The sequence below is a fragment of the Cervus elaphus genome, chromosome 5 (genome assembly GCF_910594005.1).
Source record: "Cervus elaphus chromosome 5, mCerEla1.1, whole genome shotgun sequence".
NCBI classification, from domain to species: Eukaryota; Metazoa; Chordata; class Mammalia; order Artiodactyla; family Cervidae; genus Cervus; species Cervus elaphus.
In genome coordinates this window covers 120,943,821-121,187,613 of record NC_057819.1, presented here as the reverse complement: position 1 = coordinate 121,187,613, position 243,793 = coordinate 120,943,821, and the positions used below count along the sequence as shown (strand labels likewise).

General features: G+C 40.8%; 4 protein-coding genes, 1 long non-coding RNA gene and 1 other non-coding gene across 20 annotated transcripts; 3 read left to right on the top strand and 3 right to left on the bottom strand.

The window, feature by feature from the left end:
* Nucleotides 1-3,005: 3,005 nt before the first annotated feature.
* BPTF (bromodomain PHD finger transcription factor) lies at nucleotides 3,006-140,702 on the top strand. Of its 14 annotated transcripts, none has more exons than XM_043905067.1 (32): nucleotides 3,006-3,841; nucleotides 42,856-43,678; nucleotides 58,633-58,856; nucleotides 64,731-64,940; nucleotides 65,501-65,689; nucleotides 72,030-72,218; nucleotides 75,861-76,048; nucleotides 77,557-77,912; nucleotides 79,041-79,172; nucleotides 87,502-87,631; nucleotides 88,048-88,186; nucleotides 89,919-90,098; nucleotides 91,158-93,468; nucleotides 97,718-97,842; nucleotides 98,599-98,727; nucleotides 100,870-101,020; nucleotides 101,983-102,025; nucleotides 104,997-105,243; nucleotides 105,605-105,766; nucleotides 105,983-106,134; nucleotides 107,029-107,137; nucleotides 111,208-111,425; nucleotides 115,142-115,364; nucleotides 116,108-117,042; nucleotides 118,802-118,884; nucleotides 119,194-119,419; nucleotides 121,605-121,927; nucleotides 124,763-124,936; nucleotides 125,713-125,905; nucleotides 126,848-126,932; nucleotides 129,954-130,140; nucleotides 135,075-140,702. In XM_043905067.1, exons 1-32 carry the CDS (start codon nucleotides 3,208-3,210, stop codon nucleotides 135,109-135,111), a joined length of 9,507 nt encoding a protein of 3,168 aa, XP_043761002.1. In that variant the 5' UTR covers nucleotides 3,006-3,207; the 3' UTR covers nucleotides 135,112-140,702. The 14 variants fall into 14 exon arrangements, with proteins under 14 accessions (XP_043761002.1, XP_043761010.1, XP_043761000.1 ...); XM_043905075.1 differs by having other exon boundaries at nucleotides 101,983-102,106; nucleotides 116,108-116,613; XM_043905065.1 differs by having other exon boundaries at nucleotides 101,983-102,106.
* LOC122695321 (40S ribosomal protein S29-like) lies at nucleotides 25,334-25,670 on the bottom strand. The gene has a single exon (XM_043905082.1). It carries the CDS (start codon nucleotides 25,604-25,606, stop codon nucleotides 25,436-25,438), a length of 171 nt encoding a protein of 56 aa, XP_043761017.1. The 5' UTR covers nucleotides 25,607-25,670; the 3' UTR covers nucleotides 25,334-25,435.
* C5H17orf58 (chromosome 5 C17orf58 homolog) lies at nucleotides 139,580-145,310 on the bottom strand. 2 transcript variants are annotated; one of them, XM_043905081.1, is made up of 5 exons: nucleotides 145,101-145,310; nucleotides 142,282-142,818; nucleotides 141,840-142,031; nucleotides 141,174-141,180; nucleotides 139,580-139,975 (listed from the first exon to the last, which is right to left on the bottom strand). In XM_043905081.1, exons 1-5 carry the CDS (start codon nucleotides 145,174-145,176, stop codon nucleotides 139,933-139,935), a joined length of 855 nt encoding a protein of 284 aa, XP_043761016.1. In that variant the 5' UTR covers nucleotides 145,177-145,310; the 3' UTR covers nucleotides 139,580-139,932. The 2 variants fall into 2 exon arrangements, with proteins under 2 accessions (XP_043761016.1, XP_043761015.1); XM_043905080.1 differs by lacking the exon at nucleotides 139,580-139,975 and having other exon boundaries at nucleotides 140,223-141,180.
* Nucleotides 145,311-145,330: 20 nt separating this feature from the next.
* On the top strand, nucleotides 145,331-163,020 carry LOC122695322. Its single transcript, XR_006341343.1, has 3 exons — nucleotides 145,331-145,425; nucleotides 146,017-146,156; nucleotides 162,925-163,020. It is a non-coding gene; the product is annotated as an uncharacterized LOC122695322 (long non-coding RNA).
* Nucleotides 161,881-161,953, bottom strand: TRNAR-CCG. Its single transcript has one exon. It is a non-coding gene; the product is annotated as a tRNA-Arg (tRNA).
* Nucleotides 163,021-167,728: 4,708 nt separating the features above from the next.
* On the top strand, nucleotides 167,729-177,123 carry KPNA2 (karyopherin subunit alpha 2). The gene is made up of 11 exons (XM_043905064.1): nucleotides 167,729-167,884; nucleotides 169,362-169,459; nucleotides 169,609-169,746; nucleotides 171,385-171,473; nucleotides 172,347-172,615; nucleotides 172,782-172,876; nucleotides 172,971-173,234; nucleotides 173,423-173,656; nucleotides 173,893-174,075; nucleotides 175,185-175,334; nucleotides 176,771-177,123. Exons 2-11 carry the CDS (start codon nucleotides 169,385-169,387, stop codon nucleotides 176,861-176,863), a joined length of 1,590 nt encoding a protein of 529 aa, XP_043760999.1. The 5' UTR covers nucleotides 167,729-167,884; nucleotides 169,362-169,384; the 3' UTR covers nucleotides 176,864-177,123.
* The last annotated feature ends 66,670 nt before the right edge of the window (nucleotides 177,124-243,793 follow it).

The following is a 243,793-nucleotide window of genomic DNA, read 5'->3' as shown; positions in this document are numbered from 1 at the left end:
CCCGTTTATTATATCCTCACACACACAGCAGAGATGGGAAGCAGGCTCTCTCATAATCTTATGAGGGCAATATTCCCATTCATGAGGGCTCCACCCTCACCGTCTCACCTAATCCCAATTACCTCTCAAAGATACCATATCCTAATACATCACGCTCAGGGGGAGGATTTCATCTTGTGAATTCTGTGGAGACACAGACATTTAGTCCATAACAGCATCTGACTAAGGAACTAATTTTACAGTGAAGTAAGAAATTGGCTGTCTGATCAGATTCACTGACCCCACTGTGAACCCCAACAACCAGAAGCATCTGACTTTAGGAAACAGTGGAATGACAGAGAATGCATGCCTACTGCACCAGCTAGAAGCTAAGAGCTTGAGAGCTAGGATTCTATTTACAATAGTCCCTGGGTATCTTCCAGGAATTGGTTCTAGAACAGCTCTCCCCACACCCTCCCACGCCCAGATAACAAAACCAAGTATGCTCAAGTCTTTATATAAAATGGCATAGTATTTCATATAATCTACACGCATTCTCCCATATCCTTTAAATCATCTCTAGATCACTTATAATAATGAGAATCTATTTTAAAATAGATTTCCTCAGCAATTAGATTGTAGACTCTGAAGGCTGTCACCATTTTAAATATCTTTGTATTTAAGTACCTAGCATTGTACTTTAAAAAAGAAATTAATTTATTTTTGGCTGTGCTGGGTCTTGGCTGCTGCAAGAGCGGGGGCTTCTCTCTAGTTGTGGTGTGTGGGCTTCTCATCGTGGTGACTTCTCTTGTTGCAGAACACGGGCCCTAGGGTGCCCGGGCTTCAGTAGTTGTGGTGCATGGGCTTAGGAGTCCCAAGGCATGAGATCTTCTTGGACCAGCCATAGAACCTGTGTCCCCTGCATTTTCTTTTTTAAAATAATTTATTTTGGCTTTCTCTAGCTGTGGTAAGTGGGGGCTACTCTTCACTTCAGCACACGGGCTTCTCACTGCAGTGGCTTCTCTTGTTGTGGAGCTAGGCAGAGGGGCTTCACTAATTGTAGCACGTGGACTCTAGTTTTGGTGCATAGGCTTAGCTGTACCATGGCTTGTAGAATATTCCTAGACCAGGGATTGAACCCATGTCCTCTGCATTGGCAGGGGGATTCTTATCCACTGTACCACCGGGGAAGTCCCTAGCACTGTACTTTATTTATTTATTTTACAAATGTAGTCTTTATTTTCAATTGTGCTGAATCTTCCTTGCTTTCCTATGGGGTTTCTCTAGTCCTAGAGAAACCTGTACTTTAAATAGTGCAGGATACAGGTTGCAAACTTGTAGGTTCTCGGCCATATCTGAACTGCATTCATTTGGATCAATCTGAAGTATACTTTCTTCATCGACAGTTTCCAACATTTAAAAACCAAGAGATTCATGTGCAGTGCACATGTGCACCTTCAAAAAATTTGAAGATCTGGCCATTTCGGGCCCACATTCCCAAAGCTGCCCTCTTTAAACAAAACTCAGGCACTTCCATCTGTGAAAAGTCCACACCTTGCCCACTTGATTTACTTTCATTAACTACCTGGTTCCTGAAGGCATATAAGTTTGCCACCCTTGTTGCTCAATGAAACTATTAATATATTGAATAAGTGAATTTGGCCATTAATACTTGTATGTTCATTTTCATTTCACGTATGCATTCTATCCTTCTAACTCCACTGTAATAATTCACTTGGTGGACAGAATCCTGTTAACACAAATCACTTCTTTGTGGTCACATGTTTCAATAAATATTAATACATTATAAAATACAGTCTGGGTCTTAGCCCCAGACCACTTCGAGTTGAGTCTCCGTTTTGGTCCCTGGTGTTGGTGGTTTTAGTCGCTAGACTTAAGACTAGTGATTACTCTTTGTGAGCCCATGGCCTGTAGCCTGCCAGGCTCCTCTGTCCATGGGTTTCTCCAGGCAAGAATACTGGAGTGGGTTGCCATTTCCTTCTCCAGGGGAGTCTTCCAGACCCAGGGATCAAACCCGGGTCTCCTGCATTGCAGGCAGATTCTTAACCAACTGAGCTACGAGAGAAGTCCAGCTTTGGTCCCGGGATGCCTAAAATTTCATCCTCATGATTCGTCCCCTGGGTTTAGCCGAGACTTTGTTACTTGTCAGGTAGAGATTAAAATTATTTCCCGATAACTCAAACACCCAACATTTTAAAGTAGATATTAGGACAGAAGTTATCCTTTCTACAGCAAGAAAGAAATCAGAAAGCTCTTTCTGAGGTGGTCGAGTTTCTAGCTGGGACACTGGCAAAGGTGGAGGAGGCTGGAATGTAGTTGCTTTCTGAAGTTTATCGAAGGCTTTTTGGGAGGGGATTTTATCCCGAGTCTCAAAGCGACCCTCCCTCTGGGTCTGGCAGCTTAGGGCGGGGCTTCTATCACAAGCGCCCCCTCCAACCCCTCCCACCCCCCCAGCAGTTATCATTGGGATTAATTTCTGGACTCTCTTGAGCCAAGCGTTCGGAGTTTCACAGTTCTGGGGGCTCGTCTCACCGTCCCCAGGTAACTTCCCTCCATTGCTGGCGCTCACCTTGTCCCTTCTGTCGCTGGAGTTGCACCCCCCGGCGCGATACCCTCTCTGGCTCTCTCAGCATCACTTTCCCCAAGGGGACAGGACGGGGACAAATTTGGGGGCTTCCCTGCCCTCGTCTCCTAGCGGGAGAAAAGGACACGCGGGAAGGAGGCCCCGTGAGTTCAGAGTCGGCAGCCGGCTCCCGGGGCCGTCGACACGGGGCACTTCGCGAGGGAGAGCCCCTCTTCTCACAGCCGCCGGCGGCCGCGGTCTAGCCAAGCCGCGCGGAGGCGCCCCGGGCTCCCCGCCCCCGACCCGGCGCTCCCGCACTCCCCCTAGCGGCCGCCGCGCGGCCTCGCTCCGTCCCAGGCTCGTCGGCGGCGCAGCTCACGTGACCGCGCTCCGGGCCTGCGGCCGCTGTCGGTTCCCCCAGTCACCGAGCGAGAGGGAAGAAACAAGATGGCGGCTGAAGGCGATCCGGAGTGGGGCCCCAGCAATTCGGATTGAGCCTTCTCCCTCCACCCGCTTCCGCCGGCCGGGCCCCTCCCGCCCGGCCCCGCGGGCCTCCCCACCCGGCCCCGGCGCCCCCCACCGCCACCCCTCCGCCCGCCCCTCCCCCCTCCGCTTTCCCTTCTCCCCCCCGCCTCAGCTCCGACATGAGGGGCCGGCGGGGCAGGCCGCCCAAGCAGCCCGCGGCTCCCGCTGCGGAGCGCTGCGCCCCGGCCCCGCCGCCGCCGCCGCCGCCGCCGCCCACGTCCGGACCCATCGGGGGGCTCCGCTCGCGGCACCGCGGCAGCAGTCGGGGCAGGTGGGCCGCCGCCCAGGCTGAGGTGGCGCCCAAGACGCGGCTGAGCTCGCCCAGGGGGGGCAGCAGTAGCCGGAGGAAGCCGCCGCCGCCGCCGCCGCCGCCGCCGGCCCCCCCCAGCACCAGCGCCCCGGGCCGGGGGGGGCGAGGAGGCGGGGGCGGCAGGACAGGGGGCGGGGGCGGCGGCGGCCACCTGGCCCGGACCACCCCGGCCCGGAGGGCCGTCAACAAAGTGGTGTACGATGACCACGAGAGCGAAGAGGAGGAGGAGGAGGAGGAGGACATGGTCTCGGAGGAGGAGGAGGAGGAGGAGGACGGCGACGCCGAGGAGACCCAGGATTCCGAGGACGACGAGGAGGATGAGATGGAGGAGGACGACGATGACTCCGACTATCCGGAGGAGATGGAAGACGACGACGACGACGACGCCAGTTACTGCACGGAAAGCAGCTTCAGGAGCCATAGCACCTATAGCAGCACTCCAGGTACCCACCCAGCCCGGTTGCTGCAGACTTCTTCCCCACCTCCTCCCCACTCCCTCCCCCCGGCTCACTCCCTCTCTGGTCTGCCCCCCACCCCCACCTCCCCCCACCCCTCAAACGGAGGGGAAATGCGACGGCCCATCAAGTGGCAAAAAACTAGATTTACAAGAGGAAAGAGGCGCATTGTTCAAAATGGAGATTGCATTGTTGCAGTTCGCAGGCCACACGCTCGCTCGCTCGCTCGCTCTCTCCCCTCAACCCCCTCTTTTTCCTCTTAAAAATGTGTGCCAGTGCAGTGTCTCCACCGGGCAGAGTTGAAACTTTGGCACACACATATCCATTGCATTCATTTTTCTCCCCTTGTTTTGGTTTGGTTTTTTGGACTGAAAGAAGCCTCTTGTTTTTGCAAACCTCTTTGCATTTCTAATGTGGTTTCTTTTAGATTTTTAGCCTGTATCGGTTCCTAAAAAAGGGAATGGAGGATTCAGACAGATTGTGCCATACAAACACACACACACACACAACATGCTTCTCTTCACACCCCGAGCTGTGTGGTTTTAAAACCGCCTTAAGGAAATGGATCAGTTGGGTTAGTAGGGGAGCCTTATCTGGTCCTGTGTGTTTGTTTTTATTCTTGAGTGCGGATGGGCTCGTGCAACAGTTGCTGGTGAATGGCTGACTAAAAAGCAAAGAAGAAAAACCAAAGAAAACCAAAACAAATTTGCTACTTTATCTGATTCCAATATCATTTTGGTAAAATGCAAAATAAGAGACCGCAGGAACTTGCGTCTTAACTAATTTGATCCCTTTGCCTGAGAAATACCGTTTCCTGTCACCTGTTGCAGAGACGTATGGTTGATTATGCAGACGTAATTGCTGAAGATGAACTTTTGGACCAACTTCCAAGTCGCACAGCAGAAGTATAGGGAAATTTAATGCAAAATGACTTTTTCTTTTCATTCTGTTTCTGAGGGTAATGAGTCCTCCCTCATCTGAGAAAACTCCTGTTTTCTCAGAGAGCTTATCTAGGCTGGCGCTGAGATACATTTTGTTTATTTAAAAAGCACACATACACATACACACAATGGCTGCTGTGTATTAAATACGTAGTTGCAGTTTACTAAATTGTGAAAAAAAAATCATAATTTATATCAGTAACCTACAAGATCTTTTCCTTTATATTTTTGTTAATCTGAATTAACTAAATTAGAACCCAGTTTTCAGAGCATTTCCAAAGTAAAGTTCATGAAGGAATAGAGTCTTAAGAAAGTGATTAAGATGTGTCACTTGTTTTTATAAGAGACTGGAATAGGAGAAGTGGTTAAATGTAAATGTGCCTTTTTTTAAAAAAATAAATGCTTAAATACTCATTGGAGAAGTGTGAGTATTAAGTCTGATGTAAGCCCATTTAGATTGTCCTTGCAGCAAAGGAAAAAGGTAATTTCTTTTGCCTGACAGTAATATCTGTCTTTGCCTGTCTTTGGGGTGGAGTGAGGGAGAGCTGGCAGGAGAATGAGGAGAATGAATCAAATGTCAAGTGTGTATGTCTTGTATGTGGAAAGGACTACACACCATTCTTGCCAACTTAATTTTAGTGCATCTTTTATAGTAATGATTTCTACCTTACGAAATCACATGTGGTCTTTTCTACCAGGAGCCCAGAACTGAAAGACTTGTGGAGAGTAAATTATACTATTGGAGGAGGTTTTCTCAGATTAGACAGAGCTAAGGCGTTTTGGCAGGGTGGTTCAGCTAACTTTAACTCCTCTTTGAAGGCTTAGCAAGTAATATTTAGGGTTGAGAGCAGTGTATATGCTGTTAAATTACAATTTTGTGGTTAGGGTTCTCTTTTTGAAAAGATCCTTATATCTTTATGTACTCCCATGACATTGTGTTTTTTCCGATGACATTCCTAGTCTGCCTTGTGTATGCTTGTCCTTCCTTTATGTGAAATTAAGGGTTCTATATCCTTATACTCATCTTACACCCCCTGTTTCCTAGTGCCGTGTCTCGAGCACACCACAGGTGCTCATCAAATATTGGTTGGACAAATGATTGTTAGTAGGTGAGAACTTGTAATAGATGAAGTTGTGCTGATTCTCCAGTGGGTACCATAATGCCTAAATATTTTGGATGTGGGAAACTGAAATTTGGCCTAATTAGGTTTTGATAGTTTGACCAGTTTATAGTAGCAGAGTTAAGTGTGTTTTGAGCTGCTGTTTCATATTGCTTGCCAGGCATTTTCCTTTCTTTATTAGATGTGGTGTTAACTTGTTAGATGTTTTACTTTTGAAACATTATTTCTCAAGATTTTGGTGAAAGAGATGATACATTTTACATCCTAAACTTTTAGAATATGTCCACTTGCCTGGAATAGCAATTCATGATAGTTGTTTAGGCTAAGCCCTTGTTTCATTTGTTTTATTGGGTGTACTTCTAGGTAAATGTGTATATGTGTGTATATGCTTTGGAAGGAAAAACGTTGTATAACTGGTTTAAGATATCCCAGAAGTTCATAAATAAATATATTTGGTGGTTTCGAATCCACCTATGTTGTCAAGACTAAAAAGAGGAATATACTTTCCTGGTAATTTAGAATAAGTTGATTAAGTCTTGTAAACTAGAATGTTGGCTTAAGTACTAACATAAGAATAAGGAATTATACTTAGTATACTTATATACTTAGTATAAGAAATTACTCATTCATCTGTTCGAATATTGAGTACTTTGTAGGTAATATACCTGTTGATGCAAGAACATTGGTTGATGTTACTAGATTAATTTTCTAAGACCATAGGTTTAAAAAAGTTAAGTGGAGGTGAAATGTTTTCTTCTTAATGAAGAAAAAATTTAAATGGGTATGTAAGGTCCTCACGTGACATGTTACTATAGGGATGGCAACTTGTTAATAAAAATTTGAAGTCATCTAGTTTTGCATAAGTTCAAAGCATTTGGTTGCATAAGGCTTTTAGTATTTTTATTGTTAAAAGTTAGAATTATTTCAGACAGTATGTTTTATGACATACTTTTGAAACACATGGAGAAGAATCATACAGAAAATGTTTTGCATAGGCATTTGGTAAAATTCTGACAGCACCTTGAAATCAAGTGTTTGCTAATTCAAAAAAGTTTAAGTCAGACTTTAAACAGAGCTGTTCTTTTGTTTAACTTGTGCGGGACTTATGAGAATACTTAGCTGCTATTTTGAAATTTGGAACTTCTGGTGACCTCAGAAAATAGAAGCCCCAGTGTTGTCCTGGGAAAATTAATGATTTGTGTCCTCTAAGATGATGACAGTCGAGGTGGGTGGCACAGGTGCCATGAATGAACTGCAGATTTATTGGAAGAAGAATTTGTTACTTGTTTGACAATATTTATTCCCACCAGTTTCAAACAAATATCTTTTCAGTATGCTTGGGATTCCTGATTGCTACAAGTGAGATAGATTCAAAGTACTGTGGAGGTTTAAAGGAGGGCGGGCTCATAAGCTATATGGGGCAGTTGGTATGGATGTCCGCTTCCTGGATGGGGATGTGGCCAGTGTGGATGGGCGTGTAGCTAGTGAGGATGGACACAGGCAGGGAGGGAGTAACATAAACCAAGGCACTGACTTTCAAGTGTGGGCAGTCTTAAGTAACCTACTTTAGAAGAGCCTGAGTATGTGAATAGGAAACTGATGGGCGGTAGTTAGAGAACCAGGCTACAGCATTTTTCCTCTCTCCCTCATCTGTTGAGTAAGAATTGGGCTAGATCAGTGGTCTTCAGTCATTTTTCACTTCTGGACCACCCAAGGGATGTGCTATATTCCTATCAGCACTGTGCAAGGAGCATGAAACAAAAGCACATTAAATCACAGATACTACTAAATCGTCACTTTAGCCAGCTCTTTCCCCCCTGCAAATTGAGAAAATTAATGGAGAGGTGACATCTGAAGCCCTTTCTTTTCTCTCCAGTCTATTTCAGATCTATTTCACTTGTGAGTATCAGGGATCAGTCCGAAGATCTGGAAATAAGTGGGATATGATGTCAGTGGGACGTCAGGAAATTTAGCATTGCTTCCGTTCTGCAGGGTGGATTGAAAGAGGACGGATAACTGGTGGGGATGTGGATGGGTTTTATAGCCCTGGAAGGAAACATCAGTCCAGGAGGTACTTCAAAATTCTCCAAACCTGGACAGCATCAGAAATGTAGACAGAGGGCTTCATCAGATAGGCCTCTGTAAGAATGGCAGTGTTTTCAATAGCAACAGGCATTCAGGATGAATTAATTATTAATATAAGAGAAATTAATGAGATCTGTTTTCAGGTATAAGTACTTGAAGAGGTTAAACATGAGAATTAAAAGAAAGAAAACGAGGGCCCCAGAGAGTTATTACAAAGTAAGACAACGTGATCTGTGAGTGGTAGAGAGGTGTGTCCTAGGTATGCAGTAATGGATGGTCTTGTGCACCACCCAGGGCCAGTACTCCGCTGGGGTGTTGGTGGAAGTAGAGCTGGGTATTGCAGTGTGTGTGCAGCAGGACGGGGGATCCTAAGGCCAGGAGCGCTGCTTTCTTCCCTCAGGTCCACCTTTCTTCCTCTTCAGGACACTGTGTCCTCCCTGTGACTGCAGATTCTTGGAGTGGGGATATGGGGGGTGAGAAGGTGGTTGGGGTGATGGGAGACCAGTAGTCTGGGTGACAAAGACAGGAGCAGATCCTAGCAGATGCCCTCTTTGCACTGGGTAGATTCCCTGCTCCTCAGCACACTCTGAGCATCTCTTCCTAGAAGTCCTCCCAGAATACTGATGATCACCTTGGTCTCTTTCCTCTTTGAATGCCCGCTTGTGGCACTTAGAGCCTCATCTTCATAATTTAGCACTAGCTTAGCACTGACCCTTATTATTCTAATTTTTTTTTTCATGCTTTCAGTCCTTTAAAATGATAACCCTCCGGAGGTAGAACATTTCTTAAAAAGAAAAAACTTACAGAAAGCACTTGGAAAGATTGAAAGTAAAATCATGACAGATGGAATTAAAGTGTGTATAGCTAAATATAATGTTTGAATTGTTTTTGTCTACTGGTATATGTCAAATTATGTTATGTATTTTTCTAGGTACTAAGTTACATCACTCAAATATTTTTTGATTGCTGAATGATTTTTAAAAATAGTAACAGTAAGAGCTAACATTTGTTGGACATCTGAATTGCTGAATTATTTTCAAGTAATATTGAATAAAAGTTGCATTTAAAAATACAAAAACATTTTAAAAGTTGCACTTTTATTTCTTTAATTTTTATTTTATTCATTTGGCTGCCATGAGTCTTAGCTGCAGCATACAGAACTTCTGTGGTTGTGGTGCACAGGCTTAGTTGCTCCAAGGCATGTGGGATCTTAGCCCCCTGAACCTGTCTCTCCTGCGTTGCAAGGCAGATTCTTAACCACTGGACCACCAGGGAAATCCCTAAAAGTTGCATTTTTAAAATAGCAGTTTTATTGAGATACAGAATACATAGCATAACTTTCACCCTTTAAAAAAAAAAAAAAGGTATTATTCAGTGGTTTTTAGTGTATTCACGGAGTTGTAAATGTATCACCCCTGCCTAATTCCAGAATATTTTTATCACCCCAACAAGAAACAGCAGTCACTCCCTGTTCTCTCCCTCCCCTGCTCCATCTCCTGGCAACCACTGCTTTCATTTTCTGTTGGTTTGTCTCTCACGGAAATTTCTTATGAAAAAAAATCATACAATATATAACTTCTTTCCTTTAGATTAATGGTTCCGAAGTGCTTGGATCTTGGAGCATGTAACAGGACTATATTTAAATAATATTCCTTTATATGGATATACCACTTTTTGTTCATCCATTCATCACTCCATGGACACCTGAATTGTTTCCACTTTTTGGCTATAGTGAGGAATACTGCTGCTAACGTTCATGTACAGGTTTTTGTCTGGACAAGATATATTCATTTCTCTTGGGTATATCCTAGGAATGTTATAGCTGGATTAATTACAAATAGTTTTTTTTAAACAAATACAGTTTTAATAGAATCACTTTAACCAGACTTATTTTTTTTTTGTTTGGAAGAGTTTTGAAACAGTTCTCTTAGGATGAATGAGAGCTAGTTTGTAAGTCTTCCAAAATATGTATGATTTTTGGATTGCTTTTGGTCAGCTTGGAGAATTTATTCCAGGTTTGTCAGAGAAGGAGCAGTGTAAGTGGAGTCATATTTTCACACAGTCAGTGTGAGCACGTGTGGCAGGCTTTGGAGGCACCCACGTATGTAAATAAACTCACTACGAAGTCTTAGGCTATCATGATACATGAGAATCTCAGGATTCTAGGTAAATCTTTTATGAATGTCAAGGATCTAGAGAGGTAACATGTAGCATAGAGATTAAAGAGTGAAGGACCTGGAACCAATCCTCATGGGTGTGAATCTGGGCTCGGTGAAGATGGGCATTTTGCTCAAGTCTTTGTACCTCACTTTGCTCTTTTGTAAAATACCATAGTCCTGAATTCAGTGCCTTGTGAGGGCTGAACAGTGCCCTGGTACTGGGTAAAGATTCAATAAATAGTAGCTATTCAAGTCTATTGATTTGTTTCTGAACTGTAAGCTGAGATTCTGTAAAAATATAGGAACCTTACTTACAATGTAGCAAGGTAGTATTTTATTCTGTCAGAAAACTGTCAGTTGACTCACAGGGTAGAAAAATATTTTGAGGACCACATTTAAGTAAAAAGTGCACATTAAACTAGAGCTTTAAGGAAAAAAAAACAACAACTAGAGCTGTTATTCCCCCCCTTTTTTAAAAGGGTTATTAAATGTTTAACTTCCCCATTCAGAACATTTAGTTTACCTAACATCTGATTTATTCTAGAACTATAATAAAAAATACATTGACTTCTGTTATTTACCATTAAAGTAGAAAAAGTGCTCTTGATTATTTCAGCTCTCTGGTAGTTCCTCCTCCAAGACATCTTCCTCTGCCTGTTCCTTAAACCCCAGTTTTCCAGGTTTACAAACCAGCCCCTGGTTCTCTCACTATGTCCCTCCTTCCCCTGAGATCTCATCTGTTCTCAAGTTGTTTTTAAAAATTGCAGTGAAAAATTGAAAAATAATGCAGTTTTACTCCTTTGGGAAAATACATATAATATATAAAGATGAAAATGAAAATGATCTATAATCCCACCAACCAAAGATACCCATTGGACATATGTGTGTGTGTGCATGTTTAAACATTTACTGCAACATGTTCTTAGTAACATTTTTTAGAAGTTATAACTAAGATGAAATAAACTGATTGTTTTCCCTTGATATAGCAAACTTTCCCCGTATCTTGGTTTCTTTTTTTCTTTTTGGTCATTCCACACAGTTTGTGGGATCATAGTTCCCTGACCAGGGAGTGAACCTGATCCCGGCAGTGAAAGCTAACCTACTGCACTGCCAGGGAATTCCCTGAAACTTCTTTTTGCTGCTTTCACCGTTGATTCTGTTTCTTGGGTCCTACCGCTCCCTTGGTTTACTTGCCTTTTTCAGCACAATCTCTAGTTGCTTCCTAGGAATGGGTGCATGAGAAATAAACTTTTTTTTTTTTAAATCATTATGTATCTGAAAATGCCCTTTTCAATCCTAATACTTGGTAGAGAATGGCAGGATGTAGGGCCCTAAATTTTAAAAAGCACTTTCGCAGAAAGGTTTGCTTTGCTGTGCTCCAGCGTCGAGGATTGCTGTTGTGAGGTGAAGGGCCATCCTGATTACCTCATGTCTGACCTGTTTTTATCCCTCCAAAATCACTGCAGATGGCGACTGCAGCTACAAAATTAAAAGACGCTTGCTCCTTGGAAGAAAAGTTATGACAAATGTAGACAGTGTATTAAAAAGCAGACATCACTTTGCCAACGAAGTTCTGTATAGTCAAAGCTATGATTTTTTTTAAGTCGCTTATGTGCAGATATGAGAGTTGGACCATAAAGAAGGCTGAGCATTGAAGAATTAATGCTCTCAAATTGTGGTGTTGGAGAAGACTCTTGAGAGTCCCTTGGACAGCAAGGAGATCAAACCAGTCCATCCTAAAGGAAGTCAGTCCTGAGTGTTCATTGGAAGGACTGTTGCTGAAGCTGAAACTCCAATACTTTGGCCATCTGATGAGAAGAGCTGACTCATTTGAAAAGACCCTGATGCTGGGAAAGATTGAAGGCGGGAGAAGGGGGCGACAGGATGAGATGGTTGGATGGCATCACCAACTCAATAACATGAGTTTGAGCAAACTCCAGGAGATGGTGAAGGACAGGGAACCCTGGTGTGCTGCACTCTGTGGGGTTGCAAAGAGTCAGACAAAACTTAGTGACCGAACAACAAAGCTTTTAGTCTCTTTTCATGGTCCCCAGTATTCTGAAGTTTTAAAGGGACTGCATATCCCTTGATGTGGCTCTTTTTCACTCATTCTGCCTGGGTACTTGGTGGGCCCTTTTAATCTGCAGACTCACACAGTTCTGAGAAAATGTCTTTATTATTTGCTAATTTCCCCCCAAATTTGATCTTTTCTTTTGTTGAACTTCTCTTTAGTTAGATGTTAGGAATTTTAGACTGTTCATGTGAAATTTCTTATCTTTTTCAATTCTTTTTATCTGTTTGTCAATTTGGTCTGCTTTCTGGGAGATTTTCTCTTCTGAGCTTTCTATTAAATCAGTTTTTATTTCAGCTGTCAGGTATTTAATTTCTAAAAACTGTTTTCTATGTTCCTTTTCATCTTGTTTGTTTACACAGTATCTTATGTTTCTCATTATTGATAAGTTTTAAAAAATACTGAAGTGCAACATATATGGTAAAATTTACCCTTTTTAGTGTACAGTTTTGACTCTTAAGTTTTAGCAAATACATACAGTCATGTAACCACCACTACCATGAAATACAGAACAGTTCCATCACCTCACTTAAACTGTGCGCCGATAGTCAACTCCTCTCCCTCACCCCAGACCACCACTGATCTATTTTCTATTCCTGTAGTTTTGCCTTTCCTTGAATATCATATAAATGGAATTACAACCTATGTAGCCTTCTGAGTCTGGCTTCTTTTATCTATAATTCATTTGAGATTCATCCAAAATATGGCTTGTGTCCTTTTTGCTGCTCGCTAGGTATTTCATTATATGAATATACCACAGTTGGTTTATCCACTTACCCATTTAAGAACATTTGAGTTGTTTTTAGGTTTTGGAGATTATAAAATAAAACTGCTCTAAACATTCACTTACAGGTTTTTGTGTAAACGTAAGTTTCCCTTTTTCGCGGGTAAAGAGGAATGGAATCACAGGGTTGTATGCTAAGCGTATTTTAACTTCCTAAGAAACTGCCAAACTGTTTTCTTTTTTTTAAAATGATTTTTATTTATTTATTTTTGGCAGTGCTGGGCCTTTGTTGCTGCTCTAGCTTTTCCTCCAGCTATGGCAGGCGGGTGCTACTCTTGTTTTGGAGCACAGGCTCTTAGCCCGGACTTGAGTCGTTGGGCGCTCAGGCTCAGTAGTTGCGGCTCCTGGACTCCAGAGCACGGGCTCAGTAAGCTGTGTGTGGTGTGTGGACCTAGCTGCTCTGTGGCATGTGGGATCCTCCCAGGTCAGGAATTGAACCCTTGGCCCCAGCATTGGCAGGCAGACTCTCGACCACTTAGCCACCAGGGAAGCCCCAAACTCTTTTCTAGTTAAGCATTTCCAGTTAAACATTTTGCATCCTCACCAGCAATGGATGAGGGATCTAGCCATTCTAGTAGGTGGTATGTTTCAGGGCCTCCCTGGTGATTCAGATGGTAAAGAATCTGCCTGCAGTGCGGGAGACCTGGGTTCAATCCCTTGGTTGTGAAGATCTGCTGGAGGAGGGCATGGCACCCCACTTCAGTATTCTTGCCTGGAAAATCCCCATGGACAGAGGAGCCTGATGGGCTACAGTCCATGGGGTCACAGAGAGTTCTATTTCATTATGGTTTTAATTTGGATTTCCCTAATAGTAATGCTGAGCATCTTTTCATGTGCTGCTTTGCTGGGAAGAAAACCATTGGTGAAGTGTCTGCTGAAATACTTGGCCGTTTTTCACTGAGTGATTTTGTTACTGAATTTCGAAAGTTCAGCTAACATAATAATTATTTATGCTGTATAGTTTCCCGAAGCTCCGTTTCTTTTTTTCAGAGCATTTTCTTCATGGATGCAACATCCTCACTTACCTAAGGACATACATTATAGTTTTTTTGTGTTGTGTGGGGGTCAGCTGTACCTCGTGACTTGTAGGATATTAGTTTCCCAACCAGGGATCGAACCTGGGCCCCTGGGCCCGTGGTAGTGAAAGTGCCAAATGTTAACCCCTGGACCACCAGGGAATTCTCTATTATAGGATTTTTTTTTCCATTTCATTTCTTTTGTTTCATCAGACTCCATTCTTATGTTTTAGTTTTTTTTTCTTTGACATTGGAGGCTTCTTTTCAAATGCCTCTTGATCCTCAATTGTTCATATTTAGGAGTGAAGCACTGGGAACACACTTTGTGGGTGGCCATGGTTTGACAGTTGGTGGGTTTCACTGTAGAGTAATTGGGCGGTGGGATCCCAGATATCAATGTTTCTGTTTTTGTGTATTTGTTTTCTCTTTCACACTTCTATTTTTCTCATATGAATCTCTGGGTCTTTTTTTTTTTTTTTTCTTTTTTTGCCTGTACCACAAAGCATGTATGATCCTAGTTCCCTGAACAGGGATTGAACCTGTGCCCCCTGCATTGGAAGCGACGAGTTTTAACGACTGGATTGCAAGGAAAGTCCTCTGTTTGGTTTCTTAAGGGAAGATTTCTTCCACCTTTTACCGGGATCTGGAAGTAGAGGTCGGAGGGCGAGTGACAAGTATCCTGGGAAGCTGGATGAGGTCAGGTGGCTAGAATTCACACTTAGAATAGGTACACTTCTCTAAATTTCCCTGTTAAAAACCTGGGCGATCTTTTTTTAATCGTGGTATAATTGATATAAGGGCTTCCCAGGTGGTACAGTGGTAAAGAATCTGCTTGCCAATGCGGGAGATGCAGGTTGGGTCCCTAGCTTGGGAAGATCCCCTGGAGTAGGAAGTGGCAACCCACTCCAATTGCCTGAAACATTCCATGGACAGAGGAGCCTGATGGACTGAGCATACACATGCCCGTAATTGCTATATAACTTAATTTTATTTATTTATTTATTCTTTTTTTTTTGATATATAACTTAATTTTAGTTGCAGGTATACAACAGAATGATTTGGTATTTGTATATGTTGCCAAATGATCGCCACAGTAAGTCTAGTTAACATCTGTCAACATAACAATACATAATTACAAAACATGTTTTTGTCTTGTGATGAGAAATCTTGAGATCTACTTTGTAAACAGCTTTTGAAAATCCCATGGACAGAGGAGCCTGGCAGGCTGCAGGCCATGGGGTCGCAAAGAGTCAGACACAACTGAGTGACTTCACTTTCACTTTCACTTTGAATATACAGCTTTCTTAAGTATAGTTACCATGTGAAGAGTTGACTCATTGGAAAAGACCCTGATGCTGGGAGGGTTTGGGGGCAGGAGGAGAAGGGGACGACAGAGGATGAGATGGCTGGATGGCATCACCAACTCGATGGGCATGAGTTTGAGTAAACTCCGGGAGTTTGTGATGGACAGGGAGGCCTGGAGTGCTGCAATTTCTGGGGTCGCAAAGAGTCGGACATGACTGAGCGACTGAACTGAGCTGAACCGAACCATGTTGTACTGTACATGTCTGTGACTTATTTATAACTGCAAGCTTGTGTCTTTTGACTCATCTTCACCCATTTTGCCCACCCACTATGCCCTGCCTCTGGTAACCATCAGTCTGTTTTCTGTATCTATGAGCTTGTTTGTTGGCTTGTTTTTTAGTTTCCACATGAGTGAGATCATACAGTATTTGTTTTTTTCTGTCTGACTTATTTCACTTAGCATAATGTCCTCAGGGTCTATCCATGTTGTCACAAATGGCAGGATTTCCTTCTTTTTTATGCATGATTAATATTCCATATTGTGTGTGTGTACACCACCTTTTCTTTATCCATTCATCCATTGATGGACATATAATGGTGGACATTTCATGTCTTGGTTATAAATAAAACTGCTGTAAACATTTACTTATAGGTAGTGAATATGTTGCAGTGGACATGGAGGTATAGATATCTTTTTGAGACAGTGGTTTCTTTTTCTTTGGATATGTACTCAGAAGTGGAATTGCTGGATCATATGGTAGTTCTACTTTTAATTTTTTGAGGAACTTTCATACTATTTTCCATAGTGGCTTCACCAACTTATATTCCCACCAGCAGTGGACAGGAGTTTCCTTTTTTTCCATATCCTCATCAACATTTATTATTTCTTATCTTTTTTTTTTTTTTAATTTCTTATCTTTTTAATAATAGCCATAGTAACAGGTGTGAGGTGATGTCTCACTATGGTTCTTTTCTCTTTGTACTGGTATGTTTTTACTTTTTGTACTTCTTTGTTGTCAGTTTACCAAGTGTTGAGAGGAAAAGGATATTAGTTCATGTTACATATTAATCATGTGTAAAGTGAAGTCACATTAAGTATTTCTCTACAAAACAGTTAAAAAATAACTTAACCTAATACTTACTCAGAATGCAAGGTACTGTGTTAAAAACCTTCATGAGATCCGATGATGGATAAATGGTCCCTACTCCCAGGAGTTCTCAAGAGTGAATAATAACACAGTACATAAATATAAAATAACATAGGGCAGGCCATGATAAATGCTGTAAGAAAAACAAATTAGGGAGAGAAGTCATATTCTATTTGGGAGGTCAGAAATGGGGTCAAGAACAAGGTTAAATTTGAGCTATGCCTTGAAAGTTGGGTAGGATTTCTCCAGGTGGAGATGGAACAGGAAGAGAAAAGGGGAGGTGAAAGGTAACAGATGAGAGGAAGGTGCACATTCAGACAAGATCGCAGAGAAGCGGAGTTTATATTTTGGTCCAACTTCAGTAAATGCCAGTTTGAGGAAATTGTACTTAGTAGGTAGTGGGGAGTCACTGAATGTTTAAAACTGGGATGTGTGATGATAAAGCTGAGCTTTTTGAAAAAGTAATCTGGCTTTGGTGTATAGGATTTTTGGGGAATAGGAGGGGGCTGATATAAAATAAGGTTCTGTCCTAAGGCTTTACCAAATAGTTAAGCTCTACTGTACAGTCATTTCTTAGTATCTGTGGGTGGTCGGCTCTAGGACTGACCCCTTGCCATGATACTGAAGTCTGCTGCTGCCCAAGACTCCGGTCCTCTGATGCTGAACTCATGGGTATGGAGGGTTGACTGTGTTTGCTGTGATTACTTGTAGCGACTAAACCTTTAGACTAATCTTAGTTCACATTCCTGATTTTTTTTTAAGGCTTTACTGTGTATTCCTGATGTTCTATAAATATTATATAACATGTGCGCATGCTCAGTTGCTCAGTCATGTCCGATTCTTTGCGATCCCGTGGACTGTAGCCCACCAGGCTCCTCTGATCATGGGATTTTCCAGGCAGAAGTACTGGAGTGGGTTGCCATTTTCTACTTCAGGGGATCTTTCCAACCCAGGGATCCATCCCACATCTCCTGCATTGTTCAGGCAGGTTCTTTACCACTAAGCCACCTGGGAAGCCTCATTTGTATATAACATATATAGATACTTTGTAATATACATATTATCATACATAAAATATATATCATTGTATAATATTAAAAATGCATTTCCACTGGCAGTGTATGAAAGTGTCTATTTCACCAGCACTGGTTATTTATAAAACAGCTTTGCATTCACTGGGTTAAAAGCTCTCGTTTGAATTTGCATTTTTTTTTTTTTCAGATTACTCATAAAATCTAATACCTTCATGGCCTCATCTCTGAAGCCACATCTCTCTCACCCACATCTCTGAAGTCATGGTTTCCTTCCTGTGTTTTAACTCATGGATGAGTGAATCCTTCTTGAACCCCTCTTAGAAGTCCTATGCTGCTAAGTCGCTTCAGTCGTGTCTGACTCTGTGCGGGCCCATAGATGGCAGCCCACTAGGCTCCTCTGTCTTTGGGATTCTCCAGGCAAGAACACTGGGGTGGGTTGCCATTTCCTTCTCCAGTGCATGAAAGTAAAAAGTGAAAGTAGAGTCGCTCAGTCGTGCCTGACTCTTCGCGACCCCAGGGACTGCAGCCTACCAGGCTCCTCCGTCCATGGGATTTTCCAGGCAAGAGTACTGGAGTGGGGTGCCATTGCCTTCTCTGTGGAGGTCCAATAGGCACATCTGATTCCTCATGTTCCAGATAGAGTTCATGCTTTAGTGACTGCTCCCGACCTCTCATTTCCTTCTCAGTTAACAATGGCCCTGCCCACTGAATCGCCCCAGTCAGAAGTGAGGAAGTAACAGATTCCTCCTGTGCCTCCCCTTCCACGTGCAGGCTTGTCACCAGGTCGTGTTCAGTTCACATCTTATGTCTCTTTTAAATAACTTTCAGTTCTCTTGTCCATCCGTGCTAATGGTAACCTGAATCAGGCCTTCTTTATCTTTTACTTGGTCTCTTAAGGAACCAGCCTGCCTGCCTGGTCTCCTTTTTTCCGTTCATCTCTCGTTTCCATCTTCCATGTACATAGTGCTCTGCTCTGAGACAAAGCTGACTGTGTTATGCCCTTTCTTAGAACTCTTCTGTGGGAAAATGAGTATGTGTGTTAGTGTATGTGGATAGTTCTGACTTGACTTTTGCTTCCTCTGCTGGTCACATGTTCTGTTGCTTCGCTGAATTGTTGATTTATTTAAAAAATACATGTTGAGAACCTGCTGTGTTCCAAGCACTCTGTGAGATAAAGCCGAGAACAAAGCAGATGTGGCCCCTGCCCTGAATCCACAGGGGAAGGTAGCCAGTGTATCAGTGAGAGAAGTGCTTCCAGAGGGGGCGAGTAACACTGACTTCGTGGTGTGTGTATGGGCGGCTGTCACAAAAAGCTTTCTTAAAGAGGTGATAACTGAGTTCAGAATTGAAGCAGCTGGGGGAAAGGAAGGGAAAGAGGACTCCATGAAGGGTCAGAGTGATGTGATCAGATGAGTGTTGTTTTTTTTCCCCTCTGGCTATGGGATAGGGGATGGATTGGAGTTGGGTAAGAATTAATGAAGGAAATTGGGCAGTTGAAATAAACCAAGTGATAGATTTTATACCTTGGAGAGAAATATTCAAAAAATGTTGGGTTGGCCAAAAAGTTCATTTGGTTTTTTCCATAACATTGTACAGAAAGACCCAAATGAACTTTTTGGCCAGCTCTGTAATTTAGATCTTAGAATGACACATCTTAGTGATAGACAGGTTAGATGGGGTATGGTCAAAGTTGACTTGACTTCTAAATCTCCTTTGTTTCTTTGTTCACAACTTACGTCTCTTCACCTTAAATTTGACTGTCAAGTAGTGCTGAATTTCTTTGTAAAAGTTCCCTTCACACTGTGCTCCTGTGCTATGCTCAGTTATGTCTGACTCTTCGTGACCCCATGGACTGTAGCCCATGGAATTTTCCAGGCAAGAATACTGGAGTGGGTTGCCATTTCCTGCCCCAGGAGATCTTCCTGACCTAGGAGTTGAACCTGTGTCTCCTGCATTAGCAGGCCGATTCTTTACCATTGCGCCACCTGGGAAGCCCTCCCCTCACACACCTTCCAGTTATTCACTGCTGTGATGATTCACTCCTAGTTAACCATCCATCTCCTTGTCCAGCTTGCCTTCTCTGGTCACCATTCCCTTGTCCTTAGGTGGGACTAAGTTCTTTTATCTCTCCCCTACCCACCCAGGACTGTATGCATTTATATGTTGTTCAGTTTCCAAAATATTTGAGGATGTTCAAAGGTGTCTTTCTTTCTGTTGCTTATTTCTGACTTAATTTCATTGTGTTCGTATGACTTTAATTTTGTACAACATTTTTAAAGGTTTTTTTTTGTGCCCCCAAATGTTGTCTGTCTAGGTGAATGTTCCAAGTGTACTTAGAAAGGTGTATTCTTCTGCTGGTTGGTAGAGTGTTCCTGAAGAGTCAGGTTAGGTTGGTTGCAGTGTAAAGGTCTTCTGTATCCTTGCTAATTTTCCACCTGCCTGTTCTGTTAATTACCAAGAGAGGAATGTTGAAGTCTATCTACAATTATTGTCACAGACTTGCCTCTTTCTCTCTGGAATTCTGTTAAGTTTTCACATATTAATAGTTTGAGGTTCTGTTATTAAGTCCATGAACATTTAGGGAGGATTATTCGATCCCTTCATTATTATATCATTTTTTTTTTTTTAAGTATCTATCTGTTTGGCTACAAGAGGTCTTAGTTGCAGCCTGACAACTCTTGGTTGAGACATGTGGGATCCAGTTCCCTGACAGGGATTGAACACAAGCCCCCTGCATTAGGAGCACAGAGCTTAGCCACTGGACCACCAGGGAAGTCCCCAACATTATATCTATATTTGTTAAGACATTCTACTGAAATGGACTGTAATTATGTGGCTGTCTCCTTTGTTGGAACCTGCCTCAGAGCAGGGAGGTTCTCATTCATCTCCCTCCTCTTAGCGCCGCCTCTATCTCTAGTATGCAGTAGGCAGCGCCAGTAATTGTTGAACTGAGTGTAAAAAAAAAATCTAGATTCTTTTCACTCTTAGCTTTGCCTTGTCCAGTATGGCAGCCACTGGCCGTAGGCTATTTAAATTAAGGAAAATTAAGTAAAAAGACTTCAGCTCTTCATTGGCACTAGGTCCAGTTCCCGTGCCCTGGAGCCATGTGTGATGTAGAACATTGGGTCATTTCTTATCATCACAGGAAGTTCTCTTGGGCTGACTGGTTTGTTGTGGTCAGTCTGCTTCTGGTAGACTGGGGGAATCTATCCCTTTTCCTCTGGCTTTGTATTTGCTCCGAATCTTGCGTGGCCTGGGTAGCCCCCACACTGACTGGTTCTTCGGTGTTAAGCCTGTCAGCAAAGCGTTATTTGTGGATGTGATGGTGTTCAATTTCTGGAGTGAGATTTGGACTCATCTTTGGGAAGATGGCATCATTTGTTGTTCTCTGTGGTAGGGAAAGAGGAGAGGTAGTCGGCTAACCTTTAGTTTTAAAGAAAATCTACCATGGTCCTGAGAAAATTAAGTGAAGTCATAGATGTAGGACAGAAGGGAAAGCAGAATTAAAATTATTCAGAGGCTTTCAGATGAGACGTCTAATTTGGCAACTAAGAGAATTCCATATTGTAAAAAGTCTGAAAGTTGATTTGTGAACTGAGTACTGGTATGTCATCTCAGTTGTCTGAGTTCACCTGTATAAAACTTCTTTCTCAGGAGTCTCTGGACAAATGACTTAACTACTTTAATCGTTTTCAAGGAAAAGACATCACTTTGGGGGTGGGATTCTTTTGTTATTAAAGTGATGTTAAATTGCAATTATGGAGCCTCACAGATTTGCCAAGAAACCTGATGCTTAGACTTCTCTCCTCCTGGATGTGTTCTAGAATTCATTCACTTGGGAGACTGCCTGGCCAAGTGATTCATGCTGAATGACTGTTCAGTAGGTGCACTTTCTACATTTTACTGTCATGGCCTCCTCCTTGATTTCAGTATGTTAACATTGCCTCCTTTGAGGTCTGTTTATAGTATATCCTATTTATGGAACTTAAAAAGCATTTCAGAAAGGCACACATTAATCTGTGAGGAATTTCTCATCTTGTCCTTTTTCCTTCTGATGCTTGCATAGCTATATCAAGACTTGTCTGAGAAAAATAGTCCAGCATTTAAAATAGCTAATGAAATTTTAAACTTTCCTATCAGTGCAGTTTTCCCTGTTCTTCTAGACATCAGGATTCTTTCACACACTTTTTGAAGTCTTAATAAATTATCCTTTTCTCCAACTTAAGACCAGAATCTGCTTTCAAAGTATTACGCAAATATTAAAAAAAATTAAAAAATGATTTTACTGTAATTTCAGATAGATAATTGAACTTTCTAGTTTGAATTATCTGGGTGAAATACCCCAGATTTGTGATTCTCTGTAATCTTGGAAGATTGCCTTTTCCAGATACATTATTGTCCTTAATTGTCTAAATAACTTGAGTTATAGATCCTCCCTGCGTTTTAGGAGAAACCTAACCATGGGAGATTGTGTGTGGAAGGGGTCACAAACTTGAATGGTGCAGAGTTCAAGTGAATTAAAGATGCGAAGTGGTCTTTTTTTTTTTTCTTTACTAATAGTACATAATTGCAATTGGTGTTAAAGTTTATTTGCCTTGAAAAGCTAGCCCTATTGGAATTTTAGTCCCTTTTTACTTTTACAGACAGTGCTGTTCTAAATGTGCTAGAGATGTATCTTTAGTCACCCAGACTGGTGTTTTTACGAGGTAGATTCCTAAGATAAGATTGTTGGGTCACATTTAATAGGCTGAGCCAGGTTATACCCTCATTACCTACTTGTTCTTAGACCTTCCCCAGTCTGTGTTTATGTGGCTTTTAAATGGATTTTTTCTGGAACTTACTGAAGTTTACTCAGATCTTTAGCAGGTGTTCTTGGATATAGACAGGCCCAAAGTCCTTTCCTCATCGATTTATTGGTAAATACACCTATTTGTATTATGAGAGCCTGAGGTTTAGCTCCTGAACTGTGTCTCTGAGAGTTATCTGACCAAGTGGGAATGGAATTCTTTATTGCTCTTTAGCTTGAGTTTGACCTTCTAGAAGCCATTCCTCTGTGACTAGATGATCCTAATGGGCAAGAGATTGGCACACTTTCTCTTATAAGGTGCTGGATAGTAAATATTGTGGTCTTTGTGGGCTAGACTGTCTCTGCTGTAACTACTCAACTCTGCCATTGTAGCGTGATGACAACTGGAGACTACAGGTAAACAGGCGAGCATGGCTGTGTGTGAATAAAACTTTATTTATAAAAACGGCCTTGGGCTGGCCAGCTTGCCAACCCTGTTCTGAGGTCTTGATGTTCATTCATCTGTGATTTGGATAACTAGGTTAGGAAAAGAGCTTTGAATTTTTAAAATACCACTTAAAAGTCTAGAAAGAACTTCAGTTTGTAATTTTTGCTTTCTCTCTTTTTTTTTTTTTTGCTTTTTCTCTTTATCAGGAAAGAACTATAGAAAACTCAGAAGATAGCGTTAATAGTTTGGTCACTCTCCTTACATAACCAGCTTTGTGTGGGTGTGTGTGTATTAATTTGAGGAGTACTTATTATGTAGAAAAGTACCTTTTTTTAATAAAACTAGATAATGCATAATTGGTTTTGCAAATCTTTTCCCTTATACCATATGATATCTTACTATATATTTAAATAATTTGTCTACGAACATGTCTGCTCTCATGGAGTCATGGATTTTAAAAATCAGTTTTGTATTTAGCCACTTCTCTTTTCTGATTGTTTCTGGTAGCTTATTTGCTGGGCTGGATTTTCTAGGAATAAAGTTGCATCATTTTCAAACGTGAATCATGTGCATACATCTGCTATTCTTATGTTTATTTCTTCTTTTTTTTTTTCTTTTCAAGTTGTATTACCTGCCATCTCCAAAGCAATGTTAAATATTAGTTGAAATGAGAAGCATCTTTGTGTTCTTTCCAAATTTAATGAGACTGATGCTAATATTTCACTGTTAATTGTTATGCTAGCTATTGACTTTTTTTGTTTTTTTTCCGTCCTAGTAAGCATATAAGGATATTTCATTTTGGTTTTGAATTTAAGTGCATTGTTGCTTATGTAATGTGCTTGCATTTTCTTCTGGTCTGTGGCTTGTGTTTCTTTAACTGTCTAATCCATGAGCACATTTTGTCTCTCCATTAATTCAAGTCTTTGATCTCTTTTATCAGTGTTTTTTTTTTTGTTTTAAGCATACTGGTCCTGTTCATATTATTGCATTGTATCTAAGTCTTTCATGATTTTTGGTGCTATTATATCTGGTACTTATTTTTTTTTTTTTGCTGACAAAGCAAGAGATTTTAGTGGGAAAGGGCACCCGGGTGGAGAGCAATGGAGTAAGGGAACCCAGGAGAACTGCTCAGGTACTTATTTTTTAAATTTGAACTTGGGGACTTCCTTGGTGGGTTCAGTAGTTAGGACTCTGTGCTTCCAATGCAGAGGGCAGGATTTGATCCCTGATTGAAAAACTAAGATGTCACATGCCTCATGGTGAGACCAAAAGAAAAACATAGAATTTGAATTTCCAGTTATTAATTGTTATAATAAAAATATAATTGATTTTTGTGTATTGATCTTTGTGACCTTGTTAAACTCAACTGCTAGTCTAGTAGATTTTGGGGAGGGGGGCGGATTTTTTTCCTGGGATTTTCTACATAGGTAATCATGTTGTCTGGCAAATAGAGATTGTTTTAAGTCTTCCTTTTCCAAGCTAAATTTTCTTTTTCCTATTGAAGTATAATTGATTTACAATATTGTGTTAGTTTCAGGTATGTAGCAAAGTGATTCAGTTTTATATATGTCTGTTTCTTTTCTTTTTTATTCTTTTCAATTATTAGTTTATTACAAGATATTGAATGTAGTTCCCTCTGCTATACAGTAAATCCTTGTTTATTTTATGTATGAGAGTATGTATCTGTTAATCCCATACTCCCGTTTATCTCTGCCCGCTTTCCCCTTTGGTCAGCATAAGTTTGTATGTCTGTTAGTCTGTTTCTGTTTGGTAAACAAGTTAATTTGTACTGTTTTTTTAGATTTCACATATAAGTGGTGTTTTATAATATTTGTCTTTCTCTGTCTGACTTACTTCACTTAGTCTGATAAATCTCTAGGTTCATCTTTGTTGCTTCAAATGGCATTGTTTCTTTTCTTTTTTTTTTTATGGCTGAGTACTATTCTGTTGTGTATATATACCACATCTTTATCCATTCATCTGTTGGTGGCCATTTAAGTCGCTTAAGTCTTGGCTATTATAAAAAATTGGCTTCTGTTTAACTTCATATGTTAGAGTATGGCTAAATGTTTAAAAAATGAAGTCATTTGAGATTTGTTTTATGACTTAGAATATTGTCTGTTTAGGTGACTATTCCATATGTACAAGGGAGGAAGATTCTGCTGCTATTCGGTAGAGTGTTCCATAAATGTCAATTAGGTGAAGTTTGTTGATGCTGTTGTTAAAGTCTTCTGTATCCTTGTGGATTTTCCATCTACTTGTTCTGTTGATTACTAAGATAGGAGTGTTGAAATTTACAACCATTGTTAACAGTTTTGTTCTCTGTCTCCCTGCAGTTTTGTATGTTATCATGTATTTTGTGGTTCTGTTATTAGATTCATAAACATTTATGGTTGTTTGCCTCCTTGATTATTTGACCTCTTTATCATTATGAAATGACTTTCTTTACTCCGGTAATAGTCTTTGCTTAAAATCTGTTTGGTATTAATATATCAAATTTAGTTTCACACTTTTTTAATGAGTGTTAGCATGGTATATCTTTTTCCACGCTTGTACTTTTAGTCTACTGTGTCATTCTTTTTTTTTTTTTTTTAAGTTTTGAAAACTTTTATTTTATATACAAAGAGCTAGTATTATTTCCGCCTAGGGGTGATGTGCTGGATGAGCCATCTAAGGAAGTTCAGTTAGTCCAACTTAATGAAGCTGATGTCCTTCGCATACTGGCGGAAACACTGGCGGCACATATTGAGGCCGTATTTCCAGATCAGACCGTGCCGGTTTGAGCAGACCCGGCAAGAGCGAGAACCCTGGCCGAATTTTCTCGGATGGCTCCAGTAGAGCTGCTGGTGACCCATGTTGCTTTCTCGGTTGCAACGAGGTAAAAGGAACGAGAAAGCGTACGCATGCGCTCTTCAAAATTTTAGGTACTGTGTCATATTTTAAAGGGGTTCCTTGTTTGTTTTTTAATCCAGTCTTATGACAATGAATTTAGATTATTTACATTAAATATATTTATTTTTTTCTTTTTTGGCCTTACTGCAAGGCTTGTGGGATCTTAGTTCCCCAATGAGGGATTGAACCCTGGCCCTCGGAAGTGTTCATTGAACCCTGGCCTGCCAGGGAATTCCCACCTTTTTTATTTTTCTTTTGGTTCCTCTGTTTCCTCTCTTTCCTGCCTGCTTTTTGCATTAGTTGAATATTGTCCTATTTTAATTTATTAGCTTTTTGGTTATACTTGTGCTACTTTTTTAGTGGTTCCTCTAGGAATTGCAAAATACTTACCTACTTAGTTTTTTATCCCTTTAGGTAAAATTTTAAAGTGTCACAACCATAAAGGTTCACTTATCCTAGCCCCTTCCCCAATGCTGTAATTGTCACATATATGTCTACAGTTGTCTCTTTTTATTTATGGGGGACTGATTCCCAGGACCCCTGCAGGTAATCAAAATGTCCATATGTCAAGTCCCTTATATAAAGTGGCACAGTACAGTCGGCCTTCTGAATCAAACTCTATTTACATTGAAAGCCCCACTAGACGTTGTGACAATTTTTTGCTCTCAACCATTATACATATTTTAAAGCGCTTAAGAGTTGAAACTACCTTTTTTGTTTGTTTTTTAATTTATTGCTCTTCCTTTGTTCCTGAAAGTTCAGTTTTCACTCTGGTATTATTTCTCTTTGTTTTACTATTTTTACCATTTGTTTTAAAGCAGAATTTCAGGCATCAAGTTCTTGTAGTTTTTCTTCATCTGAAATGTTTTAATTTTTCCTGAATTGTTGAGGGTATTTTTGAAGGTTATAGAATTCTGGGTTGATACTTCTGTAAGCACTTGAAAGATTATTCCACCCTCTGCAGTTATTTGAATTATTGTTCTCTCGTGCATATTGTTGTTTTCTCTTGCTCTTTGTAGATTTTCCCTCAACTGTACGTTCTGGGATTCCTTCCATACTCTGGCTTGCAGGGGCCCCCTTTGCTTGATCTACTGGCCAGAAAGATGTGATTTCCTTGTAGTTTCTGTAATTGGAGCCTCCCTTGAGGCAGGGCCCAGAAAGGGCAGGGGGAGTAAAATAACAAAACTGGGATTTCCCTCGTACTCTTCAGCTCCAGGGGACTTCTGCCCGAAAGACAGGGTTTCTCTGCGTTTTTCCTGTTCCTGCTTCTTGCCACAGATCAACTGTGAGCTTATTCTATTCCAGGAGAAAAAATAGGGAAACAAGCCTCTGCTTGTTGTTGGTTGTTGCTTCCTCTAAGTTCCGACTCTTCTACCCCGTCCTTGTGCTTTTGCTTTCCCCTCCCCCAGCCCCCAGTTGTTTGGTGGTTGCTTCTTTTGTACTCTGTCTAGAGGTTTTAGTTGCAGCTTGGTGGACCCATTGGCTCTAGTGAGCTTACGCCACATCTTGACTTGGCTTTGGGCCACATTCTTCTTATGAGCTGCGTAGTGTTCCCTTGTGCGGAAGTACAATGTTATAGTCTTTTTATTTTAGTCAGTTCCTTATTGGTGGATGTTTAAATTATTTACAGCTTCTGGCTGTTGCAAACAGCACCAAAATGAATATATATGTGAGTATGTTACATGGTAAATTCTTAGGAAGGGAATTGCTGGATTAAAAAGTATGTAGTATTCTGTAATTTTTCATAGATAGTTAAACATAGTGTACTTTTGGATTTTATTTGCTATTTTAAAAAATGATTTGTTTTCATTTTTAGCTGCACTGGGTCTTTGCTGATGCTCACGAGCTTTCTCTAGTTGCAGTGAGTGGGGGGCTACTCTTGGTTGCAGTGTGTGAGTGTCTCATTGTGGTGGCTTCTCTTGTTGCAGAGCACAGGCTGAGGTGTGGGGTCTTCTTGTGACATGTGGGCTCGGTAGTTGTGGCCCAGGGGGCTTAGTTGCTCCATGGCATGTGGGATCCTCCTGGACCGGGGATTGAACCAGTGTCCCCTGCATTTCGAGGAGGATTCTTAACCACTGGACCACCAGGGAAGACCTTATTTGCTATTTTTAATATGTACTTTAAATTTTAGTTTAGTAACTATGATTGGCCCATCATTTCTTTTGTGGAAGGGAGGATGCTTCTCTTTGTTAGGTTTTGGTGTCACTGTTATCCTGGTTTTTTTAAAAAGGACTTTTAAAATCTTCTTTTTCTGCCCTCTGAAATATCTGAGCTGTTCTATGGATAAGAGCTCGCTGACATCTTCCTCAGTTTCTCCTGTCATTATTGGTTTGTTTTCTGGGTTTTTTTTTTTTTTTTTTCCTATTTTTGATTTAGTTTTGGTGTTCAGTAATTCTTTGACAGTTGTCCTTGCACTCAGGGTTTAGACTTTATTAGCATTATTTTAATAGCTTCTGTACCTGTGGCAAGTTCTCCTTTATCATCACCAATTTTATTTATTGTACTCGGTCCCACCTTTTCTTTTTTTTTAAAAATTTTTAATTGGAAGAAAATTGTTTAAATGTGTTGGTTTCTGCCGTACAACAGCACAAATCGGCCATGATTATACATATGTCGCCTCCGTCCCTTCCCCCGCCCCACGCCTCTCGGTCGTCACAGCGCACCAGGCTGGGCTCCCTGTGTTGTCCAGCATCTTCTCACCAGCTCTCTGTTTTACACGGGGTAGTGTATATATACTGCCTTCTCCTTTCATCCCGCTCTTCTCTTCCCTCACTGTGTCTAGAAGTGCATTCACTCTATCTGCATCTCTGTTCCTTCCCTGCAATTAGGTTCATCAATACCATTTTTCTAGGTTCCATATATATGTGTTAATATACTATATTTCACTCTGTGTAAGTGAAGTGAAGTCGCTCAGTCGTGTCCGACTCTTTGCGACCCCTTGGACTATAGCCCACCAGGCTCCTCTGTCCATGGGATTTTCCAGGCAAGAATACTGGAGTGGGTTGCCATTTCCTGCTCCAGGAGATCGTCCCGACCCGGGGATTGAACCTGGGTCTCCTGCATTGTTGGCAGATGCTTTACCATCTGAGCCACCAGGGAAGTCTGTTACTCTGTATAACAGTCTCTACATTCATCCACCTCACTTGAACTGACTCAGATTATTCATTCTTTTTTTTGACCGAGTAGTATTCCATTGTATATATGTATCACATCTCTATCCATTCATCTGTTGATGCACATCTAGGTTGCTTCCATGTCCTAGCTATTGTAAATAGTGCTGCTATGAACATTGGGTGCATGTGTCTTTTTCAATTATGGTTTTCTCAGGTATATGCCCAATAGTGGGATTGCTGGGTCATAGTTCCCATCTTTTTTTGATTAGGTTAGTTCTGGTTGGGCCCTGTAGATTGCCTCTGACTGTGCTCTTCACTGTTCTACTTCCTCTTTGTGGACACTTGAATTTATGACCTGTGTTTACTTTTTAGTCTCCTAGATCCCTTAAGGTTTTAAAAAAAAGTGTTTTAAAGGCTCTTGCTGCTACTCTGTTTCTGTCCGGTTCTCCTTGGAGTTTTTATAGTTGTGCTTTATGTTGTTTGATTGTTTGATGCCAGTTTATTTGGTTTATTAATTCATGCAGCAACTAACTCAGGAATCTATTACGGGCCAAGCACTCTCCTGAATACTAGGCCTGACAAGTCAAACAAAAATTGTCCTGGCCACTGTGGAAGTTGCAGTCTAGTGGAGGCACATGTTAATTGAATGAAACTCTTAAGAGTTGAAAATGTGATAAAATACTATGAGGGAAAAGATCTGAATGAATGAGGATCTGGCCACTTGAAAGAGTGGGAGGGAATATTCTAGGCAGAGAGAACAGCTGTGGGGAGACAGAAAGCTTTGCGAGGTCCAGGAGGCCAGTGTTACTGAAGCAGAAAGAAAGGGAGAGCGGCTGAGGTTGGAGCGGTCGGCAGGGCCCACCTCACGGAGAGCCTTGTGGGTCTCAGAAAGGAGTTTGGTGGGGGCTCACTGAAAGGCTGAAACTTGCAGACTGACTCAGTCCAGTCATATTTGCTTTTTATTAAGTTGTTCATAACTTCTATATCTTCATTGTAGACTGCATCCTTTATCATTACAAAATGTTTGTTTAATTTAGGGATTTTAAAATTCTGCTTTGAATTAAACTTTTATGAACCCTTTTTGTTTTCATTTCCTACCTGGGGCATCCTGTTGAAAATAGCTAGTAGGTGGTTGGTTGGAAATAATGTCTCTGGGGTTAGGAAGAGAGGTCTGGGTAGAGAAATGCATTTAGAAGTCATTGATATTTGGGTGGTAATTGAGTCCACTGATAATTAAGGAAAAGCAGGAGAATCTGCTGAGGACTAAACTTTGGGGAATTTGGTATGTAAGAGAGATGTTTGGCAGAGGAATACCGGTCAGGGAAAATGAGTCGTTTGGCAGAGGAAGTTTAGAAGTGTGTTGTGGCCAAATATGTCAGATGTTTTCAGAGAGAGGCTGGGTGAAACAGGTGATATGTTAACTATTAGTTGATGTTCTTGAGTTTGCAGTTAATTTAATAATCTTATTTAATCTTAATCTATATTTAGACTATAACATGATACTTCCTCTTAGCTTATATATTGAAAAAATGAAAACAAATAATTGAAGCAATTAAAAGTAAGAAACATATTTTCTAAACACTACATAATTTCAAATATGAAGAAAAGCTGAAAGAATAGTACAGTGAACACCCAGTATACCTTTCTCTTGAATTCACCAATTTTTTAAAAAACATTTTTGCTGTATTTATTTTCTCAGTCTTTTAAATTTTTCTTTTTGCTGAACTGTTTGGCAGTAAATTGCAGGCATCATGACATTTCACTTCTAAATTCTGCAGCATACTCAATTCATTTAATTTAGCACAGATATAATATAATATTCCATTTCAAAATTTCCCAATTGCCCTTTATTGCTGTTTTGTCTTTCTGTTTATCCAGGATTCAGTCAAGGGTCATGTGTTGTTTTTGGCTGATATCTCTTTTGTTCCTTTAATCTAGAGCTGTCCTGTCACTTTTGGAGAGGGACGGGTTCTTTTGTGATAATAACTTTTTGTTTTTTTGGCCACATTGTGCGGCTTGTAGGATCTTAGTTCCTTGACCAGGAATCAAACCCAGCCCCTCAGCAGTGAAATCGTGGAGTCCTAACCACTGGGTCACCGGGGAATCCCCAACAGTGATATTTCTTAATTGTTTAGGCCAGTTGTCTTCAGAGCGTCTCACTGTTTGGGTTTATCTGATTGTTTTCTATAGACTCAGTTTAGATGTTTTTGGTGGGAATTCTGTGTATGTTGTGTCTTCCTTTGCGCATCTCAGCAGGAGGTATGTCATCAGTTTGTCCCATTATTGACAATAAGTTTGATCACTTTGTAAATGTTGAGTCTGCCTTTTAAAGGTTCCCTTTTCCCCTTTGAAAGGAACAGGTAATTTATGAGGTGATATTGTGAGAATATCCCATTGCCCATCAGGCTTTCACCCAGTGGTTTTAGCATTCATTCAGGCCTTGCCTGAATCGGTTATTACACTCGTGATTGCATAATGGTTTTTTTCTGATTTTTCATTCTTTCAGATATCAGTCAGCATTTGAAGAGCTCTCCCTTCCTCCCTTTCTTTTGAGTGTTACTGTGGACTGATGGATTCTTTTTTAATTCATTGTGAAAACTTAAGAGTTTTTTTTTTTTTTTAAGAGATTTTTATATCATAATAGTTCTTGTTCCAGATATTTAAGAAGCAAGATTCTTTGGTTATGTTACTTAAAATGTTTCGGAACTGTTCTAGAAATGTTTTATTTGGAGAAGAAACTAAAGAGGTATAATATGAAAAATTTTTATTTTTCAAAGGCTAAAAGAAATTAGTAAATGAATTCTTCAACTTTTGTTGAAGCCAGAATTTCACCTTTTCTACTGTAGTGAAAAATTTCTTGGCTATGAAGAAAGTAGCATATTCAGAAATGGTTGAACCACCATTGAGTTCAGTGGTAAGTCCCACTCCAGTATTCTTGCCTGGAAAATTCCATGTGCAGAGGAACCTGGTGGACTGCAGTCAGTGGGGTTGCAAAGAGTCGGACCCAACTGAGCGCATAGTAGTGCTAATTTTCAGGGGCTTCCTTGGTGGCTCAGATGGTAAATAATCCGCCCTCAATGTAAGAGACCTGGGTTCGATCCCTGGGTGGGTAAGATCCCCTGGAGAAGAGAATGGCTGCCCACTCCAGTATTCTTGTCTGGTGAATCCCATAGACGGGGGAGCCTGGCGGGCTACAATCCATGGGGTCGCGAAGAGTTGGACACGACTGAACAACTAGGCATACTATGGAAGTAAGCTTTTCAAATGTAAGAAACTTTCCTCTTAAAATAATTAGAAAATATTTCAAACATTCAAAAAGTTTGAAAAATAAGGTAATGTACACTCTTTAACACCCTAGCCAGATTTAGTAAATACTGACATTTTCTCCATATTTGTTCCAGTTCTATTTTAAGAGAATGTTAGAGGTTAAGTTAACATTCTCTCTCCTTTTCCCTTCCTTGCCCCTCCAGAGGTATTTATTCTCCTGAAGTTGGTGTGTATCATTCCCATCCATGTTTTTATACTCGTCCTGTATATGTTTATGGACTTCCTGGTGACTCAGGCGGTAAAGAGTCTGCCTTCAATGCGGGAGACCTGGGTTTGATCCCTGGGTTGGGAAGATCCCCTGGGGCAGGAACTCCAGTATTCTTGCCGGGAGAATTCCATGGACAGGGAATTCTCAGTCTACAGTCCATGGGGTTGCAAACAGTCAGACACAACTGAGCAACTTTCACTTTCACTTACATATGTTTATATGCCGTTATTGTTTTATATTTAAAATTTTTACATAGATGGTCTTTGGGTGTTTGATTAACTTGCTTGTTTTACTTTTTAAAAAGTATTCGTTATTCGTGTTGATACACCTAGTTCATCTGTTTTTAAATACAATGTAGTATTCTGTTATATTTATCCATTTCCTCCTGATGAACATGTAGGTTATTTCCAATTTTGGGGGTGCTTCTTTAGAATGCATACCATGTACTCTTTATCAATTCTTAAATCTATATGTATATGTGTATATTTATATGGATTTCTTTATCTGAGGCTTGCATCTTTATTTCGGTTTTGATAGACTCCTTATTTTGCTGGAATTTCACAGAGAATGCTTTTAGTATTTTGCGATTGTTTTAAAGAGAGAGACTACTGAAATGTGTTTCAGCCTTGTGTTGTTAACCCAGTGGGTTAAGGTTGTGGAGTAGTCCCTAGATATATTTCTAGACCAGGGTTCTCCAAAGAACTTTCTCGAGTGATGGAAATGTTCTGTATTTATACTGTCCAGCCTGGTAAGCCACTAACCATACATGGCTATTAAGCACTTGAAATGATGCCACTTGTTAAAATTTTTGCTTTAGGTGTTCAAACTTTCTAACTCTGATTGATCTCCTTTAGCTGCTATTTCTGCCACCTGCACAAAGGACTCTTGTTATTTCTCAAATGCCTTTTACCTGAGAGGTTGACTCAAGTGGTTTTTTTAACAATAGGGGAGAAAGTCTAATGCAGTAAAGAGCATAAGCTTAAGAGACAGGTGGACTTCTCCTTTACTGTAACTCTTCGTGGCACTGACTATGTTACCTTGGACCAGTCATTCAGCCTTTCTATATGCATCTTTAAAAGGAGATAATAATAATACCTAGTTCATGGAGTTGATGTGGAGATAATGCATTTAAATGTGTTTATTAGCACAGTTCCTCTCTGTGGTGTATAGGAAGCCCTTGTGAAAGCTAGCTGCTATTTTTCCTGTTATTACTGAAATGGAAAAATAGAGAATGGAGACAAAGGAGATTCCCTGGAAGAGCACAAACTTGTGAGTAATAATCTTAAAGCTAGATTGGAGCACTATTCCAGATCAAAGGGAGATATCCTTGTTTGGACAAATTAGTTTCATACTTTAAAAAAAGTGTGTGTTAGTTGCTCAGTGGCGTCTGACTCTTTGCAGCCCCATGGACAGTAACCCGCCAAGCTCTGCTGTTGATGGAATTCTCTAGGCGAGAACACTGGAGTGGTTAGCCATTACCTTCCACAGGGGATCTTACCGACTCAGAAATTGGACCTGGGTCTCCTGCATTGCAGGCAAGATTCTTTACTGCCTGGGCCACCAGGGGAGTCTGATTTTAAAAAGATGACTAGTAAATATATTGTTGTTCAGTTGCTAAGACGTGTCTGCCTATTTGTGACCTCATGGACTGTAGCCCACCAGGCTCCTCTGTCCATGGGATTTTCCAGGCAAGAATACTGGACTGAGTTGCAGTTTCCTTCTCCAGGGAATTTTCCTGACCCAGGGACTGAACCCCAGTCTCCTGTATTGGCAGGTGACTTCTTTACCACTGAGCCACCTGGGAAGCCCAGCAAGCATATTACAGATGATTTATTTTGTTATGTCATTCATGGTTTATGTGTAACATTAGATTAAAGAATGAGACTTGATTAGATACTGAATATTAACTTCTGTTGGAAACAAACTTCACTCACTCTGTATACCAATACTGAGTGTACATTCTTTCTTCCGTCAGATAGCAGTTAGAAATAGGGGGACAATACTAACATTTTTTTTTTCGTAGAAACACACATATAGAGAGAGCTATGGGGTCTAAAAGTCTGAAAATATTGTAAATATCCTTCTTAGTAGAATACAATAAAAACGTGTAAGCCAAACTGAAAAAATCTGCAGTGGCATCTGGATTTTAATCTTGACCTGACTGCACCCTGGATCTCTGCCCTTTGTAGGTAGTTTTGCTTCTGGGTATCATTTATTGAACACTTTTTAAATTTTAGTTATTACAATAAAACATGATCTGTGCTCTCAAGAAGTTAACACATGAGCTGAGGACCCATAATTGCCTGTAGTATAAACGTGCTCAGGCTACAACAGAGAGCTGTACAAAGTGTCAGAGAAGCACGGGGCCTGGAGGCCCAGGAGAAGACGGAAAGGTAACATCTGATCAGGGCCTTGAAAAAGGTCTAGAATTTCTTGCAGCTTCAGCAAATGAAGGCAATATCTACTTAAAATGTATAGAGAAGTTTTTAAATGAAAACAATGGGAAATTAACAAATACAGATTGTGCCAACAGTGTATATTTAAAAAACTCCAGGCGTGTAGAAAAGGACCCCAAGCAACAGTTAACACTTAATGTTATTGACCAGTTCTTCCAAAGAACTCAGAGAAGAGGGTGTCCCCATAGACCCTATTAAGTAAACCTCTATTATGGAATTCAAAGGAGTGGAAAGTATCGCCTCAGCAACTGCCAGGTTATTTAAATAGTGTACATAAAAACATAATTCTTCTGTTAAGGTAATAATCTGTCACATGGGCCAGAATCCTTGTTGTTCAGTCAAGAAACTCTGTGTTGGAAATACATTGACAAATTCTTGGTCTTTGGGGGTCCCCCCCCCCCCCCCCAGCCCCCATGCAGACCACTTTCCATCCTTAGCGTTTTCTCTTTGTGGTCTTATTAATGTCTTTGATTAGGCTTCAGTTTCCTTTCACACCAGTCCTCTTCTAATCATGCCTTGAGGCAGCCTCTTAGCTTTCTTGATTTGAGTTTCCACAAAAGCTCTACTTTTTGCTTGATAGGTGGAATATCCAATTTCAGTAAAGCCCTAATTTTCAAACTTGACTGCACATGGGAATTATCTGGGGGAGAAAGGCTTAAAATACAGATTACTGAGCTTCACCTGGGGTCTGTAAATTTGAGTTGCATTTTGAGACTCTGCTTTTAACAGTTTCAGTTCAGTTCAATTCATTCACTCAGTCGTGTGCGACTCTATGTGACCCCATGGCTGGCAGCACGCCAGGCCTCCCTGTCCATCACCAACTCCCAGAGCTTGCTCAAACTCATGTCCATTGAGTCAGTGATGCCGTCCAACCATCTCCTCCTCTGTCATCCCCTTCTCCTGCCTTCAGTCTTTCCCAGCATCAGGGTCTTTTCCAATGAGTCAGTTATCAGGCGGGCAAAGTATTGGAACTTTAGCATCCGTCCTTCCAATGAATATTCAGGACTGATTTCCTTTAGGATTGACTGGTTGGATCTCCTTGCAGGTCAAGGGACTCTCAAGAGTCTTCTCCAACACCACAGCTCAAAAGCATCAATTCTTCAGTGCTCAGCTTTCTGTATGATCCAACTCTCACATCTGTACATGACTACTGTAAAAACCATAGCTTTGACTATACAGACTTTGTTGGTAAAGTAAAATCTCTGCTTTTTAATATGCTGTCTAGGTTTGTCATAGCTTTTCTTCCAAGGAGCAAGTGTCTTTTAATTTTGTGGCTGCTGCAGTCACCATCTGCAGTGATTTTGGAGCCCAAAAAAATAAAGTCTGTCACTGTTTCCATTGTTTCCCCATCTATTTGCCATGAAGTGATGGGACTGGACGCCATGATCTTTGTTTTTTTGAAATTTTAGTTTTTTTTTTATTAGTTGGAGGCTAATTACTTCACAACATTTCAGTGGGTTTTGTCATACATTGATATGAATCAGCCATGGATTTACACGTATTCCCCATCCCGATCCCCCCTCCCACCTCCCTCTCTACCCGATTCCTCTGGGTCTTCCCAGTGCACCAGGCCGGAGCACTTGTCTCATGCATCCCACCTGGGCTGGTGATCTGTTTCACCATAGATAGTATACATGATATTCTTTTGAAATATCCCACCCTCACATTCTCCCACAGAGTTCAAAAGTCTGTTCTGTATTTCTGTGTCTCTTTCTCTGTTTTGCATATAGGGTTATCGTTACCATCTTTCTAAATTCCATATGTATGTGTTAGTATGCTGTAATGTTCTTTATCTTTCTGGCTTACTTCACTCTGTATAAGGGGCTCCAGCTTCATCCATCTCATTAGGACTGGTTCAAATGAATTCTTTTTAACGGCTGGAAATTTTAGTTTTAAGCCAGCTTTTTCACTCTCCTCTTTCACTTTCATCAAGAAGCTCTTTAGTTCCTCTTTGCTTTCTGCCATAAGGGTGGTGTCATCTACATATCTGAGGTTATTGGTATTTCTCCCAGCAGTCTTGATTCCAGCTTGTGCTTCATCCAGCCTAGCATTTCACATGATGTACTCTGCATATAAGTTAAATAAGCAGGGTGACAACATACAGCCTTGACATACTCTTATCCTAGTTTGGAACCAGTCTGTTGTTCCATGTCTGGTTCTAACTGTTGCTTCTTGACCTGCATACAGATTTCTCAGGAGGCAGATAAGGTGGTCTGGTATTCCCATCTCTTTAAGAATTTTCCACAGTTTGTTGTGATCCACACAGTCAAAGGCTTTAGTGTAGTCAATGAAGCAGATCTTTTTCTGGAATTCTCTTGCTTTCTCTACGATCCAGTGGATGTTGGCAATTTGATGTCTGGTTCGTCTGCCTTTTCTCAATCTAGCTTGAATATCTGGAAGTTATCGCTGAGTTCATGTACTATGGAAACCTAGCTTGGAGAATTTTGAGCATTACTTTGCTAGCGTGTGAGATGAGTGAAATTGTGCAGTAGTTTGAATATTCTTTGGCATTGCCTCTCTTTGGAATTGGAATGAAAACTGACCTTTTCCAGTACTGTGGCTACTGCTGAGTTTTCTGAATTTGCTGGCGTATTGAGTGCAGCACTTTCACAGCATCATCTTTCAGGATTTAAAATAGCTCAACTGGAATTCCATCACCTCCACTAGATTCATTTGTAGTCATGCTTCCTACAGCCCACTTGATTTTGCACTCCAGGATGTCTGGCTCTAGGTGAGTGATCACACCATTGTGGTTATCTGGGTCTTTAAGATCTTGTATAGTTCTCCTGTGCATTCTTTAGCAGTGTACCATGTGATTTTGCTGCACTTCCAGTTTTAGGATGGATAGTTTTCAAGGCAGCATCTCAAACTTTGTATCTTGGCCACTCTGGACAGCGTGCCGTGCTGTGCTCAGTTGTGTCCGAGTCTTTGTGACCGTGCACTGTAGCCCGCCAGGTCCTCTCTCCAGGGGACTTCCCAGGCAAGAATACTGGCGCGGGTTGCCGTTTCCTCCTCCAGGAGATCTTCCTGGCCTAGGGATCAAACCCGCATCTCCTGCGTCTCCTGTCTCGGCAGGTGGATTCCTTACCACTGAGCCACCACGGCAGCCCCGGTGAGGCAGGCAGGATCCAGCCAGGGAAGGAGCCAGTGCCCTCCTCAGTGAGTGCAGAGGCCTCACCAGAGGGTGTCACGAAACTCCTGAGTGGTGTTTTTCAGATTGTGGGCTGCATGCCGCATGTTTTAAAAGCAGAAAAAGAATGGAATAGAAGATACTGAAATGGGATGGAAGAGAAGATATTAGTCTAAGTGAAAGTGAAAGAAAGTGAAAGTCGCTCAGTCGTGTCCCACTCTTTGCGACCCCATGGACTGTACAGTCTGTGGAATTCTCCAGGCCAGAATACTGGAGTGGGTAGCTGTTCCCTTCTCCAGGGGATCTTCCCAACTCAGGGATCGAACCCAGCTCTCCCACATTGCAGGTGGATTCTTTACCAGCCGAGCCACAAGGGAAGCCCAAGAATACTGGAGTGGGTAGCCTATCCCTTCTCCAGCAGATCTTCCCAACCCAGGAATCGAACCAGGGTTTCCTGCATTTCAGGTGGATCCTTCACCAGCTGAGCTATGAGGGAAGCTAAGAGTAGTGCTTAAAAGATTTTAGTTTTGGGCTGTATACTAGATTGAGGTATAAAATGTATTCTTATTTTGGGTCGTGGACAAAAAGTTGGCAGACTGCCCTCTCAAGGTTATGTGTATAGCCTTAACCTGGCTCTTGCTGACTTGCTCCCCAAAGTGGTGGTGCCACTTTAGGGTCCCAAAGATGATATACCAGTGTTTCTGTCGTCTGTTCTTCTCAACAGTTTGTTTGGATGGACTTTAAAACTTTTGTCTGTTGATGAGTATGAAACAGTATCTCATTGTGGTTTTACTCCGCCTTTTCTGGATAGCTAGTGAGGTCGATGTTAATCACTTTTTTCTTTAATACAGGAAAATTAATCTAATTTATCTGCTAGATATTAGATCAGTGTTGCAATGGTAATGAGCATAATCCTCAGTGGTATATTATAAATACATTTCCCTGAATAGTTGAAATGACTTGACTTGCTAGTACTAATGATTGACAGTTGAGGGGCGTAAGTGGTTTAATTTTACGAGTTTTCTCTTTATACACTATACTCTATGCTTAAACGTGAATCTTTGAATTTGGCATAATGACCTTATATTTGTGTTCATACAAAACGCTCAGTAGCCATTATTACTAGCATCGTTTTATTGATTTGAATATTAATATTTTTATGTATTTGCACAGATACCTGCCCAGTATTTTTCTTAAAATATAGTAAAAATATGTGCATGTGATGTTTAAGACTATAAAAGGATAAAAAAAATTAGCCTTTCTTCCTTCCTTTCCTCCATTTCTCCTCCCCAGAAGCAACTATGAAAAAGATTCTTATATGACCTCTTAGATGCATATACTATATTGCTCTTTCCCCCCTTTTTATTGTTTGTTTCTAATTTCTTTTCTCAAATGACATTCTCATCATTATTTTGTAGCTGGCTTTTTCTTCTATTTAATAACATATCTGCAAGATTTTTTATTTCAACCCATATGAATATCATCTTATTCTTTTCAACTGCTGTATTGGATGCTGTTATCTATATGCATTGTAATTTATGATTTAAGTATTGATGTATATTTAGATTAAATGAAAAAACCCAGAAAATACACACAAAGAAACTGTTGCATTAAGTATTTTGTACTTACTTAAATGCATGTGTCTATATCTGTAGAATAACTTCTAGGAGGTGGAATTGCTGGGTCAAAGGGCTTATGCCTTCAGATAAGATTTTTGCCAAATTGCCTTCTTAACAATTGAACTTATTTAAACTTTCCCAATAATACTTCAGAATGGACTGACTAGTATTTAATGTTAACTTTGAAAAGTGCTCACATTGTTCAGTGTGTATATAGTTGTAGTTTGAATATACCCTATTTTATGGTTTCCAGCTAGATACTGGAGTGTAGAATTTGTAAGCCTTTTTTTGCCTTTCTTCCTCTTACCTCTAAACCTAATAGAAAGCAAACATGCTTTAGCTTAAGATAAAGCTAAATGAATTGTTAAATAGCAGAATACAGCGGTTATGCAAAATCTTTTAGAATCTGTGAAAGCTGATACTTTAAAATTAGACGTTGGACAGTGTTTCTGTTACTGTCTACTACAGAAGAGTACTATCAACAGTCTTTTTTTAGGGGGAAAAAAAGCATTCACTGCTCTCATTGATAGTCTTTAAATAGCAATTTTCTGAGTTTCTCATTATAAAAGATTTATATACTGTGTTAAATACTGTTCTAATCAGTTCCCTTTTATTTGCAAGTGGCAGAAAACCAACATGTTCACTTTAAGCAAAAGGGGAGTGGTTTTTGGTTTGTGTGACTGGGAAATTTGAATGACAGCTTCTGCCAGTACTCCTGAGTTATAGCAGTACTTTTCTCCTACTCCTTCTTCTGTCTCTTGTGTTTATTCCCTTCTTCCACAAGGGTGGTAAAGGTGGGTTGGCCCCAGACCACCTCTGGCTACCATCTTGGAAAGAACAAGCTTCAGAGTACTCACTCAACATCTGAATATAAAATATCAGGCAGGACTCTAGCTGGCCCGCAGTGCCAACGATCGGGAGATGGAATACTATGTTTGAGGACCCCATCAGATTCGGGTGGTGTAGGGGGAAGGCAGTTCTCCAAAGAGAGTGATGCTGGCAAATGCTGCTAGTAAAAGAAGCATGTCAGATCTTTCGTAGGTCTCAGAGGTGGGTGTTCAGCTGCAGAGGTGGAATAGATACCATGAACAGGTAAATTATAAGGGAACAAATGGCTCAGAGAAGGCGACAAGAATTCAGAAGAGTTTGGGGGAGTTAGAGTAGTCTTGTGCAGGAAGTGGCACCAGAGTCAGATGTTAAGGTGGCCATGTTACATTCCACTGCCCTTGATTTCTTGCTTCGTAAGGTCACTTTTATCTATCTTTTTCTTCGTTCTCACAGCCAGACTCTGAATCCAGGTCTGTATTTTCTCGGTAGTTGCAGAAGACGCCCTGTTTCTGATCTCTTCCCCTTGTCCTTTTCATTGTGCACACTGAAGCCAGCGAAGACTTTCTAGAACACTCTTCTCATGCCCTGTTCAGGTTCTCTTTACAACCTTCACTGCTGTCTGAGTAAAGTGCTGCACACATGCCTGCGCCTAACATTTAAGGAGCCCTGTGTTCTGGTCCTCGAACTACTCTTCCAGCCTTTCCTTCTGCAGTCTTTTACTTGGACTCTATTTGACAGCATTTTGCATGAACAGCCGAGAGGAACTCAGGCACTGTCTCTATAAGCAGGTTTGTCTCAGTTGGTGACTTGTATTTCTTCTCTTGGATTTGAGGGATTCCTCTAGGTTCAGTCTTCCCTTAATCCCTTTCGGCTTTCTTTTATTTATACTTAAGCAGCTGAGACCCAAATAATTTCCAGAAGACAGTGAAATGGACTGGATTACCATCATGATGCTTATCACTAATATGGTGATTCTGTGACTTAGTTGAGTCTGTGAAAACTGCATCTTTGTAGTAGATGAAAATTTGCTAAGATGAAGGAGGTTTCTTTCCTTACTACGTAGGGTGGGTGCTCAGTCACTAAAAGTTGTGTCTACCTCTTTGCAACCCCATGAACTGTAGCCTGTCAGGCTCCTCTGTCTGTGGGATTTCCCAGGCAAGAATACTGGAGTGGGTTGCCATTTCCTCCTCCAGGGGATCTTCCCGACCCGGGGATGGAACCTGCATCTTCTTCTTGGCAGGCGGATTCTTTACCACTGAGCCACCAGGGAAGCCCCTTACTATATAGGCTCACCTGCGAAGTCTTGCCTAGGGTGATCCCTTGAACCTTTTTCTACAGAAAGTAATGGATATAGTCTTATTTGGAAAATCTTTCCAGTGAATGAATATGGGGAGTAGTGCTTTGTATAAAAGATCTTGACCTTTTATATCCTTTAGTATACTTTGTTCTCCTGGTGTCCTGTACCCTTTTAGTTTGTACCTAATGAGAGTTAGCTGGATCTGAGGAGGGCTTAGGAATGGGGGACGGAAGAGGCAATCAAGAGGTGACCAGCAGCCCAAATCCATGGTTACCATAAAGCTTAATTGTGAAAAACGAATTCAGTGTTAACTGATCTTGATAAAATTAATCCTGGTATTTAAAAACACATTTCTTGTTCTGTAAACATCATTGGAAAGTGTAATAATAGTAATGCAGGCATAGCATTTTAAGAGAAACTTGTTTCTTTCCACAAGTTTTCTTATTAAAATACTTCATAGACTTTTTCTGAGGATTGAATGAGATCTGCATGCTTGTTATAAACTAAGCTCTCAAATGATATGTGTTGGTATATTTATTTACATACATAGGCATTCCTAGACTGGACATCGCAGCTCATAACTTGGCAAGCAGGCACCTGCTTTTGCTTAATTTATACTGAAAAATTACAATCTGTTGTCTGTTTCTTAAGTGAACCCCCGACCTCATTTTCTCCCAGTATTGGAACCTTGCTTGTCTTCTCTCTTCCTTCCTCCTTCCTTTCTGTCTCAGCCCTAACCTTGAGCTTCATGTGGAACTCCGGAAGTACTTCTGGCCGAGGAAGAGGGCTGCTGCACCAGCGGACTTCCTGTCTGGTTGCTGAGAGCCATTTCTTACTGCAGCGGGCACCAGGTTGCGCCTGTTCTCTTGGAGATGTCTTTTTTTCATTTATATTCTCGTCGGGTCTTTCACAAATACACTGTTAACTTTTTTATCATGATTACTTATAAACCAGTTAACCCCTCTAGGTAACTGAGAACTGAATATAATTGCAATTTATTTTGTGCTTCTGGTTTGGGATATAATGGGAAAACTTTGCATTTAGATTTTCTACAGACTTAAAGATCAGAGCTAAATCATTGCTTCTTGGTTCTTTGAACTTGGCAGTTATTAGAAAAATAGAAGTATGGCATATCTCTTTTCGGGGGTATATGTCCAAACAGGAGAAACTAGAAAACCCATAGTTTGTAGAAATGAGGCCTTGATTTGTAATTATACCATTTCTTTCTTTACAGGTAGGCGAAAACCGAGAGTACATCGGCCTCGTTCTCCAATATTGGAAGAAAAAGACATCCCGCCCCTTGAATTTCCCAAGTCCTCTGAGGATTTAATGGTGCCTAACGAGCATATAATGAATGTTATTGCCATTTATGAGGTATTGCGGAACTTTGGCACGGTTCTAAGGTTATCTCCTTTTCGCTTCGAGGACTTCTGTGCGGCTCTGGTGAGTCAAGAGCAGTGCACACTTATGGCAGAGATGCACGTCGTGCTTTTGAAAGCCGTCTTGCGTGAAGAAGACACTTCCAATACTACCTTTGGACCCGCTGATCTGAAAGACAGCGTGAATTCCACGCTGTATTTCATCGATGGCATGACGTGGCCAGAGGTGCTGCGGGTGTACTGTGAGAGTGACAAGGAGTACCATCACGTTCTTCCTTACCAAGAAGCAGAGGACTATCCTTACGGACCAGTAGAGAACAAAATCAAAGTTCTGCAGTTCTTAGTCGATCAGTTTCTCACCACAAACATCGCCCGTGAGGAGTTGATGTCTGAAGGGGTGATCCAGTACGACGACCACTGTCGGGTCTGTCACAAACTCGGGGATTTGCTTTGCTGCGAGACCTGCTCGGCGGTGTACCATTTGGAATGTGTGAAGCCGCCGCTCGAGGAGGTGCCGGAGGATGAGTGGCAGTGTGAAGTCTGTGTAGCACATAAGGTGCCTGGTGTGACTGACTGCGTTGCTGAAATCCAAAAAAACAAACCCTATATTCGACACGAACCTATCGGATATGACAGAAGTCGGAGGAAATACTGGTTCTTAAACCGAAGACTCATAATGTGAGTAAATCTGGTCTTGGGTTTTTTTTTGGTGTGTATTTAAAATTAAGCCAGCTTCCTTCATGACTGATGTAGCAGAGCTGTGCTGCTGATGTGATACAAAGTTTTGTGATTTAATAATGAGCTGTATGCGTGTGTGCCAAGTCGCTTCAGTAGTGTTCGACTCTGCGACCCAGTGGACTGTCGCCTGCCAGGCTCCTCTGTCCATGGGATTCTCCAGGCAAGAATACTGGAGTGGATTGCCGTGTCCTTCTCCAGGTGATCTTCTCCACCCAGGGATCAAACACACGTGTCCTACGTCTCCTGTATTGGCAGGTTGATTCTTTACCTCTGGCACCATCTGGGAAGCCCAATGAATTGTATAGTTTAATAACTACTAATTTGAAGGAATATGTGCATTAAAACAAGTTTTTACAATTGTAAGGACAGAAGGGTATATGAGAAAAAGCAAAGTATACACCATTGTATTCAGTACCTAGGATGCAAAAATTAATTACTTAAAATTAATTGAAAACATTAATTACTAGGTGGAAAGCCACATGCCACTGTGGGCGCTTCCCCCATTAGATTCCCTGCACCGCCCCCAACCCCTGCTCCCACCCCCCAGGATAGTCTCCATCCTAACTTTGGTGTTAGGATTTTCTTGCTTCTCTTTTTAGTTTTGCTCTATCTGTATATGAAAAGAGGCAGCAAGAACAAACGAGCTGTCTCAGGAAAGATCGGTGCTGTCGTACTGATTGCAGTCTCCCAGAAGATAAACCCAGCAAACACATGGTCCTAGTCTTGGCTTGTGCTTTCCCAAGGGTTTTCAAGAGATTTCTTCCAGGCAGGGCAGTGGGAAGAGTGGGAGGAAGTCTGGGAAAGCAGAGGGTTAACCTTAGTGAGGGTGCTGGACAGGGTTGTAGTGTGTACTTGGTTTTGGACAGCCTGTAGAAGTATGGTCAGAGAGAGCAGGCTGCTTTGTAGTTTCAGCTTGTAAAGTTTTCAGAGCCTTCTTCAAGCTCTCAGAACTAGGTCAAAGCAGAAAATTTGTCGTGGGATGAAATGAAAGAGCAGGCGTGGAGAGGAGAGAAGGAACTTCATCAGCCCACGGCCAGACCAGGCCAGGTAGAGAGGAGGAGCTTAGCCAGGCCCACCCTTAGTTTTTAAAAATGGCACAGAATAAACAGCGAATTTCAGAATTTTGTACAGTTGTTGTCTTGCAGTGTTGCTGTTGAGAAATCTGAATCCATTCACTGCTTCTTTGTATAGAACCAGCTTGGACTTACCTGGAAGCTTATAGAACCTTCTCTTTGCCTTGGTGGTTCCTGCAGTTTTAGAGTGATACGGCCTCACGGGGGTCTGTTTTTGTCCATTGTGTGTGTGGTGGGCACTTTGAGTCTGACAGTTGAGTCAGTTCTGAGAACTTCCCTTGACGACTTCCTCCTCTCCTGTTCCCTGTTTCATTTTTCTTGAACTATTATTTTATTGAATGTTGGACTTCCTGTTTTGGTCTTCTGATTTTATCTTTTCTCTCCAGTTTTCCTCTTTGTCTTCTTTGGAGTGTGGGTGTGTGTGTGCACGCGTGCGTGTTGCTCGGTGTGCGTCTGTGTTGCTCAGTTTTTCTGGAAGATTTCTTTATCTTGGTCTTCAAGCCCTACTATTTATTTTTCCTTTCCTATCATATTTTTATTTTTTAAGAGCTCTTTTGTTCTTAAAATCATCCTCGTTTTTTAAAAATAACATAAAATCCTGGTCTTTTATTATTTTCTGGGAATAAGTTTCTCTTTTGAAGATTATTTTTGGTAGTTTTGATAGTTTTTCATTTATTTTTTCCCTCTCTGCATGGTCTCTGTTCCTTCTAGTCTGCCTCTTCCTGCTGTTTGTTTGTTTTGTCACTTCCATCCTTAGAGGTCCATTAATCCTTAGTTTTCTCCTCTTGATTTATTAACCTTGTGGGGTTATACAGCTGATTGAAAGTTCTGAGCAAGTGGGTAGGCTATGTCAATTTTGAGCTTAACCTTTAGGTGATTTTTCTTAATCTTTGTTCTTGGTGATCCCCAGTGGCACTCACTATCTTCAGCCCTCCCTCTTGAACTTGTCAGGTGGTCCAGAGAGGCCTTTTCTCGTGTCCGGCGTGGAGCCTGAGGGTCTGGCTGGCTGGGTGGAGAACGTGGGCTGTGTTTACCGTGCACACCACGTTTACTTTGCGCTTTGTTTTTTGTTCAGTGGCTCAGTCGTGGCCGATTCTTTGCAACCCCATGGACTGCAGCACGCCAGGCTTCCCTGTCCTTCACTATCTGCCGGAGTTTGCTCAAACTCAGGTCCATTGAGTTGATGATGCCATCCAACCATCATCCTCTGTTGCTCCCTTTTCCTCCTTCCCTCAATCATTCCCAGCATCAGGGTATTTTCCAGTGAGTTGGCTCTTTGCAGCAGGTGGCCAAAGTATTGGAGCTTTAGCATCCGTCCTTCCAATGAATATTCAGGGTTGATTTCCTTTAGGATTGGCTGGTTTGGTCTCCTTGCAGCCCAAGGGACTCTCAAGAGGCTTCTCCATACTGTGTGCCTAGCCACTCAGTTCCTTGGTTTTCTGTACAGTACCTTTGTTCCTGGTGTCCCCTGGTCCAGAGAATCTCACTTTGACCTCCTGTAGGAACTAAACCTTTAGTGGCTTAAAGTGGGTCGGTACATGGTCTCTGGATCTGCTCCTGACCCAGCTGCCAAGCCCTTCGCTGCTGTCGATACTCCTTCCGCATTTCCGGGCCTTCTGAGTATTGTGATCGCTGGTTCTCAGCTCCACCCTTTATATTTCAGATTGCACTTTCGTGGCTCTGTTAAAGGCAGTTATCACTTGTCTATTTGCTTTCCTGCTTCCAGTTTTGCTGCTGCTGTTGTCTTTGTTGTCTTTTTTTATTTTCTCTAATTTTTTTTAAAAATTTTTATTGGAGTATAGTTGATTAACAATTTTATGTTAGTGTCAGGTATACCACAAAGTGAATCAGTTATATGCATACAGATACCTACTCTTTTAAAAATTCTTTTCCCATATATGCTATTACGGAGTATTGAGTAGAGTTCCCTGTGCCATCCCGTAGGTCCTTATTAAGTTATCTGCTGTATATATAGCAGTGTATATATGTCAATCCCAGTCTCCCAGTTTATCCCTCCCCACACTTACCCACTGGTAACCATACATTTGTTTTCCCCATCTGTAAAGCTGTTTCTGTTTCATAGACAAGTTCATTTGTACCCTTTATGTAGATTCCATATGTCAGCAATATCATATGGTATTTGTTGTTCTCTCTCTGACTTACTTCACTTAGTTTAAGAGTCTCTAGTTCCATCCATGTTGCTGCACAATGACATATTTCATTCTTCTTAGAAAAATATTTATTTCGTTGTGGCAGGTCTTAGTTGCAGCAGTTGGGATCTTCATTACATCATGTGGGATCTTTCGTTGGGGCCCGTAGGCTCAGTAGCTCTGAGGCATGTGGAATTTCAGTTCCCTAACCAGGGATCGAACCCACGTCCTCTGCATTGCAAGAGAGATTCTTAACCACTGGACCACCAGGGAAGTCCTTACTTCATTTTTTTTTTAATGGCTGAGTAATATTCCATTGTATGTATGTACCACATCTTCTTTATCCATCCTTCTGTGAATGGGCATCTAGGTTACTTTTGTCCTGGCAGTTGTAAATAGTGCTGCTGTGAACATGAGGGTGCATGTATCTTTTTGAATTATGATTATCTAGTTTCTTTATTCTTGTATGCTTAGATCTTTTTTGAAAAATGCAAACATACTTTATAATTTTATTTATTTATTTGGCTGTGATGGGTCTTTTTTGGTGCACGGGCTTTTCTCTAGTTGCAGCGAGCATGGGTTACTCTCTAGTTGCCGTGTGCGGGCTTCTCGTTGCGGTGGCTTCTCTTGCTGCGGAGCATGGGCTTATGGGTGCACGGGCTTCAGTAGTTGCTGTTCCCAGGCTCTAGATCACAGGCTCAATCATTGTGGCTCATGCATTTAGTTACTTTGAGGCATGTGAGATCCTCCCGGACCAGGGATCGAACCTGGGTCTCCTACACTAGCAAGCCAGTTCTTTACCACTGAGCCATCAGGGAAGTACCATAAGTTTACATCTTTAAAAATATTTCTTTAGCAGTTTTAAGAGAGTTTCAAGGGGCTTCCCTGGTGGCTCAGATGGTAAGAATCTGCCTGTAATGCAGGAGACCTGGGTTCAATCCCTGGTTTGGGAAGATCCCCTAGAGGACGGCATGGCAACCCCCTCCAGTGTTCTTGCGGGGAGAATCCCGTGGACTGAGGTGCCTGGTGGACTGTAGTCCACGGGGTCACAAGGAGACATGACTGAGCGGCTCAGCACAGCACCCAGCAAGAGGGTTTCCAGAGCGAGCGTGAATGAGACGTGGGTTCAGTCTGGTCCTTAATCCGGAAACCAGTGTGAGAAACAGTGTATTATGTTTGTAGATGTTATTTTGTGTTTTTTGGGTTCTGTCAGTTATTTTAAATTTTTATATAATTCTCTTTTTTGCCCCCCTACCTCCCACATATCTGGTTGTGGTGTTTATTGTTCCATCATGGAAGCTTGTGTTGGCGGGGTCAATACCAATGGAGAGGTGACTGTAACCACATTTTGGTGTGAAGTTTAATGCAGTCTTTCATTCTAAATGACGGGTCAGTGACACTGCCTTTCAGGGAGCCTGGTGCTTACGCCCTCTAGGCAGCAAGCAGCGCAGCAGTTAACAGGCCCCCTCACTCCGTCCTGTGCCTCCCCGCAAGGGCTCAGAGCCCAGGATTGCTGTGAACCAGTCAGGAAGTGAGTGATACTCTGTGCTGCTCTGCTCCCATTCTTCTGTTGCCTTCCCTGTCCTGCCCTTGTTTTGTTTTCATCACACCACGTGGCATGTGGGATTTTAGTTTTCTGACCTGGGGCGAACCCTTGCGCCTTACAATAGAAGCTCAGAATCCTAACCACTGGACCAGCAGGGAATTCCCTGGTCTGTTTATTAACTTATGTATTATAAAATTCTGTTGTTATAGGTGTACAATTCAATAATTTTAGTAAATTAACACTGAAAGCCGCACATCCCAGGAAACATTTCCTCCTGAGACAAATCCACGTGGTTGGCCACTCTGCATTTCAGTCATCCTGAATGAAAGTTTTCTCGTATCTGTCTACAGTTAATCTCACGCCCATCCTCAGCCTTAGAAAATCACTCCTCTGCTGTTTGTATGAATTCGCCTTTTCTAAACATTTCACATAAAAAGGAATATATACTGATGTTTTTCTTCTCAATTCTTCCACTTAGAATAATGTGTGCATTGTTTTCTAATAAACATTTTACAAATACATTTTTAATATTAATCCTCACAACAACCCAATAATGTAGGTACTGTTCTTGTCTACATTTCCTAGATGAAAAACTAAAACTCAAGAGAAGTTAAATAAGTTGCTCTTGGACTTGCCCAAGACGCTTTGGCTATTAGGAAGTAGGACCTAAAAAAAAAATTTTTTTTTCCAGGACCTAATTTTAAGAATCCTCTCTTTTCTTGTTTCTTTTTTTGTTTTTTTGGCCATACCATGTGATTTGCAGGATCTTAAATTCCCTGACCAGGGATTGGATCCAGGCTGTGGCAGTGAGAATCCTAACCACTGGGCCTCCAGGGGCCTCCCAAGAATATTTTCAACAACTAATTTTATACTGTACTCTAGTTTCTAAGCCCTCATCTTGAGAAGTCTGCAACTTGCATTGTTTTAGTTGTTAAAAACAGTGCTTAAAGAAAAATAGTGTAATGGTTTTGGCTCTGTTGAGACTGGATTTTTCTGAGATCTTATAGATTTGAAACAAAGGCATTTTTAGAAAATATGACATGAATTAAGTGGTGTTCCAAAAAAGTTGTTTCTTGATAAATCAGCATCTGTATGTAAAGCAACACTCATTGAATGGTTAAATAAAGTGCAGACCTTCGAAATTACAGGAGTCAGAGGGCTCAAGAAGGGTCCTGTGGATGGGTTTGTGATACATCAATGAGATGAAACAATCTGCTTTTCTAAATTGGACAGTAAAATTGTTTCATATACATGTTTGGGTGCATTGGGTCTTAGTTGCGGCACACGGGCTCTTCATTGTGCGGCATGAGGGTTTCTCCCTAGCTTTGGAGCGTGGACTTAGTTGCCCTGCAACATGTGGGATCTAGTTCCCTGAAGAGTGATCAAACTCTTGCCCCCTGCATTGGAAGGCAGATTCTTAACTACCTGACCACCAGGGAAGTCCCAGTGTAATATGTAATCATAATAATTATTATTTGATAATATTTATTAAATATTAAATATTATTAAATAAATATTATTAAATGATAATAATTATATAAATAATAATTTACATGTAATAATAAATTACCTGGCATTGAAACTATTCACTTACATTTATTTGCTTTAAACGCTTTAATCATAGTCCCTCAAATTTCCTTTCTTAATGATAATAAAATTTAATGAATTTTATTAGGATAGTATCTTTTAGATGAATTAGGATAGTATCTTTTTTCATGTGTTGAGACATTTTGACTATTTTCTTTGTAAATTCCAATACAAAGATTTAAGTATCATCGTTAATGACAGTCAATCCTTGTCAGTAATTTGAGTAAATGCGAAAGATTTTACATCTTTTTCAAAGTTAGATTGAAACCATTTCCGTTTAAGCGCCCCCTTGTGGTAGATTATATGTGGACTCCTGGTGAAAAGTTTTGAAACAATGTAAATTGCTCAGGTTATATAGAGATTTCCTATATGTTTTCCGGGGAAGTCCAGAAGCTTAAAATGATGAATCAGTGGACCTGTTTTCCAAGGGGTTATGTCTGAAACAAAGTCTGGGGCTGTAGTCACTTTTTTGTTTTTTTTTGGCTGAGGCTTGCGGGATCCTGGTTTCCCTACCCGGAATTGAACCCTTGCCCCCTGCATTGGAAGCACAGTCCTAACCTCTGGACCACCAAGGAAGTCCCAGTGTACACTTATTCATTGTAATGCTAGTATTTTATAGACATTAAGTTTTCCTATTATTGCTTTTATGTAATAGTCATTTGAAATGTTAATTAGATAGGTTAGTGAATAAAATAAAAGTTCTTACACATGAGTTTATAGTCTACCTGAAGAACCAAGATATTGAGCAAACAATTTAGAGATCAGTTCCAGTGTGATATATAAGAGGGCCAATCTTTTTTAAATATTGCTTTCATTCTATCAATCCTTTGCATGAAATTGGGGCTTTTAATAAAGTAGGAGGTACCAGATTAGATTAGCACCTTTTCCTCTCACTGTCTGTTCTGGATAAAATTACCTTGAACACAGCATTTTAAAGCTCTGCATTTTTTCACTTTCCAGAACTGATTTATCCTTTTTAACATGTACAGCTTTCTACCTGTACCTCCCCATTCCAGCCATAAGCTGCCTATTTACTGACTGACTCAGTTGCCATCATACCTAACACGTGTAACCCTTCTGCCCATGTCCAGTTCGGTGTATCCAGCAGCCTCCTGGACAAGTCCACAAAGCAGGTGCCTCAGATGCAGCATGTCTAAAAAATGAGTGCATCACTTGCCCCCATTACCTGCCTTTCATTCAGTGTTACCATCTTAGTGATGGGATCACCATCCTGCCTGCTGCTCAAGCTAGAAACCTGGGAATAGTCTCCTGTCCCGTGTTGTTTTTTATACCTTGTAGTTATCTCTTAAATATTGAATCTCTTTCTCTGCATCCTCATTGTCAACATCATCTCAATTTTATTAGTTTAGTCATCTCCAAACCGGTCTGTGTGTAACTCCCCATTCCCCAGTTGTGTTTTCTGTTCCATAGTTGGACTGTTTTTAAAAACAGCCTCTCTGGTCAGGTCTCCTTTACCCCCAAGTTGAAAAACTTTTCAATTACATGCTTTCATTTGCCCTTAACAGAAAGTTCGTAGATGTCTAGTTTTGCATATTCTCTAACTTTGTTGTTGTTCAGTCGCTAAGTCATATCTGACTCTTTTGTGACCCCATGGGCTGTTTCCCTCGAGGCTCCTCTGTCCATGGAATTCTCCAGGCAAGAACACTGGAGTGGGTTCCCATTTCCTTCTCTAGGGGATCTTCCTGACCCAGGGATTGAACCCGCGCCTCCTACATTGCAGACAGATTCTTTACCAGTGAGCCGCCAGGGAAGCCCTATTCTCTTGCTCCCCACCACCCAAAACAAAATAAATAAAAAGCACCCAGGCAAACAAAAAACTCAAAGCCTTTCAACTAACTTATCTTTCAAGTCAGCCTATATATGCCATTGCCTAGAGCTTTCCCCCCTGAAATTCTCTCCCACTTGCACCCTGAGACAACTTAAAAAAAAAAAAAAAACCACACTCTGCTTTAATTATTTGTTTTAAGGTAGATATCATATACTTCATAAGATGAGCAAAATAGTAGCAATCCTACATACTGCACCTACTATATGCTGTCAATGTTTGAAGCACTTTACATTTTTAATTTGTTTAATCCTCACAGCAGCATTTTGATAAATACTATCACCCCATTTTACAGATGGAGAAGTTGAGGTATCACAAGTTTAAATAATTTATCCAGTATGATACTACTAGCAAGTGGCAGAATCAGAATTCAGTCCCAGGCATTCTAACCCAGAATGTGTGCTCTTAACCTGCTTGGGCTGCCTTTGATCTCTGAATCTTGAGCTGCATTAGTTTCCTGTGGCTGCTGTAACAAAGTATAGTGAGAAATTCACATTCTAATAGTTCTGGAGGCCAAAAGTCTAAAATCAAGGTGTCTGTGGGGCTGTGTTCCCTCCAGAGGCTCTAGGAAGGAATTCTTTGTTTTGCCTTTTCCATCTTCTGGTACCTGAGGTTTTCCTTGGCTTACGGTAGCACAATTCCAGTTTCTGCCAACCTCTGTGTCTTCATGATAGGCCTTTTCTGTCAAGTGGCCCAAGATTCTTCCAGCCTTTTCCCATTACCCAGTTCCTAAACTGCTTCCACGTTTTTAGGTATTTGTTACAGCAGCACGTTCATTTTCCAGTATCCAAATCTGTTTTGGTTCCCTAGGGCTGCCATAACAAATTGACATAAGTTGAGTTGTTTAAAGCAACAGGAATTTATCCTGTCATGATCCTGGGGCTGAGAGTTTGAAATCCATGTCAGCAGGATTGTTTCTTTTGCCTCTCTCCTAGCTTCTGGGTGGTTGCTGGCTGTCCTTGGCATTTCCCAGCTTACAGACTGGCACATCACTCAGACTTCTGCCTCCGTCTTCACATCACTTTCTCCATGTGTCTCTTCGAACCTTTTCCTCCTCTTACAAGGATAGCAGTCATTTGATTTAGGGCTCACCCAAATCCAGAATGATTTCATCTCAAGATCCCTAGATAATTACAGGTGCAAAGACTCTATTTCCAAATAAGGTCACATTCTGTGGTCTCAGGTGGACATGCATTTCTGTGGGGTACAAGTCAACCCACCACACTAGCATTCCTTTCTCTTAGTTTCTGTGGGTTTGTTTAGAAATGAAACTCAAAATTTAACTGTTAGTCATTAACCTCTTAAATTGCCTAAGTAGAAGCCAAACAGACTTTAAAACATAGGCATAGAATCTGGAAACGCGCTTAATTGCATTTTTGGCAAATATTTTCATTCCAGCCTGTCCTCCCCTGCCATCCTGTGAGCTCCTTGAGCTGATCAGTGACTTCACGGAAGCCGGGCCAGTTTAGGGGTGCAGAAGGAGCATTGCAGAGACAGCTTCTGTAGAAAATAGATTCAGTTCAGTTCAGTTGAGTTGCTCAGTCGTGTCCAACTCTTTGCGACCCCATGAGTCGCAGCACGCCAGGCCTCCCTGTTCATCACCAACTCCCGGAGCTTACCCAAACCCATGTCTGTCAAGTCGGTGATGCCATCCAGCCATCTCATCCTCTGTTGTCCCCTTCTTCTCCTGCCCCCAATCCTTCCCAACATTAGGGTCTTTTCCAATGAGTCAACTCTTCACATGAGTTAGCCAAAGTATTGGAGTTTCAGCTTCAACATCAGTCCTTCCAATGAACACCCAGGACTGATCTCCTTTAGGATGGACTGGTTGGCTCTCCTTGCAGTCCGAGGGACTCTCAAGAGTCTTCTCCAACACCACAGTTCAAAAGCATCAGTTCTTCGGTGCTCAGCTTTCTTCACCGTCCAACTCTGACATCCATATATGACTATTGGAAAAACTATAGCCTTGATTAGACGGACCTTTGTTGGCAAAGTAATGTCTCTGCTTTAAAATATGCTGTCTAGGTTGGTCATAATTTTTCTTCCAAGGAGTAAACATCTTTTAATTTCATGGCTGCAGTCACCATCTGCAGTGATAATATATTGTAACGCCATAAACAGATACACCTACAAATTGATGTGTATTCCTACAGGAAAGCTGTTGTCACCTTTAAATTAGAAGAAAAAATCTTGGTTATTTAAATTGTGTAAATGTGCCCAAGTTCGTCAATATTAAAACAACTTTTCTTTGGAAGCATTTGCCTTTATTGTTCACTCAGTTTTACTACTTCATGCTTTTGATGAATTTATTCTCCTACAGCCTCAAGAAGAAAAAAAAAATAGTGTTGAGTATTATCTTTGATGAGCAGAATAAAAAAGGGCTATTTTTAGCAGGACATTGACAAACTGTACATTTAGGGGAAGAATATGAGTGTAGTGAAAACTGGAAAACGTGCTGTGTGAGAAATGGTTAAAGTATTTGAGCATGTTTGGCCTGAAAAGAAAAAAGTGGTAAAAGTATAGATGTGAAAGAGTTGAAGGACTGTGTGGAAGAGGTGTTAGATTCATTTCAGAGAATTCTAGCAGGATGGATTGATGGAAATACTAGGTATGTGTATCTTCTCTTAAAAGGGAAAAAACTTTCAATAGAGCAGTTTCAATCTAGAATGGACTGCCACTGTTATGAAGTTATGAATTCTCTCTTAAGATTAAAATGAAGTGTTCTCTGTTAAGATGGAAATTATGCAAATGCCACCATGGGCTAATTTAGTCATCTGATAGGGACCCTTTCAGGAGTTTGTAAGTTGCTTGATTAAGTTTGCTCTCTTAGCATCGCATTTTCGTGTTGAAATCTTACACTTGTGAATTGTATTTCTGCCCTCAAAATGTTTTTATGTAGAATATTTTTCTTGTTCCGTTGAAATTTGTAGATGTTTCTGTATCGAGAAAAAAGCAAACAGGTAAGAAAAAAAATTGATGATCTTTATAACAGAGGAAAACTCCTTAAGATTGATATCTTAGAAAACAAAGAACTAGGTTGTCCTGTAACTCTTGTGCTTGGTCAAAGCTCACTGTGTACTTTCTGATTTAATGTGTGTGCATGCTAAGTCACTCATTCGTGTCTGACTCTCTGCAACCCCATGGACTGCAAGCCACTGGCCTCCTCTGTCCATGGGATTTCCCAGGCAAAAGGACTGGAGCAGGTAACCATTTCCTACTCCACAGGGTCTTCCTGACCCAGGGGTTGAACCTGCGTCTTCTGTGTCTCCTGCTTTGGCAGGTGAATTCTTACCACTGAGCCACCTGAGAATGTTTTTGTTACAGTATTGCCTTTGGAAAGCTTTTTATTTATTTATTTTTGGCTGTGTCCCATGACTTGTGGGCACTTAGTTGCCCAGCCAGGGATTCGGCCTGAGTCCTCAGCAGTGGATGCAGAGTCCTAGTGACTGGACCACCAGGGCATTCCCTGTTAATCTTTTGATGAGAGGATTCTGACATCTTTAGCATTTCACATTGCAATAGACCATTGTTTTCACTCAGTCATAAGAAGTCAGTAAAAATACCTATTGTAAGGTAAAATCCAGAGCAGCTTAAAAAAATGATTTTCAGAAATTTTTGTGAAAAGCCTCTACCAGAGATACAGATCATATGTCGGTAGATGCCTATTTGAAAAAGCAAAGCTAGATAATAGGGACCCTTTATTAAACCTTTTTTCTTAAAAATTTTTGTTAAGTTTGATATCCTTTTATTTATCCATGATTTAATATATCCTGTCTTCAAAATTATTGAATGATCCTGGAGTTCTACTACATTTTAATTTATTTACTACCTTACTAGTAACAGTAATATTTTCTATTTTTTGGTCATTATGGCTCTGACAATAAAGAATCTGTCTGCAGTGCAGGAGACACAAGAGACTTGGGTTTGATTCCTGGGTCGGGGAGATCCCCTGAAGTAGGAAATGACAATCCACTCGAATGTTCTTTCCTGGAAAATTCCATGGACGGAGAAGCCTGGCAGTCTACAGTCCATGGGGTTGCAAAGAGTCATTCACGACTGAGCCACTAACCCTTTTCACTTGTCAATGATGTTTCCAGGCACTATAACACTTAACTCTAATAAGATGCCTTATTAGAATACCTTTATTTGCTTTATAATATCTCACAGTGACCCTCAAGATAGGTCCTGTTTATCCCCATGTACCAGTGAGGTGAATAAAATGACTCAGACACTCAGAGAGGTTGTGTCTTGTCCATGTTCACATATCATAAGTGACTGAGCCCATTTAAAGCCGGATCTTTCTTAAAGCCTTCTTCTTTCAGCTCCATGAGTTTGCCTTTGAGGAAGCAGGAAAGTTAGACTTGTTCTTGTCAGCTACTTCACACATATTCCTGATTAAAAAAAAATTTTTTTTAAATTGAAGCATGATTGCTTTACAATATTGTGTTGGTTTCTGCGTACATCAGCGTGAATCAGCCACAAGTGTACATATGTTCCCTCCCTCCTGAACCCACCTCCCATCTCCCTCTCCATCCCACCTCTCTAGGTTGTCACAGAGCACTGAGTTGAGCTCCCTGTGTGACAGCAAATTCCCACTTGCTGTCTGTTTTGCATATGGTATTTATGTGTTTCCATGCTATTCTCTCAATTCGTCCCACCCTCAATGAACGGATACAGAAATTGTGGTACATATATACAATGGAATATTGCTCAGCTATAAAAAAGGAACACATTTGAGTCAGTCCTAATGAGGTGGATGAGCCTAGAGCCATTATACAAAGTGAAATGTCAGAAAGAGAAAGACAAATAATGTATATTAATGCATGCCTATGGAATCCTGAGTTCTTTTGAATGAGAGAAGAACTACCATCACATGTGTTTCTTAAAGTCTGGCACTAGACATTAATTTGCCTTATGTTTTTAATCAGTGACTATTCGTGTGCGAGTGTCCGCCTCCATTACAAGTGAATGGCATCTTCAGAGAGATTTAAGCAGGACAGGAAGCTGCTCTGCTCTTTTCCAGTTTGAGCTTTGGTTGTCCACAGGCAAGAAGAGCGATGAGATGTCACTCAATTGAGATGATTTCTTCAAGGACCAGAATTTAACAAAGCATTTCCACCATTTTGGTGGAAATGTTTCTAAACTATAGTATAACATGATTCTGCTCTGTACCTGTTAAGGACTGAACAGAGTTTAAATATTTCTGGTTAAAGTTCTGTGCATGGTATTGTTACAGTGATGATCTTTTTCTTTTTTCCCATTTATTTTTATTAGTTGGAGGCTAATTACTTTACAATATTGTGGTGTTTTTTGCCATACATTGACATGAATCAGCCATGGTTTTACATGTGTTCCCCATCCCGAACCCCCCTCCCACCTCCCTCCCCACCCCATCCCTCTGGGTCATCCCAGTGCACCAGCCCTGAGCATTTGTTTCATGCATCCAACCTGGACTGGCGATCTGTTTCACACTTGATAATATAATGGAGCCCATTATACAGAGTCAAGTAAGCCAGAAAAATAAACACCAATACAGTATACTAACGCATATATATGGAATTTAGAAAGATGGTAACGATAACCCTGTATGCAAGACAGAAAAAGAGACACAGATGTACAGAACAGACTTTTGGACTCTATGGGAGAAGGCGAGGGTGGGACGATCTGAGAGTACAGTGATGATCTTAATGTTGATTGAAGTGTCACCAAGACCATCCTCCACCAAGTACTCACACACTCTGAGTTTTAAGTTCCTACTTCTGAGTGTCATGTTTTTAGAAATCTTTCTTTGTTGCTATACTAATTCTTCTCTTCCCACTACTACAAACTACATTTATCTACAATTACTATATTTTATCCTAAGCTGTTGTGGGCTAGGTTCAGTTCAGTTCAGTTGCTCAGTCGTGTCCTACTCTTTGTGACTCCATGGAGTGCGGCACGCCAGGCCTCCCTGTCCATCACCAACTCCCGGAGTTTACTCAGACTCATGTCCATTGAGTCGGTGATGCCATCCAGCCATGTCATCCTCTGTCATCCCCTTCTCCTCCCCTTCTCCTCCTGACTTCAATCTTTCCCAGCATCAGGGTCTTTTCCAATGAGTCCGTTCTTCGCATGAGGTGGCCAAAGTATTGAAGTTTCAGCTTCAGCATCAGTCCTTCCAATGAATATTCAGGACTGACTTCCTTTAGGATGGACTGGTTGGATCTCCTTGCAGTCCAAGGGACTCTCAAAAGAGTTCTCCAACATCACAGTTCAAAAGCATCAGTTCTTCGGCGCTCAGCTTTCTTTATAGTCCAACTCTCACATCCATACGTGACTACTGGAAAAACCATAGCTTTGACTAGATGGACCTTTGTTGGCAAAGGACCTTTGTTGGCAAAGTAATGTCTCTGCTTTTTTGCATATAGGGTTGTCGTTACCATCTTTCTAAATTCCGTATATATGTGTGTGTCTCTGCTTTTTAATATGCTGTCTATGTTGGGCTAGGAAATCAAAATAATTAGAAGTTCAAGTAAAATGAGTACCTTGAATTTGAATGAAACTTGATCTCTTGTGAATAAGTGTTAATAATATTGAACTTTAGTGTGCAGTCTTTGTGTTATGTATTTTAACTTACACTGGATAGATAAAATTGTCAGATAAGTGCCATTATGTCTAACATACAAAGTGTTTTTGTGCTTTTTCTTAAACAGAGAAGAAGATACAGAAAATGAAAATGAAAAGAAAATTTGGTACTACAGCACAAAGGTCCAACTTGCAGAATTAATTGACTGTCTAGACAAAGATTACTGGGAGGCAGAACTCTGCAAAATTCTAGAAGAAATGCGTGAAGAAATCCACCGGCACATGGACATAACTGAAGACCTGACCAATAAAGCTCGGGGCAGTAACAAATCCTTTCTGGCGGCAGCTAATGGTGAGTGGGAAATTCTTCTCATTTTACTTTTTATTAGATTTTACTTTTTGAGATAGACTCTTGGTGTGAAATCAGTACAGAATTTGAAAATGTATTAAACTTTTCAAGTATGACTATTTAATTCTCTATAATATTTTCCCAGTAGAACCTTGTTCATCCTAATTTAAATTAGGGGCCCTATACATTTTAGTGTTTGGTACCTTGCCTTACTCATTACTGATATTCCCCAAATTATATTTATTTTTTAATTCATGAATTTTATTAATAAACCTTTTAGGGAGTCCTGTTTTTAATTATGAGAAATGGTGTTCCTTTAAAATTTACTCTTTGCCTTTTTTTTTTTTTTAACTTTGAATTTTAGAATAATTTTAGAGTTACAGAAAAGTTGCTGAGATAGCACGGAGGATTTTTCGCACACCCTGCGGCAGGCTTCCCTTACAGCTTCTTACATCCTGGCTCAGCTGGTAAAGAATCTGCCTGTAATGCAGGAGACCTGGGTTCGATCCCTGGGTTGGGAAGATCCCCTGGAGAAGGGAAAGGCTACCCACTCCAGTATTCTGGCCTGGAGAATTCCATGGACTGTATAGTCCATGGGGTCGCAAAGAGTCAGACACAATTGAGCCACTTTCACATTAGTGTGGTGTGTTTGTCATCACTAATGAACCAGTGTTGATATATTTAATAACTTATATCTATGCTTTATTCAGATTTCCTCAGTTCTTTTCTAATGTCCTTTTTCTGTCTCATGATCCCTTCCGGGACACCACACTATATTTAGTCATCCTGTCTCTCTAGGATGTCACAGGTTTTCAGACTTGACATATTATTGATGACCTTGACAGATTTTGAGGATTGCTGGCCAGGGACTTAAAAGAATGCCCTCAACATGGATTTGTCTCATGTTCTTCTCAGAGTTAGCCTTGTGTTGTGTGTTTTGGGGAGGAAGACCACAGAGGTGAAGTGCCCTCCTTGTCATCTTATCCAGTGTACCTGCCACCAGCATGATTCATCACCGATGATGTTAACTTGGGTCATCTGATTGAGGCAGTGTTTGTCTGGTTTCTCTGTTGTAAAATTCCTCCTCCCACCCCTACTATGGTTTTGGGGAGAGAGTTACTGTTCACAGTCCACACTTAGGCCGTGGGGAGTCACAGTCCATATCCTTGAGGGAGCATTGGTCTACACACATGATTTGGATTCCTGCACAGATTGTCTGTTCTTCTTTATTTGTTCAGTCATTATATCAGGATGGACTCATGGATATATATTTTATACTTTGGGTTATATTTTAATTACTACCTTATTTATTTTGTTGCTCAGTGTTTTTCTTTTTATTCCCTGCTTTGTAACAAATAGTGAATGTATATGACATTTTAAAATTTAGTTTTATTTTTTAATTTTTTAAATTCACTTATTTGGCTGCACCAGGTCTTAGTTGCAGCATGTGGGGTCTAGTTCCCTGACCAGGGATCGAACCTGGGCCCCCTGCATTGGGAGCTCAGAGTCTTAACCACTGGGCCAGCAGGGAAGTCCATGTATGACATTTTAAAAAAGTAAATAGTTCAGGGAGTTCCCTGTACGTCTTCAAAAACTAGTAGGTTTAGTTAACAAGAGTTATATTTATTCATATCTGGTAGTTGGAAGTATCTTTTTTCATTAGATCTGTCTTTTTTTAATGTGTATTTTTTCCAGCAGATAAGTTTTACTCATCAGAATTCTTTGGGGAGGTTGATAATTGTACTAATATAATTAAGAGGATTACTTCCCCCTCTTAATTTCCTTTTATGGATCCCAGCATTGCAATTGACAGATCCCTTTTTACTCTCTTGCAATCTCAGCTTTTAGTATAGTAATAATGAGCCATGCTATCCCCTAAAAAGCAGTGTGGATTGTGTTTTTATCAGGTGTTGAATTAGAAATACTTTCTAGCGTGAACTCGTCTGTGTACAAAATTATATATATAGTAGTATCATCTTAATCATGGGCTTCGCTGGTGGCTCAGTTGGTGAAGAATACTCCTGCAGTGCAGGAGACCCAGGTTCAATCCCTGGGTGGGGAGGAATCCCCTGGAGAAGGGAGAGGCTACCCACTCAAGGATTCTTGCCTGGAGAAGTCCATGGACAGAGGAGCCTGGCAGCTACAGTCCATGGGGTCGCAGAGAGTCGGACACGACTGAGCGACTGACACTTCATCATCTTAAGTAAAGAACAAAGCCAGTATAGGAATGGATAATCAAAATGTTTAGTCTGACTGGGGGGAATGTAAAACTGAAAGTGAATTTGTGGAGGAATTGGTTAATTTCATTTGAATTACCATGTGATGGAATACTGTACATTGGAGAATACATAAGGTACCATGCCAAAACAGTACCTGGCTCATTGAGGTACTTAAATTCTTTTCCTCTAAATAATCAACTGGGTGCATAATCAGCTTTTATCACTAAAAAATAACTAATTAGCATAGTAGAATTATAGTAGGATATATTTCCATTTTATATTTTTCAAATTTCCTACAATAAGCATGTTATATTTCATGTAATTCAGCTTGTGATGTACTTTTAAAAATCAGTTAAATCTTTTGTAATAATCAGAAATAGAGCTTTGAGCGTTAGGGCACAATATATTCTTAGAGATATATGGCCAAAGCTTGTGGACGGCTACCCTCTTAGTACAACTGAAGTTAATTTAAATAAGGTAAAGTGCACCTTGAATTTAATGGTGAGATCTAGACAACAAGTGACATTTTTCTTCTCTTTTTTTCTCCCCCCTTCCCCTTTTTTTTGCTAAGGTACAACCAACCTGGTACTAAAGGTGGAGGGATTCACAAGAATTGAAAATTGATGGGGAAGAGAAGGGGAAACTAACATTTTTGAGTACCTACTGTGGGCCAGGTGTTCATCTAGATGTTATACAAGCCTTTAATCCTCTCAGCAACTTTCTAAGGAATGTATTGGCAATGAATTAAACATTCAGATAGAAGAATTTCCTATTAAAACACCGGTCTGCCACCATTATCTTTATTTGCTCTCTCTGGGAACCAAAATCTTGGCTATGATAGTTTAGGAGCATCCAGTCCAGGTAAATACCCAAAATAATATCTAGTGGTGTTCTTTAATTAGGGGTTTTATGAGATTAAAAAAACAGACTACTGGGCTCCTGAAATAGCCAAGAATAATTTAGAGTATCTTATCAATGATCTCAGAATCCCAGCTTATCCTTATAACTTCTTTTTTAACCTCACAAATAGCATAAATCCTTTCACATTTTCAGCTCTCTGGTTGTTATATACATATATGTCCGCTTTAGGAGAGTTTAATTCAGTTTTTTTGGTGTTTTTTTTTCTGAATATTTTTTCTGTTTTTTTTCCTAATAGTTTTTGAAATTGTCAAATATACAGAAAGTTAAAAGAATTATCCAGTAAATACCCATAAGCCTACCATCTAGATTCTAAAATTTATTATATATTTGTAACTGTAAATAGTTTGTTTTATCATATACCCTTTGTGTTTTGTAATGTTTTATTCTGCTTGTTTGAGAGAAGTTTATTTTTGTGATAAATTTTTTTCTGAGAGGAGATGATTTTTAATATTTGGTAGGTTAATTTTGAAATATTCTATTTAATTTTGAAATATTCCTGCAAAATATAGACTACTATACATGTTTATAGAAGATGCATATTTATTACCGATCAGATACAACCTAGACCAATTATTTCTTCTGTCACCCCCTTAATGTTTTTTTTATCCCTCCTCACTTTTTTGGTCTGTTTCTCTTAAGGCTATGAGTAATGTAGGTCTTGAACTGAAAATACAGACATATAGACTGATAATTGTTTGTATACTTGATAGAGTGGATAACAGAATAGACTATTTAAAATTAGAACCTTTATAGAAAATCAGAGACCTTTGGTCATCCTGTATGACCACAGATCATACCTGTGCTTCCTACCTAATTTAGGTGATGTAATTTATAGTTGTTGTTTTTTTTTTAACTCTGTCCTCATTATGTGGTTGGAGGGAAGTTGGTTGAATGTGTAACAGTTTGATCAGGATGGAGCTATATTTGAAAGTAAGAAATAATATGGCTCTAAGAAAAGCAGGTAATTGGTGAATAAATTTTCTTTTTCCAAATAAAAAGTTCTTTTTACAGTGATTGAGATGCTTCCATTGATAGATTTAGTGTATGTGGCAAGAGTAAACGCAGTTAGGGTAAATAGGAACTGAAAGCAGTGTAGATGTACAGATAGGGAAAAGGATATAAGGAAATGATGTAAAAAAGGGATCCTGGGGTGATGGTAAAGACAGAAAATATATGTATTAGAATTCCTTCTAAAAAAAAAAAAAAAGAATTCCTTCTGTTTGAAATTGTCCTATAGCTGACTTAGATGTTTCTATAATCACTGACTTAGAATTCTTACAGGATTTAGGAGTAGAGAACGTGAGAGAGAGAGAGTAAGGAATTAACTCCAGCCATCTCAAAGATAATCTTTTAAGCAGAGAGGTCAGTGTTTTTCAGTGATGACTTTTACAAGGTTTTTCTAATCCTAGGAAACCTACAATTTAGGAAACACTGATGAAAATGAAAAGTACAGAACATTTAAAGAAAGGAAGTGTAAACAAGGAACTTTAAAAATCCCAAGAGTGGGTGGCATGGATGCATGGCATTGTCGTTAAAGATGTTTCTTCTTGTTCACAAACATTGTTTCTCATAGGAGTACAGTTTAGCAATTCTGAAACTGGTTACTGTGAATAATAGGGTTAACCAAATAAATTGATACATTGTAATGAAAGCAACTTCTGTCAGAGAGTGAACTTACAAAAAAACAACAGAGCCATGCTTGAATGAACCACACTCTGTACTCCCCACTACACACACACACATAGATACAGAAATAATAAAGATGTATATATACATGGGTTCCTATACGTATATACATTCCCTGGGTCTGTGGGTGGTAAGAGAAGCAGTGACACCCCCCTAGTAAGAAGTACACATAGTGCCTAGATCATGACTTCTAAATCTTATTCTCCAGCTAAAAAAAAAAGAGTCAAGATTCCTTGAGAGGTGGTATATTCTAGGGTTGGGGCAGAGAAAACCCAAGGTGAGTCTTGAGTGTCTTATGTAGTGTTGGAAAGTAAGAAAGGAGGGAGGGGAAATGTGTTGAAAAGATACAGGACTCCCCTGGAAAAGCTTCCAGTGGCCAAAACCTGGACCAGTTTGAGCAACAAAGTATTGTATCACAATGTAAAGAATATCAGTATCAAAAAAAAAAATCAGTACCCAGGGATCTGTGTTGCTGTACCTTGCAGTCTGCACCTGTGTTGTGGTCTCACTGCACCCAGGTTGAAAGAAATTAGAACCATTAGGCTTTAGTGACTTTCAGAAAGCTATGGGACTTCAGATAGAAATGTTTAATGGGCCTTTCCTAGTTTACACTGGAGGACCGAAGGTGAAGTAGCCTGCCCAGGCTCACGCAGTTAAGTCAGACCTGTACTAGGTCATGGGTCTCTAGGCTTTTGTCACTGTTCCATACTGCCCAGACTGTGGGTCTCTGTCAGCTTACAGTTTTTCTTGTATGGCAGAGGATATTACAGTAATCTATAGCAATCTCAATTTTAAAAGACTAATTTTTTTTTCTTTTTTAAAAAAGAAATTAGAGCCTAGAGCATGTGTTTTCTAGATGTGAAGATAACCAAATTGGTCACGTTCTCTTAAGCATCAAAATGTTACTGGTAATCTTGATCCTTATTTCAGAGTTCTTAAAGCGTTTAACAAATTTATGTTTTAATAGCTTGTATTGAAACTCTTAAGTCACACTTGTAGTACGTTATACTTGGTAATATGGAAACACAATTTTTCATTTGTTTTATTATAGAAGAAATTTTGGAATCCATAAGAGCCAAAAAGGGAGACATTGATATTGTTAAAAGCCCAGAAGAAATAGACAAGGACAAGAATGAGACTGAAAATAGTAACTCCAAAGATGCTGAGAAAAGCAGAGAGGAGTTTGAAGACCAGATTGTTGAAAAAGACAGTGATGACAGACCACCAGATGACATCGATCCTGAGCAAGGAAAATCTGAGGGTAAAAACACTACTTGGTTAAAAAGAAATATTCCATCAGCATTATTTAGGACATCTTCAGTTTTACTTGCAAAATGAAAATGAGGTTTTTTCTTTTATTACAAACAACTACTTAATTTTACATTTCTAAAGAGATTAGTATATCCTTCCTCCTTATAACATGTATAATCATTGTAATGAGTTTTAAATTTACTCATGGTGGATTTACTATGATTTTATATCTGTATCTCTATACTTCTTAATAAGGTACCATTTCCCTATGAGATTTGTTGGTGAAAAATCACTGTTTTTCTATCAGAATATACACTTTTGGGTGTGATAAAATATGTTCATTTTTATGTTGACTACTTAAACATTCTTAATAATGCCAAATATTCTTAAATACCCTTTGGATTACCTGCTGCAAAAATATCCCAGAATCTAATTGCTTCAAAATGGCCATCAAATAGAAGCCAGGTTTTTTGGTGCTCATTCATTTTCAGTAGATGACTGAATGTGGCCATTTGTCCTAGAGCAATTTTAAAGGGTATCGTTAAAGTTTTGTTGTGCATTTTACTGTAGAGCCAACAGAAGTTGGGGATAAAGGTAACTCTGTGTCAGCAAATCTTGGCGACAACACAACAAATGCTTCTTCCGAAGAGACTGTTCCCTCTGAAGGGAGGAGTCCCATGGGGTGTGTCTCAGAAACCCACGATAGCAGCAACATGGCAGAGAAGAAGGTGGCATCTGAGCTCCCCCAGGACGTGCCAGGTACAGAGGGCAGAGTATCAATGCCTCTGTAATGGGGGGAGTCCTTCCCTTGAGTAGTGAAAGCTGGGTGTCACCTAAAACCGTAAAGTCTGTCTTCATTCATGCTGCTTGCTTGCATCAGTGCCATCCCCGACCGCTAAATTGTCACCTAACATTTGGAGTTTGACAAATGTTCCTGCATTTAATGCTTGAAATCATCATAATCTTCATGCTTTCTTAAAGTTCATTTAGCTGTTTTTGTTTAATAGACTTATTTGTACATTTTATCACCAGACCATAGTGGCAGATATTTTGGTTTTAAGTACTCACATACTAATGGCTCAGTGTTGAATGATTTGACCATTCCAGTTCTGTATGTACTAACAAATTAATTTTATGTTTGCATGTGGTCATGTAAGTTTCTTTTTAACAACATTTCAAACCATAATATTATAATAGAAAACCATTGTCATGTATTTTGATATGAAAATGTAAGTCAACCAGTAATATTTTAAGCTTATTAAAATTAATACTCAGAGTAAGTTATATCACGTCAAGAATGTTGTTATGCCTTTCCTTTTGCCTTTTTTAAAAAAGAAAAAATTTTATCAGAGGAGCTTTATGTATTTTTTTAAGAAGACAAATTAGAAAATTTAGATAAGCAAAACAAGAAAATACTGGTGATCCTATGGAAAGCCAGTAATTGTAGTTAATACTGTGATGGAAGTCCTGAAAGAGTTTTTTTTTTTTTTCTGTCCTTTTAGTAGGAATGTAGGGATGGCTTATTGTGATTTGAACTTGCAGTTCCCTGGTGACTAAGGATGTTGAACACCTTTAGTGTGTGTGTGTGCATGTGCGTGTGATTGTGCACACACATGCTTCTGTGTGTGTGTGTGTGTGTGTGTGTGTGTGTGTGATTTGGATACCTTCTGTTTTGAAGTGCCTGTCAGTTCTTTTGTTCATTTTTTATTAAGTGGCTTCTTTTTTTTGTCTGTGGTTGTTGCATAGACTGGGCTAGGTTCAGTCCCTCTTCTCTATCCTGACTGGAAGCAAAAGTTTCTACATTGATTTTTTAAATAATGTTAACCCAATCTCATATTCCTGGAATAAATGCAACTTTGTTGTGACATAGTTTTGTTCTTAAATATTGTTACATTCCATTTTTAATATTTTGCTTAGAATTTTTCCATCAGCTTTCATGAATGAAATTGACTTGTAGTTCTCCTTCTCTGATAATGTCTATGTCAGGATTTGATGCCTAGATTACATTGGCCTTATAAAATAAATTTTTATTTTACAAGTTCCCACTTTTCCTTTTGTCTGCAAGAGTTTCTGTGGGTGGGTGTTGTTTATTCCTTAAATGTTTGCTGAAGTCTTTTGGTCCTGGAGTTTTCATTGTGGGAAAGTTATTGTAGATTTCATTTCTTTGGCAGATAGTGAAGTATTCATGTTTTCTGTTGATTTCTTGTGTCAATTTTCTTAAGTGTTATTTTTCTAAGAATATACCATTTCATTTAAATTTTACTGATATAACTTTTTAAATGTCTATAGCGTCTGTAGTGATGTTCCCTTTATTCAATCCATAAATTGGTTAATCATTTCATGAAACTATTAATAATTTTTATGAGTCTTTGAAAAAAAAAAAACTTTGGGATTCCTTTTAATTTCTTTTCATTCTTGTGAGTTATTCCTCCCTGCCTTTTTTCCCCCTTAACCACTCTGTTGAGTTGTAATTGATACACAAAAAGCTGTACATATTTAATGTATACAACTTGATGAATTTGGAGATAAAGATGTACCCATGAAATCATCACTGTAATCTGTGGCATAAACATCTGTCACCTCCAGAGGTTTCTCATACACTCTTTATTAAATTTTTTTCTTCTTGCTTAATGGATGCTTTTGTAACTTTTAGTTTTTATTTTTTGCTATGGCTGTCATCAAGGCTGTACATTTCCCTCTGTTTACTGCTGTAGCTGCATCTCACTAACTTTAAAATGGTATTTTGTCTTTATCATTCAGTTTAAAATACTCTCTGATTTCTGTTATATATTTTTTAACCCATTGCTTATTTAGAAATATATTGTTTAGCACCCAAACATTTAGAGATTTGCTAGTTATATTTTTGTTGTTGATTTCTGGTTTGACAAACTGGACTCAGAGAACATTCTGTGCATGATTTATGTCCTTTAAGATTTGTTGAGGCTTGTTTTGTGGTCCCAGCATTTGGTTAATATTGATAAACTATCTCATATACACTTGAAAGAAAATGTTAGTCACTCAGTCGTGTCCAGCTCTTTGTAACACCCTGGACTATAGCCCACCAGGCTCCTCTGTCCACGGAATTCTCCAGGCAAGAATGCTGGAGTGGGTTGCCATTTCCTCCTCCAATATACACTTGAGACATATATTTTTAGTTTTGGGGTACAGTATAGAACAGTTAGGTCAGGGTTTTTAATTGTGTTGTTCAAATCTATATTTTTGCTATTTTTCCCCCCCTCTCTGCAAGATACTTTTAAGTTACTTTTTTTAATATGTTGCCTTTTTATCTTTCACATGTTTTTAGTTTTGCATTATGTAGTTTGAGCCTGTGTTATTAGGTGCACATAATTTTTATTGTTGAATTAACTTTATCTTTGTGAAATACTCTTTATTGTTAATAATGTTACTAAACTACAGTAGCTTTCTTTTGATTAGCATTTATATTGGATATCTTTTCTAGAATTTAAAATCTATTTTTAAATACAGCTACTTTAGAATTTCTTTGGAAATACATATATACACACACATAAATATATACATATATGCATGAAAGTGAAGTCGCTCAGTCATGTCTGACTCTTGCGACCCCATGGACTGTAGTCTATCAGGCTCCTCCGTCCATGGGATTTTCCAGACAATGGTACTGGAGTGGGTTGCCGTTTCCTTCTCCAACATATATGCATATGTATATTTATTTGTTTCAAGCTGTATTTTGTCAAGTCTTGTCAGACAGCACTGTCACTGTCTTATGCTAGATGACATAATGCAGAGGAAGAATTACAAATCTGTGATCTAAAAATCTAAAGGAATGAAAACAGAAAAATGGACAGATTTCATGTTGGGTATGATCAGTGATTAGAAAGATTTTATGTGGCTGAGACTGAAGTTTAAACTGAGTTTTAGGCTGTATTTTGAGACGTTCGTAGACCTCACTTTGAAAAGTTAATCTCTGAATATCTATTCCTCAGAGCCCCCCCTGCCCCCACATCTCTACTCCAAACATTTTACTTCAGCTCATGAAAATGGTTATGTTGCCAAAAATGATGCATTATAGCAAGTATACTGTTTATTATTCAGTATAACTCCTGTGTAGTTAACAAAAAGCTCAATTTCAGAATTATACTTTTGTTCTGGATTTTAGATTAGAAATTCTTTGTACCAGAGTGTCAATTTTTTCAGTTTATAAGAGAAGAGAGGGGCATGTCTTTCTAGCATCTTAACCTCAAATGTATTACAGAGAATTTGTATTCAAACCTATAATGCAGACCGCATTTTTTTTTATTTAACTTATACCTCCAGGTTTAATGCCTGGGACTAAGAAAATAGTAGCAACAGATAAAACTGGCTTTATATCCATAACTATTTATAATTGCTTTGAAAATGTTTCCATAAAAAAAAAAAAAAAAAAAAAGAAAATGTTTCCATAGACATATTGAAACTCTAACATCTATAAAGTTGAACTATAAGAACATATTTATTTAATCTGTTTCTTTTAACTTTTGGGATAAAGATAGTACTTTGCTTTAGGTTTCAATTTTATTATCAGGAAACTAGTGGATTGGAGGCTGCTGATACTGGATGCTGAACTGATGTATTACCGGTTTACCTCATTGAGTTGATTAATAATAGCTTTTGGAGGTTCTGCAGCAAAATGTTACTCTTCTGTTTCTTATTTTTTTAAATATGTTTTGGTTTTAGTTTCTAGTCTAGTTGAACTGTGAGGACTATTGGTAGGTAATAAACCTTCTTTGTGGTGTTTTAAAGCAAATGCTTGAGATTTCTTTAATCTTATAGCCTAATGAAGTAAAGAGGTCAAGAGTTCTAGAACAATTAAAAAGTAAAGTCAGAATTCTAAACTGAAATGGAGGAGAACTTAAGGCAAATTAACTTGGGACAAGTTAACAAAAACGCTGTGTGTTGTGAGTCACAGGAGTCCTCAGCTCATTAGCACCTTGGCAGTTTAAAGGGATCGATTCTGAGCTCAGTCTTTTCAGGATCAAAATACCTGGGGATTGATTGCCTGTTCTTTTATGAAGTACATAGTCTGTAGGATTTTTTGGTGGGTAGTGTTAGGAAATACATATTTCAGAAAAGAAAAAGATCAATTCACCATTGACATTTCAAATTCAGATTGAGGATTACATAGTTTTTTTCTTTTTTTTTTAAACACTTGTATCTCTTTTTCTTTATGCTGAATGGCTTAGTTCCTAACAACAGTAGCTTAATTATATATTTGCTTTATCCTGATACAGATGTTAATTAATAATTATATATTATTATTATAATTATTAATATACGGATATGCATTAATAACAGTAATACAAAAAAAATGTTTTAAACAGCATAGAATTTCATAATACCAGTGTTATTGCTTACAGTAAGATTACCTAAATGGCATTTAAGGTTTTTTTTCAGCTTTTCTTCTTTGTACCATATTTCTAGTAAGACTATATAATGAAAATTCTGTGTTCCAAAGTAACTTGAAATAAATTTTTTCTCTGTGCGGTTATGCCAGCAACTTGATGCACAATTAGACTTTTTTTTGTTTCCATTGGTTTTCACTTTTTAGGGGTTGCATTTCTAACTAAATACAAAACATTTACATGATTCCAAAGTCCAGCTGTGTGTAACTGTATCTATTCAGAGAATTTTTCACTTTCATCCCTTCCCTCTCTAGGTAACCATATCCTTCCTTTCACCTATAGGTAGCCATTTTTATTAACTTTTCATTAGTGTTTTTTTTGGTATATAAAGACAAAATATATCCACAGATTCATATTCCTCTCCTTTTCTTACATAATGTTGGCATACTCTAAGTGCTCTTCTATTTCTTTTAACATTTAATCTTGAGATCGGTTTGAATGTGGATATAATGATCCCCTCAGTCCTTGTTATGGTACATGATATTTTACTGCATGTTCCATCTTTTATTCAGCCAGTGCCGTATTTATGGGCATTTTCTCCTTCTGGTCTTTTGCCATTATAATGCTACAGTGAATACCTCTGCACGTAAGCAGTGTAGTATTTCTGCCGGTGAATTTTTGGATAGATTTATAGACATGGGAGTGCTGGGTTAAGAGTAGTTGCAACTGTAATTTTTCTAGGTACCGTCAGTTCCCTTGTATCCACGTGGCACCCTTTGCCACTCCCACAGCAGTGTGTGGCCATACCTCTGAAGCTACTGCCCCTCTACCTGAGAGTGTCATGAGACTTGGATTTTGGGCCCATCTGGTAGCTGGGAGGTAGTTTCTCCATATAGTTTTATTTTGCATTTCTTTTAGTTTTAAATAAGTGAGCCTGTTTCCATGTTTAAAGGCCATTTTCATTTCTTTTGTCACTGTTCACATATTTTTCCCATTTTTCTATCAGGTTGTTGGTTTTTTCCTTCAAAACAAAATTTAGAAACTCACAATACATTACAGATAGTCTTTGTGATCTACTGTCAGTCACTTTTACTTTAGGTCATTGATATAAAGGCTCCCTTAATAGTGGCAAAATGAAATACACAAAGAGACTCTAGATTTTTGAACTACCAAGGAAAGACACATAGGCTTTCAGTTCATGGTAGTGTTCATTTTGGTCTTTCAGCAACTATACTCTTACTGATACTGTTATATTCTTAAAATTAACAATCACTTAAGCATTACCTTGTAGTTAAATTTGGGAGTGTAGAATTCAGTCAGGAAAACCTTAGAGATAAGTAATCCTGTTTAATTCCATTTAGAATACTGTTTGAAGACTTTTTGAAAAGTAAGAATATAAATTTCTGATTTTGAGGGATTTTCTCCACTAAATTACTTCTGCGGTATCTGGCACATCATAACATCATAGATTCTGTGAGATAGTTATATCACTTGACTCTGACAGATGGTCTGCTTTGTACTGTGTATTGAGTTAATGCTGAGAGACTTAAAAGACAGTTCACAGGGTGTTATTTACAAATTTCTTTTCATACATTGCATTATTCATACATGAGCAGCTTTTTCTTTTTAAAATCTGGCTTTGTAATGCAACCCTAAAACAATTAAATGTCTTTTCTGACAATTAGTTATTTTTGATGTGATTTCCAATTTAAAAATCAGATATTCTATTTTTCTAGAAGAACCTAGCAAGACATGTGACAGCAATAAGACTAGTGCTACCACTGCCTCCATCCAGCCTGATCTGGAGCACGGTAACACCAGCAGTGAGCTAAACTCTTCCCAGAGTGAATCTGCTAAGGCAGCTGATGACCCTGAAAATGGAGAAAGAGAATCCCATACACCTGTCTCTATTCAAGAAGAGATAGGTAAGGATACACTTCATACAACGAAAGGAACTTTTTTTTTTTTTAATTTTTAATTTTTTATAATACAAGTTTGATGGGGGTGGGAAGATTTGGATTTTCTTTTCTTTTTCTTTTTTTTTTTTTAAAGCATAAGTAGCACTTGCACTCAGTGTTTTTGTTTTAAAAAAAGCAAGCACATAGGAAAAATTACATCTCTTTCACACCCCCTCCCCAAAGGTAACCAGCATTAATTGGTATTGTATCTTTCTCCGTGTAGTTACATTAATGTATGTATGCTTACAAAAAAAATTTTTTTTAATATATAAATGGGATCATTCTGCACGTGTTGTCTTGCATCTTGCTTTTTTCACTCAGTAGTACATGGAGGAGTACTTTTCATGTAATAAATTGAATTTATTCTTTTTAACTGCTGCATGATATGCCACAGTTTAGATGAACCATAATTCATTTACTGTTTCTCTATTAATGCACATTTAGGCTGTTAACAGTTTTTTCCTTATTACAACTAGTGGTGCTTTTTAACATCCTCAACATATATCTTTGTTTACTTATGTAAGTATTTCTGGCAGTATAGATACAGTAAGTGGAATTGCTGGATCATATGGTAGGTACGTTTTAAAAAATAGTGATGGCTATTGCTTAATTGTACATTAAAAGAAATTTATACTAATAATTTACATATATATGTATTTCTTCACATTTTCACCTGTTACATTTTGGCCAGTGGTATTTCATGAAAAAATTTGCATACCCCTGCTTACTAATGTGGTTGAATTTCTTTTCATATGTTTGCTGAACTTTCTGTGAATTGCTTATTCATGTCTTTTGCTCAGTTTTTCCTCTTGACTTTTGATATTCCCTAATGAGTTTTAGGAACGCTTTATGTATTTTGGGTATTAATTTTTTATTTTACCTCTATACTTAAATAGGCATTGCTTGTTTTGTACAGAAAGTTTTTACGTTTTTTTATGCATTTAAATCTATCTTTTTCTTTAGGATTTCTCTGGATTTTGTGTCTTACTAAGTAAGGAAGACCATCTCTATCCCAAGAATATACATATATTTTACAGTAATTTCACCTAATACTTTATAACTTTGTCTTTAATCCTGCTGGTATGTAACTTTGTGTATGAGATGGAAATTTGTTTTAATGAGAACCTTCTCAATTGCAAGTGACTAAACCAGCTTAAACTAGCTTAAGTGAAAAGGGAATTTAATTAGCTCATGTAATTGGGAAGTCCAGGCCATCATCAGGCATAACTGGACCCCCAGGTATCAAAACTCTTTCCATTTTCCTCTTTCTCTCTCAACTTTTTGGATCTGCATATGTTTGTGTGTTAACCTCGTTCTCTCCTAATACAGACAGGCTTTTCCCAAGTGGCAGGGAAGATGGCCTCAGCGGTTTGTATTCATAAGTTTCCATGGTCTGTGACCCAAAGGCAAGGCCCCTACTTCTGCTCCAAATCAAAAGTCCTTGAGGAAGGAATTTGAGTGGCCTATTGGACATATTGTTCCCACCCCTGTGGCCAGGGCAGGCAAGGTATTATGATTGATGGCTCCAGCAAAAGTATATGATTGGAGTGGGGTAGGAATGGTTTTCCAAATAAAGAGAGATATGAAGACAGGAAACAATAAGTATCCACAGTTCCACCGTAGCTCAGTACAAGCGTGTGTATTCAAATTCAGAAGTGCTTCTGCCTAACGTAATGCAAAGATCTCACCCACAACTGAAAATTTTTTCAAAAACTTCTCTCCCCAAATTACATCTGGTAGCATTGTATCTAGGATTTCTGTGTATTGTGTGTACCATTTTGATTACATCTGGATGTGGCTTACCTTGATCTCACAATCCATGAGCAAGGTTATGAGTTTAACTACCTGTAACACTCATTATCCTGATGGTGAATGGTGTTCTCTGATAAACCTGGCTGGCATTTTCTGGGAGATTCTCTGGGAGGATGGATATGGACAAGATGTGAGAAGAACATGGCAAGATACCCCTGCTGGAGGCCATCCTGCTTTCCCAGCCTGGGTCCACCTGTCAGGGATGGCCTGCTGGAAATTGCTGTGGGTTTGAATAATTATACGTCCCGTTTGACAGGTTTGGAGTTTTTCCTGGCAGTCATGCCCCTTGTAGATTGCTTGGACCCCCAGCTCATACCTAACCCCCAGAAACTTGGCTCAGGGTACCTGAAGGTAAACCCCCTCTACTTACCCAGTTTGTCTGCCCTAGCCCTCAGGTGAGCAAAGTCTGTGTAGGTTCCTGCCTCTTGACATCATTAAACAAGGAGTTAGGGAGACTAGGGTCCAGCAGCTCTGGACTCTGCCTGCAGGCTGCATCACTGTGATTCCCTCCTTTGTAACAAGGAGAGTGTGATATAACAGGGAGAATACACCTTTTTGCAGGGTGTAGTAGATGATGACCTCCACTCTTAGCCTTGTTCCCTTTCTCTGTTCCTTCAAGTATTTCCCCCAGGGATGAATTTTCTGCCTCCTCGCCCATATTTGCACTAAATTTAGCAAGTGGCAACAGATGGACTCTTGCCTGTTGGATCCTTGGCTGTAAATTGAGTGGCTTCACTTGAAAAAGTGCCGTGCTGTTCCCTTTCTGCTTTTAGGAAGTCTGGCCTTGACTAAGTGAAGTCTAAAATGTCTTCATTGGAGAACTGCAGTGATGGTCCCAAGAAGTAGCCACTATAGCTCAACATGTTGGCACAAAACTCCAGCATGGGTAGAGGCATGGTCTGAGACCCAAGAGAAAATTGTGGAAAGTCTAACCAACTGTTTTGCTACCTCACCTTGACTGTTACTTGCTTTCCAGCCTGAGATGGCAAGATACAGCATCTTGATTTAGTCAGTGGCATTATTGTCTGCTTGGTTTTTCATTTGCCAGTGCCACCCTTAGTTTTTGAAAACTGAAAAAGGAAAATGAGGTCTTGTTTAACTATCTGGCCGATGGAAATCAGATGGTGATGCAATAGTTTTAGAATATACAGAAATTTTCAGCTGAAGTGAGATTAATTTAAGAGCAGAAGTTGCTCCTTGGTGATTAAATCCATCACTTTAAAAAATTGATGTTATGAAAATATGAGAGGCCTTTACTATATTTAAAAAAAAACTAATGCAGTTGATTTTCACATGTACACTGTCTGCAAACACAGACAATTACCTAGATTCCTTAGGAGAAAATGCACTTTATGTTTATAAGCTTTAAACGGTTAGGTATTTGAACAGACTTTCAGTGGAAATATTTCTAAAATTAATTATATCCTTTTAATACAGAAATCCACATTGAATATATAAGGCAATATTTTATTAGTTTGCATTTCGAGTTATGTTTGTTCCTTGTTAACCTGTAGGAGCCCTTCCACCTTTCTGGTAGATGAGCTTTACAACGGATAACCTGGCATGTTTGAATTTTCTGTAAAATAATGACTCATAGTGAAGTTCTGACATACTTTCTTTGGAGTAAAACTTTGAAGAATTAATCCATTTGCTTGGCTATTCAAGGACTTTTTCTTTTTGTTTTCTGGCTGTTAGTTGTCTACCAGATAGAATATTTGGATTAGTAAGGTATTATTACTTATTATATATAGTCTACTTACTATTAGCAATTACTTTTGGCTTTTCGTTTGATAACAGGTGATTTCAAATCAGAAAAGTCTAATGGGGAAGTCAGTGAGTCTCCTGGAGGAGGAAGAGGAGCATCTGGTTCAACTCGGATTATCACCAGGTTACGGAACCCAGACAGCAAACTGAGTCAGCTGAAGAGCCAGCAGGTGGCCGCCGCAGCCCATGAAGCAAATAAATTGTTTAAGGAGGGGAAAGAGGTGTGTTCTTTCTGTTTAAAACAAACATCTCTGGAATGTAAAATAATTTTTAAAATAGAGGCAGGGTGTTTGCAGACATGTATTTTTGAACTGTATTTTCCTCACTTCGAGAGTGTAAGCGTGTAAGAAGATTAAAAGTGTTAGGTTTATATTATGATAAATGTACACCCCAGTTTCAATCCATGCCTAGAAATGCTGAACATGGATAATGGATAGTATACTTTCTTATATACGGTTGGTTTTAGTGTATGCAGTTCTAAAGAGATAGAGGCTTCTTTTTCACATGTGGGGACAGGTAGGCTCTTTGTGGGCTTTATTAAAGGTTTAATGCTCAGATCTGACTCTAGTCATTTTAGGTGAACCTGCAACTAAAGGATGGGACTTAACCTGTTGACAGCAGACAGTAGTATGTAGAACATCATCTTAATCCTGATTTTGAATAAAAAAATTGAAGCTAAGACTCAGTATTTCTGTCCCCCAGCCAGCCATGGTGATTGAATAAGGGTCACAGTTGTGTCTTTCAGATTTGAGAATTATTTGCAGGGTAGATATTTGCAAGAATATGCAGTGTTTGTAACATCATCGAAAAGGCTTTAAAGCAGAGGTTTTCAGGCTACTTTTCACTCTGACCCTCAGTAAGACATTTTTCATAGCCCAATGTGCACATGCATGCTTAGTTGTGTCCAACTCTTTACGACCCCATGGACTGTAGCCCACCAGGCCCTTCTGTCAATGAGCTTGTTCTGGAAAGAATTCTAGAGTGGGTTGCCATTTCCTCCTCCTTCAGGCTTTGAACCTGTGTCTCCTGCATTGCAGGTAGGTTCTTTACCGCTGAGCCACTGGGGAAGCCCTGAGCAACCCAGTACATATATTTAAAAGTTTCCTGAAAGAGTATTTTACCTTACTGTGTAGGAAGCGCTCTAGTATTTTCTTTTCTAGTCTATTGTATTATAGTTCTTTTTTTTTTTAAGCTGGATAAGGCCCACTATTGATTTCACAGGCCATTAAAGGGTTGGAACCAACTATTTGAAACACTGTTTTAATATATCTATGGGCTCTTATCTAAAGCTGGAATGATAAAAGGAGCAGAATAAAATATATTTTTAGGAATGTATTTTGGAGGGGAATAGTACATGTAATGCCCTCATGCTTAACCCTAACCCCTGTATATTGTAAGCTTGAGATAATGATTGTTGAATGATTTATATATCACACATTTGGTTTCAGGTGTATATTTGAGATATATAAAAGTACTTACTAATGTCCAGCATGTAACAGGCACTTTAATAAAGCTTAAGTTTTTTTCTTTTTTCAGGCACATCTTGGTTGTTTAATGATAAATAATTTAGCTTTAGCTTATAACTGAGCTTTTAACTTCAAAAGTGCAGTCATAAGATGTATTTTTAACTTACTTTGAATGATAAATTAAAAACTGTTGAAAGACAATTGACCAGATTTATGCATTTGACACAAAAAAAATGGAGTCTTTTTTTTATTTTCTTGGCCAGGTACTGGTAGTTAACTCTCAAGGAGAAATTTCACGGTTGAGCACCAAAAAGGAGGTGGTCATGAAGGGAAACATCAACAATTATTTTAAGTTGGGTCAAGAGGGGAAGTATCGCGTCTACCACAATCAGTACTCCACCAATTCATTTGCTTTGAATAAGCATCAGCACAGAGAAGACCACGATAAGAGAAGACATCTTGCACATAAATTCTGCCTGACTCCAGCTGGAGAGTTCAAATGGAATGGTTCTGTCCATGGGTCCAAAGTTCTTACCATATCTACTCTGAGACTGACTATCACCCAGTTGGAAAACAATATCCCTTCCTCCTTTCTTCATCCCAATTGGGCTTCGCACAGGTAAAGGAAACCAAGGTTTGTTTATTGCTGTGACTATAGTAAATATTTATAAAATGATTATTGCAGTTGCACACTTTAAACTGTCATTTTAAAAAAACATATTAAAATTTAAAATAATTATTAAAAAAAAATTTGGCTACACCAGGTCTTCACTGTGGCAAGCAGGATCTTTAGTCGTGGCATGTAGGATCTGGTTCCCTGACCAGGGATGGAACTCAGGCCCCTTGGATTGTGAGCATAAAGTCTTGGCTACTGGACCACTAGGGAAATCCCTAAACTGTCGTTATAAATGAATTGAATGACATCAGTTTAGTCAGCAAAACACTGAGGATGTTACGAATATGAGTATACCTCTATAGTTACTGAACCAAGACTTCCCTGGCAGTTCAGTGATTAAGACTCCATGCTTCTAAGGACATGGGTTCAGTTCCTGATCAGGGATCTATCCTGCATGCTGTGTGGTATGACCAGTAAATTGATTAATTTAAAATATAAAGTTAATGAACCAACACTGACGTTTGGAAGATTTCTGGAAAGCAATCTTTATTCCTGGAACCAAATGGAATCCCAACAAAGTTGGGACATCATAGAAGCTGTAAGGATTTGGAGGACTAACTGACCTCTGAGCTTCCTCCAGTGTTCAAAATCTGTGATTCTGTGAGGTAGAAACTTCCAGTAGCAGTGTATTTTGTACTTGATTAGCCTAGAAACATATGCCTTATATACATGCTTAGTTATTCAGTCATGTCTGACTCTGTGTGGCCCCATGGACTGTGGTCTGCCAGTCTCCTCTGTCCATGGATTTTCCAGGCGAAAATACTGGAGTGGTTAGTCACTCCCTTCTCCAGAGGATCTTCCCAACCCAGGGATTGAACCCAAGTCTCCTGCATTGCAGGCAGATTCTTTACTGGCTGAGCCACCAGGGGCTCCCCTGGATAATCCCATGGACAAAGGAGCCTGGAAGGCTACAGTCCGTGGGGTCACAAAGAGTTGGACATGACTGAGCGACTAACACTTTGACATGCCTTATAAGGTAAAGTCATAAATTACTCCTCTTGTGCTTTTAATTTAAGATCAACAAGGTGAAATTTTGTTTTTTCCTTTTTTCCCCCCACTTCTGAAATACAGGGCAAATTGGATCAAGGCTGTTCAGATGTGTAGCAAACCCAGAGAATTTGCGTTGGCTTTAGCTATTTTGGAGTGTGCGGTTAAGCCAGTTGTGATGCTGCCAATATGGCGGGAATCTTTAGGACATACCAGGTAAGTGAATCCTGAGCCACTTAGTGTGTTAGACTCCCTTTTGGAGTATTAGTCCATTAGTAATGAAAGTTAATGTCTCTAAAAGGCCATATTAAACTTAACTAATCTTGACCACAAAGAGTCGAACACAACTGAGTGACTGAACAACCTTGACCTCATTTTCCTCCTCTCTAAGGTATAACCCTGAATGAACATTAGTTCTTATTTATGATATAGGATTGTAATGAAGATCAGAAGAGATCAGGTATATACAAATAAAAAATATTTTCTCAAGTAAAAAAATATTTTTAGGGTCTTCCCTGGTAGGTCAGTGGTTTAAGACTGTGCTTCCCTTGCAGGGAATTAAGATCCTGCACGCTCCAAGGCTCAGCCAAAAAAAAAAAAGAAACTAAAAAAGCAACATCAAGTGAAAGCATTTTTATTGAATAGAAAGAATGCTCATGTTTTTTGAATATTTATTCTGGAATGTGCTGGAGATCTGATATATTTAGAAATGAGTATTTGGCCCAACATAATGTAGCTCCTAAGTAGTCCAAGAGTTACGTGACTAGCGCCTGGTTAACAAAAAGGATAACTGTTGTGACACGACTCTATTTTTTAGCTTGAATGGATTTATTTTGTAACTTTAATTTTTAAAAGTTCTTATTGTAAAAATAATATAAGCTTACAGTGAGAAGCATAAATTCTTATTTAATGTGATAAGTAAGACTCCTTCTGAAGAACTATGGATGGAGGTTCATGACATTGTACAGGAGGCACTAATCAAGACCATCCCAAAGAAAAAGAAATGCAAAAGGGCAAAATGGTTGTCTGAGGAGGCCTTACAAATCACTGTGAGAAGAAGAGAAGTGAAAGGCAAAGGAGAAAAGGAAAGATACACCCATTTGAATGCAGAGTTCCAAAGAATAGCAAGGAAAGATAAGAAAGCCTTCCTCAGGGATCAGTGCAGAGAAATAGAGTAAAACAATAGAACAGGAAAGACTAGAGATCTCTTCAAGAAAATTAGGGATACCAAGGGAACATTTCATGCAAAGATGGGCATGATAAAGGACAGAAATGGTAGGACCTAACAGAAGCAGAAGATATTAAGAGGTGGCAAGAATACACAGAAGAACAATACAAAAAAGATCATGACCCAGGTAACCATGAAGCTGTGATCACTCACCTAGAGCCAGACATCCTGGAATGCGAAGTCACGTGGTCCTTAGGAAGCATCACTACGAACAAAGCTAGTGGAGGTGATGGAATTCCAGTTGAGCTATTTCAAATCCTAAAAGATGATGTTGTGAAAGTGCTGCACTCAATATGCCAGCAAATCTGGAAAACTCAGCAGTGGCCACAAGATTGGAAAACGTCAGTTTTCATTTCAATCCCAAAGAAAGGCAATGCCAAAGAATGCTCAGACTGCCACACAGTTGCACTCCTCTCATACACTAGCAAAGTAATGCTCAAAATTCTCCAAGCCAGGCTTCAATAGTTTGTGAACTATTAACTTCCAGATGTTCAAATTGGATTTAGAAAAAGCAGAGGAACCAGAGATCAAATCGCCAACATCCGTTGGATCATTGAAAAAGCAGAAGAGTTCCAAAAAGACATCTATTTCTGCTTTATTGACCATGCCAAAGCCTTTGGCTGTGTGGATCACGATAAACTGTGGAAAATTCCTCAAGAGATGGGAATACCAGACCACCTGACCTGCCTCTTGAGAAATCTGTACGCAGGTCAAGAAGCAACAGTTAGAACTGGACATGGACTGACAGACTGGTTCCAGATCAGGAAAGGAGTACGTCAAGGCTATGTTGTCACCCTGCTTATTTAATTTACATTCAGAGTACTTCTTGAGAAATGCCAGACTGGATGAAGCACAAGCTGGAATCAAGATTGCCAGGAGAAATATCAGTAACCTCAGATATGCAGATGACACCACCCTTATAGCAGAAAGCAAGGAAGAACTAAAGAGCCTCTTAATGAAAGTGAGAGAGGAGAGTTAAAAAGTTGGCTTAAAACTCAACATTCAGAAAACTAAGATCATGGCATCTGGTCCCATCACTTCATGGCAGATAGATGGGGAAACAGTGGAAACAGTGACAGACTTTATTTTCTTAGGCTCCAAAATCACTGCAGATGGTGAGTGCAGCCATGAAATGAAAAGACGCTTGCTCCTTGGAGGAAAAGTTATGACCAACCTAAATAGCATATTAAAAAGCAGAGACATTACTTTGCCAACAAATGTCCATTTAATCAAAGGTATGATTTTTCCAGTAGTCATATATGGATATGAGAGTTGAACTATAAAGAAAGCTGAGTGTGAAGAATTGATACTTTTGAACTGCGGTGTTGGAGAAGACTTTTGAGAGTCCCCTGGACTGCGAGGAAATCCAACCAGTCCATCCTAAAGGAAATCAGTCCTGAATATTCATTGATGGACTGATGCTGAAGCTGGAGCTCCAATACTTTGGCCACCTGATGCAAAGAACTGACTCCTTGGAAAAGAGCTTATGCTGGGAAAGATTGAAGGCCGGAGGAGAAGGGGATGACAGAGAATGAGAAGGTTGGATGGCATCACCTTCTCGATGGAGATGAGTTTGAGTAGGCTCCGGGAATTGGTGATGGACAGGGAAGCCTGGCGTGCTGCAGTCCATGGGGTCACAAAGAGTCAGACACCACTGACTGAACTAAAGACTCCTCCTACCTTCCCTGTCCCTTTGGGCCCATTCCAAAGGTATAATGCTATACTTTTAAAAAAATATAAATATATTTTGTGTTGCTTTTTATAGCTGTTGTTTTACCTTATGATGAAAATTTTTAAAGAAAAGTAAGTATGCCTGCTAAATATTTTTTATCTGTCAAAGGTTGCTGTAAGTTTTCTGTAGTCTTACCCACTCCTCCCCCGCCAGCCTATAAATCTTATAGATACTTTTTTCCCTCTCTCCTTTCTCCCTATTTTGAATGTAATTGCTGCTCCTGATAGAAGCTTACACAAATGGAATGGACTTAAATTCTTCCTAGGATTAAAAATAACTTAGATACTTTTACAGTTTACTAATCTCTATGAGATTATCAGGTAAGGTGAAAACAAAAAGGGAGAGGTCAAAGGACAAAAAACCAATATCCAGAACATTTCTGATTCTCTGTCACTGATACTGGTGATTTCAAACCTTCAGAGTCCACTGACATAGCATTCAGGCTTCCTACGTCTGTAGAGAAGGCATCCGGTTGAACGCCGTGTTTTGGGTGGGAGACGGGTTGGGGAGGGAGGAGCTCCTCGGGTCTCAGCCGTTGGGCGTGGGGCAGAGGCCGTGCTCTTAGGCACGAAAAGAATTTCTGGTTTAGTTTGAAGGATATCACTGTGCCTATCAGAGTAAGGATTTGGGCAGGACCAGATGATTTCATAAGGAAGTTTTTCAGATTTTAGGAGACAGATAATTCTATTTTAAACTGCTCCATATAATGGGAAAGAAGGAAATCTTGTGCATTAGTTCTGTCAGTGTTATAACTTGATAAATAGGCAAATAAATGGAAAAGTTAGATCCTGTCTCATTTGTTAATATTTACCATTGATTAATAATTAATAGCAAATAGAAGTGTATGCAGGAAATCTTAAAGCATTAGGAAATATACTCAGGAGTAAATTAAAAGAATAATAAATCATGACAAAATTGACTTCCTCTAGGCATGGAACATTTGTCTGTTTTTAGGAGATTATTAATACCTTGCTATCTTAAGAAGTCAAAGAAAACTTTGATTTTCTCTTTAGATGTCAGGAGGGTATTTATTAAGAAGATATGAGTTCATTATTAATTCTTGTATTAAGTGTTAAAAAATACTTAATTAAATAGAAATAGATGAGTGACTACCCCCACCCATCCTGCTTTGTTGTAATGATACATTTCAAACCATACCATCATGTTTTTTAATGGAACTCTTGAAGTTTTCCCATTAACATTTAGGTGGGACAAAACAAGAGAATCCCCAATGTTACTGTTAACTTTTCCTAAAAGTATTAGTTAATGCAGTTTGCCAAGAGAAGTAAAACATATATAGGTAAATGTGGGGATAGTTAGAAGGCAGTGGCACCCACTCCAGTGCTCTTGCCTGGAAACTCCCGTGGACGGAGGAGCCTGGTGGGCCACAGTCCATGGGGTCGCTAAGAGTGGGACACGACTGAGCGACTTCACTTTCACTTTTCACTTTCATGCACTGGAGAAGGAAATGGCAACCCACCCCAGTGTTCTTGCCTGGAGACTCCCAGGGCCAGGAGCCTGATGGGCTGCCGTCTGTGGGGTCGCACAGAGTCGGACACGACTGACGTGATGGCAGCAGCAGCAGCAGCAGGGATAGTTATTTAAGTTGGTTTAATTATATACTTATTGACTAAAAAACTATAAAACAATATGAAAATTAAATAAGGGGGCCCCTATACTCTACAATAGGATTTATATATACAAATAGTAACCATGAAAAAAATACAGTGGGAGTTCCGAGTTAAAATAACAAATTAAAAAGCACATTTAGTTTTGTTGCCTACTGAACACCGCCATAGCTATGGCAAAGGGATTTTTTTCAAAGCATAAACCAACAGGGACAAGGGAAACCACAGAGAATGCAGTGCCGTAGAGCTGTGGAAGCAATATTGCAGGTAAACAAGGGGGACCCTAACCAAGAAAGGCAGATCCCAAGTCAGTGGGGGAGAATTGAGAATTTTCACCAGTCACACCATAGAACCCTTGAAAGGCACAGAAGCAGCAAGTGTAGAGCAATCTGCTTGGGATTCTTTCTGGGCAGTGCAGCTGTTTACACCCAGTCCTGCCAGGTTCCCTGAGTGTGGTGAGTCTTCTAGCCCTTGCTGATGGCCCCACCCAGTGATTGCATCACAAGAAGCTCTTAACTTGTGAACTGTGACCCGGAGACAAGTTTATTTTTTCCTGGGATGCTTTTTTTAATAGTGACAATATTGCTCTTGCTCATGCAGCTGGTTTTATTCTTGCTTCTGGGTTTTCAGGACACACATGTAGGTGCTGGTAAAACTATGAAGAAAAGCAAGGAAATGATAGCATAGCACAGAAGTCAGCATAATGACTGCCTGGGGTGGGCCATTCTAGCTTTGGATGTAGTGGTTATTGATTAGGGTATGTTTCTTAACCTGGTTACAGTTGACGTGTTTTTAAAGATTATAATGAAGAAAATATCCAGCAATAGCACGATACTTCAAACCAGGAATAAATTTAGTTCAGGAGCATGTAAAGAAATCATTTAAACTTTACTAAAGATACAAAAGCTACCTTGGGACTTCCTCAGCAGTCCAGCTGTTAAGACTTCACACTTCCATGGTGGGTTCAGTCCCTGGTTGGGGAACTCGGGTCCACATGCCACATAGCGGCAGCACCCCCACCTCCGCCCACCCCCACCCCGCCAGAAAGAAAAGATATAAAGGATATACTTTGAGTAAATGGAAAGATACATCATATGCTTCCATGTAGTATACTAATTATGCTAATTTAATCTATCAAATTTAATATTCATTTGCAATGTGAATAGTTTTCCCTTTGGAGGGTGAGGGAGACTTGACTAAAATGATACTAATATTTCCTCTAGAAAAATTAATGTGTAAGAAAAGAAAAACAGGTATTACAGAAAAGGGAATAGATACTTAGAATGTGTTTTGAAGCTACAATAGTCAAAATACTTTGTCCTGGAGAAAAAGTAGAGCAATGGAATCAAACAGAGAATCCAGAAATAAACCTAAACACCCGTGGAAATCTACTGTGATAACTTTTCCTGTCAGACAAGGAAAGAGGGCGTGTTTGGGGAAAATATCATCCAAATCCCTGCTTCAGCAAAAGCATTCATCAGACAAATGAGGATTGAAAAGAAAAACAACATACTGTTAAAAACAGTAACAAAAAACTTAAATAAGAGAGCATGGGTTAATTTATATTTTTGTTGTGATACTTTCTTTTCAAACAGATATAAAACCCAGATGCCATAGATGAAAAAAGTGGATATATGTATTTAAAATTCTCAGTGGAAAAATAATATAATCAAACTCAAAAGACAGCTGACACACCGAGGAAAAGTATTTGCACCACAAATGGAAACTTTCCTTTAAAATGAAAAAGACCTTTTATAAATGAAATATCCATTACTGACAAGACATAGGATTTGAACAGGCATTTGGCAGCAAAATAAATATGAAAGGCCAGTAGACATTAAAAAAAAAAGTGGCTACTTCTCTCATAATTAAATGTAAATAAAAACAATGGGATAGTATTTCTTCTCTCTCAGTTGGGCTAATAATTTAGAAATTTGGTGCTGACTTGAGTGAAGGTATGGGAAAGCAGGGGAACTATAACTGGTGGCAATGTCAAGTGTATCATTCTGCAGAGCAGCTGGGCACTGTCAGCATTTTAAATACAGTACTCTTTGGACTCAGCCATCCTACCAGTGGGAAACATAAGGGGTTACTCCTCATGTTTACTAAGAAATAGGAAGACAAACACAGCAAAGCCCCAAGGACATGGGGAATAGAGTGGAAGCTCATTTCGCACCTGGTGGCCCGGCTCTATGTGAACCAAGAACGTATGGAGGAAGCCCCTGTCCCCAGTGTGCCCTCCAGTGTGGAGCAGCCTGTGGAGGCTCATACTACCAACCTCCTGGGGTTTGATTCCTGGGGCCACCAGGCTGCCAGCAGTAGCCAGGATTTCTGCCCAACCACGTGCAAGTGAACCCCTTCATAGCTCACCTTTCTTGGTGCTTTTTCCCATGAGGATTGTCTCAGAGGTGTTGAGAAGAGTAGAATCTGCTCTGGTAGAGGGAAATTGTAGGTTAGCTACAATACCACCTCACTGGCCTGGCGTCCCCAACAAAGAAAAGCATTTGTCTTTGGTGATGAAGGTGGACCTGTTCCTCACATGAACACCAGAAGCACAGGCTGAGTGCCAGGCTCAGCCATGTGTTCCCAGAGTGTCAGTGCACTGGTGTTCTCCCCAGACAGTGCTTCATTTCTGGCCACTGTCCATGAAGATGGCTCTGTTGCTGTGCCAGACCTGGCCTTTCATAGGAGTTTAAAGCTGAGCCCACAAAATCCCTGTTGAGAAATACTCCTTGGTTGTGGCTCAGTCCCTTCTGTAGTCTGGGGAGCTGAGGCTGTCAGGTTTTCCACCAAGCTGTGCCTACAGAGCTTGCCCCACTCCCTGGTTCCAAGAGTGGCTGCAAATCTATGGTATTTGAGACTAAGTTAGTCCCCAGTGAGAATTTACTCCCTTTCCTCTTCTCCTGTCATTTGTGAGAGAGTGAAGAATCTTTGCTGTACTAGTTGTGTGCACTTAACGGATTCTGGGGTCCTGTAGTCATAGGGACATGAAACTTGTTTTAAAGTGGAGATAGAAGGTTTTTGGTGGAAGGATGGAGAAATAAAAAAGAACTAAATCCCCTCTCACATCTTTGTAGCATCTACCACTCCCCCAGTTAACAAAAGAGCTCTTTCTTCTTTCCATATAGCTGTGCATTTGAAATTAGCTACTTCTGGGTAGGGTATGATAAAAGCAATTCTTCTACCACTAGGGCTTTTAGAGACAGGAGCTGCTCTGTAGATTTTGGTTAATGTTCTTTTTTATGGGAAATACTCCCATTCACAGAAATCTAGTGTAGTCAGCTTAAAGTAAAACCTCATCACAGACTCACCCATCTCCTTACAGATAGGTGCAGTGGTATCTGATTTCCTGCCTGAAAAAAGAGCATGGTCTGTGCTCTATGCCTAATGATTATTGCCTGATTAACGTGGTCCTTCCTGCCCAACCTTTGCAGTCACCCAAGAGCAGGGTCCCTGTCTCTCTGCTTATAGGAAGCCGAAATTCTATGTTAGTGGATCCTGTGAAGACTCTACAGCCCCAAGTGCTAGTTAGAAATGTTGGTTGATAAAAGTTTTGGGACTTGTTGATCTTTTGAGGGGGAGGCAAGAAGATAATGTATCTTAGGGTTTGGAAAGATCTAGTGCAGTTTTCCGTTGATTAAAAACTGTGTAATTGTATTTGTATATAACATCCTTTGTGTGATTATAATGTTGGTATATGTGTGAAATAAGTCATAAGTGAGTTATTTCTTATGGAGAGGCATATGGGAAGGACAGCATGTTTTATTTTTGCCTTTTTGTACTGTTTGATTTTTTACTATTACATAATTATATATCTGCTTATTTTTGTGACTTTTCAGTTTTCTCGGTTGTGGAATTATAATCATTCTTTGCTTTTACCTTCCTAATCTTCAGTACTGTATTTTTATCTTTTTATTTTTTTAATGTAATTCTGTCTTTCTATTCATATATTCTTAGGTTACATAGAATGACATCAATTGAAAGAGAAGAAAAGGAGAAAGTCAAAAAAAAGGAGAAAAAACAAGAAGAGGAAGAAACAATGCAACAAGCTACATGGGTAAAATACACATTTCCAGTTAAACATCAGGTAATTTTTAGTATGATCTTATTTAAAAGTGTTAGCCATTTCTGAGACTTTGATTCTGCAACTTGGAATACTTAGTAATTTTATTTTACTTTTGATACACTCTTAATTAACATGGTTTGAATAAAGTAAATCTTTCTAGCAATTTTATAAGCATAGGTTTTTAATAAAATATATGTGAGTCATCAGACCAATTTGTAGAAATTGTTATAAAATGTAAAATTGTTTTTTACATTTTTTTGTATCAGACAGGAATATTTAAGTTTCTTCAGAAATCTTTGATTCTGGGTGAAAATAAAATTGACTGGCAAATTAATTTGCCTGACTGTTGATTTTATTTGGTAAAAATATATAAAACCACATGGGCTTTATAAAACATTCTCATTCTTGTTTAATCACCATGTCTTTATTTACACCAGGTTTGGAAACAAAAAGGAGAGGAATACCGAGTAACAGGATATGGTGGTTGGAGCTGGATTAGTAAAACTCATGTTTATAGGTTTGTTCCTAAATTGCCAGGCAATACCAATGTGCATTACAGAAAGTCAGTAGAAGGAGGTAAGTAATTGAAGCTATTTTCCTGCATAATTGTTTCTGATCTGTATTCTTACAAATTTGTAGTATATTGACAATACTTGAGATAAAAGTTTTTCTGAAATCCTTTCTAGAATGTGAAAAATTACTAATGTAGTTTAACAAGCTCTCATAGTTTTAGAATTACCTTTATTCACTGGATTTTGATACTTAGGACTCTAGCTTAAAAAGGTGAGAGAATAGAACTTGTTGAAAGAAAGAAGACCTCAGCTACTTAATTGTCTTTCTGAAATCTTAAATTCAGTACTACTTAACTTCTTGAGGACTCAAATATCTGGTGACTTCAGCATTGTAAACACATAACAAAACCAGAAAGAAAGCAATAGAGAGTTCCGTAAGACTGTCATGTAAAGGAGATATTAATTCAGTTTATGCCACTGGCTGATGACTTCAGTATTTAGAATCACAGAACTCTAGAGGTAAACTGTCCTTTTATGAGACCATATATTTTGAAACTCATGTTACATGAACAAAATATTTCATGAAGATGTTAAGGGACATACTGAAGCTCACACAGATGAAGAATAATAGAATCCTGGCTAAAACCTATGTCTCCTGGCTTCCACTCCCCTTTTTGCATTCTACCTTGTCATCTCCTTTGTTATCTTAAGTGATTTTCAAAAGCAGTTCTGCTCGCTCTGCAGTATAATTTGCTGATTTATGGTGTGGTATGGTCTTTGTTGTGAAACTTGTGTTGTAGGCCAAATAAGTACACACTTAGCTAACTCATTTGGCTTACTTGTGAATGGTTCTCGTGAAACCTAGACTGGTAGATTTTTGAAACTATTAAAGTTGTCATTGAATTACCTTTAGTAGATGCTCAATAACTATTTGCTAAATAGAAATATTAAGTATTCACTTATCTGATTATGTTCAAGCTCAATGTCCATTATAATGAATTCCAAAAGATTATTTTAATTTTTTATTATCATTTCGTTGCTCTAGTTACTGTGTAGCACTTAGAATTATGGAGAGCTTTTAATTGTGTTTGACCTTCTTCATCCTATGTAGTAAAATCCAGATTATCAATATACAAAACATTTAGGCTTTTGCAAATTTATTTTGTATCTACTTTCCTTAGCGTGGGGTTTTCTATTGTCCTAATGCTGGGCCTTTATCCAGCAGGTACCACGTTGGTCTTGGAGCATCTTTTGAGTCTTTTCTTCCCAGTTGCTAGCAGGGGAAAAAACTAGTAGTAAATCAGATCCAAACAAGGCCACACTTTGCATTTGGTTATTTCTCTTTTCAGTGACACAGACTTAAATATTCTTAACCTGGGAGTCCACAGATAAATTTCAATTCTATCTAAGAATCCATTGAAATTTATTACAAAAGTTTCTGTATGTCCTTTTTTCTAGATAGGGAATCGTGGCATTAATCCAGTTCTAATATGGTTCTGTAATACAAAGTATGTTAGAAACCACTGATGCAGACTTTCTGGGGTCAGTGAAGAGGGTGAAATAGTCTCCTATGTGAAGATTCCTGAAGTTCGTCTAAAGTGTAGTCATTACTTCTATGGTTTAAGTCAGCTGAGCATATAAGAAAGTATGTAGTATATTCAATTTTTGTTTTGTGAATTAAAAATAAGGTATAAATTGCTGGAATATACTTCATAAATTCCGCTAAACCAGGTGTATTAAAGTAAATTGCTAATATTTGACATACTTGTAATTACTATGTACTTGGTTCTTTTTAGTTAAAAATAACATGGATGAAAATATGGATGAATCAGATAGAAGGAAAAGTCCACGAAGTCCAAAAAAGATAAAAACAGAACCAGATTCTGAGAAAGGCGAGGTAAAAGACTCTGATGCTGCAAAAGGATCAGACCAAAGTGAAATGGACATTTCAAAGGTTACTGACAAGAAGGATCAAGGTAAGGAGTCAAGTGTGGAGGGCACCTGGGGTGATGAGAAAGCACTGGATCTGGTTGGCACGGCAGGAGAGGTACTGCTTTGTCTCTTTTCAGTAACAGCATTATTGAAACATGATTCCTATGCCATGTAGTTCACCCACCTAGAGTGTACAGTTCACAGAATTGTTCAGCAGTCACCACACTCAATTTTAGAGCGTTCTCATCACCCCAGACAACAACCTCATATCCACTAGCAGTTGGTCCCCTATCTTCCCTAAATCCCACTCTATTTTCTGTCTTTATGGATTTGCCTATTCTAGACATTTCATATAAATGGAATCAGGTAGTATGTGGTCCTTTGTGTCTGGCTTCTTTCACTTAGCATATTTTCAAAGTTCTTCCATGTTGTGGCATATATTAATATCAGTAGTTCATTCCTTTTTATTTACAAGTAATATTCTATTGTATGAATACGTCATGTTTTATTTATCCATTCATCAGTTGATGAATTTCTGGGTTTTTTTTTTTTTTTTGGCTGTTAAGAATAATGGTAATAAGAACATTTGTATGGAAGTTCTTTTGTGAACATATGTTTTCATTTCTCTTGGGTAAATATGTAGGGGTGGAATTGCTGAATCAAAGATAACTCTGTGTTCAGCCTTTTGAGGAACTTACCTTGTCTTTTGTGAACAGTTGTTTTTAAAAACTAGATGAGTTAGATAATGCATAAGCCTTAAGATGTTTTATAAGCCTAAAATAAATGAAATCTTACGTGAAGGTACTAGTATATGCAATAGATATCACGTACTAATTTTTCATTGTGACATGCCATCATTTTTAGATACTGAGAATCAGAATATTTAAGTATTTGGTATGTATGTAGTTTTTAACCTTTTATAAAGTTTAGCCCTGTCCATTGACCTATTTTAATCATATCAGGAACTTTTAAATATATAGCTATTTATATAAGATTTTGAATAAAAGTAAGAAAAACTGGTATTTTTTTTAAATAAAAATATTATCATGAATTTCACATTTCAGACTAAAAACTACATTTATATCAATGTCTTTGTTTCACAGATGTAAAAGAAGTTTTAGATTCTGACAATGATAAATCCTTTAAAGAAGAACCAATGGAAATAGATGATGATGTGAAAACAGAGTCCCATGTAAATTGTCAGGAAAGCTCTCAAGTAGATGTGGTCAATGTCAGTGAGGGTTTTCATCTAAGGACTAGTTATAAAAAGAAAATCAAATCATCCAAACTAGATGGACTTCTGGAAAGGAGAATTAAACAGTTTACACTGGAAGAAAAACAACGCCACGAAAAAATGAAGTTGGAGGGTGGTATTAAAGGTTCAGGAAAGACCCCTACAAGTTCTGTGAAAAGTCTGTCTGAGTCATCAGTCATAACGAAAGTAAAAGAAGGATGTCAGAGTGACTTGCTTACACAAGAACAGAGCTCTAACACAAGTAACGATAAATCCGAAGACTCAATTCGGGGATATTCACAGAGTGATTCCTCAATTCTTGGAATCAGTGACCCTGATCATACAGCAAACAAACTTTATTCAAAAGATCAAATGTTAGAGGATGTCTCCATTCAGAGCACAGAGACACACTGTCAAAAACAAAATTCTATTCGAAATGACATGGATGAGGGTCTCTCTGACCCTGCCAGTGAAGGCCAGGAGCCCAGTAAGATTAAAACAAAAGGAACTGATTTTCTCATTGATGACTCTAAATTAGCCAGCACAGATGAAATTGGCACTTTGATCTATAAGAACAGAAAACCATTCATACAGGAAGATAATGACACCACTGTGTGTCCCTCCCAGAGCCCTTTGCTTCCATCAGTACCTAAAAGTACTGATGATAGAGATATCCCGTCTCTGTCAAAAGCAATAGACTTTGAAGGAAAACTGGGATGTGACTCTGAATATAATAGCACTTTGGAAAATAGTTCTGATACTATGTCTGTTCAGGACAGCAGTGAAGAAGATATGATTGTTCAAAATAGCAATGAAAGTATTTCTGAACAGTTAATAACTCAAGAACAAGGTAGTGAAGGCTTTGAACCACTGAAACGTGAATTTGTTTCAGATAAGACTACTGGAAGCTGTGATGACAGGCTGCAGGGTAAGGTAAATGATGCAAATGGTAGAAAGCCAAGTCAAGATCAGAAATTAGAGGAGAGACCACTTAATAAATGTATTGATCAAAACAGTCTGAAAAGTGTCACTGATAAAAAGAATAATGAAAACCGAGAGTCTGAAAAGAAAGGACAGAAAGCAAGTACCTTTCAAATAAATGGAAAAGATAATAAACCTAAAGTATATTTGAAAGGTGAATGCTTGAGAGACATCTCCGAGAGTAAAATAGGAAGTGGTGACGTTGAACCAAAGGTTAATAATATAAATAAAATTATTCCTGAAAACGATATCAAGCCTTTGACTGTTAAAGAATCTGCTGTAAAACCATTCATGAATGGTGATGTCATCATGGAAGATTTTAATGAAAAAAACAACTTGGAAACAAAATCATGTCTACTGAGGTCTTCGGGTGCTGAAGGTGACTACCATGATAGCCTGGAGACACTGCCATCAACCAAAGAGTCTGAGAGTGCCCAGGCCACCATGCCTCTGCCGTCTTGTCCAGAAGGCAGTTCATCCAATCAGGTAGAAGATATGGAAATTGACACCTCCAAAGTTAAGAAAGTTACTTCGTCCCCTATTACTTCTGGAGAGGAATCTAACCTCAGTAATGATTTTATTGATGAAAATGGCCTGTCCACCAACAAAGATGAAAATGTCAATGGAGAACCTAAAAGAAAAACAGTCATCACAGAAGTCACCACCATGACATCCACAGTGGCCACAGAATCAAAAACTGTGATTAAGGTAGCAAAGGGTGATAAGCAGACCGTGGTCTCTTCCACGGAAAACTGCGCCAAGTCGACCGTCACGACCACCACGACAACCGTGACCAAGCTCTCCACGCCCTCTGCAGGCAGTGACGTGGACATCATCTCTGTGAAGGAGCAGAGCAGAACTGTGGTCACCACAACAGTGACCGACTCACTGACCACCGCGGGAGGCACTCTGGTAACGTCTATGACCGTGAGCAAAGAATATTCCACCAGGGACAAAGTGAAACTCATGAAGTTTTCAAGACCCAAGAAGACTCGTTCAGGTACAGCTCTGCCATCATACAGAAAGTTTATCACCAAGAGCAGCAAGAAGAGCATATTTGTTTTGCCCAATGATGACCTAAAAAAATTGGCCAGAAAAGGAGGAATCCGAGAAGTCCCTTATTTTAATTACAATGCAAAACCTGCCTTGGATATATGGCCATATCCTTCTCCTAGACCAACCTTTGGTATCACTTGGAGGTATGTACTTTCAAATGCATTTGGGGGAGGGAGAAAGTTTCTGAAAAACTGTCTAATAAGAATATGTCATTTATGAGATAATAGAAACAAGATAGGGAAATACATATTTAATGGGCATGTTAGTAATGGAAATAAGATGCAGAGTTTTTAACTCGGCCAGCTGGTAGGTACTAAAGCTTGCTTAGGGAAAAAAATGTTTAAAGACTGCAAATGTAAGGGAATCTTTTAGAATGAAACTCAGCTTCACTTTTCATAAGACACAAGAAATGTGTCAAACATAGTTGTTTTTGTGGTCTAACCTTCCAGGTTTTGCCATGTATTTGCTTTGGGAATGAAATAATCACAGAATTAGATACTCATCAACTTTCTGGGATGTTTGTATTTTATTAAATATTTTTATTATATAATTCATAAAAACAGAAGACATAGGAGACATGCCTATGACTCACACAGGTTCATCATAATGTATAAATCTTCCTGAATGTAACTTATTTGCAATGTAAACATTTGTTTTGGAGTTGTGTGTTATTTTTGTGAGGAAAGGTAATCTGAGATTCCTTAAAGAGTTTCTTTAAACCCAGAAATAGTCCTAATTTAAAATTTTCTGGGCATTAAGCTTTGGGGATGAGTCATAAGTACATAGAGTTGGCAGTTGTAAAATCATGTAGTTTTAAATTGGGGAAGGATCTTAAAAATTCGGATCTTTTTTTCCACGCGTAGTAACTAACTTGCCTCTCGCCACAGAGGGAGTTAGGCGCAGTGCCTAGTTTTCCTGAATCTCAGTCCAGTCCTTTATCTGCTGTGCCAGTTTCACATATCTGCCCCTTGCTTTGTCCTTTTCCGTGGCCTTGTCTTTTTATCTCTTCATCTTTACATCTGAAAAGGATGGAACATGAACATCAAAAACAGGGAGTTCTATGAGACAGGCTCAGAAACCAGAAACGGTCTTATTTGCAGTTAGTTTTCGCCTAAGATCCCGAAGTTCATGACGTCAGCAAGTTCCTGAGCAGACTCCATTTCACTTTAGGCTTCATGTCTTTGTGTCTTTAATGTGGCTTCTTAAGTTGAAATCATACTTTTTCGGTTTTCTTTATATTACAGTTAGCATTAAAAAAAAAAAAGACTGTAATGAGTACTCTCTATGAAGGAATTAATATGACCAGTCATAGTTGGTTTGACCAAGTTTTTTAATAACTCATCTTTTGATTTAAATTACATATCATCACTCCGTTACACATTCAATAGAGACAGCTGAAAAGTACAATTTCTCTGCAGGGCCTGCAATGAAGGATTTGCAGAATCCTGCAGGGAATCAAGGAACTCTTCATTACAGTTCATGGATTTGTAGGATTACTCTGCACTTTTCTGCTTTCTTCATTGAGAGCGGTCCCCAAATGTATCCTTGACTGTCCTGCAGGTAACTTCTTTCCCACTGGAAAAGTTACTGTATACAAATACTTTAATTAAAGTGGCCTGGCACTTTTGGAGGCCGACCTTTCTGCTCTTTTCTATTCTGAAATGGAAGGTAGGCCTGACTGGGAAGCACTGTTCTCTGAACCGGTGCTGTTCCCATGTTGCCCAGGGCCCCTCTGCACAGCTGGGTGTCAGAAGCCTTGTACTGTTATGTTTTAATATGCACTGGGGGCACAGTTTGTATCTGTTTAGTTCATTTCTCATTTTTCAATGAACGGAAATACCTTCCTGTACATTTGAAACAGGTATTGCCTTCAGATATATGCTAATGTCTTAATTTGCTGATGTTGAGAGAACCACAATCCCTTCTACCTAACAGAGGCATGGGTAAAAATGTAATTATTTTTGACTTCAGAATGCTTTTTTAAAAAATATATATTGCTATAAAAACCATGCATGTGAAATGCATTTTTGTACTCACACTTGAATAAAAATATGTCTGATGCTTAGAGTAGGAGCTAAGAATGCCAAAGGCACGCATGTTTGGTCTTTATTAAATTTAACGTTAAGGCTGAGCAATATTGAAAAAGTGAAGCTTGTCTCATTGACTCATTAGGGCCTTTTTTTTCCCTCTACACTGTCCATTCCCATACATTCTTTTCCCTAGGCCCTGGTTCTGTGTATCATGATCACTTTGAACCCATAGTGCTATTAGAAGGATCCTTCTAAAACACAAATCTATCCTGTGATTATTCTAAGCTGAGCAGGCAGGTGTGTTGGGACTTCCTGGTGGTTCAGTGGTTAAGACTCCCCATTTGCACTGCAGGGGACATGGGTTCCATACCTGGTCAGGGAACTAAGATCCCACATGCTGCACAGTGCGGCCAAAAAACTTAAAAAAAAAACAAATCAAGAGGACATGTTAACTACCGCAGGGCTGGGAGGGGGAGAGTGTTTGTCACCTGTACTCCCCTTTACAACCTGTGCAGAACTATGTACATTTTAGAGATCTCCTTACAGATGGTCTCTGATGTCCTTTAATTCTTCTGTTTGGTGTAGCACATTCTGGCTTCCGCCTTCCTCTCTGATGCCAGCTCCATCTCTCGGTACACCTCCACACCCCTTCCCTCCAGTCCTAGCACACCAGATGTGGTTTCTAGGAAGAAGTGGGAGCCCTCATACACCTTCCTCCTAAGCATGTGTGTGCCCCCTTGCCTTTGGTCAGCTGCCCCCACACCCTTGTCTTTGAGACTCCAGCAAAGCTCTCATCCCCATCCCTGAGCCAAATCCGATAACCGCTTCCTTGTGCTTTCCTCTGTTAACAGCTCCTGAGGATGTAGGAAGAGATTAAAATTCATGTGTCCCCAGCTCCTTTCACTTAGTTGAACACATAGATGACACTCAAGTGTTTTTTGGGTGTATAAATGAATGAACAGGCTCTAATGCATGGATGTGTTCCCCACCTGGTGGTGTTTCCATTGTAAAACCAGAGATACTTTCAAGTTGTTTGTTGAGAGTGAGCAGAGGAAGAAGAGAGAGAAGGAGAAAAACCTCCAAATAAATATTTGATTGCTCCCATGAGTCCAAGGTTCCCTAGGCATCTCTGTAGGGGGTGTGGTCTGAAAGCAACACACGCCCCCTTGCCTGCCCTGCGCTACTTAACATTTGCCCTCTAATTTAAGAACTGTCTGTACAGTCAGAGGGTTCACACGCTGATAGTACAGGGAAGAGGATTATAGGTGGAGAGGGCAAGTTAAGAAGTGACAGCAACTTTTTGGCTAGAGCTTTTTCTTTCTCACATTGTTCATTTTTCTGACTTAACGTTAAGAATGGAAAGCACTGCTTTTCAAATACAAATTGTTTAAGATTTACCTGTACCTCCATTAGAGGAGGAAATTAATTTCATTCCATAGTTCTTCTCTACAGTACAATCAGTGTATTCATTTCTGTATGCGGAAATGTCAGTTAAATACTTAATTATACAAAACCGCTAATAGAGAATTGATAGCCTAGAGCTGCTTTAAAATATTCTATCTTTAAGACATGATACTCATTGCAGTTGTAAATTCATTCTGGAATGCATTTTTAATACTATCTTTAAAATAATATCTAATATGTTCAATAACGTTGTATGTAGTGCTTAGGAAAAACCTGAACACAGAGATTCCTTTGTCTCCTGACTAGTAATCAATACAGTAATGTCCTTTTTTTAAATTATTCATTGTATCAAAGAATTCCAAAACTATACTAATGTTGCTAAAGTGATACTAGTTTTAGCAGTATTTACCATTCAGTAGTTCCATGTTTTGCAGAACCACCATTTGAATACAGAAATTTCGGTCCATCTGGAAAGCTCTTGTTGGATTTATGAGGTCTTTTTGTTTTTGTTTCATTTTTTGAGAAAATTAAACATTTTCAGATTTGTTTCAGCAAAAATCAGTCAAGATTTTATCCTTCAGATCACTTATCACACTGTGACATTATTTCTTCATGTTTATTTTCTCTCATAATTTTTCTAACACATATTTTAGAATTAGGCTAAATTTATAAAATCTGTATAAATTATTGCCATATCAATCTTACAATGAAATGTTCTTGTTATACAAATTTATACGGCATTTGGGGTGACTGCAACCCCCTTTTAAATTGTTAGATGCATGTTATGCCTGGGAATAAAAAAGTTCTTTTCTTAAGGGACACATAATAACCAAGCGCTTACAAAGCCATATTATAAATATTGAAGTCACAATGAGGACAAAAAGCAGTCCTTCAGTTTAACACAGTGTGTGTATGTGTGTTTATATACATACATGGTTTTTCTGGGTTTTTCTTTCAGGTATAGGCTTCAGACTGTGAAGTCCTTAGCTGGAGTGAGTCTCATGTTGCGGTTACTGTGGGCAAGTCTGAGATGGGATGACATGGCAGCTAAGGCTCCTCCGGGAGGAGGGACCACACGGACAGGTAAGGGGTTTTTTTTATTTTCTAATTTAAGTTTAAAAGAGAAAAATCTCTTGATAGTTCACTGTAAGCATATCTGTTATTTATTAAAAGATAGTGCTAGTATTTTTAAAATGTGCTCAGTTGCTCAGTCATGTCCAACTCTTTGCGACCCCATGGATGGTAGCCCACAAAGCTCCCCTCTCCTTGGGATTTCCTAGGCAAGAATACTGGAGTGGGTTGCCATTTCCTTCTCCAGGGTATATTCCCAACCCAGGGATCAGACCTGCATCTCCTGCATTGGCCAGCAGATTGTTTACCACTGAGCCACCTGGGAAGCCCATTTTAAAAACACAGCTTTGGTCAAGTTTGGCGGCATATGCTATAAAATCTTGGGGTTAGGGGAGGGGTTTGAAATATAAGATGAATCACTAAAGTGTGAACCACTGCAAAGTTTTAGAAGTTATTTCTTACATACACTGGGACACCTGGATCTCTGTGCTTGCTGCTGCTTTCCTAGGGTTTTTATTATTTTGACTGAATTTTACCACCAGGAACTAAGCTGTCCCCAAACAGCGTTTTGCTCAGTTTAGAAATTTTCAGTGAGGAGGACACTCAGTATTGTTGCAGTCTGGTGATGGTGCTGCAGCTCTTCATTAAGCAAATGTTTCCAGAGGTTCAGTCCATGTGTGTCTTTTTTAAAGCACCAGATGTTGTACTTTTTTATTCTTTGAATATTTTGGGTGGTTATTAATAACTGTGTGAATCAAATTTCCATAGAAACATCAGAAACTGAAATCACAACGACAGAAATAATTAAGAGGCGAGATGTTGGTCCTTATGGCATTCGATCTGAATATTGTATCAGGAAAATCATTTGCCCCATTGGAGTTCCAGAAGCACCAAAAGGTAAGGAGTAGAAAGAATTCTGTTATTATTCACCTGTTAGCCGTATCTTTTATGAATTGAAATTTGGTTATAATTATTTCTTTAACTTTTTAATAGTTCATTGTCCATAGGTTCTTGTGGGAGGCACCTTAAAATGCCTTTTTAACAAAAACGTATTGTCAGTTGGAGGATGATTGCTTTACAGTGTTGTGTTGGTTTCTGCCACATGTCAGCATGAATCACACATAGGTGGACACGCATCCCCTCCCTCTGGACCCTCCCTCCCACTCCATCCCGCCCCTCTAGGCTGTCACAGAGCATCAGGCTGAGCTCCCTGTGCTACACAGCAGCTTGCCATTAGCTGCCTGTTCTACACATGATTGTGTAAATATTTCAGTGCAACTCTCTCAATTCATCCCACCCTCTCCCCCAACTGTATCCATAATTCTGTTCTCTACGTCAGAGTCTCTTGTTTCTGCCCTGCAGTGTTGCTTTAACTCGTCATTCAACTTTTGAAAGCAGTACTTTTTCATCACAGACAGTTTCATCTTTAAAAGGATACTTAAGTAATAAACATACCAAGATTCCCCTGGGCACTGTGATGCCCACAATCAACAGTGCCCAGCAGAGGAAGTGTACAAATACCTCTTATAATTAAGATGTGGGGCAGTGGTTGACCCCAGACCATCAGCTCCAAGACTCAAGCCTTCGAGTGTGTCTGGTTGTAGTCCTGGAGCCTGCTGCAGAATCTGACACATAAGTGATCAGGGAAGATGTGTTGACTCAAGGGTTCAAGCTCGTGTGTCATACGTAAGTGCTCAGTGTAGAAATAACCTAACAGGCGTAAAGAGTTACTCAGGAAACACGGACAGCTATATGATAGGTTCTAGGTGGCAAATATATAGAAGAATGGGATCCAGCCCTATTCTCAAGGAAGCAAAAGGTATGATAGTACTATATTGAAAATCAAAACTATTAATACTAAAAAGAGTGCAGTAAGGTGTCCAGATTCAAGATCTATAATTAGACAAAAGTCGATAATTTTATTTTATATGTGTAGTAAAAGTGCTTAAGGAAAAATCTCTTAAGAAATGTGTAAAAAGAAAATGCTGTTTATAGATAGAAGCTTGCTATTTTATAGAAGTTAATTGTCCCCAAATGTATAAATTTAATTTTTTGAATCTTAATTGAATTAACTCAAAAGCTCATCTTGGGGAATAAATAGGAATGTCTTTTTTGAAAAGAGTACCAACGAGGAGGGTGCCTGTCCTAAAAGATGATGAAATACTAGTAGAATTAAAGCAAGGGCGTCCTGGAACACTGATAGGCAGAGGCACACAGATGGAAAAATGTGTTCCTGACCAGTCTCAACCTCAGCCATCCATGCAAACCACTGCCAGCCTTCTGAAATCACTCTTCTTATATCACTGCGTACAACCCAGCTCCTGCTGCTGTTTCCGTTTCCTTCTGTTGCTTGCCTGTGATTCTGCTGCTTCTCTTTTTCCTGAACATATGGGACGGTTCAATGCTTGTCTGTCCTTACTTTTTATTTTTAAAATCTTATCATTGGAAATTATATCTATTCTTAATAGTTTCCAGTCCCTTCTCTCCATTAGTAACTCTCTAGTCCCTCTTCTCGGTGCCATGATCGGGAAATACAGATTGCCAGGGCTGCACATGTCAGAGACCCCCCCAGCCCGCCTGGGAGGACAATGCCGTACTTCTTGAAGGAAGTTGGTGTCCATGTTGTGGTCTGAAGGATGGTTAAGCAGCAGTCAAATGAGGATGAAGGGAGCTAGGAATAGTGTCCAGGCAGAGGGAACAGGCTGGGTAAAGGCTCATAGGACTTTTATATCAGGGGCCAGCAAACGACAGCCCATAAACTTTGACCCACCATCTGCTTTTGTTAGTAAAGTTTGATTGGAACACAGCCGCACTTACTCACTTACATGTATGTTGTTTTTGGCTCTTTTTATGATACAAAGGCAAGTGTTGAGAAGTTGTAACAGAGACCATCTGGCCTGCATAGTCTAAAGTATTTACCATCTGGCCCTTTAAGAAAACTTTGCCAATCCCTGCTTTTCATGATATAAGAGAAGATGCCAGAAGTATTATAATTTTAGAAGCTATATTGCTTAGAATACTCTGGTTTCTTTTCCAAAGAAACACCTACACCTCAGAGGAAAGGCCTTCGATCAAGTGCGTTGCGGCCGAAGAGACCAGAAACGCCCAAGCAAACTGGCCCTGTTATTATCGAAACCTGGGTGGCCGAGGAAGAGCTGGAATTATGGGAGATCAGGGCATTTGCTGAAAGGTAAGGAAATAGCTTACATGTGATCAGATATTGAAGATTTCTGTCAGTTCAGAATTCAAGAATTACTTCTTGAATAGTTTATTCAGTATGTCCTAATTTTGATCCACATTTTGATTCTCTAGCTGTGTGTTGTTTATTAAGGGCCTCTTCCTGATTTTTATGAGCTATCACCCACTTGTCAGTTGTGAATTACCTTGATTTATTGTTTTACTTTTAAATTGAAATAATTTTATACTTTTATGACATTTAGCCAGATTTCACTTAGTATTAGATTCCAGATGTCTGAGAGGATACAGGCTTACTCATTTTCTTGCACTTTGCAGATGACTGCTTTTTTTGTTGTTTTTTGTTTTTACATACTGAAGGTTTGTGGCCCCCCCCCTACCTTGAGCAAGTCTGTTGGCACCATCTTCCTGACACCATTTGGTTACTCTGTGTCTCTGTGTCACATTTTGGTAATTCTTAGAATATTTCAAAATTTTTTATTATCATATTTCTTATAATAATCTGTGATCAGTGATCTTTTTTTTAAATTGAAGGATAATTGCTTTACAATGTTGTGTTGGTTTCTGCCTACCACAGCACAAATCAGCCATAAGTATACATATATCCATCCCCCATTTCCTGAACCTCACTCCGACCCCTATCCCCACTCCCCATCAGTGATCTTGGATGTTACCACTGTACTCACCAAAGGCTCAGGTGATTATTAGCATTTTTTAACAACAAAGTATTTTTTAAATTAGGGTATGTACATTTTTTTTTAGACATAATGCTTTTGCACACTTAATAGGCTACAGTAATAGTGTAACTATCACTTACATGCACTGGGAAATCAAAAAAATTCATGTGACTCACTTTACTGCTATATTTGCTTTATTGCGATGGTCTGGAACCAAACCCACAATGTCTCTGAGGTATGCCTGTAGTTTCTGACAAATTCCTCCTTTCTTTCCCTGCAGAGTGGAGAAAGAAAAGGCACAAGCAGTTGAGCAACAGGCTAAGGTTAGTGAACAGAAGAAGGCAGAGGACTTCAAGGCCCAAATGGAGGCTCACCTCAAACAGCAGCGATTGGCTGCCCAGCAGGTGGGGGAGTTGGTACTGTCCCACCTGGCAACGAATTGACATTTTTAGCCAAATTCATGCACGCTAAAAGCACAGTAATTATATGTTTATGTGGTTTTGTTTTTATGTGTATCTCACACATGTATCTTAATTTCAGTACTTGAAAGTAATTCTGTGGATATACCAAGCTGTGGTTTTGCAAAAAGTGTACATATTTGAAGAACACTGTTTGAAGTCTAAGCTCTTCTTTGTTATATTTCAATGAGTAGGTTCTTTTTTTTTCCTGGCTGTGTCATGTCGTGTGACAGGTAGGATCTTAGTTTTCCGACCAGGGGTTGAACCCTCACCTCTTTGAGTGGAAGCAGTCTTTTTTTTTTTAACTTTTTATTTTGTATTGGGGTATGCCCGATTGACAAACACTTTTGTCGTAGTTTCAGGTGAACAGCGAAGGGACTCAGCCATACACAGACGTGTATCCATTCTCCCCCAAACCCCTTTCCCATCCAGGCTGCCACATAACATGGAGCAGCATTCCATGTGGAAGCACAGGGCCTTAACCACTGGACCATTAGGAAAGTCCTGACGAGTAGCTTCTAAGGATAATTTTTTCCTGCAAAATTTTGAGCTATAAAATCTCTGTAGCCTATGAAAAAGCAAATTGTGCCTGATAACTTGGGGACCTGCATAAAAGATAGTTACTGCTTCATATTGTTAAGAAGATACTATAAAAGCTTTTAGCCAAACTTGAATATATAAATTTTCAGGATATAAATAAAATAGATACCATTAGCTTGGTGACACAAAACTAAATTAAAAATTAAATATTAAATCAGATTCTTCATTTCCTCACATTTTACCTCGTCCCTCATATTTTATAAAACATTTTTCAGGTTCTTATATATCTTTTACAGTGGTTTACTATAGGTCATCTTTACTTAGATCAAAGTTTGAGATAACAACACTTCAATTTTGTTGTGTCTGACCACTTATGGAAAGACTGGCTGGTTGTTTTGTTTTTCATTTTATGGATGTGTTTTATGATCTCTGTGATGCAACCTAAGGTTTTGCTTTGATTGGGGGGGTGGGGGGTGGGCAGGGAGTCAATTTCTATAATTTGATAACGAACTTTTCTCTGGCAATTGAAAGTCAGAACCTGAACTTGATTTATTACCCATTTCAGTCCCCCAGGAACATTGCTTTCTCTGTTTTTCCCATGTGTGTCAGTTTCTGAGGTGCTGGACATACATCCTGGATATAGCTTAATTGAACAGAGCAGGATATAGTTAATTTATACATGACTTCAAAATCTTTATTCAGAATCTTTCTTGAAACGGGTCAGTCTTCATTTTAATATACTTTTCAAATTTAGCAGTGAAGATGATCTTAACTTTTTTTTTTTCATGCAGAAATTAGGTACTAATGACAGCTAGAATTTAATGACAGACTTGCCTTTTTGAATATGTGTACAAACCCAGCAGATTCTGTGGACATATAAAATCTATGATTTCTCTTACCCTTGTAGTTTTGTATACAATTTTAAAGGTTATACTTCATTTACAGTTATTACGAAATATTGGCTGTATTTCCCGTAGGTCTACATTTTCAATATTTAAAGGCATAGACCCAGAAAATAGCTATGCGTTTAGGGGGATCTATTTGGTCTCCTTTTTTTTTTTTAAAAAAAAAAAACTAATTTAGTCAGATGAGATTTCTAGGAATCCAAAACTAAACTGCTTTTCTTCTGAGAAATGAGAATTTATACAAAATACCTCACTTTATTTTCAGGCATACAGGACATGTACAAAAGTAACAGTAAAAAGACTGGGTGTGCTGTCTTTGCTGAGCCGTTTTTGAAGGCAGGAAATGCTTCAGCATTGAAATTTGATCTTCGTACACAACTCAGCTCCACCATGTACTAGCTTTGTGACCTTAGACTAGTTTTACAAACTGAATCTCAGTTTCCTCATCTTTAAATCATAATTTAAAGATCCAAACATTAAATAGGATAATGAAGGGTCTCCCACCAGGTTTGTAGTCAATGCCATCTGTGGTTTTTACATGTGTAAACGTAAGCCGTCATGTCAGTAAGCTGTCAGGAAAAGGCAGCAATCTATGGGAAAAGAAACATTGTCTTTGATAACCCTATAGTCTGAAAGATCAGATTATACCATTCTGTATAAAATAGCCTTAAGGATTTTTATGTAAAAATACTTGAACTGAAAAATATAAGTCTAGAAAAATTGTTTATAATTTTCAGCTTGCTTGATTGCAGGTTTGCCAACTTGAATAGTGATATTTAAATACTGATCTGTTCTTGGGGACTTCCCTACTGGCTCAGTGTTTAAAACTCCACTCTTCCACTGCAGGGGACTTGGGTTCAATCCCTGGTCAGGGAATTAAGATTCTGCGTGTCACATGGAAAAGCTCCCCCGCCCCCACAAAAATTGACTCATTCTCTATTATTGGATAAATGAGCATCATGATAAAACTGAATCCTTAAAAAAAAAAAAAACTGAATCCTTTTACAGGCCCATCATTTGCTGTCTATTCTAAACCCCACCACCGAGTCGCACGATATCCTTGTATCTAGTAAGATCACCCATGTCTCTTGTGTTTTCAGTCTGAAAGCTTGGACCTTTACACGGACTGGAAAAACATGATCATTTCAAATTTTTGTTGTGAAAAGTTATTTTTAATAAAGTATATGTGATTTAGAGTCATAAAAGTATTGCCTTCCTCAAGAAATTAAATTCAGGTGTGAGTTTATATGAGCACATTTTTAGAAGTAAAGTATTTTTAGAAGTTTGGTGCAGTTTCTTAGATAAGAAGGAATTGTGACTGGACTTCTTACAGAACGGTGTTTTTATTTGAAATGATTTTTGTTCATGATTTCTCTCCCTGACTTTTCTAGAAACGATTGGAACAGCAGAAGCCTACAGTGATTGCAGCTTCTACTACTTCCCCAACAAACAGTACAACTAGTACCATCTCTCCAGCACAGAAAGTCATGGTGGCCCCCATAAGTGGCTCGGTTACAACTGGAACTAAAATGGTACTAACTACTAAAGTTGGATCTCCCGCTACAGTAACATTCCAGCAGAACAAGAACTTTCATCAAACATTTGCCACCTGGGTTAAGCAAGGCCAGTCAAATTCAGGTACACACCTGTGATTAAATAAAAGATTGCTTTCATTCAAGAAAAAGAAATTTCAGTCCTTTACCTACTGAAATGAAACTTTTCTTAAGAAAATTCTTTTTCTTCTGCAGCCCGTTGAGCAAACCAACTGTAACAGTAGGTTTGTTACAGATAATGTTCCTAATATTACATTAGCAAAACTCCTCTCTTACATTATTTCACTTTCAACATTTACATGGTTCACTTACTTTGAGTGGAGTGGAATGTTTTTCTTAAAAATACAAAAATGAGCCACATTTCATGCATTGGTGCCTTCCTAGAAGTCACTGCGTTGCTGGTTATTTTAAATCTGAAGCTTATCGAATGTCTTATACCCCATTAGCCACCAGCACAGCTGCCACATCTGCTACAACCATTGCCAGCACAGGTCAGACGTTCCAAATTACAGGCAATCCAGTCACTATGGCAGGAAAAGTAATTACCAAACTTCCACTTCCTGCAAACAGCAAGATTGTCGCTGTAAATGTGCCGGCAACACAAGGAGGTAAGGGACATGTGGAGAGTTTCAACTCACATTTGCCAGATCATGCTGTTGCCATTACTTTTCATTTCCTTTTCACTGATTTCAGTCTTCGGATCTCACATTTTATGTAGCCCACTAAAACCCCCCGCCACACCTAGTTTCTCCTCAGAAACCGAGCAGTACCTGAGGTGTTATTAAAGAAGCAGTTATTAATGACTTCTTCGTCTTTTTTTTAAGGCGTTGTTCAAGTACAGCAGAAAGTCCTGGGTATCATTCCATCGAGTACAGGTACAAGTCAGCAAACCTTTACTTCATTCCAGCCCAGGACAGCAACAGTCACCATTAGGCCCAATACCTCAGGCTCTGGAGGAACCACAACTGCTTCCCAAGTAAGAGTCCTTTACAGGTTTATTTGATGTTAACAACCACATTGGTTGGAGTTTTTAGAATGGCCTCCTCCGGGATTAATCCAGCTCCTAATTGTTCTTTGCCCTTTACTTTCTCTGTGACAAAGTATTGATTTTTTAAAAAATCTGTTAGTTATATTTCTAGTGAACTGTCCATTTTTAACATTTTGTTAATAGCACATTAGTACATTTATGAATCATAAAGATTGCTTTTCCAGGATTTTACAAAAATGTTTCTTAATTGAAAACAGTGGGGAACACTGGATCACCCAGGAGAACATTCAGTACAACTAAGAAGTAGAGTGAAAAATACTATCCACAACCCTGAAACTAGGCTATCAACTGATACGAATGCATATTAGATACATCATTTCTTTGACACTAGTATTATGAAAAAGGTTTAATGTTTTGCAGACTTGAGAATGTTCTAAACATAACACTGAAAGTAATATGCTCCATAGTCTTTCTTTTAAAGTATGAAAGAGCTTTTGGCTTCTGATCTTGCTCCTGTGTTCTCTGGGTTACAGATAAGGATCGGCGCTCAGGAAAAATAGGACTCCTCATTTTCCTATGAGCAACTGTGGTGGTTATAGAGCAAGCTTTCCTGGGTCTTGTTCTTTTCTTTTAGTCTGTAGGCTATTCTTGGTGTCAGTGATGAGGAATGTCGTATGATCTGATTTAAATTCTATTTTCTCCCCTCAAAGTTTTGTCTTTATTCTGATGTTTCATATAATTTAATATGTAATGTCCAAGAGTCTCTGTCATTTCTGTAGACATGTTTATCAATATAGAATGTTTAAAGATCTCTGTTCCTGAGTCCATCATGCTCTAGTCTTTTAAAAACATTTAATTCCTTGTCCTTTGTGTCATTTGTAGGTCATCACAGGGCCTCAGATCCGCCCTGGTATGACGGTGATTAGAACTCCACTCCAGCAGTCAACTCTAGGAAAGGCAATTATTCGGACACCTGTGATGGTGCAGCCAGGTATTCATCCACCCCAGCGTTATCATTTTACATCTAAATAGCCAGTGTAGGAAATCTATAATATTCTGTATTTGGCACTCCACATATTTCTGAATACCAATATGAATTAAGATTTCAAAGCATACTAAATTTCTGATATATCCTGATAGATTTTATTTCATTTCTGGCATTGTCAGTAAGAGAAAAGCAGATTCAAGTATACTTGTTTAAAATGTTCTTAAAACCTCTATTTAATGGGATATATACATTGAAATCATTGGCGTAAAGAGAATGAGCAAAGAAATCAGTCTGTGTGGTAAAGGACAGATAAAATCAAAGAAATGGCTAAGAAGCATTTAAATGGGAAGCATGAGACAAAATTACAAAGGCAATCCCTGCCCTTTTTAATGTAAATGTTAAAGCTCAAATATTAAAAGTTGAAGCCAATAAAGACTGAGTGGAAAAACCTTTATGAGAATGTACCTAGAAGCAGATTACCACAAAAGGTTTTAAAAAAAAAAGACAGTTAAGGATACATGAAATAAAGGACAAAAAAAAAAGAAGGGGGAGAGAGAAGACATCAATAATCCTATTAATACTGAACAAAGTCAAATTCAAAATTAAAAAAAACAACAACTAGGACACAGAGGGTCATTTTATTTATTTTGGCTTAAAGCTAAAGATTGCAGTGAAGATGTAATGTTGTGTCTTTAAATAAGATGTCATTGAAGTATATAAAGCAAAAACTATTTGAAATCAAGGAAGGATTAGCAGAAGCATAATAGACCAGAACCAGACTGTATCAATTTTGTACCTTTAGGAATACACATTAGTTGCAAATACTTCTGAGCTGTTCCTATGAAAATGGTCTTAAAATGAGCCATAGGTAAAACCTTGATGAATTTCAAAAAGTAGAATATGTATAGGCTACATTTTTTGTAGTGAATCTAGAAATTAATATTAAGGTATTATACTAATAACTTTTATTTGCTTGGAATTTAAAAACATATGTTTTCAAAAGTAACTTTTATGTTAAAGAAAATGTATCATCACAGATTATCAAATAGCAATTAAGCCAGGCTTCAAAGTTGAACTGAGAGGCAAATTCATTCATTCAACAAATATTTGAGCACCTACTCTAGGCAATTGAAACATGTTGGTGAACAAAACAGACTCAAAAACCCATATTAAATCTTAATCGGAAGTTAGAAAAATATATAAAACAAGTCTTAATGAAAATAGGAGGAAGTAAAATAAATACAAGTAATAATGATTATAAGGCAGAAAAGGCAAATATTAAACTCTTTCTTTTGCAAGTCTGATCTTGACAAAAGGAAACAAAATGCTGGTTTACTAAAAGTAGGAATGAGAAAGTGCCATAAAAATAGAATGAACTAAATCTTTTTGAATAACAAGGCATAATTATATACTATGTTTATAAATTCCTAGTCTTTTTAAAAAATTGTTTTGGCCATGCCACATGGTATGTGGGATCTTAGTCTCCTAACCAGGGATCGAACCCATGCCTTCCTGCGGTGGAAGCATTGGAAGCCACTGGACCACCAGGGAAGTCCCCTAAATTTCAAGTCTTAATGACTCATATCAAGGAAAGAGATTTGGGAAGTTGCCATACTATTACCTACAAAAAAGAATTCTAGACCTCATGGTTTATAGGTAAAATTCTCTGAATTGGTTGGAAAACAATTTTCTTTCTTATAAGAAATAGTTTCAGGGCATAAGGGCAGGGGGTGGGATTGATTTTTTTTTTTCCCATTCATTTTACAGATTTAGCATAATTCTGGTATAAAACATGGCTTGGTATTTTTTTGAAATAGCAATCCTCTAAGGCTTAAGCAAAATTTATCCCAGAGAAGAGAATATGCTTCATTATTTCAGTTAATACTACAATGACGATTGATGAAATTTACTATTTGTGTTTAAAAATAGCTATCAGGCAGATAAAGATAAAGAGCAGATAAAACTCACGTAAAGAAGAAGAAAAGTTTATAGATGATAAGTGATAATAGACTTGCATATGTGAATATATATGACTGTGTCTGGTGTGTTGTATGAAAAGCATGGTGGCCAGTGGGGCTGGGGGTGCCCAGTGAAGATTCTTTGGAGTTGTGGTCAGAGAGATGGAGGGAGAGTGGATGTGTGCTGTGTGTGTGTTTGTGTGTGAGTATGTGCAGGTCAGCGTATCCCTGTGGTCAAAGAGATGGAGGGAGAGGGGATGTGTGCTCTGTGTGTGTGTGTGTGTGTCTGTCTGTCTGTCTGTCTGTCTGTCTGTCTGAGTCTGAGTGTGTGCTGGTCAGCGTATCCCTATTCCTACCACCACACTCGTTAACCTTTCCCGAGTGGATGTGTGCAGTGTGTGTGTGTGTGTGTGGATGTGTGCAGTGTGTGTGTGTGTGTGTGTCTGAGTGTCTGAGTCTGAGTCTGAGTGTGTGCTGGTCAGCATATCCCTATTCCTACCACCACACTCGTTAACCTTTCCCAAAGTCAAACATTCCCAAGATGGAGTAAAAAGTATTTTAAAATTTTTGAATTTGCATTTCAATGATCTAAAAATAAATTTAACATGTACATATGGGGGATCATCTGAATTACATCATAAACCAGTCAGTACCAACCCTTTTATCCATCTGTGTTTACGATGACGTTGTATCAGTACAAGATGATGAAGTACCTTTTCATGAACTTTTCTTTGAACTTCAGTACAAGAACATAGTGTTGGGGTCCAGAAGTTCTTAAATTCAGGCACTTGTCTACATATACTATACTATTTTTCGATTCATCTTAATGAATCAATGGATGACAATATCCAGGAAAAGTTTAGAAGAAAGAGAAAAGAAAGAAAACTTATCCTGCCAATTTTTAAAGCATATTTTACAAGGTACCAGAATTCAGGAGCATGCTACCAAAGGAAGCTAGCCCAACTGAAGAAATGCAGGCACTGTGATGCTGTCATACTATTTCTGGTTGCTGGAATATGTTACTTCAGTGACAGGGCTGGCAAAAGTTCAATGAAATGAGTATCCAGTGGTGGGGGGACTATGAATGAGTATAACCTTTCTAAAATTCAATTTAGTATTGTGTGCATACTGTGAACACAGTCTCTTTGGGAGGAGTTCATTCTAAGGAAATAATTAGAGGCACAAAAAAATTTATAAGCAGGGATTTCACCATGGTGTTATTCAAAAAACGAAAAGGGGAAAGTGTTCTAAGGGTCAAATTAGATTTAATTTTATACATAATGCATAATATTAACCACCAAATCATTAAAAAGTATACACAGAAATATATATGTAGACACAAAAGGACAAACAGGATGTGAACATAAAACTTCAGAAATATGATGTTATTTACTAATGAATTCAGACTTTGTAAGTATAAAACTAGCTACCAAATAATTACCGTTTGATTTTTTTTTCCAGTTTTATCAGGTTAAATGAGAAACAGTTTTTAAAGAAGATGATAGAGCCATTTCAATAAGACTTCATTCATTCTGTAGATAAGTTATTGAACAGTAAATATGAAAGCATTAGTTAAGCACATTACTTTAATATTGAGGATATAGGGGTCCTTGCCCTCTTGGTTCTCCCAAACTGTTTGGCAGATAGCTGTAAGAAAATCTCATTTATAAATATAATTGGCCCAGAATATTACAGATTATATGTGTTTTGTTTAAAAATTACATTAGTTAATTATGTGTTGTTATTTTTAATTTGTATTCCTAAGGAAAGACTGCCTAATGGCATTTTTTACATATTCTCTTCAATCTTCCGTATTACCATTTTGGCTTTAGAACACAGGAAGAACATTGTTTGTTTGTTTGTTTGTTTTTAACTCTTCTACAGACGGCAGGAGTGGGAGAGAGGTTGTCAGTGAGCTGCGTGAAAACAGACCCATTGACAAGTGGGTGGGCCCTGCAGATGTGGGTATATGACTAAAGGCATCTGTCTGTCGGCATCCCATAAGTCTTTTTGAAAATTGAGAAAATACATTCTTGCGAAGTGTTGAAAGATAAATCTCAACTCAGAGTACCACTCAGGGCACAGAGACACTCTAATGTTTTGCTATTTGCATAGGTGCTCCTCAGCAGGTGGTGACACAGATCATCAGAGGGCAGCCTGTTTCCACTGCGATCTCTGCCCCTAGTACTGTTTCCTCCACACCTGCACAGAAGGGGTTAACTTCAGGACCATCCACCCCGAGTCTGCAGCCTTCAACCTCACAGCCGCCTCGTCCCCAGCAAGGACAGGTGAAACTGACCATGGCTCAGCTCACTCAGTTAACACAGGGCCACGTAAGTAGTGTGACTTCCCTTTTAACTTTAGAGTGATCTTACTTACATCTGCTGTAAGTTTTAAAACATGTGCTTATTTTCAGAGGTTTAAAAATGTACTTGTTTTAAGAAATGACTACTTCCTAGAGTCAAAGAAAAGTACTTTTTAAAAAAAATTTATTTATTTATTTTACTTTACAACATTGTATTGGTTTTGCCATACATAGACTTGAATCTGCCATGGGTGTACATGTGTTCCCCATCCTGAACCCCCCTCCCACCTCCCTCCCAGAAAAGTACTTTTTTTTTTTTTTTGGTTATTTTTATTAGTTGGAGGCTAATTACTTACAGTATTGTAGTGGTTTTTGTCATACATTGACATGAATCAGCCATGGATTTACATGTATTCCCCATCCTGATCCCCCCTCCCACCTCCCTCTCTACCCGCTCCCTTTGGGTCTTCCCAGTGCACCAGGCCCGAGCACTTGTCTCATGCATCCAACCTGGGCTGGTGATCTGTTTCACCCTAGATAATATACATGTTTCGATGCTGTTGTCTTGAAACATCCCTCCCTCACCTTCTCCCACAGAGTCCAAAAGTCTGTTCTGTACATCTGTGTCTCTTTTTCTGTTTTGCGTATAGGGTTATCATTACCATCTTTCTAAATTCCATATATATGTGTTAGTATTCTGTATTGGTCTTTATCTTTCTGGCTTACTTCACTGTGTATAATGGGCTCCAGTTTCATCCATCTAGAAAAGTACTTTTTAAAGGCAGGATGTGATACCCCTCAACTGTCCAGAGTCCTGAGATTGTGTGCTATAATAGCAAGGTATTTTATTAGTTAACTAATTTGCTTGGGAAAAATAAAATTTGAGTACATTAGGCTGTTTCCTGCAACACCCAGTATTACTATCAGTTCTATCAGTTCTTCAGTAGTAATCCATAGAGTGAGTGTGGTTGCCATCAAAATCCTGAGAGAGATGTTTTAAAGCTTGACAAGCTGATTTTTAAAAAATTTATATGGAAGTTCAAAAGATCCAGAGTAACTGTAATACTTTTGAAGAAAAGGAGGATTTGCCCTATGTAGTAACCTGATCGGAGAAGGCAATGGCACCCCACTCCAGTATTCTTGCCTGGAAAATCCTGTGGACGGAGGAGCCTGGTAGGCTGCAGTCTGTGGGGTCGCTAAGAGTCGGACACAACTGAGCGACTTCACTTTCCCTTTTCACTTTCATGCATTGGAGAAGGAAATGGCAACCCATTCCAGTGTTCTTGCCTGGAGAATCCCAGGGACGGGGGAGCCTCGTGGGCTGCCGTCTATGGGGTCACACAGAATCGGACACGACTGAAGCGACTTAGCAGCAGCAGCAGTAACCTGATATCAAGACTTTAAATTATAGTCCTTCACTAATTAATACAGTAAGGTTCAGACACAAGGATAGGTAGACCAGTCGGTACAGAACAGTAAAAGAGGACCCATATGTGTATGCGGACACTTGATATATGACCTGGATGGCAGTGTGAATCATTAAAAGGACAGACTTTTCAATAAAGGGTCCTGGCACAATTGAATATATATGGGAAACCATGAACTTGAACCACAACCTCAACTCATAAGCTCAGCTCCAGGAAGATTAAAGTCCTGGCTGTGAAAGATAAGACTGTAGTAAAGATAAGACTGTGAAAGATAAGTACTGAAGGTAGGAAAGGCTTTCTTAAAGACAGAAAATACTCATCATAAAGGAAAAGATTTATAAATTAAACAAAATTAGAAGTAAGAACTTTAGTCCATCACACATAAAAGAGTGAAAAGAGTGAGGGGAAGGTATACATATAGCCAGCCAAGGATTGTTCTCCAGAAATGAAGAGTTATTACTACAGGTTAAGACGGAAAAAATCCAGATAACTTGGTAGAAAATAAGAATAGACACCCTTGATGAGAATAGAGGAACTCTTAAATGTCCACAAATCGAAAAAACTGCTGAACTTTGTTAATAATGAGGGAAATGTGTATTAAAACTATATATGAAGAGATTGGTATAAAGTAAAATGTCAGACAAAATCAAGAAATAGCAAAAACATGGAGTAGAATGAACTCTGATACACAACTGATAATAATGTAAATTGGTTTGGCCACCTTGGAAAACTCGGTACTTTCTAGCAAAGTTGAAGACACAGCATGCCCCGGGTCACAGTAGTTGCCCTCCTAGGTACGTTCTCTCGAAAAGTTCCTGTTCATCTGAGCGCCAGAATAATGGACATGAATGTATACAGCAGCCATCGATTAGATCAGTAAAGTGACGATGCCTTCCTACAACAACTGAAATGAGCAAACTCCCACAATGTAGAACTACACTGTTGAGCTAAATAAAGAAGCAAGTAACAAACAGACCTACATTATGATCTACTTGCCTAAGATTCAGAAACAGGCAAAACTAGCCACATTGTGGAGAGTTAGGGGGCTGCTGCATTGCCTTCCTGAAGGGGGCACCAAGGGGCGCGCTTCATACTCTTTGTAAATGGTACTCCTGAAGTCATGAGCCTGTGGCCCCATAGAGATCTGTACACACCTCAGTGGTCACAACACGATGAAATGCAGGTACTGTATCCGTGAAATTAGTGCTTCCCTCTAGGGCAAAAGGAAGGAGATTAAGATCAGAGCAGGTCACGTGCAGAGCTGCTTGGATACTGGCGATGATGACCTGAATGCTGGATTTATAGATCTTCACTTCATAATTATTCTTTAAACTATACTTTGTGTTTTATTTATGTAGTTTTGACTGTGCACACAAAAAGGATTTTAGAAAAGTAAGAGTGAATAAGGGGCTCATGAGTAAAAGTGCATGGAGCTGAATAAGTGAACTTTGTAGTATGAGTTTTGACTGTTGGAGATTTGGGATGGATTGGTTTTAGGCTTGCTTTCTAATTCTCCTTCTTGCTCCTGGTGGTTGAGGATTAATAAGTCCTGGACAGAAGTGGTAGTACATATGGAGCATTTAGATCCTGGTCCCCATTTTGGTGACAACTCAGACATTAGTGACCTTCCTCATGTGGTGTTTGCATTCCATGTGTAGAACCCTAAGCTTTCTATGCTTCAGCATACGCACACTCCATAGATCGTTTGGTACAAAGTGAAAAAACTAAAACTAGGACACCTGGGCTGCTCACTGTGTCTCACCTTGGACTTGCTCTCTAATTGTAGGCAAGGGACTTGAACTTTCTAACTTGAGTTTCCTAATTGGTAGGAAGAGTGTAGTAATATTTTCTCTCCCTACTCCACAAAGTTACAACTCTCTTGTGAGAATCAAATGAGGCATGTCTAAAGTATATATGAAGATGCTTTGAAAGTTACAAAATAATATGAATATAAATAAGGTGATTTAAACTCAGAATTTTGTGGAGACCTTAGTTAGTCATTTCAGTGCTCTTATTTCTAACTGGGAGATTTAGATCCAGGTAAGTTGTGTTACACATTGACGGATTCCTTGGCTGTCCATGTGCAGAACTCGGACTGGAACTCTGGACTGTTAATTCATGTTTTTTTCCACTAATCATCAGTCTTTTAAAATAAATATTGTTCTTTTAGCTTATCTGTATTTATCTTGGTACTATTCCATAGACATTGAAATACATAGTTTCATTATTTTAAAGGATCTTTTCAACATAAAAACAGTATACTTACAGATTGATGCTTTTTGTATACTCTTTACATGTTAGGTGTTTTTTTCTGTAGGGTGGCAATCAAGGTTTGACAGTAGTCATTCAAGGACAAGGTCAGACTACTGGGCAGTTGCAGTTGATACCTCAAGGGGTGACTATACTTCCGGGCCCAGGACAGCAGCTGATGCAGGCTGCGATGCCAAACGGTACCGTCCAGCGGTTCCTCTTCACCCCGCTGGCAACCACAGCCGCCGCCGCCAGCAGCACCACCACCACCGTCTCCACTACAGCAGCAGGTAGAACCTGGGATCGTCAGAGGTGCTGCTCGTTGGTGTCACGAGTTGCTGGGTGACAGAGGAGGCAGGAGGACTGGGGCACACCTTGGGAGGATGTGCCCCAAGCCGACGAGCGTCCACAGCTGACTGGTCAGCCTCACAAGAGCTCGACCAGGTCTCTTGCTCAGACAGACTCCCTGTCACCACCCCTCCACCCCTTTAAGAATTAAGGAAGGAAAGCAGGGGATGGTGCACAATAGTAAAGTACCATGGTGATTGTGCCCCTTACTCTGTACCACACCTGTAGGTGCTGATTGAATCACGGACTTGCTCGCAGGGCAGATGGGTCTGTCCAGCTCATAAGCTAGGGCTGAGAGCTCCAAAACCTGAGAGCTTCCCCCTGCAAGCTGCTGTCGTTCAGGGACCCCATGCCATAGGAGAGGGATATGGGTTGCTTAGCCTGGGCCACAAGACCAGACTGATGTCCAGACTGCGCTTTACTTTTGGAAGCCAGCCCTCTGGAGACTTAGCAAAATGTGTGGCGGGCAGCCGTGAACATGGCCAGGGTTCCTCGATTTAGGCGAGTCCCGACCAAAGTGTTTCTAGATGGAGCATTTCCCAAGCTTCAGTCCTCCGTCCTGAAATGCAGAATTTTCACCTTTAGAAAATCCCCTTCAAAAAATAAAGAAAATCCCCTTCAAATTCTTCTTAAACCACAGTCTTACGTTCTAGAGTCATAAATATTTGCTCTTGCTTTTTCACAGGTACAAGTGAACAAAGACAGAGTAAATTATCGTCCCCGACACAGGTGCAGCCAGCCAAAAGCCTGCCTCCAGCTCCGTCGAGCGTGAGTCCTCCAGAAGCCCAGCCTCAGCCTGCGCAGCCCGCTCAGCCTCCAGCTCAGCCTTCAGCCCAGCCCCAGCCCCAAACCCAGCCCCCAGCCCCAGCTCAGCCTGAAACTCAGACTCAGCCTGAAGTTCAGACCCAAACAACTGTGGCCTCCCATGTCCCTCCTGAAGCACAGCCCACCCAAGCACAGTCCTCCAAACCCCAGGTTGCAGGACAGTGTCCGCCTCAGAGTAATGTCCAAGGACAGTCTCCTGCTCGCGTCCAGAGCCCACCACAGATTCGAGTACGTCCATCGACGCCATCCCAAGTGTCTCCCGGACAGCAGGCCCAGGGTCAGACTACAGCCTCCCAACCGATTCCAATCCAGCCACATACATCTCTTCCGACACCTTCCCAGGGCCAGCCACAGTCACAACCCCAGGTACAGTCTTCAACTCAAACTCTTTCACCAGGACAAGCGTTAAGTCAAGTTACTGTTCCGTCCCCGCCCCGCCCTCCGCTCCAAGCACCGCAGCCTCCGCCCCAGGTCCTGGCTGTGCCGCAGCTGCCGCCACAAGTCCAGGTTCTCTCCCAGATCCAGTCACAGGTTGTGGCTCAGATACAGGCTCAGCAAGGGGGTGTGCCCCAGCAGATCAAGCTCCAGCTGCCCGTTCAGATTCAGCAGAGCAGCCCTGTGCAGACTCACCACATTCAGAATGTGGTTACAGTGCAGGCAGCCAGTGTGCAAGAGCAGTTGCAGAGGGTTCAGCAACTCAGGGATCAGCAGCAAAAGAAGAAGCAGCAACAGATAGAAATTAAGCGGGAACACACCCTCCAAGCTTCTAATCAAAGTGAAATCATTCAGAAACAGGTAAAGTTATTAAGTAAAAGCAGCATGTTCAGTAGCTTGAATGATTGTGCTGTGCATTAGACGTAGTGTTTGGTTGTGTTAGCTTTCCGTAAACGAGACACAGAAGTCATTGTTGCTTCAAGTTAGAAGCAGCACTGCATTGACCAAAACGTACACGTGATTTCTGGTTTGGAACTCTGTTGTGTATAAACAGCCAGGACTTACCGATGAAAACTACCCGTATTTTGGGAGAACCAAGATGGAAAGAATGGACATAGGAAGTTTAAGTATCTTTGAAACTTGAAGGTTTGACTAAGTTTTGAAGCCACTTGAGGCATCATGGCAATTTGTTTGAAGGTATTTGTAATTGTCCTTCCTTAGTTTGTGTGTGGAGGAGGAAATGGCAACCCACTCCAGTGTTCTTGCCTGGAGAATCCCAGGGACGGGGGAGCCTGGTGGGCTGCCGTCTATGGGGTCGCACAGAGTCGGACACGACTGAAGAGACTTAGTAGCAGCAGCAGTTTGTATGTAGACTAAGCAAATCTTACAGACACATTAAACTCATTTGTATTTCCAAGTCATAGCTTTGTTTTAAAAAAAAGAAGTTTTAAGTACCATTACTCCATAAGCAGAAATAAAAAGCAACCTTGTACAGTAGCCTCGTAGTGAAGTAAGGCAATTTAGATGAATTAGAGTTATTCTACTTGAAATAGTTTCATGTATAATAAATAATATCCTACACTACTGGAGAAAGCTTTCTTTGCATCTGCAGCTTGCAGTACTCCGCACTTATCAGGAGTTTGTGTGGATCTCAAGTGTTCCCATGTCTTGAGAACCCAGTTCCTGGGTCTCCGATTTTCAGTCCGTGAAGCTCACTCACCTTCCCTGAGCTTTATCCTCCTTAAAACTCTCTTTCCAGCCACGCAGGGCTATTGTAATGATTAAACTAGGTCATGTATATGAATATATATATAAAAAAAGGAAGCACTTTTTTTTTCTATTAAAATATATTTGACATGTGGCATTGTATAAATTTAAGGTGTATGACTTATTTGACACATTTGTATCTTATGATTGCCATCATGGCAATAATTAACTCCTCTGTCATGTCACATAATTTTATTTCTTTTTGGTGATTGGAATAATTTAAGATCTAGTCTCTTAGCAACTTTGATGATTGTAATACTGTTGTTAGAAGCACTCATTAAGCAGCAGAGGGATTTTGAAGATGTATGTAATAGTGTTATAAAACTAATGTCATCTGCGGTATTTTAAAATGCATTATTTTCCAGCTTTCAGTACTATATGGTCCATGAACTAAGAAGTATTATAATGAATCTCTTTGCCCTTACTTCTGTATAAGGTGGGGATGGGCTGGAATGGGGTGATCTTAAATGCCTGGGAAGGAGAACATAACATTCAAAATGTGATCAATGGAGGATGATAGCTGGGTTAAAATTACAACTGTATTAATTCTTTACTCTGAGACAGCTTAGTGAATTCCTTGTATCTCAGTATCTCATTTATAAAAACGTCCCTGCCACTCAGCATTGTCACAATGAAAGAACGAGGCAATGTCGAGTGCTCCCCTCGGTGCAGAGCTCAGTCCGCGGTAGGCACCGGGGCGTACTGTAGCTCTGATTTTATTTGTACTACGATATAAAATTCTTAGTTTCTTTGGGAAACACATACACACATTCAGATTTCTACTGTTGTTACCCCTGTGCTAACTTGTAGTCATTATAAAATACGCATTTTTGGATTTTATTCTGTCCTGAAGGTGGTGATGAAGCATAATGCTGTAATAGAACATTTAAAACAGAAAAAGACCATGACTCCAGCTGAAAGAGAAGAGAATCAAAGGTAGGGAGAAATGTTTATAACCCATTACACAGGCTCTCACTGTACATCAGTCTCTTCTCTTAAAGTGTGCACATGAACGAACACACACACACACACGCACGGGAGTTCTGAGTTTGTGTTTTATCCTGATTGGAGTTTATTAAATCAGAACACTCAGTACTAATAGATGCTTGTGACTGGTTTGAAGCACTCTTTGAAGCTCTCCAGTTCCAGAAAGTTTGTATCAACTATAGAGACATAGAAAAATTATGTCTTAAGCCTTTCGGAATAAAATGCCCAGCATTACATAGGTTGTGTATTTCTCTCTAGAATGATTGTCTGTAACCAGGTGATGAAGTATATTTTGGATAAGATAGATAAAGAAGAAAAACAGGCAGCAAAAAAACGGAAGCGAGAAGAGAGTGTGGAACAGAAACGTAGCAAACAGAATGCCAGCAAGCTCTCTGCACTGCTCTTCAAGCACAAAGAGCAACTCAAAGCTGAAATACTGAAAAAGAGAGCACTGCTAGACAAAGATCTACAAATTGAAGTGCAGGTAAGAAAGTATTTTCTACCCTCCTGGGTCCAGTGTTCAGCCTCGGATTTTACTCTTTTTTTTCCCCTTTGAAATTGTGATTAAACTTAAAATCTGAGTTTGTTTTCTAGAATTTACATTTTTGTTCCTAGAATAAGTAGTAAGCAGTGGAACATATGTCTTTTAAAATAAGATCGATGTTTATGTATACATGTATATTGTAATCTCTAAACTAGCCACTTGAAGAGGTTTAGACTTTTGATTAAAACATTTGAGGATCCTCTTGGCTGTAGTTCTTATTGTCTGCAACATAGTCTTGCCAAAAGTTGCCAAGTTTCATGAGAAGAGTAGACAGAGAAACTGAAATAATGTTAAAGGAAATATTAAGTGGAAATAAGGCCAGATTTCTTCTTGTAACTGATCCTGCAGGCATGGCTAATCCTCTGTATACTTGGAGAATTTGTTGAAAAATGAAAGAAGACATTACTCATATATATTTAAACAGTTTTTAAAAAAAGAAGTAGGCTATCTAAAGCATCTCTAAAAATGTCTTGTACATTTTGAAAGTAAAAAACATTAAACACTGGTCATCCTACTAATGAGCATTGCATGTAACTCTGAGACATTAGAGATCTTTGCACTGAAGTCCGAAACGGGCGGTAATTCCCAGAATCACCATCATTACTCAGCATCTCTGGAAATTCTAGCTAACATGTTAAGCAAAAAAAAAACCCAAAAAAAGCAAAACAGAAGATAAAATTTGTTATTGTGTATGGTATGATTATACTGAAACCCCAAAGAAAAATTGCTAAACTTTAAGAGCGAGTTCAATAAGGTAGTCACTACTAGATGAATATTGAGGTGTCACAACCATTGTCAAAGGAAACAAAAATAAAAGAGCCAATAATCTGTGGTGATCCCCCCTCAAAGATTATCATTGTAAAATAACTTTAGGATATATCTTACATATATTATTTTTAATATATGTATTTACATAAAACACATTTTAGTCAGAATCACACTGTAAACAGCATGTACTGAACATTTTTCTGCATTCCCCATACGATGCTGCCATTTAAAGATGCTGTTATTACTGCAGATACTCTAGTACAGTTATGGTGTTGCTTCTGACCGTGTATTGCTTGTCTAATGAGGGAGAAAAATTGTACTTAAAATATTCAGCATTATTTTAACTAATAGAATTTATTGCTAGGATGATTGCCATTGAAGAACAACTTTCAAATTGATGTGTACTAGTATATTTTAAAGATTATTTTTAGTTATAAAGCTGTTCTTATCGTCAAGATATGCAGTTGGTCCTTTATATCTACCTGTTCTTATGTCATTTATGATTGCCTTCTTTGAACAAAATAGACTTCATTTTTAAGAACAGTTTTAAATTTACATAAAAACTATGCAGAAAGCAGAGACTTCTCATATATTAATGCTGTCATAGGAATGTTCTTGAAGGGGTGGTCAAAGTGTGTACCCTTTATACTGTCTTGACAATCTTAATTTTCCTAAACTCCATCTCTTTATGTTATAAACACATCATGTTATTTAGGAAAATGAAACTCTTTAATCATCATTTCTAAGAAGTTGTAGCACTTAGTACCACAGGTGTGCCTATAAAATATTTCACATGGGAAAAAGTGAAGATTGTAATTTATGCAAAATTTCATTTGAGAAGATAGCTCTCCTTCAAGTCTTAAATTATAGACATAGAAGCACAGTAAATAAGGCACATCTGTCTCATATCCTGCTGGTCAGGCCACGTCTGGAGGGTCACATCCCGTTCATGTCCAGTATGTCCAGTCTCACTCTAAGGGACAGAAGGAGACCAGCTGAAAGAAAGCAGCCAGCGAGCGTGGACACTTGAAACCGCGTCCTGAGCGACGACTGCAGTGACCAGGGCAGGACCCTGGCGTGTCAGAGGGGCCGTTCTTTTTATACACGTGCTCATCTTTCTGTCAAACCTCCTTTGAAGAGAACTCCTTTCTAGTTGCTGTATAACAATCATTTTCTGTTTCCAGCTGTCTTTTGGGTTTAAGGTAAAGTAAGAGCCCTCTTGTATGGAGTTAGCAAGACTCCCTCGCCTTAGACTGAACTAGGGGACTCCTTGGACAAGAGAGGGAAAGTAAGGTCCTCTGGCCAGGACGTTATGTAAATGGGTTGACAGTCTGGTATTTTCTTTAATTGACAACAGGAAGAGCTCAAGAGGGACCTGAAAATTAAGAAGGAAAAAGACATGGTGCAGGCCGCAGCAGTAGCTGCCACCTGCCCCGCGGCCCCACCTGCACCTCCGGCCCCTCCGCCTTCGCCTCCGCCTCCGCCTCCCCCCCAGCACCCGGGCCCCCTGGCCACGGCCACGCCCACGCTGCCCGTGGCTTCCCAGAAAAGGAAGCGGGAAGAGGAGAGAGACTCCAACTCCAAGTCCAAGAAGAAGAAAATGATCTCTACTACCTCAAAGGAAACTAAGAAGGACACAAAGCTTTATTGTATCTGTAAAACGCCTTACGATGAATCTAAGTGAGTAGATCTTTCTGAGCTCTAGTTTATTCTCTTAAAAGTGTAGCTAAGTTTCCAGTTTTGAAGAAAATGAGGCTATCAGTGGCAGTGTAAATGAAAATAGTTAAACATAAGGGTAATGATATTTCATCTGTGGTCTTGCATCTGAAATTCTTAACCTTAACACTAGAATAAAAATTCGTTGTTTTTTTTTTTTTCCACGTGTTCATGATTCATGTTTGTCCTTCATCATATTCTTTTCTGTCAAAAATAAGCTTTCTGTTGCTCCTTTGCTGTCTCCTTTTCTCTCTGGATCAATTCCAGATCAATCAGTAATGCTCTCTGAAGAAAGAGGTGTGTTACTGTCACCACCCAAAGTTGACATCATCCTTTCTGGAATCTTCAGAACCCCGTGATTACATCCAACCCTAGAGACAATCTAGACTCAACTGGTGGAAAGGGCTTTGAGTTGGAGTGGTCTGGGATTTTTATCATTTAATTTCAAGTAATTCTATCTTTTTGCATTAGAATACTGTAATATTTTTGTCCAAGTTCCCACTTTCTTACTGGGGACAGAAGTCAGAAAAATACAAAAAGGAGTTCTTTCATTCCTTAAGTACGACACTCAAAAATTTGATAAGCATGGCAACTGGAAGCTGTTTTTGATAGTTGTGACTTGTATTTGGTTATATATACAAGATTTTAGAGACATTAATCCATAAATGTAGTTACACTTTTTTTTCTATCATTTTTATCACTCAACTAGGTATTTAGCTTCCATTTTCAACATACAGGTGCAGGCCAACTTTTTAAAACCAAAATTGACAGCAGTATTAATTTTACCGTGCCCAAAAGTTTGATTATGCTAAAAAGTGTGATCATTTAGAATTAGGAATGCTTAATGTCTACTGTAAGTAGATGCCTAATCCATTTATAAAATAAAATTGTCTCTTTAATGATATTTAAGTTGTAACAGTGGAACTACTTTAGTGATGCTGTTTAAATTATAATCTGTTTGAAAGTGCTAAATCAAAACTTTTTGTTGGTAGATTTAGCTGTGTGTTGAATTAAACGCAGATCAGTATAGGCATCTTCACTTTTCATTCTTACTTGATGAGAAATTAGATGTAATATAAAAAGTAGAACCCTATTAACTGGTTTTTCCCCATGGTTCAATACACATGTGCCTTCCTTTAGGCAAATTATACTAAATGATTTACAGAACAAAACAACATGATTTACTTTCTTTACAAAAATCTCTGCTTATGGATTTTCCTTAAATAACAAGACACTTTGGCCTATTTAAAATATTCAGATCATAGAAATTCATTTCACACACAACTTTTAAATTGTATAAAATACAGCACACATGTACATATGTTCATTGTATTAAGATTATTATTTTGTGGATATTTCATATTCTTTACTTTTTTTCATTATTAACATTTCAGTATACCAGGTTCATTCGTTCCCTGTTCTAGTTGGGAAGTTTTTTAAGGAGTATTCTGTGATCTCTTATACCAAACTAGGCTGGTTTGGGAATCTAGTGAGAAAGACTAAAACCTGAAATTCAAGTCCTGAGCTTACTTCCAGAACACACAGTACACAACCTGGTGAAGGCAGCATACAAAAACACCCCAGGGCCTCCACCTGAGGCAGTGAAAATCACGTGAGGGTTGTAATTCACACAAAAAAAGCTGGTAATACGATACACCACACAACTGTCTTTTACTCCTTGATGTTCAAAAGCAGGTTAGTTGGAAGCTTGAGGACTGTTTCGATTCCTCTAGGTGAATCTGCCAAGAAACACATTGGGTAGATCCAGTGGTATCAGCAAGGCCAGTCTCATTCCCTGCAGTTCACGCTCATCCTTGCCGTGACTCTGACCAGGCATTCCTCCAGAGCACCCGTCAGCACTGAAGATACACTATGTGTTTGTCCTAGAGATAGTCTTCACTATGCTATCTGGGATCTTACACAAGAAAGGCCTTGAGGTTGATTAACTGTGGTTACCCACAGTGACACATTCATATGGCCCCATCTTGTAGACCCTCTTGTTTTTAGATTAACTTGGTTTTAGATTAACAGTCCTTAATCACTCTCCACACAGTGTATCCCTGGTTTGTAACTGAAGTAGTTTCTCACCAGCTAGTTAACCTGGCCGCTGTCCACATTGTCACACACATTCTGCTAACTGAAAAGCTGGCCCATGTCATGATCTATTGCAGTTAAATTCCAACATATATTTAGAAAACTTGGTAGAATTCCTACATGTACCTTTTTTAATTTTCTTCTTCATGTCACATTTTGACCATTTTATCTTCTGCCCCTGGCTGACCTCCTGCATGTTCCTTGTAGTGTAACTTCTACTTGGTGTTTGCGCTTTGCTTTGTTTTCAAATTTAAATCGTGAGATACATTTTCAAACCTATCTAAGAAATAGCCCTGACTTTGAAATGGCTTCTGTGGCATAGGTTTGACAGATGTAAGTCTTTGATTCTTTGGCTTTGGTTTTTGTGCCTGTGACAGTTTTACACACATTCATTAAGAGGGAGACATTACCATCGGTGTGTTGTTTATTTTTTTCAAATCCCAGTGTGTTTTTTTTAAAGACCCGCATTTCACTCAACAGCATATTTGTTGAAATGGATGTGAGCGACTTTTATGTTTCCACACTTGATACAGCGTCAAATGCTGCAGTTTGTCAGGGTTAGAATGGCTGGATTCAGGATGTTTAGCTGACTCATTGCAGAAAGTTACCCTGTAAGAAAGTGAATCAGGACAGGGAAGACAGATTTACGTACCATGCAGCTCAAAATGACAACTACATTGTCATTTTCATTGTGAATGCTTTTAGGTTCTATATTGGCTGTGATCTTTGTACTAACTGGTATCATGGAGAATGTGTTGGCATCACAGAAAAGGAGGCTAAGAAAATGGATGTGTACATCTGTAATGATTGTAAACGGGCACAAGAGGGCAACAGTGAGGAATTGTACTGTATCTGCAGAACACCTTATGATGAGTCACAGTGAGTTCTGATAAGAGCATCATATTTAATAATTTAGGAAGCCAAATTGCTCTGACTGGTTACTTATTTTATTTTAAAATAAAAAGCAAGATACTTTTCTGCATATATGATACACTTACATTACAAATTCCTTTCCAATTTTTTTTTTTTTTCTCTTCTTCCTCTTTACCTCCCCTTCAAACTTTATGCTGCTTCATAGTGAATGTTTGAGATGCATTGGGGGAAAATGTGGTTTAATGGTAGACTTGATTCTTCAATATGTAATGCAGAAATTAATGAGATTAAAATAGCCTGACTTGTTTGGACTTTTATCAGTGTTTTGAAATGGTGCTTTACTGCAGGTTAGTAAAACACTAATTCAGGTATAAGCTCTGAGACTCTGTTATTAGCTTTTAGGATTTTGAACTCCCAGTTGGGTGGCCAGTACCAGCTTCCCATTTGATACGGTATTAGTTGAAAGATTTTTGTCTTTATTTTGTTTTGAGCTTTAAAGTCAATTAAATGTTCTGCTTTTTTTTTTTTATCTTATTGGTTCTCCAATTTTGACAGTGTTCTTAAACCTTTAATGCTTGTTCTTAACATCAGAAATACTAAATTAACACATTGGAATGTCATTCTTCAGAAGTATTAAAATAATTATAATACTAAAACTATTTTATATCCCAGGGTTAGAATATTTTCAGATGCATGTTTTCTTCTTATTTTTTTTTTAAGTAAATTATAAGTCATGTCATCCCATCTGTTTTGAACTCACATTTCCATTTCGGATCTTGCAGATTTTATATTGGCTGTGATCGGTGTCAGAATTGGTACCATGGGCGCTGCGTTGGCATCTTGCAAAGTGAGGCAGAGCTCATTGACGAGTATGTCTGTCCACAGTGCCAGTCAACAGAAGATGCCATGACAGTGCTCACGCCGCTCACAGAGAAAGATTACGAGGGTCTGAAGAGGGTGCTGCGATCTTTACAGGTGAGAAGCTACTCTCTGTGCAGCATTTAAAGATGAAGTCAACCAGTATGACCTAGGAAACACTTCTGGGCTTTGACCTTTCCAATCTTCAAGGACCTCATTATTTGCCGACTCCCAGCTGAAGTGCTCCACAGAACTCAGTCCTCCACATGCCATTGTCATAAGGTTTACCAGATCCACACGTTAGCTCAGCTGTTGTTTAGCTAATGCTCCTGTTTAAAATGGCTGATTTTTTTTTTAGCCTACATTTTATTTTTAAAGAAAACTACCTTACTGTTAATACCATCAATTGAAAAGCAATTTGATTAAATTCTAGTGAGATACAAATGCTTATCTAAGGCTTTGAGGCAAAGCCTTCCCTCCCTTATTAAAAATAAAAAGGAGATGGGGGTGCCTTATAAGATTGGCAAGTATTAGAGATGTATTCCAGACATAGTGCTAGATCAACACTGTCTCCTGTTGTCATCATAATCAGAAACATTGAAAGAACCGAAGCAAGAACAGTAGTCTCATCATGTGGTTGCATCTTATTTAACTTCATCCCTCTGCCACATCCTTCGCCTGCAGAGGGAACCATTCGCCACCTGGAACCCCTCCCGCTCCAGTCTACTAGATGTGATTGCAGTGGCAACATCACTTAAGTTGGCAGGTCATCATGTAGGGACCAGAGGACAGATTCCTTGACTTCTAAGCTAGTGCTCCACCATCCCCCCTCAGGGCAAGGTCCCAGGCCTCTGAGCACCATTATTACAGAGCATGTTTGTCTGAGATCATTTGTAACTGGAGCAAAAATCGTCCCAAGTATAAATAATTTCATCCATCAAGTTTAAAGCCGACTGTCCAAGTATAAGGGCTGACTGATGCAGTAACTCAGATGGGAAGCTTAGATGAAATTTTTATTTCTACCTGACAGTAATGATGCCTTTTTTCTCATCAATATAGGCCCATAAGATGGCCTGGCCTTTCCTTGAACCAGTGGATCCTAACGACGCACCAGATTATTATGGTGTTATTAAGGAACCTATGGGTAAGTCCTTGAGTAGAACTTCAAGTTTTCTCAGAAGTCTAAGCAGCTATTTCGTTTTTCATCCATGCAACTGATACATCATGAGGCTGTGTTGAGCAGGACTGGTGGGAGTCTAAACTGGTATAGTCAGTGGTCGGATAAATGGGGAGTGCATGTTATAGTTCAAGGGTATATACCTTTGGACCCAGCTTTATCCCTTAGGGTTTATATGTGCACACATGTTGTTCATCCCAGCAGTGTTTATAATTGCAAAAGTACTGAAAATGAAATAAATGACTGTCAGGAGAGGAGTAGCCAAGTCAAAGGATGAACATAATAATCTGTAGCTGTGTAAGGAGTGAAATCCGTGAATAGATTGAGGTCTTTTTGAACCTCTCATCTTTCCTGTCCCCTCTTCCTCATCTTTTCCTAAAGGAGAGCAAAGGTAGAAATCCAAGAAAATACGGCTTCATTGCCCATAAAATGAAAATAGTAATAAGGAACAGCTGCAAGTGACTGTATTAAGATGAACAGCTACAGGTGATGATTATATTAAAAATAGTTTATCTGCAAAAGAAGTTATAGAAGTTAGAACATACATAAAAGCTTCCAGAACTGCCAAAAGATTGATTCTAGCTGATGAAAATATTCCAAGAGTAGCTAAGCCTTTTAGATGCATGCACTTTAAACCTTTTCCTCCCTGAATGCTCTTACATTTTGGTATGTCGTGTGTGTGTGTGTGTGTGTGAATTGAAATCATATATATTAAAAAAGGGGGGGGAGTTTGAGATCATGTAGTAAATGTGTCTGGCATTCATCTTCCTGTCATTAATCTTCGTATACCTTCATTAATCTTCAGTAACAATTTTAATGGCTTTATATAGTCTGTAAATTGATTATTCCTTAACTTATTTAACCACAGTTCTTTTCTTGAAGAGCTAGACTGTTTTCCTATTTTTTAAATGCCAGCCAGATAAACAGCATTTTATGTCGGTATGTACATGAAGATAATACAGGTCTCCCAAATATACTGTTGAAAGAAATATGAAAGTTAACAGAGTAATCGCTAGGTTTTAAGCTGTAAGCAAGTGTTGTTTTCTCAGTATATGTACATGTGTTTAAAGGTGCATAGAAAATGTCTGGACAAACATTGACTAATTTGAGAATAGTTTCTTCTAGGGGTATGAAGGAGCCAACAAGGTCAGGAGCTTTTATTTTCTTAAATGGAGTTATATATATGGATCATCATGTTTTATAACATATTTTGTAAACTTGTCAGTCAGTAGCTTTGTCAAATCAGCTGTGGTATAGATCCAGATTGTTTTTGATTGTATGAAGTTAAGATAATTTATTTAATCACTTCCCCCAAAATAGATTTTTTTGGGGGTTATATACAATTTTTGTTACTATAAATGACACTTCTGTAAAACATCTTTGTGCATCTACACTGTTCTTGTTTGTTTTCTTAGTAAAAATTTCTAGAATCAGAATTTCTCTGTCAGAGGTTATGTATACTTTTCAGGCTTCTGATAAGTATTTCCAAATTAGGCTTTGGCAGATTGAACCATTTTCCACTGATGGCATATATCTGTACCCTTTTCTCTGCACCCCTGAAGACACTGAGCATTATGACTCTTTTGAGAAGATTTTTTCTTTGCATATATTTATTTCAAAATGATAGGCTTGAGGTGCAAACACAGATGTTATGGAAATGTAGGGAGTAAAATGTAAAATTTACCACCACTCTCATCCTCCTTTAAAGGTAGCCTGTGTTATTGGTCTGATATTATAATTTTTCATTTAATTTAGTTTCTGCTAAAATTTGGATGAAAGAAGAACTCTGTTTTTGCCTGTCTTCAGTAACTAGTTATGTTCTTATTGTTTGAACTTTTTGTCTGTGAGCTTCCTATTTATATAGTTTGCCATTTTGTTCTTGAGATATTCATACTCTTGTCAGTGTTATTTAAGGGGTATTATATTCTAAGAATATTTAAAGTTTTATGGTAATTTTTGGTCATAGATAGTTTTTAACATTTTTTAATTCAAATCTATTAATCATTATGAATTCTACTTTGAGAGTTGTATTTTCAGCCTTTTTCCCTACCCCAGATATATAAAGACTTCCCTATATATTCTCCTAGTACTTTTTTTTAAAGGAATATCAAATTAATTTGAAATCATAAAATGTCCAAACCCTACTCACATACTTCGGTACAGTCACTCAGTCAGTGATTGCCTAGAAGTTTAAAAAAGTCTGAATATGGTGCTGTCCTGGTGGACTGTGTTAGCATTCACTCTTCCTGTGCAGCTTACATAACCTGCACAAAATGGATGTGCCCAAATCTTGTTTGAAATTTTATCAGACTGGGCCCTTTTTCATAGTCGTTCCTGTTTATACTTTTTCCCCTACCTGCATACACTGGCACTATGAAAGATGTGTATGTGTGCATATTAAAATATATGTATAACATAAACTAGCCATTTTAACTGCTTTTATATGCATGGTTCAGTGATTGACTACATTCATTTTTGTCCTTAAATTTTAATCCACCTAGAATTACTTTGGCATATAGTGTGAGATAGAATTTTTCCTCAAATATAGATAGGCAGTTGCCCCAACCCAGTTTATTAATGAATTCTCCCTTTCTCTGCTTACTTGAATTGACATCTTCAACATATGTGAAATTCATATGCTGAATACAGTCAGGTCTGTTCCTGTTTTGAATTCAGTTCCATTAATGTTTGTATCATCTTGGACAGTGCCACACTTTTCATTATCACAGTTTTATGATTTTTTTAATTCTCATAGATTACATCTTCTCCCATTACTTTTATTGTTCAAATGTTTCTTAGATACTCTTGAACTTTTATTTTTTGAATGAACTTCAAAATTATTTTCTCAATTCTAAAATAATTATTGAGATTCAGTTTTGAAATTGTGTTTATCTATCAATCCTAGTCTTGTTTGTCAGAACTGCAGGCAGTATTCACATTGAAATGACCTTAAGGTTTTGAAAATCTTTTACATTTTGTGTTTTTAAGACCTTGCCACCATGGAAGAAAGAGTACAAAGAAGATATTATGAGAAGCTGACGGAATTTGTAGCAGATATGACCAAAATTTTTGATAATTGTCGTTACTACAATCCAAGTGACTCCCCTTTTTACCAGTGTGCAGAAGTTCTTGAATCATTCTTTGTACAGAAATTGAAAGGATTCAAGGCTAGCAGGTAAGCAGAGGTGTTCAGTGCTCTGAATCAATTCAACTCCTAATGAGAAGTGGCTAGATTTGTGTATGATCTGCTTAAAATTAGAGGCACTTTCTAAAATTCAAAAAACATTTATCAAATGCTTAAAGAATGTAAGATGTCTTAAATGCCACGGGGCACGTACAAAGATAGTAAGAGATCTTGCTCTCACTGAGTTTACAGAAGTATAAAAATAACTGTTCTGTAGGATAGAGTAAGGGGAAGACCATAAAGAGGGGATCTTAGCACGTCTCCTTAATTTATATTTGTGATGTCTTTGAAATCATAAATAATTTTATTTTTCTGGGTTTTTTTCCCTTGGGCAAAACTAGACTTTAATCCAATTCCACAGACTTTTTCTTCGAATCTGTGAAAGTTGCTCAGTCATGTCCGACTCTTTGCAACCCCATGGATTATACAGTCCATGGAGTTCTCCAGACCAGAATACTGGAGTGGGTAGCCGTTCCCTTCTCCAGGGGGTCTTCCCACCCCAGAGATCAAACCCAGGTCTCCCACATTGCAGGTCCTTCTTTACCAGCTGAGCCACCAGGAAAGCCCCTTTGAATCTGTAGTAGCATTTAAAAGCATTGAACAGCTTCGTATGGTGTTCAGGTCCTATGACCTCACGCCTTCTGTTTCTGACCTTCAGTGCCTGCTCCTTCCCAAGCCCGTGACTTTCTTCTTCCCAACAGAGGCCCATTTTCCTTTTCTTTGAGAGTGGCCACCAGTCTAGTCCTGGGATTCATTGTTCACTGTCTCCCATCCACCAGCCCACTAGTTTGATCCTTCCTAAGTAGTTGGAGGATCTACCTTCCCTGGGTAACTCTTGGCTGTGCTGGGGCCTGGGCACCTGTATTATCTACTGAACTCCCAAGGGACTCTGCATACCAAAGTGTAAGAATCTCTAGTCATTTTTCTCTTAGGAGAATCTTCAGGGTGTTTTGTTTCTCTCCTTCTCCTATAACAAGGTAGATTGAGACCTGTACTGTAGAGTCAGTCTATTTAAAGGGAAGGATAGGCACAACCCAGTCACCTCAACAAAAGACTCACAAACGACAGGCAAGGCAGGACAGAAAGCAAGCAGGGAGGCTCTGTGAACCACAAACCAAGAAAGTTACAGAATATCTAAAACCTTCCTGTTTCTATTGTTGCCTGTCTATTAACCCATTAGCTGGAAAACTTAAAGTGAAAGAGGACTTACTGAATATGACAGAGTCCCCAGGAAAATAATAATAAAGGGAGAAAAAGAGATAAATTCAGAGTGGTGAAAAGAATATGGTAGAAGTCAGTCAGCTGATGAGATTTCAGCAAATCACGAAATACAACAGACGGAAGGGTACTGACTGATGGAGGCAGGCAGGCCGTAGCCAGGCTCCTCTAACAGGCTCCTCAGCAGACGTGACAGCCTGCTGCCTGGTGGGACACCAGACAGCCTTCAACACGCAGAGTCTGAGATGGGATCGAAGGCGAGAGAGGAGGAAGGGAGAAGGGTTAACTGAGGATCTGCATCCAGGCTTGTCACCCTCACTGACCCCTGTGTGCAGATCTTGCAGGAGGCCTGAAGAACTGGAAGAACACTGGGCTTTTCTCCACAAAGAAACAGAATAAACCATCAGCAGAGAGAGCAGACAGAAGAGAATGGGACCCAGAGTAAAATCCCCTGATCCCTGAAGGATCGGCTCCCGTTATTCTAACACTGGGGCTCTCAACAGGGTAATTTGCTCACCCTCACCCTACAAGGGATAGTTAGCAATACCTGGAGACACTGCTGTTTGTCACACTTGGAGGTGGTAAGTGGTACTGGCATCTAATAGATAGAGGCTGGAGATGCTGCTGAACATCCCACAGGTGCATCAGACATTGCAGCCTTTACAGCAAAGAAGTGCCCAGTTCCAGAATGTCAGTGGTGTTGCGATTGAAAACTCTGATCTAAAACAAAGCCCGCCAGTCAGTAAGCTGCACGCATATGCACAGGGTTCTCCAGGCACCCATCAAGTTTGTGAACTTCCTCTTAAGTGGGAACAGTCAGGGATGGCCAGATATATAAGGAAAGCCTGCCGTGCAAAGGTGAAAGGTCAGGGTGTAACAACAAAAAAAAAGATTCCTGAGAAGTCAAAGGAGAACCTTAAAAAGCAAAGCAAGCCTCTAAACCATGTCCCAAGAGAAATTTTAGAAGATAACTGCATCTATAAAATGGTAAACAGGATATTAGAAATAAAGAATAATCTGAAAAAAAGAGTAACTAGAAATTTTACAAACTTATTGCACACATTGAATCAGGACACTCTCAATGTAAAGAACAAAAAGACAAGGAGGTGAAAAAACATGAAAGAAAAACTTGTTATGGAGTATCCAGTATTCATTTAATGGAAATTTCAGAAAGAAAGAACAGAGAAGACAGAGGAAAGGAAATTATCAGATGACTACTAAGAAAAATTTCCTGAGCTGGTGAGAGGCACACAACGTTGCATCTAAGCAAAACCGTGCTGTGCCTCAGATACTGAATATAGCAGCTACATTCCCACTTGCCATGGCGCTCCCGTTCTGTGGGACAGGGAGGCGAAGCTGGGCGGGGGCTGTGGAGTGATGAGAATGGTTGGTAAACGTGTAAGCCAGCTGGACAAGTGGGAAAAGGTCCATTCCACGTATCCATAACTGGTCCATCCCACGTATCCATAACTGAAATCTCCAGATGCCAGGGATAGAAGAAGCTCTTCTGAAAGCTTCTAAAGAGGTTAAAATTCCTGTAAAGTAATAGGAATTAGACTGGTATCAGACTTTTCTCTAACAACACAGAACGCTAGAGAGTAATGGAAGAATACAATTAAAAAGTTTGAGGAAAAATGAAATCTGTGTCCAGCCACAGTCGCACGTAGAGGTGGAATAAGTATGTTTTCAGGTCATATAAGGACTCAGAAAGAGCTTCTTTCCCTTGCATCCTTTCTTAGCAAGTTATTTTAAGATATGCATTAACAAAAAAAAAGAAGCAAAAGCAGCAAATCAAAAAAACAAAAGACCTTGGATTTCAAGAAAGCTAAGAGAATGGCTCTGACCCCGAGTGACATTTGTCCAGCAGCCCCGTGCAGCTGGCATTGCGGATGGAAGCAGGAGAAGGGAGCACTCCCGGGAGGGACGTGTCTGGAGGGAAAAAATGATTCATACATTAGATAACTTAAAAATGTAAGAGGGGGGGAATGAAAGGCAATCAGAAACTCCATGAAAGGAGAAAAGTTGTATAGGTTACTAAGAATGCCCTCTTAGGGAAGGTAGGTGCTACAGAGAAAAATATTTATATAGTCACAATAATGTAAATGGCACATTGATTTTCAACTTTTATAATGAGTCTGCAGACAAAGCGTGGAAAGATTTAAATTACTGAGAAATAAAACTTGTACTCAAGAAGGGAGAAGGGAAAGTGGTTACACAAGCCCAGTTCTCATTTGCCATCTCAGAATTTAAACAATACGAAGTTGATAAAGTAAGAAATACCAGTGTAAGAAATCTCCCTACCCAAGAACTGAAAGTTCCAAGGAATTCTCCTCAGGCAGCCCAGACTTCAGGGTGAAACTTACTGTAAGCCCTCTCTGCTTTGTGCTTCCTGCCTTATGTAGTTTATACTCCCAACTGAATTTCTGAAACTGCTTTTTTTTTTTTTTTTTAATTGAAAAGGCTTTAGTTTAGCCTTTGGTGGAAGCTGGGGGATTTGAATCCCAGCCGAGTAGGGGTGGCAGCAGCTGCTGCTGAGGTGGGCCTGCTGCAATAGTGGAGAATTGGGGGAAGAAGGGGAGACCCAAAGACGGGCCACTCAGGAGAGCTTCCCCACTGAGTACTTTCTATAGCTATTTAATTAGATTCTAGCTTATATGATTTTTATTGAAGAACACAGAAGCCAACAAGTCTTGCTTATGTTTAAGAAAAAAATGTGATATTAGGGAACTTTTGTTGAGTTTAGGGCAGAATGAAACATATATGTAGCCGTCTTTGAAATTTTATTTATTTATGGATTTCCAGTGTCTCTTTTGCCATATTTTCCTCATTTTTAATTTGCAATCTCCAGCATTATTTTCATAACTGTTATTTGTTACAATTCATCATTTTTATCATCCATGTTCTTTCTTTTCTTACAGATTGTGATATCTTTAGTCTGAATTTTTAACTGGAATCAGAACTGGATGTTGGGGTCACTCTTTCTTTTATTGTACCACGTGATTACCTAATTCAAAATTGCCCCCCCGAGTTCAGATTCGTTAATATAATTTTTTTAATGTTTTAAAAAAAAAAGATGTATAGTCGTAAACAGTTTATTCTAGCAGCCATGTTGAACAATGTATTTAAGAACTGTAAACTCCTGGAAGACTGTATTTATATACACTATTGCAATACTACATACTTGATAACTGTACAGTAATTTGGTTTACTAACAAAAGTTGTTAATAAAACTGTGAAACTAGAAAGGAGACTTTCTGAACTTTAATAGAAAAAACTGTGATTTTAATACTGTTATTTCTCTCCTTTTAGTATTATTTTCCTTCATACTTCCCAACTCAATGTAAATAAGCACACACATACATAGGTATACACATCTTTTACCACAATGGTAATGCTTTTGTAAATGTTTCTATTTGTCCCTTTGGCTAAAAATGTTGTATTGAACAAATATATATATTATATATATATATTCCTTTTTAAAAAATATTGGCTTTTTCCAGTGAATTATCATGTTTAGTGTTCCATGAAAAATTTTAATATTATAGGTTAAAAATTTTCTTATTTGTTTTCATATATTTGCTTGCCAAGGGTGAATGAAAGAACATGGCTGCTTTCCCCAGACAGACTGACCTTGGCATCCACATAAAGCATCATTGTTTTAAAAAATGAAGGGTGCTTAATTGTTCCCTTTTTTCTGTATTCTGTAGGTCTCATAACAACAAACTGCAGTCTACAGCTTCTTAAAGTTCAGCGTGTTAACCTAACATAAAACACAGCAAGAATCTGGTTGTCTGAACTATTTTAAAATTAAGGAGCCAGATGTTTTTAGTCAGGTTATCCTGACAAGACTTGACCTAAACTTCGTTTTTATTGGTCATAACAGTCCAATTATATTCTTGGCCAATTTTGTCCAACGGACAAGGGAAAAGCAAAGTCAACGACACCATTATCTTGTCAAGATCAAATGGTTTTACTATTGTGGCAGAAGCGGGAAAACTTTGTTTATTGAAAAAAAAGAAAGCAAGAAAAAAAAAAAGATAATATGGGGTCAAGTGTAACTCCATGGAAATGCCACGTCTGCTCTTCAGTGAAGAAGCTGGTTTAGAGTCTCACAGAAAACTTTCGACTGTATTTATTTATTGTTGCAAAAAAGACGCTTTTTTATTGCTGCCCTCATTTGTCAGCTAATTATTTTTTCTTATAAAATCCAGCCCCGGTTACATGTAATCCATTCTGTATCTTATCATGATTCCTGTAGGTAAAAGTACAAGACGACCTCTAGATGTCTTTTCTTTCTATGAAAGGAGCTGCTATGTACACATGTGCACACACACATACACACACACACACACACACACAACTGGGAATCAACAATGAGTTTATTGTTCATAGTAGATAAAAATTAAGCTTGCATAAAGGTTGGGCTAAGTGGTCCTGGATTACAGACTCTGTTGCCTTGAATATAACAGAACAATTTGTCATTTACTCTGCACCAGGCTAAAATGAGTAAAATCTATTTGAAGGTATCTTGTTTGTAAACATTTGTCAGATTCTAATTTTTTTTCTTTTTGTATTAAAATTCAACTATGGATGTATATGAAACAAAATAAATGGAGATCATTTTTCTCCCACAGATGGTGTCTTTGAATGTGCGCTAATGATTCTCCGTAAGCCTTTGAGGGGAAAGGGAGGGCTGCAAGGTAGAAAAATAAAAAGGCAGAAGGATCTGATTGTACCTGGATTTCTCCAGGGCAGTAGTGCTCCTAAATTTTACAGTTCCCAGCCCACTGTCATCATGTCAAAGAACAATATTCAGCGGTGCTAATCCTGTTGCATCAATTGATCAGACTGATTTTTTTAAAAAAAGATAATGTGACAGAATACACGTTGCCTTCATCTATACGTTTTATGATACCAGGCAGATTACCCTTTACAGACTGCTACTTACATTTTATGAAGGGCATTTTTTTTTTAATGACTCATCCTTTCTGTATTTGTTGGTCAGTTGAGTTGTTCGGGGTTTTTTCCCACATAAGAAAAAGTAGTGTAAGCAGTAGGGGAAAATGGAAACCTCAGAGGAAGGTGTAGTTTGCATGTTTTTCCTTTCAGTGTTTTAATCTTAAACGTCGTATTTCTGCATTGTCATAATCACTTCTATGAGATCTGCCATAGTTGGTTTATGCAGCTTTGCAAAAATTTTACTAGATTTTGCACTAATTCATATTAGCTTTGTCTTACCAGGTTCTGAAATTTTATCTAATTGTTGTTTTTTAAGTTTCCTCTGTTTAATATCACCCTGCTATGCAAAACCTTCCCAGACCTTAGTTTCTTAAAAGAAAGACGTTACTGCAGTTCCAAATTATTTCTTATTACAGGCTCAGGTGTACAAGTTATTCTGGGTTAATTTTATCTAATGAAGCCCATTCCTTTTTGTACATAAAAATGTCACTTACAAACTAAAGAGACTAATTGTTCAACATTGAAAACATGGAAACAAAGTTTTTGCTTAAAATATTAACATGAAAGTAGTCAAACATAGGTTAAATTTTGTCCTTTTGCTTTTAAAAAAAAATGTTACATATTGTATGCACTGTGCTGATGCAAGAATCCTACATTTTAATGAATTATGAAATTATTTTGCATCTCATCACATCACAGTATTTCTGTACTATTTATTCATATATATAGATATATATGGGCTTAATCACTTAAAACGTTGCGTCAAGAACTTTCCTATCTGTAGGCAATAGATTGCTATGTTTTTAACAGATTGTGGCAAATTTAAACAGCAATTCTTTTTGTACGTAATAGGACATTTCATCCTAGAAAAATAAAGTAATGTTTTTGACGTTGGATTTGGTGCAGTTTCTAATGAAACAGTGGTTGGTTGGTTAATATATTTTCTGTAGATGTTGATATTGCCAAATTGTATAAAAATGGTACATTTTGTGGGAATCCTTGGACCAGGAAGATGTTAATTTCATAAGTGTATTTAATAGTATAAAGCCTCTTGTGATTTCTATCACCATATAAATACATAGACATTTTATAGTTTTATCAACTACAGAGCTTTAGTCTTTGAAAAGTAATTTTTGGGAAAACACGCCTTCTTATATACACATAATGAGTTTCAAAAGCTGCTTTTCTATGAGTATTTGATAAGCTTCTGCTACTCAATAAAGTATACATAATACAACTATTTTGCTTTCAATTATCCAAGTACTAGAATGCACATTTGTTACACTGTTAGGGTTTTTCTACCCAGCCTTTGGACTTGTGTGTGTGTGTATATATATAGATATGTTTACTTTGCATCAACAGATTTCCTTGGCTAGAAGTATTTTCATTGCTTGTTATATTTCATCTGCCAAGTTCACAATCTTTGAAACCATTTCATAAAAAGTATTTTCATAATATTGGTAAGGTTTTTTTCCTCCTACCCAAACTCTGCAGGATTTGTATTTTAGTTAATGTCCTGCGGTAGTTCCAAAAAAAGTGAACTTTCAGAGATATTTTCTAAAGTAAAACAATTACTTTTTTATATTTCAAGTGGCCTGGAGTGTTATTAAAGAGACAGTGAGATTTGCTGCTGTTTGTAATCTACCTTCCTGGAGTCTGCAAATAAAAAGTTCTTTCCCTGTTTCTCTTCCTTTGTTAGGCAAACTCCCTACATCTTTGTGTTTCTGATACCAGAGCAGCGCGGTGACCTCTTAAGTCTACACACGTAGCCTCATGACTGAGGCCATTACCCATGAGTGTCAGAGTTTGTCCCTAAAATCAAAGTGGTGGCCTCTCAGGAACAACGTAATGTCTTACAAGTACTTGGGGAGAAGTTTTTAGTGAATTGAAATACAAAGTACTTCTGGATACTTGGAATAAGATACCACAAAAGACATTTCTAGAAGATCACACCCCACTTGATCCAATTTGGACCAGATTCAACTAAAGAAATAAGTGCTATAAATTTAAAATGATAAAGTCCACCTGAAATTGAAGTTACCCGCTGTAGATAGCGGGTCAGTTTTTGGCAGTGGTGGTTGAGTCACTAAGTCATGTCCACCTCTTTGCAACCCCATGGACCCCATGCCTGCCCAGGCTCCTCTGTCCATGGGGTATCTTAGGCAAGATCCTAGGAGGAGTTGCCATTTCCTTTTCCAGGGCATGTCCCCAACCCAGGGATTGAACCCATGTCTGCTTGGCAGGTGGATTCTTGACCACTGAGCCACCTGGAAGGGCCAAGTCAGTTTTTAGGTGTTTGCAAATACCTGTGTTTGATGAACCTTAAAAATTATTTTGAGAAAAACAAACAGTGCCAAGTGATGTCTTTAAGAGTTAAAAGCTAGTACAAAAGTGTATATGTTTTATGGACCTTTTCCCTATCAAAAGAAAAACACTTTTTTTCTGCTTGAGCTCCAACAGCTTAATTGAAGGAGGAATGTATTGAGTTCCTCTTGAAGGCAACAGAATATTGTGCCCAAGATCCTTTAGTCTCTGGAACACAAAACCCATATACTAAGAAAAATCTTATCAGTGGGACAGAAGGATTCGGAACTACAGTAAATTTGCAAGTTAAAATTTTCCATAAAATTCAAAGATTGTGTCCAAAGTACTAATATGGAGATTCTTTGTAAACTGTTTTGCCTAACCTGGAATTACCAGTCTGTTCTTCACTGCCTCCCATCCATATCCCCACACATACCACTTTTCGACCCCACCTGAGCCTCAGTCGTCTTTCACTGCAAACTTGGTCTTGAATGATGGCCTTAGTTTTAACAAGGCAGTTTCTAAAAAGTTGACATGCTTGTGTTTGCCACATTAACCATGTGGCCTCTAAAGGACTTGTGTGTGTGATTTCAAAACTTCTCAGAAACTATTGTCAATCTAATCAAACCCTAACTCTCAGTCTTATATAAAAGTGATTTTCCCCCCTCTCTTTTAAACCAGAGCTATTTATAACACTTCCCTTTATACTCTTAATATCTGACCATCCAACTAATCATTTACTTGGTCACATTGTAATCTTCCCCACCTTGTTACTCAGGATCACCACTTAGCCATTTGACATTTACAAGTTTAGCTTTGCTTTTTTGACTGGTGCTACTTCTGTCTTAGTTAATTTCTGTCCTAAAGAAAACTAATCCAGAAGCTCTTCTACTTGCATACTCTATAATCTGTCAATGGTTCATTTAATAATGCAGTGGATTCCCAAGAGGCAATTCTAGGGTAATTTTTAATAAGCTTAGGCAAAACTCATTCTCAGCAAACTCTCTAAAAATCCTTCAGTTAATGCTTTACCACAGAATAGTCAGAGCCTCTCAACTTTTTGCCTCCTTGGGACAAATAAGGTAACAGTATCTCATCACAGGCAGATATGTTTTAGGCTGTGAAGTCACTGTGCTGTCCTGACATCGTGTGTGTATATGATGCTTCTTTGAGGCCATTACAGACTGACACAGCTTGAACTCCAGTGCATCTCCTTTGAGCCCAAATGTGCTGTTTTTCTCTTCAGTGCAGTTCTTTATTTTTCTTTAGGCAGTCATCTTCAACCAAGGATTATCAGTGTCTCTATTCACAGAGTTTCAAATTAACTAAAGCACAGCTTGGTCTTCTGGGAAAAGAAAAACACTGTTAATGTCTTTGTGGGCTCAGATATAAAATCCATTATAAAAAAAATCAATAATAAATTCAGTTCATGATTAAATATTTTTCAAGCTAGCTGGAAAACATTTAAGATTCATATGCTTGCATGCCATCATTAAATACTGGTTCCAGGGTTTGGGGAGTGAGTTTGAGAAATGCTTTTTTCCCAAACCTTCTGGGGCTCAGTGAGGCTAAAAAACCAGGTGCATCCAAGATCTGATTTCACAGCAAGATTTACTGCTTTACAAACACAAACATGATACTTGGTCTTAATAGAAAAATAACATCAGATACACCCAGAATATGTTTGGCATTGGGAGAGCTGCCAGTATGGCACAAAACATAGGATTTTAGAACCTGGGAGGTGTGAAAATAAACTGTATCTTGTATTTTGGTACATCAGGAACACCTGTTTGCTTGAAATAAGACCTTCGGTACTCTTAAGTGGAAAACTTCAATACTTGTCTTGGGCTCCAATTTAGTGTTTGATCTAAATGTGATCTAAATGACATTTCATACGTCTGACTAGTGCACTTACTGTTATGTACAGAATTTAAATTGTGATGGTTTTAGTATAAAATCTGGTTTGATACATGATATAAACTACTTGGAATTGTATATTTAAGATCAAGCAAATGTTTTTGTGAACTATTTCTACTGAAGAATGTATTTAAATTAAAATAATTAAAAATAAACAACATGAAGCAGTGATCTGTTAACTGGACAGGTCAGTTAGCTGAGCTTGTGTGAAGAACTGGCACACCAGTTGAATAACCCCGCCATGGAGCTCAGAAGCATAACCATTTAAGAAGCCTTTTGTAAATAAGACAGTGACTTCAAGATGAGAGTTGGGACTTTCAAATAGTTCCTAAAGGGACTATGTGCCCTTTCTAAAGGAAAATCCCATTATATGATGATAAGGCCTTTCCTGTCTCGTTGCAGAATTTAAGTTTCAGATCCAGAAATGCCCAGCTCGTGTGTTTCAGATGCACTGGGCGTGAATTGCCCCTTGCACTTGCCCATCCCTTTTTCGGTTAAATCTTTTCACGTAGCTGCTGCTGCTCCTGAGTAGTCCATCTCCTGGGCGAAGGCGCCCTCTCAGGACCTGAAGCAGAGCTGTAGGAAGCTGCCTTCTCTTATGGTAGATGTGGCCCATCACAATATACCTGCTGCCTGAAGAAAAAAAAAAAAGCCAAAATATAAAGGTATAGTTATCTTTCAAGTGCCATGTAACAATAAGAAAACATAACACCTTTAAGACATGCCTATAGCTTGAATCTATGATCTTGCTGCACTTGCTGAATCTCAGACATTCAGACCTCAGACAACAGGTGGAAACAGCTGAGTGACCTTTACAATAAAATTCTCAGGCTGTTAATAGCCAACACTAGGAACAAAGGTTCTAATCACAACAGTACCAGCAGGATTTTACAGAGCACATTTCTAGAAAGACGTAGGAGTGGGCATTACTCGCCCCCCGGCCCCGCTAAGACGACTATAAACTCAGTTTAAACAGCCCCTTAGGCATCCCTTCTGGCAACTGTGTTCGGTCTTTCACTCCACTTGTCAACAAACGGTGACTTGCTTTGTGCCAGCCCGCACAGTTCCCATCCTTAACCAGAGGAGCCGGGAGGGGGTGTTCGCTGATGGAATTTAAATCACAGTGGCCGAAGTGATACTTGTATAAACTCTATTCATTTTAGAATACCCTTCCCCCCCAAAAAAAAAAAATGGTACTGAGGTGACCGATAGGGACCGAGCTGTGGCATATACAAGTTACAATGTGGCATAAAGTGCATATTCAAAATGGTCCCTTCGGTCAGTTTCAATACCTGGCTTAAATTCTGGACATGGCTTATTGCAACTAGAGGAGTCTAGGGCTAGTATGTGGACTCGGAAGAAAAACCCGTCTGGAGTGATGTACAGGCGGTTCATCTTGTACAGCCCGTCTCGGTCCACCAGGAGAGTCACCAGCCGGATCCCTGTGCCGAGGACGTCTACATCATGCACGATTCCGTTCAATGCTGCTTTCAAAAAACAAGAGTTTGGAGAAATGCATAGCGCTCACGTCCTCTTTTCTCCCCCCAGTGCGTTTCTTACAAGTCACGAAATGGTCCACACAGCTCTGGGGCTTGCAAAACCGAGTGGGTGGGTTTCTCTAGGGTGTGGTTTAGGGGCCCCGGGGCACAGTCCAGCGCTCTCGGCTCGGAAAGGCTCGCCCCGCGGCCTGGGCTCGGTCGCCCGGGCCCGGGAGGAGCTGCGGGCGGGACTCACCGAACTCGCTGGTGCAGTAGGACTCGCGCTCGTCCAAGTCTGCCCTGCAGGCGCGCGCACAGTGCTCGGCGCCGGGCTCGGCTTCCTCCCCCTGCAGCTCGCCAAGGTGCGGCGGCGGCGCGGGCGCGGGTTCCGGGGGCGGCGCGGCGGCGCGCGGCCGATTGGGGTGGGCGGGGCCAGCGGGGATCTCGACGGCGCGCGCGGAAGGCCGCACGGCCGGGAGGCGCGGGGCCCGGGCGCGCGCGCGCCGCGGGAACTCCCCCAGCGCCGGCTGGCGGCGCGGTGACGCGCGGTTCTCGGCTTGCGCCAGGCGCGGGCTCGGCGGGCCGGCGGGTGCGCGCGCGGCCTCCCGGAAGCCCGCCCGGTTCTCCGCGGGCGGCGGGGGCTTCCGGCGCCTCAGGTCTGACCAGGCACGCGGAGCGGCTTCGGCCGCGCGCGGCCGCCGCGGGGTCTCGGGGACCGGCTGCGCCCCGGGCCCAGGCATCTCCGCACTCGGGCCTCCGCCGGGGTCGGGTTTCCGGCTGTGGGGCGGCGAGGCTGTAGGGAGAGAAGAGGAGAGGCCGGGGAGGCTGAGACGAGAGGGCAGAGGAGGGGGCTGGTCGACAGGAGGGGGGGAAAGGGGAGACTGAGAGGGGAGGGAAGGGGAGGGGGGAAGGGGAGAGGCCGAGAAGAAGGGAGAGAGGCCGAGAGGAGGGAGGCGAGGTGAGGCCGGGGAGACTGAGGGAGGAGGAAAGGCCGGCAGAGATGAGGCTGCGGAGGGGAGGGGAGGAGATGGGGGACAGCGTTAACTGAGCCATACACCTGCGAGAGGGGGTCTGGAAATGAAGCCAAGAGAACGGGAGCGGGAAGAGGAAGGCGCCCCCGGTTAGGAGAGGAAAGACGCCCCAGCTTCTGATGAGCACGGGTTTCCTAGGCCTCACAGGAAGACCGAGATGAGGGTCTCGCCCTGTGAGAATGAGGACAACTAAGAACGTTTTTCCCACCACATGGGAAGATTTCATTTTGTTAAGGACCCTGTCTAAATCAATAGCTTTTAAAATTACAACAGCCTATTTGTTCTAGGACTAAACACAACTGACATCTCTGGTTAAATAACAAACTCTTTTTGCCCTTTCTTTAATATATATATAAACATCCGCCTTTCTGCTGTGTACAGTTTGTTGAGAAAAGTACCGAGAGCAAACCCCAGGGGGAAAGGTCTCATATTACAGGTTCTCCTAATTGTTTAAGCGCCCCTGACAACAGAACTATTTGGTTTTCCCATCCGTGTTTACACTGTCATCTTGGTCTCCGAAGAATCGAGCATTTGTGAGTGGATTTTTATCTGGCTTCTTGGACACCGCTTATTAGTAAACCACAGCTTAGAAAGATGTTTAAAGCGTGGCTGGGAGGCAGAAGCCCCCGGTTAAGTGTGAAAGCACGCACATCCCTTACATGCACCCCTCCTCCCCGCCCCCTGTCCCCCGCATCATTTTCGTGGTAGAGAAAAAGCTCCTAAATGGCATGGCATGAAAACAAATTTTTTAAATTATTAGTGATTTTTCCCCAGCTCTGCAGGCAGGTTGGTGAGCAAACCAGCCAGCTTAGAAGCTGGGCAACTTTCCATGCCCAGTTACACAATATCACCTCCCCCTTTTGCCTGGGTCCCAGTGCCCTCCAGACGGGCACAAGAGCCCGTCTTTATTTTTTCTATTGTTTTAACGGCTGGTTTTCAGTATTTCTCTCCTCTGGCATTGAAATGCTTGGTCTGCCCCTTTGCAGTTCTTGCAACACTTCATTTAAAGTGATTTATCTTGCCAAATTGACAATCTTCACTTCAAGTGATTTATCTTGCCAAATTGACAATCTCCTTTAAAATCAGCTTTCAGCCAGCAGTAATCGCCGGTTATAGTTCATGTTTTTGCAGAGAGGTTGATTCTGACTCATTATGTTCAGCTTTGCCCATACACAGCTGAATAAAGTTCTGGTGGATATCCAATTCCTGACTGTCAACTGTTGACCTCACAACTGCTTCCCCATTGATATCACCATCTGTTGTCATGGGAAAGATTGTCTGATATTTGGGTTAAATGCCACTGAAGTCATTCAATTTCCATGTGGAAAAATAACCCAAAGTAAATTGCCCTGCGAGGTGCGGAAGCTATTTTTCCCGGAGATAGTGAATCGAACAGAACATCTACATAAAAGCCAAACAAAAACACCTCTCCGCAGAGAACCTCTTGTTTCTTCATTCTCTCAGTATTTTCCATCTCATGCATGCAACTGTGTGAATATGTTTTGTGTGTTTTAAAGACTCAGGTGTCCCAAGGCAATTGGTTGGGGCTGCAGGGAGAGAGAAGAGAGGTCCAATTTCGGCTCCCTCCGCCCCCAGCCGCGGCGGGGCGCACCCAGCGCCTGAGATAGCCGGCGGGACGCGGACCCGGGCGCAGGGCGGACCCCGAGCTCCTGGGGCGCCCGCCGCCCGCCGCGTCCCGCGAGCCCAGCCCGCAAGGCTTCCGAAAGGCGCGCCACGACCCCTTTTGACACTTTCCCTCCTCTGTGATGGAGCAACTACTTAACATGCAAAGTTTTCTCCAGCCTGCCAGGCTCGCTCGAGATCATTTCAGTAGCTGAACAACTGGCTTCATTCCGAAAAGGCTGCCAAGACACACACAATCTTGGGGACACATTTTGCTCCTTTCAAACACGAACACGGACCTGGAGTCTCCTCTCTGGTCAGCCCTGACCCCTTTCTCGTCCCTCCCTTCATCGCGCCCCCTCCGCACCTCGCCCCCGGATTCCAGCCCCTCTCCCAGGGCTCAGCGTTTCATCGATCTTACCTTTTCTCTCCGCCACTGGGGCTTCGGGAGAAGATCCAACGATCAAACAGAGGAGCCAGAAAGCTCTAGCTGTCATGTTTGTAGACACGGTTCCCAGGCTCTAAAACTGAGCCTGGTCTTTTGCTCTTTCTCTCCCCCCACCCCTTCTCCACACCCCCACCCCCGTTCATGCTAATGAGGGGCAGCCTTTGGGGAAACGGGAATCACTCACTGAACAGACCATTGGAACAAAACCGAGCTGCAAGGATTTCTCCCACCTCCTAAGGGGGAAGAGCACGTGGCCTCTCAAAGTTGTCCCTGGGAACGTCTGTCCTGCGATCTGCGGGTAATGAGAACATCAAATCCGACACTTTAAACCCTTGTGGGCTTGCGGGCTGGGGCTGGGTGGAGGAGCCAGTAGGGTGGCAAGTGGAGAGAAGGGTGTTGAGGGGCTGAGGGACTGGGTGTGGGAGAATGAGTGATAAGGACATTTTTCTAGATTAAGCCAACAACAAATAGGCAAATTAGAGCCTAAGACAGTTTGGGCTTGTGGAAGGGAGGAGATTCCAGGTGACAGAGAATTCATCCCAGAATGTGTCGTGGATTCTGAGATGAACTAAGTCACTACATCCTAGGTTTGATTACACTATATGTGTAATATTTATATTCTAGAATCAGAAGGGCCCAAACGCCCGCATAAAATATTAATAGCTTTTCTTCTCTCTCTCTCCTCCTTCCCCTAATTGAAATTGGTATCTAGTTGGCTAGATTAATCAAGTCTTTTAGCCACCAGGTGCTAGAGGATGGTGGTGATGGTTTAGTCACTAAGCCGTGCCTGACTCTTGCGACCCCATGGACTATATAGCCCACCACGCTCCTGTGTCCATGGGATTTCCCAGGCAAGAATACTGGAGTGGGTTGCCGTTTCTTTCTACAGGGGGTGTTCCCAACCCAGGGATGGAACCCGCATCTCGAATTCATCTCCTGCATTGCAGGTGGACTCTTTACCTCTCAGCCACCAGGGACAGTGAGAAATCTTCCCCAGCTCTCTGATGATGTTTCACCTCCTCAAGAAAGGTGGGTTTTGTGTTTTTTTCTTTCTAAGAAAAACTCATTCACTACTTGGATGTGGAGTCTTTTTTTTTTTTTTTTTTTTTTAATATTTATTTAGCTACACTGAATCTAGTTGCAGCATACAGGATCTTTTGATCTTTGTTCTGACATGCAGGTTCTCTTTTAGTTGAGGCATGTGGGATCTAGTTCCCTGACCAGGGATGGAACCTGGGCCCCCTGTAATGGGAGCTCAGAGTCCTAGCCACTGGCCCACCAGGGAAGTCCCATTGGGTCTGAATTCTTGAATGGCTCTGTAAATTCATCCTGAGCTAAGAACCCTATCCCTCAGATTGAACTGAAACAGCATTCACCAAAGAGGGAAGTAAGCTCACTGTAGTAAACCCACAACTTTCCCGATGTGTATCTCATTTCAACAGCTTCACATCCAAGAGGAAGGGGAAGTACGTTGAGATGAAGGCATTTTTATCGTAAGCACATGAGCCAACAGTGAGATGCAGCTGCTTAAAAAGTTTTGCTGCATTAATGTCTTATGTCTCAAAAATAATAGTGCTAATGAATCTGTCAGATTCACTGGTGCAGGGCAGGGTGGATATCATGTTTTCAAGAAAGACACTGGACAGCTAGAAGGAAAACAGTAGGGTGCTAAGAGGGTTGGACTCCATCATGGTCAAGTTCTTTGGGAAGAACTGAGGATAGGCAAGGTTCACAAAAACATTTTTTATATTTTGGGAAAAAACTAGTAGGTAGAAGTTATGAAGTGGCAGGTTTGATTTCAGTTTAAGAAAGACTATTCTAACAACTGAGATCTCCAAGAAAGGGCTGCTTTCAAAGGTTGTAACAATGAGGTCCTGGCCACTGGGGATGTCCAGAGAGAACATGATTCAGGGATACTGTAGAACATGTTCCTAGATTAGATGTGTTGTGGATTGAGGGGTAGAGTAGATAAATGAGCTCTAGGGAGGAGTGTCTGTCTGGTCACAGGCTGACAATATGTTGGAGGGGGGCGGTCACTATATCTGAAGTCTGGTCCTCAAATTTCCTCAGTTTGAAACTCACTTTTGTCAATAGATCAGATTTGTGGAACCAACTCATGTTAACCAAACTCATAAAAAGCAGGTATATAAACCAGAATATCACTTATTATTTTATAATAGGGAGGAGATAGCAAAGGTGAGTCAGAGGGTCTAATTATTAATCAGAAGTTTCCCTGTTGAGAACTAAATCAAACTGCAGTTGAAGATGGGCTACTCATTCAAGTTTTAGAGGAGCAAATTCTCTGTTTCCTCCAAAAGAGTATATCTCTTCAATCACTACAAGGCTTATGTACATCAGAGTCAGTGTCTCCAGATTCTGGCCAAGATAAAAAAAACACTGTGAGCTTTGTGCTTTGGGTTTACAATTTGTTGGGGGGGAGAGGGGGCAGGTGCGCTAGGTCTTAGTTGTAGGCTGTGGGATCTTCAATCTTCACTGTGGCATCTGGAATCTTTTAGTTGCATGTGTGATGTTTAGTTGCAGCATATGGGCTCTAGTTCCCAACCAGGGATTGAACCCGAGTCCCCTGCATTGGGAGCTTGAAGCCTTAGCCACTGCACCACCAGGGAGGTTCCTGGGGGTTATAATTTACAGATGTCATTAGATTCCTTTCTTTCACATACTCTTTCTTTAAGTTAAGTGGAATAAAATTAATTAGGCTTAAGCTTTCTCAGTTGCAACCACATCTCAGACATAGTTGCCTGGGATTATGTTCAAGTCACCCAGATCCAATTTGGGGTGTTCCCGAAACTCTTCTGTTTCAGGAATGTTGTGAATGCCCTGAAGCCCACACCCTGAAATGTAGAGGCAGAGAGCTGACCGGAAGTCTCCTAGAGGCTCCTGGGGTGGCACCAGCCTGGAAGAACTTGCCAGGGTCCAAGGCTGGGTCTTGGGCAGCACACCACTTACAGGCACAGAAGCCATATTCATGGTGGAAAGCACAAAGAGCTCAAAGAGACCGAACTATGTAAGCCAGAACGCCACTTTATTAATTTACAAAAGATAGACTCAGGCAGACCTGCAGTCTGTGTCAGCCTGGCTAGCATTCTCTGTCTATGAACAAGTCACCTGGGAAGCCCAATTATCATCAGGGTGGTTGGTAATATAAACCAGGGTACAAGGAGTTCGTTATATGATTGGAATGTTTAAAAGTATTGGTTTCTCACAGTGTATAATACCCATCTCTCCATGCCCCTCTTCCACGTGTGAGATGAAAGAATCCAAAACCCTAACTGCCTTCCTCTCCCCTGCCAATCTCTTGTATTTTGAGTGTATCTTTCCGCTTTGCAGATATTTGTTGAGCATCTACTGTGTGTTGAATAATAAAGAATTTGTGCCAGGTTCCTGGTACAGAGCTTCTAACTCTTGGAATTTCCCAAGTGAAGGAAACATCTTAATTATTCATGAGCTTCCTGGATCACACCTGAGTTTATGCTAATGAGTTGACTCTTGGAGGGCCCCTCGATAACTTAGGGCTGGAATCTGGCCATCAGAAACATCAACCATGGAATTAGAGGGTTGGGACTTTGAGCCAGCCTGACCTCCAGGGAGCAGAGGCTGGAGATTGGGTTCAATCGGATGGTCAGTGTTTAATCCATCATGCCTGCAGAATGCAGTGACAACTCAGTGGGGCTTCTTGGTGAATGACCACACTGATGTGCTAGGAGAGTGGCACAGTCTGCTCCATGGAGAGGCAACCCCAAAGCTATGCATTTGGGACCCTCCTAGATCTTGCCCTATGTGTCTCTTCATTTAATTGGTACTGATTTGTCTCCTGTCTAATGAAACTTTGATCATAAGTTATAGCACTTTCCTGAGTTATTGTAGAGAATTATCAGATCCGAGAGGAATCATGAGAACCCCCTAGGTTTGTATCCAGCTGTCTGAAATAAGGGCAGTCTTGTTCTGGATCATCTGCCCTTTAACTAGTGAGGTCTGCATTAACTCTGGGTGGTTTTTGTCAGAACTGAATTACAGCTCACCACTTGGTTTTCAAACACTGTGTGCCGCAGGAATTCCCTGGCAATCTATTGGTTAGGACTTGGTGCCTTCACTGCTGGGGGCCAGGTTCAATCCCTGGTTGGGGAGCTAAGAACCCGCAAGCCTTACAGCATGGCCAAGGGGGGAAAAAAAACCACACTATATGCCAGGAGTTTTAGAAGCCAGAAATACCCATCATCATCATCATTTTTCAAAAAGAATATAGTACTATTGCTTTGGTTCCCATTTGGTAAGGGCTTCCCTGGTGGCTCAGGATCTGCCTGCAATGCGGGAGACCTGGGTTCAATCCCTGGGTTGGGAAGATCCCCTGGAGAAGGGAACGGCAACCCACTCCAGCATTCTTTCCTGGAGAATCCTCATGGACAAAGGAGCCAGGGGGTCAAAAAGAGACATGACTGAGCACCTAATACTTTTCGCCAGATAGACCCAGAAGGGCAGGCATTGCAGGCTGAAACAGCAGCACATGCAAAGGCATGGGGGTACAAGAGAGCATGTGAGTCTACCCAGGCCCAGAAAGCATGGCAGCTTCTTAGGAGGGAGCCCTGATGGGGGACGTTGCTGAGAATCTCGATGACTATAGACGAACATTCCACGGACAATGGTAACTGGCTGCTTTATGTATTTAATTTTAGTTTTTGGCTGCTGCTGTGCATGTGGGATCTTAGTTCCCTGACCAGGGATTGAACCTGGGCTATGGCAGTGAAAGCGCCCAGTCCTATCCACTGGACCGCCAGGGAATTCCCTAAATAGCTGCTTTTAAATCTTTATTTTGTTTTCCTATCACTGTCCATTATTGTAATGAAAAATTTGGAAAATAAAGAGTAGACACAAGAACCACTACCATCACCCTCAACAACCACTGCCATAATTCCATGTTTTTCCTTCCAGGCTCTTTCTCAGATACCATGTTCACACAGATGCCTTAAGTGGACCAACACTATTTTGGATCCTGTGTTGTTCACATGACACCATGGCAAGGGCACATTCCTATTTCACCTGTTGTGTATACAACTTTGTATTTAGCTTTTATTCAGTGAAAATTAAAATATTATTGGGACTTTCTTGGTGGTCCATTGGTTAAGACTGGCCCTTCCAAGATGGAGGCTGTAGGTTTGATCCCAGGTTGGGGTACTAAGATCCCACATGCACAGCGTAGCCAGATTTTTTTTTTTTTAACAAATTAAAATATATTAGACATTGTTTGTAGATTCGAAATCTCCTAAATGCATAATATGTTCTCACTTAGACAAATCATCATTTGTACATTTTAGACTGTTTTCAATTTTTGCTGTTGTAAAACGTTCTGTGTCCCCATTAACAGAGGAATGAGTGTATTGAGACATGCTACAATGCTACAGAGCAGCATTTCTCCATCTGCCACTTTTGAGATACTGAGCAAGATGATCCTTGGTTGTGCATTCTTCGCCAGTATCTCTGGCTTTAGCTTCTGAATACCAGTGGTGCCCCCCACCTCCGGTTGTGACAACCTAAACTGTCTCCAGACATTGCCAGATGTCTCTTGGAGACAGAATTGTGAACCATATTCAGTGCTAGACAGCAATGAAAATAAATGAGCTACAACTACAAAAACAAAATAGAGATGAATCTCATAAACGTGATATCAAGTAAAAGAAGTCTGACACAAAAGGCTATATGCTAAGGACCTCCCTGGTGGCCCAGTGGTGGAGACTCCCCGCTTCCAGTGCAGGGGGCTTGGGTTTCATCTCTGATTGGGGAACTAAGATGTTACAGGCCAAGAGGCATGGCCAAAAAAAAAAAAAACCCACCTCTTTATGGTGTAATTTCATTTACTTTCTATATACTCACAAATAGACAGAATTAATCTGTGGAGTTAAAAGTCAGGCTGTGGTTATCCTGGGGATAGGAAGTGACTAGAAAGAATATCTGAGTGTGTGGAGGGGTGAGTTCTTTGCTGTTGAAGTTTTATCTATTAATTTATCATATGTTAAATGACAAATATTACTGTTTGTATAGTAGAATCTATTGGTTATTTTTATGTTATGCCTTCCATCCCTTTATAAAAGTCTTTAAAATGTATATTATTGTTGTCCAGTCACTCAGTCGTGTCCGACTCTTTGCGATCCTGTGGACTGCAGCACACCAGGCTTCCCTGTCCTTCACCATCTCCCAGAGCTTGCTCAAACTCATGTCCATTGAGTCAGTGATGCTATCCAATCATCTTATCCTCTCTTGTTCCCTTCTCCTGCCTCCAATGTTTCCCAGAATCAGGGTCTTTTCCAGTGAGTCAGCTCTTTGAATCAGGTGGCCAAGGTATTGGAGCTTCAGCTTTAGCATCAGTCCTTCCAATGAATATTCAGGACTGAATTCATTTAGGATGGACTGGTTGGATCTCCCTACAGTCCAAGGGATTCTAAAGAGTCTTCTCCAAAAAAAAAAAAAAAAAAGAGTCTTCTCCAGCACCGCAGTTAAAAAGCATCAATTCTTCGGTGCTCAGCTTTCTTTATGGTCCAGCTATCACATCCATACATGACTTCTGGAAAAACCATAGCTTTGTTGGTAAAATAATGTCTCTGCTTTTTAATATGCTATATAGGTTGGTCATAGCTTTTCTTCCAAGGAGTGTCTTTTAATTTCATGGCTGCAGTCACCATCTCTAGTGATTTTGGAGCCCAAGAAAATAAAGCCTGTCACTGTTTCCATTGTTTCCCCATCTATTTGCCATGAAGTGATGGGACCAGATGCCATGATCTTCATTTTGTGCATGTTGAGTTTCAAGCCAGCTTTTTCACTCACTGTCTACTTTCACTTTCATCAAGAGGCTCTTTAGTTCTTCACTTTCTGCCCTAACAGTGGTGTCCTCTGTATATCTGAGGTTATTGTATATGATTAGTACATATGCATAACAGAATAACTAGCTATTACAGATAAAAAGAGAAAAAATCAACTATAGTCCTGTTGCCTAGAAAAAACTACTATAAATATATATTTTTACTATAAATATTTTGATGGGTCAATTTCCAGATGTTTTTCCTACACATATGTGCACCTGTAAATATTTCTTCATATAAAAATGGGGTCATGGTATGTATATATTTTATGACATCATTTAAAAAATTTTAATGATATGGTAAGGTCTTTTCAGTTCAATAAATATAAGATTCCATGATCATTTATTTTATTTTTCCTTAGCCATGCCCCAAGGCACGTGGATCTTGTTCTCCAACCAAGGGTCAAACCCGAACCTCCTGAATTGGAAACTCAGAGTCTTATTTATTGGATGGCCAGGGATGTCCCTCCATGATCATTTTTAATGACTGAATTCCTAGATTATTACATTGCTGAGTCAAAAAATATGATAATTTTAATATTTTTGCTACGTATTGCTGAATTATTCCCCAGATATGTATCAGTTTACACTGACTATCCACAGTGTAGGTGTGGTATAATATTTCTCCACATTGGAGAAATCCAATCAAGTTATCACCATTTTTTTCCAAATCATCATTATTTGATATCTTTGCTGTTCTAAAGAGTTTGTTAAGATTTCTCTTTTTTAAAAAATTTATTTTTGGGGGGTTAGTGATATTGCATATTTTTTCATTGATTTATTGGCTACTGGGATTTCTTTTGTTAATGACCTGTTCATATACTTTGTTTATGCATTAGAATGACCAGACTTTCATTTATGATTTAAAGCACTGTTCACAGCCTCAGAATTTTAACCCTTTGTTCATTATATATATTGCAAATATCTCCTCACACAATTTTGTTTGATTTTAAGCTTTTTAGTGATTTTTTTGACCATAGAACTTTTAAATTTTCTGTAGTAAAATCAGTCAATCTTTTGTTTAAATTTCCCTGGTGTCTTTTGTGTCTTGCTAAGAAAGACTTTCTTTAAATCAAAATTATATACATATTTTACTTCAGTTCAGTTCAGTTTAGTTGCTCAGTTGTGTCCGACTCTTTGCGACCCTATGGACTGCAGCATGCCAGGCCTCCCTGTCCCTCACCAACTCCTGAAGCTTACCAAACTCATGTCCATTGAATCAGTGATGCCATCCAACCATCTCATCCTCTGTCGTCCCCTTCTCCTCCTGCCCTCAATCTTTCCCAGCATCAGGGTCTTTTTAAATGAGTCAGCTCTTCCCATCAGGTGGCCAAACTATTGGAGTTTCAGCTTCAAAATCAGTCCTTCCAATGAACACCCAGGACTGATCTCCTTTAGGATGGACTGATTGGATCTCCTTGCAGTCCAAGGGACTCTCAAGAGACTTCTCCAACACCACAGTTCAAAACCATCAATTCTTCGGCGCTTAGCTTTCTTTATAGTCCAACTCTCACATCCATACCTGACTACTGGAAAAACCATAGCTTTGAGTAGACAGACCTTTGTCGGCAAAGTAATGTCTCTGCTTTTTAATATAAGGTCTAGGTTGGCCATAGCTTTTCTTCCAAGGCACAACCATATTTTAATTTCATGGCTGCAGTCCCCATCTGCAGTGATTTTGGAGCCTAAGAAAATAAAGTCTGTCACTGTTTCCACTGTTTCCCCATCTATTTGCCATGAAGTGATGGGACCAGATGCCATGATCTTAGTTTTCTGAATGTTGAGTTTTAAGCCAACTTTTTCACTCTCCTCTTTCACTTTTATCAAGAGGCCTTTTAGTTCTTCACTTTTTGCCATAGGAGTGGTGTCATCTGCGTATCTGAGATTATTGATATTTCTCCTGGCAATCTTGATTCCAGCTTGTGCTTCATCCAGCCCGGCATTTTGCATGATGTACTCTGCATAGAAGTTAAATAAACAGGGTGACAATGTACACCTTTGACATACTCCCTTCCCAACTTGAAACCATTGTTCCATGTCTGGTTCTAACGTTGCTTCTTGACCTGAATACAGATTTCTCATGAGGCAGGTAAGGTGGTCTGGTATTCCCATCTGTTGAAGAATTTTTCCACAGTTTGTTGTGACCCACACAGTCAAAGGCTTTGACATAGTCAATACAGAAGAAGTAGGAAAAAAAAAAAAAAGAAGAAGTAGATGTTTTTCTGGAACTCTCTTGCTTTTTCGATGATTCAGCGAATGTTGGCAACTTGATCTCTGGTTCCTCTGCCTTTTCTAAATCCAGCTTGAACATCTGGAATTTCACAGTTCACGTACTGTTGAAGCCTGACTTGGAGAATTTCAAGCATTATTTTGCTAGCATGTGAGATGAGTGCAATTGTGTGGTAGTATGAACATTCTTTGGCATTGCTTTCTTTGGGATTGGAATGAAAACTGACCTTTTCTAGTCCTGTGGTCACTGCTGAGTTTTCCAAATTTGATGGTATATTGAGTGCAGCATATAGAGATCATTAACTTCTAATAAATGTAGGTCTCTTTCTGGACTTTCTTCTCTGTTATTTCATCTGTTTATTTTTGTGCCCACAATGGGACATTGTTATAATGATCTTATAATATAGCTCTCTTTTCAAAAATTATTTTGACTATTATAGTTTTTCTTTTTCCCAAGTGAACTTCAAGGTTATTCTGCTAAGTTGGAAAAAAAAAAAAACTGCCCCTGGGATTTCTCTGGCAGTCCAGCGGTTAAGACCCCATGTTTCCATTGCAGAGGTCATGGGTTTGATCCCTAATCCGGGAACTAAGATTCTGCATGACTCACAGTGTGGCAAAAAAAAAACCCAGCAGAATTTGCATTAAATTAAAATTACACTAAATATATAGATTTGTAAAGGAATTGGCAACTGTCATGTATTATCTTTGTAGCCTTGAAAATTGAATATCTCTACAACTTTGAATTCTTTCCCTCTGTCAGAATACTATCATTTTCTTCACCTACGCTCTAACCATCTCCTGGGTAATGTGGAAAGGATCTTTTTTCCTTTACATTTTCTAACTGGTTTTGGTAGGTGTATAGAAAGGGTACTGATTTGTATATATCAATATTTATTGCTTATATCCCAATTTGTGTATATACAAAAACATTTCAAACTGTTTGCCATAGATTCCTTGAGAAAGCTGTAAAATTTTTAAATAGTGGTATTTTGCCTTTTCCTCTCAAATATTTGTAAAACTTTCATATTGCATTGATGAGAACTTCATAAGCTGTTGAATAATCTCAATCATAGTCATCATCTTTGCATTATAAGTAGTTCTCATTTTCAGGGAACACCTCAAGTATTTCACTTTCAAATGAATAAAATTTCATTTTACTTCAGGGATGTCCACACCATTTCAACTCAGAAATCTGACAAATATCTCTTTTTTTAAAATTACTTTCTTAGTACTACTGATCTGATTGTGTCTTCCATGTATTTTATCTTATCACCCATCATTTTTATCTCTTTATCTTTTTCCTTTTCATTCTGATTTCATTTTCAGTAACATCAACCATGTGTTTGACTGTGCCTCGCATGTATGAGTTCCCTGGCCAGACTCAAAACTTTATTCCTGTAAGACCTGAGTTCTTGGCAGTCCTGTCGTGATTGGATTGCTGTACTTTCCCATTAACTGAGTCTTTGGGACAAGGGCACACTAAGATGTACCTCCCGTGAGTCCTTGGATTCCTCTTTCCTCCACTAAGTAGCAGAGCCATTTTCCCCTTGGTAATCACATCATTCACGGGACTGTCAGAGCTGGGCTGCTGTAACCAAGTAAGCCTGAGCGGCTTACACAACAGACGTTTGTTTCTCACAGTTCTGGGGCTGGAACTCTGAGATCAGGGTGTCAGTTATGGCTGGGTTCTGGTGAGAGCTGTCTTCCTGGCTCACAGATGGCTGCCTTCTTGCTGTATTCTCACATGAGAGAGAGAGTGCAACAGAGAGACAGAGACGGAGAAAGGGCTCCAGACACTTCTCCTTCTCGTAAGGACACTAATCCATCACGGGGCTCCACCCTCATGACCTCATCTGAAAGCCTCACCTCCCCATACAGTAACACTGTGACTTTTACCAGTCGATTTGGGGGTAACATAAATATTCAGCTCATAAAAGTGACACCCACCCCCCTTCTCCACCTGTTGATTTAGCAGGCTGGGGAGTCCCAGATGGTCAAGGGGCAGCCTCATCTCCAGTTGAATGGAGCCATAATAGTGTCTGTCTCCTGGCCTAAACACCTCTCCACTGGTCACTAGGACCTCTGGACCCACTGAGCCTCTGGCAAGGAAAGCAAAAAAAAAAAAAAAAAACTTCCAGTGAATCATTAGGGGTCATAGTGGCAGAAGCCACCCCTACCTCCTTAGTTGCTGGACTGGTCCATTCTGGCAATGTCTAAGTCCCGGAATGGTAGTGCTAGCAGAAGCCCTGCAGGCAAGGAAGGCAAATCCAGACCCAGAACACGTGTCTGTCCCTGTGAGGACCGGCTGCTGTCCGCACATCCCAGACTCACTGCAAACAAGAGATTATTGTTTTGCCTCTCAGGATGCGACCCCCCTCTTGGAGAAGCGCCCTCTGCTGGCCTTTCCTAAGATCTGCGGCCACGGGCATCCTCTTCTGATTGGCATCTATCAGTCCGTTCCTCATGCTTTTATTTGAGGAAACTTTCTCCTTTTGAGGAGTTGCGATGCCTCCTGGTTTCACTAATGGAGGTGTGGTTCTGCTTCTCATCCCCCTTGAGCTTTTGTAGGATTTCTGAGAGGAGTGGAGAAAAGTGGCAACCATACTATAATCTGGTAAAATTTTAAAATATGACAATTCCGAATGTTAATATTATTGGATTGTATTTTAATATTAATTCTGGTGTACTTTCTGACATTCTTATATGAGTTTTGAAATGTTGGCAGGATATAATACTAATATTTACACCTTGACCCACTCCTCACTTTGCCTGAGATTGTGTGCAGGAATGCTCAGCTGTGTCCAACTCTTTGGGACCCCATGGACTGCATACCACCAGGCTCTTCTTTTTTTTTTTTTTTCCACTTTCACTTTCTTTTTTTTTTTTTTAATTTTTTTATTAGTTGGAGGCTAATTACTTCACAACATTTCAGTGGGTTTTGTCATACATTGATATGAATCAGCCATAGATTTACACGTATTCCCCATCCCGATCCCCCCTCCCACCTCCCTCTCCACCCGATTCCTCTGGGTCTTCCCAGTGCACCAGGCCCGAGCACTTGTCTCATGCATCCCACCTGGGCTGGTGATCTGTTTCACCATAGATAGTATACATGCTGTTCTTTTCAAACATCCCACCCTCACCTTCTCCCACAGAGTTCAAAAGTCTGTTCTGTATTTCTGTGTCTCTTTTTCTGTTTTGCATATAGGGTTATCGTTACCATCTTTCTAAATTCCATATATATGTGTTAGTATGCTGTAATGTTCTTTATCTTTCTGGCTTACTTCACTCTGTATAATGGGCTCCAGCTTCATCCATCTCATTAGGACTGATTCAAATGAATTCTTTTTAACGGCTGAGTAATATTCCATGCCACCAGGCTCTTCTATCCATAGAGTTTTCCAGGCAAGAATACTGGAGTGGGTTGCTATTTCCTACTCCAGGGAATCTTCCTGACCCAGGGATCAAAAACGCATCTCTTGTGTCTACTGCATTGGCAGGTGGATTTCTTTACCATTGAGCCACCTGGGAAGCCCTTGCCCCTGAGATTGCTTGGGGACAAAGAAAAAATGATAAAAATGGGGACAATTAGAAAGGCCCTGATATGTTTTTCATGAGGTATATCAATAATATTGTCATACAATCTCTGTTTGTCAAGCCTCTACGGCAATTCCTAGATGAGGGGCCAGCTCATTCTTTGTTATGGGGCTGTTCTGTTCACTGTAAGATGGCTAGGTCACCATGTCTGCCAAGAAACCTCAGAAGGCCAGGTGAGTATTAGCTCCAATACCTGCCACCCCAGTCTTAGTCAGTGATGGGAAAACCATCTCAGAACTGTCTCAATTGGCCATTTAACTTTGATAGTATGAGACTGCTTGATGATAAGCAATGCATCGTAAAACTTTCAGATGGAGAGTGTTTTGTGGACCATTTGTTTTTGGGTATCTGTGCGTGGCAGTTTTAAGTTATTAGTTCTTAAAATCTTTTAAATGGCAACAACTGGGCCAAAAATCTGTCAGAGAATTTTGAGACTCATTAAAACCAAATTCAATGAGAGGGGAAAAAAAAACCAACCAACAGTCTTCATCACCTGAAATCAACAGTGACAATGGAACAATTAATATGGAATACTCAAAATAAAATGTACAACATTTGTGTTGAGGAAAGGTGCCAGTGTTTTGTGTGGCTGGTTAGCATGCAAACCTCTTTTTAAGAAACTGCCTCTTCCCTTTAATGGGAGGAATTGGTGGGAGGATGATTTCTCTGTGGCCCCATGAATCAATAGGAGAAAGTTGGGCTAACTGTAAGCTTTTCCAGGGAAGCTTGATTCTGGAGCAAGTGACCCTGGGATGATGAAGGCCATCAGAGGCACTTTTTGCCAGTCTAGCTGCATGGCAAGTGGCAATGATGGCAGCAATAGTGGCCTCTTGCCAGGTGGCTGGCTCTGAGAGTCACTGTTTTTCCAGCTTCTTCTTTTGGGGGGCCTTTGGTGTGTTTTTGATTCTTGCTGGCCCCCACAACTGGTCCTCCAGTTTTTCCCACCCCATTTAGTAAGCACCCCCTTCCCCATGGCTTTCCGATGAGTTCCCTTTTGCTTTGCTCAGGTTGGGCTGGTTTGTCTTCATTGTTAGAAACAAGAGGGAACTGAGCAAAGGAGACTGAGAAGCTGATTGGAGAAGTGAGAAAAAGGAGATTTTCTGGAAGCCTGTGAAAAAAGGATTTGTTTCAGGAAGGCACTGGCCAAGAGTTTCAAACTTCAGGGCAAAGTCAAGCAAGAGAAGGAGTGAAAGGTATTTCTTAAACTTGCCAATTCGGAGGTCAGTATCCGGGAGGAGTGTGTCCCGTGACAGGGGAGCAAGGAGTACATGGCAGGTGGAAGAAAAGAAACCCTGGGTGTGCAGGAGCTGCCCTGAGGCAGCTTGGCTTCGTGGAGGGAGGGAGCTTGAATGTGTGGAGGGAGGTGCCATGGTACCACCTGTCTGCCAGGTGCCCAAGGCCAAGGGTGAGCTTTTAAGGAATAGAGAAACTGTAGAATGTTCGGGGGCTCAAAGGAAAGCCAGTAGAAGGAAACTAAAGATATAGACAAGGTGGGCGGTGCAGGGGGATTAATGGGCTTACACATTTTAAATGTTTACTAAGTGTGGTGGTTCAGATGGTAAAGAATCTGCTTGTCATGCAGGAGACCCAGGGATTGAACCTGGGTAGGGAAGATCCCCTGGAGAATGGAGCGGCTACTCACTCCAGTATTCTGGCCTGGAGAATTCCATGGACTGTTATAGTCCATGGGGTTGCCAAGAGTCAGACACGACTGAGCGACTTTCACTTTCACGTCACCAGTATTCTTGCCTGGAGAATTCCATGGACTTAGGAGCCTGGCAGGCTATACAGTCCATGGGGTCGCAAAAAGTTGGACCCCACTAACACTTTGGTTTTTTCACTCTTAAGTATCAGACAAGTTTCCTGAGGAGAGAGGGGTTCAAAGCAAAATCAAAGGGAGGGAATGGCCTGGGACTGGAGGAGGGATATCCGCTCCATGTGAGACAGAAGAGGGAAGAAATGGGGGAGATGGTGGAGGTGAGGGAAGGTGAAAATATGGAACTTGCATTGAATGACTTGAATCTGGGCTGTTCAGTAGGCATTGACTTCAACTGGGATAAACTATGGTGAGTGAGTCACAAAAAACACCTGTCAGAGAGAAGGCACGGGGCTGAGAGGAGAGGTTGGAGGATGTGGGAGAGCCAGGTGAGCTCGCTGGAGGCCTGAGCAGGCCAGTCAGAAGCCCAAAGGGTGGAGAACCTGTGAGGAGTTTGTCTTGCCCAGCCCTCAGGCTGAGGATCATGTATGAGAGCAACCTTACCCTGGGACCAGGGAGACAGTATCACTGTCCGTTGTCCCCAGATGCTGCCCACAGGTGGAAAGTGTGGGAGACAAGGCAATTCTAATCTTTTGAGCACCTACTGTAGCAAGGACCTAATGTGGCCACCAACTCTGAGGCACCAGGAATGGAGCTGGAAATCATGCCCTGGGCTTATTCATTTGTTAGTCTGTTCTGGCTTTTAAATTTAGCACCATCTCGCTAATCTTAAAAGGGGGTGGGGGGGGTAAAGGTATCAGCTAAATTTTCCCATTGATTGTTTAGCTTATTTTCTTTAATAAATGTTTAATTTTGGAATAATTTCAGATTTAATGTTAATAATTTCATAAAGGTTGCAAAGAGGGCTCCATATACCTTTCACTCAGTTTCCCCTAACGCTACCATCTTACATTACCATGTACCTTCGTCACAATTAAGAAATCAACATTGGTATAAATCACCGCAGATGGTGACAACGGCCATGAAATTAAGACACTTGCTCCTTGGAAGAAAAGCTATGACAAACCTAGACAGTACATTAAAAAGCAGAGACATTACTTTGCCGACAAAGGTCCATCTGATCAAAGCTATGGTTTTTCAGTAGTCACGTATGGATGTGAGAGTTGGACTCTAAAGAGAGCTGAGGGCTGAAGAATTGATGCTTTTGAACTGTAGTCCTTTAGACTGCAAGGAGATCCAACCAGTCCATCCTAAAGGAAATCAACTCTGAATATTCATTGGAAGGACTGATGCTGAAGCTGGAGCTCCAATACTTTGGCCACCTGATCAGAAGAGCTGACTCATTAGAAAAGACCCTGATGCTGGGCAAGACTGAAGGCAGGAGGAGAAGGGGACGACAGAGGATGAGATGGTTGGATGGCATCACTGTCTCAATGGACATGACTTCGGGCAAGCTCCAGGAGTTGGTGATGGACAGGGAAGCCTGGTGTGCTGCAGTCCATGGAGTCGAAAAGAGTCGGACATGACTGAGCGACTGAACTGAACTGATAACTGTGGGTAGCTAAATTGCAGAATGTACTCAGATTCCACTGGTTTTTCCCCTACCGTCCTTTATCTGTTTCAGGCTCAAACCCAGGATCCCCACATAGCATTTAGTATTTTTTTCAAAAGTAGGACTTAACTCTGTGATATTCCTCTTGTAAAAGTTTTACAAGAAGAGTTTGAACTTTTCAAGCTTGTCAGCTGAACCAGTCTGGAAAGCTTAAACTCTGATTGCATTTCTTTTATTACACTAATTTGCGAATCAAATACACACACACACACAAACCTTACATCTCAACTACAGTCTGTTGTTCGTTGTACTTTAAAGACACAAACCATAAATTATATTTATTATATTTGTATGTTTTAACACAGTTTCTTCTAAATTCTCCTTAGTTCTGGAAATAATTGTTTGCAGTCAGCACAATTGGATCTGCTCACACACCCCTTAACCCCTTGGGATAAGGATGGGGAGGGAGTTTTCCATGTGTGCCTGCCCATGATGAAATGCATTTTAAAAAGACAGAGATGATGCCATCTATCCAGCTAGCATTTGGTGTTTTCTAAGGCTTTTTCCTTTTAAAGATAAATATAAACTAAGCAAGAGTAAATGCTCCGCTTTTGGGTCACATCTTAGTTTTCTCTTGCAATGTCTCAATTGCAGGACAGCGGAGAATGCATTTCCGATTTGTAGATACAACAACCCTGGAGATGGCAGGAGAGAAAGCGAAATCACGACATTTCAAAATCTATTTTAGTGCCCATCATCGCTTTTCTCTCCGCCAAAACTAATTTCGGTGCGACCCAGATGGGACTCGAACCCACAATCCCCAGCTCCGGAGGCTGATGCCTTATCCATTAGGCCACTGGGTCACCACAGGATCCGGCTTCTCACACCGTCCTCTTACGCGATGCCATCATCGTGCCCCGCCCCCGCGCTCTGTGGCCTCACGTCGGGCTGCGTGCGATTTGGGAACCGCCTCCAGTGGCTGCAGCACGCGCCTGCGCCTTCGGCCTGGCCCAACGCCCTAGCGCCTACGCGCATGCGCATGGGCTCCCTCGGCGCCCCCGCCCTGTCCTGGTACTGCTTGGCAGGCACGCGGGCGGCTCTGGGTATCTGTGGGAGGGGCGTGCTTTTCGTTGGGTTCTTGGGGAGGTTCTCAGCCTTGACTGCCTACTAGACGCTCTTGGGGGGAACTTTAAACAAAATTCCAATGCCTGGTCTCCCGCACCCCCGTTCTAATTCTGTTTACCGGGGCAGGCCCAGGCCTCTGCATTTTGGTGTGTGTGCCGCCTAACTCTAGCGTGAGGTCCCCGGAGCCTTCCCGTCCCTAACAGTCTCCCCATCTCCTTTCCTGCGTTTATTCTATATACATTAATTAGATAACTTTTTATGTGCTGGGAACTGTTGGGGGTTTCCAGGATGAACAGGCTTTTCTTTACACCTGCGCCGCTCCCCCACTCACCTACATCCATATTTCTCCCCATCTCTTCTTTCCCTCCGGATTAAAGGGAAAATAAACATAAAAGATCCCTACATACAAAATAATACGAATTTTGTTTTTATCCTAAAACTAGATCTTGGATAAAGATTTAGAAATTTTCTGGTTCCATGCATAATACCTTTTTGCTTGTTGCAAGTAAACATGCTGCTTTTATTTTTTTAAAATACACTAATTTTTCTGTTTTAGACACATAATACCTGTTCACTGTAAAACTGTATAAATAGGGGTAAGCCAAGTAAAGAAAATTGAAACTGACTATAATTCTAGTGTTCAGAGTCAACCACTATTAACATTTTGGTGTGTTTATTTCAAATTTTATTTGTCTGTGTGTCTTGTCAGTTTTACCACCTGTGGATCCTGAGTCATCCAGGAAATACTTTTCAAAGACACTAGGACGTTATCAGTTAATAATAACTAATAACTAATAGCAACGATGGTGCAGACGCGTTGGTAAGTAAAACTGCCACATTAGTGAGTCCAGGCAGTCAGACTAAGCTAGTAATAATAATTATGCTTCACCCTTGTGCAGTGGAGGGTCGGGGAGCGGCTGTTGGCCAGCTTCACTTAAGAACATCCTTGACACAATCAGTTCGGTTCAGTTCAGTCGCTCAATCATGTCTGACTCTTTGCGATCCCATGGACTGCAACACGCCAGGCCTCCCTGTTCATCACCAACTCCCAGAGTTTACTCAAACTTATGTCCATTGAGTCGGTGATGCCATCCAACCTTCTCGTCCTTTGTTGTCCCCTTCTCCCTCCTTCGATCTTTCCCAGCATTAGGGTCTTTTCCAATGAGTCAGTTCTTCGCATCAGGTGGTCAAAGTATTGGAGTTTCAGCTTCAACATCAGTCCTTCCAATGAATATTCAGGACTGATTTCCTTTAGGATGGACTGGTTGGATCTCCTTGCAGTCCAAGGGACTCTCAAGAGTCTTCTCCAACACCACAGTTCAAAAACATCAATTCTTCGGCGCTCAGCTTTCTTTATAGTCCAACTCTCACACCCATACGTGACTACTGGAAAAACCATAGCTTTGACTAGATGGACCTTTGTCGGCAAAGTAATGTCTCTGCTTTTTAATATGCTGTCTAGGTTGGTCATAGCTTTTCTTCCAAGGAGCAAGCGTCTTTTAATTTCATGGCTACAGTCACCATCTGCAGTGATTTTGGAGCCTAAGAAAATAAAGTCTGTCACTGTTTCCACTGTTTCCCCATCTATCTGCCATGAAGTGATGGGACCAGAAGCCATGATCTTAGTTTTCTGAATGTTGAGTTTTAAGCCAACTTTTTCACTCTCCTCTTTCACTTTCATCAAGAGGCTCTTTAGTTCTTCCTTGCTTTCTGCCATAAGGGTGGTGTCATCTGCATATCTGAGGTTATTGATATTTCTCCCTGCAATCTTGATTCCAGCTTGTGCTTCATCCAGCCCAGCGTTTCTCATGATGTACTCTGCATATAAGTTAAATTAGCAGGGTGACAACATACAGCCTTGACATACTCCTTTCCCTATTTTGTACCAGTCTGTTGTTATATGTCCACTTCTAACTGTTGCTTCCTGACCTGCGTACAGACTTCTTAGGAGACAGGTCAGGTGGTCTGGTATTCCCATCTCTTGAAGAATTTTCCACAGTTTGTGGTGATCCACATAGTCAAAGGCTTTGGCATAGTCAATAAAACAGAAGTAGATGTTTTTCTGGAACTCTCTTGCTTTTGTGATGATCCAACGGATGTTGGCAATTTAATCTCTGGTTCCTCCGCCTTTTCTAAATTCAGCTTGAACATCTGGAAGTTCACAGTTCAGGTACTGTTGAAGCCTGGCTTCAAGAATTTTGAGCAATACTTTGCTAGTGTGTGGGATGAGTGCAATTGTGTGGTAGTTTGATCATTCTTTGGGATTGGAATGAAAACTGACCTTTTCCAGTCCTGTGGCCACTGCTTAGTTTTCCAAATTTGCTGGCATATTGAGTGCAGCACTTTCACAGCATCATCTCTTAGGATTTGAAATAGCTCAACTGGAATTCCATCACCTCCACTAGCTTTGTCTGTATACTTTCTAAGGCCCACTTGACTTCACATTCCAGCATGTCTGGCTCTAGGTGAGTGATTACACCATCGTGATTATCTGGGTCATGAAGATCTTTTTTGTATAGTTCTTCTGTGTATTCTTGCCACTTCTTCTTAATATCTTCTGCTTCTGTTAGGTCCATACCATTTCTGTTCTTTATTGTGCCCATCTTTGCATGGAATGTTCCCTTGGTATCTCTAATTTTCTTGAAGAGATCTCTAGTCTTTCCCATTCTATTGTTTTCCTCTATTTCTTTGCACTGATCACTGAGGAACGCTTTCTTATTTCTCCTTGCTATTCTTTGGAACTCTGCGTTCAAATGGGAATATCTTTCCTTTTCTCCTTTGTTTTTTTTGCTTCTCTTCAATTCACAGCTATTTGTCAGGCCTCCTCAGACAACCATTTTGCCTTTCTGCATTTCTTTTTCTTGGGGATGGTCTTGATCCCCGCCTCCTGTACAATGTCACGAACTTCCGTCCTCTGTAGTTCTTCAGGCACTCTGTCAGATCGAATCCCTTAAATCTATTTCTCACTTCCACTGTATAATCGTAAGGGATTTGATTAGGTCATACCTGAATGATCTAGTGGTTTTCCCTACTTTTTTCAATTTAAGTCTGAGTTTGGCAATAAGGAGTTCATGATCTGAATCACAGTCAGCTCCCAGTCTTGTTTTTGCTGACTGTATAGAGCTTCTCTATCTTTGGCTGCAAAAAATATAATCAGTCTGATTTCGGTGTTGACCATCTGGTGATGTCCATGTGTAGAGTCTTCTCTTGTGTTGTTGGAAGAGGTGACACTATAAGAATTATTAATTTAAATCCCAACCCGTGAATGTTTTTAATATTTTATGAGACAAAATGGGAATTATGCATAAATCACTTCTACCAGATAACCAAAATTCAATGATTGTCTCTTGAGGAAAACATTTTGTGCAGTGTTTGAGTTGCAGGCTAAACTAGTTGCCTTTTCAATGGAACACAGTTCTTACTTGAAAGAATGACTGACAGACTATGATTATTCAGACTTGGGCACACTTGAGTTTGCTTCTCAGGTTCAGCTTTGTTCTCAGGCTCACATCAGCATAGCACACAGTCCACTGAAGAGAGAGGCTATCTCACAAAAGTCTCAGTAAATATTTTACTGTATTCTGTTACATCTTCATCAGCAAGCCAATTCCTGTGTCTGGGGGATGGAATGGGATTGGTTTAGGCCACACTAGGCCCTCTTCTGAATCTCCATCCAACTACAATAGGAAGATTTGAGAGGGTGGGGCTGTATCCTTTCCCAGGGCAAGGTATCTTTCAAAGGCAACTTTCACTGTTGACATTTTACTTCTGTTTCAGGTTGTTTTCAGGTGCAAGTACAGAATAGTGGTCAGAGAGCATGGATCCTGGAAGGAGAGGGCCTGGGTTTGAGTCCTGTCTCTGGCATTTACTCCTGTGTGAATGTGGACAAGTTACTTAACCACCCACTCTCCTCTTCTGTGAAATGGAACAGATAAAAATGCTACCTCACAGAGTTGTGAAGATTAAATGTATTCATAAAGGTAAAAAACTGAGAACACTTCTGGGCACATAGTACCCGATATTTATTTGTAAGCAAAAGAAGACCCAATATAACTAGCTTAAACAACAAAGGAAGTGTACTGGATGATATATTTGCAAAGTCATATCATTGCAGCCTTTTGAGGTAAGGCAGGGTATTGATCAAAGTTTTCACGGTTTCTCTCCAATTGTCTTACGGGATTTCTAGGATTCACATCTCTCAGTTGAGAACAGAGCCTGCTTTCCTACCTCTCATCATTAAACAAAAGGCATAGACTCCTCAACTGAATGAATTTAGGTCACATGACTGCCCCTGAACCATTCACAGTAGCCAAGAGAACGCCATGTAGTGACTGGTTTAGAGGTGAAATCCTACCACCTTGTGCATTTAGGGGGGTAAGATTATGCTGATTGGTTATGTGGGAGTAGAATGAGCCTCCATGACTCCCATTACTGCCACACAGTGAGTGAGGCTGGCAAAAATGCCTGCAGGAGGGACAAAGTTCATTGTTGAATTCATAGTAAATAAAAGAAAAAGCCAATACAGCTTTTCTTAAAAATACCCTTCTCAGAATACAGAAAAGTTGCAAAAAGAAAGTAGACCATAATTCCGAGGTTCTGATAACTATCACTGATGCTTTTTTTAAATTACAAGAAAATGCAAACATTTTATTTGAAATATATAAAATATAGCATAGATCATTACTATAACAATTGACAATTTGAACACAGACTATAAATAAATAATCGCATATAAGTTCAATAGTCTTGAATTTGATGATTATGGTATGGTAATATAACAGAATGTCCTTATTCTTACAAGATACAAGCTGAAATAATTTAGGGGTAAACGGACATGATTTCTCAAACTTACTCTCAAATGATTCAAAAAGTTAATATGTAAAAGCCATGTATATATAAATACAGGTACACGCGTGTGTGGGTGTGTATAAATATGGATAAAGATTTGCAATTCTTTTGTATTTGAAATTATTAAAAATAAGACTGGAGAAGCAGGCAGTAATAAATCTTTTGTTAACATAGTTCTGCCTTCTATGCAGTCTTTTATGACACAAGTTAAAAACAGTAACAACTAAAAAAATACAGCACATATCTGCCTTACCCCTCCCCTCCTTCATGGCCAGAGACCCCGGCCAAGTTCCTTCTGAGTCCTATCGGGAAAAATGCATAGCAATATATTTCTTTATTAAGATTTTTAAATAGAATTATTTTGGGAATCATCTGTGGTACTTAGTTAAGGCAAACACTCAGGAAAACGACCAGCCACCACACAGCGGTAAACCCATGCAAAGAGCTAACCCTCCGACTAAGATGGACAGGGAACCAGCCCTGCAAGCTGCATGCCGGGATCTGGAGTTTTTCTTCTCCGCTCTGCAAGGCTCTCCGGGATCGCGCGGCCGCTCCCTTATCTCGCGATGCTATCCTATCTTCTTCTGGGCCCTCTGACCCCCTCCCCAGCTAACGTGTTTTTCAAATTCACCAATGGGCGTATAGCGTAAGCTCGAACCAGCCAATGGGAATGCGGAGCCACCGGGAAATTTAAATCGCGCCGGCCGGCTGCACGAGCCACACCGTCCTCCGGCTGACCGTGGTGGACGTTTAGAGGCAGCAGATTCCGCAGCTTGTGAGCCGCGCACCGCCTCCGGTGGACGCTTGGGCCTGCTGTGTAGGTACGAACTGAGGTCGCAGCGCAGCTGGAGCGGCAAAGGCGGGCCCTTAGGCCGCTCTCGGATTGCTGGAGGCGGGAGGGGAGTCTCGGAGTAGACGCGCGGCCAGGCCTTGGCCTCTCTGGTCGATAAGGCCTCGGGGGCGTAGTTCGTTGACGAAACGGGTTTTTCACTACGGATGCGAGTGCTTGGGCCTTAGTGCCCGAGGCCTTGCGAACCGCTGCAACCGCAAGAATTAGAGTCAGGCCCGAGGACGAAAGCCTCGGTAGGGGGCCCGGCGCCTCTGGCTCCTCCTTCCGCGGGTTCCCGCTGCTGCTTCCCCGAAATGGGGGTGGGGAAGGGGGTAGGGGAGGGGACTAGAGATGGAGGTGGCAGTTGGAGCTGCTGTCTCTTAATTTGTAGGCCTTGGGTTGGCTCTGTCACAATTTCGTAAAAGAACAGAATGGAATTAAAAATAGCCTCTTTGAAGGAGGACTTCTGTGATGTTTTGGGAGATTGCTCTTACGTAGGTGAGTTTGAGTGGAACGCAGCTGATACAGCCTAATTTAGTGCATTCACTCAGAATTTCTGGAAATGAAAATGTGCGAGATGCTGAACTGCGTCGCAGGTGTTCAGGGTTGGCAGGAAACCTTATTAAAGTTTACACAATGTTAACAACGAATCAGAGTTTTAAAATTTTCAAACGTGGAGAATGTATCTGTTTTGGCCGTTTAAAGACAGTAGAGCCTCCAGAAGATCTGAATTTGTGGCCCGTACGACATAGATTTTAACTGTAACCTTATTTCCCGTACGTTGTCTATTAGTTAACTAATTAGTTAACTATTCATGGATCCTATATAGAGTCTAGAGCCACGCTGTACAGTGTGGTAGTCTCCACACGCGTGTGGCAGGTCTAAACTGAGTTAACGCTGTAAGGTAAAAAAGTACCTGCAAGATCTCGAAGAATTAGTAAGAAAAAAGAATGCAAAATAGTTAAGTAATTTTTTGATGTAATGTGTTGAAATGAGAAAATAGATATTGGAGTAAATATATTATTGAAGTTAATTTCATTTGTTCCTTTTTGCTTTTAACAAGCGTGGCTATTAGGAAGCTTAAATTTATACAGTTTGCATCATGTTTCTGATGGACAGTACCGCTCCTGGAAGCCTCAGCCCTTCAGAGGGGAGGGGCCAAATATAGTTTGGCTAAAACTCATGTTCCATAGTGCTGAAAAAGGAATATCCTTCTTCTTTTTTTTTTTTTTTAAATTTTATTTATTTATGATTTGGCTGCACATGGAATCTAGTTCCCTGACCAGGGACTGAACCCTGGTGCCCTTCATTGGGAGCTTGGAGTCTCAGCCACTGGACCACCAGGGAAGTCCCGGAATATCCTTCTCTAGTATGGAAATACCAATTGAACGTGTATTTGATAATTCCCTTAATGCTTATGTTATTGCCAAAGTGATAAAAAGGAAATTTTTCTCTCCCTCATTTTGCAGCTTTCTCCCTTTGTGTCATAATCATGTCCACCAATGAGAATGCTAATTCACCAGCTCCCCGCCTTAACAGATTCAAGAACAAGGGGAAAGACAGTACAGTGAGTACCTTCTGTTGTTTTCCTAGTATTTTTTAAATGGGAAGGTATTTGGAAAGGGCATCAAAACTTTGAGTGAATTTGAAAAATTGTCCTCACTTGGCAACTAACACTGATGTAATAGGTGAGATGATATGTTCTCTTTTCTCAAGGAAATGAGGCGGCGCCGAATAGAAGTTAATGTGGAGCTAAGGAAAGCTAAGAAGGATGACCAGATGCTGAAAAGGAGAAATGTCAGCTCTTTTCCTGATGATGCTACTTCTCCACTGCAGGAAAACCGCAACAACCAGGTGAGGATATTTAATCTTATCAATTATGGTAAACCCAGAAAATCAATATGAGGCCTTTCAAAGATATTTAAATAACATGTCTTAGCTTTGTGGGTTTTAACTATCAAATGTGAAGATCTGTTTTTGTGTGCTCCTGTCAGTAATTCTGATGGGTTATCTTTCCCCTGCCATCCTCTGTAATCTATGGAAGCTGATTCCAAGGTTGTCTTTAGCGCTGATCTACACTTCAAGTTTCCCTGCTTTTCCAGTTGTCAGCTTTTACTTCGAGTTGGCCATTCAAGTGTTCAGTGAAAGTATGTCCAGAACCAACTTATTTCTGCCTTTTTTCTTCTTTCTCTACCTTTCCTTTGCTCCCTCCCTCTCGTTTTTTGTACTTGTCACCAGCCTTTTTCAGGTCTTTTTCCTCAACTGTTTCTTGATTTTCATTCCGTGCCACATACTGTTTACCTAAAAGTTTTCTTAAAATACTGCTTAAAACATCTTATAGAAACTTTATGATTTTAAATCCTTTTTTTAAGGTTCTTTGGAAATTAGACCCATCCTAGAGTTCTACTCATGGAGACGTCATGATTTTATCAGAAGTGAATGATTGAGTGAAAGTCACTCAGTCGTGTCCAACTGTTTGCGACCCTGTGGACTATACAGTCCATGGAAGCCAGAATACTCAAGTGGGTAGTCATTCTCTTCTCTGGGGATCTTCCCAACCCAGGGATTGAACCCAGGTCTCCCACATTGCAGGTGGATTCTTTACCAGCTGAGCCACCAGGGAAGCCCCATCCTAGATTTTTAAATTTATCTTTCATCTTTTAAAAATATTGGGCAATTTCCTGCTTTTTTTTCCCCATGTTATGCTTTCCTTCAGTGCTCCTCATTTTACCAATGTTCCCCGACCCCCCCCCCCCCCCCCCACTGAATTCTACCTGTGTTCTGTTTCTTGAGTTTTATACTCAAATCCCATCTTCTCTTTATAGCACTTCTAGGTCATCCTAACAGGAAAAATGCTCCCTTCCCAGAATTCTTGTAGCACCCCATTCTGTACCACAAATGGAGAGTAAATTCTGTATAATACTATATACAGAGTTTTACATATATAATTTGTTCTAGGGTTGTCTAGATTTTACATTTTCTTTGTTGTAAGGTTTTAGAATGTGATACTGACTTTTTAAGTTAACTGTAGCTACAAATGCTACAGTTAATTCCAATCTGTAGTCACTACCTGTAATGTTTATGTGTGCAACACCAGTGGGGAAATGCATGGATAACAGCCTTAGCTTTGCAGATTCCCAGCACATTGCCTCTAACTCTGTCCCTTTTCCCCTAGAAGCATATCTGAATAAAAGTGATTGAGACTAATGTAGGAATAACGTTCACAGTACTCTAGTTCATTTTTTTAACCTGTTCACAGCTACTTTTTTTAGTGACTAGATGCTGGGATACTCCATTACTTAAGACATTTAGTCATGACACCAAATTTGAGGATTGTTCTATATATTAAATAATGAGTATTTAACAGGCAAATTTAAATGTGGGACCAAACTTTTAGTAACTGATTACAAACAGAAATGTCTTCATGTCGGGATTGCATTGTATTTAATCTTAAAAATGATAATTTGAAAATTAATTCACCTGTTCTTGTAGGGCACTGTAAATTGGTCTGTTGACGATATTGTCAAAGGCATAAATAGCAACAATTTGGAAAGCCAGCTCCAAGCTACTCAAGCTGCTAGGTAAGTCTTGTCTTCTGTAGCATGAGTAAACTAAAAAATAAGCATTTTTACATTTTTTGATGGGAAAGCGATGGGCAGGTGGTGCATAGAGTAAAGGTTAAGCCAGGCCTAGGCCTATTTTCATTATAATCTTTCCTAATCTAAAATTTTCTATAGTTGCCTAAAATTACATCTACTCCAGTGATAATTTTTTGATGTACTTAAGAAATGTTTTTTGTCACTGGCATTTCAAGTCAGTGTCAGGGAAAGGAGGAATTACTCAGTAAGTGGGATTAGCACATTCATTTAGAATGGTTCATCCATTTAGGAAATAAATATATTCTATTTATTAGACTTTTCCCACCCACCATACACAAATATTTGTGACATCCATAATGGAAAGGATGAATAATTTCTGTAGCTTCACAGTGTGGGGAGTAGCAAATCCAGTTGACAGAAGATCAGGGAAAAGATGTGTGTCCTCACTACTGGTCAGAGTAATGAAGATTAATAGAGTGTGATGCTATCGTATTGTCAAAGATTTTAAAAAGTGGTAAGATCTAAAATAGATTTCTGCAGAGAGAAGGGTTCTGCATTATTGGTAATATTTCAGTTTTGGGAAAAGTAGTTTAAGACACTACCTATGGTTGCACCATGCAAACAGTCTGCTCAGCCTCTCTTAGTTCCAGGATGTCTCAGCAGTTACTCTGCACTGTCAAAGGTTACTTAAAGTTTTAAACTCTTGCATTAAGTTGCGTTTTAAATCGTGTTTTTTTATATGAACTTGGTTGGTCTCGAGTTGCGTTTTAAATTGTTGTGGTTTTTTTTTTTTTTTTGGTATGAACTCGTTTGGTTAATCACTTTCAACTTTTGTCTCTTTTTGCTTACCCATAGGAAACTGCTTTCTAGGGAAAAACAGCCCCCTATTGACAACATAATCCGGGCTGGTTTGATTCCAAAATTTGTGTCCTTCTTGGGAAGAACTGATTGTAGTCCCATTCAGTTCGAATCTGCTTGGGCCCTCACTAACATCGCTTCTGGGACATCAGAACAGACCAAGGCTGTGGTAGACGGAGGTGCTATCCCAGCGTTCATTTCTCTGTTGGCATCTCCCCATGCTCACATCAGTGAACAAGCTGTATGGGCTCTCGGAAACATCGCAGGTACTTGGGTTTGAAATTCTTTTGACTGGATGTCTCCAATCCTACTGAGGTTGGCGGAAGTGTCTTAGTGTATTTGTTGCGTCAAGACACTGGTGTACTCAGTAACTGAAATTAATGGCGCTAGACAGGTAGTCATGGTTAACTTTGCCACCTTCTTTTTTTTAAGGTGATGGTTCAGTTTTCCGAGACTTGGTTATCAAGTATGGTGCAGTTGATCCACTCCTGGCGCTTCTGGCTGTCCCTGATATGTCATCTCTAGCAGTAAGTTCCTTACCATAAGTCACGTTTCTCATTGATTCTCATTTTTCTACCCCCTTAAAAAACAGCACTTCATTGCATTTTTCTTTCCCCCCAGTGTGGTTACTTACGTAATCTTACCTGGACACTTTCAAATCTTTGTCGCAACAAGAATCCTGCACCCCCCTTAGAGGCTATTGAGCAGATTCTTCCTACTTTAGTTCGTCTCCTGCATCACGATGATCCAGAAGTATTAGCTGATACCTGCTGGGCTATTTCCTACCTTACTGATGGTCCAAATGAACGGATTGAAATGGTTGTGAAAACTGGGGTTGTACCCCAACTTGTGAAGCTTTTGGGAGCTACTGAATTGCCAATTGTGGTAAGTTAATTTTCAAATGAGAATATAAAGTATAAGGAGCACGATCAGTTGGTACTAATATTGACATATTGTATATTTTAAGCCATAATGAGCCTCTTACCTGTCAAAATCTTCAGGGTGTAGAGATTTTGAGTAGTGCTGGAATAGATAAAAGATAACTACCAGTGTCAACTTTTTTTTCCTTTCAGACCCCTGCACTCAGAGCCATAGGAAATATTGTCACCGGGACAGATGAACAAACACAGGTTGTAATAGATGCAGGAGCACTTGCTGTGTTTCCTAGCCTGCTAACAAACTCCAAAACTAATATTCAGAAGGAAGCTACGTGGACAATGTCAAACATCACAGCTGGCCGCCAGGACCAGATACAACAAGTTGTGAATCATGGATTAGTCCCATTCCTTGTTGGCCTTCTCTCAAAGGTACTACAGCCTTAGGACTTAATGGCCAGGCACTTGGTAGAGTTGTACTTCTTAAGATTCTTAGTGTACTAATGTTAGGTTCTGTTTAACAGTCCTTTGCTAAATAATAGTAACCTTTTTACGTTAGCTTGGGTAGAACCAATTGGAAGTCTTAATCACTTTCTTCTAAAACAGTGGTTTTGGAATCTTAATTTTATGACCATTCTGAAATAAACCTGTTTCTTTATGTTAATTAGGCAGACTTTAAGACACAAAAGGAAGCCGCATGGGCTGTGAACAACTATACAAGTGGCGGAACTGTTGAGCAGATTGTGTACCTTGTTCATTGTGGCATAATAGAGCCGTTGATGAACCTCCTAACTGCAAAAGATACCAAAATTGTTCTGGTTATTCTGGATGCCATTTCAAATATCTTTCGGGTAAGGCTTAACAAGGCGGCGTTTGTTTGAATTTGGACTCGATAATTGGTTTACTATTTAGACAACGGAGTAAGGGGCACCTAAGTTTACTCAGTTCATCACAGAATCAGAAAACCTGTTGATGTGGGCCACACTCTTGATAAAAGATGTGGCAAAGGATTATGAGAGAGATAAAGGAGATGACAGATGCATGATGTGACTTGAATTGAGGCCAGGTACATAGATGAATGCTGTTCATACACATTTATTTTGTTAAGCATTAATTCCCCCAATTTCATACTATGGTGAAATTAAATTTGAATGACCTGGTTAATTATATTTTTCTTTTGGTTACGTTCCCAGTTGATCGAAGTGTGATAGCATATGGCACTTTATTGTATATATAATGGTTGGTAGGTCCCACTCAACAACTTTAAACTGATTATGGAAATTTTTACATATCAAAGTTTAGAATAATGATCCCTAATGTATGTATCACCTAGCTTAAATAACTTGTCAACATTTGGCCTCTCTTTCTCCTCAACCTTACCTTTTATTTTATTTTGAAACAATCAGTTATTTCATTTTTAAATATTTATGTCTCTCCTGAAAGATGAGAACTTTAAAAACACAGCTAGCCACGATATCACTTGTATATATACCTACTAGATTCTTGATATCAACAAATAGTCCAGTTAGGGGAATTTCTTTTTATATACCTTAGGTTATTACCCTTGGACAATGGTTCTCTTCCTTGATTTCCATACACTTTAGGATTATCTCAGGTGCTTTTATACCAGTAATTTTCTATTCCCATCACAGACCAGTGGAGCCTGGATATAGTGTCATTTTTAAAGTTAACCAAGTGATTTTGATACACAGAAAAGGTTGAGAACTATAGTAAGATCTTTGTGTCTGAAAGCTACAGAAGTAGCTGCGAAGAGCAAGTACAGATCTGATTCTTTTGAATTGTTAAAAAATGTAAAGTTGAGTTTTATCTCATAGAGTTGCGAAGGAATTGTTAAGTGTTTATTTCTGTCTGATATATATTGATAGTCAAACAGACATTGTTTTCTTCATTAAAAGAGTTCATTCAAAGTTTAGTCTTCTAAACTTGGAATTTTTTTCAGGCTGCTGAGAAACTAGGTGAAACTGAGAAACTTAGTATAATGATTGAAGAATGTGGAGGTTTGGACAAAATCGAAGCTCTACAAAACCATGAAAATGAGTCTGTGTACAAAGCTTCATTAAACTTGATTGAGAAGTATTTCTCTGTAGAGGTGAGTAAATGGTAATATTAATAGCTGGGAAGGTTAAGCCCATAAGCTATTTTTTCCTCATACTTTCTTCATGAGCCTTGATAAACATAGTAAAATATCAGCATAAGTATACTATTGCATATAACATACATATTTGTTCCTCTAATGTTTTGCTTGATATTAATACCATCTTTTAGCTTGAAATATTAAAAAGTCACTAGTTTACTTTGGAATGAATAGCCTCACGAATCTTAGAATATCTTGAGAGTAAGTTTGTGTAGGAGTTGGAGAAGTGGGCCAACCCCACAGCCATCCGCTGGCCTAATAGCCTGTTTTCCTCTTGCCTACTGAAAAGTGACAGGTTAAGGAAATCTCTTTTTCTGTTATTGTAGTAGCATTTTAAAAAGAAACACTTTTGTCTGTGATGGGTCTTTGTTGCTGTATAAGCGATTTCTCTAGTTGTAGTGAGAGGAAGCTGCTCTCTAGGTGCGATGTGCGGGCTTCTCGTTGCAGTGGCTTCTTGGTGCAGAGCACGGGCTCCAGGCTGTAAGGGCTTCAGTAGTTGTGGCTCATGGGCTTAGTTGCCCCACAGCACGTGGGGTCTTCTCCAACCAGGAATTGAACCCATATCCCTTACGTTAGCAGGCAGATTCTTAACCACTGGACTACCAGGGAAGTCCCATAATTTTTTATTGAAGTATAGTTGATTTATAATATATTAGTTACTGTTATACAGTGTAGTGATTCGGTTATACACACATATATTCTTTTCCATTATGGTTTATCATAGGATATTGAATATAGTTCTCTGCTATACAGTAGGACCTTGTTGTTAATCCGTTCTATATATAAAAATTTACATTTGCTAACCTCAACCTGCTGTGCCATCTCTTCTCCCAGTCTCCTCCCCCTTGGCAACCACCAGTCTTTCCTTTGTCCATGACTATGTTTCTGTTTGGTAGATAGGTTCCTTTGTGTTATATTTTAGATTCCACTTACAAGTGATAGGTCTCTCTGACTTACTTCACTTAGTATGATGATCTCTAGTTGCCTCCCTGTTACAGTGGCATTTCTTAACCTATTCAGAACCTTCCCCTCTCAGGCAAACTTCAGTAGCCCTCCGTCCACTATTTGAGATATTAAAATATGGTTCAAGATTAAAGGTGAAATAAGCAAATGAAGACCTTAAGAGTGAATACTTACAGGTATTATGCTAAGTGAAATGAGTCAGGCAGAGTAAGACAAATAACATAAGATTTCTCTTATATGTGGGAAGTTTGGGGGGAAAAAAAACAACACGTCAGCTTGGTGACGTGATTAGAACAGATTGGTGGTTGCCAGAGGTTGAGGGTGGGAGAAATGAGTAAACTGTTTTTTTGTTTTTGTTTTCAGTTTAAATAAATTAGAAATGTGCCAAATTTATGGGATTATATTGTTTTGTTTTTAAATACTTCCAGGAAGAGGAAGATCAAAATGTTGTGCCAGAAACTACCTCTGAAGGCTATACATTCCAAGTGCAGGATGGCTCTGCTGGGACCTTCAACTTTTAGATGTACATCTGAGGCTTAAAGTTGTTTGTTGTGTACTATGTTTGGTATAAGTTTGTCTTACTGTTTCTCTACTAAGAACTCTTTTTAAATGTGGTTTGTTATTGTAGCACTTTTTACAACAAAACTATACTTGAACAGTTCCGAACTGTACATACTGTATGAAGCTTCTCCTCTCAATGGGTTTCTTATTTCTGTGTGGAATTTCATATCTTGCAGTGTCCTGTAAATAAAGATTAAATTCCACCCTTTTCTTTACTTCACCATGCCAGTGTGTTACTTTCTAATTTAGAGCTCTCACAGGTTGCAAATGAAAGGGAGTTGAACTGAACCCATGTGACTCTAAACTGGGGTATATAGTTCTGGTGGCAGGCAGCATTTGATACAAGGTTTGTCATGTCATCAAGGATACAGAATTGATAGCTTCCTGTCTGCTGAATTCTGGCTTTGCTCTAAGCTGCTTCCCCGCCTGGTTGGTGAGAATGGCCCCTGGAATGTCACGGGTCATTTTTCACTGGACAAGTTTTTCACCAAAGAACAGATAAAATTTCCCAGAACCCCTTAGCCAGTGTCTTAAGTCATACTGGCCACTGGGATAAAAATCTTAAATTTAATCTTAAATTTCTCCTGGAGTTACAAGTGGAATTCATTCCTCCCAACTTTAAAGGCTGAAAGTGATTTCAAGGCTGCACCTGGGAAAATTCGATTGGTGAAGGGTGGGGTCCACGTATTGAGTCTTGTCCTTTTAATTCCCAGGTGCTTTCTCATCTGTGCGGTCTGGGTTGTGAAAGCCACTACGTTAGAAAAGGAAGGGGTGGGGTGGAGTTTTAACTACAGTATCCCAGAAGTCTTAGGAAAACGAAATGCATCATTTAATGTACTACTGTCAGTTTCCACTTTTTGGATTATTGGAAAAATGAGCAAATGCTTGGCGAAGATAAGAGCTATGATGGTGGGCATGGGGTGGAAGACTCAAATTGAACACAATTTATGACCTTTAAGGGCTACTGTATTCAGTAAGACAAGATAGTTCTTCAACTTGGTTGTATAATGCAAGGAATTGCCATTTACCTTCTCAGTGGGTCCTAGCCCTTCCCCCAGTTCATCAACATAAACATTAATACATTTGCCTTCTGTAGATAACAGGGTTTTTTAAAGCTCTTTTCTCAAAGGTGCTCATCTTGTTGGGGAGCAGAAACGCTTCAGCTGATGTGTATTTAAAGCACCTCCAACAGCCGAATTCTTAACATGCAACGTGAAACCTGTTTACAGGTGTTCCTCTTAAGTGCAGGGCACCTTGTTTGGAGACCTGGTGTTTTCTCAGCTTTCTCTGCAGTCTCTGGGCAGAAGTAACCAGACTGGAGCACTGTCCTCCCTCCCCTGCCTAAGTCTTGCTCCACTCCCCTCTTGCCTCCCCTTCCCCCAACGTGAATCCCTTCTTGGTTGCTTCATCCAAAAGTCTTCAGCCTGAGAAAATGCAGAGGTGAACCTGCACATCCTAGGCTTTCACTTTAAGGTAGGTGGAGCTTTATGGCTTTAAAGGGATTAGAGTAACACACTTTGATTGGAGTATAAGGCCTGGATTTGTTAGCATGAAGGCATGACTTGGTGAAGTAATGGACAGGAGACAGCTGCTTTCCAAAAATATATTTTCATATTTTAGATAAAATTCCTAACATACTAGTTTCCTTGAAGTTAAAATCCAGAGAGGCATTTGTTTTTATTGAACTTAACTGGATAAAATCTAATGTATGAGTTTTTATATTCAGCTTGATTTTAAGAAGTGACAAAACACTTAGCCCTCAACTTTTCCCTTTTGCATTAAATGATAATCTCTAAATTAGGGGCTTCCCAGGTGGCTCAGTGGTAAAGAATCTGCCTGCCAATGAAGGACTCCCTTCAATCTCTGGGTCAGGAAGATCCCCTGGAGTGGGAAATGGCAGCCAACTCCAGTATTCTTGCCTGGGAAATTGTATGGACAGACGTGTCTGGTGGGCTACATACAGTCCATGGGGTCGCTGAGTTGGACACAACTGAGTGAGCGTGCATGTGTAAATTGCATTAATACATTGCATTTTTAAGTTTCTAGCAGTTTTAAATCATCTAAGATTTTAATAAACCATCACTGCCTATGATGACTTCATTTTTGTATTGTCATAATGAAGATGGGAAAGTAAAATTTCAGTCAACTATCAAAAACTGCTGACTTATTTTGCTTGTTAGAGTCTTTAAAAAGTTAACATGAGGAAAAGAGTGAACATTGGTGCTAAGTATTTCCCGAGTGTTTTTTAAATTAGTTTTTTATTGGAGTATAGTTGCTTTACAATGTTGTGTTCGTTTCTGCTGTACTTCCTGGAGTATTGACTCTTGGCTTAAAGCCATTGTATCTTGGCTTTAAAATCCTATCAAACAACTTATTTTTAGAATAAGGCAGGAAATAAACTATGAGCAAAGCTAGTGGAGGTGGTGGAATTCCAGTTGAGCTATTTCAAATCCTAAAAGATGATGCTGTGAAAGTGCTGCACTCAATATGCCAGCAAATTTGGAAAACTCAGCAGTGGCCACAGGACTGGAAAAGGTCAGTTTTCATTCCAATCCCAAAGAAAGACAATGCCAAAGAATGCTCAAGCTACCGCACAATTGCACTCATCTCACGTGCTAGTAAAGTAATGCTCAGAATTCTCCAAGCCAGGCTTCAGCAGTTCTTGAACCTTGAACTCGCAGATGTTCAAGCAGCATTTAGAAAAGGCAGAGGAGCCAGAGATCAAATTGCCAACATTACTGAATCATTGAAAAAGCAAGAGTTCCAGAAAAACATCTGATTTCTGCTTTATTGACTACGCCAAAACCTTTGACTATGTGGATCACCACAAACTGTGGAAAATTCTTCAAGAGATGGGAATACCAGACCACCTGACCTGCCTCTTGAGAAATCTATGCAGGTCAGGAAGCAACAGTTAGAACTGGACATGGAACAACAGACTGGTACAAAATAGGGAAAGGAGTACATCAAGGCTGTATATTGTCACCCTGCTTATTTATCTTACATGCAGAGTACATCATGAGAAACACTGGGCTGGATGAAGCACAAGCTGGAATCAAGATTGCAGGGAGAAACGTAAATAACCTCAGATGTGCAGATGACACCACTCTTATGGCAGAAAGCGAAGAAGAACTAAAGAGCCTCTTGATGAAAGTGAAAGAGAAGAGTGAAAAAATTGGCTTAAAACTCAACATTCAGAAAACTAAGATCATGGCATCTGGTCCCATCACTTCATGGCAAATAGATGGGGAAACAGAGGAAACGGTGACAGACTTTATTTTCTTAGGCTCCAGAATCACTGCAGATGGTGACTGCAGCCATGAAATTAAAAGACGCTTGCTCCTTGGAAGAAAAGCTATGACCAACCTAGACAGCATATTAAAAAGCAGAGACATTACTTTGCCGACAAAGGTCCATCTAGTCAAAGCTATGGTTTTTCCAGTAGTCATGTATGGATGTGAGGGGTGGACTACAAAGAAAGCTGAGCACCGAAGAATTGATGTTTTTGAACTGTGGTGTTGGAGAAGACTCTTGAGAGTTCCTTGGACTGCAAGGAGATCCAACCAGTCCATCCTAAAGGAAATCAGTCCTGAATATTCATTGGAAGGACTGACGCTGAAGCTGAAACTCCAATAGTTTGGCCACCTGATGTGAAGAGCTGACTCATTTATAAAAACCCTGATGCTGGGAAAGATTGAAGGCAGGAGGAGAAGAGGATGACAGAGGATGAGATGGTTGGATGGCATCACCAACTCGGACATGAGTTTGAGTAAACTCTGGGGGTTGGTGATTGACAAGGAGGCCTGGCATGCCGCAGTCCATGGGGTCGCAAAGAGTCAGACATGACTGAGCAACTGAACTGAGGAAATAAACATTTGTTTTCTCAAGGCTGGTTTTTTTTTTTTTTCTTCCTTGTCCTCATCCTCAACCTTTCTGTGACTGCCTCATCCCTGAAAAGAAATTCTGGATAATTTCTTGTTACAGTACATCCTTGTTAAGTAGGATTTTTGCTTCTGCATTAGGCGTCTTAAATTGCTCTTAATCATTTTGCACTTTCCAGAACCAAGTCAATTAAAACCAAAATTGTGCTCATCAAAGTGGCATGTTCCTTTCCATTCTAAATAGCAGTTTTGTTTGTATGGGCAGTTGGAAACCATGTGAGCCAGAGGACCCCAAGTTCAGGAGGCCATTAAGGGAAGTGTAGCTGGCTGCTCCTTCCCTCCCTCCACCCTTGCTGAAGCTTGCCAAGACCCAGCTGGCTGATTTTGCAAAGCCCTTGAAATATGTCATTAATGGTGCTTGCTTTTGAGATTGGGCTGTTGACCTAATTTGTGATGAACAAAACCTGGCCAAATCACACTGCGCTCCCCTCCCCCCCAGGGAAAGTGTTCGTGAAAAGTGTTTTAGCAACATCACCGATTTTAATAACCTCAGCTAATAAAGATGATAGAAAACACTCAAGCTATCAAGTAGGATTTTTTGAGGACAGAAGAGCAATTTAATTTTGAGCATTTGTATGTTAAATGGCATGTTGTTGGCATAGTTTGAAAGCAGAATTCTGGTGTCTATAAACGCCCAGTTCCTCCTAAATATTTGGGACAGTTTCATAACACTGTGTAGGAGTTGTACACAGAAAACCCTCTTAAATTGATCAGTTTGTGCATTCCTCTCAGGCTTTTCACAATAAAAAATGTCTTTCCCTATCCTAGTTCCTAGACTGGTGCAATGGAATGGACTACTAATTAGGAGCCAGATCAGCCTAAGTTAAAATCTGTCTCTACTGTTATTTCAGTGAGTATCCTTTGGGTTATCTATGTAGCCCACAATCCCTGGTGGGCTGTACTCTGAAATAGGTACAGATTCTGATTACCATGTAATATCAGTATGCTAGGTAAATATTGTAGTCATAGAACAGCTATTCCCCACCTTTTTTTTTTTTTTTTTTTTTATGTAGTTTTTTCTGTTTTGGCTGCACCACACAGCATGTGGGATCTTGGTTCCTCCACCAGGGGTGGAACCCACCCCCCTGCATTAGAAGCATGGAGTCTTAACCACTGGATCACCCGTGAAGTCCCCATTCCCAACCTTTAACAACAAAGGTTTCTTTGCTGTTCTTCCACAAACCTCTATTTTGATATATATTTACCTCCTAGTTAAGTTTATTATTAGTCTCACTTTTTTTTCTTATCAGTCTCCGTTATACATCATCATGAGACATCACATGGCTTGTTTCTGTACTCAATGGTAGGATTCTATTCCAAAGTTGGATGTTCTGTTGGTCTTCAGGCCTGTTACAGGCTTATCAGAGCTTTCCAAAGAGTGAAACTGGCCCAAGGACCACCAGTTTTTCCAGGGATGGCCTTTGGAGCTAAACCTGTGAGGGCTTCGAGTTCCTGTACCCTGCCCTTATTCCCCTTTCTCTTCATTCTATTGGAAAGTTTATTTAGGCTACCTCTCTCATCTAATGTCTCACTGGCCCTGAGAACAGCCCCACCCAAGCCAACCTGGTGATGGTTTGCTGGGAAGCTTGTCAGTATAGCCAACCCATTGTTGTTCAGTTGCTAAGTCGTGTCTGACTGTGACCCCGTGGACAGCAGCACGCCAGGCTTCACTATCACCCAGAGTTCACTCAAACTCATGTCCATTGAGTCGGTGATGTCATCCTACCATCTCATCCTCTGTCACCCCCTTCTGTCTTCAGTCTTTCCAAGCATCAAGGGTCTTTGCTAGTGAGTTGGCTCTTTGCATCAAGTGGCCAACTAGTGGAGTCCTTCTAATGAATATTCAGGGTTGATTTCTTTTAGGATTTACTGGTTTGATCTCCTTGCCATCCAGGGACTCTCAAGAGTCTTCTCCAGCACCACAGTTGGAAAGCATCAATTCTTCGGTGCTCAGCGTTCTTTATGGTCCAACTCTCACATCTGTACGTGACTACTGGAAAATCCATGGCTTTGACTATACGGACCTTTGCTGGCAAAATGATGTCTCAGCTTTTTAATATGCTGTGCAGGTTTGTCATAGCTTTTCTTCCAAGGAGCAAGTGTCTTTTAATCTCATGGCTTCAGTCACCATCTGCAGTGATTTTGGAGCCCAAGAAAATAAAATCTGACAACATATAAGTCTTTACTTGTGATATGAAGCTGCTTAAGTGAGCAAACATTTTACCAAGAAACAACCAAACAAAGCTGTGTTTTCTACTCTGAATGAGGTTGAGTGTTTAGAACTTGAACAGATTCAGCTGTGTGTGTGTGTGTGTGTGTGTGTTAGTTGCCCAGTCATGTCCGACTCTTGCAACCCTGTGGACTGTAGCCCATCAGGCTCCTCTGTCCACAGAATTCTCCAGGCAAGAGTACTGGAGTAGGTTGCCATTCCCTTCTGCAGGGGATCTTCCTGACCCAGGGATTGAACCCAGGTCTCCTGCATCGCAGGAAGATTCTTTACCATCTGAGTCACCAGGGAAGCCTTCAGGGAGAGATATTGGAAGCTTAGTCATAAAAACAAAGGAATTTGAGAAAGAATTGGATGACTCAGAAAACTTTGAATTCATTCAAAATGAATGAAAAAGGATAATATAAATACATAAGTATTAGTAGGCTGTTCCAATTGTAGTTATGAAAGACATATGACTTTTTAGCAAAACTGTTGGATTACAGAAGAATTGTGGAAAAATAAATAGAAATGAGAAGACCTTTAAAAACTGGCTTAAACCAAATTTTTAGATGACCAGTGACTATTCCCACTCTCAATTTTTGTCCATCTTTTCAATCAATTTCTCTGTCACTCCGAGGAAACATTAACTTAGTGAATGTGAAACTTGGTAACTTTGTAAAATAACCTTTTCTTGTTACAGAGGTAATCCTAATTTTGGAAAATTTTAAAAACCCACCACCACAAAGATTAAAATAGCCTATAATCTTACCATTAGATTGTATATTTTTTCATAGATAGGAATTCTTTTTCAAGTTATTTTAAAAGAATACAAGGAAAAATATGACCACAAGATGTTTACTTAGTAGAAACACATGCATAATTAAACACATGAACAGTTTTGGATTTTTTTTTATTGATCTGTAATATTAGTTTCAGCTGTACAATTAATAGTACAATAGTGATTGAAGATTTTTATAGATTATACTCCATTTATAGTTATTATAAAATATTGGCTATATTGCCTGTGCTATACAACATAATCTTGTTACTTCTTTATTTTATACATAGTATTAGTACTTTGTAGAGATAGAAAGTTTTAATCTGAATAACCTGAGATCCAGGACAGGCCTTTAGGGGCCCATGAACCCCTGAAATTGTATGCAAAGTTTACTGTTAAATACATGAATGTAAGCTTTTCTGAGAAAGGGGGTTACACGTTGATGAAAACTGGGTTCTTAAAGGTGTAGCCATCCTCAAAACATTACACACTTCAGGTGTAGATCTCTCCAATTTATTTTCTACACAGCTGAGGTGCACTTTATTTTTTTAACGTCGTCGGAGCCAGCTTCACGCAGTTGTTTAAGACCTCAGGTCAAGAATTCAGCTGTAATTTGACTAAAGAACTCAAGTCGAATGAGAGTTTTAACTGCTGTCCCTGAAAGATGGCATTTGGCAGACATTCATTCCAAAAGCGCGATGAAGCTCACGAAGAATGCGGTGCCTTTGTCCCCTGAAAGAGAAGATGGCAGGGATCTGCATTGCTCTCTCTGGCCTCAAGTTCGGCTTCTCTGCAGGCCCCAGAGGGTGGGCGGTAACAAAGTACTGTTTGGCTCCCCATCCTCTTGCTGACAGCCAGGTCTCCGAGAGGCAAATCAGACACTTCCCAGTGTTGGATCCCCGGGCTCGACCTCCAGGGATGGCTCCTAACTGTTCTCAGGGAAGCAGGGAACTTGCCTGGCCTTCACCAGCTTCATCAGAGCTGTCACTCGCTTCAGAAATTGGCTTTGTTTCTAGGCCTCGTGCTTTGCTTTGGAGCTAACAACGGCCATTTCCCCCTGGTATTTCTGCTGTGGTCATCATGCCTGCCCTTCTCCTAGGAGGCTGGGGGAAGTTGCTAGCCAAAGTCAGACAGCTGGCTCCCAGATGGTTCTCCGCCCCATGACCCCACCAACATCCCAACATCGATTTGCTCAGGAGGCTTAAACTCGGCTAACGGGGCAGGACGCCTGCGGACCCCCACCCTGAGAGATTTATGGGCTCAGGCCTTGGAGGGAGCAAATCTCTAGAGGTGGGCTGGGGCTGCTCAGTTTCCTTTTGTTGCGCGTTCTAGAATTCTGCCCAACACAGAAGAGGCTGACCTCATTCTTACCCCACCCGGAGATTAAGTGGGGATAACTAGATAACTAGCAAGTTATTACTGACAATGCTAAATTACCTGGCAAAGAAAGTTTCTCTTTCTGTCTCTCTCTCTCTCTACACACACACACACACACACACACACACACACACACACACACACACATACACACACATGCTAAGAGAGTTCTCTTCGAGGGCATGTTCTTTCGGACACCGCGTATGACATCAAAATGATCTAACAAGATTGTCATCTCCAATTCCCAGAATGAGAGTATTCATCCCATTCAGGTGGAAATGAGCAACAGAGCCCAAATAGTTTCTGGTTGTGAAGAAAAATTCTTCGGCGTCTATTTCCTGGAGATAATGCAGAGAATGCTAGCAGGTTTCTAACATACTTCAGCTGTTCAGGAAATACTTTAAATAATTTCCTGCTCTAGAGACTAGGAGGAGAGCCAGAAAGTTGGAAAGTATTACTCTCTTTCTTTACGGTCACAAAGGCACTTCCCAGGGACTCCTTCGCTATTCACACACACATGCTCCTAGGAGCTCTTTTCTGGCTTCCCTGGTCTTTTTATGCGGGAATGTTCTTTTTTAAAAGAGTGTGGCGAGAATCCTAGTAACTTGGACTTCCCATAGCATCCTGGCCTGTGCTTCCTAAGGAACTTGACAAATATGAACTAATTAAGCTTGGAAAGCCCCCACGAGAGTCCTCCCAGCCGTTGTTGAAACGCGGCCAGCTCCGTCTGAGGTGGAGCCGCCGCTGTGTTTGCCTTGCACAGCAACAATTCAAACAGTGGAGAGGGAGGGACGCCAACCGCCTAACGCAACTGAAACTGCAAGGAAGCAGCGAGTTAGGCAGCACAGAATGAATTGCCTCTTTGATTGGCTTTCTGCTGCATTCAGTGGGGTTCAGGTACTGGTGCTGAAATTGTGTCATTTAGACTTTTGAATGTGATTTCAGGTAACTGCAAAAAAAAAAAAAAGAATTTAACCAGGTGAATTTTTATCTAAAGCAATGGTGCTGGATCGAAGGTGATTTTGCAACCCCCAAGGGAACATTTGGGGTGTCACTTCTTGGGGAGAGGGATGCTATTGACAGCTAAGTAGGTAGAGGTCTAGGATCTGACTGAACATAACTGTATGTAAATCACAGAATAGACCCCCCACAATAAAGAATGATCTTGCCCCAAATGTCAGTAGTGCTGAGGTTTTAAAAGCCTGGTCTAAAGGTTCAAAGTGACTCAGTGTTGGCTTGTGTCCTCTCTGTTAAGTGCCACATCTTAACGGTGGGGACCTTTCAGCCCATTCAGATCTAGGATCTAAGCTTCTGGGAGCATCCTGGATTCCTGGGCTGGTCCTGCAGGTGATGACAATCTCCCAAACATGGGGTGTTGAAGACACACCCTGGAAATCAGGTACCTTGTGAATCTTGTAAGCGATCCTTGCGGAAAAGGGACCCCTTTTTTTTTTGCACTTCTGATTGGGCCCCAGGGCTTCGAGGTCCTGTTTTTCTTGCAGTGAATAAGCCATTCTGTTTCTCCGACAGGGCCTATTCAGCAAGCAGCTATTTCTTTTCTCCTTCCTCAAGGCCCAGCAGCCCCCAGGCTGTCGCTGTCTGTCCGGCCGTCAGCAGGAGACAGCCACAGGGAAGTTCAGCCAATAGCCAGAGACAAGGGGAATTTTACTTCAATCTTTCTTTTTGCAAACTTGAAAACAGAATTCCCTGGCAATCCAGTAGTAAGGACTCTGCATTTTCACTGCTGAGGGCGTGGGTTCCATTCCTGGTCTGGGAACTAAAAAACAACAATAAGAACTTAAAAACTGTCCTTCATGGGGAAAACTTGGGAAATGTTCCTCTCACCCAGGGAACCCCCTGGACAACCCCACGGGGTCCCTTCCTCCTCTCTCCCACCCCGTTTGGCCTCCTCCTGATGACACCCTCACCAAGTTGTGTCTCCCTCATTCCTTGGGGGATAGGTGTCCCTCCATCCTGCTACCATGGGCAGCCTGAGGGCAGAGTCCAAGTCTTGGTGCCCCTTGGGTTCCCCCAGGGCCCAGTCCTGGACACTGGCTGACCCAAGCCCCAGGTAGACCTTTAAAGGTTCAGCCAGATCTCACAATAGGTGCTATGTTGTTGTCGTTCAGTGGCTAAGTCATGTCCAAATCTTTTCGACCCCATGGATTGCAGCACACCAGGCTTCCCTGTCCTCCACTGTCTCCCAGAGTTTGTCCAAACTCACATCCATTGAGTGGGTGATGCCATCCAGCCTTCTCATCCTCTGTCGCCCCCTTCTCCTCCTGCCTTTGATCTTTTCCAGCATCATGTGCTATGGATGTTCAAACACTTGCTCCTAAAACCAGGCAGCCTATGGCTTCAGGGCCCATGGTGAGCCCTGCTCTTTGTCAGTTGGGTCAGAAGGGCTTTTAAAAGTGACCTGACCTGATAACCTGAATGGTCTAGTGGCTTTCTCTACTTTCTTCAATTGAAGTCTGAATTTGGCAATAAGGAGTTCATGATCTGAGTCACAGTCAGCTTCCGGTCTTGTTTTTGCTGACTGTATACAGCTTCTCCATCTTTGTCTGCAAAGGATATAATCAATCTGATTTCGATATTGACCATCTGGTGATATCCATGTGTAGAGTCTTCTCTTGTGTTGTTGGAAGAGAGTGTTTGCTATGACCAGTGCATTCTTTTGGCAAAACTCTATTAGCCTTTGCCCTCCTTCATTCTATACTCCAAGGCCAAATTTTCCTGTTATTCCAGTATTTCTTTACTTCCTACTTTTGCCTTCCAGTCCCCTATAATGAAAAGGACATCTTTTTTTGGGTGTTAATCCTAGGAGGTCTTGTGGGTCTTCATAGAACCATTCAACTTCAGTTTCTTCAGCATTACTGGTCAGGGCATAGACTTCGATTTCTGTGATATTGAATGGTTTGCCTTGGAAACACAGAGGTCATTCTGTCATTTTTGAGGTTGCATCCAAGTACTGCATTTTGGACTCTTTTGATGACTATGATGGCTACTCCATTTCTTCTAAGGAATTCTTGCCCACAGTAGTAGATATAATGGTCATCTGAGTTAAATTCACCCATTGCCATTCACTTCATGGAAAATAGATGGGGAAACAATTGAAACAGTGACAGACTTTATTTTTTTTGGGCTCCAAAATCACTGCAGATGGTGACTGCAGCCATGAAATTAAAAGATGCTTGCTCCTTGGAAGAAAAGTTATGACCAACCTAGACAACATATTAAAAAGCAGAGACATTATTTGCCGACAAAGGTCCATCTAGTCAAAGCTATGACTTTTCCAGTAGTCATATATGGATGTGAGAGTTGGACTATAAAGAAAGCTGAACACTGAAGAATTGATGGTTTTGAACTGTGGTGTTGGAGAAGACTCTTGAGAGTCCCTTGGACTGCAAGGAGATCCAATCAGTCCATCCTAAAGGAGATCAGTCCTGGGTGTTCATTGGAAGGACTGATGCTGAAGCTGAAACTCCAATACTTTGACCACCTGATGTGAAGAACTGACTCATTGGAAAAGACCCTGATGCTGGGAAAGATTGAAGGTGGGAAGAGAAGGGGATGACAGAGGATGAGATGTTTGGATGACATCACTGACTCAATGGACATGAGTTTGAGTAAGCTCCAGGAGTTGGTGATGGACAGGGAGGCCTGGCATGCTGCAGTCCATGGGGTCTCAAAGAGTCAGACACAACTGAGCGACTGAACTGACTGACTGAACTGACTTGATAACTGTCATCATTTCCTAGGGCTGTGGTTACGAAATACCACAAACTGGGGGACTTAAAGAACAGAGATTTATTGTCTTAAGTTCTGGTGGCCACAAGTCTGAGGTTAAGGTGTCAGTGGGTTGGTTACTTCTGAGGACGGTGAGGGAAGGATCTGTACCAAACCTCTGTCCTTCGAGTGTAGATGGATGGTCATCTTCTGCCTGCATCACTTCACGTCATCATCCCTCCATGCATGTCTGTCTCTAGGTCCAAACTTTCCCATTTTAAAGGACTCCATTCAGGAATCCCCCAGTAGACCTGTGGTTAGGTTTCTCTGCTTTCACTGCCAAGGGTCTGGGTTCAATTCCTTGCTAGGGAACTAAGAGTCCATAAGCTGTGTGGTGTGGTCAAAATAAATAAACAAGAACAATAAAAACAAATAAAAGGACTCCATTCATACTGGATGAGTGCCCACTTTAATGACCTCAGTTTAACCTGATTATCTCTGTAAAGACCATTGTTGTTGTTGTTCAGTCACTAAGTCGTGTCTGAATCTTTGAGACCCCATGGACTGCAGAATGCCAGGCTTCCCTGTCCTTCACCATCTCCCAGAGTTTGCTCAGATTCATGTCCATTGAGTCGTGATGCCATCCAACCATCTCATCCTCTGCCGCCCTTTCCTCCTTTTGCCTTCAGTCTTTCCCAGTATCAGGGTCTTTTCCAATGAGTAGGCTCTTTGCATCAGGTGGTCAAAGTATTGGAGCTTCAGTTTCAGCATCAGTTCTTCCAATGAATATTTAAGGTAGATTTCCTTTCGGACTGACTGGTTTGATCTCCCTGCAGTCCAAGGAACTCTCAAGAGTCTTCTCCAGCACGATTCAAAAGCATCAGTTTTTGGTGCTCAGCCTTCTTTATGGTCCAACTCTCATATCCGTACGTGACTACTGGAAAAATCATCAGGCTTCCCAGGTGGCACTAGTGGTAAAGAACCTACCTGCCAATGCAGGAGACAAAATAAGACATGGGTTCAATCCCTGGGTTGGGAAGATCACCTAGAGGAGGTCCTGGCAACTCCTCCAGTATTCTTGCCTGGAGAATCCAATGGACAGAGGAGCCTTGAGGGCTACAGTCCACAGGGTCACAGGAGTCGGACACGACTGAGGCGACTTAGCATACAGCACGTACAGACATTGCTTGGCAAAGTGATATCTCAGCTTTTTAATATGCTGTCTAGTTTTATCACAGCTTTCCTTCCAAGGGGTATGTGTCTTATAATTTCATGGCTGCAGTCACCATCCACAGTGATTTTGGAGCCCAAGGAAATAAAATCTGTCACTGTTTCCACTTTTTCCCCTTCGATTCGCCATGAAGTGATGGGACCAGATGCCATGATCTTAGTTTTTTGAATGTTGAGTTTTAAGTCACCTTTTTTCACTCTCCTCTTTCACCCTCATCAAGAGGCTCTTTCTTTCCTCTTCACAATCATCCATTAGAGCAGATCATATCATCTGCATATCTGAGGTTGTTGATATTTCTCCCGGCAATCTTCATTCCAGCTTGTGATTTATCCAGCCCAACATTTCTCTTGATGTACTTTGCATATAAGTTAAATAAGCAGGGTGACAGTATACAGCCTTGTCATACTCCTTTCCCAATTTTGAACCAGTTCATTGTTCCATGTCTGGTTCTAATTTTTACTTCTTGACTTACATACAGGTTTCTCAGGAGACAGATAAGATGCTCTAGTACTCCCATCTCTTTAAGAATTTTTCAGTTTATTGTTATCCACACAGTCAAAGGCATTAACATAGTCAATGAAGCAGAAGTAGATGCTTCGCTGGAATTCCTTTGCTTTCTCTATGATCCAGTGAATGTTGAAAATTTAGTCTTTGGTTCCTCTGCCTTTTCTAAATCCAGCTTGTACATCTGGAAGTTCTCAGTTCACCTACTGCTGAAGCCTAGCTTGAAAGATTTTGAGTATAAACTCGCTAGCATGTGAATTGAGTGCAACTGTGTGGTAGTTTGAACATTCTTTGGCATTGCCCATCTTTGGGATTGGAATGAAAACACCTTTTCCAGCCCTGTGGCCACTGCTGAGTTTTCCAAATTTGCTGGTGTATTGAGTGCAGCACTTTCACAACATCATCTTTTGGGATTTGAGATAGTTCAGCTGGAATTCCATCATCACCTCTAGCTTTGTTTGTAGTAATGCTTCCTAAGGCCTACTTGACTTCACCCTCCAGGATGTCTGGCTCCAGGTGAGTGACCACACTATTGTGGTTATCCAGGTCATTAAGACCTTTCTTGTATAGTTTTTCTGTGTATTCTTTTTAATCTCTTCTGCTTCTGTTAGGTCTCTGGCCATTTCTGTCCTTTATCGTGCCCATCCTTGCATGAAATATTCCCTTGATATCTCCAATTTTCTTGAAGAGATTTCTAATCTTTCCCGTTCTATTGCTTTCCTCTATTTCTGTTTCTGCACTGTTCACTTAAGAAGGTTTTCTTATCTCTCCTTGCTACCCTCTGGAACTTTGCAGTCAGTTGGTATATCTTTCCATTTCTACCTTGCCTTTTGCTTCTCTTCTTTTCTCAGCTATTTGTAAAGCCTCCTCAGACAACCACTTGGCCTTCTTCCACTTCTTTTTGTTTAGGATGATTTTGGTAACTGCCTCCTGTATAATGCTGTGCACTTCCATCCGTAGTTCTTCAGGCATCCTGTCTACCATACCTAATCTCTTGAATCTATTCATCATCTCTACAGTATAAGTATAAAGGATTTGATTTAGGTTATACCTGAATGGCCTCATAGTTTTTCTGTTTTCTTTAATTTAAGCCTGAATTTTGCAATAAGGAGCTCATAATCTGAGCCACAGTCAGCTCCAGGTCTTGTTTTTGCTGACTGTATTGTGTTTCTTCATCTTTGACTGCAAAGAATACAATCAATCTGATTTTGTGTATTGACCATCTGTTGATATTCACGTGTAGAGTCATCTCTTGTGTTGTTGGAAGAGGGTGTTTGCTATGACCAGTGTGTTCTCTTGACAAAACTCTGTTAGCCTTTGCCCTGCTTCATTTTATACTCCAAGGCCAAAATTGCCTGTCTCTCCAGGTATCTCCTGACTTCCTACTTTTGCATTTCAATTCCCTATGATGAAAAGGATATCCTTTTTTGGTGTTTGTTCTAGAAGATCTTGTAGGTCTTCATAAAACTGGTCAACTTTAGCTTCTTTCAGCATCAGTGGTTGAGGTATAGACTTGGATTACTGTGATATTGGATGGTTTGCCTTGGAAATGAACTGAGACCATTGTTGTGTTTGAGATTGCACCCAAGTACTGCATTTCGGATTCTTTTATTGACTAAAAGGGCTACTCCATTTTTTCTAGGGGATTCTTGACCACAGTAGTAGATATAATGGTCATCTGAATTAAATTCACCCATTCCTGCCCACTTTAGTTCACTGATTCTAAGATGTCGATGTTTACTCTTGCCATCTCCTGTTTGACCATGTCCAAGTTACCCTGATTCTTGGACCTAACATTCCAGGCTTCTATGCAATATTGTTCTTTACAGTATTGGGCTTTCACCATCAGACACATTTACAACTGAACATCATCTCCACTATGTCCCAGAATCTTCATTCTTTCTGGAGCTTTTGGTAATTGCCCTCCACTCCTTCCCAGGAGCATATTGGACACCTTCTGTCCTGGGGGGCTTTTCTTCTGGTGTCATATCTTTTTGCCTTTTCATACTGTTCATGTGGTTCTTGTGGCAAGAATACTTGAGTGGCTTGCCATTCCCTCCTCCAGTGTTTTGTTAGAACTCTTGACTATGACCCATCCATCTTGGGTGGACCTGCATGACTTGGCTGATAGCTTCATTGAGTTATGTAAGCCCCTTTGCCATGACAAAGCCACGATCCATGAAGGGTTATGTTTAAAGACCGTATTTCCAAATAAAATAACATTTTGAGGTCCTGGGGGTTAGATCTTCAACACACCATTTTTTTGCGGGGGGAAGGGGGGATGGAAATAAGTCAACCCATAACAGAACTAAATGCTGTCCCTCATCTGGGATTGGATCCATAACCCGGGGAAACTTACATTAAAGGGATTATTGAGGCCATTGGAAACATTTGAATCTGGCCTCTTAGATGGATGATATTGTGTTGCTAGATGGAGGCAGCGGTGGCAGTGCTGGGAGGCAATGGACCAGGATGCAGAAAGTAGAGGATGAATCTGGGAAGCAGAAAAACATGAAACCAATTTGTCTTTAAAGGATAAAACTCAAGCCGGTGCCAATAAAAAGAACATGCCTCCCTTTCTTCTCCCTGTCCCCCTAACAGAGAGTAAAACAAGGATAGCAAGTCTCCCTCCAGTCTATGCAGAAGCCAGAGGGATTTATTTTTTGGTGAACCTTGCTCACTCTTACAACAGTTTCCCCAAGATTGCTCCTTTTCATTTGTCTTTTTTAAATTTGATTTTTATTTTATATTGGAGTATAGTTGATTTACAAAGTTACATTAGTTTCTGGTGCACATTAAAGTGATTCAGTTATACATATATCTATTCTTTTTCAGATTCTTTTTTCATGTAGGTTATTATAGAATATTGAGTAGAGTTCCCTGTGCTATACAGTAGGTCCTTGTTGATTATCTGTTTTATATGTAGTAGTGTGTACATTAATCCCAACATCGTAATTTATCCCTCCCCTCACTGACTTTTCCCTTTGGTAATTATAAGTTTGTTTTTGAGTCTGTGATTCTGTTTTATAAATAAGTTCATTTGTATCATTTTAAAAGATTTTTTTTGACTATACATGTGGCATGTGGGATTTTAGCTCCCTGACCAGAGATTAAATTTATGCCCTTTGCAGTTGAAGTGTGGGATCTGAACCATTGGACTGCCAGGGAAGTCCTTGTATCATTTTTCCACATTCCACACATAAGTGCTATCATATTTGTCTTTGTCTGACCTCGTTCACTTAGTTCGATAATCTCTAGGTTCATCCATGTTGCTGCTTGCTGTTATTCAGTCACTCAGTCGTGTCCGACTCTTTGCAACCCCATGGACTATAGCACACCAGGCTTCCCTGTCCATCACCATCTCCTGGAGCTTGCTCAAACTCATGTCCATCGAGTCGGTGATGCCATCCAACCATCTCGTCCCTTCTCTTCCTGCCTTCAATCTTTCCCAGCATCAGGATCTTTTCCAATGAGTCGGCTCTTTGCATCATGTGGTCAAAGTATTGAAGCTTCAGTTTCATCAGTCCTTTCAATGAATATTCAGGGTTGATATTGCTGCAAATAGCATTGTTTTGTTTTTTTTTTATGGCCATGTAGTATTCCATTGTGTGTGTGTGTGTGTGTATGTATATGTATATATATATAAAAACTATATCTTCTTCATCCATTCATCTGTCGATGAACATTTATGTTGCTTCATTTGTCCCAATTTGATTTTATTGAGGTAAGTATACACACAGTAATGTGTGTAAAATGTTCTAATCTTAAGCATATTTCTCAATGCATTTTTACTTATGGACACACCCAGGTCACCAGCATCTGGATCAAGGTATGGGACATTTCCAGGACCCCAGAAGTTTCCTTAAGGTCCCTCTCTAGTCAATCACCTACTAATCTCCCCCCACCACCTGCTCTACAACCTTAGTCACCATCCCCACTCCCCAGCTGCCAGAGGTAACCACTAGTGTGACTTCAACCACAGAGGGGTCTTTTAGAAACACAAATCACATTCTATCACTCCTCTGCTTCATGGTTTCCAATGGCTTCACATCACGCTTAGAATATACTCACTGTAGCCTGCAAGGCCTTCTGTGAACTGGCTCCCGTCTGGCGTCCACCTCTTATGCTTTCCTGAGCTCACTGTGGGCCAGCTATACTGGCCTTCCCTCTAGTCCTCAAACTCTAACCCTGTAGCTGCCACAGGACCTTTGCTTGTGGTGTTCCCTCTTTCTGCAGTAATCTCCCCACATATATCCATATGACTCATTCCTTCTCATCCTTAGGTTTTGCCTCAGATGTTACCTCTTCCTAAAGCCTTCCTGACATCACACATTTCCTGAATCACTATCCTTTTACTTTTTTTTTTTTTTTAATGTTTATTTTTACTTATTTGTCTGTGCTGGGTTAGTTGTGGCATGCAGGATCTTGTATCTTCACTGTGGCATGAGAACTCTTAGCGGCATGTGGGATCTAGTTTCCTGACCAGGGATGGAACCCCGGCCCCCTGCATTGAGAGAACAGAGTCTTAGCCCCTGGACCACCAGGGAAGTCCCTTACTGTGATCAAGAGTAAATTACTTAACCTCTGTGTAACTCACCCTCCTTATCTATTAATGTGGAAAATTGTCCCCACCTCTTGGGGTTGTTGTGAGGGTTAAATAGCTGAATGCAGGTAAAATGATTAGAACATTGTTCAGACCTCAGTAGACTCAGCCGTGATCACCAGTGGCTGTGGCCTTGGCCATCCAGGGCAGCCACATGTTCTCGGCCAACTTCACACTGAGAGCTTTAGCTGAGGCAGGAAGGTTTGGAAAAGACAAAGGAAACACAGTATCTCCATTCATTTAAATATTTTATTTCACTTATTTGCAAGTTCACTTCCCCTTGACCTAGCATGTCAAACCACCAGTGAATCATTTCTCCCATAGTGGATCATTTTTTGGGCCCTATTCTTAAAAAAAAAAAAAATATTGACTTATTTGGTTGTGCTGGGTCTTAGTTCTGGCACTGCAGGGTCTTCGATCCCCGTTTTGGCAAGCGGGATCATTTTTTAGTTGTGGAATAAGGGATCTAGTTACCCAACTAGGGATTGAATCTGAGCCCCCTGCACTGGGAGCAGGCAGTCTTAGCCGCTGGACCGCCAGGGCTAATATTTGCCCTTGGGTTGCTTTCTTGTCACCCTCCACATACTTGGTAAATAGTAAGGAACCAAACAGCATCGCCGATTCAGTGGACACGAACTTGGGCAAACTCTGGGAGATGGTGAGGGACAGGGAGGCCTGGTGTGCTGTGGTCTGTGGAGTCGCAGAGTCAGACACGACTTGGCAACTGAACAACAACAACAAACCAAATGTTCCTAGTCAAGCTTTAATTCAATCCATCCCACCCAGACCCCATCAGCTCTGTTCTAATCTTCTAATTAAAGGGGCTGCTAATCCCACCAGATGCATCAAAACTGCCCCACCCACCAGGACCCCCCTCCTCAGTCACCCTATGCCTCACCCACAGCAGCACGAAACCAGCTTCTGTGGCCGACAACTTTTACTGTAAATTTTAAAAGTTTTAACAGGAAGAAAATAAACCTGCCTCCCCACCATGTGAAGGTATCTGAATCACCGATGTGAAGAACATCTTAAAACTCTGGAGGTGAAACCTACCCCAGATCTAGAGCTGACAGATTCTTTGGGTTTCACATAGGAAGGTGAGAAAAAAATGCTTTCCTTATGATGGTCTAGAGTCAGAGAAAGTGGAAGTTATTGGTTAAAAAAATCCCTCAAACCAACGTATTTTTTTCTCCTGGTGGATTAATATTTTATGCATGCTGAAAATGTAAACGTAAGGTGTGGAGTTTGTTATGAAAAGCAACACGGGGGACACTGAGTTCTGTGTGCGATCGGAAGGGATGGATTTGTGAAAGCTGGTCGTTTCCTCCCAACGGGAGAAGCCACCACAGGGAGGCAGTAGAGCCTAGTGGTTAAGAGTGGGCTCTGGAAATCAGGCAGAAAGGGATTTGAATTCCGACTCTGGCACTTCATGGCTGTGTGACCTCCAGAAAGTCACTTAACTGCTCTGTGCCTCACTGTCCCACTCAGCCAGATGGGGAATGAAACTAGTAACAAACTCCTCGGGATGTTTTCAGAGTGAATGGATAAACAGTTCAACAAGTAAGCTCTTGATTAGTGTTTAAAAACACAGGAGTTGAGGTGGGCAAGCTTCAAATAGATAAGTGAATAGGTAGTTTCTTTTTTTTGAGAGCACAGTATATTTAAGGCTGTGCAAAATGGTCTACAGTGAAAGTGTTAGTCGCTCAGTCTGTCCAACTCTTTGTGACCCCATGGACTGTAGACCACCAGGCTCCTCTGTCCATGGATTTCTCCAGGCAAGAATATTGGAGTGGGTAGCCATTCCCTTCTCCAGGGGATCTTCCCAACCTAGGGACTGAACCCAGGTCTCCTGCATTGCAAGTGGATTCCTTACCATCTGAGCCACCAGGGAAGCCCCCACCCCCGCCCCGCCCCAAAATCATCTGAACAGTTTCTCAAAGGCCTGGTCCCAATCCTCACCTACAATCACATCCCATTGTAATCATGAAGCAAATTTCAACAGCCGCTTCAAAGAAACCTTGGCCCTCCACAGTGCTATTCCTCTAGCTCTTTCTTGTCATGCAAAGGCTGTGTAATTTGTTCCACTTCACTTTTGAGTGTGACAGGCTTTCTCTTAGCCTTTGGTTGAGTGTATACACACACACAAGGAAATGATATATATTCTAGAATTATTTTCTTAGTGTATAACAATTGTATTATGAATGGAGTATATTATTATATTTAGAAATTATGTGTAAAATGTATCTTTGGTTTTTATTTTTAATTTTTTTTTTTAATTTATGCTTTCACAGAGAGGGGGAAGGCTGCTTTCTTCGGCTCTTTTTCTTGTTTCAAGGTTTCAAAGAAAGTGCTTAAAGGAAACGATTTCAGTTTTGTGTGCTAATGACACTGCGCTGGGTCCAAGTTTCAGGGGGGTGATTAAACCGTGGCTGGTAGTTAAGTGGGTGATGGTTTGAGAGACTGGTACAATTTTTGAAGGAGGAGAGGGGTTAAGTGGGTATATTTTTAGATTTAATCACCTGATTGAAATATGGTTTCATCTGTAGATTGTCCAGCTGGAGTGGATTATATATAGGAGTGGATTAGTTGTTGATGGAATGTCAGATTCCTCACTTGTTTGTTTGTGTGCGTGTGTGTGTGGGGGTTGGGGGGGGTTGGCCATGCCTCTAAGCATATGGGATCTTAGTTCCCCAACCAAGGACTGAACCTGTGCCCCCTGCAGTGGAAACATAGAGTCCTAACCACTGGACCACCAGGGAATTCCCTGTATTCCTCAGCTGTGAAAGGGAGAGGGGAAACCAAGTGAGAGACTGCCTGTCTCCACCAGTCTCCTTGGGAAAGCAGAGCTGAGCTTGAACCCTGGCAATATCTGAGCTGCAGGAGGAATTATTTAGGGCTGGAGAGGTTTCCATGAGTGCTAACCCTCATCAAAGCACTGAGTAAGCACTTAAACCATGGGCCAGATACTATACAAAGTACACCCCTTACACGCTAGAACCTCTCAGGGAGCCTCATCGCACTCTGTAAGGTGGGGGGTGTCTATAAGCCATTTTAACAAGTAAGAGAACTGACGCACAAGGTGGACAAATGGTTTGCGAAGGTGTAAGCAGCTTCTCTGGTTTCACCTTCTTCTCCAAAGGGCCAAGGAAGGTGGGGTCCCAGAACCCAAACCCTTTTGCTCTGCAGACCTGGCTCCTGGCCGGAGCTCTTAGCCACGGATGAGGGTCCCATCAAGGCTGAGTGGCTCCCAGGGAACACCCAGGAGGGCCCCGGAGAAGAGAGGCTGGTTGCATCCAGAAAACAGGTGACGTCCTTTCTATATGTCTGGGGACAGCAGCGTGGGAGGCGCGACCAGGCTCGGAAGCTGAGACCTCCGCGGAGCACTGGCCGGGACGTGGGCCTCAGAATGAATCAGCTCTCTGGCAGCTGCCGATTTTTGAAGAGGAAAGAACTAATGCTGGGCAGAGAAAGGGCCAAAACTGGATGTTTTAAGAGATGATCTCCTGATGTGCATTTCTTCAGCTCAACAGCTATTCTTTGAGTCTTTAACAGACGTCTGGGAGGGAAAATAGCACCTATACCCTGACAGGCAAGGCTTCTCTCAATTCTCGCAAACATGTGGGTCACAGGGGCAAGGATTCCCCCTTTACAGAGGAAGGAACTGAAGCTCAGAAAGGTTCAGGAAGCTTCGTAGAGTCACACAGCTGACAAACAGTAATTCTGGAAAGTGAAGTGTCATTTGTCCTCTGTCCCACCATGTGTGCGTATGCACTCAATTATGTCCAGCTCTTTACGACCCCCATGGACTGTAGCCTGCCAGGCTCCTCTGTCCATAGAATTTTCCAGGCAAGAATACTGGAGTGTGTTGCCATTTCCTACTCCACATACTGTCAGGAATGGTACTGATTGCTGGGGTCCGAAGCCTGAGAAAGAAAGTCCTTTCCCCACTCCCCCACCCCCCGCTGAGATTTTTATTATCCAGTAGAAAAGACTGGTAACCAGATGACCAATAGGAATGGTAGACTGATGGAGAGCTTCCTGGGGCTGACTGTGCCTTATAACCAGCAACTTTAGTAGGCTTACTGTGGCCTGGTGAGGAGGAAAATTGTTGTTCCCATTTTCCAGATGGGGAAACTGGGGCTCAGAGAGGTTAAGAAAGTTCTCAAGATTCCAAGCCAAGCAGTTGTGCCTTCCCAGCCAAGGGAGGCACCTCGGGAAGCAGAGACAAGCCCTGTGGGTGGAGGTGATTACATTTGGTGTGTGCACAGCTCCAGCCTCACTCTGGGCCCAAAATGAGTCATCGGCAAGTCATAGAACCAGCACCTCTGGACGCACGACGAGGCTGTTTTGTACATTAGGCAAAGCTGGACCTGGATAATGGGGTTCTAAGTGAAGAAGACAGCCTCATTCCAACCACGGCCCTTCGGCAGGCCCTGGGGAGCTGGCCAGGCCCCGTGCCCCGCGGAAGAGGTGATGCTGTGCCCTCATGTCCAAGCTCCAGGTTCGGCCAAGTCCGCTGGGCTTCCTCCAGTTCAGAAACCCATTTGCTTTTCTCCTTCAATGTGAACCAGATGTGGAGTTCCTCACACTGAAGGGCAGAGGCCACTCTGGGGACCCCTCAGCACCTGGGGAGGGGGCACATCAGAAGGAGCAGCTGGCCACCCAGCCCCGGCCCCTCTCCCCGGCTCCCCTTACTCCCACATCCGATGCCTCACCCTGGCACCCCCTGCATCTTCCCTCCCCACCAACAGGAAATGACATTGGACAGATCTCAGAAGTCCATATGTCCTGGACCGTCTCTCTAGGAATTTTCTGGGCCTCTAGTTTGCTCTATGTGTCATATCCTTTCCACTCAAAGCTATTTTTTTTTTTTTTTAATAGGAAAAATGAAACAGGAAAAGAGACTGAGAGTCCTTCTAGCCTGAGAGCTTCCTTACCCGCTCATGGCCTTGGGCAAGTAGTTTATTTATGTCTACGTGGACTTGTGGATTCAGTGTGTTATAGTTCGTGACTCTCATTACTTATTTTGATAATTAAATCATTCCTGATTTGACTAGTGGGAGCCCTTTCAAGCTAGTCACCACCTCCTTTGGCCATGACCTGTTATTCTTTGAGCTTTCTAGCACAAGATGTTCCAGGCTCGTCTTGTGTTTTCCTGTTTCAACTCTGGAATCAGCTATTTCTCCAAGGAACATGGTTGATTTTAGTGGAAATGGTATTTAGAAGTCAAGATCTGGATGCCGAGTGTGCTCATTGCTACCCGGGCAAGACCTCCCAGTCCCTCTCAGCAGAGAGAGGGAGGGAATGTAGGTGTGTACACACATACAATGTGACACACACAGAATCATTTGTATCTACATTTATTATTTAAAAAAAACTGGTAAAATCCGTATAACATAATATTTATCATCTTAACCATTTTTTTTTCATAAATTTTATTTTTTAAAAAGTCTTTATTGAGTTTATTAGAATAGTTTCTTTTTTATATGTTGGTTTTTTGGCCATGAGGCAGTGGGATCTTAGTTCGCCTACCAGGGATTGAACCCTATCCTGCATTGGAAGGTGAAGTCCTAACCACTGGACCATCAGGGAATTCCCCATCTTAACCATTTTTTAAGGGTACAGTTTGGTGGCCTTAAGTATGTTCATGGGGTTTCCAGGTGGCTCAGTGGTAAAGAATTTGCCTGCCAAGCAGGAGAGTTGGGTTTGATCTCTGGTGGGAAAGAGCCCCTGGAGAAGGAAATGGCAACCCACTCTAGTATTCTTGCCCAGGAAATCTCGTGGACAGAGGAGCCTGGCAGACTACAGTCCATGGAGTCACAAACGAGCTGGACGCGACGTAGTGACTTAAGACCACCCACAAAGTATGTTCACATTTTGTACGACCATCACCATCATATATCCACATCTTGCAAAACTGAAACTCGACCTATTAAATACTCATCTCTATAATGATTTGTGTACCTGTCTGTATATGCTAAAAGCCTTGAGCTCACCCTGATGTGTCTGATTCTCATTCAGCATCACGGGGTTCATCCTAGCCTTCTCCCTTCCATGTTGTCGCTGCCTTCAACAGCATACTTTCCTCTCACCGTTGACCTCTGACCCCTCATTCCAGGCCAGTCGGTTGGACACTCTTCCCACCCAGCTTGGGCTCTGATTCCATATGTCACATCCCCTCCCATGTGGGCATGCACTCTGGGTTGCCATGACTCCTACCTTTTTCCAGGCTGGATGCCCAGCTTGCTCTGTCCCAACTAAGTTTTAGGACTGAATTGTTTGGGAAAGGAAGGGGAAGGGAAAGGGATTTGAAGGGGAAGAATTATTAGTCCCATGATTTAAAAACTAACCTACAGGCTTTATTCAGGTCTCGCCAGTTCTACTCACAGCCTTTTTTTATCCCAGCATCTAACCAGGTACCATGTTGCCCTGAGTTGTCGAGTCTCCTTAGTTTCTTCCAATTTGTGATGGTTTCTCAGTTTATCCTTTTCCTTTGTCTTCGACACTTTCGAAGAGTCCACTCAGACATTTTGTATCAGCTCAGTTCAGTTCAGTTGCTCAGTCGTGTCTGACTCTTCGCAACTCCACGGACTGCAGCACGCCAGGCTTCCCAGTCTATCACCAACTCCTGGAGCTTGCTCAAACTCGTGTCCATCGAGTCAGTAATACCATCCAGCCATCTCATCCTGTCATCCCCTTCTCCTCCTGCCTTCAATTTGGGCTCATTCAATGTTTTCTCATGATTAAGATTGGGGATGTAGATTTGGGATAAGGATACCTATGAGACGGTGTGCCCTTCTCATTATAGCTTATCATGGGATGTGTGATACCCACCTGTACTAGTTACATTTTTTTGAGTTTTTGGTGTTTTTTTTTTTTGGATGTGGGCCATTTTTTAAGTCTTTATTGAATTTGTTACAATATTGCTTCAGTTTTATGTTTTGGTTTTTTGGCCATGAGACATAGGATCTTAGCTCACCAATCAGAGATTGAACCCGCACCCCCTGCATTGGAAGGCAGTCTTAACCACTGGACTGCCAGGGAAGTCCCTTTTGGTTATCATTTTAAAGATGGAGATTCCAAAGCTGTCTCTTGCCTAAAGTCACACAGCCAACAAATGGTGGAGGGAGGATTTGAACCTGAGCCATTCTGAACTTTGTGCCACTTCCTTGGTTGGAGAGGAAGAACTGGCCAGTGAGGGAGATAAAAAGAGGCCTCTAGCCTTGAAGTGAAGGGTGGGATGTGGGGAGACCTCATGTCCATATTAGGTCCGTCAGCCAGGGTGATTCACCACCCATGGTCTCTGCCCCACAGCCCTGTCCAGTCCTGTCTTAAATTTCCTGTGTCCGGTACAAGAGGCAATGAGGGCTCCTCTTTAAATAGATATGGCAAGACCATCGCATGCCCATTAAATGAGGTTGTCTGGTCTTTTCATCCTGGCACTAGAAGCACAGATAATCTGATAATTCAAGAAAGATGCATTTTCCATGAGTGTTCAAGTGATGCAAGAATCCTATAACCAAACCAGCTAATAGTCACAAGGCTATCTGTTCCCCTTCAAATTTCCTGCCTGCACTCTGGGTCTCTCCCTGTGGGACGGCTACAGAGGAGGCTTTCCTTTGCCCACTCTTGACCTCTTTGCCTATCAGTTATCAGCAAAGTCACTATCACTGCATCAGAAACTCCAGAATATCTGAAGTTTCAGAGTAGATGCTCTAAACATGTCTTCTGGGCAGAGGTCAACCAGCATGTGTGTTTCGTTTGGTCCTCACTTAATTTAAGAAGTTTAAAATTAGTTCACAACATGAAAAAAATCAGGAGCTCATCATAAAAGTCTGGATTTTGGCTTCTCTTGAAAAATCAGATGAGGCAATAAACGGTCTACATTCTCCCCTGGCAGCAAGTGGCGGGAGCTGAGTATGTGGTGCACGCACTCCATTTCACTCTGCTCCTCACCACTCCCTGCTGCTCACAGCCCTCAACATCAGTCACTTGTGTTTGCCTGGATTTTATAGTTGGTTTACACCGTTGCTTTAGTTTCTGTTCCACAGCAACGTGAATCAGCTATACATATAGATATATCTGTTTCAGATTCTGTTCCCATATAGGTCATTACAGAGTGTTGAATAGAGTTCCTTGTGCTATACAGTAGGTCCTTATTAATTACCTGTTATATATGAGAGCTCAGTTGGTAAATAATCCGCCTGCAATGCAGGAAACCCTGGTTCAATTCCTGGGTTGGGAAGATCTGCTGGAGAAGGTATAGGCCACCCACTCCAGTATTCTTGGGCTTCCCTTGTAGCTCAACTGGTAAAGAATCCACCTGCAATGCAGGAGACCCTGGTTCAGTCCCTGGGTTGGGAAGATCCCCTGGAGAAGGAAAAGGCTACCCACTCCAGTATTCTGGTCTGGAGAATTCCATGGACTGTGTAGTCAATGGCACTGCAAAGAGTCGGACATGACTGATCAACTTTCACTTTCACTTATAGTAGTATGTATATGTCAATACCAATCTCCCAGTTTATTCTCCTACCCTGCTTTCCCCTTGGCAACTGTGTTTGTCTTCTACTTCTGTGACTATTTCTGATTTGTAAATAGGTTCATTTGTACTGTTTTTATACTTCTTTTTTGGTTGTGCCTCATGACATGTGGACATCCCCAACTGGGGATCAAAGCTGTGCCCCCTGCCATGGAAGCAGACCACTGGAGCACCGGGGAAACCCATGTATCATTTTAAAAATTCCACATATAAGCAACATCATATGATATTTGTCTTTCTCTGTCTGACTTACTTCACTCAGTACGACAATCTGTAGGTCCATCCTGCCTGACTTCTGAAGGCGTTTGAGTCCACAACCCCTTACAGTTCATTTATTCTCTCAACAAATACTCACTGAGCTCCTGCTCCTACTCAGGCCAAGTTTTGCTGGAGGCTCCCAGATGGTCAGCACACACACTAATGATTCTGGAACCATATGGTTAGTCCCCAGTAAACCCTGCTGATGGGAGCACTGAAGCGGGGGCTCCTAGCTCAGCCTGGAGGGAGCTGATGAGGCATACTGCCAGAGACACATATACCTTTAAAGAGCCAGTCACCTTCTAAGTGAAGTTTGTGGAGGAAAGCTGCTCCCTCTCCTCTGGGACCCCTGAAGCCGGTCTGAGCCACCTGCCTATCTGGACTTGTCGTGCAGTTTACTCTTCAATGGCTTCATCTCTCTGCTAATTCTTTCTCTCTTTTTTGGTCACACCCCATGGCTTGTGAGCTCTTAGTTCCCCGACCAGGGATTGAACCCTGGGCCCCAGCAGTGAGAGTACCGCATCCTAATCACTGGACCATCAGCGAATTCCCAATTCTCATCGCCTCTCCATAGAGTAGAATTTTCTGCATTTACCTTAGGACCCGGCTGCAGATCATCGGGGTTCTGAGCGTGTGAGAAGGAAGTGTAGAATGCTCAGCTGTGGTGCGAGATGACATCAGAGCTGGAATGATCTATTGTGTGAATGATGGAGGCTCTGTTCTTTGGAGTTTATTATGGTTTAGGAGGTTACTTGAGGCAGGCAGGGGAAAGGGCAAAAGTCTTGGAGTCAGACAGATTTGGTTGAAGCCCTGGTTTTGCCACTTCCCTACTGTGTGATTGTGTGTGGTTACTGACACTCTGTGAGCATCTGTTTCTCCCTGTCTAAAATGGACCAATAGTGTTTATTCACAAAGTTTCCATCAATATCATGTTTAATGTATGGAAGGGCTTCCCAAGTGGCTTAGTGGTAAAGAATCCGCCTGCCAACGCAGGAGACGTGGGTTCGAACTCTGGGTTGGGAAGATCCTCTGGAGAAGGAAATGCCAACCCACTCCAGTATTCTTGCCTGGGAAATCTCATGGACAGTGGATCCTGGTGGGCTACAGTCTATAGGGCATGACTGAGCACACACATGCACATGAGTGTATATAGGCACAGAGTGTATGTAAAGTTGCAAGAGCAGTGTTGTGAACACCATACTGAATAAGTACTCATCATCATTAGAAAAAAATACATCCCTTTTTTGGAGGGTGTATAATTCTATGAAATTTTCTGTGCAGATTCAAGTAACTATCATCAAGATTTGAATACAGAACTATTCCATCACCAATAAGAAACTTTTTCATGTTATTCCTTGGTGGTCACACCCTCCCCCCAGCCCTAACCCCTGGCAACCACTGATCTATTTTCCCTGTCACTATAATTTTGCCACTTCAAGAATCAAAGAGTATGTAACTTTTTTGAAATGAACACTTTAAAAAGAGCAATCTTATATATATATATATATATATATTTTGGTGGAGGGCCATGCTGCACGGCTTGCAGGATCTTAGTTCCCCAACCAGGGATCAAACCTGTGCCTTCCTGCAGTGGAAGTGTGGAGTCCTGACCACTGGACCGCCAGGGAATTCCTGAAAAGAGCTGTTTTAAAATATAAATCTATCATAGGCAAAAAAGAGCAAAGCCAGCCTTAAGGGCAGGGCTTAATCTTTTTTCTCCTTTTCCGACTTTACTGAAGTATTATTGACAAATTAAAATTGTGTGTAATTAAGGTGTGCCTGTGATGAGTTGATATATGTAGGCATCATGAGATGAATACCGCAATCAAGATAAGTACCATAACAACCATCTCCAGCATTGTACATCTCCAGTATGTACACTTTGGCAATTGGCTTTTTTTCAGTCAGCATAAAGCCCTAAGATGCCCTCAAGTGGTTTCATGTATCAGTAGCTCATTCCTTTTTATTGCTGAGCAGTATTCCATTGTATGACTGGCCCACAACTTGTTTATCCATTCACCTGTTGAAGGACATTTGCTTGTATTCAGTTTTTGACTTGTGATGGTTAACTTTGTGTATGTGTGTGTGATGGTTAATTTTATGTGTCAACTTGACTGGATCACATGGTGCTAAGATATTTGGTCAGATTTGATTCTGATTGTTTCTGGGAGGGTGTTTTGGATGAGTTTAACAATTAAATTGGTAGACTCAATAAAGCAGATGGCTCTCCTTAGTGGGGGTGGTCCTCATTCAATCAGTTGAAGGCCTGAACAGAACAAAAAGGCTGATTTTCCACCAAATAGAGGGAGTCCTCCTGCCTGACTGCCTTGAGCTGAGACACGGTTTTTCCCCCCTTTACACTCAAATTGAAACATCAGCTCTTTCTGGGTTTCAGGCCTTCAGACTCAGAGGAACTACATCATTGGTTTTCTTCCGTCTCCAGCTCGTCAACTCCGAAACTTTGACCTTGTCAGCCTCCATGATCATGTGAACCAATTCCTTATGAGAAATCTCTCTCTCTCTTAACCTCTCTCGACTGGTTCTGTTTCTCTGGAGAATTCTGACTAATACAGGACTATTACAAACAAAACTGCTGTAAACATTGGTATAGAGGACTTTGTATGAACACATTTTCCTTTCTCTGGGATAAATTCCCAGGAGTGCTATTGCTGAATCTTATGGTAAGTATATATTTAACTTTATAAGAAACTGCCAAAGCATTTCCTAGAATGGCCTTGCCATTTTTACCTTCCCACTGTTCATCATTTTTATTATTTTATGACACTAGTTAAATTCGTTCAATTTGAAATGGGCTGACATTTTGAAGGCTGGCCATGCAGGGATTTTTGCCCACTTGTCTTATAAATCACAGTTATCACATGCATCCTTGTTTTAACTTTCTATTTACTAGCCAAGCACAGAGGTCTGCTGGGTTAGAGATTTGAAATAACAAACCTGGCTGCCTCAGATTTTCTTGGCTGGCACCAGGTCTTGCCAGGCCTTTGAATCAGCTGGGTGCAGGAAAGGGTCACCAGGAAACTCAGGCTGCCGGACCCGACAGGAAGCGTGGGACGAAGCTTACTCTGGGTCTGGCTCGTGGTCAGCCTGGCTGGGGCCTGAGGCTTCCAGGCCGGCTCAGTGTACACTGTCAGGAAACAGCCCCAGCTCTTTAAATCACTCCACCCCTGAAAAATAAATTCATAAACAAGGAAGCTCTGAGCTCCTTCCTTTGAGAAATAGCATCTTATAGCCTGGAAGAAAATCCACTTGCAGAACAGCTATGACCATGTGTCTCTCAGGCTCCATACATTCACAAGTCAGTGACTGTGGCTTTGGGGCTTCTTTTCCTGGAGAGGACTAGTCTGGAGTTGTCTACATATGCTTCGTATCATGAACTTCTCCCTGCTACCCTCCCTGCGTGCCTCCCCCTGAGTTCACTTGTCCAGAAGTATTTTATTTTATTTGTTTATTTTTGGCTCCACCCTGCAGCATGTGGGATCCTAGTTCCCTGACCAGGAATTGAACCTGTGGCCCCTGCGGTGGAAACAGAGAGTCCCAACCACTGGACCATCAGGGAATTTTTGTCCAGAAGTATTTCTCTTGCCTGTGGTTATGATGGTCTTAGACTATAATTTTAACATTTTTCCTTTTGGTATTGATAGATTCAATCAGACGTCACAGCTTATGAACCTTTATAGTCGTGTATTGTCTTGATGGAGTCTTCCAATAACCATATGGCCTAGACAGGTCAACTCAAGTCCATTTTATTAGGAATTTCTCAAGACAAGGACTGTGATTCGGGCTTCTCTGGTGGTTCAGATGGTAAAGAATCTGTCCCCAATGAAGGAGACCTGGCGTTCCATCCCTGGGTCAGGAAGATCCCCTAGAGGAAGGCATGGCAACCCATTCCAATATTCTAGCCAGGAAAATTCCATGGACAGAGGAATCAGGAGGGCTACAGTTCATGGGGATGAAAAGAGACAGACACAACTGAGCGACTGATGCTTTCACTTTTCAGGACTGAGATTCACAGCTATTCAGGCACTTGGGCTTTCCAGGTGGCGCTAGTGGTAAAGAACCTGCCTGCCAATGCGGGAGACGTAAGTGACGTAAGTTCGATTCCTGGGTCAGGAAGATCCCCTAGAGCAGGGCATGGCAACCCACTCCAATATTCTTGCCTGGAGAATTCTGTGGACAGAGGAGCCTGGCGGGCTACAGTCCATGGGGTCGAAAAGAGTCTACACAACCGAAGCAACTTAGCCCACAAGACTCTTTCCATAGGTCCCACTGTTAGTAGTGGAGCTGGGTGGTGGAGCAAGAAACCAGGGACTCAGGGCTGGTTCAGAATTGTGCCCCTCACTCTGAAGCCTGGAGCTTTACACATGGCCCTTGAACCTTGAAATGTGGCTTGTTCTCACTGAGATGTGTGGCAAGAGCAAAATACACATCAGCTCTTGATTTAGTGTGAAAAAAGTAATGAAAGTATAATATGTCATTACTGATTTTTTTATATTATTTACAGGCTGAGATGGTATTTTGTATATGCTGGGTTACACAAATATTTTGTAAAAAATAAGCCCTCCCCCAAGTTTTATTTTTTTTTAACATGATTACTAGAAATGTAAGATTGCACATGTCTCACATTGTACTTCTACTGGACAATGCTGCTCTAGACCACATCACAGGCATTTTTTTCTTAATAGAGGAGAGTTTTAGACATATGATGTCATTATCTTGTAAAAGTGTATTCATCCCCAGTGTCTGCTTTCTGGACAGCATTTATGAAGATGTTTCCTCACCGTCTTGAAGGTCACCCGTCTTTGATAAATGTGGGGGGATGGGGGTTTGTCTCCAAACCACTCCTGAATGGTTATCCTCTTTCTTTGGGTTCCGATTTTGTCTTTTTAAAAGGTATTTATTTATTTTTTGGCTGTGCAGGATCTTCGCTGCTGTGTGGGCTTTCCTCTCATTGTGGAGAGCGAGGGTTACTCTCTAGTTGTAGTACATGGGAAGCTTCTTTCGTTGAGGAGCACAGTCCCTAAGGAGTGCAGGCTTCAATACTTGCAGCCCCTGGGCAGTAGTTGTGGCTCCTGGGCTCTGAGCGCACAGGGCTTAATGGTTGTGCGTGGGCTTAGTTACTCTGTGGCACGTGGGATCTTCCTGGATTAGGGATCAAACCCATGTCTCCTGCATCAGCAGGCAGATTCTCAGCCACCAGGGAGCCCCAGATTTTTTTAATTGCAGTCGAATGTGCATAACATGACAGTGACCATCTTCCTCACTTTTAAGTGTACAATTCATTGGCATGAACTGCATTCGCAACATGTACAACCCTTACCACTTATCCATTTCCAGAACTTTCTTTTATTATCTCAGGACAGGGAGCTCTACTCAGTGCTTTGTGGTAACCTAAATGAGAAGAAAAGATCAAAAAGAGGGGATATATACATGTGTGTGTACGCGTGTGTGTGTGTCTGCAGCAGACCCACTTTGCCGTATAGCAGAAACCAATACAGCATTGTAAAGCAACTATATTCCAAAAAAAATTGATTTAAAACTTAAAAAATAATAAAATTTTGAAAGTAGATTAATTAAAATTGGAAGAACTCTGAAATGTTTTCCAAAGTGGCTGCACTATTTTACATTCTCACTAGCAATGCATGAGCGTTCCAGCCTTTCCATGTCCTCACCAACACCTCTTAGTATCCATCTATTTGACTATAGCCATCTAGTGGGTGTGAAGTGCTATCTCATTGTGGTTTTGATTTGCATTTCCCTAATGACTGTTGATGCTGAGTGTGTTTTTTCCTGTGCTTATTGGCCACTGGTGTCTCTTCTTTGGAGAAATGTCTGTCCAGGTTCTTCACACGCTTTCTAGTCAGGTTTTTTTGGTCATTTTATTGTTGAGTTGTAAGAGTTCTTTGTGTATTTTGCATTCCAGGCTCTTATCTGATACATAATCGCAAATATTTTCTCTCATTCTGTGGGTTTTCTTTTCACTTTCTTGATAGTATCCTTAGAAGCACAAAAATTTTAAATTGAAATAACGTCCAGTCTATCTATTTTTAACGTTATTGCTGTGCTTTTGATGTCATGTCTCAGAAATCACTGTCTAATCCAAAGTCACAAAGATTTATGTCTATGTTTTCTCCTAGGAGTGTTATAGCTTTAGCTCTTACAGTCAACTCTTTGATACATTTAAAAAAATTTTATATATGATGTGTGGTAGGAGATTCTTTGGAAAAGACTCTGATGCTGGGAAATATTGAAGGCAGGAGGCGAAGGGGACGACAGAGGATGAGATGGTTGATGGCATCACCCACTCGATGGACATGAGTTTGAGCAAGCTCTGGGAGTTGGTGATGGACAGGGAAGCCTGGTGCGCCATAGTCCATGGGGTTGAAAAGAGTCTGACACCACTGAGCGACTAAACTGAAGTGAAATGAGGAGATTCAGCTTCATTTTTTCGCATGTGGATACCCATTTATAGAAAAGATTAACCTTTCCATCATGGACACTCTTTTCTTTTTTTTTGCCACAACCCACAGCATGTGGGATCTTAGTTCCTCTACTCAGGATGAACCTGTGCCCCCTGCAGTGGGACCCTAGAGTCTTAACGACTGGACCACCTGGGAAGTCCCTGTCTGGGCACTCTTGTTGAAAGTCAATTGACCTTAAGCGTGAGGTTTATTTCTGGACTCTCAATTCTGTTCCGTTGATCTGTATGTCTATCCTTATGCCAGGAGGACACTGCCTTGATTACTGCAGCTTTGTAGTAAGTTTTGGAATTGGGAGGTCTTTGTTCTTTTATTAGGATTATTTGTCCTTTCTATTTCTCTATGAGTCTTCCAGACAGCTTGTCAATTTCTGCAAAAAAAGGGCTCCATTCAAAAAAAATTGTTTAAACATTTCAAGCAAAGTTCAGAATTTACTATAGTATTCTCTGCACCTGCTATCTGAGTGACTTTTAACATTGTGCTATATTTGCTTTCAATTTTTATTTATTTTTAAGGCAATGAGGCATCAGTTTGCTACTGTTACTACTCCTGCATTGGAACTCTCACCAATCTTGTTACCTTTCCTCCCTTCTCCAGAGATAACTACTCTTCTGAATTTCTATAATGGTCTTCATATTTCTACAACATACATAGCATCTGCAAATATAACATTGTTGTTTGAGCTATTTACTAACTTCAGTTAATTTACATTACGTATCTCTTATACTTCAGCATGCTCTCAAATTTATGTTTTTGAAATTTATTCATGATGATATAGGAAGCTATTGTTCTTTTTTAAGTTCCTGCACGGCATTTCATTGTATAATTCTACTGCAAGTTATTTATCCAATATTTTATTGATAGATCATGAATTTAGTTGTTTTTATTTTTGTTGTTTTGCAGTTATGGAGTGGCAATGGACATTCCTGTTTCTCCCATTTTGGGTGAGTGAGAGAATGCTCATGGTGTGTACCCAGAAGTGAAACTGCTGGATTGAAGAATTTGTTCACCATTGTACCAGCCATGGCCAACGTTTTATTCACTTTACACTCTCACCAACAGTGCAAGTGAATTCCTATTTGTGCACATCTTTGCCCACCCTTGGCAGTCTTAGTCTTTCAGGGTGGTTTTAATTTGCATTTTCCTGTTGATGAGTTTCGGAACTCTTTCCTCACACCCTTGACCATTTTCTGTTTCCTTTGGGTTGTTAGTCATTTTCTTCTTGCCTTATTAAGAATTCTTTAAATCTTCTGAAAATCTGAAAGTCTGTGGCTTTATTTTCACTGTGATTATAGACTTTTATTTTCCTTTATCTCTCTTTTTAAAAACTATTTTTTATTTATGGCTGTGGTAAGAGGAGGCTGCTCTCTAGTTGTGGTGGGCAGGCTTCCCACTGTGGTGGTCTCTTGTTTCGGAGCGTGGGCTCTGGGTGTAAGGCGCAGGCCTCAGTAGTTGGGGCGCATGGGCTTAGCTGTCCCATGGCCTATGAGATCTTCCTGGATTAGGGAACCAATCCATGTTCCCTGTATTGGCAAGTGGATTCTCTACCACTGAGCCACCAGGGAAGCCCTCCTTTATCTCTTGTTTTCTTTCTTTTGTACAGAAGTTGTTTTATTTTTTTTTTTTCCAACTTTATCCTATTTGTGTCTTATTTGAGCAGTTTTTTTCTACCCAGTGCTATAAGATAATTCTCTCTATATTTTTCTAAAAGTATTAAAAGTTTTGGATTTAGGTCTCCAATCCATCTTGACTTTATTTTTGTGTAAAGTAAGGATCTATTTTCTCCCACTTATAAAACTAACTCTTCAAGCTCCACTTCTTTTTTTCAACTTTCAACTTTTCATTTTGTACTGCGGTATAGCCAATTAACCAGCACCATGTTTAAGTAATCCAGCCATCTCCTTTTCACTGATTTGTAATGTTCCCTTTGCCAAATATTGTTTTCATGTGATTTTGGTTCATTTCTGGCCTCTCTCTTCCATTGGTCTCTTTGCTTTTCCCTGTCTGGATATCACTCTGTCTTTTTGTAGAAAGTTTTATTGGGATATAGTTGGTTTACAGTGTTCTCTTAATTTCAGGAGTACAGCATAGTGAATCTGTTTTGCATATACATATACCCACTCATATTTAGATTCTTTTCCCATATAGGCCATCACAGAATATTGAATGGAGTTCCTTGTGCTATAAAGTAGGTTCTTACTTGTTGTTATTGTTCAGTTGCTAAATTGTGTCTGACTCTTTGCGACCCAATAGACTACAGCATGCCAGGCTCCCTTGTCCTTCACTACCTCCCAGAGGTTGCTCAAATTCATGTCCTTATTAGTTATCTATTTTATATATAGTAGTATGTATATGTCAATCCCAATCTTCCAATTTATTCCTTTCCCTCCAACTCTTGACTTTTTTTTTTGGTAGTGGCTGAGTAGCATATAGGATCTCAGTTCCCCAACCAGGGATCAAACCTGTGCCCCTGTGGTGGAAGTGTGGAGTCTTAACCACTGGATCACCAAGGAAGTTTTAGTTTTTTAAGGAACCTCCATACTGTTCTCCAGGGCTTCCCTGATGGCTCAGACAGTAAAGAATCTGCCTGCAATGCGGGAGACCTGGGTTTGATTCTTAGGTTGGGAAGATCCCCTGGAGGAGGGCATGGCAACCTACTTTAGTATTCTTGCCTGGAGAATCCCATGGACAGAGGAGCCTGGTGGGCTGCAGTCCATGGGGTCACAAGGAGTTGGATACGACTGAGCGGCTAAGCACACACCAATTTACATTCCCATCAACAGTGTAGGAGGGTTCCTTTTTCTCCACACCCTCTCCAGCATTTGATATTTGTAGGCTTTTTAATGATGGCCATTCTGACCAGTGTGAGGTGATATCGCATTTTAGTTTTGATTTGCATTTCTCTAATAATTACTAATGTTGAGCAATTTTTCATGTGTCTATTGGTCATCTGTATGTCTTGTTTGTAGAAATGTCTAATAGGTCTTCTGCCCATTTTTCTTTTTTTTGTCTGCCCATTTTTTGATTGGGTTGTACTTTTTTTTTTTGGTCTTTTAAACTTTTTTTATTGAAGTGTAATTGATTTACAATCTTGTACCAATCTCTAGTGTACAGCAAAATGACTCAGTTATACATATGTGTGTGTGTGTGTGTGTGTGTGTGTGTGTGTATGTATATATACATTCTTTCTTTTATATTCTTTTCCATTATGGTTTATCCCAGGAGATTGGATATAGTTCTTTGCTGTTTCGTTACTGAGTTGTATGAGCTATTTGTATATTTTGGAAATTAAGCCCTGGTCAGTTGCTTCGCTTACAAATATTTTCTCCAATTCTGTAGGTTGTTTTTTCATTTCATTTATGTTTTTTTCTGTTGTACAAAAGCTTATAAGTTTGATTAGGTCCCATTTGCTTATTTTTCCTATTATTTCTATTACCTTGGGAGATTGACTTAGAAAAACACTGGTATGACTTATGTCAGAGAATGTTTTGCTTATGTTCTCTTCCAGGAGTTTTATGGTGTCATGTCATAAGTCTTTAAGCCATTTTGAGTCTGTATTTGTGTACAGTGTGAAGGAGTGTCCTAACTTCACTGATTCACATCCAGCTGTCCAACTTGCCCAACACCACTTGCTAAAGAAACTGTCTTTTCTCCACTGTATATTCTTGCCTTCTTTGTCATAAGTTAATTGACCATAGGTATGTGGGTTTATTCCCCAGAAACTTCTGGTCACCAGTTTTCCAGTCTTGTACTTATTAAGCCCTTGACCAGTCAGCCAACCCATCAGCCACTGCCCATGAGTCAGTGTGGATCCATATCACAGGTCACCTTTCATTCCACACAAAGTGGACAAACCAGTTGTTTGGTCTGGAGTTCGGCCCATTGGGAAGGTTTTCCTTCACCACTGTCATTCAGGACCATGCCTGAGTGGGATGTAGTTGTCATTGACTTCACACAGTGCCTGCCTGCAATATGAACTCAGCCAGAAACCCGGCCTACTGGTTCTTCTCCCTCCTCTGCTAGCTGGTCATAAGGAAACTGCTGCAAGCCCATAGGTGTAGGCTTGAGGGAAAGATGGTGAAACAGCAGGAGCTCCTCGTCACCTGCTCGTACGGACACTTGCGCTTTCCAGATCCTCGGCCCTGGGTCCAGGTACACCAGCCCCAACTGCTGCTGGAATATTGGAGTGCCGCTCTGCATGTGACCTGGTGGCCTGTGTTCAGGTGTTGACTCTCAACCCGGGCCCAGAAGCAAATCAGAGGCTACTTTTCAAATGGAGAACAGTAACTGGTAGAGGAAGGCATGACCTTTCTCCAGTCTGTCCCTTCTTCTGTTGGGGCTTGTTGGTGCCCCAGAGAATATCTCTGTGGGCCAGAGGCATTTCTGATCCCATTAGGTGTGCTGAGTCATAAGACCCAAAGGCAGAGCAGTCTATAGTGTGGCCCGGACTGCGGGAGAGCTTTATTATTCTAAGCCTCACCAACATGGGCAGACTTCAGATCACCCAGAGTGGCATGCCCACATGTGATACATGCCATCTCTGAAATTCGGAGGTCCAGCAGGGTTACACCTTTTTCTTCATGGTGGGCTATGCAAAGTGCAACAACTTGTCTCTTACTTTAGAAGGGATCTTCTCACATACCCTAGACTGTGAGAATTTCACAATATGGTAGGCTTTGAAAGGCCGTGGGGTTTATCCATCCTCTGTAATGCATTGGTTTACTTAGATATCTAAGATGATTAGTATTTATATCTCATCCATGTCATGAACCAATGTGATGTTTCTTAGGTTATCAAGATTATCACAGCTTTCTGGACTAGATTATGATGAGAGAAAGGACAGCTAAGGGAATCCTGAGGCAGAACAGTCAAGATCATCTCTATTGGCCCCTGCCTCCAATTTTCTTTCCCTTTGGGGATAGGGGAAAAGTGTTTTTCTGTTGCGTAGCTATGTATTGCGTGTGTACGTGCTAAGTTGCTTTAGTTGTATCTGACTCTTTGCAACCCCGTGGACTGGTAGCCCACCAGGCTCTTCCGTCCATGGGATTCTCTAAGCAAGAATACTGGAGTGGGTTGCCATTTCCTCCTAGAGGGGATCTTCCTGCCCAGGGTTCAAACCCACGTCTCCTGCATCTCCTGCATTGGCAGGCAGATTCTTTACCACTAGCACCACCTGGGAAGCCTACGTATTCAAAGTGCCTAGAATTGTGCCATAGCTGGTACCTGATTATATCTGGGTCAATTTCCTGACATTCTTCATGACCACTTGGGGTTTTCCACTATTCAAACAAGTATGTTACAGGGGCTGTCCTTGCATCTTTCAGGTTTTTGACGGTTTTGATTTGTCATCCTGCTGAGGCACTGGGTGGAGCAACAAAGACAGAAAGAGTGTGAATTCCTGACAGCTAAGGGCTACGAACAGAAATTTCTCTGTTAGCTTCTTTAAATCACTTTTCTTTTGGTTCTCTGTCACAGCAGCCAAATTCATTTCCTATTTAATATACCATTCAGTATATATTGACTTAATCTTATGATTTAAAGTTTTCTTTTACATGGTGATTATTTTTAACAGTTATAAGCAATGAGAAGCAGCCATGGGTCAAGTGTGGACTCAAAGCAGACAGCTCCCAGGCAGTGACTGATAAAGTCTGTTGTGTTAGTAGCTTAGTCATGTCCGACTCTTTGCGACCCCATGGTCTATAACCCACCAGGCTCCTCTGCCCGTGGGGATTCTCCAGGCAAGAATACTGGAGTGAGTTACCATTTCCTTCTATTAAAAGCCTGGACACTGGAGTCAAGGCAGCCCTGGGTTCAAATTCAGATTTAGCTAATCCCTGCCTGTGGTCCTGGGGTGAAGAATTTAACTTCATGGGTCTCGGTTCTGTTTGTGTATTTGTTTTGTTTTCTGGGTTTTGTTCTTTTTTTTTTTTTTTTTTGGCCATGCTGCATGGCTTGCAGGGTCTCAGTTCCTTGGTCAGGGATTGAACCTGGAACCTGGCAATAAAAGCATGGAGTCCTAACCACTGGACCACCAGGGAATTCCCTTGGTCTTCTTGTCTGTAAAATGCTGTGATAACTAAGTCTTCTAGCAGTATTCAGTGGCCTAGAAGAGGGCTTTAGCAAATAGGAGCTGCCTGCCTCTGCCTTCTGTCTCTAGGAATTTGTCTCGCTCTCTGTTTTTCCTTCCTCCCATCCTGTTCTCACTCTCTTGTACTTGCTTTTATCCATTTATTTGGCTGTGCCTGGTCTTAGTTGTGGCGGGTGGGATCTTTAGTTGTGGTATTCTAACTCTTAGCTGCAGCATGTGGCATCTAGTTCCCAGGCCAGGGATCGAACCCAGGCCCCCTGCATTGGGAGCACGGAGTCTTAGCCACTGGACCACCCGGAAAGATACCTCCTGTGTGTTGTTTACTTTCCCTTTCTGGGTTGTTTCTGCCTTAAGCAGGACTCCTATGGCCAACTGGCGTGTTTTACCTACTTTTGCCTTGAGAAGGCCAGGAATTTTTCCTGGCCAACCTATTATTTATTCCCCCTTCTTCTGCAGAGATACTGCTTCAGCTCACTAAGAGATTCTCTCTCTTTCTTTCTCTCTTCATGGGATCATGCGCTGCAGAGAAACCCCTGTGGGCGACCATGACCAAGCCTGACTCTGTGACCTGCCGGGCCATCCCTTCGGTTGTAGCCAGCCCCTTTCTCTTCCTTTCTCTTCCCTCTGTCCCCTGAGGAAGCCCAGGACAGGGAGCTGGCAACCTGGGCCACCAAGTCAGTCAGTAAAGCAGACCTGGAAGGGGAGAGTGATGGGCCAGGGCTGTCTCAGGCCTTTAGTCCCTCAGATCTTGATGGAAGGCCACCCACTCTTCTCTCTGTTTCTCTGCGGGCTTGTTCCTGGGAGTTGCAGCACATGTTTGATACTTCCTTGGAGAACGTATGCCAAAAAGGAAAGAAATAAGGGAGGAGAGACTCCCCTGTGGTCTAGTGGCTAGAATTCCTCGCTCCCAATGTAGGGGCCTCGGGTTCGATCCCTGGTCAGGGAACCAGATCCCACATGCCACAGCTAAGAGTTTGCGTGCCACAACTAAGGCCCAGTGCAACCAAATAAATAAATAAATTTATTTTTTTAAAAAAAGAAAGAAAGAGAAAAAGAAAGAACAGAGAGAAAAGGAAACAGGGACCAAAAAGTCACTTATCCCATGAGGGAGCCAAGGCTCGGCTCTGAGTCCCTCTATCGACAGAGGGAAGCCTGGCTCCCTGTGGTGGCCTTGATTCTCAGACATGGGTTCCACCCCAGCCCCGAAGGTCCCAGATCACCTCTCCTCTCCCTGAGAACTTGACTTTTTGCGCAGCCACATAAAGGTGACCAGTGTCTGGTGGCTTGACGGGACAGACTTGCAGGGACTTCCTGCCTTTTGATGCATGCCATTCCTGTGAGCTGGGCTGGGCCTCTGAAGACGAGAGGACCCTTTCGACTTCCTGAGTGTCTCAACATTCAGACTCTTGGGGTTTGTGGTCAGAGACACTGGCATGAACATTGTGTTTCTACAAAGTGTGACTTCTGGGCCTTCAAGTTAATAAGCAAAACTTTGTGCCAGCCACCTCCTAACCAAACTGACCCGGAGGGTCTGAAAGGCCCTTGACCTTGCTGCCTTTCATGGACGGATGAGCGAATGGTAAGCTGGCTCTGGGGGGATGAGGGCAACTGCCTAGCTGGGGTGGGGGGGAGTGTGGCGGGGTGACACCATGACCGTCTGTGGCGCTGTCCCCTGCCCTCTGCTCTGGCACCTCGGAGCTCCCTCCACACGTCACCAGGGATTTCTCCAGCACTCGCTAATTGCTAGGGACCTGACATAGGTCACTGCGTTCTAATCCTCGTCCCACTTTCAGATGAGGAAACTGAGGCTCAGTGAGATGAAGCCATTTCATGAGAGGACAAATTGGAGAATCTGGGGAGAGGTCGCAGCTGGCTTCAGATGTGTGACACCTCTGCAGAGCAGGAAACAGTCAGTGTCCTCAGCGGGTCGTCTTCCTGGTGGCTAGTTCTCCTCTGCCTCCAAGGCATCAATCTCTTGTCCTGGAGATTGTTTGCAGGGTAGACATGGGACCTAAGGAGGCCTGGTCGAAACTCAGAGAATGTGCCTTCCAGAAACTTCCAACCTGATCTTAGTGGAACTGTGAAAAGGGGATCTCTAGAAACTCGGTCAAACTTGACCATGTCTCCCCTCACCCCTCCTGATTCTGGGAATAGGGTGACTAACCCTCCTTGGTTTTCTTGGGACTCTTCTGGCTTTAAAATTCAGTCTCATGTCCTGGGAAAAACCCTCATTCTCAGACAAACCAGTAGGGCTGTTCACTTGACCAGGAAGATCAGTTACTTTACTTTTCCTCCCCAGCTTCTAGAAAGGAAAAAGTGAGGTTGGAATAAGGCGAGGGGAAATTACAGGAGGGAAAACTCAAGACAGACTTGAGGTGTTTTCCCACCTTCCTGGCTGTCACACAGAGCTCAGACAAAAGATGGACCAGTTTCTACTACATGTGACCGAGAGCTGGGGTGGTGCGCTCCTCCTATGGGAACATTTAGCAGAGAATTTAGCAGAATGGATGTCTGCTTTGGGGCCCGTGCATGCGTGCTAAGTTGATTCCGTCATGTCCAACTCTTCGTGACCCTATAGACTATAGCATGCCAGGCTCCTCTGCCCATGGGATTCTCCAGGCAAGAATATTGGAGTGGGTTGCCATGCCTTCCTCCAGGGGATCTTCCTGACCCAGGGATTGAATCTGCATCTCTTGCTTCTCCTGTACTGGCAGGCAGGTTCTTTAACATGACACCACCTGGGAAGCCCCCACTTTGGGGCTATTCCCCCAGGCTATTCCCAAGATGACTGCATGTCTTCCATCAAGGAGGATCCCTTTCTTTCTCAGTTTAAAGGAAGCACCTAGAAAAATGTGGATGTATATATATTGATATGAAAAGATGCTCATGACTAATTGTTTAAGCAAAAAAGTGGGTTGCAGAATGCTTTGCACAATACGAGCTCTTTGCTGTAAATAAATGCACTAGAAGCAGCCTGCTAGGATGATACCTCCTGCTGTCTTTAAGACAAGCTTAAAGATGCTTGCTTTAGGGGGGGGAAAAAAAAAAAAAAAAAAAAAAAAAAAAAAGATGCTTGCTTTGATATTCAGAGTAGAAGAAAAAAAATCACAGCTTTTATTATAATAATCATAATGCTCATAATAACATTCCAAGCTTTGAGCTGCTCGTGGCATTTCACCATAAACACAAGTCCCAGAGCTTGTCTGGAGATTGCTGTGGTCACGCCAAGTTTTCTTGCTTTTTCTGTTCTTCTGGAAACTTAAATTAATGCATTTGCCCTTTCCTATGCTGAGCACTTTGTTTGTGATTCTTAAATAGCCAAGCTGGTTTTCATCAGAAGTTTCCTGGTACGGGTTTTATGACATTAATGCCCTTTGGCCAAAATGCAGAGTCCAAATTTTGGAGCCCACCAGGGCAGAACCGAGGTGAGGAGTCTGCAGGAACTGTTTCTCTCTCTTCTGGCTGCCAAACAAGACATCAGGCCGCAGCTTCCATGGTCTTGAGGCTGGAACACCTCCGTAAAGCTGGGAAACTCCTCTGCTGGGGCGCCTGAGCATGAGGGCCCAGGACTCATTCAGGCCACGTCAGTTTCCTTGACCACTCTGGGGGGAGGTACAGAAAGCAGGTTTCCTAGAGATCCTCGGGCAGTGGGCTTCTATCTCAAACCAAGATTAGTAAAACCACTTGCCAGAAAGCTCCTCCTGGGACTTCCCTGGCAGTCCAGTAGTTAAGACTCCATTCTTCCACTGCAAGGGCCTGGGTTCGATCCCTGGACAGGGAACTAAGATCCTGCATGCCATGCGGTGTGTTAAAAAAAAAAAAGCTACTCCTTTCGACAGTTCCTACAGAGCCTTAACCCAGACATCCTCTCCTCCCTCTGCCACTGAGTTATTCCTCCCCCCAGGCGGCAAACACAGCACCAAGACTTGCTGCCTTGCGGAGTGTTCACTTCCTCACTCATAACGTCCCCAGGAAAACGCTGGCACAGAAGCGGGTTAATCGCACAGCCCACTGGAGCTGGCTGGGGGCTTGGCATCAGCGTCCTGATCCCCCTTCAGCCACCAGTCACTCAAGCTGAGAACCCTGGAGAAGGAAACACCTGTTCTCCCTTCTTAGGGATGGGCCGCGCATTCCCCAAGACACAGAGTGAGTCACCGCAGGACCATGGAGCGGAATTTACTCACCCCCCAGGAATGGACCCTTGGAAGGCTCCAGAATGACTAGCCTCAAGTGTTCTGTCTCAGGCACAGGGCATTTCCCTCCCCCCACCCCAACCACGTCTGCAGTCACTTCCTCTCTGGACACATCCTGTTTCTGAGAGCAGGCGATTTGCCAGGCAGATCGCAGCCTCTGCTGCTGGGAGCAGACGGGCGGAGACATCCTTCCTTTGATTTCTAGTACCTAATCCCATCTTCCTTCCCAGTCAGAGATATCGATCAGCATCTCCGTTTTTCCCAGGTCCCTGCACGCCAGGAAGGGAGAGTAGATAGAGAAGGAGCATGTTTCTATTGGTGACTCCAACTCATTGGAGATGCTTAGAACCACCTCTGGTTTGTTATCAGCCTCACAGGCACATGGTAGTCAAGATAGGACCTGGGGCAAGCATCATGTCCATCCATCCATTCCCTCCAACTGGAGTTTCCCTGGTAGCTCAGCTGGTAAAGAATCCACCTGCAATACCAGAGACCCTGGTTCGATTCCTGGGTTGGGAAGATCCCCTGGAGAAGGGATAGGCTATCTACTCCAGTATTCTTGGGCTTCCCTGGTGGCTCAGCTGGTAAAGAATCCACCCGTAATGTGGGAGAGCTGGGTTCGATTCCTGGGTTGGGAAGATCCCGTGTAGAAGGAAATGGCTACCCACTCCAGTATGCTGGCCTGGAGAATTCCACGGACTGTATAGTCCATGGGGTCGCAAAGAATCACACACAACTAATCAACTTTCAGTTTCATCCCCTCCAACAACAAATCTTTTTTGAGTACCTACTATGCTGTTGTTTGTTTGTTGTTTGGTCACTAAATCTGGTCTGATTCTTTCGAAACCCCGTGGACTGTAGCCTGCCAGGCTTCTCTGTCCATGGGATTTCCCAGGCAAGAATACTGGAGTGGATTGTCATTTCCTTTTCCAAGGGATTTTCCCAGCACTGGGATTGAACCCACGTCTCCTGCATTGGCAGGTGGATTCTGAACCGCTGAGCCACCAGGGAAGCCCCTACCAAGACATTCTAGATGCCAGACTATGGAGGTAAATAAAACATAAAAATCAATGTCTCTGTATACACTGCTGTATTTAAAATAACCAACAAGGACCTACTGTATAGCACGTGGAACTCTGATCAATATTCTGTGGCAGGCTGGATGGGAGGGCGTTTGGGGGAAATGGACACATGTGTATATGGCTGAGCCCCTTCACTGTTTACCTAAAACTGTCACAATCTTGTTTTTTAGTTGACTATGTTTTTGTGTGTTAGTCACACAGTCATTTCTGACTCTTTACGACCCCATGGACTGTAGCCCGCCAGGCTCCTCTGTCCATAGACTTCTCCAGGCAAGAATACTGGAGTGGGTTGCCATTCCCTTCTCCAGGGGATCTTCTCGACCCAGGGATGGAACCGGGTCTCCTGCACTGCAGGCAGATCCTTTACTGTCTGAGACCCCAAGGAACCCCTTAACTGAGTATACTCCAATACAAGATAAAATTATTTTAAAAAAAAATCAATGTCCTCATGGCAATTAAGTATGATCCACTGGCAGGGACAGCTGATAAACAAGATAAAACGCATAAAAACTTATGGCATGTAAGATAGTGATAAATGCTAAGCGGGGAAAACAAAGCTGGGAAAGCAAATACGAAATGTTGAGTATGACGGGAAGCATGAAACCGTCATCAAGGGGTCTGGAGAAGTCTTTGCTGCAAAAGGAAGTTTTAAGTCAAGAATGGACGGAGGCAACGGAGTGATCAGTTGCGGGCAAGAGCATTCTAGGCAGAGGGAGCAGCAGGTATGAGGCCTGGGAAGTGCAAGGGGGCCTGGACTGCTTGGCAAATGCGGGAAAGGTCAGGGTGACCGCAGTGGAGTGAGAAGCGGAGAAGCCCAGGAGCTGAAGTCAGAGAGGTAGAAGGAGCCAACCTGTGAGTGGTGGTGTGGACTTTGCTTGTCACTTTTATATGGGAGGGCTTCCCAGGTGGCACTGGTGGTAAAGAAACTGCCTGCTAATGCAGGAGACATAAGAGATGCAGGTTCAATCCCTAGGTCAGGAAGATCCCCTAAAGAAGGAAATGGCAACCCACTCCAGTATTCTTGCTTTGGAGAATCCCATGGACAGAGGAGCCTGGTGGGCTACAGTCGATAGGGTCGCAGAGTTGGACAAAACTGAAGCAACTTAGTATAACGACTGATATGGGAAACCACAGGAAAGTTGTTTAATAATTTTATTTATGTATTTATTTTTTCTGTGCTGGGTCTTCATTGCTGCTGAGGCTTTTCTCTCATTGCGGTGAGCAGGCTGTTGCTTCTCTAGCTGCTGTAGCTTCTCTTGTTGCGGAGCACAGCTCTGGGCTGCACAGGCTTCAGTAGTTGTGGCTCCCAGGTTCTAGAGCACAGGCTCAAAAGTTGTGGTGCACAAACTTAGTTGCTCCAAGGTATGTGGGTCTTCCCAGATCAGGAATTGAACCTGTGTTTCCTGGATTGGCAGGTGGATTCTTTACCACTGAGCCACCAGGGAAGTCCCCATGGGAGAGTTTTAATAGAGAAGTGACAGAAAACCTTAGGTGGGGATTGCCTTAGTTTAGGGAAGGAATTTCCCTGGCGTTCCAGTGGTTAAGACGCCTTGCTTTCATTGCAGGGGGTGAGGGGTTCAATCCCTGGTTGAGGAACTCTGATCCCTCATGCCTGTAAGCGTGGCCAAAAAGCAAAGTCTAGGGGAGAGATAATGATGGCCTAGAGAAGTAGGGGAAGAGGGTGGGGTGAGCAATGGTTCCAGAATATTCTGAAGATAGAGCTCACAGGATCTGCTGTTAGGAGATTGGGTGGGAAAAAATACAAGGAGATGAAGATAACACCAATGTGTATAGCCCAGGAAAACTGAAGAATGGAGCTGTTACGAATTAAGATGGGGACTCCTGCCGAAGAAGGTAGGCCAGGGCAGAATATCAAGAAGTTGGTTTTGGCCATAGAAAGTTTGAGATGCCTGTTAGATATCCACGTTGAGTTGTCAAGCAGACTATGCAGACTTGGGTGCATAGTTCAGAGCAGAGGTCCTGGCTACAGATATAACTCTGGAGTCATGCTTTTAGTGCTGGCTCTGCTTAGCTTGGGTTTTATTTCATATGCTGAACATTTGGAAGATGTAATCTTTAAGAACTTCTGGTATGTGATCCTTTAAAGATGTAGTTCAGATTGTGTGATTTCTCTACGTTGAACCTTCAAATGATTTCCCTTTTCACTCAGATTGAAAAGCAAAATCTGAAGACAGTTTGGTAATTTCTACCAAAGAAAAACCCACACCCCCGAATCCCATCCTGATAGTTACTCAACTGAAAGGCATGCTCATGTGTTCCAAAAGACATGAGCGGGAATGCTCATAGCAGTATTATTTGAAATATCCCTCAAATTGGAAACAATCCAAATATTGATCAGTAGTAGAATAGAGAAAGAAATTGTAGGATATTCATACAGTGCAATACCATACACCAATGAAAAACAACGAAGCCTGACTGTACATAACATGGACAAGTCTCATGAACATAACATGGAGTGAACAAAGTCAGACACCAAAGGGTAATACTGTACAATTCCATTTTCTCGAAGCTCAAAAATGGGCAAAATTAATCTATGGTAATAGAAGTTGAAGTCATGATTATCCTTGGGATAATGACAAAGGAGGCAGGAGAGGTTTCAGGGTTGCTGGCAATGTTCTGAAACTCATTTGGGAAGGTGGTTTAAATGGGTGTGTCCAGTTGGTGAGAATTCATTGAGTTGTACATTTATGATTTGTGTACTTTTCTCTTCTCATATTTCCATGGAAAGCTTATGCAGAGTTCTTATCTAAAAGGCCCTACATGACAATGCCACTCCCTCTCCCCAGCCCACGTTTCTTTTTTTTTATTTCCTTTTTTTTTTTTGGCTGCACTGTGCAGCATGCGGAATCTTAGTTCACTGACCAGGGATTGAACCCACACCTCCTGCAGTGGAAATTTGGTTAAGACCACTGGAGCACCAGAGAAGTCTCTCCCCAGCCCTCATTTCTGACTGCACCCCAACTTGCTCACTCCATTCGTACATTGTTCTCCAACACACACTGTTGGTTGCTTCTTGTTTGAGGGTTTTGTACTTCCAAGTCCCTCTGCTTCCAGACTTCCACACAGCCTATTCCTTCACCTAATTCAAGCCTAATTCAAGCAGACTTGAACTTCTGCTTATCAGAGAACTCTCCCTTGACAAACCTCTGCAAAATAACGTCCTCCACCACTTTTGTCTCCTTACCCTTCTTTATCTTTCCTAAGCATTTACCATTGTCTTACATGTTATGGATTTCTTTCTTCATTCACTTATTGTCTTTCTAGACTCTCAGACCAGAAGACATACCTTGTTTTTATTCGCTATTGTATTTCTGGTGCCTGAGTTGGGCTCTGGCACATAGTAGATGTTCAGTAAATATTTACTGGATGAATGAATGCAACATGCTGGGCAAATAAGCCAGACATGGTTCCTGTCCTCATGGAAAAAAGAATGCTTAGATCTTTAAAAGGAATATAGGGACTTCCCTTGTGGTCCAGTTTTAAGACTTCACCTTCCAATACAGGAGGTGCAGGTTTGATCCCTGGTTGGAGAGTTAAGATCCCATATGCCTCACAGCCAAACAACCAAAACACAAAACAGGAGCACCATTATAAAAGATTCAATTAAGACTTAAAAAAAATACAATAAAAGAAGTATAAATAGTTTAGCTAGCTCTGAAGTAGGGGTTCTATTTCTTTGTATTTTCATAGAGTAGAGGATAGGGAGTGACCTATAGAGTGGATTTTCAATAAATGATGACTGTGGTTTTCAAAGTTAAATTTCTGGGCTTAGAAATTCATTTCCTCAAAGGAAGAATGAGGACAATTAATTGAATACATCTATGAATATTTTTAGCCCCATCTGGTTTCCCGGCCATAGGAAAGAGACTGGACCCTAGCCTACAAGCAAGTTCTCCAAATCAAATGTGTGTGTCTGTCCCCTGAGTAGATGTAACTGCCAATCCTAACAGTTTACACACCACATTTCAACATCTTGATGAGACTACTTCATTCTGAGCAGCACTTCTAGGGCATCAGAGCTCCAAGTGTATGGAGACTAGACTTGTCTTGATAAGTAGGAGAAAGGCAGGACACAAGTAAGTGAGTGAAAGTCATTCAGTTGTGTGCGACTCTTTGTGACTTCATGTTCTATACAAGTCCATGGAATTCTCCAGGCCCGAATACTGGAGTGGGTAGCCTATCCCTTCTCCAGGGGATCTTCCCAACCCAGGAATTGAGCCGGGGTCTCCTGCATTGCAGGCGGATTCTTTACCAACTGAGCTATCAGGGAAGCCTGCTCTAAATAAGAGCTTAAAGTGAATTCTCTGGTGGTCCAGTGGTTAGGACTCAGCACTTTTACTACCAAAGCCCAGGGTTCAACCCTTGGTTAGGGAACTAGGATCCCACAAGACAGTTGGTGCAGCTAATAATAATAATAATAAATAAGAGCTTAAGATAGGGCTTCAGATCTGGGGAGGAACAGGGGCACTGCTGGCGGGGCGGGGGGCGACCAAGGAGGACAGGCCACTAGCTCGATGGGAAATAGATGCCGAAGGATGTACCTGGGCTGGTATCCCAGCTGGGGATCTCACATGCATTCATGTCTTCAAGTAGGCCACTCCGTCCTGTTCTGATGGGGCCTCCCAGGTGGCTCAGTGGTAAAGAATCTGCCTTCCAGTGCAGGAAACGTAAGAGACGCAGGTTGGATCCCTGGGTCAGGAAGATCCCCTAGAGGAGGAAACGGCAACCCACTCTAGTATTCTTGCCTGGGAAATCCCATGGACAGAGGAGCCTGGCTACAGTTCATGGGGCTGCAAAGAGTCGGATATGCCTTAGTGACTGAGCATGGGCCCCAGCCCTTTACTGATATTGATGTGAGCACTGGGCCACAGTTCTGCCCCTGCACTACCTAGCTCTAAACCCAGAGTGCTGACCTCCTAGGTGCGTCAGGAGACCACGGGATGTAAAGGATTGCATGACTCCTAAGAACCCTCCTCCGGCCTGCTGGGTCTTTTATCCCACCGGTTCGCATACCTTCTCAGTTGGTAATTAAGCTCCCCACAGACCCAAGTGGAAGCTAGAGATGTTAAACACAGTGTTCCTTGTTCAGAGAGAAGAGAAGCAGGAGCATTTCTGAGTGTCTTGGCTGGAGGGCACGCACAGTGAGTCAGCGACGTCTCCCAGGAGGGGAGTCTGGCGTCCTGTCCACAAGTGACATGTTTTATTTTAATCACCACCCCGCCCAGCGCCTTCTGGTCTCTTCCTTCACAGCTCTGTGGGTCTGTTACCACTCCTCCATCAGCTTGCCCTCTCCCAAAAATGTGTTGGAATTTTTCAACCATGAGATAGTTTGCTTTCTTTTTTTTTTTTTCTCATAGGTTTGTAATCTTTTAATTTCTTTACTACCATTGTAACAAGGTCTCCCAAGGCAGAGGAGAAAAACCCAAGTGGACAGTCTGTCATGATTAAAACTTAAATTTGAAAATTATACCACCACTGTTAGAAAATTCAGGGGGAAGAAAAAGTAGGGGGAATCTCTCGTCTCGTCTCTCCTCCCAACAAAAGCACTATTATCCTTCAACACTGGTGTGTTGCTCATATGATTCTTTGCTACGCATGTTTTCAGAATGTGGTCATATTCTTGGTTTGCGTAAACTTTATAACCTTTTTCACTTGAATTTGCATCAGAAGCATTTCCCTTATGCTTTGACATAACTTTTTAAGTCATTGCTTTAAAGAGATTTCACCAGGAAGATTTACAAGAACATACTAACCAGAATCCTATTGTTGGTCTGTGTTACCAAATATTTAAGGTGTCCCTGGTATTAATTCATAAGGGGTATCTACATTCAGTAATTTTTTTAAACTAGAAGAAGCTATCACTTGAATGTTGCCAGTGAAATCTGATATATTATAAGGGTACATAAATCAACAGGAACTATATAGATAATAAGGAGCTTCCATGGTGGCTCAGATGGTTAAAGAACCAGCATGCAATGTAGGAGACCTGGGTTCAATCTCTAGGTCAGGAAGATCCCCTGGAGAGGGAAATGGCAACCCACTCTAGTATTCTTGCCTGGAGAATTCCATGGTCAGAGGAGCCTGGCAGTCTACTGTCCATGGAGTTGCAGAGTCGGATACGGCTGAGTGACTAACACACACATAGATAATTAAAAGAAAAATTAAGCTGGATCACCAGAGTAGCCAACTGGGAGGAAAACCCCTCATATCTATATCCTGAATTAGGATACATTTCAAGTGCACCCAATATTTAGGTATCCAAAAAATAAAAAACAACCCTAAGAAATTGTAAAAATACTTGAACAATCCACTGGATAATTTTCTTATTATTTCATTGATGGAAATCTTGTCCAAGTGTGAAACAAGATCCAGCATCCATAAAATTAAAAAATGAATAAATATGATCATATAAAATCTTATTTCTTCATGGCAGAAACCACTATACAAGCTATCAAAAGACAAATGACAAACCTGAAATACAATTTCAATTTCAAATATAGAAAGGACTAATTTCTCTAATATATTAAGAGTTCCTATAAATTGGTAAGGAAACAAGTCAATTACCTAGTGAAGAATGGTCCAAGACTAGGTAGAGACAGTTCCTAGAAAAGAAAGCAAAGTATTCTTATGAAATAATATTAATTTTCTTTCACAGTAAGAGCAGTTCATAGGAAAACTACCCCAGACAGTAACAGTCTTTATTTCTCAGATTGAGAGGGACCAAAAATGCAGTTTAGCTTCATGGTTAAGATCCTCAACCCTAAAAAAAAAGAAAAAAATCCTCAACCCTGGCCTAGAGAACCTTAGTTTGAATCCACATCCCACCATCTATGAGTTAGGTGGGTATGCTTACCATTTAACTCATTGATTTATTATGAGCAATGATGTCCTTTTGTGATCTGGTGATTTATACATTTGGTCTTGATCCTATTATGGGCTTCCCCGATGGCTCAGTGGTAAAGAATCCACCTGCAATGCAGAAGACCTGGTTCAATCCCTGAGTCAGACACAACTTAGTGACGAAAGAAATGGCAACCCACTCCAGTATTCTTGCCTGGGAAATCCCATGAATAGAGGAGCCTGGAGGGCTACAGTCCATCTGGTCGCATAAAGTTGGACACGACTGAGTGACTAACACATACAACGACTTGGTCCTATTGCTGGCACAGAGCTCCTAAAACCCTTGGAATTTCTGAAGGGAGAATATTGTAAAGGTGCCTTTTGTTATGTTAATATGACTTTGCACAGCACCTAGGGTTAGGGGCTGATTGCCAGGAGACCCAATCATGTAATTAGAGAGTTGGAACTCCCAGGATGGGGTGGAGCTGGAGATCCAGTTCAATTGCCAGTGGCCAATGATTTAAAGAGATGGGAATACCAGACCACCTGACCTGCCTCCTGAGAAATCTGTATGCAGGTCAGGAAGCAACAGTTAGAACTGGACATGGAAAAACAGACTGGTACAAAATAGGCAAAGGAGTATGTCAAGACTGTATATTGTCACCCTGCTTATTTAACTTAAATGCAGAGTACATCATGCGAAATGCTGGGCTGGATGAAGCACAAGCTGGAATCAAGATTGCCGGGAGAAATATCAATAACCTCAGACATGCAGATGACACCACCCTTATGGCAGGAGGTGAAGAAGAATTAAAGAGCATCTTGATGAAAGTGAAAGAGGAGAGTGAAAAAGTTGGCTTAAAACTCAACATTCAGAAAATTAAGATCATGGCATCCGGTCCCATTGCTTCATGGCAAATAGATGGGGAAATAATGGAAATAGTGACAGACTTTATTTTGGGGGGCTCCAAAATCACTGCAGATAGTGACAGAAGCCATGAAATTAAAAGACACTTGCTCCTTATAAGAAAAGTTATGATCAACCTAGACAGCATATTAAAAAGCTGAGGCTTTACTTTGCCAACAAAGGTCTGTCTAGTCAAAGCTATGGTTTTTCCAGTAGTCAGGTATGGATGTGAGAGTTGGACTATAAAGAAAGCTGAGCGCTGAAGAATTGATGCTTTTGAACTGTGGTGTTGGAGAAGACTCTTGAGACTCTCTTGGACTGCAAGGAGATCCAACCAGTCCATCCTAAAGGAAATCAGTCCTGAATATTCATTGGAAGGACTGACGTTGAAGCTGAAACTCCAATACTTTGGCCACCTGATGCGAAGGGCCGACTCACTGGAAAAGCCCTTGATACTGGGAAAGATTGAAGGCAGGAGAAGAAGGGGATATAAGAGGATGAGATGCTTGGATGGCATCACCAACTCAGACATGAGTTTGAGTAAGCTCCGGGAGTTGGTGATGGACAGGGTAGCCTGTGGTGCTGCAGCCCATGGGGTCGCAAAGAGTTGGACACGACTGAGAGACTGAACTGAATGGTTTAATCAACCATGCCTGTGTAGTGAAGCCTCCATAAAAACCCCAAAAGAGAGGGTTCTGAGAGCTTCCGGTTGGTGAACACATGGAGATTGGAAAGAGTAATGTGCTTAGAGAAGCTTCTTACCTTTTCCAGGGACCTTGTCCCATGCATCTCTTCCAAATGTCTGTTCCTGAGTTATTCAGTTCAGTTCAGTTGCTCAGTCGTGTCCGACTCTTTGCAACCCCATGGACTGCAGCACGACAGACTTCCCTGTCCATCACCAACTCCCAGAGCTTCCTCAAACTCATGTCCGAGTTGGTGATGCTATCCAACCATCTCATCCTCTGTCATCCCCTTCTCCTCCTGCCTTCAATCTTTCCCAGCATCAGGGTCTTTTCTCAGCTCTTTGCATCAGGTGGCCAAAGTATTGGAGTTTCAGCTTCAGCATCAGTCCTTCCAATGAATATTCAGGACTGATTTCCTTTAGTATTGACTGGTTGGATCTCCCTGCAGTCCAAGGGACTCTCAAGAGTCTTCTCCAACACCACAGTTCAAAAGCATCAATTCTTCAGCGCTCAGCTTTCTTTATAGTCCAACTCTCACATCCATGCATGACTACTGGAAAAACTATAGCTTTGACTAGATGAACCTATGTTGGCAAAGTAATTTTTTTTGTTTGTTTGTTTCTGCTTTTTAATATGACTTACAACCTTCTGTAATAAACTGGTAATCTAGTAGGTAAAAATGTTTCTCTGAGTTGCGTGAGCTGCTCTAGCAAGTACATCAAACCTAAAGCGAGGGTTGTTGGAATCTCTGATCTGCAGCCAGTCAGTCAGAAGTACAGGTAATAACCTGGGCTTGTGATCAGTGTCTGAAGTGGGGGGCAGGGAGGTGGCAGGCAGTCTTGTAGGACTGAGCCCTTAACTTGTGGAATTTGACACTATCAGATAGTGTAGAATTGAATTGAATCACAGGATACCGAGCTGGTGTCAGAGCATTGCTTGGTGGTTTTGGGGGGAAACCCCTCTCTACACATTAGAATTTGAGTTTTTGACGTTATAAGGGTATTTGTTGCATTGTTGATTGATAAGCAAAAGATTGGGAACATGTCTCCAGGCATGTCAACTATAAAGATGGGATCTTATGTTTGTGCTTTATACTGAAGAAACAGGGCATCCTTGTCATGCTTAAATAATAACATGATGAGCAGCTTTCCACTTAGTGCTTTCCCATAGTGTATGTTATTGATTTATTTGAATCAGTTTCTGAGAAGTGAGATTGTGGAGTTAAAAGCTATGGATAGTTTATATATGACTTTGTCAAAGGGTTGAAAGGGACAGTGACTCAGTCATGTCCGACTCTTTGAGACCCCATGGACTCTAGCCCACCCGTCTTCTCTTCTATGGACTTCTCCAGGCAAGAATACTGGAGTGAGTTGCCATTCCCTACTCCAGAGATCTACCCAACCCAGGGATCAAACCCAGGTCTTCTGCATTGCAGGCAGATTCTTTTACCATCTGAGCCACCAAGGAACCCATTTTATATATAACTTTGTCAAAGATTATATACTTCCATATATATATGTGTAAAAGAGAGTTCTTCTACATGAAGACTTGTACATGAAAGTTCATAATCACCAAAAGAGTGGCAACATCCAAATGCCTGTGGTGAATAGATAGACAAAAATGTGGTCTGTTCATAGAATAGAATATTATTTGCCAATAAAAAGAATTGAAATACTGATACATGCTATGACATGGATGAACTTTTAAAACATTATAGTGAGTAAAAGAAGCTAGTCACAAATGACCACTCATTGCAAGTCCACAATAAGCAAATCTAAAAAGGCAGAAAGTAGATTTGTGATTGTCCATTGCTGAAGGGGAGAGGGGTAGGAAGTGACTTTCAGTGGGTTCAATGTTTCTTTCTCGGGTGATGAAAATGTTCTAAAATTAGATAGTGATATGGTTGTACAGCTCTGTGACTACACTAAAAACTGCTGGTTTGCACACTTTAAAAGCATTGACTTGCATAAGTGAATTATACCTCAATAAGGCTACTATTAAAAAAAGGCAAGGAGTTCTATAAAACTGACTAATATGATGTTATTCTTTATTGTTATACTTTCCTGATTCAATTACTTACACATATTTTAACAAATGAAAAATTAAAAATTTGTTGACTATTAAAAATTTTTCTTTGAACTATATGTGCAACTACTTTGGGTTTGGGGTTTTTTCCTTGCTAATTTGTTTATCTACATAGTAAATATATAAATACTTCCCTAATCACTTTTGGAAACAAAGTGCAGTCTGTTTCTTTCACTTTTGTGTTAATTTTTCTTGGGCCTGCGTAAGTTTAAAAAATAATTTTATAAAGTTAATTCTATAATTTTTTCTTTTGTAGTCACTTTTACTGTTTTTAGGCTTGGGAAAGTAAATGAGTCAGAAATAAGGTTGACTTGATAAATAAACTGAAGGGCTAATTCTTTGAAATATTGAAAAAATCTGATGATCTAAGTAGACATAAAAAAGGGGGGAAACCCCCACAATAACTAGATTTAGAAATGAGGAAGAGAATATAAGATGAGAAGAAACCTCTCAAAATTTAAAATGTATGGTGTTCAACTCAAGTCTAGTAAATCTGCAATTCTCGATGAAATGGAAAATTTTTCCAGAGAAATGTGACCAAAATTGATCCATGAGAAAGTAGCATATTAGAATAAGCAAAAAGGTATGGAAGAAACTGAATATGTATGTCATTAAAGAAAAAGCCAATTTCAAGAAAATATCTGAGTCCAGAGAATTGCCAGTCCATACAGTCAGCTTTTAGGAAAAGAAGGACTGGTAGTCATGCAGTGAAATAGCCTCATTTGTTTGAAAAAAAGACTTTGACTTCAAGGGAATCCCAATTCTAGGACTCAATCTAATAAAAGAACCAGGGAGTTATGAGCAAGAGTATTCTTTAGACATAAAAACTAGTGATAAATTGGAAACAACCTAAATATTCATCACTATGGAAATAGGCAATAAATCAAGTGTATTTATAGGTTAAAAAACTACATTGCTGTTGTTTTAGTGGCCAAGTCGTGTCTGACTCTTTTGCGACCCCATGGACTGTAGCCCGTCAGGCTTCTCTGTCCATGGGATTCTCTAAGCAAGAATAGTAGAGTGGGTAGCCATTTCCTTCTCTAGACATCTTCCTGACCCAGGGATTGAACCTGTGTCTCCTGCATCAACTCCTGCATTGGCAGGTGGATTCTTTACCACCAAGCCACCAGGGAAGCCCAAAATACTATACAGCCACTTATAAAAATAATATTTAATGATTTGGAAACAGTCTCGTGATAGGTAAAAAATCTGGATGTAAAATTGATTTTGCATTATGATAACAACTTGGTTTAAAAATTTTTTTATGTTTATGCATAAAAACACAAGCTGGAGGATTTCTCTGGCAGTCCAGTGGTTAAGACTTCAAATTCCAATGCATGGGGTGCGGGTTCAATCCTTGGTTAGGGAGCTAAGATCCCCCATGCCACACAGACCAAAAAACTAAAACATAAACAACACAAGCAGTATTGTAACAAATTCAAGAGAGACTTAAATATTTTAAAAACACAACTGGGATTGAAATATTAATAGTGATTAAATATAAAGATACATAATTTTCTCCTTTGTATTTCTCTGATTTTCCAAATCTTCTGCATTAAACTTGTATAAACTTGCATAAATTTTATAATCAGAAAAATATTGTTTAAAATACATAAATTTCTGTAGAATAAGCAATAAAATGAAATATACAGTGGTTATCTTTGACTGGTAGATATAATAAGTCATTTTTAGTTCCTCCTTTATAGTTTTTGCCATTTTCCAAATTTTACAATGAGCAATTATTCTTTTCTATAATAAACATTGAAAAAATCAGTCTTCATAGGCTAGATAACCTTTTTTAAGGTTTTCATAATTACTTTTAAGTGAATGTTAAATACACATGGTAAATATCACACTGAACATATTATTTTGTAATTTATTTTCCCTAAATGTATTATGAACACCTCTAATGAACCTGTTAATGCCTTTAAACATTCATCTAAGACATAATTTTTAATGGCCATACATTTTCTTCTTATAGTTTTTACCAGATATTTATTTTCTTTTTCTAATTCAAACTCTTCTTCAATGAACTTTTTTTATTTTTAATCTTTTGGCCACAGGGCTCAGCCTGTGCGATCTTAGTTCCCTGACCAGGGATCAAACCCAATTCCCCTGCATTGGCAGTGTGATCAAATCTTAGCCACTGGATCACCAGGGAAGTTCCTTCAATGAACATTCTTATTCAGAGGTCTTTCTGAGATAGCCTTCCAGTTTTTCAGTTCTCTACACACTCCTGAATGAGGGTAGTCCCACCTCTGATTTCTCTCCAGAGCAACAGGGCACTTATCCCCTCCCCAAGTGGGCAGTTCAAACCAGTGCCAGTCCAATTTGAATATGCATTGTGTCACCTGGGCATCTTTTTGAACTGCAGGTTCTGATTCAATATGTCTGGGCTGGCCTTGAGACCCAGCACTGTTTTTCTCATGGTCTTCCCCTGAGGTCCATGCTTTAGTTCTGCAGACCACACTTTTAGGAGCAGGTTCAAAGCCGGCGTATCTTCTGCCAATTCAAATGACTCAGAAAGCCTTCCTGCTGTCTCAAGGTCTGTCTCAATAGAATTCCAACCCCAGGTCCACCACATTGGTCATGGTTCCTCCCTGAAAAACTGTGTGGCAGGATGTTAATTCACCTGAACGTGATCTCTTTTATTTTAAGGCAGCTGATATGTTCCTCTGAGTTTTCTTTGTCAGCTTTTCCTTTTGCATGGGACATGGCTTGATGTCCTTCAGAATCTTGTTTCCTTTCTCCCTGGTCCTTTTTACAGTATTGCACTCAGAACTGAAAGTATTACTCATGGTGTGGGCTGATGGGCTGCAGGTAGAGGGCAACCATCGTGACCCTCCCCCCAATAGAATCGTGCCGTGAATTCAGCTAAAGAGCCCATGACCCTGAATGACTCATGCTGAGCCCACTGTCAGCTGAATCCAAGTGACCCCAGGGATCCCTGTTAAGCTCCAGTTTTCTCACTTGAATTTGGCACAGGGCTGTCCTTGCCTCAGAGAAAAATGCTGGGATCACAGGAAGGGGGCGATGTTGAGTCAGGGAATCCCACCACCATTTGGACCAATACAAAGGTGTTGCCAGTATTTGCAAATCACATCGTTGTTGGATTCATTTAGGAATCTTGCCGTGACAATCACCTTTCTTTTTAACTTTTTATTTTATATTGGCATATAGCCAATTAACATTGTTGTGGACAGTCACATTTCTGAAGAAGGAATCTATAGCAATTGATAATAACTGCAACCATTTTTCTTCCCCTGCTCACTTACCCAATGTGGGGTAAAATATTAATATTGTTAATATGTAATGTTGCTAACGGGACTTCCCTGGTGGCTCAGACGGTAAAGAATCTGCCTGCAACGCAGGAGACCTGGGTTCCATCCCTGGGTGGGAAAGATCTCCTGGAGAAGGGAATGGCTACCCATTCCAGTTTTTTTGTCTGGAGAATTTCATGGTCAGAGGAGCCTGGCAGGCTACAGTCCATGGGGTTGCAAAGAGTTGGACACGACTGAGCGACTAACACTTTCACTTTCTTTCTTCATGTTACTAACATAGGTAATATGATTTTAATATATGCTCATTCTGGAAAAATCAGAAAAACATCAGAATTAGAGAGGAAAATAAAAGTCCTATATGATGCCGTCATCTAGTTGATACACCATTGTTGATGAATGACATTCATGTATGTCAATCTTTCATTTTTTCATTTGTCTACTTTCATCTTACTAAAAACTTAATATTTTAAACTGTTTTCTTACAAGAGTAGTAGATGTTCATTATAGAAAAAGGTGGAAAATATGAATATGTAAAAGAAGAAATAGAAATCCCATTATCTAGAAATGACTTGTTACATTTGGATATATTTCTTTCAAGATATTTAAATCTGCATATATATTTCTGTTAATAAATTTATATAGTAATGCTACGTTATAAAGTTTTTTTCACTTGACAGCATGCTAGAAGCATTTCCCCACATAAAGAAATATGCATATTAATAATATTTAATATTTATGCATTATATGTGTGCTATGTATCTTTATTTTAAAAACTTATTTCTATAATATTATTTTAATGGCTGGATGTATTCCATAATATTAATGTTGCTGTTATTTAGTCACCAAGTCATATCCAACTCTTTGCGACCCTTTGGACCGTAGTCCACCAGGCTCCTCTGTCCATGGGATTTCCCAGGCAAGAATACTGCACTGGGTAGTCATTCCCTTCTCCAGGGGATCTACCCAACCCAGAGATCGAACCTGAATATCCTGAATTGGCAGGCAAAGTTTTTACCACTAAGCCACCAGGAAAGTCCATGTAATATGAATGTGCTGTAATTTATTTGACTGTGCCTCTATGGTTTGATATTAAGATAGTTTGCAACTTCTTGCTGGGATATAAAGTTTTTATTCTAAACAAAATCTTTCACTAGGTCATGTGTTCTCAACTTCTTGTTAGTGATATTTAACTCAATTTTCTTCAATAAACTTAACTTTATTATAAATATACATTTCAGTATGTTAATATAGTTTACCTATTTAGCATTTTTAATGGACAATATGGCATTCTATTAGTTGCATATATTATAGATTATTTAGCTATAATATACTCACAAATGGTACATTCAAAATTCCTATTTCAACAAGAAAATTCACAATAAGCATTAAACAATAAGTAGATAGCTTTTGTTTTTATTTTCCATGTGTTTTTATATTCATATTCATGAACATTTTCTCTTTCTGTCCTCATTCAGTCATGTCCAATTCTTTGTGACTCTGTAGACCGTAGCCCACAGGCTCCTCTGTCCATGGGATTCTCCAGGCAAGAATACTGGAGTGGGTTGCCATGCCCGTCTCCAGGAGTTCTTCCTGACCCAGGAACTGAACCCGAGTCTCATATCTCCTGCATTGGCAGATGAATTCTTTGCCAATAGGACCACCTGGGAAGCCCAAAAACTGAGATAACTGAAACCAAAAGAATTTCTCCTTTCAGGCTGCTTTACCATGAGGGTAGACAGGTTTCACTTTGGTTTACTCAGAGTTCTTTCTTGTGTCTCCTGCATGATGACGCAGGAGAGGAATTCCCTTTGTGGTCTTGACTGGCTGAATTGCTTTTCATGGCTTCGATTCTATGGAAAACTGTTCTAGAGAATGCTTAGTGAACTGACTCTGTATGGTTTCACAGTGTGAGGATTTACTTTGTAAGAATATTATTTCACCTGTAGTTGAAGAAAGTTGCTAGTTTTGGCAATCCCTCTTTTGTTATGAGAATTCACAGGAGACAAATTACCCTTTCAGAAATGCTGTGGGCCAAGCTTCACGCTGTGTAAGTTCATACCTACAGACTGCAAATTTCTGAATGGGTTCATAAGATGAAAAGCAATGTGCTTGTGCTCACTGCCTTTCCTTAGAAATTAATTCCAAAAAGTTTTAAATGCCTACATATAATCATAGATTTAAACTGCTAATGATAGTAGTGAATGAATTCAGAAACAAGGCATATCAATATTTTCAAGTGGTTACACCACATATTTTAATAGTTTTGCAAATAAGGAAATTCTGATATTGAAGGGAAACCCTCTTGGTTCCTATAAAGATAATACAAGTCATTCTGAAGACTATTTTTAAAGGCAGGAACTTGAAAACTAAGAATTCAAGTTTGAAAACTAAGAATTCAAATGTTTTGATGAATGAATGTATAGTTTATATTTATTCTACCAGGATAGTAAAAAATATGACTTTAGTCTTTTTTTGGCTGTGCCATGCAGCATGTGGAATCTTAAGTTCCCCAACCAGGGATTGAACCCTGGCTCCCTGCATTGGAAGCTTGGAATCCTAACCATTGGACTGGGAAGTCCCTCTAGTCTTTTGATTGCCATATGAAATATCTTTTGGTAGGGACACAAATTGATTGGGTATCATTTTGTCTTCGGGTTAAAATATTTGGTTTTCAGATGCTCTCCTCGTGTTGTCTTATCCCAGTCTCAATCCATTGACCACAGTGCTACTTTTCCAAGTCTCTGTACTAAATCCATGTTCCACTCCTTGGCATCATCTGCCAGCTCTGGTTAAGAGTCCTTGTCCTCTGGAAGCCTAGGTGATGTTGGCCATGAAATAGTCCAACCTACTGATCACTTCCTGGACTATAAACATGGGTATGGGACATAATGTTGCACGGAAGTGTTTATAGCATTGATCTTTCTGTGGAGTGAGAAAAGAGAATCCTTTTTCAGCTCAGTCCCTAATCAAGAAGTAACTTTTCCTTGAGCTGAGCTACAACTCAATAGGCCTTATGTAGCTTCACTTCCCTCTTGGCACTCAGCCCATCCTCCCTGTGAACAAGCCCAAGCCAGCCTGTGGAGGATGAGTGGCCACGTAGAACAAAGGCAAACCATCCCACCTGAGGCCACTTAGAGCCGCCAGTCCCCGGCTTATCTGCTAGCTGACCAGCAGCTGACTAAAGATGCATGAGTGAGTCCAGCTGAGCCAGGAAGCCCAGTCCAAATTGCTGACCCATATAATTGTGAGCTAAATAAATGACTGTGGCTTTACACTCGGAATTATGAGGTGGTTTGTTACACAGCAGAAGTTGAATGGTTCACCCTGCTAGGGAGGTCTGGTTACATCACAGGTTTAATAACTGGCTCAATTTTACTTGACTTTAAGGCAATCTTCAGAGCTATCCTGTTCTTCTCTATCATTCTCAGCTCTACTATAACACTTTAGTGTGGAGGTCTTGGGCACTGTAGTCCCAGACCTGGATCTGAATCCAGTCTCTTGAGGTGTATGACCCTGAGCTAGTCACTTTCCTCTCACTGAACCTTATTTTCTCATCTGTAAAATGTGGAAAGGTTTATCACCTAATAACATCACTTGTCGTTGCCTATCCAGTATCCATTTCTGGTCCCTATATTTCCTTCCTAACAGAACTCTGATTTTGTTCAGTAGTCATACATCCTCTGTAGTATCTTCTGAATTCTCTAGTAGCCTAGATCAGGAGTGATTCTTGATGATTCTCTACTAATCATGGAAATTCCATTCCCTTGGCCAATGGTTAGTTTAAGTGTGGGCTATGATAAATTTCTGACCAATGAGAGCCTAGAGGGAAAGATGCTAGCATGCAGGGGCTTCTGGGAAAGATTTCTTCACTCCTAAGAAGCAGACAGAGAAAGAGATGATCTGTCTCTTTTGAAGATTGTTTGGTCTGGACATGAAGCCTGGGGCTGTTGTAGCCGTCTTGTGGTCATGGTTACTTGAAGGTAAAACCAAAACCCCGAGGAAGGCAGAAGCATCAGATGGAAAGAACCTGGGTCCTTGAACATATCACTAAACCACTGAAACTCCAATTACCAAGTCAACCCTATCTCAGAACTACTTTTTATAAGAAATAAAAGATCTTCTCTTTTATTTAAGTTTGTTTGAGCTAGGCTTTCTGTTTCTTGCTAACCCAAACCTCCTAAGTGATATATCCTTTAGGGAAGTATCTGACACGTAGTGAGACTTCAGGAACCATAAGTTCTGGTTAGAATTGTACTGGCTCCCTTCCCTCAACCATTAAACAGTTTCAGGTTTCACAGATCTTGGAAAAACACTTTGCAGAATTCTACTGACTCTGACACTGTCCTCTTTGCTTATGGCCTTAGTTCTAGAGCAGGGGTTAGCGCTATGGACCGCGTGCCAAATCTAGCCCACTGCTTGTTTTTGTAAATAAAGTTTTATTACATAGGTACACCCATTCATCCAACGATGCTCTTGCGTTATGACACCAGAGTTGGGTGTTAATAGTTGCAAAGGAGGCTCTATGGCTGGCAAAGCCTGAAATAGTTACTCTCTGGCCCTCTACAGAAAATGTTTGTTGGGCCTGTGTTTTGGAACCAATTCTTTACCTCCTCAACGATTATTCACTTGGAGACCTTATTGCAGTTTTCACCCCAGAGATTTTGCTTCCGTCAGTGTATCAGCTAGGACTCTTGTGAGCAAATGACTGAACATGTGACCCAAACTAGGTGATGGTTTTAGGAATGGCTGGATCCAGGGGCTCAGTGGGATAGTTAAGATCATATTCCACTCTCTCCATTTCTTGGCCCCTCTTCCTCTGTGTTGATTCCAACCTCTAATGACAGTGTCTGCCATTGAGGGCCATAATATGACCCCACAGTGCCTGTTCTTCCTAGCTAATGTTTAGTGAGAAAGGTAAAATCTTTCTCAACATGTTCAGTAAAACTCTGGTGAATCGCTGTGGTTGATTTGACTCAAACATTGAAAGTGCATTTTAGAGAGCAACAGATAATTCTCTTTTTATTCTTTTATTTTACATATTGTTTACTTGTTGACTGTCTTCCTCCGCTAGATTATGAGCTCTAAGAACAGTGCTCAGCAGCTACTATATGCTTAGTACATACCATTTGTAATGAATGAGTGTGTTTATGAATATATTTATTTAAAAATTAGAATTGGGATTATTCTACACAGATAGTCTTGTTTTCTGCTTTTAAAAAATTTACGAATTTACATCAGGAGCATTCCTTTTGTGCCACTAAAGCTGTTTGGATTGGATATCAAAGGCAATGAGCAGCCATTGAAGGTTTTTAAGCAATGGTTGACATTGACCCATTGGCTTATGAGCCATGTTGATCTCATTCTGGCCCATATTCTCTGCATTACCCATAAAGACTGCATCATACAAATATTTCCACATCTCCTCCCATCCCGCCCTTAGAGAATCATGTTGTAGCTACTACAGTTTTTATGTTGAAGATGATTGGATATGACTCTTTGGTCGAGCCTGCTTGTGTTGCTCAGTTGTCCAAGTAGTTGCAGTTGAGTGATGCGCCCGCTCCCTTTCCCCCGGGGCTGGGGCTGCTACCTCATCCCGAAAAGATGTGTTGCTTCATGATATCAGCTTACAGCAAACCATGCACAGATAACTTTTCAAACATTTCATTGTAATACTTCCACGCTTAAATCACCAAATTGGCTTTGGAAAATATGCAATGCCTTCAAATTACATTCTCTTTTAACTCAGAATTCACAGTATCAAGAGGGCAGTCTGTGTACTTAAGACATTTGAAAATGGGGGCATTAAAAATGGGCTAGATATACAGGATTTAAATAAAAAAAAAACACACTATTGTAAATGCAACAAATGATGAAAAACAGTTATGCTGTGTGTCTTTTTACCTGTATTGTATATAATACAATTGGGTGTGGAAGGGACTGAGAGGTTGTTTTAATTTCCTAGGGCTCTCGTGACAAAGTATCACAAACTGGGTGGCAGAAAACAACAGAAATTTATTTTCCCATAGTTATGAAGGTGAGAAGTCCAAAATTAAGTTGCGGGCAAGGCAATGCTCTCTCTGTCAATCTGGGTAGAATCCTTCCTTGCCTCTTCCTAGCATCTTTTTAAAAGAAAATATTTATTTGGCTGCATCAAGTCTTAGTTGTGGGACACAGGACCTTTTGCATCGGTGCTTGTACTTCCTAGTTGTGGTCCGGGGCTTAGTAACTCCTTGGTATGTGGGATCTTAATTCCCAGACCAGTGATCAAACTGGTGTCTCCTGCATTGCAAAGTGGATTCTTAACCACTGGACCATCAGGGAAGTCGCTCTTCCTAGCTTCTGATGGTGGGGCCAACAATCTTTGGCATTCCTTGGCTGGCATCTACACACTCCAGTCTCTGCCTCTGTCACCATATGGCATTCTTTTTGTGTGTCTCCGACTTCAAACAGCATTTTCTTTTTCGTTAAGGATACCAGTCATATGGAATTCGAACCCACCCTAATGGCCTCATCTTAAATGAAGAACTTATTTCCAAATAAGATTATATTTACAGGTACCGGGAGTGGAGTTTAGGACTGCAACTTATTTTTTGGAGGGGAGGTCAAAAATTCAATCTGTAACTTAGGTCATCTAGTTCATTTCTCTACTAGATGTAGGAATCTGTTATATAAGATCTATCCAATTGCAAGACTTAGGCACAAAGTATGATAGTCAATTTAAGTCAAACCCAGGGAGGTGGAGAAGTGGCAGAAAGAGGGTCCTGACATAAAATTGTCCCATACTCACTAGTGTGAGATAGTTGCTGCTGAACTGACCTAGTTTTAGAGTTGGTGGCAGGGACTTCCCTGGTGGTCTGGTGGTTAAGATTCCGTGCTTTCAACGCAGTGGGCTCGAGTTTGATCATGGTCAAACTAGATCATGGTCAGGGAACTAGATCCTACATGCCCTCTGGCCAAAAAAAAAGAAATTGGTTGCAGAGCTGGGTGGGTAGGATAAGGTCCTAAGAGTGCTGCAGGGAAAGTCTGCTGCTGGGCAGACCACAGAGCCCACTGATGGGGAATCCAGCTGACTGGTGGCAAAACTTCTGGAGGTAGATGGGTGGGGTAGTCATCATCCTCTAGATCACCAGTGTTCAATAGAAATATAAAGTGAGTCACGGGAATTCCCTGGTGGTGCAGTGGTTAGGACTCTGAGCTCTTACTGCTGAGGGCCTGGGTTTGATCCCTGGTTGGGGAATCAAGACCATCCCTCAAGCTGGGCAGTGTGGCCTAAATAAATAAATAGATAAAAGTGAGCCACACTTGTAGTTTTAAACTTTTCAGTAGTCATATCAGAAAGAGTAAAAAGAAATGGGGAAATTAAGACCTTATTTTGGGACTTCCCCGGTGGTCCAGTGGTTAAGACTGTGCTTCCAGTGCAGGGGATGTGAGTTTGACTCCTAGTTGGGGAACCAAGACCCCATAGGTTATGCAGCAAAACAAACAAACAAAAAAGACTTTATTTAATTCAATATATCCAAAGTATTATCATTTCAATATGGCATTAATATAAAAAAGGTTAAGATATTTGTTTTTGCCTTCCTTTCCCCCCCCATACTAAGTCCTTTTTAAAAAAGCTTTTGAAACATTTCTTTATTTCTGGCTGTTCTGGTTCTTCATTGCTACATGGGCTTTTCTCTAGTTGTGGAGAGCAGGGGCTACTCTCTAGTTGCTGTGTTTGGGCTTTTCATTGTGGTGGCTTCTCTAGTTGTGGAGCACGGGCTCTAGGCGTGAGCTTCAGTAGTTGTGGCTCCTGGGCTCTGAGCACAGGCTAAATAATTGTGGCACACTGGCTTAGCTGCTCCTGGGCATGTGGGATCTTCTGGGATCAGGGATCGAACCCTTGTCTCCTGCATTGGCAAGCAAATTCTTGACCACTGAGCCACCAAGGAAGCCCTCCCCATGCCAAATCTTTCAAATCCAATGTGCATTTTATACTTGCAGGACATCACTAGCCATATGTCAAGAGCAGCATAGCCACATGTATTAGACTGCAGTAGATTCT

Excerpts from the sequence above, each read along its gene's own strand:
- BPTF (XM_043905065.1), top strand. The coding sequence starts at position 3,208 with ATGAGGGGCCGGCGGGGCAGGCCGCCCAAGCAGCCCGCGGCTCCCGCT. Across the intron at positions 101,021-101,982 it reads ATCAGGGCATTTGCTGAAAG|AGTGGAGAAAGAAAAGGCAC; the intron begins GTAAGGAAATAG and ends CTTTCCCTGCAG. Across the intron at positions 119,420-121,604 it reads ATCTACAAATTGAAGTGCAG|GAAGAGCTCAAGAGGGACCT; the intron begins GTAAGAAAGTAT and ends AATTGACAACAG.
- LOC122695321 (XM_043905082.1), bottom strand. The coding sequence starts at position 25,606 with ATGGGTCACCAGCAGCTCTACTGGAGCCATCCGAGAAAATTCGGCCAG.
- C5H17orf58 (XM_043905080.1), bottom strand. The coding sequence starts at position 145,176 with ATGACAGCTAGAGCTTTCTGGCTCCTCTGTTTGATCGTTGGATCTTCT. Across the intron at positions 142,032-142,281 it reads CTACTGCACCAGCGAGTTCG|CATTGAACGGAATCGTGCAT; the intron begins GTGAGTCCCGCC and ends TTTTGAAAGCAG. Across the intron at positions 141,181-141,839 it reads ATGTCCAGAATTTAAGCCAG|GCAGCAGGTATATTGTGATG; the intron begins GTATTGAAACTG and ends TTTTTTCTTCAG.
- KPNA2 (XM_043905064.1), top strand. The coding sequence starts at position 169,385 with ATGTCCACCAATGAGAATGCTAATTCACCAGCTCCCCGCCTTAACAGA. Across the intron at positions 169,747-171,384 it reads AGGAAAACCGCAACAACCAG|GGCACTGTAAATTGGTCTGT; the intron begins GTGAGGATATTT and ends CTGTTCTTGTAG. Across the intron at positions 175,335-176,770 it reads AGAAGTATTTCTCTGTAGAG|GAAGAGGAAGATCAAAATGT; the intron begins GTGAGTAAATGG and ends AAATACTTCCAG.